This window comes from Taudactylus pleione, unplaced genomic scaffold (genome assembly GCF_031769625.1).
Source record: "Taudactylus pleione unplaced genomic scaffold, aTauple2 ptg000473l, whole genome shotgun sequence".
In the NCBI taxonomy this organism is placed as follows: domain Eukaryota; kingdom Metazoa; phylum Chordata; class Amphibia; order Anura; family Myobatrachidae; genus Taudactylus; species Taudactylus pleione.
The window spans coordinates 7,700,699-7,989,056 of record NW_028284875.1 but is presented as its reverse complement, the minus strand read 5'-3'; the positions used below and the strand labels follow the sequence as shown (position 1 = coordinate 7,989,056).

General features: G+C 43.4%; 1 protein-coding gene across 3 annotated transcripts; it reads left to right on the top strand.

Moving 5' to 3' along the window:
• The first annotated feature begins 106,613 nt into the window (after positions 1-106,613).
• TIAM2 (TIAM Rac1 associated GEF 2) lies at positions 106,614-282,755 on the top strand. 3 transcript variants are annotated; one of them, XM_088448965.1, is made up of 26 exons: positions 106,614-106,685; positions 108,343-109,526; positions 109,958-110,393; positions 123,247-123,419; positions 124,190-124,414; positions 145,052-145,237; positions 149,710-149,856; positions 150,440-150,511; positions 166,104-166,268; positions 172,642-172,746; positions 173,781-173,859; positions 177,677-177,769; positions 181,054-181,314; positions 197,911-198,017; positions 232,854-233,033; positions 240,285-240,353; positions 242,348-242,473; positions 243,845-243,953; positions 244,048-244,227; positions 247,873-247,991; positions 248,092-248,200; positions 263,476-263,534; positions 268,284-268,389; positions 271,718-271,805; positions 273,044-273,198; positions 281,345-282,755. In XM_088448965.1, the coding sequence occupies exons 2-26, from the start codon at positions 108,345-108,347 to the stop codon at positions 282,004-282,006; spliced, it is 5,193 nt and encodes a 1,730-aa protein (XP_088305091.1). In that variant the 5' UTR covers positions 106,614-106,685; positions 108,343-108,344; the 3' UTR covers positions 282,007-282,755. The 3 variants fall into 3 exon arrangements, with proteins under 3 accessions (XP_088305091.1, XP_088305093.1, XP_088305092.1); XM_088448967.1 differs by lacking the exons at positions 106,614-106,685; positions 108,343-109,526; positions 109,958-110,393; ... (8 more) ...; positions 177,677-177,769; positions 181,054-181,314 and adding an exon at positions 194,974-195,039; XM_088448966.1 differs by lacking the exons at positions 106,614-106,685; positions 108,343-109,526; positions 109,958-110,393; ... (9 more) ...; positions 181,054-181,314; positions 197,911-198,017 and adding an exon at positions 208,702-208,761.
• The last annotated feature ends 5,603 nt before the right edge of the window (positions 282,756-288,358 follow it).

The following is a 288,358-nucleotide window of genomic DNA, read 5'->3' as shown; positions in this document are numbered from 1 at the left end:
ACATATATACCTCCTTTTGCAAGTTGATTAAACTAGGGAAAAATTCACATTTTAGTGTGACGTTATGATGTACATTGACTGTGTTAGTAATCTGTGTGATATCCCTCTGCCTGTTGCATGGAGATGTCCTCAGCCCTTACAGGACTGGTGAACTCGTCTTACAGACCTGGTTTTCTGACCCTGCCAAAATCGCTACTTCCGGTGTTACCAGGCAACCATTGCTAATGGTCTGCTCATAGTTCCTACTGCGTCGCCAAAGCAAGTAACCCGCAAGACATCTTTTAAAGACATATTTAAATAACAGAATACCTTCAACGAGAAAAAAAAAATCATTGTTAATCACCACAATTCCAGCCACGTTGAATACACACAAACCCGTAACTTCCTCAGATATTCTCAAGAATCTGTTATCTATAAGTTATGCCTTTTACCATTGTAACTAGACAGAGAGTCCCAGTTGTTACACATGATGATTCCCAACCAGAAATCCGTAGGTGCGACCCACGCGACTCCACCCTTTGACCGAGCCTTTTACCCAGATATCACACACCTGTGATATACAGTCAGGTGCATAAATATTGGGACATTGACAGAATTTTCATATTTTGCCCTCTATTCACCACCACAATGGCTTTGAAATTAAACAAACAAGATGTGCCTTAACTGCAGACTTTCAGATTTAATTTGAGGGTAATTACATCCAAATCAGGTGAACGGTGTAGGAAAAACTAAATGTAACTTTCACTTTTAATACTTTGTTGCAAATCCTTTTCAGGCAATTACAGCCTGAAGTCTGGAACGCTTAGACATCACCAGACGCTGGGTTTCATCCATGGTGATGCTCTGCCAGGCCTCTACTACAAATGTCTTCAGTTCCTGCTTGTTCTTGGGGCGTTTTCCCTTCAGTTTTGTCTTCATCAAGTGAAATGCATGCTCAATCGGATTCAGGTCAAGGGATTGACTTGGCCATTGCATAGCATTCCACTTTTTAGCCTTAAAAAACTCTTTGGTTGCTTTTGCAGTATGCTTCGGGTCATTGTCCATCTGCACTGTGAAGCCCCGTCCAATGAGTTCTGAAGCATTTGACTGAATATGAGCATATAATATTGCCCGAAACACTTCCGAATTCATTCTGCTGCTTTTGTCAGCAGTCACATCATCAATAAATACAAGGGAACCAGTTCCATTGGCAGCCATACATGTTAACACCATGACACTACCACCACCATGCTTCACTGATGAGGTGGTATGTTTTGGATCATGAGCAGTTCCTTTCCTTCTCCATACTCTTCACTTCCCATCACTCTGGTACAAGTTGATCTTTGTCTTGTCCCATCTGTCCATAGGATGTTGTTCCAGAACTGTAATGGCTTTTTTAGATGTTGCTTGGCAAACTCTAATCTGGTCTTCCTGTTTTTGAGGCTCACCAATGGTTTACATCATGTGGTGAATCCTCTATATTCACTCTTGTGAAGTCTTCTCTTGATTGTTGACTTTGACACATATACACCTACCTCCTGAAGAGTGTTCTTGATTTGGCCAACTATTGTGAAGGGGTTTTTCTTCGCCAGGGAAATAATTCTTCTGTCATCCACCACAGTTGTTTTCCGTGGTCTTCCGGGTCTTTTGGTGTTGCTGAGCTCTCTGGTGCGTTCTTTCTTTTTAAGAATGTTCCAAACAGTTAATTTTGGCCACACCTAAAGTTTTTGCTATCTCTCTGATGGGTTTGTTTTGATTTTTCAGCCTAATGATGGCTTGCTTCACTGATGGTGACAGCTCTTTGGATCTCATATTGAGAGTCGACAGCAACTGATTCCAAATGCAAATGTCAACTCCAGACCTTTTACCTGCTTAATTGATAATGAAATAACGAGGGAATAGCCCACACCTGTCCATGAAATAGCTGTCCACATCTGTCCACACCAGTCAATGGGAATAGCCCACACCTGTCCACACCTGTCCATGAAATAGTTGATAGTCCCATTACTTTTGGCCCCTTCAAAAGTGGGAGGCACATATAGAAACCGTTGTAATTCCTACACCGTTCACCTGATTTGGATGTAATTACCCTCAAATTAAATCTGAAAGTCTGCAGTTAAAGCACATCTTGTTTGTTTCATTTCAAAGCCATTGTGGTGGTGAATAGAGGCCAAAATATGAAAATTCTGTCAATGTCCCAATATTTATGCACCTGACTGTATGTATGTGTGTGTGTATATGTATGTATATATATATATATACATACATATATATATATATACATGAAAATATTTTTATCATGTGATTGATGGTTCAGCTCCCTGGTTGGGGCTATGGAGGATGCTGCACTGACATCAGATCAACTTCTGACTGGACGTTGGAATATATTTGTTGAAAGAAAAACGTGTTGCGCATCATTTTTCTAATGTTATATATATATATAGTCAAATCCGGGGAGGAGGGGGAAGGGAGACGGTCAATGAGATTGCCCCCCCCCCCCGAACCCCTGTACAGGCAGTGGAGGCTGCTGCTCAGTGGTATCAACCTCCCTGACCCCACTGTAGTCCAGCACATAGCTGCTGCTGACAGGTGAGATGTGGCATCAGACACAGCCCTCTTCAACAAGCCCGTGCCCAGGTATTTAGTACCTGCCCCCCCCTTTCAGGGGCCCTGTCTGCCATAGACCACATATACAAACAAAAACCCAGACAACGCCAAGCAGATCTTTTAGTAAAAAATTTAAAATGTAAAGAGTCTGCAACAGGTTTTCCCAAACTCACCCTAACAGTCCAGGTTTTAAGGATATCCATGCTTATGCACAGATGGTATATTAAAACTGGCTGAAGTACTAATTAGTCACCTGGGCCTAAGCATTGATATCCTTAAAACCTGGACTGCCCTGAGGACCAAGTTTGGGAACCATTGGTCTATAATATTACTGCTTGGCCCTTGGACGTTTACCAAGATCAACTCAGGGACCTAGTATTGTTGTCATCTTAATTTACCAAACAATAGGGTTAAACTCCAGGAACATCATATGTTATTGTTTTTAACATTTTACTGCCAGTGTCTAACTTTGAGGCATTAATCAAAGCTGTATTTTGTTGCATTCCCTCCCTGGCTTCTGAAAAAAAACAGATTGTAACCTAAAACGGTCTGACTAGCTCCTAAATTCTATATAATTTTGTTCACCATGCCAGACAGCATCTGATTAACATGTTAAATGATCAGAATCTTGGCAGTGAACACAAATTTAAATGAGACGTTCAATAAATATTTTAGATGGAAATCATGACCACAACAAACTCACAGAGAGATTTACTAAATTGCTATGAAGCAAAAAAATTGTACTAAATTAGGATAAGTCTCATTTTTATCAAATTAAAAAAATACCATATAAACTAATAAGATTTTGTGCTTTGAATTTTGGGAAAAATTTGACTATTACCCTACAAAAAACCCACTGTTTGTAAACTATGGCATAATGAGGCATCTATACTTAGAACCTTTCTCCAGTTTTAATCACAGGATTTTTGAACAGTAGTTTCCTACTGTTTTGGCTAATATGAAACACACCAGTCAAGCAACAATGTTAAATATTGTAATAAATGAAACCATAATCTTAGATATACTTCTGTATTGAAACCTAAAGTGAGCTGCAGATAGTTTTTCATTTAACATGTACAGATGTGTCCTTACACCTAGCCTCGATACGCCATGTGCCACGGGATGCCTGGCACTAGTGAGCCTCACCGAGCAGTGTTGTGCAGCATTTTTGATAAAATTGGGTCCCTTAGTGCCTGTAGTGCATAAATACACGATATAGCGCTTATTTTGTGATCACTGCAGATGTACTAGTGTTGCATATCAAATTAATTAGTGCAGTCTCATTAAGCTGCTTTGTTGCTTCACATTGCGTCTAAGACACATTTTCAGGCAAATCAGACACTTGGCGCAAGCTGTGCACCACAGGACTTGGGTGCGCTGAGAAGGGCTGTTTAGCACAACTGCGCAAATAGTGTATCTTGAACTTATGATTTTACTGTGTTTCCTGTCTCTGCTGTAGTATTATTATTATTATTATTATTATTATTATTATTATTATCATCATCATCATCATCATCACTGAATTGCAAGCTTCAACAGAGCTCTGCTGCACCAGACTCTGGAGAAACACTGACATATAAGGTAGGTCAAATAAATGAGGACATGAAAACATAGGGTACTTAGGGCATGTTCATGAAAGCTTGTAACTGTAAGAGGGCACACCAGCAACAAGAGGAGCGAATTAAAGAGAGGATATTAGGACAGTTGTGAGGTGGCATTACTGTGCATAGCATAGACGGGTTTAGGGTAAGCTCTAATAATGAGATGGAATTTATACTTTGCTGTAGATCAGAGTTTATTGTCTTCCATCCTTTCAGAGTCACCACTTCCATTCATTTTGGTGAATAACACAAAGTTAGAAGTCCCCTGTCCTGGTTCCTAATGTAATAAGCTGGAAGCTCAGTAAGCAAGGTAGGCAGTAGTCAAAGAGTAGTCTGCAAACCGAGGTCCGATACACAAGTAGTGAAAGTTAGCCAAGGGAGTAGGCAGGAGATAAATCAAGAATAACCAGAGTTTAAACCAGGACACGGGCAAGGTACAAGACAGCCAGCAAAATGAAGAGTCAACATAAGCCGGGCCAAACACTATGTATCTAGCAGAGCTATATGCTGGAAACTAGGGGAATAAAGCAAATACTCTGGTAGGTACCTGTTCCCAGAGAGAGACTTCTATAAACAGGCTCATTAGTCTTTTTGATGTCACTGATCATATGATCATAAGGATAAATGACCAAGAGTGCAGTGTGCCTATCCCTATAGAGGAGGATAGGATGCAGACACAGGTATGGGGTATACATGGTCAGCCACTGTGCGGTGTGGAGGAACAGAATGCTGGGACCAAAAGGAAGGCAACAGCCTATGGCACTGCAAAACTCCGTGAGGGAACTGAGGAGGCATGAGCAACGTTCTTAGTTGTCCTACAGCGTGGAGACCAGCGACTCCAAAACTGATAACCACAGATCAGAATTCAACATTTTGTGAGTCTCCCACGCTTCTGCAGCCTCGGGGGTGCCTAACCCTAACTCCCCTTTCCCCTAGCCTAACCCTAAACTCCCGGAGAGGGGTGACTAAACCTAAGTCCTCCCCCGGGAACCCTAAACCTAACCCTTCCCCCCCGCGTGGCTGTCCGTGCCCGGCACCCGGCTTACCTTCGATCGGTAAGCCGGGTGTCGGGCTCCTGGCGTAGGTAAAATGACAGGCGTCGGTATTTCGACGCCTGTCACTTAACCCCTTGCCTGGATTAGACAGTCGGGAAGCCGACGGTCGGGATTCTGTCCGTCGTTTGTTTTCCGACTGCTTCCCACCTTTAATCAGGGCCTTTCTGAAGCTGTAGGTCTCAGGAGATCGGATCTTGTCTCTCAGTATACCTCTCCATGGAGCCAGGTTATACAGCACTCCAATCCTACTAACTAGTGTTGCCTCAGTAGTTGATTCAGTGCCCATTGCAAGTATAGTATATTTATATTTGTATTTATATGCATTGTATGTCACTTGTGCTAGCTCTGCTTCGGTGATATACTGCCTTTAACTTTCTGACTGTTGGTTATATCTATCCCTGCTGCTCTTTCTTAATCCATCACTACCAGTTGTGTAGGGGTTAATTTGTACTTCACATTTACTTGTATTTGTGAAGGGTGTCACATTGAATGCAATTAGCTATACACTTTATTGTGTGCTGCTTACTGGTATTACTATGTCTTCCAAGGGCAAGGGTAAACAGGTTTCGGCCCCTGTGCTGGTTACATGCACAACTGTTTTTAGCCCCCACGCTTCCTCCCACTGTTACAGCCTGCTATGTTGGTACCCCCCATACATCCTTCCTGGATGGATGCTTATGCCCACCCAGCTCAGGATATGGCTCATATGTCTGCCGCCTTTCAGCAAAATATGTTACAGGCGGACAGACCGTTAGCCACCAAAGCACATAGGCTGCCCAGCTTACAAATTCTGACACATCATATGAGGAGGCAGATGATGCAAAGGGTTCTCCTCCAGGGTCCCCCTCGGGTGAATTGGACCGTCATTTGAGGTGGATGTTCCTTCTCTAGTGACGGCGGTTAAATCAATCTTGAATATAGAGTATGAGCAACCCGCTCCTAATGGTGCATACACATGAAACGATCTGTACCACCAACTGCTTGAAAAATATCTTTCAAAGATATCTTTCCACCATCCTGCCACATCTCTGAACAGGCAAAGTTGACGATATCATCCAAGTTGGCCTGCATGTATGAAAGATATCTTTATCATCCATGCGGGAACGCGCATCGTTGGTCATTGCAGGTTAAGTACAAAAAAATGAACGATAACGATATGAACGATATTGTTGTCATTCAGTTTTATCGCTCCGTGTATACACACCTTATGCCTAAAGCCCTGGTGTTTAAAAGACAAAAGGTGGTTAAGGCTGAGATCCCTCAATCAGAACAGCTCACTGAGCTTATGGGGAAATATTCCTAACAAATGTTTCTAGATTCCCAAAAATACTGACATCTTTTTACCATCTCCCTCCTGGTGAGTTTACTAAATGGGAAGCCCCTACTATGCTGGATTCTCATGTGGCACGTTTAGTTATGAGCTCTCCATTGCCTATACCATCCGCATCCTCCCTTAAGTATGCTACAGATAGAAAACTAGAAACTTGTCTTAAGTCTGTTTACTCGCTTTATGGCACTATTACTAGGCCGGCTAGGGCCTCAGCCTGGGTAGCTAAGGCTATTGAAGGATGGAAGAATGCACTGAAAGACAGCATGTGATCAGACACTACCAGGCAGCAACTGGCCTACATCTCCCATATTTGGGAGGCGGCCTCTTATTTGGAAGAAGCTGCGTTGGATACTGGACTCCTTGCTTCTAAAACATCTGCGACCTCGGGTCTCATCAGCCTATTCTGAATCTCAGACCCCTCAACAGGTTTATTCGAGTGCCCAAGTTCCACATGGAAACTATTAGCTATTGTTCTAGCAATTTAGCCTGGGGACTTCATGGTTTCTCTAGACATTCAGGATGCATAGCTGCATGTACCTATTACGCCATCATACCATTGATTTTTACGGTTTGCTGTTCTACAGCGACATTACCAGTTTCAGGCACTGCTGTTTGGTCTGTCAACGGCCTCTTGGGTCTTTACAAAAATAATGGCAGTTATGATGGCCTACCTGAGGTGTCAGGGAGTCAGAATCCTGCCATACCTAGACAACCTCTTAATTTTGGCACAATCACAGGCTGTTTTACAACACTACCTCCAGCTGACTATTGCCTGCCTGCAAGCACACGGCTGGAAAAAGTCCTCCCTCTATCAACACAGGGGATGGTACATCTGGGTGCACTCCTGGATTCTCTGGTACAAAGGATCTTTCTGCCAGCAGACAAGATTTCGGTACTGCAATTGTGTGTGCGAAAATTGCTCTGCAATCGAAGAGTATCCATTCACTCAGTAATGCAGGTCCTGGGGTCCATGGTAACCACTTTCGATATGGTGGAATACGCCCAGTTCCTCTCCAGCCCTTTTCAACAATTGATTCTATCACAGTGGAACGGCCGGTATCATCTGATCTGGTCCCAGACGATCCTCCTCTCTCCGGAGGTGCGACTTTCCCTCTCCATGGTGGCTGCAGATGTCTCATCTGGACAGCGGTTGCCCCTTCTGGATTCCAGGTTGGGAACTTATCACGACAGATGCCAGCCTTCGCAGATGAGGTGCGGTGACAGGTCATTATACCTTTCAGGGAAGATGGACAACTTAGGAAAGTCACCTGCCTATAAACATCCTGGAGTTTCGAGCTGTGTGCAGAGTGCTCACTTCGGCGCAACACTTTCTCAAGGGCAGGCCGTTCCAAATCCAGCCCGACAAAGTGACCACAGCTGCCTACCTCAACCATCAGGGAAGAACGTGTCGTCGTGCAGTCATCCGGGAAGTAGCACACATCCTAATGTGGGCCGAACATCATCTCTGCAGTATTCATCCCCAGAGTCCTCAACTGGGAAGCGGACTTCCTAAGCCGTCAAGATGTACTTGCCAGAGAGTGGGCTCTCCATCCAGATGTCTTTCAACTACTGGTGGACAAATGGAGCCTACCAGATGTAGATGTCATGGCCTCCCGTCAAAACCTCAAGGTCCCCAAGTATGGGTCCAGGACCAGAGACCCCTCAGCAGCTTTTGTGGATGCTCTGGCAGTGTGATGGGACTTCAATCTAGCATACCTTTTTTTCCTCTGATCTCCCTCCTCCCAAGAGTTCTCCGGAAATTCAAGCAGGAAGGTGGCACAGTGATACTGATTGCTACAGCCTGGCCCAGGCGCCACTGGTTCACCAATCTATGGAGTCTCTCCATAGACACACCATTTCCACTTCCTCTATGGCAGAACCTGTTGATGCAGGGCCCCTGGCTGCACTGGAACCTACCTTGTCTGTCTTTTGACGGCATGGCTCTTGAGTTATCCCTCTTAAGAGCCAAAAGTTTCTCTAGCTCTGTGGTCAGGACGATGCTTGGGGCGAGGAAGCCTTCCTCAGCCCGCATCTGTCACTGAGCTTAGCACTCTTAATTTCAAGGGTGTTCACCCAGACGTAATGACCCTTACGGTTTTTGGGATTCTGGGTGCTTGCTTTTTATTTTTATTTTTTATCTAGGACAAAGCTGTACCCGGAAGGTTACCTTACATAAGTGGTATCCCAGGGTTTTCATTTTGATTAATGAGTGTGTGGTTCCGGTTTATCAGACCTTTATGTACGGTTTGCCGTGGCGCTTCTGCTAGACATTTGTACATGGTGGCCTCATGGGCTTCCGTCCACACCTTCCTTAGGTTCTATGCTTTTGAGACTGTTTGCCTCTCAGGATGCTTCCTTTGGGTGCAGGATTCTCCTTTCTGCTCAGGAGCATCCCCACCCTTAGGGTGAATCTGCTTTAGGACATCCCCGTGATAATCCCTGTGGACCCCCTATGGACCCTGAAGAAGAAATTAAGAATTATGGTAAGAATTTACCCTTGTTAAAGCTATTTCTTCAAAGTCCATAGAGTCCACAGGGCGCCCATCCTGATGCACCTGGCTTCATTGTGTATTTTTCTCTCGGTCACTGATTCCCTCACCTTTTGTGAGAGTGTTTCTTGTGTATTTTGTTCTTCCTTCTCCTCTCTCCTAATAGAGAGAGAGAGAGATCACCTGATCTTGTGGTATGCATATGCTCTACCTGAAATACTTACATTTCTCACTTATAAAGTGATGTCACCAGGACTTCTGCTAAATAACTGAAAAATGCAAATACAAACAGCAATGTATACAATGAGAATGCACTGAAACAAGATACCACATGGCCTTGCTTTCAGCAGCTTTCAACATTAGAGCAGCAGATGAAACATAAGGGACTAGGAGGAAGTGTATAAATATACTAGTTATGTAAGCATATATACATTTAATGGTTTGCATATGTGTGTGTGTACTCTGGGGAGATATAAAAATAAATGGTATGTTCTTGCTGCTGATTGAATCTATTTTTATAATAAAAGTGATGTCAGTCTACTAAATAAATATAGCACAATAGTCATTTAAATGTATATACCTAAACGTGTTGTGTATTTTTATGCATTCAGGATTTTCTAAATATTACAAGTCGTCATTGGCATAGGGTTAAGTGGCAAATCGAAAGACAGGGAAATTAATAATTTGACAAAATTTGCTTATAGATATTAATGGATGTACAGTGCCTTCTCGCTGTTTCTAGGACTGATCAGTTCCAAAGAAATACCCTTCTATAACTTTATGTATGACTGGCAGAGAGGGTTAATTTATTTTATTTTTAGTCCACAAGACTTTATGTATCGGCTGCTAAATGCAATTACAAATACATAAATATAGGATTTGTATTATTTACTTTTTAGTAGAGAATTAGAAACAGCAATGTTTCATAGGCCGCATTTAGAATTTTTCACCTTATATGGAAGGTTGCCTGTAACGTATCAAGCAGAAGTAGTATTTGCTGTTGCTGTCACATTCCTTGGAGCTGGAAGCGCTCAAATAGCGATGATCTCATGCTAAACATGGAGAAATTCCAGTATTCCTTTTCAGCACAGATCTATCCCACTCAGTATTGGAGTGAAAACCGATGTGAAGTTACAGTGTAGACTTGTCACACCGATTCTCCACTCCAGACATTGATTTCTTGCAGTTATGCTTTAAGTCTTTAGGGTTTGTAATGGCTCTATAGATCATATAAATACTTGTATAACATATCACAAAAATTCGTTTGTAGAAGGCAAAAGAGTCAAGAAAATTTACTACTAAAATATGAAATGGACCAGCAAGAACAAGTACAGGCTTAATTTTAAAACTGATATTCTTAATATATGCACTTACAGTTGTTACAGTATTGAAAACTTTATGAATCATCTACCTCTACCCACGGAACAATTGTTGTAACCTTTGTGCATCTTAGGAGACATTTTAGCTCAGGTTAACATGTCTGCTGTTTGGCACATGGCTGCATCCATCTGCTAATTGGCAGAATTGTCTCTGCTGTAGTCAGGCAACCTACAGACAATATCCAAAGTAGAATTCAGCAGGCAGCAGTCCAGAGAGTAGACTGAGACTAATGATGAGGTCAGGGCAAGCCACGATCCACAGTATTGTCTGACTACTCATTGAAGTAGCCTCTGCATATGGATTCTGAGTGCAAATGCTGAGATCATAACTGGAATCAGAATAAAACAAATTAATAACAGTTGTTCCACAAAAACAGTGTGACTGCGCCTTAATTGGCTTGGAGCTGCCTGCAGTTTAAGAGAACCAATCAGAGGGCACCTAAATGAGCCACGACCGCTGCATTTATTCACTACAGTGCATCACATGATCACACTGCCCTGCCTGCCCAGATGCGTGGAGGCATCCATGGGAATAAAAGTAAGGAGGAGGGTCAGTGGTATAACTATAGAGGGTGCAGGGGGTGCACTTGCTATTGGGCCCTATTTCAGGTGCACTATCTTATGTCCCTATTTAAAAAAATGGAGGGGGGGGTGCCAATGCTCTCTCTGGAATAGGGCACCAAAAAGTCTAGTTACGGCTCTGTACTCTGGCCCTAACTGTGCCGCTGCTGCATAGTGACTTAAGTGCTGCATGGCCAGACGTCCTATAGATGCCGCCCCATCAACGTCGGTCCAGACTCCGCGCCCAGAAGTAGCTAAGCCCATGCTCTGCTTTGTGAAGGCAGCCCAGCCAGGTGACTTATCCCGCTGAAGTGCTCAGTGAGTTGTCTGTGAGTCCTTAAGTGCTGTTTGCTGCTGATGGGGTGCCGTTTGTACTGCTGGCTTCACCCTGAGCACAAGTGCTATGTCAAAGGTGCTGCAAAAGCTGAAGTCACACACTGTATTTATTGTATTGTCATGGGACATAGATTTTCTCCACATCTGTAGTCAGGGAAATCGCAATGAACCTTCTTTATTGCCTCTCAAACTGATATATGAAGAAAGATACTGGCACAGCAGCTGAATGCCATATTATTTCATGGGTGAGTAGGTTACAATGGGATTTCTAGTGCCTTAATCCCCCCCCCATCTCATCTAACAAAGAAATATTGTATAAAAGTCAAGCAATTTCCATTTTCTTCCAAAGCCTTTTTATGCATGTGTCATTTGTGTACTTGTTTGAGACCGTACAATGGACCAGGTTTAGAGATGGATGCAATGCCGATGGTTGGTTGAGCAGTTATCGGTAATCTGCAAAGTTACTGACAGGGACTGTTTGGGTGGCGGTACAAATGCAGGCGTGTCGGCACCGTTTCCAGGGTGTTTCTTTTCTGTGTGATCCGATATGTCGTAACAATTTGCTCCGGCATCTCAGCCGTTCTGTACACACATAGGGTTACTCAGAAGGCTGCTTTATCCACTGATCCGCGTATTTGCACACAGTCACTTGGATTTGCGTTGGCGGGTGTCTCAATACAAATTCAGGGGGCTGCGACATGCATGTTTTCACACAGTGGCTGCGTACACATTCGCAGCTGTGGTGGAATTAGCGAGCGTACTTCTCTGAATCAGGCCCTATGTGTGTAATATGTCATAAAAGAAGGAATCCTGTCCTTGTAATTTGGTTTAGCCCCAGCTGTTGTTTCCATATAGTATATAAATAACAATAATATGTGGATACATTAATCAATCCAGAAAACCTGCACTCGTTCCTACTGTAGGTTCTCTCCAACACTGTCCAAATGCAGTAACACAATGTGAAATTAACAGTGTACAATAAATTGCACAACAGAAACCGCTATCGTGCTGATTCATTTACTGCCTTGACATAGATGTGTATATACACTCTGGCTGAGACCTGAGTTGGGGGGGGGGGGGCTTAAAAATGTTGCTATGGGGCCCACAAAGTGATAGTTACGCCCCTAAGGAGGGTTCTTATGGTGGAGCTTGTATGTGACCATTGATAATTACAAGTGTCGGCTCTTGGAAGCCGCACCTTTCCTATCATTTGTAACATGACAGCTTATGTCCACCTTGTCTGTCCTTCAACCCTTGTTTGTCACCACAATATACTCTGTAATGCTACGGAAATTCTGTGCCTATAAATGAGCAGTGATGATTACTCCAGCAGTCAATCCTAATCCAGTGACTTTCCAGAGAGTGTCCCACGTTTGGTTTTTCTGCAGCACTTTCCAGAGGTTTTTTTTTTTTCTTTAAATGCCATGGTGTTGGGTCCCCAATTCTCTGACCCTGCGTGTGCTGCACAAAATGTTTCATCCTTATTGCTTGCATCTCAGGATCTTTGTATACATAATATTTAAAAATACTCTCTATGCATTAATGACTATAATGTCATTTCCAGCACTATATTGGCCTGTGAATTGAATGTATATGGATGTAGAATGTGCTGATGGATGATACAGCAGTTTTTGTGTGATTCCGTGACACTATCCGGCCTGAGCTGAGATAGCGTTATGGTGAAATCTTGACCATCTTTTGATTGAGTACCAAGCACAGTGCCAAGATTTCCTGTGACGGGCTAATAGGGGAAATGACCCCAATAGTAAGCTACTCCAGTGTAGCCATGCATTTATTAATGATTCAGTAAATACTGCAAATACTCCCCAAGGACCTGAGTCAGAGTGGGACAGAGTTGAGATTTTCTTTTCTTTACTACTACGTGTGCGTGAAAATCCCTAATAACTAGTATGGCGCATGCGTTGCACTCTGTGTACTGACAAAGGTGTAGCTGTGATTGAGACGCCCGCTATCAGAAATGTTTTTGAAAGTGCTGGGCGGTGACTGGGAGGTGGTTAAACAGACGCATGGGGATGGTCCGTCTTATGGGCGTGTTATAGGAGTGTCAATGGTGTGTCAACAAAGTGTTTGCGTGCACAAACGCTTTATTGATCACATTGGAGACCGTAATCAGATGGAAAATCTGCACCTGCCATAGGGCTGGTGCAAGTTTGGATGGTGCGGCCAATGGTGGTTTCTCAGGATGCACCAGGCAGTATTACAGTGTCTACAGAAGCTCAAAGTGGGCGTCTCAGTCCTTGCATATTCATACACAAGGATGTACATCAGGGAAGGGATTTGTAGTAGCATTTGCTTATTGTCACAGACGGGCGACCGTGTCTTCGTCCACCTCTGAATCAAGCCCTAAGTGTACTCTGAGATTCAGAGCTGTAACCTGATGACAACCAGCTCCACACCTAAAAGTTAGTTGCTATGCTGGTGAAGGTGCCAGTAAAAAAAATGGCCCCCGGCGGTGGCGGGTCTGGTACAGCTGGCGTCGGGCTGTGCAGCATGACCTCACGTCACGGTGCATACTGTGCACAGTGCCAGCCAGGGCAAGGGGGAGAGAGGCAGCTCCGCTGGAGCTGCTCAGCGCTGCCAGGCATTTAAAAAAAGTCAATTATGGCCAATGTTGGAATCGGGGTTTGAGGCTTCCAATCCCGAGATTCAATACTGGCCATTTTTAGGCCGGGGATGTACTAAAAGAAAAATGCGGTTTTCGGTGTTTTTACCTCATTTCCATATGTACTAAGCCCCGGCAGCACTTTTATCGGTGCAGAGGGTAACGCCAGAAAAACCTGGCGTTACACTTTACAAGCCTATGGGCTTCTTACCGCACCCCGCACCCCGCTACTGACGCTTCGCCACCGCCCCGCCGTCTCCCAGCGCTGGCCCCCACTCACCTGCTCTCCATGGTTGCCGGCCCGCGCTCCTCCTGGGTCCTCCGCCTCCTCCTCCTTCTAATATTCTTCCGGGTGCAGTGAGGAGGAGGAAGAGCCTGGGGCTTCCTGCACAGGTGACCAGCAGGAAGCTCCCAGGGCTCGGAGGGGGCGGGGTTCCACGGAGACCCCGTCACCCGGTATCTGCTGCTTCGCAAAGGGCAGCTCTTCTCGCAAGAGCTGTCCTTTGCGATACTAATCGCATATGTTAGTACATATGCGATTATTGAAGGTTGCGGTGACTGGCAGGATGGTCATCGCAACCTTAGTACATCCCGGCCTTAGCATTTTGGCCTTCCTAGCGTATACTGCTACATCTGAGAGACATGTCATAAAATTGACATACATCCAAATGTAAATGAGCCCAAAAGCAGTTAGTAAGATCTATTTGTTGATGAAAACACACTGATACTTTTCAGAAAATGCATAAAACAGCTACATAATGGGGGAAAGGTGCAATCAGGGAGATTGCTGCTATTTCAGGGAGTCTCTCTGACAATGAGGGAGAGCTGGCAAATATGAATTAAATATCTGCTGAAAAAGTGTGTGTGTGCGCGCGCGCTGTGCCAGTAGTGAAAAATAAATCTGTATGGAAAGGTCTTGTTTCACTCCAATCTGTAGCAGAAAAAATCTTAGCACCTCGGAAACACTGATTTTTCTCTGTTATTAGTGACTCACAGACAGTAGCAACTATAATTGTGAGAGTTTGTGGGTGATTTGGTGTAAATAAAGCAAATAACAGAATTTTGATTGGAGTTCCCTTTTAATTTACCGGGACAGAAGATTATCTTTCATAGCTGATGACTGCATGAATGCATTTAATCTTCTCCAGGTCTCCCAGTGGCGCTGTTACTTGCTCTTTTCTGTTATACTCCCACCTCAGAATCAGGCCTATTAGGTCCATAATCCTAATGTATAAACATCTGTCTTAAGGAAGCTGGATTTATTGCACCTACTAATGATTTTAGTTCCGAAGAGGCGACTTCTGTAAAGTGCATACACACGGAACGATATATCGTTACGATATGAACGATAACAATATCGTTCAACAATATACTGTTCATATCCGTCATTTTTATTCAGTGAATGACCAACGATGCGCGTTCCCGCATGAACGATAACGATATCTATGATCATCCGTGCATGCAGGCCAATCTGGACGATATCATCAACTTTGCCTGTTCAGAGATACTTCACTGAAAGATATCTTTCATGTCGTTGGTGGTACAGACCGTACCGTGTGTATGCCGCTTGCCGACGAGTTGGAGGTGAAAATCTAAATCGGAAAGTCTTGCGTGCTTTACACTGATTGCCAGTGCAGTTTTACATTTTCACCTCTAACACGCAGGCAAGCAGCGGCTTACAGAAGCCGTCTCTTCGTAAATAAGCATGAGAATCTTTGGTTGTCTCCATACAAATTTCTATGGCATTAACACCTTTGCAAAATTGTCATCCTTGATCCACTGTTTGTGAAAGCTTATGAGATAAATATGTCCAGCTTTCCCTTTGCTTGTAATGTCAAGGTGTTCTAATGAATGATAAATAAAGATTGCAACGTGTATATCGTTGAATAAAAGGTTGCATGCTGTGTGCAGTGTTTATGGCACAGCAAAGTGGAAAATAGCTTTGTTGTTGGTGAAAAGAGAATAGGCAGAGCATATGAAATGCATTTGAAGGCTCACAGCTGCTGCTGAGAACAAGTACAGTTCTTTCCCTGAAATCTGTTATTCATTATTTTTTTCTTTTGTGTCTGGTAGCACATAAGTGTTCCTTGCTAGTGCTATTATTATCTAAACGTCTGAGGTGCATTTTGAAAAGCGAGTGATTAACCTTACGCCTTCACATTAAACGCGTACTGAGCAGAGAATGCAGAATTAATGTAATGATTAGAATCCATGCATCAAATGGGTGACCAAAAATTCAGTATATTTTAGTTTTCATAGGTTTAAAAATGACATTAATATGACCTGACCTTTTTCACACATAGAGGTCATATGGAAAGATATTTCTCTATTTCCCAATTAAGGGCCTGATTCAGCATGGATCACTATTGGGATCGCAGCTCCTTAATCACATGGAGGTCTGCTGCGAAAATATCCTAATGATTGCAATCACAAAGCCGTCACACTGCCAGCATAGAGATGCCCACTACCACTATCTCACATCTGTAATACCTCTCAGTCCTGCGTATAAACGCTCTATGGTCAGATCACTCGACACACTCATGCCACACCACTCGCATCCCATCTTATCTAAAATAACGAAGCAGAGACATAGCATTGGTTGAAACTTGGGTCAGCTTTTTATTAAACTTTCTGAAACTAAAAACCTATTTAGTGAGATCCGACCATGAAGCCCCTAACTAATTATCATGCATAATTCCTCACTAGATCTAGGGCAAAATGGTGTCGGGGGCTTGGATGGCCTAAACGACATAGCATATTATCACATAAAGCAAGAAAAATAACAAAACTGCGGGCCTGAACAGGCCAGCAGGAAAAAGGGGTGACTTCGGGACCAACTGCCCCTTGCAACTCGCATGGTGCGTAGGCCTGCTGCCCTACCATGTGGGAATTACAACATGTGAAGCGCCCGCGCATCCTAGGGGGACCGCAGCCACCTGGACCGGTGGTGCTGATTGCGCCCTCAAGTCCACCCCATCCGCACGGGCAACTCCACAGGAATCTTCGAAAGAGATCCACCCTGCTACACCAAATCACAAGGGCCATTCAAGACCTGCCAACAAGGACCAAGTCCACCGCCGCCACCATAACTCCAACCCAACATCCACTACCTTACTACATCCAGACTCCTGAGTGCATTAAACAAATTTCTGGAAAATATTTCCATGCCACCCCTGGATAAATGTACCCCATCGGGCCTGTAATTTTGCCTATCCACAACCGCAATGTTACCATGGCGCACCACTGCAGCGCCCTCACTCACCATGGCTCTACCCACCACCGAATTAATACGCCTTCTGGATAGTTCGATCGCTCCTGGGCGCTCCGCCCCCCTCCAGCATAACCTAGCCACAATCCCTGACCACACGACCCGGCAGAAAGGCCAATTCCGGACCAGCGCCAACAACTCCCTCCTCATAGACATGCGCAGATCTAGGCATGTCCTCTCTGTCAGGTCATTGTCCTCCAAGTGAATGACCAGGAAACGGGGGAACCCGAACCTGGCCACGGCATCTCGAAGGACTGCGTCTAACTGCGCCCAACGCATGCCACGGTGACCAATCCACCGGACATGCGCCAACTCCGGGATCTCTCTAGGTGACATGACTACCTCAGACCTAGAAAGCCAATATACGAATGAATGCCCCACTATCCATATGAAGGCATCATCTAGACGACATCCTGGTAAGGAAAAAATTATTTGAAAATAGATTAATATAATTTATAAACCGTAGTTTTTTGAAACCACAATTAAAATGTAGGGGATATGACATAATTGTTAGTTTATTTTATTAAATTTTGGTGTCTAATAGGGGACATGAATTATAGTAAAGCTAGGCCTATTTGCACCTATCTCTAACACCTGACCTGAGGGATGTTTTGGACAAGGGAAGATCCCAACTTGACTTGAGGCAAAAACACAAACAATCCACCAGCTGGCAGAAGCCAATGTTAAGACTAGTGGTTAAACAAAAATTCCTCAAGACCCCCACCTAGGGCGAGTAGCTAGTCCCAAAGTTGGGATAAGCAAAGGCCCGAAGCCGAGCGTCACCTAAGGTAACGACACCCGCCTCCGAACCCCTGCAGCGCCTGCTGTCGACCATGTCCCATTGTCAGAACACTGGTTTTTGCGAACCCATGCCTGACCAGGCGGGTCAACCGTAACAGACGACGACCCAGCAAGCAGGTGCAACCCCTCAACACCCCCCACCTAGGGCCAAAAAAGGGAATGCCAAGGACCACCTTTTGAGAGGTCGTCAAAACTTGCCCGCGACCTCCCTTGGGCAGAACCCAAGCAACCCTGGCCCAGGCGAATTTATGAGAAGAAAAGTGGGGGGGGGGCATTGCTGCATTGCACCTGCCCACAGCGTCCTAACGGGAAAAAAGGGGGGTGGGGCAAGGCGGGATGTGCCTGGCCTCCATTGGAAACCAGGCTCCCACTCTACCCTTCCCCTTATAACAAAACGACGCCAGCCAAGCCTAGCGGCCCTGGCCTTGGTCCCGAGTAAGAATCACAGTGATCTTACCTCTCGATCCTTCCCTGAGGAGGAATCCACTCTAGGGCTCCCACGACGCCAGATACACCCTGTAGGTCCCAGGGGCCAGGGACCGGTGAGCTAGCACCTCCGTGCTGGACGAACCATCTGCCACACATAATCGGGACACAAGTCACCGACCACATTCGCCCAGGGGGCAAGTCTGTGAAACCTTGCCCATTCGCCGCGCCAGAGCGCATCAGCAACCTCATTACTGGTACCTGGAACGTGCCTAGCGCTAAACTCAATATTATATTGCAAGCAGCGTGATATAATTTGCGCAATTATTCGAATGGCGTGCAACCCGGCTGCTTTCTGACGATTTAGCGCCTGCACTACCCCCAAATTGTCACACCAAAATATGATCGCTCTATCTTGCAACAAGCTCCCCCACAGCTCTAGCGCAACCATGATTGGGAAAAGTTCTAATAACAGCATGTTCCTGGTGAGACCCTCACTCCCCCAGCTGCGTGGCCAGGGGGCGGCACACCAAAGTGCTTCTAGCAAAGCGCCGAAACCTACTGATCCCGCCGCATCCGTAAAAAGCTGTAACATGATGTTCGATACCGGGTGCGCAGGCCAAATGCGAACCCCATTAAAATTAATTAAAAATGAGTTCCAAATACCTAGGTCCCGCCGGATCTCCCCCGAGAGTCGCAAAAAATGATTGGGTCTGTGTGCTTTAGCCGTCAATCTCTCTAACTTTCTGCAAAAAATTCTCCCGACGGGGATCACCCTACAGGCAAAATTGAACAAGCCCAGCAGTGACTGCGCCTGCTTTAACGTTAATTTACCTACGGAAAGGGCCAGCACAATTTCATCCTGCAGCCGCCGCACTTTGTCCTCTGGCAGGCGACACCACACCCCGACCGTGTCAATTTCTATGCCTAAAAACGAAAGTCTAGTGGTAGGGCCCTCCGTCTTTTCTTCCGCTATGGGAACCCCAAAGTTTGCAAAAAGCTCGCTAGCGAAATGCAACAAAGACTCGCACTTGGGTGAATTGCGTGGGCCAACTAACAAGAAGTCGTCGAGATAATGAGCTATCCCCGCCTCCTGGGATCCCCTGGCTAGACACCAATGTAAGAAGGAGCTAAACCGTTCAAAATATGCACACGAGATCGCGCAACCCATAGGCAAACATTTATCAAAGTAGAATTCGTCACCGATCCGAAACCCCATAAATTGGAAGAAACGAGGGTGGAGGGGAAGCAACCTAAAGGCTGATTCTATATCTACCTTGCAAATCATGGCCCCAAAACCGAATGAACGAATCAAGTCAAGTGCACTGTCAAAAGACTGATATAGCACTCGACATAACTCGTCTGGTATGGCATGGTTCACTGAGCGACCCTCCGGGTACGAAAGGTGCTGAATAAAACAAAATTTTCCTGGTACCTTTTTGGGAACCACCCCAACTGGTTAGAGCACCAGGCCTGGGATGGGTGGTTCAGCAAAGGGTCCCACAATTCGACCCAGCTCCACTTCGTTCGTAACCTTTGCTCTTAATACCGTCGGCATTTCTCTGGCCGAGCGAAGGTTCCGGCCCGAACCCCCCTGCACCACGCCGACTATGGGAATTGGAAAACCCGTTGCGAAACCTTCCTGCAAAAACCGTGCGATGCCCTGCAAGGGATACTCAGCCAACCATGAAGCCATGGCTTCCACCTTGATAGGAGTGGGGGCCCTATCCAGTATCTGAGTACTACTTGTGGGATGGATCCGTGGGACCACGGACCAGATTAACGCTTTTTCCCCCGTTTGCACCCCCTGCCCCCTTCGCTCAATCCTTGATGGGGTGTGGGCCACTGCAACGAATGCAGGTGTGTCGAAAACGACATCGCGTACCCAATGCACATTGGCCATTGTTAAATCGGGATCGAGGGAAGACTCACCATCAGACTGACTAGTCGCGCTAACGGCGACCTCAGCCTCGGCCCTCTCACTTCCTGCTTGGCGATGCATGTCCAACTCCGATAATCCTTCACCTGCTGGGACACAAACATTATTGTCTTGCACAGAATTAGACTGCCCATGTGCAGGAGCTTCTGCCGCGCCTGCACCTCTACGGTCGTGATGTGACTCCGGGTGCCCCTGGGGACCCATGGCACCGGAGATGCGGTCCGCAAGCGCTGCTATGTGACCGTCTGCCGCACCCAAGGCAGTGTGCCCAGTATTACCTGCCAACAAGGGTACTAGTGCAGAGAGCAATGAGGCACACAAAGAGGACACAGTCTCCGTGCCCATGCCCGCCCCCGCGTGAGACCCATCTACAGATGTCTGAGACACCTATGTCCCACGCACCACCTCCGCATAAGACCTGCGAGCATGAGCTGGTGGACTCCCCCCCCCCCCCCCCCCCCTGCCCCTGCGAAACCCCCCCGTCAGAAGCATCCCAATCTGATGCTGTGGAGCCACTGCTGTCGGAGGGGGACACTATGGTTTACCCATCTCGCGGATCGCGGCCATTAGTGTTTACACTACCCCTCCTGTCCACCTGACGCCCGCCGCTGCGCTGCTTTTCATGCTCCGCACGCTTACCACGAAGCAGAGAGGGGGCTGCTATCCCCCATGCCCCAAGGGGCCAAGCGTTCCTATGCTCCCTTGTCGTCGCTGAACGAGTGGATGCGCGCGCCCTTGGGGGAATAATAACCCCCTGGAGCGGCAGAGGGAAGTCGGGAACAACCCCCTCATGGCCGCGTATGACCGTCGATGGGGAAGCAGGCACCATGGCCTTTCCCCGCTGCGCAACGCTTCGCGTCTTGTACACGGTATGGGAGGCTAACCCTCCCCCCCTGCTGCGGGAGCTCGAGCCCCTGGGAGCGTACGGCCTTTGCGCACTTGGTCCGGGACCAGAATGAGGCCCTCGCGACGGAGTGTGCCGCGCCGGCATCACGACCGGGATTGGAGAGCTAGAAAGCCCTCTAATAGCCACCCGGCCGCGAGCCCCAGCGCAAAGTCTTGGCCCTCTCCCCGCACCGAGGCCTGCCGCATGGCGTCCAGCCGCTATGTTCCGAGCTGCTGACCTGCCGCGTAGCTGTCTCAGGGACCCTGCTCCCGCCGCCACAGCGTTAGCCAGGTAACGGGCGGGGATGCCGACAGAACGGCGGGGGCGATCCATGGGAAATGAGGTAAAGTAAGAATAAGCAATGTAATAGAAAGAGAAAGTGTGTAGGTTAGTTTAAAATAGAGAAAGGATAGTTAAGAAATAAGATTGGAAAGAGAAGTGTTTAGTTAAGATTGGGAAATCAATAGGTATATGGCTAACCAAGGATAGCTATATATATATATATATATATATATATATATATGATTACTCATACAATGCATACAAATAACAGTATTATAAGAAATTAGAAGCAATATTGAAAAACCAGTACTGCACCGTTAATCTCCAGAAGAAAGAGAGGGAACAAATATAATTTCCCACAATACCCCTTCAACAGGCTCCTCCCCAAACTCAACTGATATGTTACTGGCCTTCAGCACAGACCCAAGCCCCAGCCAAGGCCCACTGCTCGTCTTTCTGTGTAACATAGTGCATCACATGACTGACCAGAGGTGACCTCCATGCTCTTACATTTGTAACCTAGTGTAACATCGGCACCTCAGGCAGAATTACAGCAGGTCTGACCTGCCGCAGAAACTGCCAGTCTTGTTGCGCAGTGAGTACTCAAGCTGCGTATGCTGTCTCCGTTGCTAATTTATGCATGCCCAGGAAGCGGTGTTCAAACGGACAGACACACCTGTGTTTCTCGGACCACTCCGCAGTCACACCACCCCCCAAACGCTCACAGCCTGTCACTCTGCGATGGCTTTTATTCTGCTTGAGAAGCGATCACAATGCTAACTCGCACACTGCACTGCATACGAATGCGCAGTACACACCATCGATTGATCTGCGTACGTTGTTGCAGTTGCGATCAATGCTGAATCAGGCCCTAAGTCAATTTCCCATTGCGTTCCAATCCATTCTAACTTGACTTGATGATACCAGGGGCTGATGCAGAGTAAATTGGATGTATGTTCCTCCAAAGAAGCGTGAATGGAAAAAATGTTTATGATCCACCTATGGTTACACCTGGGTTGCTACTAGTCATCATTGTCAGGGCACATCTGCATTTACCCTATTCTTGAAGAAAAAGGTGTGCCTCAAAACAGACAGATGTTTGCATAGCTGTTACTGAACTTAGTCTATAAGGAGAGATTCATCAAATCTTTGAGAGAGTTAAGTTCCCCATAGCAACCAATATGCTTCTAGCTATCATTGATCTATCACAGTCTATGAAATTACAGAAAATGATTGGTTGCTATGGGTGACTCCCATTCTATTTCTCCTTAAGCTTTGGTACATCTCCCCCTATTTGAGAACGCACTAGTTAAAGCCAGATAATCTCAGTTATTTGATTGGCTTGTACGCCTATGGATGCATCAATGTTTTACCATGGTAGAGCTGTTTTTAGCTGGCCCATGACTAGCAGATAAATGACCTAACAATAAACCATTATATCAAGTATTATAATAACATTTACGGGGAGATGGATCAAATCTTCGAGAGAGATAAAGTGAGGACCTTGCCCATAGCAACCAGTCAGCTTATAGTTCTCTTTTATCTTGCCCAGTCAATAAATTGACAGAAGCTGATTGGGCAACTTATCAATTTTATCCCTCTCTGAGATTTCACACATCTCCACCTTAAAAGTCAATTGCATACCTTTAATCTTTTAATGTACATAACCTCCAGTCCTAGACGAACACCTGTTAAGAAGCATTATCTTTGTTCATTTACCATGACTGATACATAATGCATGATTTCAGATCAACAATAAATTTGTTTGGGGTTACTTCAGTCGCATTTTGCCTTTACGGTACCAGGGTCATGGTTGTCCACCCATATTCCGCGTCAACATGCATGCAGAGTCTGTAAGATGCCACAGAATCATATGGATTTATATGTATATTTGTTTGGTACCCATATGTGTATATTATGCAGGAGAATAGGTACACATCCACTCTACATGAACCCCTGAGTGTATTTCTCTCTTTATGAAGAACGAGGACAGAATCTAGCAACAACAAATGTGTTAACTGTTTTACAAAGAAACTCTATAGACAATGTCATATCTATTAATGGGCTGATAAACTGCTTTAAGCCTGTTTAAAATTAATACAAAGTTCAAATGCACAGTCGAGTCACAGTATTATGACCACCTCCTACATTTGACGTCTGCAGCACGTAGCCCATGAAGTACGTCACGTACCGTGCGCTGGCTTGGTGGGTATATAAAGTGCGATAGGCTGTCTGCACACACATGACTTGTTGCTGTCATGGGTTAAAGGGGCTGATTTATCCTAGTTGCAAAAGGGATGATTATTGACTTTCAGGCCAAGGGTAGCAGTATCCAAATACAACCACAGAAAAACTGGTGGAGCGCTTACGGGCAGTAATGGAGAAAAGCAGCTGTTAATAGAGGTTAGTCAAGCCTCAAAAATGGGTAAACATAAAACAACAAATACAGCGCTAGAACAACATTCTAATACCATAAAATTAATATTTAATATGTAATTGAAATTAAAAGACATGTGCAATGAATTCATTCATTAAAAACAACATCAAATCCACCCCAAAATCCTAATCCATATGTCCTGGGAGGCGTTTTTATCCAATATAGGTAGTGCTCAAATACTGTGTAATCCAAGCCAGATAATTACCAAGTCCAATGTCCAAATATTATGGGTAGCAGTATATCTGAAACAGCGCAGTTTGTGAACTGTTTGCCTGCTACTGTGGTAAAGGTGTATCATGACTGGACAAATGCCACCATTGCGAATAACTGACGTGGAAACTGCAGAGCACCACGTGCCATTGATGTGAGAGGTGAACGTCAGCTATGAAGGCCGACTTACATGCTACAGTGGGCAGCTCACCGTCAGAATGAACCTGGGGGCCACCAGACGTGTGTCTAAAATGACAGTTCAGCGAACCCTGCTGCGGATGGGGCGCCGATGCAAACAGATGGTCACTGCACCTATGCTAAAGAAGGTGCTTCGGCGGAAAAGGCTTCAATATTCAAGCCTATATCGGAATTGGACTTCCGCTGACTCATGTTTTCTGCTTCATCGAACGGATGGACGTTGGCGCGTCGGGCAAGAAACATCGGAGAACAAACATCCTGCAACCATTGCTGGAAGAACACAAGCTGGTGGTGGCAGTGTTATGGTTTGGGGAATGTTTTCATGGCATTCTCTGGGCCCACTCATCCATGTGGAAGACACTCTCAACCTATTTGGTTATAAATCTATCCTTGCAGAGCATGTACACCCATACATGCTGATTGTCTTCCCTGAGGCGGATGGGACCTTCCAGCAAGACAATGCGACATGTCACATGGCTAGAAATGCATGACAGCGGTTGGACAAGAACGACCAAGACAAGTAATTCCCTGGCCCCCTAATTCCCTGGACTTGAACCCAATTGAGCATTTGGGGGACCACCTTGATCGTTGTTTGCTCTATGGATACTCCACCATGCACCCTCCAGTGTTATGTTCTGGGTTGTTTGTGGACCCGGGGTGTTAGCAGGAGCGATCACAGAAGCAGATTTGAAAATAAAACTATGATTTTTAATAAGTGCTTGAGTAGACATATAATGTGGCAGTAAATAAAAGTCCAGGCATATATAAATGTGCACAAGAATTCTGTGGTGGGAGCAAAAGGGTTAATGTCCAAGTAGAAACAATTAGAGCTGTCCAGGTGTGCAGGTAGTGAAACTGAAAATAATCAAGCCAGGTTTGCAGGTAGGGAACTGAAAATAATCAAGCCAGGTTTGCAGGTAGTGAACGGCAGCGCAGGATGTCAGCAGGCTCAGGCACTCAGGTATGGACAAGGGTGATGGAGGAAGCGGGGTAGTCCAGCGGAAGCTAGGAGCTGACAGGCAGACTGGCAGACAGCGAATTCACAGGAACAGGAAAGCACAGAGAACTCCCTCTCCGCTAGGCTGAGATACACGTTGCACTGGCAAAGAAGGAAGGCACTAACCCTTCCTAAATACCCCAGGCCGTGCTGTTACTGGCCGGAGGGAACATGTGACTCACCAGGATTGGCCAGCCGCATCACATGGCCAGAAGGCAAGATGGCGGCGCCCGTGCCAAACGGAACGGAGATGCCGCCAGGCCTCACCAGCGCAGAGTGACAACAGGGCCGCACAGCAACGCGCGCAGCCAAAGCCCCCCGCCAGACACCAGCTCTGCCACCAGACAGCCCGCGCCACAACGACCTCACAGGTAACACCCGCCTAGCGCCATGCTGAAATACCCTGGCTGTGACATCCAGCAGCTGTGGGATGCACTGCAGTCAGCATGGTTCCAGATACCTGTGCCAACCTGCCACAGCACCTTATTGAGTCACTCCCTGCCCGTCTAGCTGCTGCACACGGCGGTTAGTCAGGCTATTAGCTTGTGGTCATAATAATCTGACTCGTCTATGTATATAGGGCTCATTTTACAATTTTTTTTTGTTCAACATTTTTAATTTTTTCTGGACTATATTATAAAGATTTAATCAAAACGCCATAATTGTAATCATAATTTTCTGTGGTTTATATGGGTTTTTAGCAGGACGTCTGTCTGATGAATTATTAATTTTTCTGGATACTGTGAAGTTTTGACCAGATGCTGAAATGATATTGGGAGTAATAATTTTCTAAACACTGTATCAACTATCGAATTATCAATTTGTGATTTTCTTAACCTTTTTAGTTTGATACAATGTTCTGACACCTTCTTGTTTTTCTTTCTTTCATCTTGGTATAAACAGCCCTTGAGATGGGCAATATAATTGAATTTACTAACCAGATATCATCTTTTACACTAATCATCTAGACCAGTGGTGGTTATTTTCATATAGTAAATCAGTTTATAGGTTTGACACTTTTTTCTCATAAACAAGCACCAGTCAATAATATAGGGGGTCATTCAGACCCGGTCGTTAGCGCCGATGCGCTCGGACCGGGTCGATGGCCCCCCACAGAGCATGCGCGCGCCGACGCCGTCGTGCGCATGCGTGAGACCCGATACGACCGACAGCGCTGGTCGTAGCGGGTCTCGATCCAAAGGGGGCGAGCTGTCGATGTTGATTGACAGCTCGCCCCGTTTGGAAGGCGGGCCGGGGGGGGTGGCAGCCCAAACGGAGGCGTTCCCATGGGAACGCCTACCATTTGGGGGAGGCCCCACTGACATCACTAGTGATGTCAGTGTAGAGCTTCCGGCTCTGACAGAGCCAGAAGCTCTCCGGGGCTTACGACAAGGGAGACCCTACCCCTAGGGTCTCGTCGTAAGCCCCGATGGTCGCGATGGTCTCTGACCATCACGACCATCACCGGAGCGGTCGTTAGAGCTGTGGGTGTTAACCCACAGCCTAACGACCGCAACAGAGGCGGGCGGTCAGGATGCAAGTAGCCGCCCAGTTTCTGAGCGACCGATTTCATCCTCCGACCGCCTCTGAATGAGGCCCATAGTCCCAACTGATAGACTATATATATTGGTGTATATCAGTGCAATATATATATTACTTGAGATTCGATCCATATTTTTAATTGTTGTTGATATAATATATTTTTTATTTAATTTTTAGAGTATTTTTTCTTTATATTGTCTCTTTCATAAATATTTATTAAATTTTTTTTATACTGACCAGTGCCTATATATTCTTTGTATGTTCTTTGATTTATGGGAATCCAGCAATTTTCCCATCTATATAAGGGCTGCTGTCAGCCATTTTGGATATCGAACATTATACATATATGATGATTTTTTGAGTCTCAATTACCATCTTTATAGGCTAGCGCCCATACATATTCGTTTTTTGCTCATTTTACAAGTGAATACAATTTTATTTTTAGCATAAATATTCAATGATGGCCATGAGCACTTTATTTTGTTTGTGTAAGTTAATGGATAGTGAATTGTTAAATAAGATCTTCCCATAGTGGAAATATGTCCTTATAATGATTGCGGCCAAATATTATCTTATCCTAGTATTTCATCTTTTTAAGCCCTGATATCCCTACCTGTGGTGAAAATTTATCTTTTCGAGAGTTTTTCGCTATTTATTAAAGGCAGTAGCCATTACCTTCCCTGTGCTTTGCATGAAAAAGATGGCTGTCGCCTATGTAAAAAGAAAGCATGAGTACCTCAGACTGGCGATAGCAGAGGACGGTAACTATGGCAATGTTTTATTAATAAAATAAAGCATTGTTTCCTTTGAAAAATACATTTAATTTTTTCTAGATTTTTTAACAAATATATTTGTTTATTTTAAATAATCTGGAGCTGGAAGCCCCTGCACCCATAGTATACTTGACTTGTGCTGGCAAGCGGGTCCCTCCCACTCCACAGTGCCATCTTCACAGTGACATAACGGGAAGCTGGCGCCACGCAGTGAAAGCAAAGACTCTGGCCAGAGCATTTTCTCTCTTGTGCACATGCATCATCTTCCCGAATATCACTGGCAAGATGGCGCCATGGAGGAGGAGGGACTGGCTTGCTGGCACATGGTAAGAAGCGGGTCTTGTGGCTGGACCCACTGCTCAGAGGAGTGGGTCCGCTGCACACGTTAATACGCCCCTGCAGCAAACAAATCCAATATTGTGATACTGTTTTTCAGAATCCATACAGATTCAAGTTTCCAGCACTTTCAAACAAAGTTTAATATAAATTTGATATCTTATTATGATAATGTAGATTTAATTTTGCACCTACAGTATAGAGGCACAGAACACATAACTCTAAAATAAATAATATTCCTAAAAATCCTAGAATATCAAAATCAGGCGCGAAAATGAAATAAAGAATATATATAAAACACAGGTGCTAATCGTTCCTATCCTACAGCTCCCAATTAGTCATCTGGAATAGGGAGCGCAATTAAATTTGTTATTCTCAATCTATACCACCTCTCTTGGCAAACGAATCCGCTCTTTTGGATTTCAGTACCATTATTATGCAGATGATATTCAAATCTACCTATCCTCCCCAGATTTATCACCATCTGTATTGGTCCGTGTCACTGAATGTCTTTCTGCCATTTCATCTTGGATGTCATCTCGCCACCTGAAACTTAATATTTCTAAAACAGAATTAATTATATTTCCACCGGCCAAGAACAGTTACCAACCTGATCTCTCGATCACGGTTGATAACTCGACAATCCATCCTGCTCCACAAGCTCGCTGCCTAGGTGTCACCCTTGACTCTGAACTATCTTTTCTTCCCCACATTCAATCTGTCTCAAAATCATGTTGCATACATCTAAAAAACATATCCAAAATTCGACCATATCTCACACAAGACACTGCAAAAACTCTGATCCATGCACTCATTATTTCCCGCATTGACTATTGCAATAGTCTTCTTACTGGTTTTCCCACAAACAGGCTATCGCCATTACAATCCATTATTAATGCAGATGCAAGGCTTATCTTCCTTGTCAAACGTTCATCGTGTGCTGCCCCGCTCTGTCAGTCCCTCCATTGGTTGCCGGTCTTCTACCATTTTCAATACAAAATACTTTTACTTACACATAAGGCCATTAACCAAACCACACCAACATACATCTCTTCACTCATCTCAAAATATCTCCCAACCCGACCTCTCCGCTCAGCACAAGATCTTCGTCTCTCATCCCCACGCATTACTTGCTCCCATTCATGGTTACAGGACTTTCTTCCGGCAGCACCCACTCTGTGGAATGCCTTACCACGCACAATAAGACTTACATCTAGTCTCCAATCCTTCAAACGTTCCCTTAAAACTCACCTCTTCAGGCAAGCTTATCAGATTCCAGAACCGCTCACATAACCTTCATAGCTTCCATGTCTAATTACATTCCCTTTCACAGACCACACATAACCTCACACACTGTCTTTCTTTCACATCCTCCTGACATTTGGCCGACATCCTGTGTGACTGGATCATGCAGCCCATCAAGAAACTCTGCAGTCTGGCTGGACCAAATTGTAATATATAGCACCTATCCTTGTGTATCAATGCCTATTTTCTTATAGATTGTAAGCTTGCGAGCAGGGCCTTCCTACCTATATATCTGTCTGTTATTACCCAGTTTTTTTCTATTAATGTTCCAATTGTAAAGCACAACGGAATATGCTGCGCTATATAAGAAACTGTTAATAAATAATAAAGATACATTATATCATCATTTTAATAAAAATACTTGTTTACAAACAAACAATAAAATATACATATATCAATAGTAAACCACCTGTTATGGCCAGTATAAAAAAATATCTATATTTTTTTGTTCTCAGGACTTTATATACATCAACTTTGAATTTAGATGCTCCAGTGTTATGTCTCTTTAATAGAGATCCACATTAATTTTAAAAGAGGACATATATTCCAATCGATTATTTGTATTTAAACAGCATTAAGACCTAGCAGCATGCGTTGTGCTCAACCTCCCCACCATATAGTCAGCTCACCACTTGTGCAGAGATCACCCGCAGCATGCAGTCCCAGTATGGCGATAGTGGGAGGAAGAATCCTAGGTAAGCTTATCACCAAACACAGAAATGACCCACTTGATGCAGACTTAGTGTCACGGCTGCCGACACTTGAGACTCCTGGGCACTATAAACTGAGGTGGTTTTAGGAATGACCTCTTCATGAAATCTCAGTAACACAGAATAAAAGTAAATAGAATTTATTCATAGAATTTATTCACAGGCAGAATATTATAGCAACGTTTCATATAAAGTCTCAACAACACAGAAGTTCAGATAGGCAGTAATCAATATAGGAGTAAACCCCTCTATGTAAATAAAGTCTCTGATACAAATGTGGTAGGGAACCCCAAGTCCAATATAAGGCAAGACCTTAGGATGGTATAATGGACCTTACTAGGGTTGAGCCCTGTAGCAAGATGAACATCCGGAACAGGGTTGAGCCCTGCAATGTAGTGAAGATCCGGAATAGGGTTGAGCCCTGAGACGTGGTGAAAATCCAGAATGGGGTTGAGCCCTGTGATGTACTAAAATTTGGAGGAGGGTTGAGTCCTGTGATGCAATGAAGATCTGTGACAGGTTTGAGCCCTGCAATGCAATGAAGATCCAGAACAGGGTTGAGCCCTGTGATGTAGTGAAGATCCGGAGCAGGGTTGAGCCCGGTGATGCAATGAAGATTCGGGACAGGGTTGAGCCCTGCTACGCAGTGAAATTCCGGAGCTGGTTTGAGCCCTGCAGCGTGACGAGGATCCGGAGCGGGGTTGAGCCCCGCGATGTACTGAGGATCCGGAGCAGGGTTGAGCCCCGCGATGCACTAAGGGTCCGGCGACGATAACTGTAGTAACGGTGAGTTCAATGTCCACGGAAGTAGAAGACAACAGGCGGAGTAAATAGTCCAGCAGGGGATGCAACCACAGCAATGGAGCAGAATAACAAAACTTAGGCAATGGCAATGTTGAGCTCTGTAGTGCGGCTGGTAACCAGTATCAGAAGTTTAACCGCAACACAGGCAGAGATATAGCAAAGTCCATAGCAAACCACATGCACAGCAGGGATCTGGCAGGAGTCCAAGAAAGACCTGAAAGTAACTTTGCACAGACACTGAGACACAGTAATGCTGGCCATACACGCTACAATTATCGGGGCGATCCGCCTGATATCGGCGGATCGCACCGATAATTGTAGCGTGTGTGCGGGCGACCGAGGGTTAAATATTGCTCGGTCGGTCATGCAGGATTGTCCAGCATGCTCGTCCGATGCGATATTTACCCGGTAACTGTCGGCAGCATCGGGCAGTGTATGCCCAGCGCGGCCGACAGACAGACATTTCCTGTGTTCCTTCCTATGGAAGGAACAGGGAAATGTCTCCTCCCCCGGGGCGGAGCGCGGATGTCGGGCTATACACTGTGAGATTTCTCTCACAGTGTATGCCGGCGACATCTGCGGCTGGCAACCGGCCAGATAAAATGTCTGTCGGTCTGACAGACATTTTATCTGGCTGTGTATGCCCAGCATTAGTAACAGGCTTTATACTAGAGGTCTGTGATCCATAGGAAGTTCAGAACATGTGAGCCAAATGGAGTCAGGTTTGAAATAATAAGCAATCAGAAATCCCACAACCTGACAGCACCTTTGAGACAGATGATCATTTTAACTCTCTATCTCCTGTATGTGGAGAACGCCAGCAACCAGAATAGCTCCTCCAACGACCACAATGGAACTTTGGCAAATGTAGTTTATCTTTATGTACTGAAATAGTCACAGTCCTGACACTTAGGCCCTGATTCAGACCCGCTTGGAGCCGCTGGCTGTGGGAGGTTTTTTTTTGTCTCCAGACAGCTCGCAAAGCTGTGGGTGACCACCCACAGCTTGTGCGAGCGGGCTGGAGACCGTCGCGATTATCGCGACCATCGGGCTTGCGATGAGACCTTGGGGCACGGTCTAGCAGCCGCAAGCCCGAGTGGACTTCCTCCTCTAATAGCTCCTCCCTCTATCGCCGTACTGGGACTATATCTCTACACAAGTGGTGAGCTCACTATATGGTGGGGAGGTTGAGTACAACGCATGCTGCTAGGTCTTAATGCTGTTTAAATACAATTAATTGATTGGAATATATGTCCTCTATTAAAATTAATGTGGACCGCTATTAAAGCGATACAACACCGGAGCTTCTAATTTCAAAGCGGATATATATATATATATATATATATATATATATAAAATATAATTTCTTTTTTTTGGGTTCTCAGGACTATATATATATATATATATATATATATATATATATATATATATATATATATATATATATATATACATACTTTTATACTGGCCATATTGTTTGTTTGTAATCAAGTATTTTTGGTAAAATGATGATATAATGTATCTTTAATTGCGCTCCCTATGTGCTTTACTTTTTTCCTAAAAATCCATTATCGGTTATTTACGACTGGGTGAAATAGCAGTAATTAAACTACCTCATTTTGTGAAGCTGCTCTTGGATATACGTGTATTTCTTGGCTACTCTTCATTAATAAACACGTGCTGATGGTTTTGAGCAACAAATGTGTATTGTCGTCTATGACTTCAGTGTGCAAAGGTGTAAAAAGAAAGTAAAATTGCAAACTGCCTTTAGACATAACCTTTTATGTGTCACTCAGTGTACTGCTTCTTCAACCCACATTAGAGCCTTAAATAACACATTCAAACTACTTCCAGATGATTGCTGTCAAGACCAACAATCAGCATTTAATGGAAGGGAAATGTAAAGCACCATCAAAGCTTTTTTCCTGATGGTACACAACATTTTTTTTTTTTGTATAATTCTTAATTCTTATCACTTATCAACGGGAAAAAGAAGTAATCTGTGAGGGTAATCTCAGAGAAACTAACCATTTGAAGACTTGTCCAGTCTGTGTAAACTAAATTGTGGCACCTAGTTTCTGAGTACTGACAGAAAAACCACTAATTATCATTATGGCCACATCACTGTTATTTTTAGTTGAAGTATTAGGTTCCAGTTATGATGTCGACATAATGTTGACATGTTCAGAATGTCAACAGATAACATGTTGACAGCCACAATATCAACATATGCAATTAGAGGGGTGCAGTATAAAAGATTGACAGTACAGAGGACGACAGTCAATTGGTTCACACCAGATGGTCGACATGGACAAAAGGTAGACAGGGTTAAAAGGTCGACAGGTTCAAATGGTCGATGCACAAAAATTGTGCAAAATTTTTTTTGCAATGTAACCCTATTCCTAACCCTCCCCTTTGTACCTAACCCTTCCCTAGTGCCTAACCCTAACCATACCCTCCAGCAGCCTAACCCTCCCCCACATGCCCAACCCTCACCATAACTCTTACCTATAACCCCCAACATTAACCTTAAAAATGTTGAAAAAAACATATTGAATATTTTTGTGCCCACCATTTGTTCGGGTTGACCTATTTATCCCTGTTGACTTTTTGCATTGACGAGTGTTTGTACCTGTCGACCATCTAGTGTCAATTAGAGTTTGGGTCAGGCTGCGATTTTGGTTTGGGTCAGTGGCGGAACTTGTGAGTGGTGGGCCCATGTGCAAAAATTAGCTTTGGGCCCCCCTCCTCTGCCCTACTCCAAGTTCAAAGTGCTGTGGGTGACAGGGAGAGGCAAGAGGTAGACAAAGAGAGGCAAGAAGGTGACAAGGAGAAGGAAGAGGCAGTGGGTGACAGGAAGTGTGTGATAGGGAGAGGTTGAGAGGTGATAGGGAGAAGCAGTGGGTGACAGGCAGTAGTGACAGGGAAAAGCAGTGGGTGAGAGGGAGAGGGTGACAGGGAGAGGGAGGGAGAGTGGGTGGCAGGGAGTATTGACAGGGAAAAGCAGTGAGGGGGTGACAGGAAGAGGGAGGCGCAGTGGGTGGCAGGGAGAGGGTGATAGGCAGTAGTGATAGGGAAAGCAGTGGGTGAGGGAGAGGGTGACAGAGAGAGGGAGGGGCAGTGGGTGATAAGAAGAGGTGACATGCAGTGGGTGACTGGCAGTGTGTGACAGGGAGAGTGGAGAGGCAGTGGGTGACAGGGAAAGGGTGATAGGAAGAGGTGACAGGGAGAAGCAGTGGGTGCCCGACACATTTTACCACACTGTCGTGCCCCCCACATTATGTCACATTGTAGTGCCCACACATTATGCCACACTGTAGTCCCCACACATTATGCCACCTGTAGTGCCCACACAGTGTACTCACCAGCAGCATCCTTAGGCAGCCAGCAGAGCAGCAGTCACAGCCTCACAATGAGTCACACCCATGAGGCTGCGCTGCTGCTACACTCCAGGTCAGAGGAGTATGTGATGGGCTCCTCCAATCAGAGCACAGCACATGCTCTTCTGACCCCACTGCAGAGACTACTGGGATTTAGTACCCAGTAGTGCTGAGCCTAACTGCACTGTGCTCTGGCCTGGTCATCTCTGCGTGTGGCTGCCGGCCGGGTCAGTCACAGGCTTGATAACTGTCCGTCAAGCAGCCACAATGCGGCCTTTCGTTTCGTTGCACTGCCGGTAGTTCCGCCCCTGGTTAGGGTTAGTTTTAGTTCAAAATATCAGGGTGGACATTTTGAAAATGTCAACAACATATAAGCATCGACATTGTGGATGTTGACTTGTTATCTGTTGAAATTCTAAAATGTCAACATCCTGAATGTTGACATTCAGCTTATGTCAATATTATGATGACAGTTATTGAAGTAGAACTGCCATGGAGATGTTATGTTCTCTATAGCTGTGTCATCAATTAACGCATAGCACCTTCTTATTAGGTCCGGTGTAATGCACTATGATAATGAAGTTGCTTTCACATCACTTTTGGCGTCACTGCCACTAAATTCAAATCAAGCACTGACTGTTTAAAGGCTGCTTTGTGTGTCACCCAGTACCAGAACACTAGTCCTCATTTATTTGCTAGTCACATTAGGGAGCAACCTGTGGGCTTCTGACAGCAAAATCCATATTTTGCAAAGACGGAACGTTAATTACACCCTGCATCTCATTATACTTACTAAAATAATTATTCTCGCCAGTGTGCCACATTACAAACTGCAACACATTACAATCTGCAACATATATGCAACAAGGGATGTAGTGAGTATGCCGGCGGACTGGATACCGGCCGTCGGAAGCCCGACCTGGGACTAAAGATAGACATCGAAATCCCGACCCCGGAATCTCGACAGCCGCCATCCCGATCGAAGGTACAACGGGGCTATTAGTCGCAGACTACAGCAGGGTTAAGGTGCCTATACATCTGACCAGTATTTCCGTGATCCTGCGACGCGATTGGAAATGCCGATCTGCCGGGTGGAAACGCCGGCCGTCGCAGGATCGCTGAAATATTGCATGTTAAATGTCCCCGATTTGACGATCGCGATCAATTTTTGATCGCGATCTTCAAATCGGGAAAATCCAACATGTTGGATTTCTGCGATCCTGCGAGGCCGGGTTGCAGCATCGCGATATCGCAGCAATCCACCGCTGATGGATGGGCCCCATTAGGGTTAGGATTTGGGGATGGGGAAATTAGGGTTAGGCACTAATGGGGAGGGAGGGTTAGGGTGTAAGAAGGGAGGGTTTAGGTGAGAATCGGGGAAGGTTAGTATACTTGCACGACCCCTGTTGGGATACCGAGCATGAGGATGCCGCTGTCGGCATTTTCACAGTAGGCATCATGAGTGTCGGTATTTCAAACCCAACCCATGCAACAATGCAGTGTTTAAGTATCTGAAAGGAGGGGGTATTCCGAGCTAGAAATATATGTTTATATTAAACAGACCAAGTCCTGTGAAGCCAGAACTAATACCGAGGTCTTTGGGGGAATGGGGAACCTGCTCCTGTCATTGCTGCAGGCCCTTCCCTCATATCAATTACAGACCCTCCAACATGACCCCTTCAAACATGTACAGAATGCTCTACTCCTGGACTTCTCACTTAATTTATGGTTGCAGTCACCTGTGTTGAACTGACTAATTGAAGAGAATAAATCATAAATGAAGTAGGAAATCCAGGAGCAGTTAACTTTGGGCCTGATTCAGAGCCGAACGCTCTGACCAGAGCGCTCGCTCTGAATCAGCGCCCTCCTCCATGAAAATGGAGCGGCCTCCTGGCCGCTCGCATAGCTGTGGGTGCCTCCTTCTGGCAGGCACTCCCACCAAAGGGGGCGTGCTGTCAATCAACATCGTCAATGTACTGAAACGTTGATAACCAAGACACAGTTGTCGTGTTTTATTTATTGAGAGTGCCGCACCTTCGCATGGTCATACATATATATATATATATATATATATATATGTTTTAAAAGCCATCAACATAACCCTTTTCCAAACCTTCAACCAGACCCAACGCTAGAAGTTAGGGGTTTATTTCAGTGTAACAGGGAGACCACATGTGTAGTGTCTGAGGCTACAAGCCCCCATGCTAAACAGCAGTATGGCTATTCTAATTCCTCATTTGCTGTAGGGGACATGGTAAGGAGTGGACCACAGGACTGTCAATGCTGTGGATAGCCATATATTTTTATTTATTACCAGTTATTTATTTAGTGCGTACATATTACGGAGAGCTTTACAGAGAATATTTTGCAATTCACATCAGTCCCTACCCCAGTGGAGCTTAAGCTGGCCATACACTAGACCAACATACATCCAACCATCCAACTAGTTGGTTGGAATGAAAATCTGGTAAGGTATGGGAGCAGATGACAATCAGCAATTTGCTCCCAGACAGACAAAAATGGTCATTCAGACAAGATGGTTAAATGTTTGATTTAAACATTTTGTTTAAACAACAGTTTTTGTCAGTTTTCTGAGGTTTGGGGGCAAATTGTTGATTGTATTTTGCTTCCATACCTTACCAGATTTTCATTCCAACCAACTAGTTGGATGGTTGGATGTAAGTTGGTCTAGTGCATGGCCAGCTTTACAGTTTATATTCCCTACCATATGTAATACACACTATTGTTAATTTTTGTTAGGAGCCAATAAACTAGAACAATATATTTTTTGTAGTGTAGGAGGAAACTTGTGCAAGCACAGGGAGAATATAAAACTTCCACACAGTAAGGGCCATGGTGGCAATTGAATCCAAGACCTCAGTTCTGTGAGGCATTACACTATTACCCCATCGGTGCCCTATATATCCCCCTGTGCATATTTTGCATTGTCCAGGAGCTGTAGTGTATGGGTAAACTCAAGTTTCCTAAAGTACCAACAGCCTTAGTGCAATGGTGGGCTATTGCTATCTACCAGGTGATTGCGGCTGACCAACCAACCTGACAGGCCGGGCATCTACAAGAATTGAATCTCCTCATAAAATCTAGGGTAGGGAAGGAACAGGTAAGGGCAATGTGAAGAAAACTATAGGATGTTATAAGTAGTAGGGTGATTCGTGGATTAGTTGGGCTGATTCATTGGTTGATTGAGTTGGTTTGGGAAGTTTAAAGGTCTCCCAGTTAAGGTAAACAATATATATTAGTCCACTGAATGTAATTTAGTATCATAGATAGCCATTCCAAGCCTTAGACAGTTATTTGAAAACAAAATTGATGCAGCCTTCCTTTATAATGATGTATTTTATATATTACTGTGTTGATTAGTGATTTATTATAGAACAAAAAGAATTGTGCTGTATCATACCTCCCAACATTTTTAAAAGCAAAAGAGGGACAAAATAAGGCGGGGTACACATCAGGCGATATATTGGATTATACGATATATATCCATCAGGGCTGCCATAAGAAATTATGAAGCCCGGGACTGCCAAAATAGGCAGCAAGCCTTCCCCCCCCCCCAAGCCACGGCCCCCAGGCACTTACCATAGTTTCGTCAGTCTTCTCCTGTTCTAGCTGCTCCTCTGTCCGCACACACTGAGGCTTTTTCATTCAGTGGCACGGCATGACGTTATGATGTCATGTTATGCCGGCTAACAAGGAAAACATCATTGTATGGGCGAAGCGGTATGGCGGCTGGGTTTGAAGTGACCCAGGAGTGACTTCTATTTTGCTGCAGCGAGGGGAAGTAGTGGGCGTCATGCAGGTAGGAGCGGCCGGCTGGCGGTACTAGGCGCAGGCAGGCCCCCCGAGTGTCTGGCAGCAGCTTTGTTAGGATGTGGAGTGGTAGGGTATCCCTGCGCTTGTACGGCGGCAGCAGCAGGGGTAGGAGCGGATGGGCCCCTAGAGTGTCCGGGCCCGGGACTCCAGTCCCAGCAATCCCCCCTGATAGCGGCCCTGTCGTCCATATCGCTCAGTGTGTACCCTCAATTGTTCATGTGCATCATCAGCAACGTCGTCCCATCTGATGTGCTGCATTGCAGATGGGCCAACGTCACTGAGCGACGCATGCAGGTGAATACAGGATGGAAGGGTATATCGCACGGTCGTACACTGGATCATGCAGTGTGTACGGTTGCCCTATATATACTTTCATCGGGAATCGGATTGGCTGGGATACACATCGTTCTGATGTGTACCTTACCTAAAGATGGCCATCCACTATACAATTTTCTGTCAGATATCTGTCCAATCTGGCTGGTTGGAATGAAAACCTGGTAATGTATGGGAGCATATGACAGTCGATCATATGGTTTTAAATACTGAAAGAAGGACAAAAAAAATTGTTCAAATTGGTTAAATTTGTGTATTTTTAACCAATTTGTCTGAACAACCATTTTTGGCTATTTTCCAGTGTTTGTGAGCAAATGGACGATTGTCATTTGATCCCATACATTACCAGGGTTTCATTCCAACCAGCCAGATAGGACAGACATCTGACAGATAATTGTATAGTGGATGCCCAGCTTAAGACTAACCTCCAATCTGCCCAAACACACCCACTTTCCACTCAGTAATGCCTAATTTATACAAAGTTCTATCCACTTCAGTGAAAGTTCCACCCGAATAAAGACTTTCTTGTCGAAATCAGTATATTTGGGACATATGCAATATAGTAATTGACGTGACATTTGTATTTAGATTTAGAGATGAAATAGAAAGACATATTATTATGTATAAGCCAGCAAAAATGTGTCATGTTGCTTCCTCATGTGAATTTCTCCTTTTAGAAAATAATGTAAACAGGTAACGTAACAAAGGGTAAGGAAACACTAAAATGTGCACTTAATTTGGGAATTCAATGCAATTCCCTTATTATGCCATTATAACTTTTTGTTCTGGTGATCCTGGTCAGTTTAAGTTAGAATAGTTTCATTATACCTGACTCTAACATAGGGCCAGTTTTCCTCAGCTTCCCCAGCAATATGTTATTGATATTTTATCGCAGCAATGGTAAAATATTAGCCTAATTGCAACAGATTAATAAATACGCTCTTCGGATATTAATTCAACAAACATGTAAATTTTTTTTCAAGTGTGACTGCAGAGGGGTAGTTCCGATATAGGGCCTGATTCAGAGCCGCTGATTCGCTCCGAGCGATGTTCGCACATCTGCGCATGCGTATTGGTCGTAATGCGCCAACCAGTCAGTGCGGTCGGAAATCGTGTGTTCGCAAAATAGCGAGTGCCTGCTAATTTGAGTGACAGGATGAGACGTTTGTGGGTTGTAACAGGGGAAGGTGCTTGAAAACGGGGAGTGGAGATCCGAATGCAGGCGTGCCAAACGGTCAAAACGGGCGTTTTAAGGGTGTGCATAATTAACAAAGCAGCGTCATCGGCCACGTCACTTGGTTGTCTCTTAGCCTGAACTGTTCACATGATTGCGGTAGGAAAATCCAACCACAAGCACTGCGAGCAGTTCAGTCGCCTTTCGAAGTACTCGATTCATCTAATAAATAGCGGAGATGACGTATGATGCGAATGGCCAGGGGGTGTCTTTACAAAATAGCGAGCGCATGTTTCGTTCGCTCGCTCGCTCAGACATAGAGGCGTCAACAGACCGCAAAGAGCGAGCGCTCAATTTAAATAGCCGGCCCCTTTTTCTGTACGACCTTTCGCAAATAGCGTCCGGCTCTGAATCAGGCCCATAGTTCAAACATTGTTTGATGTGTGTAGTTAAGTTTATTTAGACAAGGTTCCAATATAAAACAAAGAAGGATATTTGATCACTGTGAAAATAAATAAACTGTTATACATATGACTAATATAATTTACTCTTAGAATTTGGAAGCCTGGAGATGAAAGTGTTATTTTTGTCTTTCTTTCTTTGGCTCCACCAAATTCTGTGGTCCTGAAATTTGCCAGTTGAAGCTTGAAAACCCTGGAGACCCTTAGTGACCTCCTTAGAATTCCTGCATCTGCTACTAATGTGCTTCGTTTTGTCTGTGCTAAGAGAGGCATCTCCTTGTTTTCTAGGGATTGGATGGGAAGAGTTCTAGGAAAGTACACGTTTCAGTGCAGTACATTGCATCTTTCAGAAGAGAAAGCTACAACTTAGTCCTGTTCTATTGTAAGTATATATAATCCTACATATGTTACGTCTGAGACACATAGCTGTGTGCAGTTTAGCAGTCATGAAATGACATTTATAATCTTGTTGTTAGTCATATGATCTTTGTAGTTTCAGAATATAGGCATAATTCAGAGGTTTTCTGGGCTTGCCGAAGCCTGTGGCTGTGTCCTTGGATGCAACTTCACCGATCCTAGCAGTGTGATTTTGCCTGACATCCTGAGTAACTCAGATGTCCGACGTTCATATGGTCGATCCGATGCTGCATCTTCGGACACAGCAGCAGATCAGAGAAGCCAGCAGTGGGTGCCACTTGCTGCTTTTGCATATTGCGGCTGTGAATAAGACCCTATGTACGCAAAGATTTTGCTTCTTATGTTTCATGACTGTTTAATAGTTTTGTGATTGTATTACATTTTAAAGTAGGTGATGTGTGTTTTAGCAGTACACATATATACAAAGTCATAAGACTTTGATTTTACTTTAGTACTTTGATTAGATCCATTTTTTATTGGGATGATTAACAAATGATATCAGGGACGTATTTATGCTTTTTGTCTTGGTAAGTTTATATATATATATATATATATATATATATATATATGCCTATGTGTTTTTTAACGTTTTTTAATGGTTTTTTAATGGTTTGTCACTTTATGGTTTTTGCCAGGCTCTCCTCGGTCGCTGTCCTGGCAGGGTGACATCATTTCCGGTGGACAGAGCTCCCGAAACCGGAAGTGGGTTCCCTGGACTCCGGGCTGCGATGCAGAGTGAGCAGGGCATCTGAAAGGGTGAGTGTTATTATTTATACACTGTATTTGCACTGTTTTGTTATGTTGTGTATCCTGAAGAAGGGATTTTAAAGTCCCGAAACGTAGATTAAAAGCACAAAGTTTTGCACTATTTCTACAAAAGTCTCCTGAGTGCCGCCAGTTCTTTATTTATATATATATATATATATATATATATATATGCTAATGGTTCATCCTGACAACCTATAATAGACAGGGGCTGGCTGGCAACTTTCAGCCTGGGGGGCAAACACAAGCAAGTGGCCCCGGTTTTTCTACTAGTACATTGTGAAACACTCCCGAGCTTGGCCCCGTTAGGTTAACACCATGTCCAGATGGCATTACCCTATAGAAGCCTATGGGCTACAATTAGCAAATTCTTCTGGAGAGGGGTGCTCCGGATCCCTCTCCGTTGGCCCCTGGTGATATATGCACAGACCAAACCAGAAAGCTTCCAGCTTTTCACCCTGGCAGGCTCTTATCAGAGCTTGTCTCCAGACAAGAGGATTTTAGTAAGTTTGAATGAAAATATTAATTTACACATTGAGCCTTTGGTGTAAAATATTTATCGCATCCGCATTAAAAATGCGTATTGTGATAAATATGCCCCGTAGTAACAGAAATTTGTGCTTACCTGCCATCCTTAGGTTCAATTTTGTGTTGTTGAATGTGAACCGTCCATCCATGCCAGATATGATCGCAGCCATGCGGTAAGGGGGCAGATGCAATCATGCTGGTAGGGAGCATAGGCACAAATGAGGAGGGGGCACAGGTACAGATGAGAAAACGGGGACAGTGGGAGAGACTGCAGGGGTTAAGGGGCCAGTGGGAGAGAATGCAGGGGAGAAAGGGACAATGGAAGAGAGTGCACGGGAGAAGGGGGAGAGGCTGCAGGGGTTAAGGGACCAGTGGGAGAGAATACAGGGGAGAAGGGGGTACCTGTCAGAATAACAATGGAAGGGTTCCTGCCACTAGCTGCACCAAAGGGGGATATAGAGGCTGGTGTATGTACAGTACACAGTATACACATCTCGCTCTAGTCCACATCTTAAAAAAAAAAAAGTCACCCAGCCAACAGCAGCTCCCAGGGAACTTCCCGGTGATGCCTACGGCCAGTCTGCCACTTGCAGCATGCCATCGAGGGGTGTGTTGTGCTATGGGGCATGTCTACCATCACTCAGGGTAATTAACATTGAACTTGAATATATTGGATAATCCCAGTATTTATTTACAATTGGTATGACGAAGCTTTACAAAAATATACTGAGCATTGTACAGTATACACAGCACAGGGCAATATTATGCTGCACACATTACACACAAAATTGAGCAATACTGCACTACACATCACTGTGCATTATGCTATACACATACATAGCACCCTACAATATACAGGGCTCACATATACTAAGCACTGCAAAATATATATATATATACACACACACAATCGCAAAAAGAAGACAACACTCAGAGACTATAAAAAAATCCAATGTATTAAGGTCAAAGTGAGGCGACGGTTCGGGGTGCAACCCCCTTGCTCAAACCAATACATATCTGTGGTGTTTACTTGAGAGATGGGGTTGCACCCCGAAATGTCGCCTCACTTATATATATATACACACACGTACACACACACATACGTGTGTGTATATATATATACACACACGTACACACACACACTGAGACAGAGTGACATGGCCTCCCTGTGTGTTTGAGAGTCTAAAGCCCTGCATGCCACCGTGGGGCTGACAGGTAAGCAGCAGGTCTCAGCACAGTACTTCACCGGGCTGGCACTTATATGCAGTGATTATCCTGATGGCAGGCTTATCCTGATGGCAGTGCCTGAATAAAGAGGCACTGAAATGCTTCTACATTATGCCGCTGTTGTCATTCATTCAAATGAGTGCGAGTGCTGCACCAATACGGGAGTTTGTGAGTACACTGTGCTGCCACCTGCTATATTGTTCACTACCTGGGAGAGCCAGACCCTACAATTTGTTTTATTTATTAATATATATACAAAGGACTATGAATCACAATTGAGTGGAGGATCAGAGATCAGAAGAAGGGAGGGTTCCGGGTAACCTGGTGCTGCCTCCTGTCTGTCTACAGTCGCAGAGTGACTTGAGGGAGGGTGGGCAGCAGAGGCCTAAGTCTGATGTGTAACTGGGTGCAGGGGGAAGGTGGGCCCCCTAGCAATTGCACTCCCTGCACCCACAGTAGCTACGATCTTGTTCGGATCCCTTTGCGTTTGCATCAGTAATCTTCAGGTTACTCAGGATGGACGTGTTTTAACATAGCTGAAGCCAGTAGAGCTGCGTACAAGTACGCTCAGAAAACAGGGCTCACACTCCCCCTTTTTCTGGGATGCTGCCTGATGCCATCCCTGCTTCACGTTCAAACGGGCGCAGCCTGTCAATCAAGTGGGGCGTCCGGGTACTGTGAGCTCGCAGAAGTAGATCTGCATTTGTGCCATACAGATCCTGCAAATGTGCAGATCTTCAGTCATAGGAGTTGTACGCAAACCATCAGTTTGCGTACAACTCTGAATAAGGTTTATTGTTACATAGAAACAGGAACCAGTCGGGAAGCCGATGGACGGAATCACGACCGTCTGCTTCCCAACTGTCTAATCCCGGCAAGGGTTAAATGACAGGCGTCGAAATCCCGAAGCCTGTCATTTTCCCTACGCTGGGAGCCCGACACCTGGCTTACCGATCATAAGTAAGCCGGGCGCGGACAGCCGCAGGGGGGGGAGGGTTAGGTTTAGGGTTCCCGGGGGGGGACTTAGGGTTAGGCACCCTCCCGGGAGGTTAGGTTTAGGCTAGGGGAAGGGAGGGTTATGGTTAGGCACCCCCGGGGGGGAGGTTAGGGTTAGGCACCCCCCCTAGGGACTTGGGTTTAGGCGGTGGGGAAGGGAGGGTTAGGTTTAGGCACTTAGAGGGGGGATTAAGGTTAGGCACTTGGGAGGGAGGTCAGGCACCCCTAAGGGAGGGTTAGGGTTAGGGGGTAGAATAGGTATGTCAATACTTACCTTTCGACGATCGGGATTTTCACTGCTGCCGGGATGCCGCTGTCGGGATTTGAACCGCCGGCCATACTGAATCCCATAGAAACATAGAATTTGACTGCAGATAAGAACCACTTAGCCCATCTAGTATGCCCCTTTTAATAACCCTAACCCCCCTTCCCCTAGCCTATCCCTAACCCTTCCAGGAAGGGGACCTAGCCCTAAGTCCCACACGGGAGCTACTAACCTAACCCCCCCCACCCGGCTTACCTTCTTTGATTATGCCGGGCATCGAGCTCCCGGCGTATGGATAATGATAGGCGTTGGGATTTTGAAGCCTATCATTTGTCCCCTGTCGGGAGTGCACGGGAAGCCGGGGGTCGGCGTTTCGACCATCGGCTTCCTGACTGCATACCGTGTTCTAGATCAGGGCGTACCAAAGACCTATACAATGGCATTATCACTTCTTCCTTCCTGCTACTGATTCCTCTCCCTATGCAACCAAGCATCTGACTTGCCTTCCTCATTGCTTTGGTGCATTGCTTGCCTGCCTTCAAGTCATCTGAAATGATGACTCCTAAATCCCTTTCCTCCTCTGTATTTTCCATTATAGTGTCCTTGATACTATATTTAGCCTTTAGGTTTTTGGGACCCAAGTGCATGATTTTACTTTTTTTTTACATTAAACTGTAGTTGCATTGTTCTTGCCCATTCCTCTAGTCTACCCAGATCCTCAGTCATTTCTTTTACCGTGTCAGAAGCCTAACTAAAGTCTGGATAAGCTACATCTACTAACACCTTTAAGCCGCATCTCTACACTATAGTTGTGCATAAGTATAGGCATTTGCAATAATGACATAGATATACTGTTATGTTTTCAGATGGATGTTTGTGTATATATGTAAGACTGGAATTTTGCAGCTGACTTTTTATGCATACGATTGTGTTACAAAAATGTACCAACCTGAATAATGCCTATAGTACTTGTCTTGATAGTATGACCATCAATCATAGAAAGCTGTGGGCGAGATGTACTAATGCTTCTAAAGCATGGGCAAGTAGATAAGTTGCCCATAGCAGCCAATCAGCTATTACCTAGCATTTACCAAGTACATTCTATACAATATGTAGAAGCTGATTGGTTGCTATGGATAATTTCTCCACTTATACACTCCTTAGGCTGTGAACTAGAATACAGCTTGTCCTTCACTATTAACACATGACACTTTGCCAAACACAGCACAGATAACAGAACTGTATGATCTCTCACTGCAAAACAAATATTGTGCACTAAAATTAGCTGGCCAGCTCCCCGGCACTCGCTGCTTACTCCAGATGGGTTGAATGTGTTTTTAACATTAGCTGGACTGTTCTTTGAAATTCTGAGTTATCAATGGCATTACCAGCAGAGGAGCTGCTGAGTGATAGAATGTATTTCCATCAGGAATTATACGGTCAGTTCTCCAGCGGAGAGCAGTGTTTTGCAGGATGTTTAAATGTAGCCAATTTCTGTCTGCAGCCTGTATTTCCATTAGTGTTAATATTTAGCCATAGAGCTGGCCACCTTATTACATTCCTGGACCAGAAAAGATACACCAAATATATACTGTTGAATTTTAGAAAATTTTAGAAGACCACTTTTGTTCCCCTCTAATATAATGGTTGATTTGAAAAATTCAATGATTATTACCCATTAAACCCTAGTTGCAATAACTTGTGCTGAATTAAATCTTTGATATGGCAGTTGTACATATTTACATATTACTTAATTCAGCCAAGGATTTTGCAATTGGAAATTAAGTGGAGACAAAAAGGCCACAGTCTCCCTGTATACTGGCTCATTGCAAAACAGAGAGGTAGTTGACATGGTGCCCTCCTTGGCTGCATTCTTAATGTTAATAAGAGTGTTCATATTAACTAATTGATTATTTCAACATGAATTTATTCTTAATTATACTACTGCTCTTCATAAGCACGCTTCCTCAAGTGTCCGAATGGATCATACTTTGCATATGGGCTTAGAACTGTAGTTGAAGCACAATCCTGACTTTCTCAGTAGGTGCTACTGCTGGGTGACATTGGGTGGATTGCATGTTAGTCGTTGCTACTGCCTTGCTGTACTTGTTGATATTACCAGCCTATGCAATGCTATCAGCACTTCTTCCATTGCACATCAGAAGGAGCATTTTGCTACTATCAATATGAAGGATCTACCAGTTCTGCCATTGGTGCACTGCAAGTATGTATTAGGAGAGCAGGGAATTTGCCTAGATATTCAGATGAAATGAGCATACCCCAGCGTTACATGGCCACCCCTCTAACTTGATGTGTCCATGCCCACTGTAACTATTCCCTGCCTTAAATGTTATGGAGGTAAGACTCAGGTAAAAGTTACCTAGAATTTAAATAACTATATTAATGGGTTTATTATTTATCCATCAGGGACGTGCATTCAGGGTAGGCAGGCCCTCCCCTGTCATACTCCTGAGAATTGCTATAAAAACGAATAGAATAATGCAAAGAAGATATTTATAACTTCTAAACATCTTCTTTGTTTATTGTAATCCTTTTTATCGTTAACACTCACCATCTTTGTGGAGCTACCTGGGACTGCAGGGAGACGAGAGATGAGGCAACAACAGCTCAACTTCGCTTCTGTATAGTCAGACATTGCTTGCAGAGTTGGAGGCGGGGCCACACCACAGGCAGTAAGCTGCACAGAAATAGAGCTAAAAGAGTCATGCCTCTGAGTGTAGGGTGTGTGCCTTGAGCACTGATGGGCACCTTGGATTTGTCATGTGACCAGGAATTGCCCTGCAGTGTTTAGAGATTGGAGCTGTCAACAGCAGCAAGAGAAGACACAGTGATGCAGGTAGGAGAATCAATGGACACTGAAGCTTAGTGTAGTGAGGGGAGAGTTGCAGTGAGTAGGGGGTGAGGCAGGCTCCCATTACTCAGACCCATGTCCATGTGTGCCTTCCCAGCCATTGACCTCACCACACGTCACTGTTCTACATCACCCAGGGCAGCTAACTTGTGTAAATATTTTTTATAAACTTTTCAAATGTTGATCGATGACCTATGCCTACACAGAGTGCGGGCTGTGCTGCAATTGTGCTCCTTGTCATGGGTGTCAAGGCACCTTTTCCCAGCACTCTGTCAAAGTATGGGCCAACCGTTTGGGGTGAAGCTAGGCTTTCAATATGTGACCTCACTATACAGGCAATGCCTCATGCCACACAATGAAGGAATAATCCTTCTTGTTTTAGGTAACAGAATGAATGCAAGTCACAAGTGCGGTCTCTGGAATTCTTTTGCTCCGAGTCATAGCACTTTATTGGGGGAGTGCTTTTATTGTTTCATTAAAGAAATGTTTATAGTTGCTTCCTTTAAATCACATTGTATGAAAAGGAAAAAAAATTTGTGACTCTGACTATGTGGCTCTTGCATCCCTTAATGCCACAAAGGCAGCGAGACAGAGGGTTTTTACTGCTGATGTTATGTTCGTTTAACTTTCCTTTCAATGACCCAATAACGTGCTTATTTTTGTATTATAGCATCCACTTGGTGTATGAACATATGATGACTTGTATCTATAATCTCTTTTACTGTCACATTTACACACTGAATTTTGCCTGACCAGCTGTGTTACAAGCTTCCTCTTTAACCCCAGTGAATTTTTAGTTGATTAATTAAGCCATTATAACACAAATGTAACAGCATATGGAAGACGCCACAAATACCCTTTTTTCTTTGCTTGATATTTTTCTTATTATATAAAGTGACTCTTGTTGTTTAAAATAATCTTAATTTATTTTGCATTTGAACCTTTCTGCCATGGTAACAGCTGTATTTGTTAGCTCTTTCAATAAGCCACCTGATTGCAATCAAGTAAATGTCACTTTGCAGTAAATTATAACAATAATGTGATCGTATGCTCAGAGTGACAGTGTATGTTACTGATTACTTGATTTGTTAAGTGTTCAAGTAAAATTATGTCATGTCATTCTTTTCAGTATCTTGTGATATTTGTGGCTTGTACATCTGGACAGACACATCAGGTCACATGCTGTCTCTGTGAATACAGGATTTATATTGTTAAGCGCAAAAAAAAAAAGAAAGCGAATGGATAATTGTGTAGAATTGCCAGCATCGTACTTTATTCCACTATCCTTGACAAGTGAAATTCACTTTGGCAGAGTTCTATAGTGACAGCAATTGTGCCATTGAGTGTGTTGCTAGGCATTCTGTTTAGTCGTTGAACATTGTGGGTTTCATTACACTTCATTTAACGAATAAGATGCGTCACACAGCAGGACATTTGTTCCTAAAGAAAATGTTGTGGCTGACTCTTAACATTTCTATATTTCAATTGGAGTAATTTAAAAAGATGTATGATTGTTCATCCTGTGCATTGTTTTACCTGGTCATGTGTACCTTTTATTTACTTATGTGTGCATGTATATACAGTATGTAACATATATATATATATATATATATATATATATATATAAAATCTATGTATATTTTTCAGAAAAAAATAGGTTCAGGAACTGGGGGTGGAGCTATAGAAAAACAATGTTACATATATGTTATACATATATGTTATAAATACATGTATATTATATAGGCACTCAAATATAGATATATAGTGTTGTATACATGTATTTATTGAGTTGTATATATGTTAAATATTCATCTTTTTGTTTAAAGCCGGCCATACACGGTGCGATTCCTAACGCTAAGATGTGTTGTACGATTTCCCTTGATATTCTCTATATGATTTGGTCAAATGGTGTACACGATTGTACATACGATCATACGATACTGATGCGTCATTTCTCACAAAATGGAGGGGGGGAGTGGCCAGGGATTTTGCAAGACCTCGTACATCGTATTGTACATCAAGCAAAACAGCATATGATGTGTGTCACATCATACACAATAGGTCGAAATCTTACCGTTTTTCCATAAGATCTACAATGCAGATTTACGACGGCGGGAACACTAATCGTACAAATACCGTACACGATTGGTCGTTATGATTGATCTAAATTGGCCATATCGTGCAAAAATCTCACCGTGTATGGGCTGCTTGACACTATGATAACAAGGTTTAAACAATCAACAGACATATATTTATAAGCATATATACAGTATCTTCTAGATTAGAGTTGTGCAATCTGAGGGGTGAAGATCCTAAGTGGTGTCACAGAATATGCTTTTAGGGTCCCCTAATTATTAGACATGCAAAACATTCAGCTGCAAATTGCCTTTTTTAGGGTCAAATAATATTGGCACAGTGACACATGGGATCCCAGCACAATGGCACACTGGCATTAGGGTATCCAAACATTGGTACAATGACAACTTGGATACCAAAACAATGTCAAATGTAATTGTGCAGTATGCTATCTCAGAATAATGTCAAAATTACACTGTGACTATCGGGTAGTTTGGATCCGGGATCAATGGCTCATGTGGACTCAGAACAGGTGGGGTCCCAGAGCAATGGTTTCTGACAGCTAGTGTCTTAGATAGTTTAGATCCTCAAATAATAGCACAGTGACAACTGGGGTACCAGAACCAGGGGCGCCGAGAGAAGGGGGAGCTGGGACTATTTACTGGGGCCCGGGCTTCCTGAGGGGCCCGGCGCCGCCCCCCCCCCCTCCCTCACAGCAACCCAGCACAAAGCATGTGCTGAGCTGCAGCCACAGCAGTCTCCTATGCCTGTGGGGGGAGCGACCACACTGATTGTGCCCCCCCTGGCTTTGCGCCGGGCTGTGGGGCTCACAGCACCCCCCTCCCCAGCGCTTCGCGGCGCTGAAAATGTTTTTTTTTGTGCTCGAGGGGGCATGTTCATGCCTCCTGCGATTAGGCCATGCCCCCATCTTTACCTGGGCCCGGCAGGGCTCTCTACGCCCCTGACCAGAACAATGGCACACCAACACTTAAGCTGGGTACGCACTATACAATGTGTGACCCAGCCAACTGTGCGATGTAACGATAAATCGCGTGCTCTATATACACTGCACGATAAGATTTACAATGGCGTGATGTGTTGTTACATGCTGCATGTAGCAGCGGGATGTAGTTATGAGACCAGCGGCCGCAACTCAATACCGACAGGGTAATCCCGACAAGTGACTTAAGATAGGCGTCAAAATACCGACACCTATCTTAATCCCGATACCGGAACGCGGAAGGACCCCATGCCAAACGAGGTAAGTCCTGGGCACCCTTAGCGGGGCGGGGGAGGGTTAGGTTTAGGGTGCGTAGCGGGGTTAGGGTTAGGTTTTTTGGAGGGGGTTAGGGTTAGGCACCCCTAGGGGGAGGGTTAGGGTTAGGCACCACTGGGGGGTGGGGGGGGAGTTAGGTTTAGGCACTAACAGGGAGGGTTGAGGTACGGGGTGGGGAGGGTTAGGGTTAAGCTACAAAAAGGGAGGGCTGGGGGGAAGAGGGGAGGGTAAGTATAATTATCCAACCCCTGTCGGAATGCCAACCATCGGGATGCCGCTGTAAGTATTTTAACAGGAGACATTCTGACAGCCAGCATTACATACCGATTCCTGTAGCAGCACCACATTGTCACATCTGCTGTGCAGCTCCGTAGATGGGATGAATGGCAGTTGCGCATGGGCGTACACATCGCACGATCTGTACAATATTGTTCCGATCCGCGTCAGAACGATATATCGTGTGATATATTGTATAGTGTGTACCCAGCTTTAGGCCCTATAATTACACCCTAGCTAAGAACATGAGCTGATCAAATAACTCTCACATCTAATCTTAGGATAACCTCTTCATCTAGGTACTTTCCAATGCTGTCCATGTCAGAGCTGTCATGGATAAGCATGCTCTTCTTTGATGGTGGGGGGTGGCAGTAGCAATACACGGTGTCTGCTATGTAAATGGGCGGTGCTGAATATGAGCATAATAGATAGTCCCGCCATAACAGGTCTGCATGGAGTGCCAACATGCAAATGAGGTCTCTGACGGGCAGTGTCTATGAAGAGAAGGTGAGCTGGAAATCCCGACGCTAGAATCTCGACAGCCGCCATCCCGATCGTAGGTACACCATGGCGTCTCAGGCACCAAGGGGGGAGAGTTAGGTTTAGGCACTAGCAGGGAGGGTTAGGGTGCAAGAAGGGGAAGGTTTGGGTTAGGGGGAGAAGCGGGGAGGGTTAGTATACTTCCCGAGCCTCGGGATGCCGCTGTTGGCATTTTGACAGTAGGCATCCCGACTGCCGGTATTTCATTCCCAGCCCAGAATTTATAACTAATTAAAACAAATATAAAAATGTTAAGTGTGCAATGTGCTAATTGTAAAATCAAACTGCATTTTACTTATATTGCAGCATATTCAGTTGTGCTTTACAATTGAACATGACTACAAGGTAAAGACAGCTTAAATTACAGCTGAATCAAATTTTGTGCATTTTTTTGTTGTATTTTTTGTCATTCCTTTTAACAATAATGCACAGTTGGATTATTTTTTGGTCATATTTATAAATATAACATTAGAAGCACTAGAACATGCTGTTTTGGCTTTTATACTTCAACTATTCTTAAGATCAGACGGCCACTGAGAACTCGATACTGTACAGAAATGAGATGAAACAGTATTGATTAGGTTGGGTTGCTGTTATGGATAAAATGTCTGACCTTTGCCCTAGACTGTCCCATAGTCCTGCACTGCTGAGATTCCAGGGCAATTCCTGTGCTGTAGACAAGATGCAGATTAGACATGAGTCCTGAATATACAATCTTATTTATCCGATGTACAGAGCCAGAAAGTATTCACAGCACTTCATTTTTTCCACATTTTGTTATGTTACAGCTTTATTCTAAAATAAAGTTAATTCATTTTTGTCCTCAAAATTCTACACACAATACCCCATAATGACAACGTGTAAAAAGTTTTTGTTTTTAGATTTTTGCAAATGTAATAAAAAAAAACAACAACTAAGAAATCACATGTACATAAGTATTCACAGCCTTTGCTCAATACTTTGTTGATGCACCTTTGGCAGCAATTACAGCCTCAAGTCTTTTTGAATATGATGCCACAAGCTTGGCACACCAACGTTTGGGCAGTTTCGCCCATTCCTCTTTGCAGCACCTCTCAAGCTCCATCAGGTTGGATGGGAAGTGTCGGTGCACAGCCATTTTCAGATCTCTCCAGAGATGTTCAGTCGGATTCAAGTCTGGGCTCTGGCTGGGCCACTCAAGGACTTTCACAGAGTTGTCCTGAAGCTACTCTTTTGATATCTTGGCTGTGTGCTTAGGGTCGTTGTCCTGCTGAAAGATGAACCGTCGCCCCAGTCTGAGGTCAATAGCACTCTGGAGCAGGTTTTCATCCAGGATGACTGTACATTGCTGCATTTATCTTACCCTCTATCCTGACTAGTCTCCCAGTTCCTGCCGCTGAAAAACATCCCCACAGCATGATGTTGCCACCACCATGCTTCACTGTAGGGATGGTATTGGCCTGGTGATGAGCGGTGCCTGGTTTCCTCCAATTATAACACCTGGCATTGACACCAGAGAGTTCAATCTTTCTCTCATCAGACCAGACAATTTTGTTTCTCATGGTCTGAGAGTCCTTCAGGTGCATCTTGGCAAACTCCAGGCGGGCTGCCATGTGCTTTTTACTATGGAGTGGCTTCCGTCTGGCCACTCTACCATACAGACCTGATTGGTGGATTGCTCCAGAGATGGTTGTCCTTCTGTAAGGTTCTTCTCTCTCCACAGAGGAATTCTGTAGCTCTGACAGAGTGACCATCAGGTTCTTGGTCACCTCCCTGACTAGGGCCCTTCTCCCCCGATCGCTCAGTTTAGACGGCCGGCCAACTCTAGGAAGAATCCTGGTGGTTCCGACCTTCTTCCATTTACGGATGATGGAGGCCACTTGCTCATTGGGACCTTCAAAGCAGCAGATATTTTTCTGCACCCTTCCCCAGTTTTGTTCCTCGAGACAATCCTGTCTCGGAGGTCTACAGACAATTCCTTGGACTTCATGCTTGGTTTGTGCTCTGACATGCGACTGACGACCAAGCAGGAACACGCATGGCCCAACATAGGACCTATTCAATTAGCGGCGATAATATTGGCCAATTTCACTGATTTTTGTGCGATATTATTGCCGATTCCGGCATGCGCCACCTGTTTTTCGCCAAGAAACAGGCAAAAATTGGTAGGTGCGATAATTTATCCTCTGAAAACAGGCGAAAATGTCAGGACATCTAGGAAAAGACGTCTGTAGCGCCAAAAAAGGCTAACGTCCATAGGAAATTTATTTAGAAGTGTATTTTTGGTCATAATAAAATAATTTCGGGTACTTAAATTGCATTGGTTAGCTGTAATTTGCGTATATGAAAAAATGTTGAAAAATTATAGAAAGCAATTTTTTTCCAGGAGATTACTGCTGCACCTAAATTGGAGGCACGTAAAACACGCCTGCTGCAGCCATGTGCAATATGTAAAACAGCTCTCACAATCATACAGCCTCAATACGTTAAATCCATTTAAAAAAAAATTATTTCATCCAAAACTTGACAGGTCATTTTTGGCCAAATTGTGCAAATTACAAACAACTTTTGGGGTATTTTATTGGAATCGGTATGAAATACCATCGGCCGCATGGCAAATGAGAACTGTCTTTGTATATTTCTTGCTGCCTATAGCAATATTTCATGTAATGTATTTCCAGTGACATTGATTAACTCATGTGAATGTGGTTTGACATGTAGTGGCTAACAGGCTCCAAAGAAGGAAGAGAGTGTGTGTGTGTGTGTGTGTCTGTGTGTGTGTGTCTGTGTGTATCCGGTCTGTGTGTGTGATATAGGGCTGAAGTTTCTTCGGTGCGTCCGTAGACCCACTATGACAGATTTGCACCGCTGCATGTGAGCTTCTCCGAATCAGGCCCATAATGTGATCCTTTCTCAAACTATACATGTTGATATATAACTTAATCTTTCTAAACTAGATCCACTAGAATACACTATATCCGAAATGTCACTTCTGCAACTAATTAAACTAATATGTTTATTGCAATCTCCTGGAGCGCCGTCTATTCCTAGGATATTTTTACCCTTTTAATCTACCACCTGGAGTTGTTGTGGGTGCCCTTGTTTACATTCTCTCGCTTTCTCTCTAGGGCCCCATTGTTAAATACAGAAAGGATGACATGCTTTGTTTTTAAAACTGCGGTAATCTAAGATTACCGCTGTTTGTCACAGCATCGTTCTTGACATCGGTAGATGAAGAGAGCGATGTGCTCCCCATGCGCTCCTCATTGATGGGAATGGGGACCCAACGCTGCTTTTCCAGGCACTGCCGGATCCCCGTGTCATGCACATGCGCAGACGGACCATCGAGCGGAGGACCTCGGCGACGAGGAGGACCGCCGAAGGGGTAAGTATTGATAAATACCAGTGGCATTTTCGTTTGTATCACACTGATACTAAACGAAAAATGCCGCTTGTATTTACATTTGTTTATAAATGGGGCCTTTACACTCTCCCCCTCTCCCTCTCTCTCTCTCTCTCTCCCTCTCTCTATAAATTAGACTCCAAATAACTTATAAAATGTGAGTGAGGTTTTATAATGAGGGAGAAGTAAGCCATTTGTGTTGAGTGAAACTCCTGTTTACCTTACCTACAAATGCAGTTGTCATGAAGTGGACAGAATGGATATATGCTCTGTTGTGATGAGAAATACAGATGTGTCCTAAGTTGTTTTGTAAAAACTTAGCGTTTTAGCACAGTATAGTGTGATACACTTGGCACGGGTAGAGTAGCATAAAGGAAAACCTACATTTCTAAATGTTGTGTTATTTGCACTATAGCTGCCTACAAAGTAGATCACAGTGTGGCAGGCATACTAGATTAGTACTTTTGTTGCAAAGGAATTGGTATAAAGTTGCAGGTTAAGCAACACAATAAATGGTGCTTTCTCTCTCTTTTTTTTTTTTTTCAAGATTAACGATTTAGGGCCTGATTCAGAGATGGATGCAAATCCAGTTGCAACTGCGATTCCGTACGCAGCGGACTTGCAAAAATCTGCTAATGACTTAGCTGATGTCTAGCTGAGACGGCCCTCTCCAGCATCTCCCACCTGCCGCTTATGTACAATGAGGAAGTATAGGTTGCCCATCGATCTTCTGAGTAAGCCATGTCTGTCTCAGCCGAGGATCTCTCCTAAGACGTGGGGCCTCTCTAGCTGCAGTGGCTCACTAGAGCACGCCCAGAAAGCGGTCCCAACACGCCTGTGTTTTTAACCATGCCCCATTACATCCCCTAAAAACTGACAGCCTGTCACTCACTTTGCAAATAAATCCTCTCAGCAACCGCCGTCACTAAACCATAGCTGTGCGTGCGCTGTGCGGCTTTGGCACATGTGCAGTCACAAAAAAATCACCTCACTGAGCCCAACATCAACATTGCGTCCATCTCTGAGTCCGGCCCTTAGTCACAAACAAGTACTTTACATGCCAGCGCAATTGGTCTTTTGTCACATTATCATAGAGTATATGGGGTACATTTAATAAAGTGAGAGTTTTTAGAAGTGGAGATGTTGCCCATCAGATTCTAGCTACTATCTTCTATATCCCTATGATAGAGAAAATGTGAAGTTTACCTGGTACCCCCTCTTATTACAGACTGGCAGATTAATGCACACTACTCATGTACCAGGTTTCTCTTGTCTTGATCACAGTTAAGGTCCCCATACACGGTGTGATATGCACCTCGGGACGCGACGGCTGATCCGATGGCTGACATATCGGTCTGTTCCCACACACGGAGCGATACGCTGCCTGACCACCCGATATGCCGGCACCCCCCTCCCCCACCCGCATAGAGCTGCATGGATCGTATACATCGCATCCCCAGGTCAAGTGAACATGCAGCAAGATCTGGAGGAGTGATGTACGATCCCACAGGAGCGCGCACTGGCCGATATCATGCCCACACACGGTACGCTATAGCAGCGATATCGTACCAATCTGACGGATCTGCTGGTATATCGCACTGTGAATGGGCAGCATAACAGCTGCTGCACGGGTAGGGGGGGCTTATTGCCCACCCCTATGCTACATCATTGTGCAATCACTGTTAGGCCTCATGATATTTCGGTGGCATGTATCACCCCTATATCTATTTCTGAAATAGCTGAGTATACATTTCAATTTACATGTCTGTATGTGAGAGGTATTGATATGTTTTGCTCTTGTGTGTGTACAAATAAAACATATCTGCTTCTCCATTATAACATACCTAACAAAGAAACACAAATCATTTAGAAAGTATGTAATTAAATCTTGTAAGTTGGATAATCAAAGGCATCAATCAATGATTTTTGTTCTGAATTTATCAATGGCTATTAGTAATTTGTGACCGTAACTCTGCTGGATTTACATTCAAATATTTTTCAGTTTTCAAGACCTCATTTAATGTAAACTATATAAAGTAAACACAGTTCCTTTCACCTCTTTATGTGTAATCAGTAAATGAGCAGGCAGCTTACTGTGTTTTGGGGTATGAAGTAAAGCTACAGATCCTAGGAAGGAGGTGGCTAAGGAAACTGACTAATGGGTGTAGGCAGCAAGTAGTGGAAAGAAAATCTATAGAAAGAACTAACTTCACCTTCTACAATTCTTTGCTTCTAGTGATTGTTGAGCCAAGTAATCCAGACTCCCACACCCAGTGCAGGAGAGCGCTGAGAGCACTATACACACAAGCAATGCCTTCCTTTACCAGTTGATTTATAGCCAGACTTCCATCACTGGGTTTTCTTTTTCTGCCGTCTGTGGTGCATAGAAGTCACTGAAACAGACCCTGTTTTTGTTTAAAACGGATCACTTTCCAGCACGTGTTAAATGTAAGTAAATTGATACTGTATATTATAAACTATCTGTTTAAATATACTTAAGTTCTTAAAGATCTTTTTAGTGCTGCCACAGTTTAGATTATTATAGTTAGATTTGAAAAATTATTTAGTAAAGAATTGCAAGTTCTAAGGAATTTAGACTCGACTATTATATCGCTTGATGCTAAATATTTTGTATATGTGTATAGTGTATGTTTAGATTTATCTTCTTTTTACTAAAATAAGGGTTTGTTTGTTTTGGCTAAGATGCTTTATACAAAGTATTGCTAGGGGATATTGCTAAGAGATATTTGGTCATGGTTATGCCTCTATCAGATGTCTATTAAGGCTAATGACACCTGGGTGCTTAAGGCACCTGTGTGTTGCAGGCACAGGGAAGATGCCGCTAGATGCTATATTTGCCTGCAGGCATTTGAAGCGCAAAGTACATACAGTATAACAATCAATGCTGGTGTCCCTTCTGAGGCACCTGCAGAGTGTAACATTGCCCATGTGACAGCAACATAAACTACCTATGTTCAGGATGATAAAATGTGACTTTGGGGGAAGAAATATATGTATGTTTAAAGAGCCATTATGCTCCTAGCTGTTAAAAGCAGTTCTACCCAAAACATAACATTTAAAATTGGGTTAAATTAACCAAAGATAAAATAAAAATATCTACTCACTTTTGGGGGAGCTTTATCAAACCTTTCACAGAGAGAAACTGGAGAAATTATCCAGAGCAACCAATCAGCTTCTGTGATTTATCAAGCACAGTGTAAAAAGTGTCATTTAGAAGCTGATTGGTTGCTATGTGTAACTTTTCCACTTTTTCTCTCTGGAAGGTTTGATACATCTCCCCGAAGTAGGATGTTCCCCTGGCACAATGGCCGGGGAATAGATTTGGCATAAATGTATTGGCCTAAAAAAGAGCTTATACTTATAGTGCTATATATTGAAATGATGAAGGGAAATTGCTTTCTTTATCAAAGTATGGCTTCATTTCAGTTTGTGTCCATATAGCGAGGAGAGAAAGAGGGCGAAATCTTTAGAATTAGTATTCATGGTTGACTTTAAATGTGAGGTGACCTTTATGTTCTAATAAATTAAGAGAATCATATTTAAAAACACTAATATGTACTTTTGCACAGTTTTATTGTGAGGATCATTGATATTCTGAAGGAAATGGTAACTGAAATGTACCAAACATACTAAACTAATGTACATGTAGAAATCCTACACCATGGTTGCTCTTCCCTAAAGATATAGCTAGCAAACTTTAAAGTCACATTTAACGAATGACAACATTTCCGTTAATGGCTTATGATTCATTAACTGCCACTGTAAAGTTTGCTACATCTGTTCACAGTTCACCCCTAAAAACATATAATATATTAATGTTACACTAATTAACCATAAGGAATAGGTAATTAATGTGACATGAAGTTAGTTTATAATAAGAGTGCACTTACCACCACTATCATCGTGCATTCTACATTGAGAGCAGTCTTACATCAGTAGAGGTAGCTGATGGATGTACCTACTCATTCATCTGCTCTCTTCACTTCTCCTGCCCATATCCTGTACTCCTGGCCTCACTTGCACTGTCACACAAGATCACTACACTAAACTATTCAAGTGTTCTGTGCTGATTAGAACATTGCAGTTATCAAATTGACAATAGGTTGTTCTTTTTCTACCAACTCCAAGGCCCAAATGTAATAGCCTATGAGTTGCGCGCAGCGGCCAGATTTAGCATGGTTTTGCCTTTTTTAAAACATTTTTTTTACCACTTTAAACATCAAGCCTATATTGCCAAAATCTGGAGGCTGCATGCAACTTGCAGGCTATTACTTCTGGGTCCAAGACTGTGGCTTCATGAAGAGCTGTGATCCTCAACAGATTCATCTTAAAAATGAATGAGTGGTGTCAGAGGATACTAGGATGGAAACCACGGCTCTCATAACAACATTGCTGCATGTCTAAAGTTTTCCAGAGACATGGTGATCCTGAAGACTGGAATAAATGAGACAGTTGGAAAATGAACAACTGAATTCCATCAAGGAACCTTACTGATTCACTGCTGTGCAGTTTCAATTCCCAAACTGTTTTAAACCAGTAAGGGTACAATACATTTTTGATGTTGTTAGACATGCAAATTCTGTATTCATCTATTAATTTACTAAAAAATTTAAGATCATTTCAGAAAAAGTTATTGATACTCAAAAGGAAAGTGTTAAAAACTATTGCTTCCTCTTTATTAATTTTATTAATTGTATTTAGTAAAACTGAGATAAATGCCCCGAAAACTAACATGTCTAATCACGACTATATGGAGTGTACTTCTGCCAGGAGCTGCTCTGAAAAATCTAAGAAGCTATGCTTTTGCTGCTAATGGCAGTGACAAAAGCTTACATAGTCGAGTTCTATCCCATCACTGTTACTGCATTGACCCTATGATAAATAAGTAGAAAAAAATAGTTTCTGTATGATTATTGTGTCAGTAGACTTCGTATAATAGGTTCCTATAGCTTGCATCAGTAGATACATACATTTAACATACAACACTAATGTACAACATGTTTACTTAACTACTCTCCCAGAAGGTTCGGGAGATTCCCGAGTGTTTGGGTAGTCCCCCAGATCCCCGGAAGAGTGGGTGGACCTCCCACATTCTGCCCACTTCCTAGTGAAGTGGGCAGGATGAGGAGTTACCAAGAATCGTGGCTCTGTTGGTAGGGGGCAGGGCAAATATGACATGATTCACATCATTTTAGCCCCGCCCCATCCCCACAATTCACAATATTTTACTGCAACAAGGTTGGGGCCCAGTGACGTGAAGGGCCCGGCCCCCTGGAGTGGTCCTCTGCATCTCCTTTTCGGGCTTGTCCCGTAGGGTGATATAAAAAAGTCGGCAGGTATGATGTATTGACACGTATAGGGATATGTATCAAGCCTTGGAGAATGATAAAATGGAGAAGTTGCCAAAAGCAACCAATCAGCTTCTAACTGTCATTTATCTAGCACAGTCTTTGAAATGACAGTTAGAAGCTGATTGGTTGCTTTGGGCAACTTCTCCATTTTATCATTCTCCAAGGCTTGATACTTAATGATCAGAATCTGGGCCATATATAGTTAAAGAATTCACAAATATAAGCAAACATTTCTGGAGCTTAGCAGAAACTGAGTATGTGCAAGATGTGCAGGGACTCCCAGATCACCTGTGGATGTAATGGATCTTCAATTTTGTGTGAAAATATTTTTAGAGAAATGTTACATACAGCTGTCTCCAGGGTTGGAGACATTTCTTATGGCCTCACTAGAATTGCTACAGTATCTCGTCATTTATTGAAACACAGTGACAAATAACTGATAACAGAACAATAGCTTCAGCTGCAAAGCTGTGCAACACAAATGTTATGTTCTGTTTTATGTTATGCCTCTTCATATTTAGTCTATTTGTGTTTTAGGGTCAGGGTAAGACAGCACTCCAACATCTCAGATCCCATATGTCATAGATTTCATTTAAAATTGCTGCATTTAAAAAAAATAACATGTTTCTGGTTCCTTGGAGCACTCATCAGCAAATTGTTGCTTCATGTTGTTCCTTATGAGTGGAAAACCTCCCTGCAGAATTGATGCATAATGCAAAGCACTGGGGACTTGACAGCTTAAACAATGCTACATCAATCCAGAGAATGCGTTGGGGCACAGAGACACACTGGCAGATGGTAACGTCTCTCTTGTTCATTATGCTGCAGGCAAATCACCTTTTTACCAGCTGAAGTTCCAGAGCATAATTCACTATTAGAATTTAAACAAAAAGCTTCCAAACCGGTTTGATCAGTAGCCTATCATATTTCAGCAACACACTTATTAGGTATACCAATAGATCACATTTGTGGGAAACATAGTTTAGGCCCCTTACACTATTATATCTCCTGTAATAATCACCAAAGCTGTTTTTAATACTATTATGCCTTTTCCTTTGATTTTAGAGCGTGAAATAGGATCTGTGGTTTTCATCACTTTTTCTATTTGAGTGTCTAATAATATCTACAACCATTTATCTTCTGTCATTTTAAATATCCAGATAGGGGCACTAAAATGTAACAACCACTCCCAAGTGTTACAATAGCACCTGGTAATGTATTCTTGAAAACTAGTGGGCGTCACTTTCAATGCAAAATAGAATGCCAAGTGTCTGCACAGAACATGTCTTCCTAGTGCCTGTGCACTTTTCAATGGGTAGCTTTGTCAGTGACGAGATTCGGTTCTGTCGTCAGGTGCTTTTTTTTCAGCATGATTTTTGACTGCAAGCTAAATAGCTTAGAAAATTGTATGAATATATAACTCTTTCTGTAGATTAATCAATGAGCAGATCTGGTTGGTTCATGTACATTATTCATAAACCCTGCCTGCTGAGATCAAGGCTTAGTGTCGTGCCACTCTTGTCTGCGAAAACACATGCAATATATATATATATATATATATATATATATATTTCCTCTTACAGGGAAGGAGAGCTGCCTGCTTTGGGGACATTTATTAAAGGGTGACAGTTTTTAGAAAGGTGTAATTTTTTCTCTAGCACCATTATGGGCAACAGGCGGTTCTCTGACCCTTCACTTGTGACCTTCAGCTCCTTCCTTGTCATATTTCTTCGAACTTGTAACGCTTCTCCAAGATGCCTGATGATGTTATTACAGATGTGTCTTTTTGATTAAACATACAGATGTGTCCACATACATCTTACTTCCTTGCGTGTTAAGCAGCCCTTCTAGACGCCCAATGGACACATCGGTATTGGGGTCTATTCACTAAGCCTTGGAGAGAGAGATAGTGGAGAGATATAAAGTACCAACCAATCAGCTCCTAAATATCACTTTACAGGCTGTGTGTAAAAAATGATAGGGGCTGATTGTTCGTTACTTTATCTCTCTCCACTTTATCTCTCTCCAAGGCATAGTGATTAGAACCCACTGATTTAACGAATGACGTTAAGTTTAACATGCAGCACCTTTGAAGGTTATAGAGCTGCCCAATGTGTCCCCTGAGGTGTTTCTGGTTGTCCAATACTGCTCTAGCACCTTCTTTTCACATTTATAAGTGCACCAGATTTTTATAATGTCCAGTAATATACTGTATATCTGTTCTTGCTGATGACTTCTGTTTTCACAAACTTTAAAAATGCCAACCTTAAATGTTTTTGCCTGTGAGCTTACAATCTCCTTCATTTGTTGACACTCACTGACTCTGTTCTATTGGTCTATTGAAAACCATCCCATTCCATCTATCCCCTTTGTGGCAGAGATACTTTTGTGATTCACTTTTGGACTTATTGGAGCTAACCATTGCTGGGCAGACCAGTAGTTAGGGTTAGGCACCACCCCGGGAGGGTTAAGTTTAGGGCGTGGGGAGGGGGGAGGTTAGGGTTAGGCACCATCGGGGAAGGTTAGGGTTAGGCACCACTAAGGGAGGGTTAGGGGGGGAGAGTGGAGGGTTTGAGTACTTACCAGCCCCAGGCGGGATCTTCAGCGTGTCGGGATTTAGTCAGATGGCTTCCCGGCCATCGGCATTTCATACCCAACCTGTAACACTGACATAGAAGAGGTATAAAAGGACTTTTCTATTTCCTGCTGTTATTTTGTATGACATATGACTTAATGATGCAACATACTTGCAGCCCAGATGTGACACCATCTATCCTAATCAATATTTTATACAGTTATCATAAATATTTTAACAGTATAGTAACATACTGATATATTCAGATCAATTATTTATTTATTTTTTTGGAGATTGTGGGGGGAGGGGGCTTGGGCGATATGCCCTGCACTTGAAAAATATGTATTTTTTTTTATGTGTGCTTTTGTTATGTTTACTCAATAGTACCAACCCCAAATATAACAGTTAACAACCCTACAAGGACATGTCACACTTTATTAGACAGAATGATATATATTTTAGCACCTCTATTGTCACACAGTTTTCTCCTGCACCACATCTTCGTAATTAGTGTTAAAATGAAACCACTATTTTCACATATTTCTTTCACCTCATTTCCCACATAAAAACCAGATGGAAAATCTAATCATTATGCTTCAATGTTGGTGCAGCTTCATTTTACAAGTTTTGCACTAAAATTCTTTGGCTCTGTAAAAAGAGCTGGTGTGGCATCTACACACTGCACATAAGCCACTGACTCGAAAGGTCGGCAGTTTCTTACAATGTTGGTAATGGGCTAAGTCCACGTTGGGCTATATTGCCCAGCTCCTCATTTCCAAAAAGAGAAGATGACAGCCTGGCCACTACTTAATACTGTCCAATATTGGTTCTTCTACAGGATGCCTACAACCTACGACTCTATGCCACTGGAACTACTGGAGGCACCAGATGAGTGAAAGTATCACATAATATTCAAGTGTTTCCTATTGTACAGTGTTCTCTTAAAATGGCACCTATTAATATAGTCACGCATGTGTTACTTTTAATGCACTCTCCCCACTGATAACTTTTTCTTCCAGTATATCTGCCACTCCATCCCATGAGGCTACATTTGTGGTGGTTTCAACAACAGTACTGAGGGTTCCAAGGGGGAAACCTCTCTGAAATGTTTCCAGGTCAGTTGCTTCCTTAAATGAAACTCCTATTCCTGTGGAATTATTTAACTACTTTCTCTAACACTTATTAAAATAGGCCCCTCCCACACCTATTTCAGAGACACATGTATGCCAAATTTAAGAACTTAATGGGCCCTCATTCATTCCCTTTACAAAACATGAAGGGAGACATGCATTTTTCCCTCACAATGCACATATTTTGACAATAAAACAAAGCATATAATTTTTTTTATAACTTATTACAATAGTATGATATTATTTTCCATCCCATCACTCAAATTTCTGCCTTCTATACTTAACAAAAAGAGTGTTCTCCTTTGTCATTGAGTTTAAATACAATATTTACTTCCATGATACTAATCATGTAGTATGTACACTGTAATAAGTTTGAAACTCTTGACAAATGGATGACATGTGACACTGACATCACCACATGCACTTACTTTTAGTAACTCTAGGAAACTCTGCACCCATAGCAATCTTTTGCTAAGTCCTTACTTACATTGCTGTTCTAGCCTCCCTGCTTCCCTGCTATGCTCTGTAAAGGGTAGGCATTGGGCCTGGGGGTCTCATAGGTTGGATGCAACCCCCTCACCTTCAGGTGAGAAGCGGCTGTAGTACTTCAAATGTCTTATGCTCATTGCTCAGTCAATAATAAAAGTGTTTGTCTAAAGGTCTGTGTTGCAATAGCATAAATACAAATTTTATGCATCAAACTGGATGATAAAAGACCCAGATAAACGTACCAAGTATTAAAGCTTCATTACCACCTAGTAATATGTGGTCGTGTAGCGACTGACAATGGACAGCTAAGTAAAGTCCTTGTACCGTGCCTGTAAATTAGGGGTTGTTGGTAATTTTTTACAAAATTATAGATTTTAAAGGTATGTTGTCTGGTAAATACATTTTTACTGCACTTGTAAGAAATAAAGGTTACATGCAACACTTCAAAATTTCCACAAACTGTTATTGCTGGGTACACATCAGAGGGATGGATCGGCTGTGCATATTCTTTTACCAATCCACCACCTGACATGCCTGGCTACAGGAAACAGAAGTTACGTCATTTTTGGCGGTTCCTGTGGCCAGCATATATGTTGGTCGGCGGGTCGCCCATACATACATACAGATGCACCTGTATATCTGCAATATATATTGACATCGGCTGTGCTGCAGGGCCAACCGGATATATCTGTAAATGATGTTGTTCACAAACATTTCGAACGTACATCCCTGACGATGTACTACCGAGTGTGTACCCAGCTTTTGATTTAAATTGTTCTTTTATTGAACACATTACCCAGAAAGAATGATTTAACAATGATGTTTTTGAGATTTTTTAAATATGCAAAAATGTTTAAACTTCATCTGCCAACACACAATACTGAGCAACCCAAGCTTGGACTTATTCTGATGGATCTTTTGGGGTTGATCCTGTAGGTTTGACTTGTTTGTCTGTCTGTCTGTTGTGCAACAACTGGATTAGATAATGACTTTGAATATGATCAGGATGGATGAAAATATCTCTGCATGTATATTCTCTACATTTAGATAGTATTATATCAAAGGACCCATCTGATGTGTTCATGTAACCTAGCACCTTGCAGCACGTTTCTCTACAATAGGGTGGCAACGCTTGTCTCTGAATGTGAAGCAACGGGTTCTTGCGAGATAGGTAACCCATCAGCAGTTTTCAACAACTCCCAAAAGACAATTCAAAGTAAGATTTTAGCAGTAATTATTTCTAAAGAGTCCCAGCACAATTGGTATGAGAAATTCACCACTGCTGAGAAGACCCAATTATGGCACTCTGAGAATACACCATGCTGAGGCTTTAATGTCTGTAACAGCAGCTCCTACTGATTTGTAATCAGTGAATATTACTCATTATGAACTTTAAATTGTGCGAAATTAATTTCACTGACAGCAGGTTATAAGTTTATTGTTTATTTCCCCTTTAAATGAATTTTATAGATCATTTATTCCACTAAAAACAGTTTCATTTTCAAAAGTTTCATATCTGATATTATTGCTGAAACACTAAACTGTATCCTATTTCATTGGTTAATATAGCTTTCGCCCCTTACATTGCTTTTAGAGGATGTGTCTAAAAGACTGTCCTGTTCCTATACCAGTACAGAAAGCATTTTTTTTTGGTGCCAAATATCCCCTGGATTTATAGGACACAGTAGTGTTTGTCTTCAGTGCTTTTAAATAGATCTGGGAGCTAACTGGAAGCAAGCAAACTTTCATTCAGTAGATCCAGTACAGTAGTAGCTTTCCTCTAGCAGCCTCATGGTAATTTTGGAATGCAGGGTCAGACAACCAGCTCAGTCATTGGGATATTCCCTGGTGACTCCCGATTGTGTGCCAGGCCATGTAAGCTAATCACTACAAGTGGGGTTTTTTTGTGGAACTTTTCGTTAAAACTGCATTATACTGTTCCGCCAGTGGAAAAATATGAGTACGATGAGGGGTGTAGTTTACAGACAAAAATACATCAGCACAACCGAAGTTCTGTTTTTAGCTTTTAACGGCTGCACTGTGTTACAGTGTTTTTTGGGGGTTTATTTTCTTTTTCTTTTAACTTTACATCAAAACAACGAAAAGGCACAGAATCTTAAGAGAACTGTATTCACTTCAAGAGCTGCTCTTGTTATTCTTGTGATCCAGACAATTGTAGCGTAAAAGGTAAGTTTACACAGGTAGGGTTTGAAGATACACTTGCTTTTAACTTTTCTATGCATGGGTGCTTATTTTGTGTAAATGTGGGATGAAAGAGATTGTGAAAAGTTTAGTGCCTCTTAGCTTTGTATTGGTTCCTGTCACTTTAAACTTGTAGTTAGTTAGCATATTTTTGTTTAATAGACCATTTTAGCAATTGAACCTTTGCTTCGACATGTTAAAATAAGGCTGATTGCAGCAAGTCCTCAGTCTTTTCCTTGACTACTATAGACGAGACCCTGATCTTTTTTGTTGCTGAGGGTCTGCTGTATGCAAACAGATGTGCCAAATGCTCAGCTCCTTAAAGACTTGTTACAGGGTGTAGAATAGTTTTATCCCTTCCTCCCCTTTCGTGAGAACCACGTGTATTGTTCATGGTGGCTGCACCTGCTGGAAAATGAAATAATAGCGATAACTTGATAGCAATAGATTAAATCTATGTACACTACACACTTTTCTGTAGGCATAGTGTTTAATGCTTATTTTCCTTAAGTTGATTACAATACAGGTGTGTATTATATTAAATACAATTTAATTGAGTCTTTGACAAGTGAAAGATGACATTATTTTTAAATAAAAAATATACAAAATCAAAACCACTTTTATTTGCTTTGTGGGCTAGTGAAAGTTAGGTCATACATGGCCTATCATCTGATGAACTACATGTCTTTTAGTACCAAACAGCAGTATGGACACAGTTTCCCCTAGTCTGGCTCAGACAAAACATAAAAAAAATCATGTGCAGATTATCGTAAATCAGTCTGGGTTTGTATTAGTTCTTGGTTTGCTATAAAAGAGTTAATGGTTAATCTGTATGTAACATAGCCTTGCTGGGGTACAGACTTTCATCGGGAAACACCAGTGTTTTTGGTATTTATACTTTATTTTTATATAGATATGCTAATTTCAGTGGTTGGAAACCAAACAGAATGTTCCCGTTTTAGTTCCTAGCTGTAAAATTGCATGTTACAGTATATTTCCCTTAACTACTTGGTGATGTGCTTAAAACACTGACTGGTGAATGTTGTTGCTAGGTCAGGCCAAAAGAAAGCGGTTACTAATGTGCTCCTGACTGGCTACCACATGTATAAACATCCGGAAGTGGAGCGCATGTTTTCCTTTAGATGTTGGAAATTTGCTCCTGGTCAGAATAGATCACATTCTCAGAGTACTTCCTGCACTGATTGATTCATACATCAATTTGAACTTAAGTGGCAAGTCTGTGGCATTAGTAATGCTACAAGCCAAAGGAAATAAATCTGTCATTCTCTCTCCAGTAGACGATGGGTCAGTCCTTGCTGTACAACTCCAGTAATGAAAATGAAATAGGGAACATTTTTATGAAACTCTCATTTCCCCAGATTTGAAGTTGTCTGCTGCTGATATTAAATGTAAGTATACTGTGTCATAGCTCTCCTGAAACACAATACACAGTGACACAAAAAACAGTCAGATATTTTATTATAATGCAGGGTATAGGATGTGACATTCTACACTATACATAATTTATTATGCTATTCATTCATCACTTCAACAATACATTTCCAACGAAGATCAATGGGTGTGATGGGGGTTAAGGAGAGAGGATAGGGGAGGTGGATTCACAGACCCAAAGCTACAGGGAAAGATGCATATATGGGAACAGTACCAATAGTCTGGGGGGCCACAACTATATTTACGGTGGTCTAAAATGTGACTGTAGATTAGAGCAAGACTTTTACGGTATATATAAATATATATGGAGTTTGTTGTCCTAGGATACGACACATTTGTTTCGTCCAAATCAGAGAGAACAGGAGATCAGTGTGTTATCCCTGTGTAATAGCAACTAATAATTCTGCCTAATTATGTAAATACCTTAGAGTGTAAAGCCCTCCCACCTTTTGTTTCATCCCTCCCCTATAGCTCACTTAACTATACCATTAAGCATATGCATGTAACTATGTATAGGTATGCTGGTTAACCTGTCATTTTGTTACTATGTCTAAAGTGTTTGTATCTCTGCTCTGTAACGTGTGCCTTGTGTTGCCCTATAAATAGATGATGATGATGATGATAACTGATTAAAAAGCACACATGGATGACAGAAACAAAGAGAAATATATATTGTAGAAGTTGAAGGTGGAAGGTCCCATTAAGCACATTCAAACACTTTAAGATACTTTTTTTTAATATATAACATTGCTTACTATAAAACATCACATAGGCTGCACCACAAGTGGTGAAACTTCACAGTAATGCCTAAACAGTAGAGAAGATATACCCAAGCTAGTAACTAAGATGTATTGCTGGGATACTGTATGTGCATTGTGTTGTGTGTTCCAAGTTCAGCATCCAATGGCAAAAATGGGATTTGCAAGGTGTGTGTGTGTTTGTGTGTTTTCCTGGTTGAAAAGTAATCCATTTAATCAATCAAGCATAAACATCCATAAGCCAATGTTTAGTAACGGTCCTTTTTAGGGACCTTATTCATGGCAAGAAAACATTCCAAATAAGCAGCATTTATTAGTGATGTTTTCTTGCCATGAATAAGGTCCCTACAAGGACTGAAACGTTGGCTTACATATGGATCTCTATGCTTCATTAAATGGCATACTTTGAAACTGTGAAACACCCCCTTGCAAACTCTGCTGCATAATGCCGCGATTTGCCAAAATGACACCCACAAGTCACGGCATTAAGCCATGAGGGGGCAGGACGCCGATTGTGGTCCAAAGGGAGGCTGTGCTGCGCTGTCTGCCTGAGAAGCACTGTGATGTAGGGAAATAAAAAAAAAGGAGGCATGTGCACAAGCTGCAGCACCAGTGAAATGTAGGGGAAGGAATAGAAAGAAACCCTGGGAGTCGCGCATCCGCAGGGGAACTTGCGGATGCGCAACCCCACACCCATCTCCCAGCGCATCTTTTACTGCAGCCCTAGAAGCATTAGAGCTGGAAGAAAGATGGGAGTGGCTTCCCATTGGAAGCACTATCTGCCAATTGCAGTGTGGCCTTCCCGTCTAGCATGTGAATAGCAGATAGTGCTTCCAATAGGGAAGCCACTGCAATCACTTGTGTAAAATCCGCCACTGGTCAGGGGGGATTTCTAGGTACACAGAAGCCCCTCTGTGTGCGCCACTGACATCTGATCTCTAATGAATGTATGTTAAAATATAAGTTGATTTGATGAAACGTCTACTGGAAAAAATGTGGTTACAACTAAATGGATAGAAATGCTTGAAATACTCCCACTGGGCTGATGCAGGATTGGACAGAAATCAGCCTTGTGTCAACGGTACTGCTGGCTATTTGCTCCTTTTCTGCTACTCGTAACCATCAACATTACACACTTGCCCAAACCCTATATTAGGTGCAAAAGATTCTGTCCACATGCCCGAGTGAGTTGGCAACTTTGAATTATGCCTCTTCATTTGTAAATGTAAATGCATTCGAAATGTGTACGACTACATCACCTGCATTTGCAGTTTTCAGAGCATGCATAGTTCAAAAACACGCAATATACTCTCCGCTGAGAGGCATACATTCAAATCTGCATATGTCCCATTGTGATTAATAGCACAGACATGTTGTGTATCTGAATGAATTGTGCATCACTCTTTATTGACATATTGGGGCAGAGCCGGATTTTGACCTCATGGGGCCCTAAGCAAGATATCAGTTTGGGGCCCCACTCCCTCAACTGAATGCCATTTTAGACACACACACATGGCCCGCACAGTCTCACATACACAATGCCCTCATTTCACGCACACACTGCCCCCATAGACGCACACACACACACACAGCCCCATAGCCTCACACACACACACTGCCCCCATAGCCTCACACACACACACACTGCCCCCATAGCCTCACACACACACACACACTGCCCCCATAGCCTCACACACACACTGCCCCCATAGCCTCACACACACACTGCCCCCATAGCCTCACACACACACTGCCCCCATAGCCTCACACACACACTGCCCCCATAGCCTCACACACACACTGCCCCCATAGACGCACACACACACAGCCCCATAGTCTCACACACACATACTGCCCCCATAGCCTCACACACACACACTGCCCCCATAGCCTCACACATACACTGCCCCCATAGCCTCACACACATACTGCCCCCATAGCCTCACACACACACTGCCCCCATAGCCACACACACACACTGCCCCCATAGCTGCACACACACACACTGCCCCCATAGCCTCACACACACACACTGCCCCCATAGTCTCACACACACACCGCCCCCATAGTCTCACACACACACTGCCCCCATAGCCACACACACACTGCCCCCATAGTCACGCACACACACGCTGCCCCCATAGCCTCACACACACACACTGCCCCCATAGCCTCACACAAGCGCTGCCCCTATAGCCACACACACACACACACTGCCCCCATTGCCACACACTGCCCCCATAGCCATGCACACACACGCTGCCCCCATAGCCTCACACACACACGCTGCCCCTATAGCCGCACACACACACACACACACGGCCCCCATAGCCTCACACAAACGCTGACCCTATAGCCACACATACACACTAACCCCAGAGCCGCACACACACACGCTGCCCCCATAGCCTCACACACACGCTGCCCCCATAGCCACACACACACACTGCCCCCATAGCCACACACACACTACCCCCGTAGCCACACACACATGCTGCCCCATAGCCTCACACACACGCTGCCACTATAGCCGCACACACACACGCTGCCCCCATAGCCTCACACACATGCTGCCCCCATAGCCGCACACACACACACTGCCCCCATAGCCTCACACACACGCTGCCCCTATAGCCGCACACACACACACTGCCCCCATAGCCTCACACACACGCTGCCCCTATAGCCAGACACACACACTGCCCCCATAGCCTCACACACACACTGCCCCATAGCCTCACACACACACGGCCCCCATAGCCGCACACACACACGGCCCCCATAGCCGCACACACACGGCCCCCATAGCCGCACACACACACGCTGCCCCCATAGCCTCATAAACACACTGCCCCCATAGTAGCCTCACACACACATTACCCCCATAGCCGCACACACACACTCTGTCCCCATAGCCTAACATACACGCTGCCCCTATAGCCACACACACACACTGCCCCCATAGCCTCACACACACACTGCCCCATAGCCTCACACACACACGGCCCCCATAGCCGCACACACACACGCTGCCCCCATAGCCGCACAAACACACTGCCCCCATAGCCTCACACACACATTACCCCCATAGCCGCACACACACACTCTGCCCCCATAGCCTCACACACACGCTGCCCCTATAGCCGCACACACACATTGCCCCCATAGCCACACACACACACACACACACTGTCCCCATAGCCTCATACACTGCCCCTATAACCACACATACACACACACACACTGAACCCTTAGCCAAACACACACATTGCCCCCGTAGCCTCACACACATGCTGCCCCTGTAGGCGCACACACACACTGCCACCATAGCCTCACACACACACTGCCCCCATAGCCTCACACACACACACACACACTGCCCCCATAGCCTCACACACACACTGCCCCCATAGCCTCACACACACACTGCCCCCATAGACGCACACACACAGCCCCATAGCCTCACACACACATACTGCCCCATAGCCTCATACACACACACTGCCCCCATAGCCTCACACACACTGCCCCCATAGCCTCACACACACACTGCCCCCATAGCCACACACACACACTGCCCCCATAGCCGCACACACACACTGCCCCCATAGCCACACACACACTGCCCCCATAGCCACACACACACACTGCCCCCATAGCCATGCACACACATGCTGCCCCCATAGCCTCACACACACACTGCCCCTATAGCCTCACACACACACTGCCCCCATAGCCACACACAAACGCTGCCCCTATAGCCACACACACACACTACCCCCATAGCCGCACACACACACACGCTGCCCCCATAGCCTCACACACACGTTGCCCCTATAGCCGCACACACACGCTGCCCCCATAGCCGCACACACACACACACTGCCCTCATAGCCACACACACACTACCCCCATAGCCGCACACACACATGCTGCCCCATAGCCTCACACACACGCTGCCACTATAGCCGCAGACACACACGCTGTCCCCTATAGCCGCGCACACACACACACACACACACACACTACCCCCATAGCCGCACACACATGCTGCCCCCATAGCCTCACACACACGCTGCCCCCATAGCCGCACACACACACACTGCCCCCATAGCCTCACACACACGCTGCCCCCATAGCCGCACACACACACACTGCCCCCATAGCCTCACACACATGCTGCCCCTATAGCCACACACACACACTGCCCCCATAGCCTCACACACACACACTGCCCCATAGCCTCACACACACATGGCCCCCATAGCCGCACACACACACGCTGCCCCCATAGCCTCACAAACACACTGCCCCCATAGCCTCACACACACATTACCCCCATAGCCGCACACACACACGCTGCCCCCATAGCCTCACACACGCTGCCCCTATAGCCGCACACACACACACATTGCCCCCATAGCCACACACACACACTGTCCCCATAGCCTCATACACTGCCCCTATAACCACACATACACACACACACTGAACCCTTAGCCAAACACACACACTGCCCCCATAGCCTCACACACACGCTGCCCCCATAGCCGCACACACACATTGCCCCCATAGCCACACACACACACACACACTGTCCCCATAGCCTCATACACTGCCCCTATAACCACACATACACACACACACACTGAACCCTTAGCCAAACACACACATTGCCCCCGTAGCCTCACACACATGCTGCCCCTGTAGGCGCACACACACACTGCCACCATAGCCTCACACACACACTGCCCCCATAGCCTCACACACACACACACACACACTGCCACCATAGCCTCACACACAGTGCCCTCATAGCCTGACACACATGCTGCCCCTATAGCCGCACACACACACATTACCCCATAGCCACACATACACATGCTGCCCCATAGCCTCACACACACGCTGCCCCTATAGCCGCACACACACACACTGCCCCCATAGCCGCACACATACGCTGCCCCTATAGCCGCACACACACACACTGCCCCCATAGCCGCACACATACGCTGCCCCCATAGCCGCACACATACGCTGCCCTCATAGCCTTACACACACGCTGCCCCTATAGCCGCACACACACACACTGCCCCCATAGCCTCACACACACGCTGCCCCTATAGCCGCACACACACACACTGCCCCCATAGCCGCACACTTACGCTGCCCCTATAGCCGCACACACACACACACACTGCCCCCATAGCCGCACACATACGCTGCCCCCATAGCCGCACACATATGCTGCCCTCATAGCCTTACACACACGCTGCCCCTATAGCCGCACACACACACACACACACTACCCCCATAGCCGCACACACATGCTGCCCCATAGCCTCACACACACACTGCCCTTATAGCTGCACACATACACACTGCCCCCATAGCCACACACACACACACAGGCCCCATAGCCTCACATACACTGCCCATATAACCACACACATACACTGCCCTGAAAGCCTCACATACTGCCACTATAAGCACTTACACACACTGCACCCTTAGACACACACACAATGCCTCATAGCCGGCACACAAACACTACCGCCATACAGTAGCTGCGCGCACACACTGCCTTATTGACACAGACACTCTTACTGACAGGGACACCCCTTATTGACAGATGCCACTTTCTGACACAGACCCCTTACTGACACTGATACAGACACACTTACTGGCAGATAGTTACTGACACACCTTACTGACACAAACACTTACTGACACGACACAGACACCACTTACTAACAGACACGCTTACCTACACAGACATCTCTAACTGACACAAACACACTTACTGACACAGCAGCACTTACCTACACAAACACCTCTTACTGACACAAACACACTTACTGATATACATTGCTTACTGACACAAACACCACCTAGTGACAAAGGCACACTTGCCTACACAGACACTCTTACTGACAGGGATACCCCTTATTGACAGATACCACTTTCTGACACAGACCCCTTACTGACACTGATACAGACACACCTTACTGACACAAACACTTACTGACACGACACAGACACAATTTACTAACAGACACGCTTACCTACACAGATACCTCTAACGGACACAAACACTTACTGACACAGCAACACTTACCTACACAAACACCTCTTGCTGACACAAACACACTTACTGACAGACATCGCTTACTGACACAGATACCGCTTACTGGCACAAACACCACCTAGTGACACAGGCACACTTACTGACAGGGACACCCCTTATTGACAGATACCACTTTCTGACACAGACCCCTTACTGACACTGATACAGACACACTTACTGACAGACACAGTTACTGACACACCTTACGGACACAAACACTTACTGACACGACACAAACACCACTTACTAACAGACACGTTTACCTACAGACACCTCTAATTGACACAAACACACTTACTGACACAGCAACACTTACCTACACAAACACCTCTTACTGACACAAAACACTTACTGATAGACATTGCTTACTGACACATATACCACTTACTGACACAAACACCACCTAGTGACACAGGCACACTTACCTACACAGACACTCTTACTGACAGGGTCAACCCTTATTGACAGATACCACTTTCTGACACAGACCCCTTACTGACACTGATACAGACACACTTACTGACAGACACAGTTACTGACACACCTTACTGACACAAACACTTAGTGACACGACACAGACACCACTTATTAACAGACATGCTAACCTACACATACACCTATTACTGACACAGATACCCCTTACTGACACAAACACTTACTGACACACACACTTACTGACACAGATAACACATACTGAAAGATTACTTACTGACACTACACTAATTAGCACATTATTATACAGTACATGCATACTGACAGACACCCCTTACTGACACAGACCTTACAGACACACACACGACTTACTGACACACACACTCACACAGACACCATTTACTTACTAACACCACTTACTGACACAGACATTAATTTATTATGCATTCACACAGCACAAGACACACAAACCCCTCAACCTTCCCGCCCCTCCCAGACTATAGCAGGTGGGTGCTGAAGCATCAACCCCTCCCCCTTGCAGCTCCCCCTCTCCTGGACTACAACAGGTGGATTCTGTAACATCAACCAGCCCCTCTCTCCCCGCAGCCGTCCCTCCCCCCAGGACTATAGCAGGTTGATGGTGAACTGCAGCATAACCACGGACCCAGCACAGCTCACCTTTCCGTGTACAGAGCAGGCTCCTGGACTGGGTCCCCGCACATAGCAAAATTATTCCAGCGTCTGATAGGTGCAGGGCCCCCTAGTGGGCCGCATGGAGCTGGCTGGAGCCAGGAAGCCACACCCTCCATTCAATCATTGCACTGCAGAGACTACTACAGTGCAGACTAGTGCAGACACTGTAGAAGTGCAGGGCGGGTCCTCGTGACGTCATGATGTCATGTGGTGCACGCTGTGCTCCTCTGGGAACAGTTTACACTGGGCACAGGACAGGAACAGTGATTCTAGTGTCTGTCTAGATGTCTAGTTTTGTGTGGCCAGCCCACGGGCCCCTTAGGACCCGCCGGGCCCTAGGCGGCCGCTTATGTTGCCTTGTGGCAAATCCGCCCCTGTATTGGGGTCTATTCATCATCATTTAATTTCTACAAAAGTGGATGAAAATTAAAATTTTCCCCTACTTTTGTTGAAATTAAGGATCAGGGCTATTCATTATGCATGTAACACAGGAGATATCACAGATATCTCCTGGTTCCAATTCTTCTCCCGATAATTTCCACAGTCCCCATTCTTTAGTCTGGGGATGTATATGATGTATATATGTATATATACTTTAGTATGGGTATGTATATATACTTTAGTATGGGGATGTGGAAATTGTGTAATTCATCAAGTTCCTAAAAAAACAATTTTTGATACCATGCAGAAGCTTCCATTTACACGGCAGCTTGTGCAGCAGAGGGATCTCAGGTGTCTCTAGCTGTCACTGGCTCCCTCTTGTGCTCTTCTTTTACACAGGTGCTGGCGGGAGATTGTGCTGCAGGGGCGGGGAGGTTAGAAGCAGTGGGGAAAGAGGTCGGGGGGTCAGACTCCGGTGGCAGGTTACTGGGGGAGGGAGGTCAGCTACAGACACCGGCGGCCGCGAGGGGTGGGGGCCGGCACTGACACTGGTGGCCGCATCGGAAGGGCGATCCGACAATGACACTGGCGGCCTCAGGGGAGAGGATTAATAACAGTGATGAGGAGAGCAGGGGCACAATACAGAGGAGTCGGCAGAGGGGGTAGGGGGACACCGTAGAAAGGAGCGAGGGGGAGTGGGGCACTGTGTGTGGAGAGGATGCCAGCAGAGAGGGGACACTGACAGGCGAAAAGTATCACATTTCCGAAGAGGTGTCTTTGCAGAAATAGCATCTTTTTCGGAAGTGATACTTTTTGTAATAAGAGTTATGGATAGGATTACATTTAACAATGAACTCGTGACGAGTTTAAAACTAAAATATCAGTCATGATTTTTTTATCATGATGAATAGACCACATTGTGTGATGTAATACAAGAATACGCTTTTTTTGCGTCAATTAACATCAGATCTGTGTGACATTTCAACACCCAGAGTCGTCCTCGTGCTCATGAGCTATCGTTTGTTTGATGGGATAATATGTATTGTGCCTTGTTTCTCTTGACAAGATGAATTCCTTAGATCAGGGTTTGCAAGACACAAAGACATGTTTTTTTTTGTGTGTTTGGCTTCAGTCAGCCACAAAACACATTAGGAATGTCAGCTTGCCTCACTTGGTTATGCATGTGCATAGGCAATTCAGGAAATTTTGAGGAACGCAAATAGGAAATGGCTGTAGGTCTGGGACATTATTAACGTTAAAAAATCCTAATAGACTAACAGAAATTATTGGGACAGGCTAGGCTTCAGTGTACCCAGCTGAAATGTTGCTGTAGTTTCATTGTTTTGTTACTTGATATGTAGATGTTGTCATTGAACCAAGATTATTTATGAAACTTACATTACTTTCTCAACAAAACAATATTGTATGAAACTGATGCAGTAAACATGTGCAGTAAGCCACAATCCATACCTACAATTCTACATATATAAAGGCTCGGAACCCCCCCCCCCCCTGCTTTCAGTCTCTGTTGCAGTGGTGCTTCTGATTCAATACCAGGGGTTTTATACTGTAAATAAACCAGTCTGCATATGAAATATGTGTTAATTCACTCAACTGTGTAATATAGGATAAAGCGGATGTGCAGGAAATGTCCTTTTCTTTTTAGAAAATAGTATTATCAGAAGAGTAGCGGGCCTGCCCTTATCCCGCCTTCATCCTATTGGAATGAGCAGAACAGAGAGTGTAATGCCGCAATTCATTTTGGCCCCGCCTCCTTGCTGCATAATGCCCCAAATAGGCCTAATGATGTGAAGTCAACTCATCGTAGCACTTTGCATACATATTGAGACTCAGACACACACGGATATACAAGTGTTTAATTAATCAGTGCAGTTTCCTGGTGGATCGCATTACGTACTAGACACATTTTTGGGTGAAAAAGACACAAAAAAAGACACTTGGTGCAAGCATAGTTGTACGGGACCTGGCACTCCGTGAGGGGCTGTTTGGTGAGATTGTAGCAACAATGGACATACCTGTATATTGTTTCCTGATTTCAACATTTTGATGTCAATGCTCTATATAATTGTAACAAGGCACAATGTGCTAGTGACACATAGACCCCTTAAGCAGCTGCCATCCATTCAAATTGTTGGTTTCTTCAACCTTATAAAATGCTGGAATTCACTTGTGGTTAGCAGACATGTGATAGCACCAGTGTCATATTCACCATAGCCTCTGCCTAATATGCAAATAAAATGTATTCTGTTATATGATATAGTTTGTTTCTTTTTGAATATGTAGGAGGAAGTATAATATTACAGGTAAGCCTGCTGAAGATCTACATAATGTGTTTCTTTTGTGAATAGAAGGCCTGATTCAGAGATGTACCCTAATGCAATCGCAGCTGCATTCTCTCACGGATCGCAGTTGCTAAGATTTGTTAAAGCCTTTTTGGAGAAAAAAAAGACCGCAAGAGACCGCTGATTGGCCAACGTCCATCTTGCAGGAAGCTGTACGTAGGAGCTGGGCTGAGCAGGGACTGTGGGCAGAGCAATGGCTGCTGCGGCTGCATTACATGATGCTCCTGCTCGATGCTGCTCCTGGTGCCTGGAATGGAAGCGAGGAGGTGGAGTGCGTGATGTACTGAAGCTGCTGAACACACGTCCGGCTGCACTTACACAATTTGAAGTACGGGTCAGGTACAGGGGCTTGGCCGCTGCAAAATTATAATTTTTTCAATAAGGGGGCGTGGCCACGTCACCACGTTTAGGTCACGCCCCCTCTTTCCCCGGGCCCCGCGCGGCTGTTGGCGGCGGCGCCCCTGCAAGTAGGCAGCAGCTACAGCCTGCAGTATATCCATCAGTGCTGACAGATCGTAGCTCCCAGGACTTCCCTACACTGATGAGGTACCATTTTGATAATTGTGATGCACAGAGATAGAATGACCATGAACTGCAAGTAGCAGGTCCTAGCCAGTTTACTGGAAGCTCTGGCTGCCGTTGTCATTGACACCAGGCTTTGAGGCTGCATGCTCACTGCACCTCAGCACAAAGCAGATCTGCAACTGTATGAAAAAAAGGTAAAACTACAGTAATCCATTTTGGGAGATTATGCACTGGCTGTTGGCACGTACAGTAGTTATGTATGGACACTAGTGCCATACTCATGTATTGGTACTGGCAACAAGCATAAAGGGAGTGCTGCTATAGTCATGTATGGGCATTGGTTGGTTACAGGCTGAATCTAGCCACAGAGATAGGTAGGTAGGTACATAGATACTGGAGGAGGGAAGGAGGTTGTAGCATCCGCCTGTTCCAGGTACCATGGCTTCACGCTACTCCTCTGACTACAGGGACATGATGCGCCTCCCTGACCCGGCGTGAAGATGGCCCTTGCACCCAGCATACTGCGGAGTGCAGGAGGCTTCTAATGACTTTGTTCTCAGGCATGTCTGCACTTTCAGGGGGATTCCAGTAAATCACAGTGGGAAGCGGGTCAGGGTTTAGTGCTGTGGGATTAGCAGGTGGCTGTCTGGTGTTGTGGCAAATGGGGGGGCTAAGAGTAACTTCCTGTGGCTGCTGCTAACAGTGGAGAGTTGCGTGTGGGCGGGCAGCCAGAAGGGGATACTATAGTTCGGCAAACAGTAGTGGTGGGCTGGGATGGGCTGGCTGCTACTAACACTTTAAGTTGCTGTCTACCTTTACCCCCTCCCTACCCCCAGAACTGCCTAACCCTAACCTCCTCGTCCCCACTACTGCCCCAGCTATCTACCCTTGACCCGGCCCTAACCCCCTCCTTGCCCTTCAGTAATGCCCCAGCTGCTATCTACCCTTGCTCTCTCCCTACCCCCAGAACTGCCTGCCCCTAGCCCTCCAGCACTGTTGCAACTGCTGTCTGCACTTGCCCCCTCCCTAACCCCAGCACTGCCTATCCCAACCTTCTCCTTGCCCCCAGTACTGCCCCAGCTGCTATCTACCCTTGCCCCCTGTCTACCCCCAGCACTGCCTTCCCTTACTCCCCTCTTCCCATAGCTCTACCCCTAGCTCTAGCCCAACTTCAACTTGCTCTTAACTCCCTCTACCCTAACTGCTACCTGCCCCCAACACTGTCCCACCTGCTGCCTGCCTTCACCCCCCATAATATGTGATGGGACCCAAAAACAGTGGAGTAGGACCCCATATTTATAAAGTGAGGGGTCCCTGGGACCCACAATTTTTTGTGCACAGAGCGATAACTACACCTTACGTGGTTGCTGGTTTGTAGCACCTCACCACTGCCAGCTTCCAAGAACCGCAGCCTGCCACCCAAACCAAAACACTAAACCGAATCCAAAAAAGAAACCACCTCACCCAAAAACACACCTAGCCCTAACTCTGACAAATGCACCCATCAAGGCAAAATTTTTTAGCATTTTCCAAGTGTAAATGGGGGTGATGCACCACTAAACCACCAGACCCGGAAACAAAAAGTGAAACAGCCTTATTGATCTTCCTGCCAGCTTTATCCAAGGCAAAAAGCTCCACACGTGTCGAGTGCCAATTTCCGACCACACTAAGGCCCTGATTTAGAGCCGGACGCTCTGACAGATCACTCTCTCTGAATCAGGGTCGGTCCTCTTTTTTTTTTTTTTTCTTTTTGAACGGCCTCCTTGCCGCTCGCATAGCTGTTGATGACCACCCACAGCTATAGCGAGCGGCCAGGAAGATGATCGCGATGGTCAAGACCATCGGGCTTGCAGCGAGTCCCTTGTGGTAGGGTCTCGTTGCCGCAAGCCCCAGAGAAATTTCGGCTCTAACAGAGCCGAAATCTCTCCCACTGACATCACTCGATGATGACAAGACAAGGACAATGGGCAATCTCCATGTTAGAATGAGGTTTGATGGTCACCCAACGCCCTAGCCCTAACTGGTCCATCTTAGAACGGGGGGATTTTACAAAAGACAGCCTCGGCCTGAAACACCACATTCTTATGCAACAAACTGGAGTCAGCAGAACTCTTACTGGACACTACAAATTCGCTAACCCCGAACGTGCCAAAGAAAGCTAACACAAACGCTAGTTGGAGCAAAACAGTCGGAAGAAAGCAATTAACAAAACCACCATGACTAAATGCAGCAGCAGCGCAACATCAGTCAGACGGCGAGAATCCCCACCAGGAGGCCTTCTTTAGCCCAACCCTTAATCACCTTAGACAGCACAAAAGACTTAGTGGGGTCATGATCACCATGAACGCAGGAGAAAAAACAATCCCCGCTAGGGCAGAAGACATGGCCGCCTTAGACTGACCTCTCTGATAATGGCCCCACACAAACTCAACCAAGTACTGATCTAAAGACTTACCCACAGAATTATACCTAACCTGATAAGCCTCCCAGTGTGCTACGCAGCCTCATAAACCTGCAAAGTAGATGGAGCCAAGGACCTCTGTGCCAGACCCACTATTCCAGCTCGACAATCTGCCAGACAGAAGACGAATAAGTCGCCCTAATCGGATTAGCCTCAGGAGTAAAATGCCGAAATCTATCAAATTGAAAATGGGTCAGAGCATCTGCTAACCCATTCTCAATCCCCGAAAAACAATATTGGCTCCCAAACACTTCAAAACCAGAAACCTCAACAGCCGTAGAGCTGGAGGGGAAGAGGAATGCTGATTATTAATTGCGTGCACCACTCCCAGATTGTCGCATCAAAAAATGTAATTCTGATTAGACAACCTATCAGCCCACAATTCCACTGCCACTATTATCGGAAAGAGTTCCAATAACAGCAGGTTGGATTGAAAACCATGTGACAACCATGACGCAGGCCATGGAGCACCACACCATTTTCCTTTTGAAAGAACGCCCCAAAGGCAGTCGAGCCAACAGCATCGGTAAACAACTTAACTCAGCATTGTCAGCTGGCTGCAAGGGCCAAAGCAACTCCAAATTAAAATCAACCAAAAACAAAGCCCACACCCGCAGGTCATCCCTGATTTTGCGCATAAGCCAGACATTGAAGTGCGGGTTGGAGATCCCTGCAATGGCAAGCTCAAGCTTACAGCAAAACACCAGCCACATGGGTATGATCCGACATACAAAATGAAAAGAGTCAAGGACCGACTGTCCCTGCCGCAATCTGATCTTCCGGGAATCCAAGACTGAAAACTGAATCTGCCCCAGCAACCACTGCACATTGTCCACTGTCAACCGGTAGCACCCAGCAACCGTATGAACCTCAATGCCAAGGTAAGACGAGCAGGAAATTGGACCTTCCATCTTGTCCCGAGCAACCGGCATGACAAGCACCCAAAACAGAGCTTGTGCAGAAAACAAAATGTCCCCGCAAAATCTGATGGGCAGATGAACAATAAGTCTAAATAATGCACAATTCCCACATGGCCCATACCAGCCTTGATACACCAATGCAGGAAAGTGCTAATCTTCTCAATATAGGCACATGAGATAGCGCAGCCCATGGTAAAGCATATAACAGCAAAAAATTGGCTATCCAATTTAAAGCCCATGAAACGCAGGGACTCCGAATGCAACAGTAGCAGACGAAAGTGGATTCAACATCCAACTTCGCCATCAATTCCCCAGATCCAAAACCCTTAATCATTGCAAGCGCCTCATTGAATAACTGATCCTAGGTGAGGGTGGGAGGGATTGTATCATTCACAGAGCCCCCATGAGGGTATGACTGGTGTTGAATTAAACAATATTTACCCAGGACCTTCTAAGGCACAACGCCCAGATAAAAATGCACAAGTCCATCAATGGGGGGCATGAAAAGACCTAGACATATGGCCTAAAGTCACTTCAGCAAACACCTGCTGCACCACATGGGGAAGCTCTCTGGCCGAATGCAATTTCCACAGCTAAACTACATGCAATGCGCCAGCAACAGGCAACCGAAAACCTGATTAAAAACCATTTAGTAAAACAGGGCATCATCCCGCAAAGGATACCAGGCCAATCACTTAGCCAACTCATCCAATGCCACCGGAGAAAAAGCTTGTCCGCTCCAGAGATATCACCCCTGCCCTCTGAACCTGACTTACATTCTTTGGCTGGGTGACTGCCATTACAGATGCGACAAAAGTGACGAAATCCACACCCAGCTCCCCTCGAACATAGAGAATCGTTATAGGCAGAACACTTCCCCTTGGCGAGCACAGCCACACCTGCACGAGAAGGTGGGTTACCTTTCCTACCCTGTGACCCATCCGTAGGCACCTTAGCATCCTGGGTGACTGCCAACCATACCTCGACATCTTTACAACCTAGCAGCATGACCAGTTGACCGTCCTGTTTCCTACGAAGCTGTTCTTCATAATCCCTCCATACAAAGCCCTTGGAATTAACAAACATATCATGCACCAAATGAAAATATTTAATTACATTTCGGTGCTCCATAGAGTGAGTTCCGAAGGCAGCAGGCCGAAAAGAACAATATGCTACTAAGCCAGTGAAAGCTACAGCAAGAATGCTCCCTGGCTTTTTGGCCTTATCTAAGGATTTTTTTCATGTTATCCGTTAGCGACAAAACATCCACAAACTTACCCCTGCAAATCTTGACTCTAACTCACTTTCACAACTCCCTGTCAACTGCTGTATTAGCGCAGTGAACGATACCAGAATCCACCTGCACCGCCAAAGCAACAGGAGCTGAACCGCCCTGACGTTTAGCCACCATCTTAACTAAACGCCGCGCGACTAGCTTAACTAATTTATGTGGGCACCCAGACGATGAGCTACTATTGCTAGATCCTGAAGAATCAGTATCAAATAACAAAAGAGGGATAGCAGACTCACCACCAGCCAACCCCAGAATCACATCACCACCAGCTTCAGGCACGGAAGCAGCAGAAACAACGACGACCTCAGCCGTGGCAGGACCCGCCACTGCACCTCCAATTAAGACCCCATCACCGCCTGACTGCACCGTGAGAACGCTAGGTGAAACACTATGGTGAGACACCGACAATATTAAATCACTGGACACCACAGCCGAGACACCTGGAACCGGAGTCAGGGGCAGGGCGAGAACAGTCAAAGAAGGCACAAAAGGGGTAGGGCAAAGGGGGAGGGGCATACAAAACTATCATTTGAGGAGGGCAATGGTGGGGGCGGTACTGTTGTAAAGCATATTCCATGACAGGGCAGGAGGTAAAAAAACTGGAAAAAGGCGCAAGCTAGTGAGAAAAAGGGTAAGGGTGGGGAAAAGATGCTTGCCAATAAGGGAAATGGGAACGGGGTAAGGAGGAGAAAGGGGAGGAAGATACTTGGACAGAAAAAGAGGGGAAAGCTGCAGGGTGGGAATCAGGAGGAAAAACGGGGTGACCAGTTCAGAAGGGTATCGGAAGAGGAGGACAAGACAGGGAGAGATGGGGGCACAGAAGGTGAAGATAAAGGCGGAGCCGGGAGAACATGCTGAGTGTGAAAAATGGCTTTTATTGAAGGGGCATGAGAAGTGGAGCGACAAAATCCCCCACCAGGAGCATAAGCAGGGGTGGAATTAAATAATCCCCTAGCTGCAGTAGCCTGCTGCACAGCAGGTAAAGGAGGTGAATCTGCAGTGAGAGGGGCGGGCCAGTAGACAAAATGGCCATCGTGGGGGGAGAGGGTTAGCCGTGGTAGCAGTGTAGGATGCGGCTGGATACAGCACGGCGGGGGTGCGCAGGGGAGAGGGACATAGGCCACTCTGAAGCCCAGGCATCGCCGGTGGAGCTCCATGAGCGGCACCAGCGGCCAACTGCAGTGGAAGCTACATAACGGGAGACCGCCGGGCATTATGCCAGGACGAGCGGTCACCCCAGTGGAGACAGGGACCACTCGCCTGGCGATTAAGTACCCATGGCTGGAGGCGTCACTGAGTTCCAGGCCGGGGAAGAATCCACAGACAGGCTAGTCAAAGCAGAAAGGCTGTGGTGGCGGTGCCAGCCAGCAGCCTGTGGGTGAGAGGGGGGGAGGGAGCAGAACGCTTAGGGCAGGGCATGAAAAGAGAAAAGGAAAAGAGAAGGAGATGGTAGAACGAAAGGGAGGGGTGAAAAAGAGAAAAGAAAACACTGAGCAAAAAGGGGATGAAAAGGAATTGAACAAGCAAAAAAAAACAGACAAGGAAAAGGAATAGCAAACGAAATGTCACCAGTTACTGTCCAGAAGGGCACAAAGAGACAAACACCATCCAGAAAGATGGCTGCCAGGCATACCTCAGCCTTATATGCACCCCTAGAGCTACTCCCTAGAGCTCTCAAAAACCAACCAACCAGAACAAAAAATCTAATCTACTCTATCTAGCAACAGTTGACAAAATTCCAACCAATTACAAAAAGGACTCTTATATAGCCTTAAGCTTATGCTCGTCTCATCATAATATCACTGGTAACAAATGTGTTCACTATGCTGTTTCCCTACCGGTAAATACTTGCCGTATGCTTCCTTTGAAGACTGGTATTCAGAGTATGAAAATGGTTGTTTGTACCAAAATAAACCCATATCTTACTATTAAACATCAACAAAATAAATACACTTAAAACTATATGATAAATAGGGCACCCTTCAGTGACAATTATAGATTTAACCTGTGCCATCTGATAATATGGCTATAGCCTAATATAGGTTTTGTTTGAGGCCTGGTCAGGGTGTTTTCCAGAGACAGTAGTGTCTAACGGAGCAGCAAACTTCTGCTAAATATATGTTGAAGTGTTATTTCCTTGCCTATTACTTTTGCATTCACCCGTACCAACTTCCTGCCTTTTCCCATCTGGTTTCTACCCACCCAGATTTTAATAACAACCAGAAGGCAAATGTTAAGCACATTTTTTAAACTGATGGCTTCGGCTACGTCACTGAGCATTTATTATTATTAGTATTATTATTACTGCATTTACAGACATTTAAAATGTAAGGTGTAAAAATAGTTTGTTTGCATATTTTCATTATACCTCTATATAAAATATGTGTTACAGTAGTACTGCATAATTGAAGCACTAAATCCACTCTAGAGCCTTATATCTGGGTTAACAGCAGTCCTAAGATGTAGTTGTAACTTGTAACATTTTGGCACTGGCATCATGATCTTTGTGCAGCTGTTTAAAAGCCACCTTGTGCAACAAATGAAGCTCATGTGCTGGAATGTACATTGTATACAAACAAAACCCATTCATTTACACGTTTATTACATTTGGCAATTCAGTGTTGATGGGAAGCACCTTTTTAATTAGCTAAGGGCCTGATTCAGCAAGGATAACAGTTGCGATTACGCAGGCAATCAGCCGGTTGTTAAGTTTTGCGTATGCATCGTAGTGCGTGTGCGGGAACATTCCACTGCGATCAGACGCAGAGTGATTGACAGGAAGTACTGTTTGGGGGAGGTGACTGGGGGGGTCGGCGAAACGCAGGCGTGCCACTGCGTTTCAAACCATTACAGGGGCGTGCATATATTAGTCACTGCGCAGCCATACGCAGCCTGTGTACTCACTGCATGCAACAGGGTTAGCAATTCCTGAGTACGATCAGAGCTAGTGCAAGTGTGCGTGAGCCTGCGATTGTACTCGATGTTACCGATGGTGTCGCAGTCTTGCTAAGTATTACGGAAGTGTGTAAGGTAAGGTGGGCGTCCTTATGTTGTGCTGCAACGGCATAGCGATCGCAGACGATTAGCATATCTTGGTAGTGGGACTGTGTGCGTAATCGCTGTTGCGATCCGTACTGAATCAGGCCCTCAGTCTAAGGTGAGACACTCCAACAATCCACCAGTGGCTGCTACCAGAGTGATGATTTCGGTTTTCTTAAACCATGTGCAAAATATGCAGATGTTGTTCATTATATAATAAATATAACGTGCTGATATTCACTTATTTTCTTTAAATGTATAGAATGCCTGACAATGAGTAAAATGAAGGCATAATCTATCTAGAGTTAGAAAGTAGTATATACAGATCACATTTTGACTAAATTGCTTTTTTCCGAGTTTATGCCTCAACTAATAAGTATTTAATAGATAACAGGAAATTAAAGTAATATACATATGTTCTTTATTGTCAGATAGAGTTCTGTGTGTACCTATTTTATTCAACTTGCATAGCTGGATATTTAAATTACATTCCATGCAGGGAGAGGATTAAAACAACATGCAGAAATAAGAAACTTCTTGTCGTTGCTTGTAGTCAACAAAGAAAGATTGTAATGATAAAATGTGACTTGTCATTTTGCTGGTTAATATAGAAACGATGAGTATGCTGGATAGCACTTTGTGCTCACATGCTATTATATGGTTACTATTGGGTGAATGTAGGATCTGCTTTGCGGATGTATCTTGCTTGCTTTCGCACTGCGAATGGTCCAGAGTTAAGTGTATGCAACTTATTTGCTTCTTTAATTGGACTGAATGGATGTAACTGGGTGGTAATGGGGCACTCTCACATAGGCAGATCTCAGATAGGGGCGTGGCAATGGCATTGCAAGTGTTGCAGAGTTTATGGCGATGACAGGTATCAAAACGCACGGATGGGGGCACTCCAACCACAGATATGCATACAATTGTACATCCGGGTGATTATATGCAGTTTTTTCTGTGCACGCAGTGCAATCTGCATCACCTCTGTGCGTCTGGATATACCTTACTTCTCCCATGAAAATAGCAAATGATAAGTTCCCTGCTGTTGTGAGGTGCATATGCGATGAAGGAAAGCCTGCTTCTGACAGATCTTTTGCACCCAGCATGGGGCAGGGGCAAGTGTCTATATTAATGATGATAGTTTCGGTTATGGCTGAAAAAACTCGCATTAGCATAAGGAAATAATAGTGGCTTACTACATATGATGTGCTGCCCAAACTGGGCAAGTACCCTTTATTTACTGGATTGTACCACCCAATATCATTACTTAATACCAACATGAAAAATCTTGCCAAGCGTTTTGCAATTATACTAAGTTCTGTCATTGCTCCAACTGTTCATCCAGATTAGATAGTTGATTTGCCTGTCATATATTCTATCTATAACCTCCAACACCTTTTTCCCCATCTTCAGATGTCCCGGGAAGCTGGGGAGGGGGCTTTAGTGGTGGTGGTCTTGGATGCACCCATCAGTATCACAAATTAAAAAAAAATGTACTTCATCACATATAAAACCTATTACAATTACATCACAAAAACTCAATAAAAATATATCACACAATGGGCCAGATGTGCTAAGCTCTGAAAAGTGATAAACTGGAGAGTGATAAACCACCAGCCAATCAGCTCCCACCTGTCATTTTTCAAATACAGCCTGTAACATGACAGTTGGGAGCTGAGTGGCTGGTCATTTATCACTCTCCAGTTTATCACTTTTCAGAGCTTAGTAATGTTAAATATATATTTATAAGAATATAAAAATATTTTTTTCTAAGAATAAAAAATGATGGTGGTATCTATGGTGGTGCTTCATCATTTTGGTGTTGGCATTGGTTTTCTCCATTGAATACAATTGCTGTATTAGGCTGTGACAAGGAGAGTTTGTGTTAATGGTTAGACATTGGTCTTGGTTGGTCGGGTGCCAATTGTCACCCACGTTATTTACACTTTTTATGGAACCCTTGGCGTGTGTAACTTGCATACTTTGGTTATTACTTGACCGTCACAGCTCCCTACAGCAGTTTTTATACACTATACACACCTTTCTGTGGTTTTCTGGCCTCAACATCAAATGGATTATTTCCAGCATATTCCCACTGAGTGGTCCCAATCCAGAGAATGCATCTTATCAGCATCTGTTGCAGTAGATCTTGTGGTTAAGTACTTGTAGCTTTGACCCATGACCCCATGGACTGGTTTAATATTGACACTGTTAAACTAAATTTGCATAAGTGGAGAAAACTCAAACATACAGTACCTCGTAGTACTAACCTATTTAAAATGATTATTTCTCCTTTATATCTCTCTCTTTTTTGCAGCACTCCCCTCTCTGTATTCTCATTACTTTCTTTAATAGTCTACTGTAATCTTTTGTTTAAGTTGATAAAAAGGCCAAAGTTAGACTGGGTACACTATATAGATCAAAGGGTTTGGGAGCTTTGGCCCTTCCTAACCATAAAATGTACTATATTGAATATTTATCCAATGCGTCACAAATACATATGTGAATATGCAATAAAGAAATGCACATTAATTAAATATAAGCAACAGTACGATATATTGTACAATATATCGTATGTGTGTAACCAGCTTATTTGTCCTAAAAGTGGAGCAGTGGATTGCACTTATTATAGGAATGTACTGAAGTTTTTGGGTTGTAGGTACAAGTATAGAACTGTGGGCCTGATTCAGACCCGCTTGCAAACGTTATGCGCTCACGAGCGGGTCGATGTTTGGCCACTGCGCATGTGCACGCCAGAGCTGGCTCTGACGTGCGCATGCGCGACACCCGGCTAGCGACGGGTGCTCCGTCGCTCCGGGTCTCGCACCAAAAGGGGGCGGCTGTCTATTTGATCGACAGCTCGCACCACTTTGGAGGCGGGCAGGGGGGGTGGCTGGCCAAACGGAGGTGTTCCCGACGTTTGGGGGCGGCCCCACTGACATCACGAGTCAGTGGTGAGCTTCCGGCTCTTTTAAGAGCCAGAAGCTCACTGGGGCTTGCGGAAACGAGACCCTACCGCAAGGGTCTCGTCGCAAGGCCCGATGGTCGCGATGGTCACCCACAGCTATGTGAGCAGCCCGGAGGCCGCACCAAAAAAAAAAACCGCCCTGATTCAGAGCGAGTGCTCTTTCAAAGCGTCTGGCTCTGAATCAGGCCCTGTGTTCGCAACACTTTGCCAATACTCCCCCTTATTGGTCCTAAGTTCTGTTTATTATGTTTTTTTTCTTGAACAATTTTCAAATAAAAATTTTATCATTATATATTTAATTTGGTGATGTCAGCCAAGGTAATAATATCCAAGACATGGCTGGCGGGGGAGCTCCTTTATTTATTACATTGGAAACTTCTTGTGAATGACACTAGGGGGTATATTTACTTAAGTGAGAGTTTTTTGAAGTGGGAATGTTGCCCATAGCAACCAATCAGATTCTAGCTATTATCTTCTAGAAGGTGCTAGTTAAATGTTAAGTAGAATTTGATTGGTTGCTATGGGCAACATCTCCACTTCTAAAAACTCACTTTAGTAAATATACCCCTAGGAACCATGAACAAAATATTTATACCAGCAGTAAGGCAAACAAAATCTATTCCTTTTTGGTACACCCTGAGATGTGTCTGGACACTGGGTGTAACTGAACTCAAGGGATGTGCAGGGAAGGAATATTTAATAAAGTGTCTTTCAATTATCATGAATGGCAATAGGTTTTAACATATTGTATCCAATAGTAACAATTCTTTCAGGTTAAAATCTAGATTTATGTAAAATTTGCACAAGTCTTAAGAGCTTAAATATATATACAGCTAATATCCTGCCCTGGTGCCCTCCTAATGTTTGCTAACATTCACACAAAAGTGAGGAAAAGGCAGCACTCACTGGTACATTATACTCACCTCGTCTTCACACACACACACACACACATACTCATGGCACATCAAGTAGAAGATATTACACAAACACAAAGGGCCAAATGTAATAGGTAGTCAGTTTTAGTAACAGTACAAACTCGCACTTTCTCGCACTTTCTCGCACTTTTAAAAAGTGCGAGTTTGTACTGAAACTCGCAAATTCAATAGCCTGCGAACTTTTCAGCTCGAGGCTACTGCATTTGCGAGTGCAGGCGAGTTTAGGACTATGTAAACTGACACCTTTTAATGCGAGTAGCATTAAAAGGTGCGAGTGTTAGAGAAGCCTTCACAGATCAGTGAGATCCGTGATGGTTTCTGTGTGTGTTAAAAAAAAAAAACGTGCACCCCCTCCCCAAAAGCATAACCAGCCCCGGGCTTTATAAAGCCTGTTCTGGTTCTAAAAATACAGGGGCCAAAATGCTTAGGGGGCCCCTGTATATTAAGAACCAGCACAGGGCTTTGTTGAGCTGGTCCTGGTTCTGGAAAATCAGGGGACAAAACGAGTAGGGGTCCCCTGAAAATTCCAGAACCAGCACCGAACTCTGTCTAGCGGGGGGATAATGCCACAGCCAGGGAAAACCTTTCAGCGGTTTCCCCGGCCAAAGCATTACCCCTGACCGCTAGTCAGTCCAGGCCGGGGATCCCTGGGGAGTTGGGTACCCCCCCAATAAAGGGGTACCCCTCTCCAGGGCACCCCAGGCCTAGACTGATGGGGCTATCCCCGGCACCCTAGGGCGGTGGGTGCCGGGTTGATAGTGTTAGTGTAAAGTGTAAAATTAAATTTTCCATATTGTCTTTATTTGTAGAACCACACCTACCAGCAAGCCTCCCCTGCATGCTGGTATTTGGAGAACCACAAATACCAGCAAGCGGGGCATTACGGGCCCGCTGGCACTTGTAGTTCCACAACTAAAGAAATACGTAAATAAACAAACTGACACCGTGAAAGTATAATTTTAATAAAACATACATTCACACTCACACATACTACTTGCAGAAGAGGACGTGATCGACGCATAGGAGAGGTGAGTATGGATTTTTTTTTCAGGTACATCCCTATGGATTACTTCGGATACTAGGTGAGTGAGTGTGAGTGTGAATGTATGTTTTATTAAAATTATACTTTCACGGTGTCAGTTTGTTTATTTACGTATTTCTTTAGTTGTGGAACTACAAGTGCCAGCGGGCCCGTAATGCCCCGCATGCTGGTATTTGTGGTTCTCCAAATACCAGCATGCAGGGGAGGCTTGCTGGTACTTGTGGTTCTACAAATAAAGACAATATGGAAAATTTAATTTTACACTTTACACTATCAACCCGGCACCCACCGCCCTAGGGTGCCGGGGATAGCCCTGGGCTATCAGTCTAGGCCTGGGGTGCCCTGGAGAGGGGTACCCCTTTATTGTGGGGGTACCCAACTCCCCAGGGATCCCCGGCCTGGACTGACTAGCGGTCAGGGGTAATGCTTTGGCCGGGGAAACCGCTGAAAGGTTTTCCCTGGCTGTGGCATTATCCCCCCCGCTAGACAGAGTTCGGTGCTGGTTCTGGAATTTTCAGGGGACCCCTACTCGTTTTGTCCCCTGATTTTCCAGAACCAGGACCAGCTCAACAAAGCCCTGTGCTGGTTCTTAATATACAGGGGCCCCCTAAGCATTTTGGCCCCTGTATTTTTAGAACCAGAACAGGCTTTATAAAGCCCGGGGCTGGTTATGCTTTTGGGGAGGGGGTGCACGTCATTTTTTTAAAATTAAAAACATTTAACATAAGTACACACAGAAACATGTACATATCTCATGGATATGTGCATGTTTCTGTGTTAATCTGACCTGCTCAGGATGTACTCGCTAGCCTGAAGCAGGTCTATTATTTGGGGACTTTTGGTAATCTTTTTTTTGCGAGTCTGAAACAGACACTCTATTACATCGGGCGAGTTGATTGTTTTCAATGTGAAAACATCTGGATGCGAGTTTGAGAATGGAGAGTTTTAGTAACTCTGAAAAATGCGAGTTTAGTGACCAGACACCCTATAACATTGGAGAGTTGTGAAAAATTGCGTGTTTAGCACCAAACTCGCAATTTACCAAAACAGACTACCTATTACATTTGGCCCTTAGTGTGTGTCCATTTCTTCTACCTGATGTGCCGTGAGTGCCACTCTCCTGCCGATATCTTTGTGCGTGACCGCATTGTGGAGGCACTCAGCTGCCATTACATTCTGTGTGGGAGTGCCGGATCGTTTGACTATATATATATATATATATATATATATATATAAACATTAGAAAAATTATGCGCAACACATGCTTTTCTTTCAACAAATAAATTCCAATGTCCAGTCAGAAGTTGATCTGATGTCAGTGCAGCCTCCTCCATAGCCCCGACCAGAGAGCCGAACCATCAATCACATGATAAAAATATTTTCTACTTCAGGGTCCATAGGGTATCCACAGGATACCTTGGGGTATAGGTGTGACGTCAGTCGCAGGGCACCAAAGAGTTAAGCTTTCAGCCTCCCAGGATGCACTAGGTCCCCCTCCTATACCCCGCCCCCGGGCCAAGGCACCTCAGTTTAGTTTGGTGCCCGGCCGGAGTCGGGTGCACCTGTTGGAGTGGGAGCTAGAAGAGCCCCTGAAGCTTTTTCTTCATGCAGCTGTGGCTGCACATCTGGATGAACAGCATGGACAGTCAGTCCTGACGTCCATGCTGTCTTCCCTACACCCCGCCGGTACCAGAACGCCGGTACTGATCCGGGGATGCTGGTGGGCGTCCGGGGTCACAGCTAGCGGTGACCCCAGATGTTCCGGACCATGGCCGGATTCAAGGGGGACAGAGGTAAGCAGCGGGGTCCCGCGGTGGGTCCCCGCTGATCACATGGTCCTAAGTCCCCAGGCAGGGGGCTCCCTGGGGACTGGCTGCAGCGTGGAGCCAGGCGACCAACCTGCGCTTCCACTACCCCCTGGGACAGCGGACCGCAGCAGAGCGGTAGTGCTGCGGCGTCCCAGGGGTTAAATGCATGCCAGGGGAGCGCGCCTTCCCTGTCTCACAGCCGGCGCCTCCCCCGCTGCACACAGCCCTCTCTGCACTGTGCTGACTGGTCCTGTGTCAGCGCTCCTCCCCCAGGCCAGCTTCTCTCTGCTCCTCGGCGGCCATCTTCTCTGCAACGTATGGTGAACGCTGCTGGAAGTCTGGAAGGAAGCATCGTGGTCTGGGTCCCCCCGCATACCTCTCCTCCGCTGTGGCTCAGGTCTGTGTATGCAGCGCTGTGTCCTACCAGGCCCTGTGTCTGTGTAGTTGAGTGATCAGCGCTGTTAGTGCAGGAATTGTTATTTCTCTGCATTGTATGTGACTGTGCTAGCGCTGCCTGTAACTTTTCTTCTCTAAACTGTCAGCTTTATTACTGTCCCTGTTCTTTCTGCTAAAGCCCTTGCGGTGCGGTGCTGCAGGGTGGTCTCTCGCCTATTTAATACTTATTTGGTGAGAGAGGTCACATACGTGGTGCCATCATGTCTGAAAGTGATTTTCCCCTCCGGCTACAGTGTACCACGTGCAAAGTACCGTTAGCGGAGGGGGAGGGTAGCGCGGAGGGCCTTTGCCGGCAGTGTTTGTCCATGGCGCGGCCTATTACGGTTACAGCACCGGTACAGGAGCCGCCCTGGGCTTGTTTCACTCAGGCGTTAACAGCTTTAGTGGGCCAGTTAGCTCCGCAGCCCGCGTTTACTCCGATGGGTTTGTCCCAGCAGTCTGTGGTGTCGTCACCCATGCAGGGGTTCCCACGACAATTGGTGGTACCCCACAGTCTCCCTATTTCCCCGCTCCCGGGTTCTCAGGAGCCAGCGTGGGTTAACTCCCTGACGAGTTCTGTACAGCACTTGTCGGATGTGTTGCAAGGGGAGTCTGTGATGCGGCCTCATAAAAGGCCGGTGGCGTCTCTGTCCGCTCCTTAGGAGGATGACGAAGGGACGTCTGATGATGGGGAGATTCTGGATCCTTACGATCAGGAACCTTTCCATACTAAGGACGCTGATGCTAAGTCCAAAGTATATATTCCTGGACTTATTCGGGCGGTCCGCACAGCCTTGGTGATTGAGGACGAAGTTCCCCCAGCGGCTAAATCTAAGTATGCCTTTTTCAAAGATGTGAAGGGCGATGCCACAGTCTTTCCTCTTTCGGGTCAGTTGGTGGACCATTTAGAGGAGGCGTGGAAACAACCTGGCAAAAGATACCAGCCGCAGAGACGCCTGGCGGTGGCTTATCCGTTCGCGGATAATTATTTTGCTAAGTGTGAATCCCCTCCACAGGTGGATTCTCACGTGACCCGTCTTGTCCGTAGTGCCACATTGCCGATGCCATCCATGTCCTCCCTTAAGGATGCTACGGACCGCAAGGTAGAAATCTGCCTGAAGTCCGCTTATTCCCTTGCAGGGGGGGCAGCACGGCCGGCTATGGCCATTTGCTGGGTTGCCAGAGCGATGGAGCGCTGGGCGGATTCATTAGAGGCTTCTTTTGAATCCGACTGTCCGGCCGAACAGGCGGAGTTGATTGGCAATCTCCGTGATTCGGCCACCTACATCAACGAGGCGGCTCTAGACATTAGTACTCTGGTGTCTAGAATTTCTTCAGCAGCGGTAGCTGCTCGTCGCACCTTGTGGCTGCGATCCTGGAAGGCGGACGCAGATCCAAGAAAGGTCTGGAAGCGTTGCCGTTTACCGGAGAAGTTCTCTTCGGTCCGGATCTGGATAAGATTGTGGCCACGCTGGCGGCAGCCAAATCTGCTTGTCTCCCGTTGGCCGCTGCTCCTTCTGGTTCTGGACCATCGTCCTTTCGGTCATCTAGGGCCCAGGGCAGGGCCAAACCACAGTCGTTTCCTCGACAGGCTGGCCCTAAGAAATCGGTCAAGCCCCGGAAACAGGCATGGAGTACCAGACGTCCGGCCCCCAAGCCAGATGACAAGCCTGCGGCCTGACGGTCCGGGTCTCCCCTTGGGGGATCCCAGGGTGGGAGGCCGCCTGCTGCAGTTCTCCCGGTGTTGGTCGTTCACTACGACAGACACTTGGGTTCTGGAGGTGGTCTCTCACGGGTACGCCCTCTCCTTCCGGCACAGACCCCCGGCTCGATTCTTCACCACGGGTCTACCATCAGACCGGAACAAGGCTACGGAGCTGCGGAAGGTATTGCACACTATGCTCCAGGCTGGAGTTATAGTGCCTGTTCCATTCTCCCAGAGGGGCCAGGGTTTCTATTCAAATCTATTTTTGGTACAGAACCCCAATGGGTCATATCGTCCGATTCTCAACCTCAAAGCACTCAACAAGTCTTTGCGGGTCCCGAAGTTTCGGATGGAGACCCTACGGTCCATCATTCTGGCGCTGGAACCTGGGGACTACATGGTGTCATTGAACTTACAGGACGCTATGGCGGTCATGGCGGCTTCTCTGCGGCTGCAAGGAGTCCGCATGTTGCCGTACTTGGACGACCTGTTATTGGTGGCAGGATCTCCAGAGCTCCTGTTACACCACTTGGACCTGACCATTGCACTGCTGCAATGGCACGGCTGGCTAATCAACTGGCAGAAGTCCACTCTAATCCCGTCTCGGAGGATTCTGCATCTTGGAGCCTTATTGGACTCGGGACAGCAAAGGATCTTCGTGACGGAGGACAAGATCTCTGCTTTACAGTCAAGGGTGCGCAGTTGTCTGCACAGCCGCCGGGTGTCCTTACACTCGGCGATGAGGTTACTGGGCTCCATGGTGTCGGTGTTCGACATGGTGGAATACGCCCAGTTTCACTCCAGACCTCTGCAGCACCTGATCCTGTCCAAGTGGAACGGGCTGCCTCAGTCTCTGAAGTTCCAGACGATTGTGCTCACCCCGGAGGTTCGCCTGTCCCTTGCGTGGTGGTTAAAGACGACCCACCTCAACAAGGGACGTCCGTTCTGGGTTCCAAATTGGGTCCTGTTGACAACGGACGCCAGTCTTCGGGGCTGGGGAGCAGTTTCGGGTCCACACTTGTTCCAGGGCAGGTGGACACCGACAGAAGCGGAGCTTCCAATAAATATCTTGGAACTCCGTGCGGTCTTCAATGCTCTCCTGCAGGCACAGCGGTTTCTCCAGGGTCACCCGGTGCAGGTCCAGTCGGACAATGCTACCACCGTGGCCTACATAAACAGGCAAGGAGGAACTCGCAGTCGGGCGGCTCTCGTAGAGGTCTCTCGGATCCTGGTTTGGGCGGAGCGCAATCTTCCGGCCATATCAGCGGTCTTCATCCCGGGAGTGCTAAATTGGGAGGCGGACTTTCTAAGTCGCCAGGACGTTCATCCAGGGGAATGGTCCCTGCACCCGGACGTTTTTCAACTACTGGTGGACAGGTGGGGTCTTCCAGAAATCGACCTCATGGCGTCCCGGCACAACAACAAGTTGCCGGTGTACGGGTCTCGCACAAGAGACGAAGGGGCGTCTCTGGTGGATGCTCTGTCCGTCCGGTGGACGTTCAGGTTCGCATACCTGTTCCCTCCGGTCTCCCTTCTTCCACGGGTAATCCGGAAATTCAAACAGGAAGGAGGGACGCTCCTGTTGATAGCTCCCGCGTGGCCCAGACGGCACTGGTTCTCAGACCTTCAGGGTCTGTCCGTGGACAGTCCTCTGCGGTTGCCGCTACGACCGGACCTTCTGTCTCAGGGTCCTTGTCTTCACCCGGACCTGACTCGGCTGTCTTTGGCGGCGTGGCTGTTGAGACGGCCATGCTGAGGTCCTGGGGGTTTTCCAGCTCTGTGGTGCGTACCATGTTACGAGCTCGGAAACCGTCTTCCGCGAGGATATACCATCGCGTGTGGCATACGTTCTTCCAGTGGTGTCGACCGAGAGGTTATGCACCGCGGGAGTTTCGTCTGTCTCGGATTCTCGCCTTCCTGCAAGCGGGACTAGATCATGGGCTTCGCCTTGCTTCTTTGAAGGTACAGGTTTCGGCCCTATCTGTCTGGTTTCACCGTAGGATTGCTACAATCCCGGATGTGCGCACCTTTATGCAAGGTGTTCTCCGTATTCAGCCGCCCTTTGTTCCACCTGTGGCGCCTTGGGATTTGGCTGTGGTCCTGAGGGCTCTCCAAGGACCGCCGTTTGAACCACTGGGCTCAGTGGATATTAAATGGCTAACAGCTAAGACTGTTTTCCTTCTGGCCGTTGCTTCAGCCAGACGTGTTTCTGAGTTAGGGGCTCTTTCTTGTAGACCCCCTTTCTTGGTTTTTCATGGGAACAGGGCAGTGCTCCGCACTCGGCCCCAGTTTCTTCCCAAAGTTGTTTCCCAGTTTCATGTTAACGAGGAAATAGTTGTTCCGGCCTTTAACTCACCGGGTCTTTCCGTGGGTGAGGCCTCTTTGGATGTTGTGCGGGCCTTAAGGACTTATGTTGACCGCACTTCTTTGTTTAGGAAGTCGGACGCTTTGTTGTCCTCTATGGCTTCTGTAAAAAGGGTTGGCCTGCTTCAAAGCAAACTTTGGCAGCCTGGATCCGTATGGCTATTTCTGAAGCTTATCTTCATGAAGGCCTACCGGTCCCTCCTTCTCTGAAGGCTCATTCCACTAGGTCTGTGGGTCCTTCGTGGGCAGCTCGACGTGGTGCCTCGGCAGTTCAGATCTGCAAGGCTGCTACGTGGTCTTCTGTCCATACCTTCGTGAGGTATTACAGGTTTGACACCTTCGCCTCTCAGGATGCTTCCTTCGGGCGGCGGATTCTCCTTTCTGCACAGGAGCGTCCCCACCCTTAAAGGATACTGCTTTGGGACATCCCCAAGGTATCCTGTGGATACCCTATGGACCCTGAAGTAGAAAATATGAGATATGGTAAGAACTTACCCTTGTTATCTCTATTTCTACAAAGTCCATAGGGTTCCACAGGACTCCCGCCCTGTCGCACCTGTGCTGCAGATGGGCTTTGCTCTGGTCACCGGTTTTCCGTCTCCCTCTGGTGAGAATGTGATTCTTGTATGTGTCCAGATCTTTGTTCTCTCTCTTCCTTCTCCTCCTCCGGCCTATGGCTTGGTAACTAACTGAGGTGCCTTGGCCCGGGGGCGGGGTATAGGAGGGGGACCTAGTGCATCCTGGGAGGCTGAAAGCTTAATTCTTTGGTGCCCTGCGACTGACGTCACACCTATACCCCAAGGTATCCTGTGGAACCCTATGGACTTTGTAGAAATAGAGATAACAAGGGTAAGTTCTTACCATATCTCATATTTTCATGTGTGTATATATAGACATCACCAGATGCTGGATTTCATCCCTGGTGATGCTCTGCCAGGCCTCTACTGCAAATGTCTTCAGTTCTGGCTTGTTCTTGGGGCATTTTCCCTTCAGTTTTGTCTTCATCAAGTGAAATGCAAGCTCAATCGGATTCAGGTCAGGGGATTGACTTGGCCATTGCATAACATTCCACTTTTTAGCCTTAAAAAACTCTTTGGTTGCTTTTGCAGTATGCTTTGGGTCATTGTCCATCTGCACTGTGAAGCGCCGTCCAATGAGTTCTGAAGCATTTGACTGAATATGAGCATATAATATTGCCCGAAACACTTCAGAATTCATTCTGCTGCTTTTGTCAGCAGTCACATCATCAATAAATACAAGGGAACCAGTTCCATTGGCAGACATACATGCCCATGCCATGACACTACCACCACCATGCTTGACTGATGAGGTGGTATGTTTTGGATCATGAGCAGTTCCATTCCTTCTCTTCTCTTCCCCTCTCTCTGGTACAAGTTGATCTTTGTCTCTTCTGTCAATAGGATGTTGTTCCAGAACTGTAATGGCTTTTTTAGATGTTGTTTGGCAAACCCTAATCTGGTCTTCCTGTTTTTGTGGCTCACCAATGGTTTGCATCTTGTGGTGAACCCTCTAATTTCACTCTTGTGAAGTCTTCTTTTGATTGTTGACTTTGACACATATACACCTACCTCCTGAAGAGTGTTCTTGATTTGGCCAACTGTTGTGAAGGGGTTTTTCTTCACCAGGGAAATAATTCTTCTGTCATCCACCACAGTTGTTTTCTGTGGTCTTCCGGGTCTTTTGGTGTTGCTGAGCTCTCCGGTGCGTTCTTTCTTTTTAAGAATGTTCCAAACAGTTGATTTGGCCACACCTAATGTTTTTACTACCTCTCTGATGGGTTTGTTTTGATTTTTCAGCCTAATGATGGCTTGATTCACTAATAGTGACAGCTCTTTGGATCTCGTATTGAGAGTCGACAGCAACTGATTCCAAATGCAAATGTCACACCTAGAATCAACTCCAGACCTTTTACCGTTAAAGCACATCTTGTTTGTTTCATTTCAAAGCCATTGTGGTGGTGAATAGAGGCCAAAATATGAAAATTCTGTCAATGTCCCAATATTTATGATGTGCTTTAACTGCAGACTTTCAGATTTAATTTGAGGGTAATTACATCCAAATCAGGTGAACGGTGTAGGAATTACAACGGTTTCTATATGTGCCTCCCACTTTTTAAGGGGCCAAAAGTAATGGGACTATCAACTCAAAAGCTATTTCATGGACAGGTGTGGGCCATTCCCTCGTTATTTCATTATCAATTAAGCAGATAAAAGGTCTGGAGTTGATTCTAGGTGTGACATTTACATTTGGAATCAGTTGCTGTCGACTCTCAATATGAGATCCAAAGAGCTGTCACTATTAGTGAATCAAGCCATCATTAGGCTGAAAAATCAAAACAAACCCATCAGAGAGGTAGTAAAAACATTAGGTGTGGCCAAATCAACTGTTTGGAACATTCTTAAAAAGAAAGAACGCACCGGAGAGCTCAGCAACACCAAAAGACCCGGAAGACCACGTAAAACAACTGTGGTGGATGACAGAAGAATTATTTCCCTGGTGAAGAAAAACCCTTTCACAACAGTTGGCCAAATCAAGAACACTCTCCAGGAGGTAGGTGTATATGTGTCAAAGTCAACAATCAAGAGAAGACTTCACAAGAGTGAATATAGAGGGTTCACCACAAGATGCAAACCATTGGTGAGCCACAAAAACAGGAAGATCAGATTAGAGCTTGCCAAACAACATCTAAAAAAGCCATTACAGTTCTGGAACAACATCCTATGGACAGATGAGACAAAGATCAACTTGTACCAGAGTGATGGGAAGAGAAGAGTATGGAGAAGGAAAGGAACTGCTCATGATCCAAAACATACCACCTCATCAGTGAAGCATGGTGGTGGTAGTGTCATGGCGTGGGCATGTATGGCTGCCAATGGAACTGGTTCCCTTGTATTTATTAATGATGTGACTGCTGACAAAAGCAGCAGAATGAATTCTGAAGTGTTTCGGGCAATATTATATGCTCATATTCAGTCAAATGCTTCAGAACTCATTGGACGGCGCTTCACAGTGCAGATGGACAATGACCCGAAGCATACTGCAAAAGCAACCAAAGAGTTTTTTAAGGCTAAAAAGTGGAATATTATGCAATGGCCAAGTCAATCCCCTGACCTGAATCCGATTGAGCATGCATTTCACTTGATGAAGACAAAACTGAATGGAAAATGCCCCAAGAACAAGCCGGAACTGAAGACATTTGCAGTAGAGGCCTGGCAGAGCATCACCAGGGATGAAACCCAGCGTCTGGTGATGTCTATGCGTTCCAGACTTCAGGCTGTAATTGCCTGCAAAGGATTTGCAACAAAGTATTAAAAAGTGAAAGTTAGATTTAGGATTGTTTAGTTTGTCCCATTACTTTTGGCCCCTTTAAAAAGTGGGAGGCACATATAGAAACCGTTGTAATTCCTACACCGTTCACCTGATTTGGATTTAATTACCCTCAAATTAAATCTGAATGTCTGCAGTTAAAGCACATCTTGTTTGTTTCATTTCAAAGCCATTGTGTTGGTGAATAGAGGCCAAAATATGAAAATTCTGTCAATGTCCCAATATTTATGCACCTGACTGTAGATTTATATATGCTCACACACATACATTGCAGGGAAACACATATATACAGACAGGATCGTGCATACATACATACATACAGGCAGGGTCACACATACATACATACATACATTCAAACATACATAAATACACACACACATACACATACAGGACGGATCATACACACACATACATACACATACAGGCAGGATCACACATACATACACATACAGGCAGGGTCACACATACATACATACATACATACATACATACAGTGGCGTATCTTTAATGGGTGCAGGGTGTGCGGGGCACTGGCCCTTGGGTTCAGGGGGGGGCCGCGCCGCACACCCTGCACATATAATATACTTACCTCTCCGGAGTCCCACATCGGCGCAGTGGTCCGGCGCTGTAAAAACGTCCGTAGTGCCCATTTTCCCGTCGTTTGCGCATGCGCAGTACATTGAAAATGCCCGCCACGCCCATTTTCCTGGTGACCTGTGTATGGTTTTAGACTCTGGGCACACTCCAGTGCCCATCGGCTATAACTCCAGCGCTGGCCGTGCACAGCTCAGAGCGCTGCCGGCTAAGTAAAGGCACTGTGGTCTGTGCTCATGCTAATATATATGATAAGCCATGCCACCTTTTCCCCATTGCCAGTCAATTAGGAAGGTATAAGGTCTTATATTACATCCTAACACTAAGTGCTGGGCAGCCGAGAAAAAGAAAAACACATTGAGTGATATGATGTCATTTTATTCATCGTCTGGGCGACGCTCAGGGCGATCTCCTAAGTGCACCTAATAGTGGCGCCGATACGGATTTTTAAATGTGTTTATATTTCTGCTGTTTAATATTGCTGAAATTTGTTTAGTAAGGGAAACGTAGAATATTGTGGTATCAACATTCCCACTGGCTTCCTTGCTTTATAATAAACAGGATATGCACTTCCTTTATGACTAGGCTACACTGAAAGTTTTGTAGATTACTGATTACTTGTCCTTCCTATAATTCTCAGTTCTAGGATTCAAGATAAGAACTCTATTAATCAAATGAAAGTTTACATGCTGGATCACTTAATATATTTCTCTGAATCCTATGAGTCAGAAAGAGTTATGAATGGAAATACAAACAATTACCTTATGCCCAGTATTCTGTCTGCATTGCCACAAAGCCAGGGGTACACTGCAAACAAATGCTAAATACTCCACTTTCAAGTGGAAAATTCAGTGAATTAAATAGAAAACAGTAACATTTACTCAAATGGTGCAAATCTTGTAGTACAGTGGTTCCCAAACTTTCTTGGAATCCCGGCGTCCTTGAGTATGAGCATTTTTTTCACGGCATCCTTAGGCCCAAAGTTTCTAATTAAGACATTCTGCAAAAATTAATAAAATTAAGTAAATTGTGTTATATGCAATCCTTAGGTTCAGTTATGTGGTGGTGGACAGGGTTGCAATTCTGTTTGTGCACATATTTTGTGATTAGCAGCCACCAGCTTTGGTTTTCCCTGTCTCATGGACCATAAATAATTTGATCAGGTCCTGGACCCCCAACTCGTGGCACCCCTGCATGTGCCCCAAGGCGCACAGTTTGGAAACCACTGTTATAGTATATTATATACGTCGTACATATCTAGTATTTTATTGTTCTATGCAGGTCTGTGGAGTCGGAGATGAAGGTCTGGTGTACTGACTCCACAGTGTGATTACACCTTGATAAAAAGGCCGTTGAGGCCTTGAAACGTCGGTTTATGTTGGATTAAAACCACTTACTTGTTTTACCAAGCCCGGAGGAGTGCCGCCTACCTTTGTTCTATGGAGCAAGAGACATGTTATATACAACCTTCAGGCAGGCACCCCGGCAGTTTACCTACACATATTGAGTGCCCGCCTGCATGCTAATATATATATATATAGTACTGATGTGATAAAGCAGCGGCGGGCGTCTCTGTGCTGGCTGATCTGTGGCAGGCATTAGCATATTTTCGCAGCTGCGTTGCATCCGAATTCACTTTTGTCATCGCAGTTACGATCCGTACTGAATGAGGTCCTAAGACTAAACTAAATTTAAAATCTTTGTCAAAACGATGACTGGTTACTACATACTACTACTATCGAATTAGGGTTATTTTACATTTTGAAAGAACTGGTATGTGTTCTAGTTATTTGCAGAAAATAAATATGACCTGTGTGAAGGAAATATGATTGTATTTTGCTCTTGTTCTAACAAACTTAAGGCATTCATTTGAATATGATATATAGGAGGAGTACTACATTAAGTCAGTGTGTAACACATTCTCACTCAGCCTACTGAGCCTAGATTACTAAATACATAGTTAAGGTTGAATTTTAGAGAAAAGTTCTTCAGTATAATTCATTACAGTATCATTATACTATTTGCAAAAATTATGATTAAAACATTGACTAAAATTAGACTAAAATGAAACCGGAGGTCCACTGACTAAATCTTGACTAAAACAAAACAACAAAAAGATACTAAAATGTGACTTTAACCACTTGTCTGGCATGGACATAATTTTCTGTCCACACCAGGCAGTTCTTTATCTGTACTGGACGTAAAATTTCGTCCAGACAGATAAACATGAGGGCGGCTGCAGGAAGAGAATCTTCCCGCAGCTGCTGCTCTTAGAGGTCCCTCTGCTTGTCAGCACCCTCTCCCCCTCTGTCTGCTGTGCTGCCGATCACTGCTGGACCCCCTACCCAGCGCCTGCAGAACTGAGCAGACGCTGGGGAAAAATAAGTTTAACCTACCCCTAACGCCCCTGACATACCTGGTTCCTGTATATGGTCTCAAATTGAACGTCGCAATGTTCCGATGGTGGTTCCGATGTTCAGTTATTTTAAAAGTAGATTATTTTTTTTAACAAATCTTAAAAAAAAAAAAAAAAATATTATTTTTTTTTTAATGAAACCATTTTGGATTAGTTAAAATGGATGTTCCTCACCTAATTCACTCATCAAAAAACAACAACAATTTTGGAGCGGTTTTTAGAAAAAAAAAATCGTCAGTTAAGTGGTTAAACCTTTAAAATTAGCGACTAAAACTAAGGAGTAAATTTACTAAGAATCATGTCCTACCCATGTCTGTCTGTTTTTAAACACAGTTAGGAACGATCAGAATTGGGAGGTTTTTATTTAAATAAATTTGGAATTTACAAAACTACTGTGTTTGTGAGGATCGTGTTTCCTGATGGTGATCATTCCTACCCGTATTTAATCCCCATGTTTCCTGCCCGTGTTTCCCTCTCGAACAAGCAGCCTGCACATATCAGTGAGATATGTGCAGGTTGTTTGTGTGTGTGTGTGTGTAAGTAACTAAATGGTTAAATTGAAAAAAAATTACGTGCCCCCTCCACCCAAAAGCATAACCAGTCTCGGGCTCCTGACCCAGACCTGGTTCTAAAAATAGGGGAAAAAATGTGTAGGGTTCCCTCGTATTTTAGGAACCAGCATTGGGCTCCCAGAGCCAGTCCTAGTTTTAAAAGTAGGTGGATAAAATTGCCGGGTTTATCACATTTTTAAAACCAGCACCGGACTTGAATCTAGCTGGGGTGTAATGCTACAGGCAGGGAACCATTTCACCAGGTCTCTCCGGCCAAAGCATTAACACCCCAAGCTAGTCAGCACAAGCCTGGGATCTCAGACGAGGTGGGGACTCCCCCAATAAAGCGGTCCCCCTTCTCCTGTCTGACCAGCCGCAACCACTGCAGCTCTCCTGACACGCACAGTGCTCTCTTGCTGCACAGGGGATTGCAATAACTAATTAATGCATGCCCATGTAACAGCATTCAAATGGTCATACATGCCTGCTCTTCTAACCACCCTCCGTTACCACCCCTAAACGCTGACTACCTGTCACTCGCTTTGCGAATGGTTCCTCTAAATAAACATTGCAAAACAATCATTGCGCATGTGCAGTGTGATGTTCGCAGATGTGCAATAGCAAACAGTCGCTTGTACTGCAAAAATATTGGCATTATGTTTTTCTCTGAATCAGGCCCTTTATATGTTCTCCACACATTTCTGTGGGTTTCCTCCAAGTGGTTTGGTGTCCTCCCAAAAACATAGTGATAGGTTAATTGGCTGCTTGCTAGCAAACATAGACTATAGTGCAGTGGATCCCAAATGCAGCCTTCAAGGCATTCTAACAGTCCAGGTTTGAAGGTTATTCATGCTTGAGCACAGATGGTTAAATCAAATTGACCGAGTTACTAATTAAGCCACCTGTGTTCAAGCATGGATAGCCTCAAAACCTGGACTGTTATGGTGCCTTGAGAATGGAGTTTGGGAACCACTGCCCTAGTGTATGGTAGATATTTAGACTGTAAGACATACTGGCCAACTTTGCAGCCGGGTTGGCACAGAGGGGACGTGGCGGATGCAAAGGTGGGCTGTGCAGGGGGCGTAGTGGCACGGTCGTGTCATCATGGCCCTGCCTACGCCGTTTTACAAGAATTCAGCACAAACCGCGTCATCGGCCTCCTGGACCACCCACTTGTGCTCTCACTGCTCTGTAAGTGGGTGGCCACGGGGGAACGGCTGGAGGGGGGTGTGGGAGATTTGCCCACTTTTCTGGGTGGCTGGGAGTGCCACCCGGTAAGCAGGAGTCTCCAAGAAAGGTGTAAGTTAAGATATCCAACAAAGAAAAATATATTCTTTCAAATGGTTTGTTTGCATTCTAGTAAAGCTTACAATTTAGTCTCCATAGAACATATGAACAAGGACAGTTAGAAAGTTTATCAAAGTGTATATTTATGCATCATATGATTTAAAAATAAATGATTTTGTCTGTAACACCTACAGTATGTGGAGCTGACAAAGGTCTATGTCTTCTGCTCATTTGAAATCTTCTTTTTATCCATAGGATATTTCACACCATAATTTGTGAAAACGACAATGGAGCCCTTACCAACTGTGATTTGTGCCCAGTTCTAGCATCAGTTACGCAGGTAAAGCAAAACAAACCTGGTGAAAGTCTATTATTGCCATGTACTTTGATCTGATATGCTTATCTCCACTGTGATTTTGAAAGTAGAATAGAGCTACAGTAGTTAGTGTCTAGACTTGAGCCTGTCAGAGTAATGTATAACCAATACTCCAACAGTCTGTACTGCATGACAACGGGCACAAATACTTTTGTACTGGTAACCTCACATTAGTGGTGCAAGTTAAACTTTAACTTAAAAGAATTATCTGCTGTAGGCCCTTACAGTTATCATATAAAAAGCTTGAAGTTGTTAGCTATTTTGTTGAATACTCTAGGTTTAATAGAAGTATACATTTTAGGTAGTGCTACATATAGGAAGTAAATTACGTCACAGACACCTCTGTTTTATTGTGGGTGCTTTTTTAGCCTTTCAACGGAATAAGATTAACTGTGTTGTGGTGAATGTGTGTATTGATAGAGAGACAGCTAATTTTTAAAAAGTTTGTGTAATTAAAAACATCTGCTGACAGCATTTGCAAATGGAGACCTGCTAATCTGTACCAGGGAATTATTTCCACGATAGGTTAACCGGAGACTAAGGGGTAAATTTACTAAGCTGAGAGTTTGGGAGAGTTTGCAAACTCTGGAGAGTTTGGGCATTTTTTCCCACTCTCAAATTTACTAATGTCAAACTCTGGAGAGAGATCTCCTTTGCTACGGGAAAATACTGGAGAATTAGCAAACTCTCTTCAATTCACCATCAACAAAACTCGAGAACCTTTTTACTGGTGAAGATAGGATTCTGGAATTTACCAAGCAGAGAGTTTCTAAACTCTCATGAGATGGGAAAACTCTCCTGTAAAAACTCGTGAAAAAAATACACCTGCCTGTGATCTGAGAGTTTGGCAGAAACATACACAGATCGCTGTGATCCATGTATGTTTCTGCTTGTAAATATATAAAGAAAATGCTCTCTCCCATGAGCTTATACAAGCTCCCCCTAAGGTGATCAAGTTGATGACATCCCATCTAAACTTATCCAGTGTGGACTACTCATCCCTGAAACACGGATAAGCTTAAAAGTGTTTATTTTTGGTACGCACACTTATTCTTACGAGCACTCGGTACTATTCTTTTAAATACTACACTATCAGGCGCATGTCTTCTTAAACCTCTTTTCTATATATGTATATTCAGAAATAAATTACCACCCACAGTTTTTTTTATATGACCGCTCTAGACCACTAGTTTCTTCAAATGTAATGGCCTCTACACGCTACACGATATCTTAAATTATTTGGCCGATTCCGACACATCGGAACAACAAATTGTTAAAAATGTGTAGTGTATATACACTACATTGTGTAGTGCGCTCTCTTGTGGGGTCGCCAGCCTCATTGCCTGATCTTATGTACTGCATGTTAGATCAGGCAATGCTGCTGATGATCCCATGCAGCGTTATGCAGGGGGCTGGCATATCGGGCGGTACAAGGCACAAGATCGCCCAGTGTGTACGGACCACCCTATATGTCATCCCGTAGGCTACTTCGCTGGGTACACACATCTTTAGTGTGTACCCAGCTTAAGTTATTTGTCACGATAGCTGTTTTTTGTTTCATCACCCTTACTATTATCAGTGCTGTAACAGAGACAATGCAACTGTTTTTCGTTTTTTGCAGATATGGGGAACTCAGAAAGTCAATACAGTCTTCAAGGGTCCCGAAGTCCAGGTGGTAGCTCTTTATCAGATGCTAAGCAAAAGAGCTGCTCTTTAAAAATACATAGTGTTCATGGAAAAGAGGAGAATGCCTGGACTTCTCCTGGGTGGGGTCGAACCAACAGCAGTGCTACCTACAAATCGCGCTCATTAACAAGAACCTGTCTCTCTCAGTGCAAGAGCAATCCACCATATTCATCAAGACATGGGGATATTGTGCTAAAGGGCTCTAAAACTTGCACTCATCCTAAGCACAGATCTAACCTGGCTGGAGAGTGCTGCCAGGCAAATAACAACACGTATTTACCGGACAATGGGTATCATTATGTTGGATATGAGACTTCAGGAGATCACAGGGGATGCAACGGGCACATATTAAGCTGTTATGACATTCATGACAGTATGTCTGCGGCACTGCAAGCTGAAGAAAGAAAAAGTCCAAAAGTATTGATTAAAACACTTGGAAAGCTGGATGGTTGTCTAAGAGTTGAATTCCATAACAGTGGAAATGATGTGCCATCTGAAGAATCTGATGGACCAGTTCAATTACTCAGGTACTCTCCTGCAATGGAAACAAAGGAAATCACCCAGCATGATCCCCGAAGAAACTCTGGTATGGATTATACTACAAACCATGGTCTGTCAGCAAGCGATTCTGGACTTAGATCAAGCAAAGGAAGTTCACTAAGTTCCGATTCTTCATGGTATGATTGCCCCTGGGGAAACGCTAGGGACATCAATGACCTAGATGGATCTTACCTTACGAGGAGTTCCTTAGACACAAGTGTACATGGAGGACTTATTGGTAATGATAGTAGTGCACTCTTCAACCAGAGATCTTCTCTTTCTTCACTTCGCGAGTTATACAATACTGATTTAGAAGGTGGTTTAGCCTCAAGTCGATTGTCAGATGAATACATAACTGCCCATCATACCCTAAATAATAGAGTTTCCTTCGCCTCAGATATTGATGTTCCCTCTAGAGCACAGCATAGAGGACCTACTCAGTACTCCTCATACACCCTTCCTTGCAGGAAATCAAGGCCCTTAACTGAAGACACATCTAAAAAAGACACACTGAAAAGCCGAATGAGACGCATTGGTGACTGGACAGGCAGTCTTTCAAGGAAGAAGAGAAAGCTGCAGGTAGGTCTCAAGTTTAAATGTGCAATCAGGATTAGATGTAGCTGTAAACAAATGAGCAAGGACAAATTTGTTGATTTTTATATTGATAGTTTGACATTTTGTTTTGTACAAACCCACCAGTTTCTATTAGTAAGTTTTACATATTACATATATGGTATGATACACTGTAATCTCTATACATCAGTATGTATAGTGAGACTTGGGCTTTAAATACAGTTATGGAAAAGCTATGTCTGAAAGGCCAGTTTGTTTTTATCACTGTTATCTTCAGTATTTTATTTTTTTTAATTGGCCATATGAGATCATCAAAATCACGTATGAGTCATCTACTTGTATTTTTGTAATCTAGAATGTGGCAGGCTTATATTAGTATTTTTCTACAGTGACTTGTACAATTGGCCTTAATATGTAGTTCTCCATTTGCTCACCAGGAACCAAAATGTAAGGATGCAAGTGAATGTTTTGACAGTGGAATTAATGGCTTTACGGCAGAGACAAGCTCCCCCCCACATCTCTCCAGTGTGATGTGGGCTGGAGGGTCTGGACCACTATTGCCACCAAGGAATGAGTATACAAGTGCAACAGGCAGTGATGCTGTGAGACAGAATATCTATGAAAATTTCATGAGGGAGCTGGAATTGGAAAGAACCAATGTTGAGGAAGCTCCTACATCGACAGGAACAGAAGACTCAAGCAATGACTCCCTCAGTTCATTGGAACAACTTGATTTGCTGTTTGAGAAAGAACAAGGAGTTGTTCGTAAAGCTGGGTGGCTTTTCTTTAAACCCCTAATCACCCTTCAGAAGGAAAAAAAACTGGAGCTTGTTAACCGCAGGAAATGGAAACAATACTGGGTAACACTCAAAGGTACATTACCCCATGCAAGCAGTAGTATCAAATATTAAAAAGTTAAATAAAAAAAAGTAGAAAGTAGCGATACCCTCTCCAAAAGTATTATATAACTGTAGCAATATAATATAGAAGAGAGTTTACTGTATTGCAGTGGTTCCCAAACGTGGTGCTGTGGCGTGGTGATACTCTAGGGTACTGTGAGTCAAGAAATTTTGGGAACCACTGCTGTATGGAGATTGCAAGGGTATTTAAACATGGAGTTGTACAGAGCTTTACACATGTGAATGAGTTCCAAAATATGACTTGCTAATATATAGGAATAGTTGTGCATTTAATGGTTTTTGACAGTTTGGAATTTTGACTAAAGGGTGTTTCTCCTTTGTAGGGTATTTTATACTTTTGCATGTAGCATAAAATCCATGGCAATGGGATTTAAATGTTGTGCCAAAATAATTCAAATATTTTTAATGCCATGTAATTACACTATTAGATATGTAATGACTGGAGGGTGTGGTGGTCAGATATCAGTGTCACTAAAGATTTATTTGGCAGAACAGAGAGTATCTACATAGCATTCTAGCCTGAAGCCTCCAGCAAGCTTTGTCATGCTTTCAGATATTCAATATGCTTTAGGGAATATTAGATGTTAGGCTAAAATACCTTTAGTATCATTTTCTATTAGACAGCATTTCAGCAGGGATTATGGGACTTGTGTTTGGTTTTTAAGATTCATTAAAAATATGTTCAGTAATTGATAGAATTTACAGTACCAAAGTGTAAATTTGTTTTGACTGAAGAAAATCAATCAACTATAAGATCATTGTGAATGTGCCTCAAAAATTTGTTTTCTAAGATATATTTCCTAGGTTTGCAAGTATAACAAGTAAAGGAAGGTTTTTTTCTCAAATGATTTCAGTTAAAAAAATATTTTGTTTCCCCCAAATCTGTTTTAGTTTAAAGATTTAGCACATGACAAATACAACATTTTTAAATCTAGTAAAGACTAGACAAGTATTACAGTGGCAGAAAAAAGATCACATCAAATACTTAAGACCATAAGACCAATATAGACACGGGAATCGTCATATCATTAGAATGCGGTTAAAGTACTGATCATCTCACATGTGAATTAAGTTTAAAGAACAAAATAGTCTGGTTTCAAATAATTTTCAATAAGAATTTCAGCCAAGGAGTATGAAAAACAGAAGAATTGTGAATTCAATTCACAAATAAATAGAATTTTTCACAAAAGTAGAACAGAGAACAGACGAAAACATCAACAAACGAGGAGGGGGGATAAAACACGAGGTATATTGGGAGTAAGGGGTATATGTACTACGTTTTAGAAAGAAACAAAGTGGATGGAGATAAAGTACCAACCAATCAGCTCCTAACTGTCACTTTACAGGCTGTGTTTGAAAAATGACAGGAGCTGATTGGTTGGTACAGACCCCTAAATGACTTAACATTTCCACTCTGTGTTGCAAAATACATGTATAAAAATTTTTTATTTTACATAAACATAGGCAAACTGGTCGTATCAACAGGCTTAATGCTGCGATAATACGAAAGACATGACCAGAAAGGCTGTTAAAGTTGTCGCAATAAAAACCAATTAGTGGATTCAAAAAGACGGAGTATTATCCCTTTTTCTACATCTGGATGTATTGCCTGTCTCTCAATATATAACAATTTAAGGTGTTTGCAAAATGACAGGAGCTGATTGGTTGGCATTTCATCTCCATCCCCTTTTTCTCTCTCCCAAGACTTAGTACATAGACCCCTATATGTTTTACTGTTGGTAAGGAATGGGGGAGAGCTACTAGTCCACTAAAGTAGGATAGCTTTTTTTGCAGCTGTGACTATTATTGTAAAAAGGGGTAGAATGTATTTATTTTTGAGGACCTAGGTCCCATTAGAAACACACACAATACTGCTAAGGGGTCAGGTCTGAGATGCAATGAAAAGATGTCAGTAAGAAAACCAGTTAGTGCTCCAAATTTGTCAATTTTGGAATAAACTATCAGAAGTTATGAAAAAAAGAAGCCACACGACATTTAGGATATTGGGGCTTATTCAGCACAGGTTGGAATAGCAAAGCTGTGCGCAAGCAGCTTTGCAATTCTGTCCTTGCAAATATGCAAATGCAGCAGGAGGTGTTTGACACCCCTGCTGCATTTGCAATCCCAGCACTGCGATTGAGGTCGCAGGCTGGGATAACCATCGTGACCATCAGTCGTGATGGTGGACGGTGCCCGCCAGCTGAGTAAGCCTCAGTTACGCAGGCTGGCCAGCTTGCAAGGCCAGGAACCTGCACCATGGATGCAGCCCCTGGCCTTTCCACTCCCGACATGCCCCCTTTTCTTGGAACGCCGGCCATCTCCGCCCCGCCCCAGAGGCTGCATGCGATCACGCTGGACCCTGTCTGCGCACACGCATATTACCGATAATCGGGAATCTGTGTTCAGCATTGTACTACTATGCAATGCTGAATTAGCCCCATTGTCGCAACTCGTCACTGACCACATGTTTTCGCTGGTACTGCAATATATAAGCCCTATTTAAAACTGTGAAGGTGATCTTCTTGAAGCATAGCAATACATAAATATCTCATTGTAGAGTCACAATGCATTACAAGCTCATCAGGGGGAGGAAATGATGATATATCTTTAGAAAAATATATATTTTTAATTGATAATTAAGCACAATGCCATAGTAAAAAAATAAAACCTTGCTTCTATAAAAAAGGAAAACTTGTAATTTGGTTATATATAGTGATGTGCGCTGGACCATTTTTGCTGGTTTTGGTTCTAAATCGTCGACTGTTTTTTTTTTTATTTTTACAAAAAAGCTAAAATCACATAATTTGAGCCTTTTTTTTTGTTCCTAGACTATATATATGCACATGAACAAAACAAAGCACACCAAACAGTACAAACCGTACAATTATTTAATTTTATTTTTGATGTCGCAGACGCAGCTCTATTCAAACAGCGTGGAGTGGAGTCACAGGGCTTATATATGCATGTGAATATCTTACTGATGGACACAGCACAGCCAATACAGCAGAGTACAGCAGCGTGCACCCCCTTTACACATTGACTAAGTAGCACAGCCACTTGTGAGTCTGGACACAGCCTAAACAGCAGAGTACAGCACAGCATACAGCAGCGTGCACCCCCTATACACACTGACTAAGTAGCACAGCCACTTGTGACTTGTGAGTCTGGACACATCCTATAGAGCAGAGTACAGCACAGCATACAGAAGTGTGCACCCCCCTATACACATTCACTAAGCAGCACAACCACTTGTGAGTCTGCACACAGTACAGCCTATACAGCAGAGTTAAGCGCAGCATACATCAGCGTGCCTGACATGGAAACGGCTCCAAATGCTGTCCGCAGTGCCTTATATAGCATCCAAAACCCGCAAGAATCCGTCGCTGTGAGGATGACATTTTACCTTGAAGTAGAATCGGAGTCGTCACTCAGATTGACTCGGATTCCCACTGTTCGGGTGGGTTTGGAATCCAAGGAATCCGAACCGCTCATCTCTAGTTATATATAACTATTTAGTATTCTCGCTGACACACAAAATGAGTGTACAATGAGTGGAGATTAGCTGAGATGCATACATTTAATATGACTTTTGGTATTGAGCCTATTAGTAATTATCTAATTTCCTCAAATAGCAGTGAGAAATTTGTGGGAAGTTATTTAGCATAAAGAAAAAATGTAGACAAATCAGACTGAGCCAGACTCCCCAACCTTGTTAGGGCCATGTCGCAATGGGCTGATATAACTTTGGTGGCTCATTATAATTCAGAATTCAACCCAATGACATTTGGGGGAATCTAATATAGTGCAGGTTTAGCTGTGAACTTAAACCATTGCAAACCGCATTTTTTCTTTTGGTTTGTAGGGTTAAAAGATGAATGGAAGGTGATATGCATCAGGTTTTAAATCCCTAAATCATCATTGATTTAGTTAAAAATGCTGAAAAACTTCTCCATTCTAGGTGGGGTCTGCACACCTAGGCACACCTAGGGATGTCCTACTTCTTTCATGTGAATATGGTCTTTCATGCGAATAATGAAAGACCACTCATGATTGACTCACTCATATCCTCTATAGAGCATATGGACTGTTATTATTTATCACACAAAACTCTATCATTAATTATAGTGGCAAATATATTAATTTTATTAATGTATCAAAATAAAGGTGCAATTACGTAAATATATATAGAGGACGCAATTACCATTTAAATATATAAAGAGGCACATTTATTATTTTACTAGTTGTTGCCCACAGCTTTGCCCATGATGAAATCGCTTCTGACAACATATTTTTTATTAGAGGTGTTCTGGTTGTATTGCTTTGCATAGGGGCCCTGTCACAGGAGTGGCCTATGTGACCAGCAGCGCTACACAGACTGGTGGCAACAGTACCTTCACTCACCACTCACACCAATGTAACTGTGCCCTGTGCACAGACTGCTATGTGCCCATCCTATTCACCCACCACTCACACCAATGTCATTGTGTGCCCTGTGCACAGACTGCTATGTGCCCATCCTATTCACCCACCACTCACACCAATGTCATTGTGTGCCCTGTGCACAGACTGCTATGTGCCCATCCTATTCAAGGGAATGCTGGCTCAAAGCATCTCTCCTCCACCCCTTACCTGCCGTGTGCATGGTGCCACACTTATCTCTTGCATTGATGAGGTCAATACATTTTGTTTTTGTTATTGCTCAGCTTTAACTTCACAAATCGAGATGAAATAAAGTGCAGGTTATTCCCATGAAAATTGGTTCAGTAGTTTTTGCGCCAACTTGGAGCAAACGTTCTTTTTTATATTAGTATAGATTATATAATGAGGGCACAGTTATAATAATAAGTTTTAATATAAAAGGGACAAAATTAAAATTTTATTTAATAAAAGGGGCACAATGTAATTATTTATTTATTTATTACATTTAAATAAGATGGCTCAGATAACACTTTTATTTCGGAAGATGGACAATTTTTCTTTTTCTACTTCAGGGTCCATAGGGTATCCACAGGATACCTTGGGGTATAGGTGTGACGTCAGTCGCAGGGCACCAAAGAGTTAAGCTTTCAGCCTCCCAGGATGCACTAGGTCCCCCTCCTATACCCCGCCCCCGGGCCAAGGCACCTCAGTTTAGTTTGGTGCCCGGCCGGAGTCGGGTGCACCTGTTGGAGTGGGGGCTAGAAGAGCCCCTGAAGCTTTTTCTTCATGCAGCTGTGGCTGCACATCTGGACGAACAGCATGGACAGTCAGTCCTGACGTCCATGCTGTCTTCCCTACACCCCGCCGGTACCAGAACGCCGGTACTGATCCGGGGATGCTGGTGGGCGTCTGGGGTCACAGCTAGCGGTGACCCCAGATGCTCCGGACCATGGCCGGATTCAAGGGGGACAGAGGTAAGCAGCGGGGTCCCGCGGTGGGTCCCCGCTGATCACATGGTCCTAAGTCCCCAGGCAGGGGGCTCCCTGGGGACTGGCTGCAGCGTGGAGCCAGGCGACCAACCTGCGCTTCCACTACCCCCTGGGACAGCGGACCGCAGCAGAGCGGTAGCGCTGCGGCGTCCCAGGGGTTAAATGCATGCCAGGGGAGCGCGCCTTCCCTGTCTCACAGCCGGCGCCTCCCCCGCTGCACACAGCCCTCTCTGCACTGTGCTGACTGGTCCTGTGTCAGCGCTCCTCCCCCAGGCCAGCTTCTCTCTGCTCCTCGGCGGCCATCTTCTCTGCAACGCATGGTGAACGCTGCTGGAAGTCTGGAAGGAAGCATCGTGGTCTGGGTCCCCCCGCATACCTCTCCTCCGCTGTGGCTCAGGTCTGTGTATGCAGCGCTGTGTCCTACCAGGCCCTGTGTCTGTGTAGTTGAGTGATCAGCGCTGTTAGTGCAGGAATTGTTATTTCTCTGCATTGTATGTGACTGTGCTAGCGCTGCCTGTAACTTTTCTTCTCTAAACTGTCAGCTTTATTACTGTCCCTGTTCTTTCTGCTAAAGCCCTTGCGGTGCGGTACTGCAGGGTGGTCTCTCGCCTATTTAATACTTAATTGGTGGGAGAGGTCACATACGTGGTGCCATCATGTCTGAAAGTGATTTTCCCCTCCGGCTACAGTGTACCACGTGCAAAGTACCGTTAGCGGAGGGGGAGGGTAGCGCGGAGGGCCTTTGCCGGCAGTGTTTGTCCATGGCGCGGCCTATTACGGTTACAGCACCGGTACAGGAGCCGCCCTGGGCTTGTTTCGCTCAGGCGTTAACAGCTTTAGTGGGCCAGTTAGCTCCGCAGCCCGCGTTTACTCCGATGGGTTTGCCCCAGCAGTCTGTGGTGTCGTCACCCATGCAGGGGTTCCCACGACAATTGGTGGTACCCCACAGTCTCCCTATTTCCCCGCTCCCGGGTTCTCAGGAGCCAGCGTGGGTTAACTCCCTGACGAGTTCTGTACAGCACTTGTCGGATGTGTTGCAAGGGGAGTCTGTGATGCGGCCTCATAAAAGGCCGGTGGCGTCTCTGTCCGCTCCTTATGAGGATGACGAAGGGACGTCTGATGATGGGGAGATTCTGGATCCTTACGATCAGGAACCTTTCCATACTAAGGACGCTGATGCTAAGTCCAAAGTATATATTCCTGGACTTATTCGGGCGGTCCGCACAGCCTTGGTGATTGAGGACGAAGTTCCCCCAGCGGCTAAATCTAAGTATGCCTTTTTCAAAGATGTGAAGGGCGATGCCACAGTCTTTCCTCTTTCGGGTCAGTTGGTGGACCATTTAGAGGAGGCGTGGAAACAACCTGGCAAAAGATACCAGCCGCAGAGACGCCTGGCGGTGGCTTATCCGTTCGCGGATAATTATTTTGCTAAGTGTGAATCCCCTCCACAGGTGGATTCTCACGTGACCCGTCTTGTCCGTAGTGCCACATTGCCGATGCCATCCATGTCCTCCCTTAAGGATGCTACGGACCGCAAGGTAGAAATCTGCCTGAAGTCCGCTTATTCCCTTGCAGGGGGGGCAGCACGGCCGGCTATGGCCATTTGCTGGGTTGCCAGAGCGATGGAGCGCTGGGCGGATTCATTAGAGGCTTCTTTTGAATCCGACTGTCCGGCCGAACAGGCGGAGTTGATTGGCAATCTCCGTGATTCGGCCACCTACATCAACGAGGCGGCTCTAGACATTAGTACTCTGGTGTCTAGAATTTCTTCAGCAGCGGTAGCTGCTCGTCGCACCTTGTGGCTGCGATCCTGGAAGGCGGACGCAGATCCAAGAAAGGTCTGGAAGCGTTGCCGTTTACCGGAGAAGTTCTCTTCGGTCCGGATCTGGATAAGATTGTGGCCACGCTGGCGGCAGCCAAATCTGCTTGTCTCCCGTTGGCCGCTGCTCCTTCTGGTTCTGGACCATCGTCCTTTCGGTCATCTAGGGCCCAGGGCAGGGCCAAACCACAGTCGTTTCCTCGACAGGCTGGCCCTAAGAAATCGGTCAAGCCCCGGAAACAGGCATGGAGTACCAGACGTCCGGCCCCCAAGCCAGATGACAAGCCTGCGGCCTGACGGTCCGGGTCTCCCCTTGGGGGATCCCAGGGTGGGAGGCCGCCTGCTGCAGTTCTCCCGGTGTTGGTCGTTCACTACGACAGACACTTGGGTTCTGGAGGTGGTCTCTCACGGGTACGCCCTCTCCTTCCGGCACAGACCCCCGGCTCGATTCTTCACCACGGGTCTACCATCAGACCGGAACAAGGCTACGGAGCTGCGGAAGGTATTGCACACTATGCTCCAGGCTGGAGTTATAGTGCCTGTTCCATTCTCCCAGAGGGGCCAGGGTTTCTATTAAAATCTATTTTTGGTACAGAAACCCAATGGGTCATATCGTCCGATTCTCGACCTCAAAGCACTCAACAAGTCTTTGCGGGTCCCGAAGTTTCGGATGGAGACCCTACGGTCCATCATTCTGGCGCTGGAACCTGGGGACTACATGGTGTCATTGGACATACAGGACGCTATGGCGGTCATGGCGGCTTCTCTGCGGCTGCAAGGAGTCCGCATGTTGCCGTACTTGGACGACCTGTTATTGGTGGCAGGATCTCCAGAGCTCCTGTTACACCACTTGGACCTGACCATTGCACTGCTGCAACGGCACGGCTGGCTAATCAACTGGCAGAAGTCCACTCTAATCCCGTCTCGGAGGATTCTGCATCTTGGAGCCTTATTGGACTCGGGACAGCAAAGGATCTTCGTGACGGAGGACAAGATCTCTGCTTTACAGTCAAGGGTGCGCAGTTGTCTGCACAGCCGCCGGGTGTCCTTACACTCGGCGATGAGGTTACTGGGCTCCATGGTGTCGGTGTTCGACTTGGTGGAATACGCCCAGTTTCACTCCAGACCTCTGCAGCACCTGATCCTGTCCAAGTGGAACGGGCTGCCTCAGTCTCTGAAGTTCCAGACGATTGTGCTCACCCCGGAGGTTCGCCTGTCCCTTGCGTGGTGGTTAAAGACGACCCACCTCAACAAGGGACGTCCGTTCTGGGTTCCAAATTGGGTCCTGTTGACAACGGACGCCAGTCTTCGGGGCTGGGGAGCAGTTTCGGGTCCACACTTGTTCCAGGGCAGGTGGACACCGACAGAAGCGGAGCTTCCAATAAATATCTTGGAACTCTGTGCGGTCTTCAATGCTCTCCTGCAGGCACAGCGGTTTCTCCAGGGTCACCCGGTGCAGGTCCAGTCGGACAATGCTACCACCGTGGCCTACATAAACAGGCAAGGAGGAACTCGCAGTCGGGCGGCTCTCGTAGAGGTCTCTCGGATCCTGGTTTGGGCGGAGCGCAATCTTCCGGCCATATCAGCGGTCTTCATCCCGGGAGTGCTAAATTGGGAGGCGGACTTTCTAAGTCGCCAGGACGTTCATCCAGGGGAATGGTCCCTGCACCCGGACGTTTTTCAACTACTGGTGGACAGGTGGGGTCTTCCAGAAATCGACCTCATGGCGTCCCGGCACAACAACAAGTTGCCGGTGTACGGGTCTCGCACAAGAGACGAAGGGGCGTCTCTGGTGGATGCTCTGTCCGTCCGGTGGACGTTCAGGTTCGCATACCTGTTCCCTCCGGTCTCCCTTCTTCCACGGGTAATCCGGAAATCCAAACAGGAAGGAGGGACGCTCCTGTTGATAGCTCCCGCGTGGCCCAGACGGCACTGGTTCTCAGACCTTCAGGGTCTGTCCGTGGACAGTCCTCTGCGGTTGCCGCTACGACCGGACCTTCTGTCTCAGGGTCCTTGTCTTCACCCGGACCTGACTCGGCTGTCTTTGGCGGCGTGGCTGTTGAGACGGCCATGCTGAGGTCCTGGGGGTTTTCCAGCTCTGTGGTGCGTACCATGTTACGAGCTCGGAAACCGTCTTCCGCGAGGATATACCATCGCGTGTGGCATACGTTCTTCCAGTGGTGTCGACCGAGAGGTTATGCACCGCGGGAGTTTCGTCTGTCTCGGATTCTCGCCTTCCTGCAAGCGGGACTAGATCATGGGCTTCGCCTTGCTTCTTTGAAGGTACAGGTTTCGGCCCTATCTGTCTGGTTTCACCGTAGGATTGCTACAATCCCGGATGTGCGCACCTTTATGCAAGGTGTTCTCCGTATTCAGCCGCCCTTTGTTCCACCTGTGGCGCCTTGGGATTTGGCTGTGGTCCTGAGGGCTCTCCAAGGACCGCCGTTTGAACCACTGGGCTCAGTGGATATTAAATGGCTAACAGCTAAGACTGTTTTCCTTCTGGCCGTTGCTTCAGCCAGACGTGTTTCTGAGTTAGGGGCTCTTTCTTGTAGACCCCCTTTCTTGGTTTTTCATGGGAACAGGGCAGTGCTCCGCACTCGGCCCGAGTTTCTTCCCAAAGTTGTTTCCCAGTTTCATGTTAACGAGGAAATAGTTGTTCCGGCCTTTAACTCACCGGGTCTTTCCGTGGGTGAGGCCTCTTTGGATGTTGTGCGGGCCTTAAGGACTTATGTTGACCGCACTTCTTTGTTTAGGAAGTCGGACGCTTTGTTGTCCTCTATGGCTTCTGTAAAAAGGGTTGGCCTGCTTCAAAGCAAACTTTGGCAGCCTGGATCCGTATGGCTATTTCTGAAGCTTATCTTCATGAAGGCCTACCGGTCCCTCCTTCTCTGAAGGCTCATTCCACTAGGTCTGTGGGTCCTTCGTGGGCAGCTCGACGTGGTGCCTCGGCAGTTCAGATCTGCAAGGCTGCTACGTGGTCTTCTGTCCATACCTTCGTGAGGTATTACAGGTTTGACACCTTCGCCTCTCAGGATGCTTCCTTCGGGCAGCGGATTCTCCTTTCTGCACAGGAGCGTCCCCACCCTTAAAGGATACTGCTTTGGGACATCCCCAAGGTATCCTGTGGATACCCTATGGACCCTGAAGTAGAAAATATGAGATATGGTAAGAACTTACCCTTGTTATCTCTATTTCTACGAAGTCCATAGGGTTCCACAGGACTCCCGCCCTGTCGCACCTGTGCTGCAGATGGGCTTTGCTCTGGTCACCGGTTTTCCGTCTCCCTCTGGTGAGAATGTGATTCTTGTATGTGTCCAGATCTTTGTTCTCTCTCTTCCTTCTCCTCCTCCGGCCTATGGCTTGGTAACTAACTGAGGTGCCTTGGCCCGGAGGCGGGGTATAGGAGGGGGACCTAGTGCATCCTGGGAGGCTGAAAGCTTAACTCTTTGGTGCCCTGCGACTGACGTCACACCTATACCCCAAGGTATCCTGTGGAACCCTATGGACTTCGTAGAAATAGAGATAACAAGGGTAAGTTCTTACCATATCTCATATTTTTTTTTTTTTTTTTTTTACCCTGTTACCAAGATGGTATTCCAGTAATTTATTGTGGCTGGTGACAGTTTTTTTTCCTTTATGTTTATGTAAAGACAGGCAGAATAGTTTCGATTTCAGCATCTTCCTATCACAACCAGCTCTTTCTTTCTTTTATTTTTCCTTTCCATTTTTTTGTCTGGCTAAACTGCGGTTTGTGTAACTTTAGGTTACTGTATTACGCGATTTTAATTTTTTATTTAGAAAAAATCTGGATGGAAGTTTCATGTGATTTGCATTTGTAAATGGTGAATTTGCAATTTAAATAAAAATTAAATATTTAGGTTCCATCCATGTTTGCTGTTTCTTTGTAAATGTGCACATCAGACTAACTGTCCATTTCTCACTACAGTTTTCATTATTAGTAGGTTTTTACATGAATGTCCTCCTTATATCTGTGTAGCATATACTCGTACTTATGTACGTTCTTCAAAGATAGGTAGATCTTATTGGGAATCTGTACATAAATTCAGTGTCCTAGGGCGGCATATACTTAAGTGAAAAATGCAGTAAAACCCCCGAAATGCAGTTTTTGTGGGTTTTATTGCATTTTCCATATGTACTAAGCGCTTCATCCCGGTGAATAACGCTATCTTCAGGTGGCTTTACCCAATAGAAGCCTATGGGCTTCTTATCGCGACGCCCCCCCTAAATGGGATCCAGTCGGATCCCTCCCACCTCCCACCGCAGTGCGAGCATGCACAGAAGGACGCCAGAGGGACTCTGGGTGTTAATCCCGGAAGTTCCTTCATCCGGTGGCATTGCAAAGGACAGCTCTTTTCAGGAGAGCTATCCTTTGCGATTTTCATCGCATTTCTAAGTACAAACCACGAAAATCAAATGTGGTATGTACCCAATGAGAGGCGGGATGTACCGCATCCCAGATGCAATGCTTAGTACATTCCGTCCCAAGTTTGAGCTTATACCTCCAGGTACAAGCTGCAGTGCTGACACTGTTTCCAGGATCACAGCTAGTAGTAGAGTAAAATGAGGCTATTGAATCGTTGTCAATGGAGCTGCTTGAGCAGATGCTGAAGCTTATTCAGGAAGCTGCATCTTGTGCCGGCTTTAGGGCCATATGGGTCTGGGTCTGAAAATGATCAAGGGCCTGCTGTGAGAAGAGACCACTGCTGTGTGGGTGTGGCCAGTACCATGTGGGTGTTTACACTCCCTACACTATTGGCCCCAATGTCTCCCTAAGCAGGCAAATGTATAAAAACTGCAACATTTTGTGAGTAAAATATAAATATAATTTTAGTACTTATGATTTATGGCCGACCATGTGGCCAGCAGATGGCCTGTCATTATCAAGCCTTCATCACGATGGGCTTATTTTTATGTGGAGGCCTGGAGCTGTAGCTCCAACTGCCCCATTGTTAATCTGGCCTTGCTTCATCAACAACCTTTCAGTGGGGGCGATTCAATTCAACGTGAATTGAATAGTGTCGGGAGCTCCCAGAGCTATTCAATTCAGTGCACTGTGTTGTCGGAAAATGCCGGTCATCGCCCCTTAACAAGGGTGTTAAGGCGAGGTAATCAGCATTCTCTGACCAAAGTGCTGGGCACGCGTCTGTTAGCGCCGCACTATGCAGAAAAACAGCTGCACACCCGGCACTTTGGTCGGATTTCTCTTCGCATCCCCGGGGGGGGGGGGGGGGGGGGTGCGAGAAGAAATCCTTAGCGCGCCCAAACAGCGCGGTGTATTGAATAGCTTCGGGAGTTCCTCCCGTCACTATTCACTAGCTCATTGAATTTAATTCCCCCTATTGACCACTCTTTACTATTAAAGTCAGATGTAGTAGGTGCAGTTCACATTTAATATTTAAATAAAAGAATGTCACCAAAGTTTGTAAATTAACTTCTTTAAAATGGTTTTGCATTATCTCAGCACTGATTGGTTGCAAGATACCTGCAGATTAATGTGAAGGATGATGTGTTTCAAACTTTTTGATGTTAACTTTCACTCCCTTGTTTCTGCAAAGGTTGCACCCTGATGTTTTATGAAACGTATGAGGGAAATTCCATGGATCAGAATACTTCACCTAGATATGCCCTGTTTGCAGAAGAAGGCATTGTACAGTCAGTTCCTGAGCACCCCAAGAAGGAAAATGTATTTTGTCTCAGCAATTCCTTTGGAGATGTTTACCTATTTCAGGTTGGTCAAGTCCTAGTTTCATCTGACCTTTTGCACAGTGTTTGTTACCTACTATCTTCTTAATTAGTGGTGGGCAACAGTTGTCCTTGGGGCCTCTTGCTGGCTGCTATGAACTTCAGATGTGACCCTTCAGACCAATAGTAACTTCTCTTTTAGCCTCTTTTTCATCATAAAAGCATCAGAGTACATACACACAGTCAATACAGCAGGGTAATCCATATGAATGGAGAGGTTGTAGCATTGTAAGTGACCAGCATAAAGCCAATCAACTATGCCCCTTACCTTGTCCCACGCTGCCCCCCCATATTCCACTGTGTCCCTTGCAATATGCCACACAGTGTCCCTTAATACAGTGAATATAATAACAGTAATAATAAGATGATTTAACATGTCAATTTATTTTTAAGAAGCACACCAATAACTGTTAAATTAACTGTAAGTAAGTGATACCTAAAAAAAATGATTGAAGAGAAAGACCATGTAGAGGTGATCATTTATCCCAGAAAACTGTGAAATATGTACAACCACCAGATCTGCCATAGTATGACTTAGAGGGTATTAATTGGATAGGTGGAATGACCAAAATAAGGCATTGGATGTAATTTCATATGATCTAATTGTGAATGTATATGATAGGCTAGAAAAGATTGTAAACCGGTGATTCATAACTGTCTTGCATGTCACACTTCGGCCATGATAAACATTTACACTATATATGTATAAAAGAAAAGTGTTTACATGACTTGAGCATTTATATCTTTATCTTCTAGGCCACCAGTCAAACTGATCTAGAAAACTGGATTACTGCCATTCATTCTGCTTGCGCCTCACTCTTTGCCAAGAAGCATGGGAAGGAAGACACCATCAGACTGCTGAAAAGTCAAACCAGAAACCTTATGCAAAAGGTTGACATGGACAGCAAGATGAAAAAGATGGCAGAGCTGCAACTCTCCATTGTTAGTGACCCAAAGAATAGAAAAGCCATAGAAAACCAGGTACTTGGTTCATTTGTAGCTAGCAGTGACTACTGTACTGTATGGATTCCTTCAAAACCACCAAGCCTAATATGTAAGCTTCTTCTTGTTGGTCTGCAGGTAATGTCTAAAATACATGACTTTGGCCCGTATTCAATTTGATTCACACCCGCGATACTTTTTCACCTCCCAGCCTTTTCGCCTACATCGCGTGTTTTGCAGGCGGAAAAGTATCGCGCGCGTGCCCGCGTATCTCCGTATTCAATTTGAAAGTATGCGAAAACGGGACCCGGCGAATCTGAAACAAGCAGAAAGTCCTGTCGGATTTGGGGAAATCAGCCTGACACCCCCAAAAGATGCTCTGACATGGGGGTTCCCTATGATACCCCCAATTTGGCTTGCTGAAGGTATTTGGTGTTTTTAAACGGGCTCAATAGCTGCTAAATAGCGTTTTTGTATAAGTGGTGAAGAATAGTATTCAGGAGGTTTTTTTGCAGAAAATAACTTATCCCAGCAAATTTGGGGTACTTGAAAATGGGTGCCAGCACATTTTCCAGTTGCTAAAATTAAGTTTAAAAAATCGTGAAAAAATCCACCTTCCACAAGCACCTGCAATGAAAAAAACACCTGGGGCATACTTGGGGACCCCCCTGGAGTCTAGTTCGCTAGTTTTTAACTTTGTCCCCCAACATTTTTTTGCCCCCAAAATGAAAGTGATTTTTTGGGTTGTTCTTAAGTGTTTTTTTTGTTTTTGACGCAGTTTACCTTTGGGGGACTGTCTGAAGGCTGCACGGGGGTTCCCGCAACGTTGCACCCCAAAACCCCAATTCTGCACTTTTTTCTGCCTGCTATTCATAGGCGAAACTTTTTCACCTTTACATTGCATTTACTTTCCGCCTAGGCGGAAAGTCTTTCAAATTGAATACGGCGACACTTATGCGCCTGGCAAAATGATGTCATCGGCGAAACTTTTTCGCCAATTGCAGCTTTTCGCTCCAAATTGAATATGGGCCTTTGTCTTATAGAACACCATATAGGGCTCAGTCGTATTAGGTGTGAGTTGGGTCCTGTGAGCTGTTCTCACGGCAAACTCACACTGCGTATACCATTTGCAATCCAACTCCAAACTCGCATTGATTTTCTCAGAGGAAATTTGTGGGTTTTTTGTTCGCAGCCCCCTGAGCAGATTAAAATGTAGGAAAAGTACACAGTGCAGAACCTCTGGTACACCCCTCCTAATGAATAATCATGCATTTGGAGTGGTTTAAATAGCATAATTTGGGCAAGAAACACATGTCTGTTTTTAGGTGAACCTCTCTATAAAAGCTCAATAATGGGTTACATTATTGGGGACAGGTGTGTGAGGGTGTAAATGATGCGGGACAGGTATGTGGAGGTGTAAATTATGTGAGACAGGTATGTGGAGGTGTAGTATTGATGTGGGACAGGTATATGAAGGTGTAAATGATGTGGGACAGGTATGTGGAGGTGTAAATGATGTGGAACTGGTATGTTGAGGTGCAAATGATGTGGGACAGGTATGTGGAGGTGTAGTATTGATGTGGGACAGGTATGTGGAGGTGTAGTATTGATGTGGGGCATGTATGTGGAGGTGTAAATGATGTGGGACAGGTATGTGGAGGTGTAAATGAAGTGGGACAGGTATGTGGAGGTGTAAATGAAGTGGGACAGGTATGTGGAGGTGTAAATGATGTGTGACAGGTATGTGGAGGTGTAAATGATATGTGACAGGTATGTGGAGGTGTAAATGATGTGTGACAGGTATGTGGAGGTGTAGTATTGATGTGGGACAGGTATGTGAAGGTGTAAATAATGCGGGAATGGTATGTGGAGGTGTAAATGATGTGGGACAGGTATGTGTAGAGGTGTAAATGGTGTGGGACAGGTATGTGGAGGTGTAGTATTGATGTGGGGCATGTATGTGGAGGTGTAAATGATGTGGGACAGGTATGTGGAGGTGTAAATGAAGTGGGACAGGTATGTGGAGGTGTAAATGATGCGTGACAGGTATGTGGAGGTGTAAATGATGCGTGACAGGTATGTGGAGGTGTAAATGATGCGTGACAGGTATGTGGAGGTGTAAATGAAGTGGGACAGGTATGTGGAGGTGTAAATGGTGTGTGACCGGTATGTGGAGGTGTAAATGATGTGTGACAGGTATATGGAGGTTTAAATGATGTGGGACAGGTATGTGGAGGTGTAGTATTGATGTGGGACAGGTATGTGAAGATGTAAATAATGCGGGAATGGTATGTGGAGGTGTAAATTATGTGGGACAGGTATGTGTAGAGGTGTAAATGATGTGGGACAGGTATGTGGAGGTGTAGTATTGATGTGGGGCATGTATGTGGAGGTGTAAATGATGTGGGACAGGTATGTGGAGGTGTAAATGAAGTGGGACAGGTATGTGGAGGTGTAAATGATGCGTGACAGGTATGTGGAGGTGTAAATGATTCGTGACAGGTATGTGGAGGTGTAAATGAAGTGGGACAGGTATGTGGAGGTGTAAATGATGTGTGACAGGTATGTGGAGGTGTATTGATGTGGGACAGGTATGTGGAGGTGTAGTATTGATGGGAGAGGGGTTGTTCAACTTGCAGGTGAGAGGTACAGAGTGTTTATGCCAACATTTTACAAACTTGCATAAAAACACTGAAAAATTACTATACCCCAAACTGCTGGAAAGACTTTAATTTGATGAAAAACACCTGCTTGCTATTACTTTTCCACCATTAATAAAAAGTGCAAAACTCAGCATGAAAGCATGAGCACTACTGTTCCCAGCAAGCTCTAGAAGTCCGGAGTATGCCGCACTTCTCTAGTGCAAAATGAATGGATACCATTCAAAAATACTTTATTAAAAAAAATTCCCATGCCTGCTGTAAGAGATATGTAGGATTTCATGGAAGAAACGGGTGGTGGGCCTTTCTACTTTCAAATCTTGGCAATTAAACATCAAGTAGCCGCCAGTATGCGGGAGACCACTTTTGCAAACGGTGTTTCTGGGAGGCAGATGTATGAAGCTCTGGGAAGTCATAAAGTGGATAGTGATAAACGACCAGCCAATCAGCTCCCAACTGTCATTTTTCAAACACAGCCTGTAACATGACAGTTGGGAGATGAGTGGCTGGTTGTTTATCACTCTGCACTTTATCACTTCTTAAATCTTCATATATCCGCCCCTGTATCTTGTAAAGAGTAGCATATGGAGGAGGACCATGGGGCTTTACGAACAGAACATGGATGTTGCTTTGTTTTTTTTAAATGTATATTTTTTGTAAAACTGCAAGGTCTATCTAGATTATCATGATAGAGTAACGATGTCAACATGCTTTTACTGTACATGGTCTACATTAAAGCGTCACCTCCTTTCCCTGTACCGTCTCTTCAAATTCAAAATGTGCAACAAAGAGATACATAGATAGTGTCATTTGTATGTAGGGATGTGCATTTTTCGTGTGCATGTGCAAAATATGTTTATTTATGTTTTAAAGGAGAACTAATGCACTATACAAAATTAAAACAAAAAAATGTGTTACTTAAACTTTGCAACATAAAAAAACAGTTACCAAACATTAAAAAAAATAGCCTTGAAGGATGACTTCACTTAAAATTAAAATAAAAAAACAAGTTTTTATTTTTATGAGTTTTTAAAGATAAAATAAATAACCTCCACCACGCGTTCTCCTCTTCTGTTCCGCTTGCTTAAATTAAGCACAGCGGTTGTTCATTACTTGCCTTATTCATGAATGCCGTGTTATGAGGTAAGGGACATTTGCACCTGTCTGTGTTAATATCTACTAATACTTTGTATCCCATAGTTGGTAAAGCATTTTATATTCAGTGCTGCAATATGCCCATAAACTGTGTACCATGTTCCATACATGTCTCCTTTAGCATTGATGCATATCTCATATGCTTAATGTCTGTCATTAGTATTCACATTACACGTGATCTTAAATTGTGTCTTAATGTGTTCTGTATGTATCCATCTCTGTATAGTAAATAAAGCAGGTAAAATACAGCAGACTATAATAAATGTTGATATTGCCTTGCCTGCTATATTGTATTTTATTACTATTTTTTATATGTATAGTGCCACACTATTATATAGCGCTTTCCAGAGAATACTGTATCGTTCATATGAACCTGCCCCATTGCTACTTACAATACACATAATATAGTCTAATTTATCAGATGGCAATTAATCTTCCAGTATGTTGCGTGGACTGTGGGTGGATAACAGAACTTATAAACTCCACACAGATATTGCCAGGCCTCACAACTGTGAGGCAGCAATGCAAACCACTGTGCTCTTCTTTTATTTTGTTTATATCTGTTTGTTTCTGCTACATTTACAGGGTAAAAAGATGAAAATTTTTAGACTATAGTTGAATATAAACTTGATATATTTCATCTGCCTTGCACATGCTGTATTTCTTGCAGGTGTTCCTAGAAAGTATTGGCACTGTGCCAGCAGGCATTGGCCTGCTTATAGGTCACCCATGTAGGTTTGAGCAGGTGTGTCCAGGTCCCAGATTGGAGGAAGGACATGACTTGATAAGTAGGGCTCCATTGACTATACAAGTGTGCCCAATACAGGGGTGTAGTAGGTATTACTGCCGGACGCATGGCCAGCAGTTCAAAGCCCGACAGCAGCAGCCCGGCAATGGTGAAAATCCTGATCGTCCCTAAGGTAAGTATCGCTAACCTAATTCTACCCCCTAACCCTCCTTTAGGGGTGCCTAACCCTAACCTCTCCCCAAAGTGCCTAACCTTAATCCCCCCTCTAAGTGCCTAAACCCAACACCCCTTCCCCACAGGGGGGGTTAAGTCCCCAGGGGGGGTGCTTAACCCTAACCTCCCCCCATGGGTGCCTAACCCTAACGCCCCTTCCCCTAGCCTAAACCTAACCCTCCCGGGGAGGGGGGGTGCCTAACCCTAAGTCCCCCCGGGAGCCCTAAACCTAACCCTCCCACCCGCGGCTGCTGACGCCCGGCTTACCTTCGTTCGGTATGCCGGGCCACGGTCTTCCAGTGTCTGGTTAATGACAGGCGCCTGTCATTAGTACCACGCCGGGATTAGAAAGTCTGGAAGCTGGGGGTCGGCATTTAGACCGTCAGCTTCCAAACTACATCCCCAATACAGACAAAATGTCAAACCTCAGATGTTAAAAAATAAGTTATTTTTTTGCGGCAAATTTAGTAGCAAAACCATTCATTCCTGTCCAAGCCTGCAAAAAGTGAGATGCTGACAGGTTCAACTTTCCAGCCTATAAAGACCTCAGTCGCTGAGAGTCCCCATGTAGTCAGGTAGTCACATGACTGTTAGGGATAATGCCCACGTGACGCTATTTGCTTTCTCTTCAAATAACATTTGACATTCTTCTGAGCCTGATCCTCCCATCACACCTTAACACAACAAGCAAACAGAATGATGTGCATGGTGATACAGAATCAGGACCACTGCTCCACTTCTCCCACATCTCTTTTGTGTTATTACTATTTTTTATTTGTCGTTATAACAATGTTGTTATTTTATTTATTTTTTACAAATTCTTAAGTATTGTGCAAATATGTACAAAAATATTCGTGCACTAACCTCATCTTATATGCCTGAACCAGACTCTCTTAGAGCTGCGCAGGGATCAGCATGAATGCAGGGTGAGATAATAAACTTTAGAAATTGATCCATTTCCTTTTCTTTCTACCAGGAAACTAATTTTTTTCTGTGTTCCCTGAAAAACGATAGTAGATAAAAAGTAGAAAATACGGATCTTACCCTTCATTAAAGAGGCTGTGGGCATGTAAATTATTGTCCGTTAAACTCAAACAGCAGCTGCAGTAAAGGTGACTTAGCATCTCTCTGTCCCCTCCAGTCTTCCTGTAATGATTATTAGGGCCTGGTGCGGAGTAAAACTCAACTTTGCTGTTGATGCCCATGTTAAAAAAAAAATCCCCTACGTGTAGTGTTGAATGCATATTTGCGAGCAGATAACTCCTATCCGTTTGCTTTGTTTGATGCACCTCATAATTATTAGTGAGGGCTTGCAACATCCTTTTCTTGGTGCGAAAGCGAAGTCTGTAAGCATGCATACTGTATACTGTATATGCTTCCATGCAACTTTATTGCATTGTTACAATCTCACTTACCTTTTGTCTGTGGGGGAGATGTATCAAGCCGTGGAGAAGTTGCTCAATGCAACCAATCAGCTTCTAACGGTCATTTATTTGAAGTGACAGGAGCTGATTGGTTGCTTTTGGGCAAGTTCTCCACTTTATTTCTCCAAGGTTTGATATATCTCCCCCTTTGTGAGAATGCCCCGTTAGGTTGTTACTTTTCAGTTATGCTTACTCAATTGCAGATGTGACTAACTGCATATGACTCTGCATGGTTCGTACTTGCGTAGGCTTGGTTCTTGAGTAAGCACAATGTGAAAACAAACAAGATACACCGCACAAACTGGCATATGTTTCGGACCCTTAATTACTAATTGCTCCTTGCATGTTTTGTGGGTCTGAACTTTATTGATAAGATTGGCAGGTGTTGCGCTGCTCCTTACTCCATCTGAAAAACAACAACCGTATAGACATATGGACGGTACCATGTCCATTAAATTTCTGTTATATCCATTTAAGCATTTAGTTTGTGTATTGTATAAAGAGAACACATGAGATGGTTGTTGGTTTTAGCAAACTCAGATCTACCACGGGTACTGTTATTCCTTCTAATTAAACGGCTAAACGATTTGGCTTAATTAGAGCGAGAAGCTGAAAACTGTAAGTACATAATAAATTAATAACAAATTAGTTGTTATGGTCATGTCAAGTTCTGTTCATTTGGAGTGATTCCTACTTGTCAAACTTACAACCTTAGTATTTTTGGCGGAGATACAGCTTTAGAAGTAGAAGCGATCTGACTAATGACTAAGGCCCTCATTCAGAGCCGTACGCTCTGAGCAGAGCGCACGCTCTGAATGAGGGCCGCCCTCCATGAAAATGGAGCGTTCTCCTGGACGCTCGTATAGCTGTGGGTCACCACCCACAGCCTATACGAGCGTGCATTTTGATGGCCGCAATGGTCGTGACCATCGCGACCATCGAAACTGCGAGCCGGAGCCTGCGCTTGAGGTTTTCAACCGCAAGCTCTGGAGTGATTTTGGCTCTATCAGAGCCAAAATCACTCCCACTGACATCACTAGTGATGTCAGTGGGCCGGCTTCTGACGGGAGGCGTTCCCGTGGGAACGCCCCCGTCAGGGAGGCACGCCCCCGGCACGCCCACCAAAGGGGGCGTGCTGTCAATCAACATCGACAGCACGCCCCCTTTGATCAGACACAATGAGCGAAGGACTTTCCTTCGCTCGTCGCGTCTGGCGCATGCGCACGACGGAGCTCCCTCCGTCGTGCGCATGCTCAGTGCATAACATCGACCCACTTGCGAGCGGACAGCCGCTCGCGAGTGGGTCTGAATCAGGCCTTAAGTAACTTGGATAGTGAAAGAAAAACATTGTGATGAGCTGCTCTTACTTTATAGCATTGTATCTGTCATTTATATCATAGGTAGGACTTCTATAATAATAAAAATAAAGTTTTATATGTGCTGATAGCCGCATATTTGGGAACAGTTTCAATACCTTTAATCAGTATAAAAATGGTCACATATACAGATGTGTCCTTCCTTGCTCATCTAGTCTCAATACGCCACGCAGCGTGATATGTCTGGCGTGAGTGAGCCACCAGGCCGTGCAACTCTGCTAGTGTTTTCTGCCGAAAATGCGGCTGAGTCATAATGCGATGCGACTAGGATGCACCAAAAGACGGTGCTGATTAATTTGATACGTGACACTTATGTATATTTGTATACAACACTTTTACTATGTTCAAAAAGTTAATCAGTGACTCATCAGAGTCTTATATTCTATAAAAAAAGAGGATGTATAACAATACTCTTTATCCAAGTCTTTAATACTATTAATTCTTTTGGACTTTCAACAAAGACTTTTAGAAGAGTATTGTTATACATGCTCTTTTTATAGAATATAGGACTCTGATTGTCACGGATGTTTTTTTTTGTGAATTCGGACTAAGGCCTGGATGTGACCGGGACTCTGTGGATTCTGTAATAAAGGTTGCTGGGCGGATGTAACTCCTGCTCATGTGTGGGACTGGGTATTGAAAGTAGTACTAAGTATTGGCAGAGACCCAGACCAGAGGTGCGGAGTCTAACCCTTCTGCGTTGTTCACCAGGGACCCCTGCAAGGAGATATGGACTGTGCGGTGTCCGACTGGCAGGTTACGAGCCCCCTGACTGGGTCACTCAGTACTAGCACTGGAACTAGGGAAATGGACAGGAGCTGTGGATCTGTGGTTATCGGTAGGAACCAATGGTCTGTGGTTATCGGTAGGAACCGATGGTTTTTGGTTATCGATAGGAACCGATGGTCTATGGTTATCGGCAGGGACCGATGATATGTGGTTATCAGTGAGAACCGATGAGTTGTAGTTATCAGAAAGAACCAATGGGCGGTATTCAATTGTTTACGCGGTCCGGATCTCCTGTCTAAAGTGACAGGAGATCGCGGGCCGCTATTCAATTGTTGCCATTTTTCATGCTGAACGCGCCCAAAGTGGTCGGGGTTAGCAGCGTAAAGCAGCTACCCCCAACCAAAGTGCTGGGCGCGACTGCGAAAAGTTATGTTTGGGCGCCCAAACAGGTAACTTTTCGCACATTTCAGCTCGCACCCCGCAGGGGCCGCAAGCTGAAATGGAGCGCTGGCAGCTGATCGCGCCCGACAGGAGCAACAATTGAATAGCTCCGTCGGGCGCGAAGGGGGGTAGAAACAATTGAATACCGCCCAATGAGTTATGATTTACGAAAAGGACCGATGAGTTATAGTTATTGGTGAGAACCGGTGTGTGGTGACTATCGGTAGGGACCGATAAGCAATGGTTATTGACAAGGACTGACGAGCTGTGGTTATTTGATAAGAACCGATGTGCTGCGGTTATTGGTAATAATCGATGAGCTGTGGTTACTGGTAAGAACCGAGGCAGTATCGGCTGGGACCGATGGACTGTGGGCATCAGCTGGAACTGATACACTGTGGGTATCGGCAGCACAGATGGAGCCAGAGGTGCTAGGTGAAGATAGCACAGGAATCACTCTGAGGCATATACACAGGAGCACTCTCTCCTCACACAGCAAGGGCTGTGAATACAGTCGGACTGGCTTGAGACTTCCTCGGCTGTTCCTTTTATCCCCCCTGACCAGCAGGGATTGGATGCAGCAGTCAGCTGACACAGTGTCAGCTCTGGATTGGCAGTGTTCCTATCAGCTGATCCTGTCTCTTTTACACATGGAGAACGCTGGCCACTGGCATTCCAGAGAAGGTCCTGCTTCCTGCTGCAACGCTGCACACTGGAACCCAAGACTGAGCCGCCGACCTGCAGGAAGTCGCAGGCCTGTGAAAGAGACAGAGGTGAAGTGGGCGGTGTGGTGAGTAGCGGAGGCCCCACTTGATCTGACCGCGGTTTGTGAAACTGAGGAGTCACTGATTAATTTTTATACCTAATAAAAGTGTTGTATTAGTCCATAGTTTTCATTACTTAATAACAATAGCACCACTTACCTGCACATTAAATTATCCACCACTACCACCTCTACAAGCATTGGCACTAGCAGAACCAGTAGGAAGCGAACTGCAGCATTTTGGTGAGTACACACTTTCTTACCTATCCTGCATAATAGTATCTGCCAAGTTCCTGATACTGTGCAATGTAGAAAGTGAAGAGGGTAATTGTACTATCATCACTGCTATAAGTATACCCATCCTCATACTTATAAATGCTCCTCCCCGGGAGAAGCAGGTGGGCAGAGTTGGGGGCGGGGCTGGCTGGGTCGCGTCATTAAGCCCCACCCCCTCACGGCAATTCACCGCAAACGCTGAATATTTAAAATAGGGGGTGGGGTTAAATGATGCAATTCTCATAGAATTGCGTCGTTAGGCCCTGTCCCCGACGCACGCACCCGCCGATCCTGGGTAATATTCTCCCCATTCTGCCCATTGCACTAGGAAGTGGGCAGAATGCGAGAGAAGTGCCTACCCTTCCGGGTGTGCAAGGGGTTACCCTGAAAAATTGGTAGCCTCCTGCGACTTCCAGGAGGGTAGGCATGTATGCCCATCCTACTGCTATACTTTGGTTAGTATTCCGGGATTATCCATGAACACCCTCCCTACAGGAATTTGTGGACATAACTAGAGACATCCTTATTATACAGTGCACTGGGATTCTATATGGACTTCTTGGAGTACATTAAGAACACCCTTTCTACAGATTGAAAGTCGGGAGAATCCCACAGATGTAATTTGATCACTATAATGGTGCATACACACGGTCAGATTTTTCTTCAGATCTGAACGATAACGATTTTAAAAATCGTTCAATCGTTCATATCTGAAGGAAAATCTGACATATCTGACATGCCTGAACGATGAACGATGCGCGTTCCCGATGGTCAGATAACGATATCTGACATCTGATGTGTTTGCAGTCAGACTTGGACGATTCCATTCATTTTATTGCAGTCAAAAATCGTTCAATCGTTCAAATCTTTGGTAAAATCGTTCAATCGTTATTCTGACAGATCTGACAAATCTGACCGTGTGTATAATCCATAAGATTTAAATTAATATAATATACACTTGAAAATTTAAGAGAGTTTTTAGCAGGACCACACTTAGAGTAGATACAGGAGTGTCCCAGATCGCACCATATAGATAGATACAAACAAATATACGCTTTTTATTCTTTTTGCGCATTCAATGAATGACCACATTTGCCTGATTTCCATCTAGCACAGCAACAGAGCCAATATATTTATATATGGGTTTCTTACACAGTGGAATAATTATTATAATAATATGTACATTTTCCCATGAGGACTACAAAAGGACCAACAACATTTCTTCCCCAACACACCCTCCACAATAGATACTGTTGGCTCAATGTTCTCTGATCTATTACTTTTGAAGTCAAAATACTAACCATGTTCTCAGCAGCTATTATCCAGCATAATCTGCTGCGTTAGGGTTTTTTTGTGCTCGGTCATAAGACTAAGGCGTCATATTTTACCATTCTCAAGGAACAGCAGATCAGTGTCTCAGTACAATTACTGTATTATTGCCCTATTATGTTTTGCTCACTCCTTTGATCTGTACATAGATTTTCATCTATTACTTAAGGCTTTGGTAGCAGTGACTTAAGAGAAAAAGTCATACGACTTTGTTACTGTTAATAGTGATAAGCTGTGTATTAATACTTGTCAAATCCTTTCACTCTATTGTATTGCATACTCAATCTCCAGTGAAGAAAACATTTTAAAGGGAAACTGCACATTTGTTATACGTTGCACCTCATACTTATAATGTGATTTCTGGGTTGTGAGTCCAGCTTTTGAGGCTGCTGTGGGAGACAAGCTTTGAGACTGCTGTATGAGACAAGCTTTGAGACTGCTGTATGAGACAAGCTTTGAGACTGCTGTATGAGACAAGCTTTGAGACTGCTGTATGAGACAAGCTTTGAGACTGCTGTATGAGACAAGCTTTGAGACTGCTGTATGAGACAAGCTTTGAGACTGCTGTATGAGACAAGCTTTGAGACTGCTGTATGAGACAAGCTTTGAGAACCCTGTGCGAGACAAGCTTTGAGACTGCTGTGCGAGACAAGCTTTGAGGCTGCTGTGCGAGACAAGCTTTGAGGCTGCTGTGCGAGACAAGCTTTGAGGCTGCTGTGCGAGACAAGCTTTGAGACTGCTGTGCGAGACAAGCTTTGAGGCTGCTGTGCGAGACAAGCTTTGAGACTGCTGTGCGAGACAAGCTTTGAGACTGCTGTGCGAGACAAGCTTTGAGGCTGCTGTGCGAGACAAGCTTTGAGACTGCTGTGCGAGACAAGCTTTGAGACTGCTGTATGAGACAAGCTTTGAGACTGCTGTATGAGACAAGCTTTGAGACTGCTGTATGAGACAAGCTTTGAGACTGCTGTATGAGACAAGCTTTGAGACTGCTGTATGAGACAAGCTTTGAGACTGCTGTATGAGACAAGCTTTGAGACTGCTGTATGAGACAAGCTTTGAGACTGCTGTATGAGACAAGCTTTGAGAACCCTGTGCGAGACAAGCTTTGAGACTGCTGTGCGAGACAAGCTTTGAGGCTGCTGTGCGAGACAAGCTTTGAGGCTGCTGTGCGAGACAAGCTTTGAGGCTGCTGTGCGAGACAAGCTTTGAGACTGCTGTGCGAGACAAGCTTTGAGGCTGCTGTGCGAGACAAGCTTTGAGACTGCTGTGCGAGACAAGCTTTGAGACTGCTGTGCGAGACAAGCTTTGAGGCTGCTGTGCGAGACAAGCTTTGAGACTGCTGTGCGAGACAAGCTTTGAGACTGCTGTGCGAGACAAGCTTTGAGACTGCTGTGCGAGACAAGCTTTGAGACTGCTGTGCGAGACAAGCTGTGAGACTGCTGTGTGAGACAAGCTTGAGACTGCTGTCTGAGATAAGATTGAGACTGCTGTTTGAGACCAGCTTGGTCCATACTTGCCAACTCTCCCTGATTGTCAGGGAAACTCCCTGAAATAGTAGCAATGTCCCTGACTCCCTGAAGAGTCTAGTAATCTCCCTGATTGCACCTTACCCCCATTATGTAAAAGCGCAGCCATCGTTACATGACAGACATCACGGATCCCATTGTGTGGTAGTTCAGGAGAGGCCTCTCCCAACTCAGTGCTGTGTTAGTACGACCACTGGCCGACAATATATTCCACCACAAGAGGGTATCCAGCCATGGACATACTTTGGGAACACAGGTACATATCCACAGATGTGGATTGTACACCTAGATACCATTTACCATCATTTTATTGTTCTCATATTGCAGGATAATCAATATACGCATTGAATGCATTTATCCATCATTTTATGTATGAATTTCAACTAAGATACATTCATACAATATTTTGCTATTATTTTTTTTGTTGCTTTATTTTTTTGATCAGAACACATTGATATTCCACATAGTTTTCATTTTAAGTGACATTATTTGCTGTTGCTATGGAGTAATACTTTGAACCAACTACCGGATTTAACTGGTTATTTTTTTACTCAGTGTGGCCACATTGTTTTTATTTTATTTTTTGGGATTCTGGCGCTGGCTTTCTGAGTTTGGCGCTGGCTTTCTGAGAGCCGAAGTCTCTGCGATCGGGATTATGACCGTATTCCTACCAGACCACTTCAGTTTCTGATGTATCGGTTAATTACACAATGAGGTTTACGCAATGCCGATATTTACTCAGATCGAGCGATTGTTAGCCATTGCACACACGCAGCGATTCTATTGAGATCAAGTTCCCACAGAGGATTCACTCGCTAAGTGAGTGACAGGTAGTCCGCGTTTGAGGAAAGTAATTGGGGTGCTTAGGCAAACGCAGGAGTGTTGGGACTGTTTAAACTCTGTTTCATGGGAGTGCTTAAATTAGCCATTGCGATCTCCATTGCAGCATGAGAACTCTCTACGTGTCAGGAGAGCCGCAATGTATGAGGGAGGTAAGACTTGACTTACAAGCTACGTGGCTGTTTGATTTCAAATGCATTAGCATAGTTAGCAACTGCGATCCGTAAGAGATTGCAGTTGCGATTGCATTAGCGTAAATTTTGGAATCAGGCCCTGAATTAACATTTGTTTAATTTCACTGATTATAATACATAACTTATCTAGGTATTACCCTTTAACCCTGGTAACTCCCACCATGAAGTGTAGAAGACCACCATGAACCTATACCTTAATCACAGAATGGCATAATTCTACAAACAGTTATTTACCAGTTAGTGTTTCCATTACCCACAATTCACAAGGTTATGGTAGCACTCTTACTTTTCTAAGCCAGAATGATCACCATACAAGATGTCAATAAGTAGCCTTGTCTGCGCCTGGCATTTTTGGTACAGACTACCCCAGTGTGACTGGACTGCTCAAAATTAACAATTCTGGAAACATTTCAACTTTTTTAAAACTTTCCTTAATTCCCCTTTACGTGAGACCTTCCAGCAAGGGAGTGGCTTCCATATAAGCACATCCTTTCCTCACTGGCTGCCCCCATTGAGTAGGCTGTCTGGTAACATCTCTTTCTTTTTACAGGACAACTTAAAAGTACATAACTAGCACAGATTTATGAGGGGAGGGGGCAAAGGTTTAGTAAATGAGACCCCAGAGACTGGAGTCTCTGTGTCATACAGATGTTAAACAGCGGTCCTGGGGTAATTCGTTCCTGTTGATGTATAATTAACCTAGTTTCCTCTTCTAAAGCATGTTACATGGGAGACAAATTCAGACATTCTTGCCTTACGGATAACATTTTTTTAATGTAAATGATACAGATGTTGTCTATTAAATTGAGACACCAACCTGTGACTTCACAGATCCATTGCATAGCATAGGATCACTATCGAGAACATTGGTGGACAATCGGACAGGTGAGTACTAAGGTTACTCAGAATGTCCACTGCAAGTAAGCTGCCAAGGCTAGTGAATCTGCGTCCTAAGACGCAGTTGTGGGCATTAGCACTCCTCTAAAATGCTGTATTTTAGATGCTCTTCCCCATCGCCACCCCCAAATGGCTGCAGCCTGTCAATCAGACTGCTGCTTCCCCCACACTGCGAGCAGAGCTGCAGCAGCATTGTGGCACATGTTTGTTAGGCCTACTCTGCACTTATGGTTGTTCTCTCTCCACCCTAATTCTCCCTTTGACTGGTGCAAACAAACTGTTTGGCAGTAATCTAGCGCACCAGTGCACAAAAGCATTTGGCAGGAAGCCTCAGCAATTAGCTTGTCAAAAATGAGCTAATATACAAATATATATTAATGTAATGATATTGCAGAAAGCAAGATGTCATGACACCACATCTTATATATTAGTAATAAATATATGCCTATAGTTTTAGACAACAGTACTCTTTGATAAAGCCTCTTAGAGGCAAAGGGCAAAATGTACAAAGCGGCGGGTTCTAAACCCAGGAGGTTTGGTGGAGGTTTCGCAACGGTTTTGCGATTTACAGACTTACTAAGGTCAAAACCGCCGTAAAAACATATTTTAGAATAGAATAGAACAGGCCTAGGGCTACAATTACTAGTCATCAGTTTTGATGTCGTTTAGAACCCGCCGCTTAGTAAATTTTGCCCAAAATGCGTTAGAGATTGTCTGCCTGTGATTCGTATTCATATTTCCCGGCCGCATTGTTCCTCATTTTATTTAAATTATTTGCATTCAGTTTATGGCGTACCACTATTCAGCTGCCTACTACTGCCCTATTGAGACAGTTTTTATTTGCCAACGGCTATTTTATTAAGGTGGCCACATGTTAGCCAGACTTTCACCATACTAGAGCGTTGTTGGACAATCTGCCTGGCAATTAGGATCTCTTTTCACAAGTCCAGGACTACACCGTATGTATTATTGGGACTTGTTGTCCACAGACTGGATGCCAATATATTTATATATACTACTAATAATTATGAATCCGGCGCCAGAACCTAAACCAATGAATAAACTACTGGTGCTTTAAACAAATGCAAGTACAACCCAAGGCGTAAACCTAGGGCGTCTGCTCCTTAGTCAATAGTTTGTAGTGCTGGTGAATACACTACCTAGTAAATCGAGAAGGGAGTTATTGACTGGGGGCGACCAACCTGCTAATGATAAATATTCACACAAATATATAAATATAAATAAAGTGCTGAGTGCTAACATGCTTGAATCAGCCTGAGCAAGTATACATAAATCATAAAGTGCTTGTTGCCAAATAGTCCTAGCAGCATAGACCAATGAAGTGCTTAGTGCAATATAAATACTTTTAGCAGCATACAAAAATAAAGTGATAAAAGAAAGCTAGTACCATAAAAAATATTTAATAGAGTTTGACAAAAACAAGATAAATACGATAAAACACTGTGGTTCCTAATCAGGAGTAACCACCAGAGAGCAATAAATAACCGATAAAAATAAGATCAATTTAGGAGGTAAAAGAAGAGTTTTAGCTTATCTGAAAATCATTACTTGCCCTTGGGATTTACACCCAGACCCTCTCAAATTGATTTTCAGATAAGCTAAATGTATACTTGCTCAGGCTGATTCAAGCACGTTAGCACTCAGCACTTTATTTATATTTATATATTTGTGTGAATATTTATCATTAGCAGGTTGGTCGCCCCCAGTCAATAACTCCCTTCTATATTTATATATACATCTACCACAATTGATTGATGGAGCCTTAATGTTGGAGTAAAAACTATATATATGCCTATTAGAGCATCAGTCTTATTGATCCATTTAAATTTTTATATATATATGACTTCTTGGGGGGAATTCTATGGTTTTCGCCGGCGGCTCTGACTAATGGGTGCTCGACGGAGCAACTTAATTGTTGCTTTGTCTGTGCGTGAGAGCCTCCTGAGGTGGCGAGCAGGAATGTGCGAAAAGTCCTGGTTTTGGGCACGTTAACCATGACTTTAGACGGGTTTAGCAGTTTTACGCGGCTAAACCCAGTTTAATGGAGCGCAACATGCATGAAATTGAATGGGTGCCCAAAAACAATTGAATATTGCCCTCTCCCCCCTTTCCCGATCTCCCATCACTTTAGTGGGGAGATAGGGCGCGATAAAACTATTTAATCGACCCCATGGTATTAATTGTTTGTGTTTTAAATGTGACATCTAGATTCAGTTTATGTTAAATGTATTATTAATTTATAAGAAAATGTGTTGCTTTATGCAATATCATTACAATCATTTATGTTTGTATATTAGTACAATTCCACTGGAGAGGAGTTATAGCTTTGCTACTTATTGGTTTGGTGAATGCACACCATTCACATTTGCAATGTGCAGCTGTATATATCATGAGTTATTATAATAATTAGTGCCTGTGTATTGACAATGATGAGGCCTGCTAGTCCCTTTTGTATGGGTATCACTCCCAACTTTTGGTTTCCCCAAATTGAGCCAGCGAGCAGATACAACAGTGTTCATATGAGTTTAATCACCCTGACACATAACAGTGCCTCATCTTGGACAGGGCTACACCAGGCTGCCTCATTTTGACAATACGTTTCTTTCAATCCATATCTGTCGACCCTGACAGATGTCATTGAAGTTGAATATAAACTTTGTAAATAAAACAACTCTCTCATCTTAACACAAGCTACTGTTATCATTGTTCTCAGGGATACCATCTGTTGTTACATTTATGGCATAAATACCCATTTCTTGCTAAAAAAAAAACAAAAAACACCAAAAATGTTTAAAAGTGCAAACTCCTAACATGACCGCATAGCTTGATTTCTGAAAATCAGGTGAAAGCTCAGGGGTAATATATATATAATGGGTAACCTACATTATTTGACACTTTTGATTTAAATTGTAATTTACTTATTACCAGCTGTCCAGTGGGAAGTGTAATAATGAAATGAAAATCAAATTGTAGATAAGAAATTCTCATTTGAAACTAAGTTAATTGCCCCAAAGCAATGTTTGATCTTCAAATAAATTAAATGTAAAGTTTCTGTCTAATTTCATAACACTGTATACTGATACCTCTTGACATACAGACATTAAATATGCAAAGATGACATAAGGGCTTTAGCTACTAAGCTTGCTGAATGTCTGCTGTCATTAATCTGCCTTTGTCTCAGTAACTTTGCAGTTTGTGTCTGGGTGCAGTATACTTAGGTAAGGTTATCTAAGGCTGGTTACATTGTTTGGGCTGTTGATAGTTTATATTTGGCTTGCATGTGGCTTTTTAATTTTATAATGACCCCCTAGTGCCATTAACCGTTATTTAGCAGTGATTAGACACAAATGCTAGAATTATAGGGATAGCTTTAAAGTTAAAATAAGGTGAAACACATGCTACAATTTATTGTAGATTAAAGGATTCGGGGACTGATCAGGAAACTCTTCAAAAGAACATCTGGCATAGATTTAGAAGTATTGATTGGTTCCAGACCATTCCAGGAAGCATTTTCTGATACCCCGCATTAATGGCATAGCGCAACTGGCCATCTTTCAACTGCTTATCTGTGTTTCAGAGTTAATAAACTTGTACATTTCTGGATGGTTTTAAACCTTGAAATGTGAGGTATGTCAACTTATTTTACATGGCATCTCCTAGTTTGTCACCTTGCATAGAAAATGCCAGAGACAGCTGCAGGCTTTTCCGACAGCAGTGGACTTGCTCTATTCTTCTCTATATATTATGACTTGTTGGTTTCTATTACTTTATTACTGTTAAGTATATGCATACTTACCACTCAGCATTTGCAAAGTACTTGCATAAAGTACCTAACAGGAAGTAAATTAGTCATGCATATGTAACGATACAGGTCAGGGGCAGGATGCATCAAGGCTTAGCATTGCATTTAGCATGTGATGCATCCCGCTATTCATCACATACATGCCTACATTAATAACGCTGGTGTGCATGAAGAAAATAACAAAGCACAGCTCTCTCAGTAAGAGCTATCCTTTGCAATAGAGGGACTTCTGAGTTTATGACCTAGAAGTCCTTCTGCGCATGCGTCTGAGTGACGCACATACAGTGGGGGGTGATGGGAGGGAGACGATTAGATCTCTCTCAGGGAGAATTGCGAATAGTAGCCCGTAGGCCATAGCATTCTGAAGCTTGGTGCATATGCGGTAAGTGGCCAAACCTCAGAAAATGTATTTTTCTGAGGTTTCACCTCAAAATCTGCAATGATGCATCTCGCCCTATATGACATAAAGGAATGTAGTTATGAGACCGGCATCAGTGATGCAGCTGGTCCAAACCCAACGGGGAAACCCGACAAAGGCGGCAAAATAATGACGTCTATCTTAATCCCGATGTCGTAATGAAGGAGGATGACAGCCCGAACAAAGGTAAGCCGGGGTGCCCTTAGTGTTAGCCGCAGGGGGGGAGGGTCAGGTTTAGGTAGCATAGCAGGGTTAGCGTTAGTTTTTTTTGTGGGGAGGTTAGATCTAGGGGGATGGTTAGGGTTTGGCACTAAGGGGGGAAGGTTAGGTTTAGGCATGAAGGGGGTAAATTTAGGGTTAGGGTGCGGGTTCCGGTGGGTTATGGTTAGGCTACAAAAAGGAAGGGTTAGGGTGAGGGGGAGAAGGGGTTGGGTAAGTATACTTACCTGACCCCTGTTGGGATACCAACCATCGGGATGCTGCTGTCGGTATGTTGACAGGAGGCACCCCAACAGCCGGCATTACATACCGATTCCGGTAAAGGCTTGAATGTAATAGCCTGTGAGTTACAGGCGTGATTCTAGCAATATGGCAGCTAGATTTAATGCAGCAAAAATTTTCCAAAGTAAAACCAACCTGGTTTTGCCTTTTCAGTTATTGGGCTCTAAATCTAGCTGCTGGATCGAGAAATCGCCTGAGAGCCTGCAACTCGCAGGCTATTACATTAAGGCCACAGTAGTTATGGTGGGTGGTAAAGACCCTATACAGGGTTAGGAAAACATATGTTGCAGTTCCTCAGCAAATTTAGGAGATGTGTGCTTGGGATGATCCAGTGGGAGGTTTCTTATATGTTCTTATAGGTTTTCGTATTATTATTTTGCTTTTTATTGTTTGGAGCAATTTGTAATTACTTCCATCAGTTAATATGTACTCGGCTACGCACATCAACGTATATCACCGTAGCCAAACATCACTAATTTTCTTGTGCACCTTTATGGGATGTGTTGGAAAATAACTGATGTTACTGGTCGCAAAGAACCTTTACCTGATCGTTGCAGGAGGCACTCCACAGTCATTGCCAATAATTAAATATCTCCCTAAGACTATTGTGGAAGGAATGGAAGCTGTGTTGCTTTTATCATTGTGGCTAGATGGGTGCTTTCTTATAGAATAGGCAATAAATCAACACTAGATCAATCAACATAGTTTCAGAATTAAGCTTTATAAGCAAAACACAATGTATGTATCACTTTTTTGATAATTTGGCACAACTACACGGCCAAGTAATGATAGCATGACTTGGGCACTCCTGGTACTGTTTTTACTATTAGATCCACCAGTTTGACACTGAAAGCTACATATTTAGTCAGTCATCAATAGAAGAGTGGTTGTGTGTTTTTAACATACCCAATATTATATGAACCGTAGATCATGTCTGAAAAATGACAAGTGTGAAGAGTTTGATCTATTTAATAGGGATGCACTTAATTCAGGATTAGTTCTAGATTTGTCTGAGAACAGTTTTAGCATTATTCAACTTCAGATAAATCCTTAGGGTTTAGCCAAATGATTCTCAATCCGATTCTACCTGAAATCTTAGATGTAGGACACTTTTGGGAGTTAATGTTACGATCAGATCACTTAATGCTGCTTAATATAAATTTGTTATAACATTTGGCTATTTTGTATAAGGATTTGAATTAGCATTTGCATAACCACTATTTAGTTACACTTGGACTCATTCTTTATACTCATGCAAATTTACATTGGTTTGTAGAAATACATGAAAACCTTATTGCTGACTTCTATGTAATAGTTAAATTAATGTTGTTGAACTTTCTAATGGCTGTGTTCCCTTTTTCAGATTCAACAGTGGGAACACAACTTGGAAAAGTTTAACATGGACCTCTTCCGTATGCGCTGCTATTTGTCCAGCCTGCAGGGGGGAGAGTTGCCAAACCCAAAGAGCTTACTCGCAGCAGCTGGACGGCCATCCAAACTAGCACTGGGAAGACTTGGCATATTTTCTGTCTCTTCATTCCATGCATTGGTAGGTTGTTGTTGTGTTTGCCTAATTGGGGTTTGTATTATATAAATAAGGAATACAACTTGGTGCTTTGTTTTTCTTACTATTTAAATAAGTTATTAACTCCCATATAACCAAAATAATATATAAATCTTATTTAAACTAGATTTATTTTTGTAACATTGCAACCTTTCTACCATTTTTTCTCTTGGCCCAGATAGGTTTTAACCTAAAGCAACAGTCACAGCAAACCATCACACAATGGTTTTGCTTAGTTTATGTTTATTTAAATTAACATGTAATTTATATTTTTAAATGGTAATCCATTAATCAAACGTGCAGAGCTTTGCATTATCACCTTGGTTCGGAGCTAGAGTTGAAGCAATTGTACATATACATTTTATTTCTATGGTGTCTCTTCATGATGTTAATTATAATTAACATTCTAATTCGATGCGAGCGCCGGAGCAATTCATCATTGCTCCGTCGCGGAGACAGCTGATCCGAAAATCAGATGTCTCCCCGAAGTGTTTCACTGCTCCTTTTGGAGCAGTGAATCTTTTCACTGCCCCTTTCGGAGCAGTCACACTATTGCGCATGCGTGCAAGAGCCATGACGTCCAGCGGAGGGATCCGAAAGATGGCGAATGCTCCCACAATTAAGCCCTGAAAATATTCTATTTTCGGAGCTTGATGAGTTCTGTCCCCATACTAGTGGACAGCGGGCCATTCCGACAAAGGAAGGTGAGCAGGAGATATCTGTGATATCTCCTGCTTTACCATCTTGATGAATGGCCCGAAATCTTAATTTCTACAATTGCAGGTGAAAATGTTAATTTTCACCTGGTTTTGTAGAAATTAAGTGATGATGAATAGGCCCCTAAGTGTCTTGGTTGATTAACAGTGTTTCTAAACACATAACTTAAAAATACAGTACACTGATGGATTTGCTGACTTGTACTTGAATATCAGGACAGCCCTGATCTATATAGTAATGAACAGTTGTAGTAAATGGTTTACTCATGAATAAAGTTTAACTGCTGACTCTAGTATAGTACATTGGGCCCGATTCATAGATGGACACAATGTTGATGTGAGATGCTGTGGAATGATTATTTGCTGTTGCGCATGCGCAGTGATTGGTTAGCGATGGTGGTCGCGGAGAAGATTTATTTCCAAAGTGACTGACTGGTAGTCAGCGTTTGGGGGTGGTTACGGGGGATGGCTAAAAAAACACAGGCATATCGGGACCATTTTTCTGGCCGTGCCCTAGTGAGCCTCTGCAAATTCATACATAGCTGGAGAAGCCCTGGTGTCTTAGTTGAGACGGACATTCTGAGACAGCATAGGCTTGCTCAAAGGTTCCAGGTGCGACCGATGCTCCTGATGTCTTTGCTTTTGTACGTAAGCGGCAGGTGTGAGACGCCAGAGATGGGCGTCTGTGTGCACGAAATGGTGGCTGAGCCATTACCATATTTTGAAGTCCACTGCGTACAATCTCACAGCATTGCGTTTATCTCTGAATCAGTCCCATTATCCCAATATAATCTGAGAATAACAATATTAAACAAGGTCTGTCTACTGCTGTGTTGGAGACGTTGGGAACCCAATATAGAAACACTGCCAAGGCTATTTAAATAGTGAAAAGTAAATTTAAGTTTTGCTGTTCCTGACATTACATTCAGAACTGTGAGTGCAATCTGACTGGGTTTTGCTGCTGCTGCCTATGATGATGTAATGTAATTCTGACTTCTGATGAGCTAAGCAATATGAATTATATTAAACCAAATATGACATTTAGTGGATCACTTACATATACACAGTGGGCTCAGTAATATTCATTAGGACAAGTAACTCTTGAATAATCATTCTTCATGAGTACTAGACAGGCATTGTCTCACTTATGTACTTATGTCATTGGTTCCTTATAGTCAATATGTCAGCTTCTTCTGTGTGTAGGTGACCTGATCTCTTCAAGAGATGCCCAAATGATTTGCTATTTATAGAAATTAGAATAAACTAAAATAAATGGCACCTTACATTGTATGTATTATATTATAATAAGAGGCACAGTGTTAGATTTGACACTGTAGGCATACTATTAGATTTGATATGGTATGGGGATAAGGATACTTAAATCCTCCTAAGATCAATAGAGGTAAGGATTCCAGTAATGAGAGGTGGTGCTGAGATTAGTGAGCAGGATTACAATAATGTTCTTGATAATAAAGTCCGAAGGATTTGAAGTAGGTGCTGGCGCAAGAGAATCAGAAGTGTCCATAGCCAGAGCCAGAGCCAGAGACCAGGATGATCATTATGGATAGCCAAGGCCATACCAGAGAATCCAAGTTTATGTAACTGACTTGCTAGACTTATAAACCTCCAGGACATAAGGGATTGGTGAGGGTAGGAATTCTCTTAAGTTAGGAGCTGAAACAACAGCTGCCTCTATAGTTCCCCAGAAAGCATCACCCTCTGACAAGTTCACAAGACCAGAGAAGATGTCCTAAGGAATCCATCTGCATTTTCCTTTCACCCAGATCCTAAAAGATATTTTCAATTCATCCTGTCAAACAAGTGACTGCATCCTACAGTAAAGCTATAATCACGTGTACTAAAATAAATAATAAATATTCAAACCTTAAAATAAAGGATCCTCTATTACAACATAATTGCAGATGTGAGTAAAGTTGTGGTGAAATGTCACGCAATCATATTCAATGAGAAGTCAGGTGAAACAATCTTTGAGTTCTGCTTTTTCTGCACCATTTAGTGAAATGGGTTTTCTATACTGAGATCCTGATTCATTACAGATCGCAACTGCGAATGCAATAGCGATTATGCACTCAACTGCGATAGTAATCTAATTCATTGCGATCTCTATGCTGCCACAGCACAACATAAGGACGCCCACTTTACCTTACACACATCCGTAATGTTTAGCAAGGAAACATCGGTACCGTCGCAGCCTTACGCACTCTTGCACAAGCTCTGACCTTACTCAGAAATTGCTAACTTCATTGCACGCTATCAGGCCTCAGGCTGTGTAGGGCACCGCAGTGGATAATTTATGCACGCCCCTGAATAGGCATTCAAACGCACTGGCATGCCTGCGTTTCCCCAACCACCACCCACAAACGACACTTCTTGTCAATCACTCTGCCATGGGTCTGCGTAGTCACTGCGATTGCAATCCTGATCGCAGTGGCTAGTTCGCGCACGCACACTGCGATGCATACGCAGTACGCCACAATCGGCCGATTGCGTGCATTTTAGCAACTGCGTTCCTTGCTGAATCAGGTTCTGAATCTGTAAATTCCACAATCTGTATTTGATTTATAAATAGGTCTTAGATGACAACAGTATAAAGTAATTGTATTTTGTGATTTGGATAAAATGAGGGAGAAGTACAGAACCAACTTAATGATTGTGGAATGCTAACTTAAGATTAAATTCCATCAGTAAAATATACAAAATGTCACAGTAAAATGTGGAATGAGGTGAAAATCCATGCAGTAAATGTTGCTAATATCTACTTGTTAGTTTGGAGAGTCTGCTACTTTGTTGTGTTACGTCCAGTAGGATTGTGAACAATATTTTGTAATTGATCTCTGGAGTATCTTCTGCATAAAAAAGAAGGAATACAGACAGTAGGCTTGTATTGTGTGCAATATTACCTATGCAGATGTGTACACATACATTTTACCTCCGTTCGCTACAAGTCGCGTTAAACATAACGCATGAGCGCCGTGCAACTCGGTAGCGCCAAGCATCTTTTCATTTGACTTTTTACCTTCAAATTAGGGATGTGCAGGCTCGGATAGGTTCGAGTTTGCACGTGGAGTTCGGATTTTTCCCTCCAAAAAAACGGAACTCAGAACGAGGCAAAACGTCATCTTACATGGACGAACATCATCATTCCTGGTCTTTTGTCCAGGAATGATGATGTTCGTCCATGTAAGATGACGTTTTGCCTCGTTCTGAGTTCCGTTTTTTTGGAGGGAAAAATCCGAACTCCACGTGCAAACTCGAACCTATCCGAGCCTGCACATCCCTACTTCAAATGCATCTTAATCGCACAGTGATTTATATTGTAAGCACAAGCAGCTTCTGCTGATTAAAATGATATGTGGCATGCCTATCTATGTGCGACTGCGGTTATATTTACATGCAGCGCTGGCACTGTACCGTAGCATTCTGCACGCAGATACATCTGCAGTTGCACATAGGCTATAGGGATGCCGCATATAATTTTAATCAGCAGAAGCTGCCTTTGCGTTCTATTCACATCGCATTTGAAGGTAAAAAGTCGCATGAAAAGAGGCTTGGCGCTACAGAGTCATACCACGGCATGACACGACTAGAAGGGCTGTTTAACGCACAAGGAAGTAAGCTGTATGTGGACACATCTCTACATCCCAAAAGAAAATCTGTGGTTTGATGAGAATATTGCCTGCTTCTGGTGTGAGAATTTGTTTTGCTCTCCACTTTATACAGATCTGCTCCCGGGACGAGTCTGCTTTGCGGAAACGGACATTTTCTCTCACACAAAAATTGCAGATTAAGAAGAGTTTATTTTCTTCCCTTAAAGGACTGGATACCCTGGCAAGAAGGGGCAAAGAAAAGAGACCTTCAATAACTCAGGTACAATAAACTAGTGAGCAAAATGCAGATTTTTTTTTTAATTATTTTACAGTATACGTATTGCACTATGTTATGGTTTACAACTTCATATGTGCACAGAAATGCTGCTAGCAGGATCCAGACGGATATAATGGTGTTGTTCCCTTTTAGACAAGCTCAAATCTTCATGTACTGTCCCCACATAGGAAAATGGAAAGTTCTGTCATCCCAGTCATCTCAAAAAGGGACAGCAGCTCATAGCGCTGGTGGTCTCAATATGTCCAGTGCTATTTAACAAAACTGAATGGAACCTTATTATAATGGACAGGTTGAGTCCTCTCATGCTGAGGGCAGTAGTATATGACTTTATATACACAGTGTTTTTGTAACCTAGCTGCAGCTAATGTTAGGAATCTCTAGGATGACCCTCAAGCACGATTTCCTACATGGGGTGTAGCATATAAATAAGGTGGTTGTACAAATGTTGTAGCATATACTGTGTACATGTCTGTAATTAAAGCTGAGCCTATTGACAGTGATTATGACATTGCACTAAACAATGTACCCTAATTATTTTTATGTTTTAAACCATTCTTCTATCTAGATTTTTGATAACAATGGAAGCCAAGCAGGCGCTGGGACACAGGTTCCACCCAATTTGAGCAACTCCAATGAGGTAAGCCTATATACTGTAAATCAGTATATTATATGAAATTGCTCACTAGCATTATTTACACTACTAAAATAGCCTCAGTCGTAATATAACAGATCGTTCCTGAAATCTTACCGACAACAAGACATCCTGTACTGTCCCGAGTTACTAAAGATTGACTACAATGTGCAAACTCTGTATCTGATGTGTCTGCTGGTAACAGTTCCACAAGTACCATGGATATGAAGCTGGGGATCTGGGGACCTCTTTGTTGTGTGGGACAGGAGCAAATATAAACTTGAGAATAGAAGGAAGGGGACATATGGATCATGTGGCAGAGATTTGTTTATGGGGTTTTCATTAACCCCTTCGCTGCTGAATGTTTTCTCATTCTGGTTTCGATGTTAGCTCTCGTCACACTCCAACATCAATATCACTGTTTTTTATTTTTTAGGCGGTACCAAAACATTAATACCATTAATCATTTTTCTCATTCTAACACATCCATAAAAATGTAACCCAATGGACAAAAAAAAGCAAACATTATTATTTTTTGTTTGTTTGTTTTAGAAGCAACACAGAGAAATATTTCGTGGTTCTTGTTTCGCCAATAATCCATCTTTCCAAAATAGTAAAAATAGGATTCTATGGGGTAAATTTACTAAGGTGAGAGTTTTTAGAAGTGGAGATGTTGTCCATGTTTTTAATAGAAAGAATAATTAAGTTCATTATTCTTCATTTAAACACAATGGGCCTGATACCATGTCAAATTGCAGAAAAAAATAGATTTGCGTCTTCCCCTAAAGTGTCTGCAGATTTGCATGATTCTACTACTTCAGCCTGCATTTGCTTTGGGAGGTGAGTCGAGGCGTTATAATGTAGAGAAAGCCATATAGGCATTATAGGTAATCATGGGCAGATGCAAATAGTGGGTGAGGATGATGAGTTGAATATACGCCTGTGTGCGGAGCATACATTGGTTGTGTTTGTACTACACATGCTATGGGACTAAACACACGTAATGCAGACTTGTATGTATTTTGAATGCATGCAAACTTATGACCAAATAGGCATAAATGGGTTCTAATGGAGCATTCTTACATAGGGGAGGTTCAGTCAATGCAACTGCAGGCTGTAGAGTTGCACGTAAGTGTAAATACGTCAGGCATATATTTTGCATCTAGTGGAGAGTAGAGGCAAGTGTGCACTGAAGATGACTAAGAGCAAACCAGGTATATACATAGAGGCGATTGAATCACAAGATGCACAACTACGGATGAATATACACATTTTTTTCCGTGCACATTTCTTTGGAGCAAAATGCACTCAATTTACTTCCAATTCTTTATTAGACCCAGGATATTTGCACCAAGGCTTTGGGAAAAACAACAGATATACAGGTTACAGGATGCCCAGGGGCTTATTAAGAGAGGAGAGGGCCCCTCTCTTTATATCCTTTATAGCTAGTGTGTACTTCTGCATGTGCAGGACTTCTGGAAAAATGGTGTGGCAGTCACTTTCCCAGCAAATTGTGCATGTGCAGGAGAAAAATGGCTGGGGAAATGGCTAAATGGCCACTATGCCATTATCCCAGTGATTTGTGCAGCTGCCGACGCAGACCTCCAGACAGGTAAGTATTAGTGAACATGGTTACCCAATTATAGATACACCACTGGGGATGTGGTCATTTCCGGCAGGAGAATAAGCTTAAGTCTAAGAAGGCACAGAGTAGTTCTCATAGCAAGAGAAAGAAAAAAAATAATACAGCTACAAGATAAAATTAAACTAATTTCAATGTATCCCTAGTTTAAAAAATACTTCATGAAGAATGGATACATTAGCCACAGTATTACGATAGTAGTATTGCCTTGTACAATATGTACAAATCTTCCTTAATTTACTACATGCCAAATTGCCTTGTTGTAATGTGATGTTCTTATGTTCAGATCTGTGAGAAATGTTCTTCCAGGAAATCTGTTGAATAAATACTGAGATGGAATTAATGATAGTGTACATGGTGTTCAGAACAACAGTAGGGTTCAGATTCTGAGCACTGGCAATATATGGAATAAAATGAGTCAAAGTCTTCTCATATACAGATTCATATTCATAATTGTTTGGTGCAATTGTATTCATTGCTATTTTAACCATGCTAATTATCATCATCATCATCAGTTATTTATATGCCACCAGCATACTCCATTGATCTTTACAATTGGCTAATGCTGTTTTGGTTATTATTTTATGTTTGGAATTGCCAGTGAAGGCATTATCCAACATTAAAAAGGTAACACCTTTCAAAGGTGATGCAATAAAAGGATTTTGCCTAAATAAAATCATTATGATCGATTACTGCAAAATTACCTGATACTTAAAAATAGAATCTCTACCAGATATCAGATATGGAAAGACTCAGACATGGCTGACATTGTTGGAGCATCATATTTAGGGGCATATTCAATTCCAAGCGAAAAGTCCCGTACTTTTCGCATGCAGGACTTTTCGCCGACATTGCTGGTTTTCAATACGGAAAAGTATCGCGCTCATGCCCGCGTTTCCCCGTATTCAATTAGAAATTGGCGAAAACGGGAGCTGGCGAAACTGTAACATGCATAAAGTGCTGTCAGATTTGGGGAAATCAGCCTGACTCCCCCCAAAAGATGCACTGACATTGGGGTTCACTCTAGTTACCCCCGAATAGTCCTTCTGAAGGTATTTGGGGTACTTAAATGCTCTCAGTAGCTGCTATTTCACGTCTTTGCATAAGTGGTGAAGAATAGCATTAAGCTGTTTTTTGGTCACAAATAAGCAGTCCCAGCAAATTTGGGGTATATGAAAATGGGTGTTAGCATATTTTTAATTTGCTAAAGTGTAGTTTTAAAAATCCACCTGCCGCCAGTACCTGCAAACCTTAAAACACCTGGGGCATACTTGGGGACCCCCCTGGAGTCGATTTTGCTAGTTTTTAAGTTTGTCCCCCAACTTTGGACTTTTTCGCCCCTAAATAAAAGTACTATTTTGGGGTGATCTAAAAACTTCTTTAAACTTTTTTTTAATGCAGTTTACCTTTGGAGGACTGTTGCAAGAGTGCAGGGGGGTTCCCACAGATCTGAACCCCAAAACCCCAATTCTGCACTTCTTTTCGAGACCAATTCATAGGCGAAATTTTTTCACAGGTCCAATTGCATTGAGTTTCCGCATCGGCGAAAACTCTTCAGAATTGAATACGGAGGAAACTTTTCGCGTTGGCGAAATGATGTCACTCGCGATACTTTTCCGCAGAAACTGACTTATCGCGGCTAAATGTATACGGCCTTAATCATGAAACAAACTGTTCTCAGCAGTGACTGTTCTAAATGTTGCTAAGGGGTTTCAGTTATTCACAACATGTCGGCCAAATAGTAACAGTAGCCATGTCTGAAGGCCCCCATACATCAGAGATTGATTGCACCAATCGTGCAATTTGCAATCGATTGTGTATAAAAATCTTTCCCTTTTTCAATCGATGGTGGCAATTCTGCAATCTGCAATCGATTGAAAAAGGTTAAGATTTTATACACAATCGATTGCAAATTGCACGATTGTGCAATCAATCTCTGATGTATGGGGGCCTTGAGTCTTTTCCTAATTGCAGATTTTGTTTCACCTTCATAGCTCATTTCTCATTTAAGTTTTAGTTATGCTTTAAGAGTTACTTCTTAATATATCAATGATCAGCCAGTAAATGATATGTTAAGTATTTGAAGAACAAAAAGAAAAGATAGGATTTTGCCAGTGCACTGATAGGGTCTGAATATCACAATATCCAAATATTTCTCTGAATTCGTATATTAAAACATAACTTTTATTTAGCACTTCTTAAAATAATAGCTAAGTCCAAAATACAAGGCGAAGTATGATTAAAATAGAAAGATATAAGTAAAGTGTGTACATATGTAGAAAATAATATCAGGGTGAATTTAAAATGTCACCTGGTGCCGGTCGCCGTGGTTGCCGACGCACGTTTATCGAGGCACTGCCTTGATAAAGCAGCCATCGGCGAAATGCGCGTCGGCAACCACGCTGCCGCCGGACTGTAGCACAATTGTATGCTACATACGTTATTAATAATATAAAAAATGTATATGTAACACCAGGCTTATGAGGGACGCTCCGTGTCGGGAGGACTATATGATGCTGCTAGCAGCTTAAACAGACAATCCGGGACAGTGTAATACACCACCGCATGTATTAGGGAAACAGGTGGATTATAAAACACGAGTCTGTTAAGCTAGCATAGACTGTATATGTTTTACAATCAACATTGCAGCACCATAGGATAAGATACTTAAACTACATGAAGGCTGCTATATAATTTTGAGATTAGCAGCTAAGCATATCATATATGATCTGTGGAGGGATTTGTGATTGCAACATACCTGCAAGTGTATCACTACGTAAATGTGTTGCAGTTTTGTTGCTAATATTAAAAGCAACAAACACCAGCAGTCTTTAAACATTTATATACAGGAAAGCTATTGTATTTAGCAGCAGAACATAGTGTGATTGCTGGACTTAAATAGCAACATTTGGAAAGTGCCTATCACATTATATTATATTGCAGGAGTGGGAAAGATACCTATATAAAGTACATTGAAAACATCAATAAAATACAAACCAAACTTCCCCTTCCTCCCTCCCCCTCTATATTATTACTCTTCAGGTGTAGTGATATTAACACAATGCAACAATACCGACTTTGTGAATGAATATTTCTAACAAGCTACATTGTTTAAGCATCGGGTACTATATCTAATACGTGTAACTGACCGGCGCCAGGTGGCATTTTAAATTCACCCTGATATTATTTTCTACATATGTACACACACTTTACTTATATCTTTCTATTTTAATCATACTTCGCCTTGTATTTTGGACTTAGCTATTATTTTAAGAAATGCTAAATAAAAGTTATGTTTTAATACGAATTCAGAGAAATATTTGGATATTGTGATATTCAGACCTTATCAGTGCACTGGCAAAATCCTATCTTTTCTTTTTGTTCTTCAAATAATCTGTGATATTTATAGGATGTTTAGGTAGCACCTTCACATATACTATTACAATAATATAGATGAAGATTATGGGTGTTAGATAATAAATAAGATATAATTTCTCTGGAATAAAATAATATATGTTTACATATTTATTGGTGCAAGATCATACCTTTTGTTAGTTTCTATGGATATGTTAAGTATGTTACTGATCAGTTTCTCAGTTTACATGGTATAAAAAGAAAAAAAAACAACAACAAAAAATGTTTACATATTTGTCATCAATGTGCTCCCAATGGAGGGTGCCATCTTGAAAGCATTTGTATAATACAGTTAATTATTATTAGTATTGAAAACAGAGATAGCCAAACCTCATATGCTGTCTGCTTCTTTCAAAACAGCAAGAGGAAGCTGGTTAGGATGCATTTTTGTATGAAGGTACACATACAAGTATATCTCTTAAAGACACCACTGTTTTAAAATGTAATTCTTCTTTGTGTGCCCTTGTTTGGGTACTATGTAGGTTTGTCCACTTGTGCCCACTTATATCAACCAAAACTGTCCTTCCTAAAGTGTTCACTGACCTACTCCAAATGACCACCTTCCTGCATACTCTTTTACAACTTCTTCACTTTTAATAATGTGAATAACTCTCTTCTCTTTGATAACCTGCCCTCTCCTGGTTTGCCTCCTACCTCTCAGGTCAATTCTTCAGTATCTCTACTTCTGATTCTGATTACCTTCCTCTCTTTTGGTGTTTCTCAAGTCTCTATACTTGGCCCTCTAATCTTTCCTATTGAAACCTCCTCTCTCTGCTGATTTATAAGTTCCGTGAGCTCCACTACGATCTCTGTGCAGAAGACACCCAAATCTACCTTTCCTCTGTGACATTCCATCCTCATCCTATATCCCATATTTCCAACTTCCACTCCACCATCTCCACATGTATGTCCCAATTCTTCCTCAAATTTAACATGTCCAAATCTGAGCTTTTTATCTTTCCACCTGCAAATGTCACCACTCTTCTACCACATCTCACTTACAGTTGATAGCACCACTCTCTCCTGTATAGTCCACTCATGCTGCCTTGGCGTAATCTTTGACATTTCCGTTTACCCATCACATCCAGACCCTCTGGCAGTTTTGTGACATCCTCTACAACATTGCCAACATATGCCTATTCCTCATACAGAAAGTAAATAAATCCCTTTCTCCTCTACAGTTCATCCTGAATGTTGCAGCTAGACCATTCTACCTCTTCCGCACCTACTGTCCTACTCTTTACATTCCTTCACTGCCTCCTTATTGCTTGCATACTAAAGTTTATGCAGCTCATCTATTAGGCCCTAGTCAATGCCCCCCCCCCAAATATTTTATACCCCATCATGAGAAATAGCTTATAACATTCACTCCACAATGCCTCAGACTATCAACTCTCTTCCGTCTCAACCTCTCATCTTTAATACTTTTTTCCCACACTGTTCCCTACCAATGGAACTTTTCGCCTCATCCTACCAGAATCTGCCGCAATTTTCAGTCCTTGGAACAATCCCTCATAACTCCCCTTTCTTTGCTAGCCTACAGTATTAATTCTAGACTCTCATATCTATTCCTACTTTCTCCGCAGGTCTCTCTACACCCTATGAAGCAGATTTATTTTGCACAAAGCAACCAATCAGATTCTGTCTATCATTGTCTAGGATGCAATACAGAATTTGATTAGTTGCTTTGGGCAACAGCATCACTTTTCATTTTCAGAAGCTTTAGTAAATCTACCCTATGTCTCATATCTGTCTCCCTCAGATGACCATGTTGTTATGTATACAGTTACACTGTGCAATCTGCTCACTCATATGCATGAATATGTGCAATTGTTGTCACGTATCTGATATTCCTATTATTTATATGTCATATTTACCCCTTCTACACCAACCCTCGCCCACTCTGCTGGCAATATCTCACTCTCCTCCTTTCCCTAAGACCGATGTCTAGGTGTCACTCATGAGTTTCCTTCTCACGACACACATACAGTCCCATCCACATTCCTGTTATTTCCACCACAAACAGTACAGTATCTCCAGAATCAGGGCATTCCTCAATTTGGAAGCTGATAAAACTGTTATTCGTACCCTAATCATTTCCTGCCTCAATCACTGTAATGGGCTCCTTTATGGCCTACCTTGCCCTTTTTCTTATCCTCAGCTCTACTGTCTCTTCCTCCCTTGCTCAATCTCTGCTATCCCGCTCTACCAGTCGCTCCCTATACTAATTAATCAAACTTCTCTGACTCGCCTACAAAGCTCTCAACCTCACTGTTCCTCCTGTTATCTCCAGTCTGATTTTCTCTCATACTCTTTCCCACTCTACTAATACTTACTGCCTCACATCTTCCCTGATCACCACTTACCACTCTCACATTAAGGATTTCTCCTGGGCTTCACCATTCCTCTGGAATTCCACCCTTGGCTCCACTAGACTTTCAACCAGGCTTCAAGCATGCCCTTTATAGTTCATCTTTCCATTCTGTTGTACCACCCGTCTCTGCCCTCCTCTTCTCATCCATCCATATCCCCTATAAATTGTTACCTCAAATGAGCAGAGCCCTATCCCCTTTGTCTCCGCTACATAGTCATGCTAACTGCATACTTTAAATAAATGTGTATTGATTTAGTATGTACTTATGTATTTTGGGCCTGATTCACTACGGTTCGCAATTCTGCTTATACGCACACACCGCAGTTGCTAATATCAGCTGAGCCATTTAAATATTTGCATTCACATTGCAAATGCAGCCAGACATAAGGACGCCCAATTCCCCTTACATATGTATAATAGGGGAACATAGCGAAACAATCGGTAACATCGGACCCATATGCACACTTGCACAAGCCCTGACCTTACTCAGAAATTGAAAACATCCACATACGCTATCAGTGCTATGGCTGCTTTAGGCCACACAGAGGATAATTTATGCACGCCCCTGCAACACACACCCTGGCACGCCTGCGTTCTCTCGACCCCCCCGTCATCACCACTCACAAATGGCACTTCCTTTCAATCACTCTGCTCTGGGTCTGCATAATCGCTGCAATCACATTTCTGTCTGCAATTTCTAGTTCAACAACTGCGATGCATATACAGAGCACAACAATCGTCTTTGCAACTGCGATCTGTGATGAATCAGGCCCCTTGTCATTTATGTGCCCTTTAATGACGAGATTTAACATTGTAGTGCCTTATGAATTAGATACTGTAGCTACAGTCAGGTGCTTAAATATTGGGACATTGACAGAAATTTCATATTTTGGCCTCTATTCACCAGCACAATGGCTTTGAAATGAAACAAACAAGATGTGCTTTAACTTCAGACTTTCAGATTTAATTTGAGGGTAATTACATCCAAATCAGGTGAACGGTGTAGGAATTACAACGGTTTCTATATGTGCCTCCCACTTTTTAAGTGGCAGGTGGATTTTTCAAGTTTTTTAAAACTTCACTTTAGCAACTTTAAAATATGCTTGCATCCATTTTCGTGTACCCCAAATTTGCTGGAACTACTTATTTTCTGCCAAAATGAAATGCTATTCTTCACCACTTCTGCAAAGACGCTAATGAGCAGCTATTGAGATCATTTAAGTACCCCAAATACCTTCAGCAGGGCTGTTTGGGGATATCTATAGTGATCCCCAATGTCAGTGCATCTTTTGGGGGGTGTCAGGCTGATTTCCCCAAATCTGACAGGACTTTTCGCCAGGTCCGAATTCGCTGTGTCCCATTTTCGCCGATTTCTTATTGAATACAGGGATAAGCGGGGAGGAGAGCAATACTTTTCCGCATGGCAAACCAGTGATGTTGTCGAAAAGTCCGACATGTGAAAAGTACGGAACTTTTCGCACCTAATTGAATATGAACCTAAGTATAGGAAGCACAATTTGTCAAATCTAAAGTCCCCCATACATCAGAAATCAAGTGGGACATTTCTGCATTTCATTAATTGCAGATTCCGATCAAAAAGTGATTAGAATTGGTGAATCTGGTTTTCCAACATGTTGGATTTCACAGACCAATTGGGACTGTAGTTTGCTAGTGTATGGTAACAATCAGCCAATTTGTAGACCAATACTAGTAAAATGATGAGCCTTTTACAATTGGCAGATATGACTTTCCTGAAAATCATCTGCAAATCACTGAAAAAAATCTGTAATATATGGGCGCAGATAGGCGGATTGGGGAAAAAAAATCCCAGAATCTGTGAATCGGTTTTGCTAATGTATGGGCCCCATTATTCAGTATAAATGAATACTTGAGAAAGCTGTAGATGGTAATGGCTGGGGGCAATTAATACCAGTCATTTTTATAGCACCATCTTAATACACAGGGCTATACAGTACTTTTAGTTAATCGGAGTGTACAGTCCACATTCTCTGTTATAAATACATACTAAGGTTCAGCTTCCCATTATTTGTTTTTGGACTGGGGGTGGAAACGTAAGTATCCACACATAGATGGGGACAAAATGCAAACTCCACTTAGATAGGGACCTGGTTGCAATTGAACACATTGCCCCAGTGCTGTGAGGCAGCAATGCTAACCATTGTGCCATGTGCTGTCCATATTATGTGTTTCTGCTTTGCAAAATAAGTTTACCATTCATCTCTGCCTGGCCAATTTGTAACCAAAATGTAATTAAGTTTTTGATATTTCATGTCATAATGACCAGTTACAAAAGAAAATTGGACTAGTTTCAAATGTCAGTAGAATGATTCAGAATCTTCTATGTACAATATATGTTTAGTTCATCCATGTCTAGAGTCGCTTCTTAAGACTGTAGACTATGTTACTATTAATTCTGGATCAGGGACCAGTAAACTAAATGAAATTAAGATCAGCAGCCAGTCTGATAGTGGTCATTAGCCTGTGAACTAATGCTATTATAAAGGATATTCCTTTTCAAAATTCCTTGGAAGCAAGTTGTTAAACCAGGCCAGCATATTTTAGCAGATTGGGTTTGGCTTGACACTGTGAGTTAAAGTAAGCCACCCTGATTACCAGGGGCAGACAGCGAGATCCCCCTAGACTAAAAAGGTGGCTTTGTACTTAAATCAGCCAGGAATAACCAGCATACCACATTTGTTCTGGATTGCTAGTCTGCAATAGAAAACTTTTTGTGCAAGCTTGTGTTTGCGAGAGGGGGATTAGTACTAAAACAGCTGTCATAACTGTGCTGAGCTTGTTGACGGAGCAGTGTAATAGGCTCGTAAGCCACGTCTGTCGCAGCGCAGTGATTGGTTTGTGTGTCTCGTGCTTGTTCAGAAGGCATAAATTGTGTGTGGTGATTCTGTTTACCTTGCAGCAACTGGAAAGATGTAGCAATCATCAAACGTGCTATTCTGCTGCCATCCCATAGACCATGTTGAAAGATTTTGCAAAGCCAATGTTAACATTATACACCAAAACATTAAGTTATAATTGCAATACCATGGCTAACCACATGGATTGCTGTTAATTAATTATAAATACATCAGGCCATGGTGAGAACTTCATCTTACACTGAATGACAGATGCTAGTAAGCATAAATAATTAAAACATATATGTTAATCTTAAATGAATAAAACAGCAGCTTCTGTGCTCTGAGCATTGGTAAATACCAGTCACCTGAAGAAAAACCTATGCAGCTGAACAGAAGGAAACTGCAAGTGATTGGCTGTTACTTTCACTCAGACTACAGGTCCTGTTGGTACTACAAAAATTAAAAAGTAGGCAGTGTGCTCCCTTACCCCTATCCTCATACATGGGGCTGTACTGCGATACATCTAAAATGGGCACTGGCTCAATCCACTTATGGCCCGATTCTCTGACTTTATGCTAATACTTGTATAATCGCTTCCCTGAAGTAAAGCCGTGTGTCTGAATGTGCAAGGCTCACTTTGTGCATCTGTAGTCACAACCATCAGACGCGCCATAACAAATTGCACCAGCCCCATGCTAGGTGCAGAATCTCTGTCAGAGTATGGCCTCTAATATAAACATTAATTAAGTGTCTAAGTTTGCAATCACTCCAGTGACACGCCCGCTACACACCCATAAGACGGAACCTCTCCATGCGTCTGAATAGCCACCTCCCAGTCCCCGCCCAGGAACGCTTTGCGTATTTCTGAGTCCATGCGTCTCAATCGGTACTGTGACTCTGTAATCACATACAGGGATGCATGCGCTGTGCGACATTTTAGGGATTAAGATGAACGCAAGGTCGAAAAACATTGATGATTTACATGAACATCGCCATTGAGACCAACTCATAAAGATGCACTTAGAAGCTAAGGGCCTGATTCTAACTGGTATTCTTATTATAGTAATCCGGATACCGGACACCATGTAAAAACTGTATTGCATAACACCTCAAACTCCCCTCCATGCCCTACTTTCCAGATTCAGAGATGTATGCTGTACACACAGCAGTTGCATCAGGTTACGCAGGATGGTCGGTGTTTTCACTCTGCCGGGGCCAGGAAATCTGCTTCATTAGACTCAGACCCTGAAAACTGGGCCAACACCACCTTTTTCAAGAGTGCTGGCAATTACCGCCCCTTTCTTGCCCCCAAACGGCCACAGCATGCCAATCAAGCTGCAGTTTAGTGGGGACTGCGACCACCATCACAGTCTATGATTGGCACATGCACAGTACAGATCCTGCACATGCTCCGATAATTAAGCAAGCACCTTCCCGTGTTACCACCCACAAACGACGCTGTCACTCAAATTAGCGTCCAGTCTGTGTACTACGAGCACACAATTCCTGAGCACAGTGAGTGGCTCACCCATGTGCATAATGATGCATACGCAAACATGCGATTATCGGCCAAGCGTGTGTTCGCAGCTTAGCGTCCAGGTCTGAATCAGGCCCTATGTCCATAATAGTACTCCAATTTCCCTTGCCCCCAATTTACCCCATCCACTAACTACTAACTCAATATGACACAGTATACCCCACCAACCTGCCCCTATTGCATGATAACCATGAAACACCACACATACAGCTTTATTATTGTTACAAACCTGGATACCCCACGTGTGTTACAACCATCAAGCAAAAAATTACTACTAAACTGTTGTATCACTGCTCTTTGTAACCGCATAACTTGTAACCAGTGCCTGTGTTCCGTACACAAATAGCATTGCTTGGGTGTAAAGTTGGGATGGCCATCGAGCATTGATGGTTAATAATGACTGTTACAAGCAAAAGGTGCAGCACAAGAGACATTGTGAGTGGTTGGGAGTGATCCGAGAGGAAAGGAGAAGTCATTTATACGTAGGAGGTCATGGCTGCGTCTTAGAGATAACTTTTTGATGTAAATAGCAGTGGTATTGTAAAAAGCTTTGTAAGTTAAGGCTAAGATTGGGAGCTTAATATAAAATGGGTGGAAAAGGGTTTGTGATATTAGTCATAGTGGCTATGCTATAAATACTTAGCCTCACGTGGTTTGGTTTATACAGAAGGAAAGATTGCATAAAATTATGGGCTTTCTAACCACAGTTTCAAAATAATTTCAGGAACAGTGTAATAATATGTTTCCATTGCAACTGTATGAATAAAAGTGCTCATTGTAAAGTAGTAAGACCAATGTCAGGGGTGTGTTGTACAGAATGACTTATATTGTTACTTTGCCTTTTTACACAACACAAAGTGATAAACAGATTCACAAACAAAAGATTTAGTATACAGTTCTCTACTTGGTTTAGATTCTCTCCTTGGTCTCTCAATGGGAATATGTTGAATTTATTGGGCCAAAATCACAAAATCTGTGGGCTAAAATATAGATAGTTAAAACTTCAACTTAATTAAGTCATGAGACTAAGGGGACAACGGGTCTGTCATTATTTTATGTGTCACATTTACACATATTAATGTTTCGATTACATTAGTAGTTTAGCAATTGAACCTGGTTGCTGCAAAATACATCCCATATAAAGATATCAGTGAGGAGTGTGCATTTTATAGTGTTAGTCAGATGAGTGATTGTAAAATAGAGAACACATTGAGATTCAGGAACAGTAGAAGTAAAAGTAAAGCAACTCAGCTGCTTGTAGAGGCCTTAGAGTGACCACCAGTTGTTCCAACTGGAAGAGTGTAGCAGGATGGTCCACACACACATGATCTGTCATGTACAAGACTGAGTAAGGTCATTTCAGATCCTGCCCACCCTTGGACAAAACTCTGCACAGATATAACAAACCATGAGTACAAGGTATTGTGCAATGGTCCATCCACGGCAGGTGAAACAGACTCTCTCTGACTCCTAGTATCAGTTATCAATATCTGGCCCTGTGTTCTCCGTGTTGGTGGTGTTAGCAACAGCGATGGGGGAACAGTGGTATCTAGGCAAAGGGCAATGTTAACCACATGGAGATTATTGACTACAACTAGTGTAACAATCTGCAAGAAAGGAGCTCACTCTCCACTGAGGTGCAGCTGGGGAGGTGCTAACTATGTAACAAAGCAGGGGTGTCAGGGACAGGCTATACTATCCAGACTATCCAGGCACATTTTACCAGTTCTGGGAAAATGTGCCAGGAGTACACTAGTCCTAGGTACACACTAGACGACTTGCAAACGATGTGATGGTCTTTTTTCTCTTGATTTCTCTTGAATTCCCAGACAAACAATCTAGTGCATACACACTGTACAAACGATATATATCTTGCATCGTTTACTGGTTAGATCGTTAACTATATAATGTTAACATATCGCCTGGTCATCCATTATGAGTATTTACTGCGTGCGACGAGACGTGCAATTTATGTGACTGGTCAGACATGCTGTAATTATGATTGATGGGCCGATGTTACCGATTTATACGCAGGACTTCTAGGTATTACGGATGTGAGAAAGCAGCAGTGAGCGTCTCTGAGCTCTGGCAGGTATTAGCATATTTTCGCAGCTTCATTGTGTACGATTATGCAGCTTCGAACACAATTGCGATCCATACTGAATCAGGCCCGGAGACAACAAGAAAGTCTGAATAGAAGACAGAAGTAGTTGGAATTTCTTGAAAAAAGACCCCAAAGAATAGTTACCTCCAAAATTCTCGCCAAGGCCTTTAAAAACCTCCAAATTTGGAGAAACCCCTCCAACTGGCAACACTGTACTGAGCGCCGCTGCGTTCACTCTCTGTTGCCGAATGAACGGAACAGCCGACATGACCAAGACAAGAGCGATCATGTCAAACTCGGTGGCCTGTGTGACGGTTTAATAGTTACCAGATTCTAATTTTGTTGTATTCCCAAGATGAATGTATCCTCTATTATTGCGAATGTATTATTATTTTTACTATTGTATATAGCCTCTTGTTGTGGAACCTGGTTCAGCTGCATCATTTTCAGTTTTGCACCATATGGTCAATGGTAAATCCGATTATGGAAAATTTCTGTTTACTTGATGCCCTAAGCATGTGCATATTTTGCTTAATGGTTAATCCAGTCATTACATTAAATAATGTTCCCATTTAGCTAATATATTGAAATTGCATTACTACCATCTAAGAATTTATGTTCAGTTAACAGATGATACAGCCTTGTTACTTTCTCTTGTGGCAAAATTATGTTCGTCATTGGCAGTTTTTGCTGTTGACTTCCTCTTGTTTTCCGCCCCCAATATGAGCAATGTTATTAAGTAACTCTGTTGTGTGGGTAGGCTTGGAAAAAAAACAACATAGTTCTTGTAAAAAAAAAGAAAAATTAGAGTTACAGATTCCAATCCATGCAAAAATGTTATCAATGCCTTGTCAAGTTATTGGGTTTAAGGCAGATCGGATGGTTCAAGGTAAATGGCAATGCATTCAGTACATCACGTTTGAAACAGCTGAGACTTCTTTTGTAATTTGCATTGTCTGATAAGGGCTGGAACAAATGTATGCTGATAAATTTCTGATTTTCAACTATGATAAATATTTATTTAGGAGCATTTTAATTTGATTGCAGCACCATGTTTCCAAGTGGTGATGAATTATGATTTAAAACCCGAAAATATCCATGCATTCATTTAGTAGGCTTTCACTGTGTGTTACAATAATACATTGTGTTCCTATATTTGTAAAAACAACAACAGCTCACAGTTCTTTTTGGCATGCATATACATATTATTTGTTAGACCTTATGTTTTCTGCTGTTGCACAAAAAAACAGTTTTTATGAGTTGATGCACAGTGACATCTACTGGAAAAGAAAATAACTACATGGTTGTAGTCCGTGTAATATCCAAACACAATAATAATTAATTTCATATTAAATACATATTTAGAAGCATACATGCCTACTGTATATACCTTTCATAGATCATAAAACTAAATTTCTATAGAAAAAAATTGACTAATGTAGTTCACAGGGTCATAATTCTATATAGCTCTTCTGTAGCCTGAGCTACAAAGTCATGCTTTCTTAGGTTAAGGTGAAGATACAGGTAGGTAAGTAAGATAATAAGTCATTTGTTTTATGGCTAAATAAGATTTCTGCATGAGATGATCTGCAAGACATTTCAATATACAGAAAATGATATTTTACGTGACTCAATCTCTTGTTTCTGACAGCATGTCGATGAATTGGTGAATATCTATAGCTCGGTTCCAGAAGTGACACAGAAAGAAAACTCTTGGGAAATCCCCATATTTGTCCATTTTTATGATGGCCATGGTGTTACCATCACTCTCAGGCAAGAACACAGAGTGGAAGATGTCTTGAATTTGGCATGTAAAGTAAGTTTTCCCAGATAGAAAGTTTGTTTACCATTCACATAGAAAACCCAAAAAGCCTATGAAAATGTCATTTTATCAGATATATGATAAATAGCTTCACATGATTATGCTATTCTGCAAATATGACAAGATTATGACTTTAGTGAATTATACGTGTTTATGGGTCTGACTCAGAGATGCACGCAAAGCGGCCGCTCAGCGCATGCCTCTGTGGCCGTCTGAGTATACAGTATAGCATGGAAGTTAGCCCGACCTCCACGTGCGGCTAAATGCTGGCAATAGAGCCTTCGCAATTTGGGTAAATATTCAGCGGACTTGTAGACAAAATTACGAGCTATTCAGAGGTACGCATACACAAGCATCCAACAATTTCAGGCACCAAGAATAGGGCTGTATGCTGATAAGTGTCTCTATAATGGAGATGCAGCCACGTAGAGGCCACCAATATACATGAGACTCTGAATCAGACCCAGTGTGTTATTATACTCTGCTAACATGCATGACAATGTTCAACATTAAATACAATTTTCTATTTTATTCACTTCTCTCTACATGTAATCGTAGTTTCATAAACCAAAGTCGGCTTATCTGGTAGAAAACTAGAATAGCACATTTGTTCCAGATGCACTGAAATGTTTCAAACTCACACTCATTTATACCTGTTCCATAGCCGTGCGGCCCTGCATTTGACTAGTGGGTGTGTGCACTAAAAGCCTTCATACATCTGCTATGGATTGGGGCAATTCCCTGTTTTGCAGAAGATTGGGGGGGGGGAATAAATAAATCTGCAATGTATCACAGATTCCGACCAAAAAGTGATCGGAAACAATAAATCAGTTTGGATTTCACAGACCAATCAGGTCTGTAGACTGCTAGTGCATGGTAACAGGTCAGCTAATTTGTCAATTGTTAAGATATATCTGCAGATGATGGTCGTTCATACACACTGATCGGCCATCATCTGCTTCTGGCCACGGGTCCCGCACCCCTCACCATGGCCTCTGCTGCATGTGTACGGGTGGTCTGTAGACCGCTATACACACTGCCCGATGGACAGTTATATCTGCCATCGGCTGTGCAGCAGAGCAGACGCGATATGTCTGTACGACGTTGTTCACAGACATATCGCTGGTACACATTGGCCGACGGGCAACAGATATTGGTTGATCAATTGATTGTCCAATATATCTGTCAGTGTGTACCCAGCTTTACCAGTAAAATGATAAGCCTTCCAAGATTGGCAGATCTGTCTTCTTGAAAATAATATGCAGATCACTGAAAAATATCTGTAATGTATGGGCGCAGTTTGGAGGATTGGGGGGGAAATCACAGAATCTGTGAATCATTCTTTTGCGATTGCTGATGTATGTTTTATTGGACTTATTGTACTTAATTAGTGCCTGGTACTTTAATTTATTGCTGTTTCTGTGTTTGTACATTTGGTAAGATCTTCTTAAGCTCTGTTATGGAACTGCATTCTTGCTGTGTGTGACATCTTGATAATGGTTACCCCAAATTTAAGAATCAAGTGCCATGGAACAGGTGATGATTAAAAAGTCACACCTTACATGGATTTTAATATGCTTAAGATGTAAACATATATGCTATTGAAGTGATTATTAAATAATTAAGTCAAACACAGTTGCTCCCACATTGCGTACAAGGACATATTTGCCAGTATACATAATTGTACGCACCTTTGTGAACTATCTCTATATAATGTTGGTTTGATACCCATTACCATCATCAGTGCACAATTGCATCAACCCTGTCCTTGGTGCAGAAGATATGTGTGGAAACAGGTGTATTTCATCTAGGCAACAGCCCATATATGTACCTACAGATGTGTTCTCTTGCACTATTGCCGCAGTTGTGCCAAACAGCGCTTTTCAGCGCCCATATCCCATGCAACTCTGCTTGCAATCGCATGCACCAAAAATGTTTAATGAGACTGCACTGATTATTTTGATGTGCAACTGTTGTACATCTGTGTAGGAATAAGTCTGTATACAGAGTACTGCGATGCACTGGCTGCGGCTTTGTTCACGCAACTTTTTAAAATCTATTTCTTGTGTGGTTGAAGTCACAGCCTGGCATCTCTGGTACAGATTGAGCGATGTTTTGCTGCATCTGTGGTGTGAATAAGGGGCAAATTTAATTCCACTGCGTTACACCGCTTGGTACTGCTCATTGTGTTGGGCGTCTTGCGCCGCATGGCGTATTGAGGCATGGTGTGTGAGGATACATCTGTACTAGGAGTTATAAAATTACCTTACAAAAGTTGTATAGATGAATGGTACCACATATATATAACCTGGGCTGGGTGATTTTAGTGTCTATGGGCCTGATTCAGCAAGGAACTCAACTGCTAATACGCACAAAAACGGCTGATTGTTGTGTACTGCGCATGCGCGAACTGGCCATTAAGAACGGGACTGCGATTGCAGTTGCTACGCAGACCCATCGCAGAGTGATTGACAGGAAGTGCCATTTGTGGGTGGTGACGGAGGGGTGGTTGGGGAAATGCAGGCTTGCCACGGGCATGTATAAATTAGCCACTGCGATGCCATGTGCAGCCTGGGCACTCACAGCGTGCAATGAGGTTAGCAATTTCTGAGTAAGGTCAGAGCTTGTGCAAGTGTGCGCGAGGCTGCGATGGTACTCGATTGTACCACCGATGGTTTTGCAGTCTTGCTAGACGTTACGGATGTGTGTTAGATAAAGTGGGCATCCTTATGTTATGCTGCTTGGGCATTGCGATCGCAATGAATTAGCATACGTTCGCAGTTGAACTGCGCGCATAATCGCTATTACATTTGCAATTGCGATCCGTAATGAATCAGGCCCTATGTGCTAAGCCTCGGAGAGAGATAAAGTACCAACCAATCAGCTCCTGTCATTTTTTAAACCTAGTCTGTTCAGTGATAGTTAGGTGGAGATTGGTTGGTACTTTATCTCCAACCACTTATCCTCACTCCAAAATGGGGTCTATGGGGTCTATTCAGAGATGGACGCTAATGCAATTGCAGCTGCTTTTTCGTACCCAACACAGCTGCTAAAATATGCTAATGTTTGCAAAGATCACCTGAGCATAAAGATGACCACTGCTGCCTTCTTACCTGTGTGCGACGATGCATATCTGCGTAAATACCGGTACCATCGACGCATATCGGTGGCCATCTTGACTTTGCGGCAGGTCTGACTAGCTGCAGACTCGGAAGCTCTCCTTTCACGCAGAGGGCTCTCATGCTGCATATGCTCTCACAGTGGCTAATATATGCACTCCCATGTAATGGCGTTCAAACGGAGAGACACGCCTGTTTTTTTCTTGCCACACCCCCATCACTACCCTCAAACGCTATATGTCAATCACTGTTCGATGTATTCCAATGTGCATCCCTAATCGCAGTGCGATCACTTCTGCACGCGCAGTGCGGCTTATATGCATGCGCAATTTCAAACAATCACTCGATCTGCATACACAATTGCCATTGCATACATCTCTGAATCAGGCTATACGTACTAAGCCTTGGAGAGAGATAAAGTGGACGGCTCCTAACTGTCAGTTTACAGGCTGTGTTTGAAAGTTAAGAGCTGATTGGTTGGTACTTTATTTCTGTCCACTTTATGCACACAAGCAGCTTTGCAATTCCGTCCTTGCAATTATGTTAATGAAGCAGGAGGTGTCATACCTTCTGCATGCATTACTTATCCGAGCCACCACAGATACAACAAAGATGCCAGGAAATCTCCATCATCCAAAGAAGATTCTGGCCTCTTTCCTCCCCCCCAACGGTGGCGACATGCATCACAGCCCCCTCACACCCACAAATGGCAGCACACTGTCAATCAAATGACGTGTACAATGACGCTTCCATACTAATTATGCACACCCATAAAACTCAGTTTTAAAGCCAGACACGCCTGCGTTCGCAGCACCACTCCCCCATTCACAAGCACCTTCCCCTGTTACCACCCACAAATGGCACTATCTGTCACTCAAAGTAGCGCTCAGTCTTTGTGTTAAGAGCGCGTGATTCACGATCACAATGACTGGTTCGCGCACTGCGATGCATGTGCAGACGGGCGACAATTGCCCATAGCGTGCGTCCATGACTTAGTGTCCGGGTCTGAATCAGGCCCACAGCCTTCTGTATCATCAGTCCAGACTCCTGTCTTTACAGCCTCCTTCCCCCTGGCCCGTCACTGCAGACTCCTGTCTTTACAGCCTCCTTCCCCCTGGCCCGTCACTCCAGACTCCTGTCTTTACAGCCTCCTTCCCCCTGGCCCGTCACTCCAGACTCCTGTCTTTACAGCCTCCTTCCCCCTGGCCCGTCACTCCAGACTCCTGTCTTTACAGCCTCCTTCCCCCTGGCCCGTCACTCCAGACTCCTGTCTTTACAGCCTCCTTCCCCCTGGCCCGTCACTCCAGACTCCTGTCTTTACAGCCTCCTTCCCCCTGGCCCGTCACTGCAGACTCCTGTCTTTACAGCCTCCTTCCCCCTGGCCCATCACTCCAGACTCCTGTCTTTACAGCCTCCTTCCCCCTGGCCCGTCACTCCAGACTCCTGTCTTTACAGCCTCCTTCCCCCTGGCCCGTCACTCCAGACTCCTGTCTTTACAGCCTCCTTCCCCCTGGCCCGTCACTCCAGACTCCTGTCTTTACAGCCTCCTTCCCCCTGGCCCGTCACTGCAGACTCCTGTCTTTACAGCCTCCTGCCCTCTGTCTTTCCAGTTTTCCAGCTTTCTGTAGGGCACAGCCTCCTGCACTATATACAGGTCAAATAATGTGGATGTTGTGGTTGGAATGGGTATGTAATGCCGGCTATCGGAATGCCTCCTGTCACAATACCAACAGCTGCATCCCGGTGGTTGATATCCCGATAGGGGTACTTATCCTCCTCCCCCTAACCCTCCCATCTTGTAGCCTAACACTAACCCTCCCCCTTCATGCTTAAACCTAACCCCCCCCCCCAGTGGTGCCTGACCTAACCTCCCCCCCAAAAACCTAACCACCCCCCATCCCCCCCCCCACCTGCAACTAACACTAAGGACGCCTCGCCTTACCTTCATTCAGGCACGTGTCCTCCTGGATTCCGGAGTCGGGATTAAGATAGGGTTCGGTATTTCGACGCCTATCTTAACTCCCTTGCCGGGATTCCAGCGCCGGCATTGAGACCAGCAGCCTTGACTGTACTAGTCTTGACTGACGAAGGTTCTGAAGTGAAACAAAACATCGGCATGTTAGACTTGAAATAAACTTGGTAATTAATGTGTGTGCACATAGTATATACACACACATACATACTGTCCGTATACACAGACACACATGCATTAGCTCTCTGTGTACTGATTGTTTTTCACTTAACTGCTTGACTGCATCATCATGTTCAGCAAGTCTGTGGAGTGACTTATTGTGTCTATGTGTAGATAATTCCTAGATTTATATAGGCTTACACAGAACAGAAATAGTACTATAGTTATGGATAAGAAGAGAGGTATTCTGTAACCAAGCAATGAAATGTTAGTGTTATCAGTCCCTGACTGTGTCTGTGTTACATATGTGCAGCAATGTAGCAGTAACTGTTTGATTTAAACATTTTTTTTTTCTCTGTCTTTTGTTTCTGTGCTTGAAAGTTTATCATAAGCGGTGTGTAATGCTGACTCCTTTCTTCTACACCTTTCCTGGTTCTTTTTCCTCCTTACATTTTCTTACTGCTCTGGTGAGTGCAAGGAATCTTAGTTCTTTTTGCACACTTACAGTAGTTCTCTGCAAGTTTAAACCACTTTTTAGCTTTGATGTGGAACAGTCTATTATGTTGTCTGTAGCAACTGATGCATAAAGCCAAGTCTCCGTATTTACTATTAGCTGACCCTTTAATTGTACTTCATTTTAATTATAAGTTATTTTCTTTTAATTTAATGTTGGTTCAACTTACACTATATCTAATAAGTCTGTAAAATACATACATCCCACACCTGTCACCTTGTAACAGTTTCCAATGATCAGATCTGTTGTAGAAAATATGGTCCTCTATCTTTCTATAAGCTTCTTTTTTTTTGTTTCACTACTCACTTATATACAGTTATACATTTGCAGTCTGAATACTATTTTAAGACCTGTATTTGGTCATAGGTGCTAAATGAATTGTCACCTAAGTGTTTATATGTTTGTTGTGTATTATTTGTGTGTTTATGTGCTTGGTACATCTTTGCTGTGCTATTTTATGTGTACAAATATGAATTCTTCATTTGAGAAAACAATGGAATGCATGCTCTCTGTGAACATGCAGGTCGCAATAAGTTTATGTGGACTGGAAATAAGTCTTAAGCCAATTGTGGCAGCTTTTATTGATTTATGTTTTCACTTTAGGTTCGACAGTTAGACCCTAGCTTTTTTGGATTGCATCTACGAAGACACGGGGATGAAAATGTTGAATATTATATTCCTTCCCCAGTGGAATACTTACAAGATCAGGTATGTTTTTAATAGAATACTAGAATCTAGATTTTCAGTGATGCTCTTTTTTTTTTGTCCTTTGGAATATTTCACTATTTTCAAAGTTCTGCCCAGCATACACTCCTAGTATGTCTTCTATGATCCAATGTTACCACTCTGAAGTTTTCGTCCTAATCCATCCAGTGGAAGGCTCAGAACAGCCTCTCTGGGTCAAAGTGCTGCCAAGCATACAACCAACGGGAGGTCCGACTGGGACCCTAAAACCTGGCCAGGATCCAACTGAACCACCTTGCATTGGTTTCATCCCAATCAGTGCAGGGGTGTCCGAATGCATAACCAGACCGACTATCAAACAGACAGGGCCGTAGCTAGGGAAGTGCGGCCGGTGCCATCGCACAGGGCACCACAGGTCAGGGGGCGCTGTTTGGGCCTGTCAAATTTCTGTTTATTATCATTCTTGTTTGTAGCTTCCTCTTATTTCATCCCCAGTTTCTTCTGGCATCTCCCCTCTCTTCCCTGGCCCTTCCCCATGGAGCCATGGCCCTTTTTTGGGTGCATTATGTTCTTTTGAAAAACGATGGGGGCGTCAATGCTTTTTCTGGCACAGGGCACCAAAAAGTCTAGTTACGGCACTGCAAACAGACCAATGTATTATATATATAAGGGTACTACCACTGGATGGATTTGGATGAAAACTCCACAGAGTGGTAACATTGGTTCCCAGAAGACATACTAGGGGGTTGAGGTCTCGGTCGGAAAATGGTAGATTTGAATACTATAGTGATAAATTCTCATCTGTCTATAAAATACATCTTTTGTGCAGAAGGTTTTAATTCTTTAAATTTAAAATTGCCAATTTTACAAGACAAAATGATCCCAGTGTGTAAGTGTTGACCTAGTTTAAAATTCCATTAAAACATTCTGCTGTTAAGGTTAAATAAGTTCAGGCATTGTAGCATGTATTTTATTAAGTTATATAAAACTGTAGCATATGTTTTAGTATATTATTTATGTTTTATCTATTAGGTTGATTAAAACAGCTTTATTTTCAGGTGTATGATGAATTGGAAATCTTTCCGCTGGGTATTTACAATGTGCATCTTGTTAAGTCTGGAGGTGTAACTGATTTTGGTAAGTCCAGCCAAGAGTTTACTTGGATGCAGAGAATGGGATGCCATAAACAACACTAAACCTGGGGTAAATAACGTTTAAATTTAAATGAAAATAAAACAGGTAAACCAAAAAAAATAAAACAGTCCTTAAATATTTAGGATAAGCAGGAAAATTAGAATTTAAAGAGGACCTTTCATTTTTCAGAAAAGACTTGTGCACTATGGGCCTGATCTGCAGCGCCATTCTTAGCAATGGCCCTGCTGATCGTGCCACGCATATAGCGAGACCCGTGCCTCTGAGCAGATACGCGCACTGTGTTTGTCTTCCGCCACCATAGGAATGCATGGTGCGATCGCAGTGCGCACCATAGTGTATGCAGGCACAGGGAATTGCATGGCGCAATGTGTGCGCATGATTGTGGCGCGACAAGCCACAATGTAACTGGGCGCATCTGTATGTCGCAGTGCTGGGATCGCAGCTAGGGGTGTCATACACCTGCTGCATTTGCATATTAGCAAGGACGGAATTGCATTGCTGCCTGCGTGCAGCTTTGCAATTCCGTCCGAAGCTGAATCACCCCCATATGTATGGGAATAAGAACGAAGTCTCCCTGTGCTCTGTGTCTAGAAAAGACTATAACATATGTCCAAGTACTGTAAGCAAATGTTGAATAATAAAGATTCATCCTAGAGCTCCTCTGTGCTCTTAGGCAGAGGAAACATTATGCATTTGTTCAATTTAGGAAAGGTACTATGTAAAACAAACTACAGTTATATTTTAAGTGTAAAACATCATGAATTAGCAGATTATACAGGTAGATGGGAAAAACTAATTGACCAAAACAATTTCACATATACAATCTACACTAACGTTTTCAAAAAGAAAAGGATAATATAAATATTCTTTACCCTGTGAAAATGTATGATGGGTGGGTGAGGGGTTACGACATGGGGAGGGAGCTGCAGATGCTGACAGGAGGGAACAGTCCTGTCCTAACTGCATGACCCCCCACACTGGGGGGGGGGGGGATTAGGGACAGAGATGACAGAGACTGACATTAGGGACAGAGGGCCTGATTCAGACCCACTCGCGAGCGGCTGCCCGCTCGCAAGTGGGTCGATGGTCTGCACTGAGCATGCGCACGACGGAGGGAGCTCCGTCGTGCGCATGCGCCAGACGCGACGAGCGAAGGACTTTCCTTCGCTCGTTGTGTCTGATCAAAGGGGGTGTGCTGTCGATGTTGATTGACAGCACGCCCCCTTTGGTGGGCGTGCCTCCCTGACGGGGGCGTTCCCAAGGGAACGCCTCCCGTCAGAAGCCGGCCCACTGACATCACTAGTGATGTCAGTGGGAGTGATTTTGGCTCTGATAGAGCCAAAATCACTCCGGGCCTTGCGGTTGAAAACCTCAACCGCAGGCTCCGGCTCGCAGTTTCGATGGTCGCGATGGTCATGACCATCGCGGCCATCAAACTGCACGCTCGTATAGTCCAGGAGGACGCTCCATAATTATGGAGGGCGGTCCTCATTCAGAGCGTGCGCTCTGCTCAGAGCGTACGGCTCTGAATGAGGGCCAGAGTTAGGAGAGGGAGTTAGTGGGGGTGAGGGGACATAGATAAGGGAGAGGGGAGGAGAGGGGGACAAGGAGACAAAGGCTGAGAGTGACCGCCCTGGGTGACACCATCTGAGAGGGTGACACCAAATTGATGTAAGTCGGAGCCGGTGCTGCACGATAATGTCACAGTGCAGTTTCCAGCTCCCGGACACTGGGTGATGGAAATGGGGGAGTCAGTGGCGTAACTAGGATATTTGGAGCCCAGGGCAAATTTGAAAAGGGAGCCCCCCCCCATGTGCTCGCGTCGAAGGCGCGCGTGGCAAAAAATGGGCGTGGTCACTTAAAATGGGGCGTGTCAACATGACACACCCCTTTACTTTCAAACTGAACATTCCTATCCATATGTACCTTAACCCCAGTAGTACCCCCTATACAGTACCCCCAGTATGCAGTTGTGGTCCCTCTCATGCAGGCCCATAGTAGTGCCCCTTATACAGTATCCCCAGTAGTGGTCCCTCTTATACAGCCCCCAATTAGTTCCCCTTACTCAGTACCCCCAGTAGTGGCCCCCCCCAAATGCAGTGCCCCACGTAGTGTTCCCCCTTATGCAGTGCCCCCAGTAGCAGTCCCCACAATGCAGTGCGCCCAGTAGCGGTATCCCCTTATGCAGTGCCCTTTTATATAGTGCCCCCAGCAGTAGTCCCCCCCATGCAGTTTTCCCAGTAGTGGTCCCCTTATGCAGGCACCCTGTAGTGATCCCCCCTATCTAGTGCCCCCTGTAGTGGTCCCCGCAGTGCCCCTAGCAGTAAGCACCTTATATAGTGCCCCCAGCAGTAGTGTCCCCCCCTCCCATGCAGTGCCCCCAGTAGTGGTCCCCCTGATGCAGGCTCCCAGTAGTGACCCCCCCTATCCAGTGGTCCCTGTAGTGGCCCTTCCTATTATTGCCCCCAGTAGTGGTCCCCCGAGTGCAGTGCCTCTAGTAATACTAGGCCCCTTTTAGAATGCCCCCAGTGGTAGTCCCCCCCCCCAAGTAGTAGTCCCCAGTAGAGTAGTCCCCCCCCCAGTATAGGTCCTCCCAATGGTACCCCCAGTAGAGGTCCCCCCCAGTAGTAGCCAACCCCTCCCCCGTTGAGCAGATAGGTTTAAAAATAAATAAATGTATATAAAAATATACTTACCTGATTCCACGCTGCTCCTGTCCGCGACGCCGCTCCCGACCACCAGTCCGCCCGGGCTGGCGCGCTCAGCATTATGGGACTGACGTCATGACGTCAGTCCCATTACCCACTGCAGGAGCCGGACGGAAGTCCGGCTCTTGCAGTGGGTGCTGCAGCAGTCAATGAGAGTCTATCTGACTCTCATTGGCTGCTGTTTAACACACGCATCGCCGCCAGCGCTGGCGGCGATGCGTGTATTATGCACAGCCTGAGCCCGCCTCCTGGCGCTATTGGGCAAGCGCTCAGGGGGAGGGAACGGGCTCAGGCGTGCAGCACAGGACCGGCGCTGGAAGTGTAGCGCCGGTCCTGTGCAAATGTGTAGCGCTGACCGCACTCATTGCGGTCGGCGCACCGTGGCCGGCGGCGCCCCTCCGCGCTGCCGGTCCAACAGCGCCAGGGCACGAACCCCGCTCGCCCTGCCCTAATTACGCCACTGGGGGGAGTGACCCCCTGCCCACAAGGTCATGCCCCCCACTGTTTGTGGGCCCATTTACTGCACTGGGTGACACCAACCCTAGTGACACCACTGTCTAGATATAAGAAAAAGGGGGACAGAGATAAAATACAGGGAGATTGGGGGTTGGGTTAGAGATACAGAAATGAGAGACAGGGAGATAGGAGGGTGAGGTGAACAGAGATGAGAGACGGGGAGACGGGAATGAGGGGGACAGAGATGAAAGATGGGGAAAAGGGGATGTAGGGGTATAGACATTAGAGACAAGAGTGGGATGAGATACAGGGAGGCCGGTGCAGAGATGAGAGATGGGGAAAAGGGGATGTAGGGGTATAGAGATTAGAGACAGAGTGGGATGAGATACAGGGAGACGGGTGCAGAGATGAGAGATGGGGAGACTGGGCATGACAGAGATGAGAGACAGACAGGGGAGGAGATGAGGGTGACAGAGATAAGAGAGAGGAATACTCCTGGTAACACCAGGCACGATAATAAAGCAACCCAGCATATGATACTAGTACATTAATAATGACTTGATGCAGTATTGTCTTTTAAATGTGTTAAACAGTGTATTATTGTTTCTATATAATAATCCCCTTTTTCATTTTAGGTTTTGCTGTTGCAGCTCAGGTTGATGAGCATAGCAGTCTTACTCACATATATGTAAGTTTTGTTCATCCTGATGGACTGGCCTACAGGGAAGGTTGGTATATTTGTGTGCATTATGTTATTATATTAATAAGAGTTTATAATTTTAAACATTAGAGTGAAATACTTGTAAGCCTTAAGGCCCCCATGCATCTACGATTCATTGGGGCAATTCTCCGATCCCCAGACATCCGGGCTGGCGCAACATGTTTAATCACTTGGATTTGCCGATTACGGTCAAAATATGATGGTGATGATTAGCAAATCTGGGCTTTTTTTTATGTAGAATTTCACAGATTTCCTTATGGGCCGGCATCCATTGATGGCCACTGGTCAGCATTTCCGATTGGCGGATTAGTGGTTCTGGTCTGATCGAGGGATTGCCCTGCAGATGTATGGGTCTCTTTAGTCATGCAGGATTGTTACTCCTGCATGTTCACTATATAAAGTGTACATCGGGCATACATGTGTGTATACTTACCAAAACAATAGCATAGAGATGTGACTTGCCAGTGTTAATAGTAAATGCTAAAGTCACATTACCCTATTTGCACACAATATAACAATGTAATGAAAGGTCATGTAAATACAAGAGAATTGATCATTATTAATAAGTAATAAATGTAAGAGTCGCATTTTAAAAAAAAATACTAATACAAAGTAAATTAAATAAAATTAGGTTGTTTTTCCCCCCAAAAAACTAAATCTCTCCTGCAGCAGTCATAATAGGAATGTCAATCAATGCCTACAGACGACCGTGACTTCATATAACATAGTTGTTATTACTATAATGATTTAAGAACTATCAATTGGACGGGTCAATAAGCAATCAGCAGTGCCTAGATAGGTTTGCGAATAGTCACAATCATTGAGTATTGTTGCCTCAAGACTACATCACCTACAAGAGATAAACCACTTAAAAGACGTGTCTGTGGATTCATCTATGTCACGTTGTGTCACAGTTACGTGAACACAACCTTTCTGTGCTTGGCTTGCACTTGGCTGTCCCTGTTTTGCCTCTGCAGGCGTAGGGAGATGCAAGTCAAAGCTAAGACAAAAAGTGCTGACACATGTACAGTATGGAAATGCTTATCTGTAACAATAAGAAAGATGTACTGGACGGGATGTATGACACATTGTGTTTTTCATGCAATGCATCCCACCACTCATCGCTGGTTGGTGAAGTAGAGGTGCATGTACAAAGTGAAATTGATTTCAGGCTATGTTGTGCTGTTAGTGTGAAACACATGGAGAGGTTAGAAGGGGTACAGTATAGAAACCAGTAGGACTTTCTACTTTGAAAAAACTTGACAAGAGTTTTACAGCTAAACATGTAAACATTCTGCAAATATCAGAGCATAATTACTGACTCTTTGTAGTATATACAGTATATATTAGTAAATAGAGAAAAGTGACTTTGAGGAGAAAACGAATTTGAGGTCACAGTAGGGAAGAAAGTGAGAGAGAAAAATTACATTTAAAAGGAAGAGGGTGAGAAGGAATGTGTGAGAGAAATAACACTATAAAGATAAGAGAAATGGACAGGGAAAAAGAGAGAACTGTAAACAGTTTAACTTAAACAGCAGAGGGAGAGTGGAAACGCAAGAGAATTATTATAATATTTATATCAAACTTGTCTACTCTCTGTGATTTTCAGGGAGAATTGACTAGCCCCTAGATCCTGCCTACTTTACCAGTAAAGTTGACAGGTCGGGGCTTGATGATGCAATTCGTAGTGATTTGCGCTGTTGTGGACTGCCCCCCCATTGTTCAGAAAGTGTTATTGAACAGTGGGGGCGGTACCGCAATTATGGGATTTGTAGTGCCATGCTCTGTGCACCTCTGCCCAGGGGCGGAACTACCGACTGTGCAGCTAGTGCACTGCACCGAGGCCCGCCGCAATATAGGGGTCCACACTGTCTGTATAGCAGGTGCAGTGCAGTTGCTTGCCAGGCAGTCATCAAGGCTGTGACTGACCCAGCCAGCAGCTAGACGCAGGGAACTGGAGCACAGTGCACTCAGGCTCAGCACTGCAGTGCACAAGTGGGTAATAAGCCCCAGTAGTCTCTGCAGTGGGGTCAGAGGAGCATGTGCTGAGCTCTGATTGGAGGAGCCCATTACATGCTCCTCTGACCCATCAGAAGCGCAGCCTCATGGGTGTGACTCATTGTGAGGCTGTGACTGCTGCTCTGCCAGCTGCCTGTGGATGCTGCTGGTGAGTACACTGTGTGGGCACTATAGGTGGCATAATGTGTGGGGACTACAGTGTAGCATAATGTGTGGGCACTATAGGTGGCATAATGTGTGGGCGCTAAAGGTGGCATAATGTGTGGGGACTACAGTGTAGCATAATGTGTGGGCACTACAGGTGGCATAATGTGTGGGCACTATAGGTGGCATAATGTGTGGGCACTAGAGGTGGCATAATGTGTGGGGACTACAGTGTAGCATAATGTGTGGGCACTACAGGTGGCATAATGTGTGGGGGTACTACAGTGTGACATAATGTGGGGAGTACTACAGTGTGGTATAATGTGTCGGGCTCTCACTGCATCTCCCTGTCACCCACTGCCTCTCCCTGTCACACCTCCCTATAACCCTCTCCCTGTCAGCCATTGCCTGTCACCCTCTCACCCACTGCTTTTCCCTATCACTACTACCTGTCACCTACTGCCTATCTCCTCTCCCTTTCACCCATTGCCTGTCAACTACCCCTGTCACCCACTGCTTCTCCCTGTCACCTCTCACCCTCTCCCCTGTCATCCACTGCTTCTCCCTGTAACCCCCGGCCTGTCACCTCTCCATATCATCATCTCCCTGTCACCCACTGCCCCTTCCGTCTCCCTGTCACCCACTGCCTGTTATCTCTCCCTGTCACCCACTGCTCCTCCTTGTCACCTTCTTGCCTCTCTTTGTCTACCTCTTGCCTCTCCCTGTCACCCTCTACCTCTTTCTGTCACCCACTGAACTTTGAACGTGGAGGAGGGGGCCCAAAAGCAAATTTTTGCACCTTGGACCACCACCACTCACAAGTTCCACCACCACCTCCCATCTGAGTAATCTTGGGTGGATATATATATATATATATATATATATTTTTTTTTTTATAAAGTAATCATCTGTTTGCAGCTTTTGCTGCAGTAAAAGGTTTCACAGTGAAAGAGAGCAATACCGAAGTATTATTTTCATAGTTTCAACACAATGGTTTCATATGGTTACTTATTTGTTTTTGTACTTTGTTGGCGCTGCGGAACACTTGTGGTGCCATATAAATAAATGCTAATAATAATATGAATACTCCCGGATTACACTTTTTTCATTCACTCCTTTGTTTATCAGGGTTGCGGACTAAAAATGAAATCCTCCTTATTAATGGGGAAGCAGTTACAGATCTGAACCTGAGGAAAATGGAGTATTTATTCTCAGAGAGGAGTGTTTTGCTGTCATTAAGGACTTGTCACGTTGGTGTGAAACCTTCGCTAAGCTCGTCATGGTCAGACAATTACATTTTTAAAGATCAGATGAGACCTCTACCACCACTGAACCAGTCTCAGCTCTTGGAAGAGTTCCTGGATAATTTCCAAAGGAATTCCATGAAAGGTAATAATACCGTTATAACTACATGTATCACAAGTCAGAATACAGTATTCAGTCAAAAAGCAAATTAATTGAGCACAATCTGTGTGAGCCATAACATTTTCAGTTATTCAACTTATTGTTTTAAGGGTACTAAACTTTCCATTTTCAGAACCAAACGTTAGCAAAATATTTCTCAAATGATCAATACAGAATGGCTATTGAAAGGTTTCACATTATTTGTCAAGCATCTTAGAATCCCTTTTATTATTACAAGGCTCCTATCTGTGACCTGTGATATTAGTTTCTTGACTAACATGATAAACATGGAAAATCAATACTTTCATAAATGACTCAGAATTAAGCATGCTGAAACATGGTCTGTGCTACATCACAGTGTTAGTAATATGGATAAGTTTATATCTACAATGACATTATTTTACAATTGTAATAACAGTGTATATGAGCAGGGCCAGCCCGAGCCTATTTTCTTTGGTAAGCAAATAAAGACTTTGCCGCCCCTCTTAGATGGAGAGGGATTTTACGACCCCTCTTCGTCTGCTCCAGAAGCTGACACTGTGCACATGTGTAGTGTCAGATTCCCCAGAAGAGTATTTCACAAATGTGACTCCTCCAATATGCCGGAGACTGTTAGTAAGTGCTGCAATTATTAATACGGGATACATTCAATATCCCGATGCAGGGGATGCCGTCACTTAGAATACTGGCACCGGCATCCCAAAGTTAAGTAGCAGGGTTTGGGGGGGTGGTTAGGGACTAGGGGAAGGGTCAGACACTAGGGGGGTTAGGGCTAGGTGTTATTCACTAGGGGGAGAGTTAGATTTAGGGGGAGGGGGAGGTTAGGTTTAGGCACTAGGAGGGATGGTTAGGTACAGGGTGCGGGGAGGAGGAGGTTATGCACTAGTGAGGGAGGTTAGGATAGGGAAAGTGTCAGTATTCTAACCCTGTCGAGATTCTGACAGCCGGGATCCCAAACATCGGCATCCTGTACCATATCACAAACACACACACATGTACATACTTATGGGAGAGACACACACACATTAAGAGTGGAGTAATTGCCCACAGTAATCAACCAATCAGCTTCCTGAGATCCGGGGATCAGTGAAATCCAACATGTTGGATTTCCCTGATTTGCTGATCCAGACTAAAATATGATCATAATCATCAAATTGGGAATTTTTAACATGAAGAATTTCACTGTTTCTTGACGGATTGTTGATCATCGATGGCCGCCAGTTGGCGTTTTTAACTAGCGGATCAGGTGTATCGGACGCATCTGGGAAATGGCAGGAAGATGTATGGGGCCTTTTAGTCAGACAGTTAGCTTTCTAATCGGGCTGATTACCATATGAATCAGCCCAGCTAGTATACTAAACCTCACATCTTACCCTATTGTCACCCTGTCCTTCTTTCATGCCTTAGACCAATGAAAAGTGGCTGACAAGTGAAAGATCACTGTCCAGTAAGTAATTAGAATACTGAAATGTGTCTCCTGTGCACAGGAGTGTAATTATGAAGTCAGCTATCTGTGTCTGCCATTGTCGCACACAAAGCAGCTGCATTGCAGGCTTACAAATAGCTACAGAATTCTGCCTGTATGCACTGGCAGCTAGATCTATATGGCTGCACCACCTCTACAAATCAGATTGTGTCACCACTATTAGCTTGTATTTGAAACAGCCCTATCCTGGGTGCAAGACCTCTGGGCTTGATTCAGACCCGGTAGCAAGCGATGAGCGCTCGCAACCGGGTAGATGGTGGCCCACAGCGCATGCGCACGACAGAGCCGGCTCCGTCATGCGCGAGATCCGGCTAGCGACGGGCACTCCGTCGCTCAGGGTCTCGCACCAAAGGGGGCGAGCTGTCGATGTTGATTGACAGCTCGCCCCATTGGTGGGCGGGCCGGGGTGGTGGCTGCCCAACCGGAGGCGTTCCCATGAGAACGCCTACCGTTTGGGGACGGCCCCACTGACATCACAACATCTGTTAGAGCCGAAAGCTCTCTGTTGCTTGCGGCCACTAGACCCTACCACAAGGTTCTCGTCGCAAGCCCGATGGTCGCAGTGGTCTTGACCATCGCGACCATCATCCTGGCTTCTCGCAATAGCTGTGGGTGACACAGCGAGCGGCTCTGAATCAGGCCCTCTGTCTGCAATCATCTATACCGCTGAATAAGGTGCAGTTACGTAAGCGCACTCACGCAACATTTCCACAGAAAATTATACTACGGGCGAACATTTCCACCCACCTCCACTCTTTTAGCCAGCAAGTAGAGATAAGCCCCACAGATTTGCAGAGATGAGTAAGTATGCCTCGTTCAGCCTTGTGAGCATGCTCAATGCGATGCAGCCACTTTCCGTGTGACACTGAATTAGGCCCTCCGTCTGCTCTAGTAATTTTTTTAAAAAACATTTTCCCACTGCGGGTGCAGCTAGTAAGGTTAATGATTTCAGTACATTGAGCTTAGAAACAACTGTAATTGTAAAAAAAAGGAGAACTGATAATAAGTGTAAGAACTCATCCATTTCTTTAGTTATTTTCTTGTTGATTTAAAAACAGTCCTATTCCTGATGAGAAGTCTGGCAATGCTGGCATATTGTGCACGACTCCTCTCCCATTGTGCATTGTGTCTTACTTTGACTACTCTAAATTACCATGTCAAGATGCCAAGCTCTAATGCCTTGGGTTTTCAAAGTAGGCACAGTGGGCGTTCTTAGTAGGCACAGTGATTGACGGAGGAGCTTAGTAAGTGTGCTTTGCCTGTGCCGAAGTATTATCCAAATGTTCCTCCTAAGTAATAATAATGTTTTTTTTATGTTACGGGACAGCACCAAGTGAAACTTTGTGTACAGTAGAGTATCAGTTGCTTCACCTAAACATTAATGTGACATTACTATTTTGCTTTGTTCCAGGCATCTCCCAATGTCTCAGTAAAACAATATTTTGTAACATATCGGAGCAATTCATCCACAGTATGAGACATTAGTGCTCTTTTACTAACAGCTTTTAAGAACAAAAATCACACCACTCAATCTCTTTTTTTTTTTGAGATGTGGTCAGAATCATGATCACTGGGATTCCGTTGGTCAGAATGCAGACGCCGGAATCCCGACACTTATTAGAATCCCGCCAGCGGTGGCAACCCGACCGGTGACCTGGCGATGGTGTGATGCAACGATACATCGCGCATGCCGAACAAACTGCATGATCCTGTGTACGATGGTGCGATGTGTCGTACATGCTGCATTTAAGTGGATGGGACGATGCGATGAATAATAGTCGTGAACAACAGACTGTACATACACATTATATGATGTGTTCAATAGATCGTTCTGATACATGTCGGAATGATACACCTTACGATGTATATCGTATAGTGTGTAGCTAGCTTAAAAAATTTACCTGCATGGAAATTACTGGGGATCGATGGAGGCCGCCATTTTGGGACACAGCCTGTTCTTCACAGTGTGCCTGGGTGCTTTTTACTGAGCCTCTACTGCAAGTTGCTATATGGCTCTTCGATCCCCTATTTACTCCTGTGCTCAGGTTGGTGACTGATTGTGTACTCCCCATCTACACCCTCCTGTAAGGCTGTAACTCCTTACTTTTCCAGTGATACTTCTCTACCCTCACACGAGACCTCTGCAGCTCATACCTATCTGATGTGATCTATAATAGTTCCTGCCTATCTGCTGAGACCTCTACAGTTCATACCTATATGATGTGATCTATAAGAATTTGTGCCTACCTGCTGAGACCTCTGCAGTTCATACCTATGTGATATACGAATACAGCACCTTTAAAGCCATCTGGTTTTATTTGCTATAGCTTGTGCCTCCGACCTCTGAGGACTATCATGCAGTCAGACGGGGCAAACTTTCTACCCTTGCACCTCCTATTAAATTTATTTCACAAAAAAAACCTGACCCAGTGTCTGCCGGAAAGCTCTTGGAGGCGTCCACCTCCATGACTACCTCTTCACCTGGTCTTGCGACTAGTCCGGACCCTCCTACTGATGCTCCACTCACAGTCCGTATGCTACGTCAGATGCTTCAGGCGTTGCGGACGGATCTCACCTCCGATTTTCAGGCCTCCTTTAAACAACTCTCCGCTGAGGTAACAAATGTGGGTGACCGCACTAACCATTTGGAAATTGAAATGCAAGAACTTGTGTCTTCCTACAATGATCTCCTCACCTCCCATAACTCGGTTCTGACGGAGTTAACAGCTGTTAAGGACAAACTCGCTGATTTGGAGGATAGATCCAGGAGAAATAATGTCAAGATAAGAGGCGTTCTGGAATCCGTGTCTAATGACGGTCTCCAGGACTTTGCTCTGACCCTTTTCAAAAAATTATTGCCTTCTGCGGAGGTCCAAGACCTATTGATCAATCGCATTCATCGCCTTCCTAGGTCCCGCTCAGTCCCTGGATGTTCCCCCCAAGACGTCCTACTACGCCTCCATTTCTTTCATATTAAGGAGGATATCCTTAGAGCTGCACGACTGGCGGAGGTTTTCGGAGGTTCTAGACAGTCTCCAGATGTTCCCGTACCTCTCAATCCACAAACGCAGAACTTTCCAACCCATCACTAAAGCTCTCCACGATAATGATATTCAATACCTCTGGGGCTTCTCTGTGAAGCTCTGGTTGCGGTAGGATGGTTCTACATTTGTCATATTGTCCTTAAAAGCAGGTGCCAAGTTACTATCAAAGTGGAATATTCCTGTATCTATTGCCTCATCCTCTTGGGGGATACAGAGGGAGGCGATCGCCTTCCCACAATAGGAGAGGGCTTACTGCCATCACATCCTACACATACCTGGCAGGGCGAGAGGCAGTCACAAGCATTGCAAGATCTTGCTTGCAGCCCGGAGCTGGCAGCCGCCACAGCAGAGACAGTCCTGTCTCTGCTGTGGTGATAGGGGAATGACAGTTGCAGCTGTCAAAACATTTAGTGTCATGCCATCTTGTAGATAGCAGCACAGACATTGATAGGGGAGCAATAGCGCCCCTGTAATTTACCACCCAACCCCACTTTAATACACGAAGGAGAAGCGGTATCAGCGCACCTAATGTGTGTTGATAGATACCACTAATCCCCCTAACACCAGATAATACATCTCCCCCTTTATCTCGCTCTAAGGCTTAGGACAACTACCCCTGTATCTGCACTGTGAAATGATTGAAGTTTCCATTGTGCTTTTTTTCTGAAGTAAGTTGCAATGTTAAGGGGTGGTTCTTCGATAACAGGGCAGACAAAGGATGACTGATAGTTCGATAAAGTTGCTTTACAGAAATGTCCGGCAGATTAGTTGATTCATATATATGGAAAAGGACAGTGATGTCACATATACTCACAAGTGTAGTCTCATTTTTTTTTACCTGTATCAGATCCAATTGGACAAATATTTAATCCTTAATGTGTAAGACATTAGCTGCAGTGCCAGATTAAGGTCCATATGGGCCATTTATAAAGGGCCTACAGTGTGCTGCCGCAGAGGGTGTGACCAATGCCACGGGGGTGTTACTAGCGATGTTGAGGGCGTATATACGAGTATTATATATAGATAAATACTTGGTTATTGAACCCGGGATACGCCAAACCCAAAACTCTGACTTATTGGCACTGCAAGTCTCTCCACACTTCCATTCCTGATTCACTGACACTACCAGGGAGAAAAGGATTGTAATCAGAGACAAAGATTTGAAGTGCTAGTGAGTTTGTGATTGTTGTTCCTAGAGTCTGGCAGAGCCAGGGAGCTCGAGATTTTTATTAGGTAGAAGGGGCATTGACTGGGACACTGGTCATTATGTATGATGTGTCAGAGGGATAGGTATTGGTAGGTGACTAGCTCAGAGGATCTATAGGAGCTGGAGTTTATGACATAGTGTGACAGGCAGTGCCCAGAAGCTAGGGATTATTGTGCAGAGAGAATGTGCCAGGAAGCCATGATAAAAGTTTACTTAGTGGCTGGAAATGCCATGGAAATATATGGTTAGGATTTAATATAGAACCAGGTGAGTAAAGGAAATCTATATAAATTCAACATCCATTCAATGTACTCCCAGAGGCCTAAAGTGTAGGTATTGTCCTCTTCACCCATCAAGGTTTTGTATTGTCCTCTCCCTCCCTATGTTTTGTGTATTGTCCTCTGCCCCCCTATAATTTGTAAGGTCCGACAGCGGCATCCCGATAGTCAGAATCCTGACACTACAAGGTAAGGTCCCTAACGCTAACCCTTACCCCTAACCCTCCCTCTTTGGTGTCTAAACCTAACCTCCCCCTCCCTGCACCCTAACCCTCCCCCTAGTGCCTAACCCTAAACCTAACCCCCGATACTTACCTTCGGGATGTTGGCAGTTGGGATACTGGAGCCCGGATCCTGATGCTGACTACATCCCGTGAAAACTTACTTTTGCATACGTCACTCAGTGCTCCTCTGTCACTGCAGAGTCTGTCCTGTCGGCAACATCATCAAATGACGTACACGCCGCTACATGTGATCCGGGTACCGGCTGTCATTCAGTGCTACTTGAGGCACGGACTGTAGGAGGGGAAGGAGCAGATCACCCCAATAGCCAGCGTTACCTGCCAGCTACAGTGTCACAATCGCCCGGAAGGGCCAGTAGGTAAGGTGGAACGGCGTACTGGCCCATACCACCTTACTCACGATATCCTCTGGGCCTATTTTCAATAGATGGCCTGGAGCTGCAGCTCTACCTGCTTCATTGTTAATCTGGCCCCGATTAGCTGTCCATAACACAGTGGAGGCAATATTGCACTATATAGCAAGGCTGGAGGTGGAACTATCATTGAACAATGTATTTTATAATCAAGATTCAATCTGAACATACTTTTAGGCTACACTAATATTTGACATACTGTTACTGAAGAACATACACCATTATCCTAATATTCTTTTAAATGTGCAGTCTTAAAAAAAAAAAAAAAACATAGTTCTCCAACAAACTGCTGTAGTAAAATCATAATGGAGGCAGAAAAAATTTAATTTGTCATGTGGAGGTAGATCAGAGTTAAGGGGCCTATCCATTAGGCGACCTGAAAGACTGAACGTCTAGCGTCAGACCTTCAGGTCGCAGGGTGCGTTGCCCGCACTGATCGGCTTTCAGTGCAGGATCCCGACCTCCTATCCCGGAACATGGGGATGAGCATAGTCAGGTTGACCAGTATGTTCCGTAGACAGTCGGGGTCGGCAAGGACCCAGCGTGCACACGCATCGCTGGTTCTTGCTGGCTATCCATTACACGACTTAGTGAACAATCCGACCAAAATTAGGAGGTTTTGGTCGCATTGTTCACAAAGTCGTGTAATGGATATTCCCCTTTAAAGGAGGCAGACGATTTTTAGGCAACAGACCTTTTGCAGCAGTTCGTCCAATCAGGAGCAGCATAATGTCTGTCCACTGTCAGAGTTATGCAGACACTGTTCCTGTTAGACAAAGTGTGAGTAAAGCTAGGTACACACTAGACGACTTGTAAATGATACAATAACTAAAACAGAGAATGGGTCTCTTTCTGGTGCGCAAACCCCTGCTGCCTACTTACAGTTCTAACAATAGAGTGTCACCACACTCCAACATACATACAATAACAAAATAAATTTGGTAGAACATAAGATGGCGCTGGGTTGCCAAAAAAATACTTAGACTGATATTAATGTCCAGATTTTGATGTCTTTGATGACGTGACGTTTACGTTGATCCCAGCTCATGTACGCACCCAAGTTATTACTTGTGAAAATTGGAAAAGAAACCTTTGTGTTTTCACACCACCTGCTATACAGTGAGTGGGGTACGCTACAATTCCAAAGCCATTATTAGACCTATGTTTATGGATTTTACTGTTCAAATGATAATCAATATCTGGAAAAGAACTTGAATAGTGTTTTATTGTGTTTATTCCACATGTTATGAGTATTTTTTTTGCCAACCCAGCGCCATCTTATGTTCTACCAAATTTTTGTTGTTATTGCAAATGACGATGTAGTCAACAATCTCCCTTAACTCCTGGGCAAAACGATCTAGTGCATATACACTGTGCAATCTAACAAACAACCAAACGATATATCTTGCATCATATGGTGGTTAGATCATTAACTATATAATGTAACCATATTGCCTGGTCATTCGTTAGTGTGTACACAGTGCACGATCTGCGGGGAATCGTTAACGAGATTGACAGATCTTCCTGCATGTACAAAAGATCTGAAGATGTGACGAACGACGCTGCAGGACCGTGCATAGTGCGTACACACTGGGCGATTTGACCGATTTGTCGTTCCTATGCGTCGGAATCGGCCAAATCGTTCAAGATCTCGTCTAGTGTGTAGGTGCCGTAACTGTGGTGGGTGGACGGAGTAGTCCTCTGGAATAGAAATGTTCTCTTGCAAGGTAAGAAAATGAAGCTAATTTCTGCAGCAGAACCCTTTGAAAAACTTCGTAAACAGCTATATATTGGATTAAATGAATTATTGCTTGTAATTAGTTTTCCTGGAAGGAATAATAAAAGCACAACATCCACTTAAAGTGTAATTTCGGTAGACTAAGGAATGCCATTAGAAATATAGATGCAATTCACATCACCCATCATAAAAATAAACTTTTCTAATATGCTTAAAGAACATTTTGTTGTATTTATGTTTTTATATAACTAATTAGGATTTTTGTTATATTTTGAGCGATACATTTAGGATGAATTTCTGTCATAGGACATTGTAATGTGTGAATAAGAGGATATCTGGAACATGTTAGTGTTAAATGACTAGTTAGTGGGCGGTGTGGGATGGATGATGTCAGACAGAACAAAACAAGCCCTGCTGTCTTAGAAAAACATTTGTTTTTGCTAAGCCTATAGTTATAATTATGTCGGCTCTTGATCAGAGAAATAAGTGTTCCAGATGAGGAAACTATTAGCCTCCTCCAATAGAAGTAGATTATTTTTCTTTTTTATTAAACTTTAATGGATTTTGAGAATATATCAAGGAGGGGAGAGGGGTACATAGAACAGAATGAAGGGGGAGGATACATCGTAGAATAGTGGTACAACTGTAAAGACATCTCACATTTGTTGCCACAGATGAACATACATTCAAATATTCATTATAGTAAATTTTATCATTATCAGGTACTTTCAACTAACTCTAAAATCGGATGTCGACATTCACAATGTTGACTTTATGTCAATGTCGACATTCTGTCAACATGCTGAAGATATACCTTTAGAATAAACACGCTGACCACTTGGAAATGTATGGAACAGCACCAGCTGATTTTTTTTTTTTTTTACTTCAGAGCACATACTGTAAATACAAAAATGACAGTTGGACACATGACACATAAACAACACTTTCATTAGGGATGGAGCCACAGTCTAGCGCTGCTGCTCTGAGTAGCAGAATTGAACAGACAGCAGGATCAGTAATACCTGAGGCCTGTGTCATATTAAAAGCAGTTTGATCTTGTGTACAGTGGTAGGCAACATGTGGCACTCCACATCCCAGCATGCCCTTGTCACAGGTTTTCTGTTAGGGCTCTAGAACTGTGGCAAGCATGCTGGGATGTGTAGTTCCACCACAGCTGGAGTGCCAAAGGTTGCCTATCCCTGGTTTAGAATACTGTGGGGGAGATTTAAAACCTTCTAAAGAGGACAAGTGGCAGTGTTGCCTATAGCAGCTAATCAGATACTAGCTGTCATTTATATTGTACATTCTATAAAATGATAGCTAGAATCTCATTGGTTGCACTGTTGGAAATTTTGCGAATTACAAAGAGTTTCTAGTTCTATATAATTTACTTTAGAGACTTCTCACTACTTTGGACAGCACACTCATGAAATATGGTTATGCAGCAATGTTATTCTCTAATAAAGAAAAAAAAGTAATTTGTATATCAAACAGCTCATTTCACATTAAAATGCTTTCCTCTAGCTTCCTACTTCCTTCCTTCCTACTTGTTTTCCTGTTGCAGTGATCTAGACTTCATTTTTTTATTTTAGTGGATTTTTTTCCCATCAGTAAAGGATTTGTAATCACTATATATTCTTTTGCTGTTGCAAGATGCAATGGTGAAAGAAGCCTGACAGGTTTTCTGATAAACATCATTCATCTCTATGGACACTGGCAATACACAATGACAGCTTTTCAAATGTTAAATTGCCACAATCTGCGTTCAAGGTCGTTCCTGCTATTAAAAAGCAAGTTTATATCGTAAACTGAGAGTATGTTCTCCATAGAGATAATGATAAGGAACAGAGTGTTTTGTAACAGTTGGAGAAAAAAAATATTATTAGAAGGTCATTTGCTGTGGTTTGTTAAATGAAATTATTTGGTCCTTAAAACAAATTAGAGCTCCTCTGACTAGTTTTGCAAGGTCATCAGTTAAAACCAGACAGACACACAAGAAACAATCACAATAGTTGGCATACAACAAGCAGTTAAAATATTTTGAAAATATTTATCTGTATTGCAAAAATTTTTGTTGTTTAATTAAAAAATTTTAAATATTTCTGAAGTTGCTCTATGCACACTGCCTTATTTACAGTATAAATCTGTTCAATTTTACAAAACTGATTTTGTATAGTTGTCCACTGTTCCCAAATATTTGTCCTGAAAATGTTGCTATTTAACAATATTTACAAAATACTCTGCATTTTCTCTTATGTATATTGAAGTCATTTCTTATATGATTTTTCTAAGTTAATATTTAAAAGAGTATTAGAAATACAGGAACATAACATTCTAATCGTGTATTTGTGTATTTAACATGCTGCGACAATTGGATTATTATCAATAATAGTCTGCCTAGACTGTGCTACATGATGTGACATACTTATCTCATAGTTGCCTTCGTTCTTGTAATGTCCAGGAAGCTCCTTAATTTCGGAGCTTTCAGTTTTCTTGCATTTATTCATTTTGGTTCCTTCCACTTAAAAATACAATATATTATGGCTTCAGTCAGAAAAGTTGTGATTGTAGAATTGATGCACAAGAATGTATGAAAAGATGCTCATACCCTCCCCAGTTTCCTTCTGCAAGCAGGAGAAAGTGTCAGTGGGGACCTTCATGATATGTTTGCTTAAGGGGGGTATTCACTAAACGATAAAGTTGAACGATAACGATAAAATCGTTCGATAATCGTTTGAAAATGTGGTCTTTTAGACATCTATCATCGTTCAAACATGCTGGTCAACCTGACAATATCGTCAGGTTAGGCATGTTTGCAGATGATTGATTGTGCCTGCACTGAACGACATATTGTTCAGCGTGGGCACCCTGCAGTGTAGTGAACGATATCGTTATCGTTCAGTCTTTTCACTGTCGGGTAGTGGATACCGCCCTTACTCTCTTCCACCACCATGTACATTTCTATGTGTACATTTATTTGTGAAAGGCAAGGCTGGACATGGACTAAAAAATAGGCCCTGGCATTTAAATCACACAGGCCCACCTCACGTCAGCATTTGGCTCCTGGCATAAACTCCTCCCACTCCTTAGTCTATGCTCTTACAAATATAATTAATATTAGAACATCATACAAGTAAACATTATTCTCTGTATTAAAATACACACAACACAGCACATCCTGCAGGGAATTCAAACATGTGCCATAGTCAGACATTTGGTTGGTTCTGTTAGGTAAAGATGGCATTTCAATGGTGTAGGTCACACACAAAGAAAGGGGAAGGCATTTTCCCAATTGACCAAGCCCTAGCTTAGCAGTTGTAGGGGATTAGACAGTGTTCACTGTAGGATTTCTAAAGGGCAGAGGTGCTAAATACAGAGGACAACACATCTGTGCACACCAAAGCAGAGCAGTAACTACACATTTTGGTACCTTGTGTACATAAAGAACATTGGTGCCCCCATCCATAATTGAAGCAGGGTGAACCAAAGCGTGCCAGAAAAAACAGGTGTTATCTCAATGGGAAGGGTCATGACCACACAATATTACCCCCAATTCAAATTATGCCACTCAGTACTGCTACTTAGTCCCATTATACAGCACAGTAGTGCCCCTTCATCACTTTACATTGCACAGTAGTGTCCCTTAGTCACATTACACCGCACAGAAGTGTCCCTTATTCACGTTACACAGTAGTGTTCTTTATTCACGTTACACCACACAGAGCCCATTCACATTATGCCACACTGTAGTAGTGCCCCTTAGACATTATGCCACAAACAGTAATGCCCCTTATAATATTATGACACACACAGTACTGCTCCTTACACATTATGCCACACACAGTAATTACCCTTATAACATTATGCCACACAGTAATGCCCCCTACACATTATGCCTCCCCAGCAACTCACCTCACCCTGTGTTCCTCCAGCAGCCCTTCATCTCCCCTTGTGTCCACCAGCAGCCCCTCACCTGAGTGTGCCATCAGCAGGTGTGGATTTGGTGCTGGGATGCCAGTGCACAAAGTACTGTGGCTGCCTGCTGGTGCACCAGCTGTAATCAGCCCCCCGGGCTAGGTGGCACTGGCCAGAACGGCCCATCTGGCCATATGCCCTTCTACCTTTGCCAGAACTGTGAGATAGCCAGTCCGGCCCTGGCGAATGGTGTGTTCTATTATTTACTTAAAAATGAAAAATAAACACTGTTGTCTGTAAGCAATTGGAAACATACATAATAGATTATCATGCAGGAGGAAACATTAGGAGAATGGTTTGGAAACTCCAGCAATTAATATAATGAAGTTAAGGGTTTAATAATATCGCTGCATACACACACAACGATTTTGTTTCCAACGATTTTCTGTCAGATTTTTTAAAGTGTAATGAACGATTTTTTGGAACTACAAACGATTTTTGCATATTCCCTTAATGAAAATCGTTGAGTTGGACAGTCTGACTGAACTACAAATGTGAACGCGCATGAACGATAGTCGTTCATAGTTTTAACGTAGCAAGTGAACGATTTTTTGAACGATGAAAGATATCGTTAACGATAATCATTCAAAACATTGTGTGTTTGCACCTTATTAGTTAACTAATTAAACTTGATTGCAGTGGGAAAATAGGTAGTGAATGCAGAAACACATTATTATCCCAAAAATCTCCCATTATATGAAGTATTGCCAAATACTGAGTCTCTTTATATTGAAATTATTTGTAAATTTAAAACAATAAATGAGGTGTTAAAAGGTGCCCATACACCTGCACGATTTCGGGTCGATTGTACGATTTTCGATGAGTCATATGATGGATCTTGTGAAAATCGTGTATTATTTTAGTAAGATCAGATCCGATGTGCGCTCCCGCGGCTCCTATAATCGGATCTTCTGATCAGATGTGCAGCATATCTTGTCCGTTGTATCGTGTGCAGATCGTGACGTTTATTTTGTTCATGCGATCCATCGTGTGTAAATTCAAGTCATTTCTATGACTGTTTCCTTTATGAACCAGTGAGACACAGGATCGATCTTACGACAGATCGTGTGCTAAGAAAAACAACAAACATGCTGCCGGGACTGCCAGGGAGTTCCGGGGAATCGCATGATGAATCTGATCTTATGCTGGTCGTGTAGGTGTATGGCCAGCAAAAGCAATATGCGTGAGTGCGATATATAAAAGTTATTTGATTAAACTCGGGTGTGGCTGGTAACAGGACAAGGTGGAGTTTGGAAAATTGGTTCATTTTGAGTCTTTAAGCCAGAGTGTCAAGGGGAAAACACAGGCATAACTATATATTTACAGGGTAAGGAGAAAAGAAAGTTTTTCTGCATGTTTGGTTGTTTGCATAAAATATATTTTTTGTTATAAAGAAATAATATACCTTATATTCTGCACAAACCTATGCGATTTTGCTTTCTGTTTTTCTTTCTGCAATGTAAAAGCATGAAAACTTCTAAAAGAAAATGAGTTCCAGTGATAATGGATCAGTGCGGTAACTAGTTTACTAATAGAAAGCCTATTTATACATAAAATTATAAGGATTTAAAAAAAATAAAAACTTTTTTTCTAGATTTTTTTCCTTTATGCAGCATATCAATCACAGTAGTAAAGTCTCCTAGAAAACACGGTACTGAAATGTGTTTTCCAGCCCAAAATGGTTCTCATGGGACTTCAGTGGTCTTTGTTCCTGATATACTGAATTGGCATGAGCAGGGCTTACTGCTTTGTAATTATAGGTTTGTGATGTGTTAAATGACCGAACAATAACACGTGGGTTTTGCGTTTTCCTAGTCTTGTGGATGAATGCCTTTCCTGGTGGGTGATAGTGACATATTCGTACACATTCCACTTATTGTTGCCTCTCTATGACTCAGTTTCTGCATTGTATCTAATGCTCATAATATACAAAATGCTTTCAGAGTGATTGGAACATTGGGGGGAGTATAGACTGTAAATGTGCACATGCTATGAGCTACCTGAGTGGTTATGAGTTTCATCAGGTAGAACACAAAAATAATTGCATTCCTACAAAGTTTACGGGATCTGCTTAGTCCAGTGATTCTCAAGTCACACTACAGTCCTGTTTTTAGTGATATCCATGCTTGAGCACAGGTGATTAAATCAAAATAATTGAGGTACTAATTAAGTTACCTGTGCTCAAATATGGTTATCCTTTAAAACATTGACTGTTCGTGTGCCTTGAGGACCACGGTTAGTCACATTGTAGGTTAGAGTGTGTCCTAGTGCAGAGGTTCCCAAACGTGGTCCTCATGGCTCCCCAGCAGTGCAGGTTCTAGAGATATCCATGGTTGAGCACAGATGACTTAATTAGTATCTCAGTCAATTTGATTTAAACACATGTGCTCAACCATGGATATCTCTAAAACCTGCACTGTTGGGGAGCCTTGAGGACTGCGTTTGGGAACTTCTGTCCTAGTGGTTATGGTGAATTAAAGTACCCATAACAGTATATAAGCATGTTCAAAGGTGAGAAAGCAATACTGTAATTATTATTAGTCACAATGTACTCCAGTTTGACTTCCAATAGCTTTTATTTACCTACAGTAGTATTTTCATAACTACTACTAATAAAATATACTGAGCACAATTTATAGGTTTATAGTTTACATAAACAATGTCATTGCCTGCACATTGTGTTAGCAGTTCTGTCTCACAGTTCTGGGGCCAAGGGTTCAGCTCCAACCAGGGTTCTCTCTGTTTGGAGTTTGTATGTTCTCCATGTGTTTATGTGGGATTCCTTCCACAGTCCAAAAAACATACTTGTTAATTGCCTGCTATGGTAAAACATTGATAATCCTTTCATATCTGAATAGTGAGTTGTACCCAGGGTTTTGTTCACAGGTCAGTGCCAATAATCAGTCAGCCCATGGCCTTACATATTCCATACTGTCAATATAGTAGGAACAGAAATAAATAAATCATAATAAAAAAAATTATATATATATATATATATATATATATATAATCCAGCATCTACCATCTTTGCATGTGAACAATAGTGATTAGTCCTTTTTTCAGTGACTTGTCATGGAAGGAAAAATAGGTACATTCATAGGGGGAGATGTATCATGTCTTCTAAACAGAGAAGTGGTGAAGTTACCCTTAGCAACCAATTGGCTTCTAGCTAGCATTTCTATAAAAATGAGTTGCTATTGGCAGCTTCGCAACTTGTACACTTCTCTACTTTTTAAAAGGCTTGATACATCTCCCCCATAGTGTAGTACGGGGATAGGAAACTCTGTGGCACTCCAGCTGCTGTGGAACTACACTTCCCAGTATGATTTGCCACAATTTTAGCATGCTTGAACAGCAAACCTATGGCAGAGCATGCTGGGATATGTTGTTCAGCCCGGCAGCTGGAATGCCACAGGTTGCCTACCCATGCTGTAGTAAGCAATTTGATCTCTTTTGAATGCGTAGCTTTGGCTTGCAAAAATTAACTTTCAAAAAATCTGTGCTGAAATTGGCTATGCTGTTTTCCCAGGAGTGTATAGGATCTCTCTCAGTTCTATTGTAGAATAGAATAGAAAAAGTACATGAGTTGAATGCAAGTCGGTCTGCGAGGCATATTTTTTGTTAGTACGCAGAGTTGTGCACACCTTTACTAGTGCACAACCCCTATTGGTACACTGCCATCATCACCACGATGCACTGGCACCAGTCTGTACTTGGTACAAAAGATATGTCTGAAAACATGCATGTTCATGCCTTCAGCCAACTGTGCATAGACTGCGATCTGCCACCCTACCCTCCACGGACATTGTCTACGTGAGAACATCCCATTGCAACCCAGTTCCGCCTGTTTAGCAGCAAGTGATGCAAATGATCTGCATCGCCTGCACATGTGTACGCTTGGTTTTACAGAATGCATACTGGAAAGACCCTTAAGATATGCTTCATAAATGGACATACTTTCAACTCTGCAAGATCATTCAAGCATTACACTTTTTTTCCAATACAATTATGTTTTTATTCTACAAAGAAAATATAAAATAGTGCATTACGTACAGTAACATTTTACAGTCACATGCTGGTGGGATATAAACTGTGCAGTGCTCTATCACAATTCGCAGATCCAGTGTTTTGTGCTTTATAAGCCCAAGGTATGTTTATATTTTCCCCAATACCTCATTTGTTTGCTTTGACATTTTAGATTTACGTAATGTACCAGATGTTACCATTGGTAGTCTGAAAAGGAGCAACACAGATGATGCTTTGGATCAGGTGCAGTGCAGGCCAAGACCCGATCAAACGTACAAGGTAAGGAAATGGAAGCAAATGTTACTAAGTTGGCCTCTTTGGGGTGACAGTATGTATTTCATGAGAAAAATTCTTGAGTCTAATTTATGATATTCAAAATACACAGGTATTCTACTGTAGATACTGTATGTGTGTGTGTGTATGTATATATATATATATATATATATTTTTTTTTTTTTTCTTTTCTAATCTTTTTCCATTGGAAATAAAGTGTGAAATTGATCATCCGAGACTCCTGTGTTTCAGTATCCAGAATTTCAGTTATACACATTTTTATTTTCTTTACAAAAAACTTTACCTGGCTGCTAAACTTGTAATACAGGTCCTATAGCTACAAGCATTCTGTATGATAGAGGAGACAACGTTCTTCTATGGAACTGCTGACACGATTGCAGTCTATTGGGAGTTCTGCATAGATTACGCCAGTTGCTGAAGAGTGTGATCAGTTCCACAGCAAGTGAGCTATCCCATTTTTATAGCCTTTTGCAAAACCCTTTAGCCATTAATCATATTCCCTCATATATTACGTCTTCAGCATACTAAGTCAGTTTCTGAGCTAAATTTTCCTGAATATTTTCCAGGGTGGGACAATCCATGTCAATTAAGAACAATTTGCTAGGAAAGTATAATGTATAAGATAAGAAGGCTAATAAAGGCAACCATGGAATTGAGGCATGAGGTATTTAGTCATGAACCGAGGTGGCTCCTACCTTTCCCTGCCAGGGGGGCTGCAGATACAGCAGTTTGGTCAGCAGCCCGCCCGTCTCTTTTCCTCTTTGATGCCTTCCATGTGCATTGCGCATGCGCAGAAGCTTCGGCTTCCTGGGACTACATCAGCTGTAGCCCCTAGAAGCCAGGTAGGGCTGACGACAAGGCAGTTGAGTGACTTCCCTTTGGAAGCGCCCTCTCTGTTCATCGCCCGGCCTGGCATTCCCAGAGGGAGAAAACACCTTCCTGGGACTGCCTGATTGTGCTTCTAATGGGAAGCCACTAGCAGTGCCAATGAACACTTACTGATTTTACTGGGGTGGCTGCTCACTGAGGGGTCTATTCATGTAGCAGTGAAAAGCCCCTTAATCAGTGATAAAAGGGCTTTTCACAGTTTTCTCCCATTCTTAAAAGGGGTTACCATGGAGAAATCTGAGATTTCTCCAGCGGTAGCCCCTGCTTAGTATACACATCGCTTCCCCATACACTAGTATGGGGAGAGCAATTCATAGAAGCCTGTAAAACTCCGCTTTCCGTTTCGCTTCTAAACATTTTTTTTCTCCATCTCAGGATGTGGTAATGTGCCTCCTGAGGGAAGAAGAGCAGTCTCCCTGTCTTCTCCCTACCCCCTTCTCTAGTGGAGGAGCGTCGGGCAAGGAGTGGCAGACAAAATAAACTGCTTGCTCTCTGTAAGATTGGGAGTCGTGATCTCACCTCCACTGCTGTCGCACACCCCCTCCTTCTACCCCCCCCCAGCCACCACTGCTCTGCCTCTCATCCCCGATGCTGTCACCCCTCTGCAACTCTGCAACTGCAGCTCTGCCTAATGATGTTATTGAAGTTTAGCTCCTGGAGGGCACCATGATCCTCAGTCAGCAGCGGGCACTCCAGGCATGGGAAGAAGAGCTGCAGCTAAGACTCCGTTGCCGGTGATGTGCTCCCTGGGACTTGCCGCGCTGCTCGGGCAGGGAGGAGGGCGCGGTACACTGCAGGAGGGGATGGTTGATGCCCGGATCTCAGTCCGGTGCGGCTGTGTTCAACCCCCTCCAAGGGCTCTGCCTGTTAGAAGTACTGATGTAATGCTGGGATTTCCACAGGGCAGGGAGGATGCGGCCCCTCACTGCAGGAGAGAAGGGTCCGGTGTGGCTGTGTCCCAGCGCATCCAAAGCACTGGAAGTACCGCACTTCTTCACAGGATCATGGAGGGGCCCGCATTTTGGATTGCTTCATTGGAAAGGTAAGTATTTTTCTCCTTCATCCACTATGGGACACTGGAGGCTTCATGACAGTGGGGTATAGACGTGTGCTAAGTGGGAGCTGGCACTTTAAAATTTAGAAGTGTGACTAGCTCCTTCCCTTCTATACACCCTACAAGCCCAGTCTTAGATTGTGCCTGAGGGAGCTAGTCATGTTTTTACAGACTTCTCCTTATGGCATGTTAAAAGTTTTATCAAAGATTGAAGAAAGAATATGCTTTTGAGGAGATGACAGAAAGCGGCTGCTCCTGCCTGTCTGCACCGTTGGAGCTGCCGGGGGGACCCGATCGCAACTGCTTGAAGTTCGCGCATGGGTCTCCTGCTATGAAGACCACTGTCTCTGGCTACACATGCCGCTACGTGCAGTGCGCATCGTGATTCCCCGCTAGCCTGACCGCCACTGGCAGCCATGGCAGCTTGTAAGTTATGTTTTTTGGCTCCCCGACTAGTGGGGTAGCCAGGAAATATAACAGAGCAGTCTTTACCAGCAGCAGCACCACAGAGTTTAAAACGAGCGCCATAAGAGACGGAGCTTAGCTTAGGAGTCTGCTCCTTCCTCTCAGCTGCCCCAGTGCTTCACTGAATGCATGCTGGCGGCCATCACGCGTATCCACTGCTACGGAGATCCATCTAACAAAGCTGCTGATATATGCGTTGTAGCGCTGAGACTGAGAGCCTAACCTGACACTGTGAGTGATCAGTGGGGTTTAGGCTTGGTAGGAGAGCATTTAGAGCACGCAGTAACTACTGTCTGTTTCAGATTAGTTACTTGTTTGTCTGTGCCTAGCGCTTTTAACACTGCTAGGAGTGCTGATAGGGCAAGTGTGACTCTTCTTATCTGCTCTTCTCTCCTGCCTCTCTATATATCTTTATCTTCCCTCTAACACTGTTCACAACGCTATTGTGTTGTGTGTGTGTGTGTGTGTGCGCAGTGTTGTGTGTACCATGGCTGGAAGGGCTCCAAGGCTGCTCAGAAGTCAACGACTTGCAGTAAATGTGCAGAGAAGTTTACACATGGGCAGTCGTCTAACTCCCTCTTGTGTGACATATGTGATCCAGAGCAACAGGCTCAAGAATCACCATGGATGCCAGAACCGCCATCTTGGGCAGCGCAATTGACATCTGTTATTTCGCATCTGTCTACCGTGCTGGAGGCTTCTCGTATGGACAGAGAGGTTTCCAGGTCAGCTTCTCTAGAGGAACCGGCATGGGCGTGGTTCTTAGCTAAATCAATGGAGGGGATCACAAAAGCCATGGCACCGTCCTGAACCACATCGCGGAACTCTCGCCACAGGTCTCCAAAAAGAGACTGTTGGATATACCAGCTCTAGAAGAGGGCGAATATACTCAGGATTCGGCAGAGGAACAGCTGCAGGAGGAGCCTGATCCTGTGTCCCAGGATATAGAGGCTTTAATTGCTGTAATACGCCAGGTATTAAAAATAGAAGAGAAGGATAGAGGTCCTGCTTGGCTTTCTTTTTTCTTAAAGAAACATAGACACCTCTTTTCCAGTTTTCAGAAGAACTGGATTCTCTTTTGGCTATGGCTTGAGAACACCCAGATAAAAAATTCCAGGTGTCCCGTCGGCTTTTATCCACCTACCCTTTTCCTGCAGATAGCAGAAAATCATGTGAGACTCCTCCCATGGTAGATCTTTCAGTCGCTTGTCTGTCTAAGTCAGGGATGGGGAACCTCAGGCCTGGGGCCATAAAAGGCCCCCGGAATCATTTGGTCTGGCCCTATGAGCTTTGTTTTCTCCTAGCCTCCTCTGGCTAGCAGGGTGCCAGACAGAATATATGCAGCAATGCCGCCTGGAGAGTCCTTAGGATGCTTCAGACAGTCACGCTGCTGCTCTTACAGCTCCCCCAGAGCATTTTGAGGATGCTCCGGGCACTGCTGTAATCACCGGCGACCATCATGTGTGACATCACACGGAGGGGCGTGGCCTGCACCAGGCCCACGAATAATGTTATATATATCAAAATGGCCCTCGGCAGAAAAAAGGTTTCCCACCCTTGGTCTAAGTAGACTATTCTACAGGTTCACGGGACCACATCATTAAGAGACATCAGACAGGAGGTTGGAGAACACCCAAAAGTCTTATATACTGCAGCAGGTGTGACTCTTCATCCTGCAATAGTAAGCTGCTGGACCAACAAGGCGATTGAAGTTTGGGCCAAACGGTTACAGTAACTGATGGGATGTGAGAACAGCTTCCTGTAGAGGACCTTATTCCTCTAGTAGAATATATAGGGGAAGCTGCAGCATACCTTGGTGAGGCATCCAAGGATGTTTGTAATCTCTCTTCTAGAACTTCAGCCCTGGTGGTATCAGCACGCAGAGCGCTTTGGCTGCGACAGTGGCAGACTGATGTAAAATCAAAGAAAGCCATGGAAGCTACCTTTCACAGGAAGTGTCCTATTCGGGCCAGAACTGGATAAGTGGATTTCCCAGGGTATTGGGGGTAAATCTACTTCTATCCGCCGCCCTATACTGGACCTTTGTTTCGATCCTTTCGTACCACGGGACAATTCAGGGGTCGCTCCAGAGGAGGACCTACAATTTCTTGTGGTTCCAAAGGTCATGGCAGAACCGCAGCACCCCCTGCTCAACAGGACATTAAGTCCACCACCAAACCCAGTGCATGACAGGTTTCCCTCTCACCTGGGGGACCCCAGGGTGGGAGCTTGCCTTCGGGACTTCAAGAAAATATGGGTAGACTCTTGTCCTGATGCCTGGGTGCGGGATCTGATCACCCAGGGATACAAGCTAAATTTTCAGTGCCAACCTCCCCCTCAGTTTTTCACCACAGGTGCCAGTTTCCAATGACAGGAGTGTCGTTTTACAGGGAGCAATCAACAAGCTTCTGACTGCTCGAGTGTTGGTCCAAGTTCCCAGGCATCAGATTAAACAGGGATTCTACTCCAGTTTGTTTGTAGTTCCGAAGCCAGACGGCTCGGTCAGACCTATTCTGAACATGAAGGATCTCAATTCCTACCTGAAAGTTTTCAAGTTCAAAATGGAGTCCCTTCAATCTGTTATTGCGAGTCTAGAGGAAGGCGAATTCATGGTCTCTCTAGGCATCAAGGACGCTTACCTACACATACCTATCTGGCCGCCTTACAAGGCGTTTCTACAATTCGCCATTTGGAACTCACATTTCCAGTTCCAGGCGTTGCCCTTCGGCTTGTCATCAGCCCCGAGGGTATTCACAAAGGTCATGGTATTAATGATGGGTCTCCTTTGAACTCAATGGATCACAATTGTTCATTACCTGGACGATCTGCTCATGAAGGCTCATTCCAGAGAACAGTTACTAAAAAAACATTGTAGTGACTCATGGACTTCTCATATGACACGGGTGGATTCTGAACTTTCCCAAGTCGCATTTGCATCCAACGCAGAGACTCCAGTTTCTGGGAATGATCTTGGGCATGGTATGTCAGTGGGTTTTCCTTCCTCAGGAAAAAGCATCCTCTATTCAGGAGATGGTGTGAGGCTGGTACTTCAACATCGACAAGTATCCATGCATTTCTGCATTCGACTCCTTGGGAAGATGGTAGCGGCCTTCAAGGCCATTCCTTGCGGGTGTTTCCACTCCAGAACTTATCAGCTGGATCTCCTGTCCCAATGGTCAGGATCCCATATTTTCCTTCACCAGCCTGTGAAGTTAAGTCCCAGAACTCGGATAGCTCTTCTCTGGTGGCTGAGTTCATCTCACCTGCTGGAGTGCAAGAGGTTCGGAGTGTGGAATTGGACTCTCCTCCCCAAAGACGTGAGGATGGGAGGCAGTGACTCTGGAAAACCACTTCCAGGGCCGGTGGTCCCCACAGGAAGCGATACTACCGATAAACATTTTAGAATTATGGGCAGTTTTCTACGCTCTTCAGCTAGCACATCACGTTGCGGGGTCGAGCTGCCTGAGTCCAGTCGGACAACTCCACAGCAGTGGCATACATAAACCGACAAGGCGGCACCCGGAGTCGGGCGCCAATGAAGGAAGTTGGCTGCATCCTGCTCTGGGTAGAAAACTACGCGGTGGCGATATCAGCAATTTTCATTCCAGGCGTAGACATTTGGGAGGAAGACTACCTCAGCTGGCAGGACGTGCACCCAGGGGAGTGGGCTCTCCATCCCCAGGTTTTTCAACAACTTGTCCAAAAGTGGGGCCTTCCGCAAGGCAACCTTATGTTGTCCAGAGAAAAATCATCAACTGCCTCTGTACTGCTCTTGGACAAGAGATCTGGAGGCTATGACAGTGGACGCTCTTTCTACTCCTTGGAGGTTCCAATTTGTCTCTGTTCCCGCCATTTCCTCTTCTCCCTCGGATTCTACAACGCATCACAAAGGAGAGATCCAAGGTTCCATTAGTGGCTCCGGATTGGCCTCGCAGAGCTTGGTATTCCAACCTGGCATTCTGCTAATAGACGATCTGTGGTCCTTACCTCTGCGATGGGATCTCTTGCAGCAAGGTCCTTTTAATCTATCCAGACTTAAGGCGGCTATGTTTGAAAAGGCAATACTATACTATGTTGAAAGGGCAATACTAAGATGGTAGGGGATTCCATCAATGGTAATCCCTGCTATACTCCGAGCCCGTAAATAAGTTACTTCAAAACACTACCACCGCATTTGGAAGGCTTATGTAACATGATGTGAATGGTGAGGGTCGCCTCCTATAGATTTCAAAATAACCAGACTCCTGCTTTTTCTGCAGGCAGGTTTCTCAGCCGGATTACGTCTGGGTTCCCTGAAGGTTCAGGTTTCATCACTGTCTGTCTTCTTCCAGAAGAAACTGGCCTTACCGTCGGACTTTTTTTTTTTTAAAGGGGGTTATCCATTTACAACCACCCTTAGTACCTCCTACGGCTCCATGGGATCTAGATCTAGTCCTTTCCTTCTTGCAGTCTTCTCTGTTTGAACCACTAGAGACTGTGGAGTTAAAGTACCTCTCATGGAAGATGATACTTCTCCTCGCTCTGGCCTCAGCCAGAAGGGTGCCTGAGCTTGGGGCTCTAGCCTGTCCCCTCCATACTTTCATGTGGATAGGGCGGAACTCCATATCAGGATGGAATTCCTTCCCAAGGTGGTTTCTGCATTCCACATAAACCAACCTATTGTGGTCCCAGTTAAGCCACAGGATTCACCAACCTCAAGATCCTTGGATGTCGTTAGCTCTGTATCTACGTGGATAAGACCGCACCTCTATGAAAAACCGACTCTCTGTTTGTATTGAATGATGCTGCTTGTCGTGGTTGGCCAGCTTCCAGGTTGCGCGCTGGATCCGTCTGACCATCAGACAGGCCTATGTAGCCTCCAAGGAGCCTCCATTTTCCATTACAGCGCATTCCACTCGCCGAGTGGGTTCCTCTTGGGTGGCTGCTCGCGGGGTTTCCATGGAGTTGCTTTGTTGGGCGGCCACTTGGTCTGGCTGGCATACCTTTGTCCGATTTTACCGTTTTGACATGTTTGCGGCCTCTGCAGTGCAGTATGGCCGTGCTGTTTTGCAGGGTTCTCAGCACTCTCCCGCCCATGTTGGGAGCTCTACAATTTCCATTCTGGTTCTTGTGCAAAATAGAACAGTGCATTCTTAGGGTTATATTTACTAAAGTACGGGGTTTTAGAAGTGGAGTTGTTGCCCGTAGCAACCAACCAGATTCTAGCTATTCTCTTCTAGAAGGTGCTAGCAGCTAGATAAATAAGTAGAATCTGATTGGTTGCTATTGGCAACAACTCCACATCTATAAACCCACATTTTATTAAATATACCCCTAATAGTCTGTGTAGCCAGTTAACCTGCAAATGGGTATGTCTTCTTACTAAGGGGATCATTCAGACCCACTCGCAAGCGGCAGTATGCTCGCAAGTGGGTCGATGTTCCCCACTGCGCATGCGCACAACAGAGGGAGCTCCGTCGTGCGCATGCGCGAGACCCAGACTGCGACAGCCAAGCTGTCGCTCCGGGTCTCGCACCAAAGGGGGCGTGCTGTCGATGGTGACTGACAGCACACCCCCTTTGGTGGGCGTGCCTGCCAGACGGAGGCGTTCCAATGGGAACGCCCACCGTCTGAAGCCGGCCCCACTGACATCACTAGTGATGTCAGTGGGAGTGATTTTGGCTCTGATAGAGCCAAAATCACTCCAGGGCTTGTGGCTGGGAGACCCTACCGCAGGGTCTCCGTCGCAAGTCCGATGGTCGTAATGGTCAAGACCATCGCGACCATCTTTTTGGACGCTCGTATATGCTGTGGGTGGTGACCCACAGCTATACGAGCATCCAGGAGGGCCCTGATTAAGAGCGAGCGCTCTGGTCAGAGAGTCCGGCTCTGAATCAGGCCCTAGGTTCACTAGCCAGCCACCTAGTACCTGCTGCTTGAACTGTGAAAACTCTTCACTCTATAATGTGATCTTTTGCTTCACTGCAAAGGCAAAGTCTTCCACCCCCCTCTCCAATGGGCCAGAATATTATTATAGTGCCCGCTTCTGGTGTAGCAGGAAAGTATTAAGGAGATGTATTGAGAAAGATAAAGTGGAGAAGTTGCCATAGCAACCAATCAGTGTTTAACTGTTATTTTATAGACTGTGCTAAATAAATGATGGCTATATGCTGACTGGTTGCTATGGGTAACTTCTCCAATTTATCTCTCAAAGATTTCGTACATCTCCCTCAATATTTAATGGTGCCTCATTAGCATAAAAAAGAAAACATTAGATAGTACACACACAAACCTACTAATGTGGTCTGACTAGTACATAATATGGATAACACATCCCAATTAGAAAAAAGACCAGCAAAACTAAATATAGCGCCACATGCAATTTGTAGAAATGACTCACAACTTCTGTCAGCTCCTTTTGTCTCAGTGTAAATGGAAAGGTGCACTAGCCTAGCTCTAATTTCTATACAGCAGTTCTTCCTGATTTTAAAATCAAGAACCCTTTTTTTTTATTTTTTATAAGAATTATAGCTTCATAAAAGCATACAGATGATATTCTATATTCTATGATTTTATAACTGATTTCATCCATCATTACTCTTCCATTTGAGTACGCAAAGTATACCCCTTTTACACCGACCTAAAAATCCTGGGTTGATGCTCAACCCAGGATTTTTGTCTGTGTAAAGAGGCATACACCCGAGACATCTTTGAACGATATGAATGCTATATCGTTCAGTGTGTATGCAGTGAACGAGCAACGATGCGCACTCCCGCTGGACGATAACGATATCTTTGGTCGTCCATACATGCAGGCCAACTTGGAAGATATCATCAAGAATTGTCTGTTCAGAGATGTGGCAGGATGACTTCACTGAAAGATATCTTTGTGTACACACCCTATATCATTTGTCCTGCACTACAGAAAGTTCAAGGGAAATCTTTCACCAATATCGTTCAAACAGCACATCGTCCCATGTGTATGCGGCTTAAATGGATCCACCTGGGACCTGGGGATTCCACTCTGGTACTTTGCAGGGCTGGCCACGGGTCGTTCCTGTGGCACCCTGCAGTGTAAACCACATGATCCTGGTCACGATGACCTGGATCGTGCCTCCAGATTGGCCGGCTTCAGTGGCGCTTGGAGATGACATCATGATGGGTCACTGCAGACCTGGCTCCGTTGTGAACGGCGCCAACTCGGGAAAATCCTGGATCGGCGCCACAGTATGAAAGGGGTAAGCTCCCGGGTCTGATCTGGATTGGAACCCTGTTCCAACCCCCGGGTCAGACACGGAACTTTGGTATAAAATTGGTATAAGTTACCCTAGAACATTGGCCAAGCAATCAGTTTGACTGCTCCCACTCTTCTCATTGAAAGCAGATGTGATTGACTCTCATTGGAAATGCCCATATATTTTAGTGTATTGAGTGCAAGTGCTGTATTCGTAGATGTGAAAATTGGGGCAAGAAAATTGGTAGATGTCTCTGCTCTGTATTTTGCCTTTTTATTTGTAATAAAGATCAAAAGATGTATAGTTCAAACTCTGATGTTTTCTAGGTTAAATAATATATAACTCTGATGCAGAGGAATGCTGGGTTTGTGGCATTAGTGAATCAGCCCTGAAATGTTAATACAAACATAATATATATATATTATCACTTGAGTGCTATATTTTTTTAAGCATTCTTATCACTTTTTCGTATATTGCTGATACGTTTTGCAGTAACTTAAAGAGTGTGCTAATTGACACGTCTTACATGTGGCATGGTAAATTTCTGTTGACAGCTCTGCTCATTATTTCCTCTTTTCTTTATTGTATTTATTGTGAGTGTGTTACTAGTAGGGTTGGAATTTTGTAACAGCAGTGACATTACTACCTATAGTGAGAGCTTTTTAGTTTTATTAACTATCCAATACTAGGTATAGTATATCTCTGCCTATTTCCCGGCAAGTAAAAAAGAACCTTTAGATGCCTGCTGTTCTGCAGCTGAACACAAGATATTGCTAATCAAAAGCTCTCAATGTTACCTCCCGTTGGATTATGCCTTGCAATTACACAATGTACTTCTTTCCAGCAAGCATTAGCGGTCAGGCAGTTCGTATTGTAGCACTAGAGTTTCGCTGAGGAAAAGCTAAGGAGACAAGGGGGGTGAGGATCCCAAGTGTCTGTCAGGAGTCCTTTCATGAACAAGAGGTTGGTGGCGCTAGGCGAAGCTGTCTGATTGGGGTGATTTCACAGCCCTGCATGAGCATTGCACATTTCCCCACAGTCAGCAGCTGTATACCTGCTCACTTATTCCGTGTGTATGGAAACAGATTTGATTTGCCTCATAGAACAAGTAAGTGGAATAAATGAAATTGTTCTGGTGTATGGAATCTAATGCTTACAGTATATACTATTTTAACTGTTTAAGGCTAAATACATATACTCCCATTGTGAGTGTTTTTATTATTTATTTTTCCGTACAGCATCTAGTTTTCATGTATAGCTATTTTAAAAGTGTGCATGACAATCTTTAAAATAGCCATTATTTCATGGTTTCTCATTCCTTAATGTTTTATGTATTAATACTAATTAAATTGGCGGCAAGAGGCAATTAATCACCCAGTATGTAAAGTATTCCTGTATATGATAAAATTATTAATGTGTTGGGTTTACCGTGTATATTTTTGCCTTTGGAATCCGTGATTATTAAACCTAAACTTTACGCATGCTAATACTTGCTGCTGTTTTGAATATGCATAATCTAATCTGTTTCTTACTTTGTTTAATAAGATGTTTGTTTTAGTACATTTAATTGCATTTATCGGTTGGCCAGTTTTTTTAAAATGTGTATATTATTTGAAAATTCCAATGAGTTGCAAAGATGCAATGACAAGCAGGCACATGTATCATGTTCTCAGATGTAGTGTCAGTTCAGTGGTATATACTGAATATTTGGAAAAACATTATAGATGTTCAGTGTTGCAAGCTGACTGTGATTATAATCGAGTATTTGATGTCCGCACTTTAAATGCCGAAACAGAAGATTTACTTTGAAACTGTTCATATTCTGAGTTGCTAGGGGCAACAGGTACTCCAAGATGAAAGTGGTGGGGGTTACTGTAGCTAGAAGTTTGTCTGTGCTTCAACAATGAGACCTACACTGCATACATTTAATGCACCTTTTAATATGAGAAAAAGGTTAAGTAGGCCATTTGACCCACATTGTGTGGACATTATAGCGTTCATATAAAGATATACTGCTTAGTTGGTTGGAACAGCTTGATTCTGATTTGGACTTTTTTCTTCTCTTTAGTGGTTCCACTGTTTGGCCAATAACTGTGTGTGAGATATTACAGAAAACACTAAAAATCCACAGGTGTTAATGATAAAAAGAGCATCAAAACATTTGTTTCAATTGTACAGTATTGATCAAAGGACCTTTTAAACATAAAATAATAGAAAGAAAATGTGGTTTGCCTAAAAGCGAAATGTAAGTGTCATATGAGGGAAAGTGATCATGAAGGTAGACCTTTATGTCAGTGATCCTGGTATATGATACTGGACTTGGCCTACTCGGCTTGAAGTGCCTGATAACAGAGAGACAGTAGCTTATACTTGGTTGCATAAGAAATGTGTGTACAGTGTAAAATAACTCCACTGCTTACTGTAGGTATGGGAAATATTATACATGTATCTGTGGATGTTACTAGTTTCCTCTCTATGTTAAGACAGCATGTGCTTTAAAATTGGTGGCCCTGTATGATGGACCACCATAAATATAGACATTAATAGAAATGAGCTGCTCAGCTTACATTAGTTAACGCTATAACATCACATTTAGTCTAATCTTGTGTGCACACACTCTCAATTACAGCAGCAATGTCAGCGATCTAGCCTAAACACATATGTGGATAGAAGCAATTCAATGTACTTTACATAAGGCACCATGAGGGTTAAAATGTTTTTCCTTTTGTGCTGTGCGTGTACAATTCTTCTTTTTTCCTAGTGAAGTCCTTCCAAATTGTATGAAAATCAGTTTTTCATTGTTATGGTGACATTGATTTGTACCTTGCATAACAATGATTACATGTGGATCAGTCTAGAAACGCATTATAAAAATTCTGTCATGCTCTCAGCAGTAAGTGCGGCAAATGATTGTATGACACAGATATGGATATAAGCAGAATTTTGCCTCATTTCACAATTGGCTGTAAAATGTAGACATTTATTTAGCGGAATTTGGCCTTTAGTTTACCCAGTACACAGCAGAACACACGGACTGTTGCTATGTCATCTTATTCGTAATTCTATGATATACAAATTGCTTTTATGCCATTGCACAGAATGGGGGGAAAAAAACTTAAATCACAAATACGTTCTTTTTCTAAACTGAGGTGTTTGTGCCTGGTCTCCTGGCATGTCTGGGTGACTCCCATTTGCTGCAAATCATGTTATCAAGGCCCAGCTCTCCATTGCACGATGACATGATTTTGGCATTTTGCAGCAGGGGTGCGCCACGGTGACGCAGATTATTACCACACCACTGGCAATTACTCCTTGGGTCTCCCTTCCTGGATCTCCAAATGGGGAGGAATAAAGAGTAGCTAAGAATGCTTCTGGCAATGCAAACGTCAATTAAAAATTATGTAATAAGTTTGATGCTGTTGTCTGACCAAACGCCACCTAACTGATTGTTCTGCATTTTCATACTTTGTTTTTATGCATCATTAAAACCTTAGTTAAAAAAAGAAAAAAAAATATATAAATAAATAATATATTTATATATATATAGCCTTGCAAAACTATTCACCCCCCTTGGCTTTTTACCTTTTTTGTTACATTGCAACCTGTAATTTTTTTTTTTTTTATCTGAATTTTATGTGATGGATCTGCACAAAATAGTCTAATTTGGTGAAGTGAAATGAGAAAAATATATATAAAAAGAATCTTTATAAATAAAATTCTGAAAATTGGCATGTGCATATGTAATCACCCCCTTTGCTATGAAGCCCCTCAAAAGTTCTGGTGTGCAACCAATTACCTTCAGAAGTCACATAATTAGTGAAATGAAGTCCACCTGTGTGAAATCTAAGTGTCACATGATCTGTCAGTATAAACACACCTTTTCTGAAATGCCCCAGAGGCTGCAACACCACTAAGCAAGAGGCATCACACCATGAAGACCAATGAGCTCTCCAAACAAGTCAGGGACAAAGTTGTTGAGAAGTATAATTCTGGGTTGGGTTATAAAAAAATATCCAAATCTTTGATGATCCCTCAGAGCATCATCAAATCCATCATCATCATCATCAAATGGAAAGAACATTTACCACAACAAACCTGCCAAGAGAGGACCGCCCACCAAAACTCAGACCGGATGAGGAGGGTATTAATTAGAGAGGCAGCACAGAGACCAAAGGTAACCCTGATGGAGTGAATTCCACAGCAGAGACTGGTGTATCTGTGCATGTGACCACAATAAGCCGTACACTCCAAAGAGCTGGGCTTTATGGTAGAGTGGCCAGAAAAAAAGCCATTACTTAGTGATAAAAATAAGACACGATTTCATTTTGCCAAAAGGCATGTGGACGACTCCCCAAATGTACGGAGGAAGATGCTCTTGTCAGATGAGACTAAAATGTAACTTTTCGTCCACCAAGGAAAACGCTATGTCTGGCGCAAACCCAACACATCCCATCACCCCAAGAACACCATCCCCACAGTGAAACATGGTGCTGGCAGCATCATGCTCTGGGGATGTTTTTCAGCAACAAGGACTGGGGAACTGATTCGAGTCGTGGGAAAGATGGATGGTGCTAAATACAGGGATATTCTTGAGCAAAACCTGTTTCAGTCTGCCTGTGATTTGAGACTGGGACGGAGATTCACCTTCCAGCAGGACAATGACACGAAGCATACTGCTAAAGCAACACTCGAGTGGTTTAAGGGGAAACATTTAAATGTGTTGGAATGGCCTAGTTAAAGCCCAGATCTCAATCCAATTGAGAATCTGTGATCAGACTTGAAGATTGCTGTTCACAAGCGGTAACCATCCAACATGAAGGAGCTGGAGCAGTTTTGCCTTGAAGAATGGGCAAAAATCCCAGGGGTAAGATGTGGCAAGCTCATAGAGACTTATCCAAAGCGACATGCAGCTGTATTTGCCGCAAAAGGTGGCTCGACAAAGTACTGACTTTAGGGGGTGAATAGTTATGCACGCTGAAGTTTTCTGTTATGTTGTCCTAAATGATGTTTGATTCACAATCTAAAAAAAAACACTTACCTACGGGTTTCGGGATTCTGAATGGATGCTGCTGTCAGTATTCTGACCGGTGGCATCCCGACTATATATAATTTGACTTTCATAGTGATCTGTTTGATACTGCTCACAACTTCAAACTTCTCCCCGCTAATGAACACATTATTATTATAACCAAGTATATATATAGCGCATACCGGTACATATTCTGCAGCGTTTTACAGAGAATATTTGGCCATTCATATCAGTCCCTGAGGGAGATGTACTAAGCCTTGGAGAGCGAGAGAAAGTACCAGCCAATCAACTTTACAAACACAGCCTGTAACATAACAAGTACTGATTGGTTGGTACTTTATCTCTATCCACTTTATAAGACCGTTGGGAGATGTCGCCAGATTACTCCAGACTACATGCATACAAGTCATCCTCTTTGGCCCACAACAAGCCAATAATAGGCAAAGTGAATTGGATCATTGGTATATTTGCCCATTACACTTGTTTTAGAAACCGATATGGTGTATTATTGGGACATTTGGCTGATTATGCCGATGATATTACAGTATGATGCCAGAAAGAACGCAAAAAAACTCCCCTGCTCCTGCGAACATGTTATCACTTGTCTTTGGTAATAAGCAGACCTTTAGGAACACCGCTGGAAAAAAATGTTATGTATGTGATGCAGATTTCTCTGTTATTATTTTTTCAGTTATCTAAACCTGTATAACGGAAAAAAAAACCCTAAGCAGACTTAGGACCTGATTCATTACCAAACGCAACTGCGAATACGCATGCAGTCGGACGATTGTTGCGTTCTGCGTATGCATCGCAGTGCGCGACGGTCTCACTGTGATTGGACTGCGATCGCAGTGACTATGCAGACCCATCTCAGAGTGATTGACATAAAGTGACTGTTTTGGATGTAGCGATGGGGGGGTGGTCAAAGAAATGCAGGTGTGTCAGTGCGTTTGAACACCATTGTATGGGCGTGCATAAATTAGCCATTGCGATGGCATACGCAGATTGAGCTCCCACTGCGTGCAGTGAAGTTAGCAATTTCTAAGTTAGGTCAGGACTGCTGTAATTATGCTTGAGGGACCGATGGTACCCGATGTTACCGATAGTTTAGCTATTTTGCCAAGTATTACGGATGTAAGGGGATGTGGGCTTCCTTATATTAGGCTGCAGTGGCATTGCGATTGCAATCATTAGCATATTTTCACAGTGGACCTGCGTGCGATTATGGAGCTGCAAACGCAATAGCAATCCTTACTTAATCAGGCCCTTAAAGTAAACATTTGATTTATTTACAGGCAAAATGAAAAGACAACCATATCCTGTATTTTATTTTTGTAGGAGTGGAACAAAGCAATTACCCAAGCCTGTTTAGTTATTCATATATTTGGAGACCTGATCAGTTAATATACTTGTCATTAAGCCTGCCACTTTCAATTTAACAGGCTATCAAAGATGTAGCTATTCCAATTATAGTTCTTATTGTGAGATGGTCAAAGTTGTCCCCTGAAATTATCAAAAATAATGTTTGAAAGGCATCGCTAACCTGCTTCTTCTAATTTTGTGACCGAGTAAAATAATGTATGAAAGAGCCTTACAGTTTGTCTGTAGCTGTTACTATTATTAACTTACTAATTATTTAAAAATTGAGAGGCCTTATAAATAGTATTTCCCCTGTATTTTGGGAAATGTTATATAGTTAGGCTTACAATATCATCCCTTTAATGCGGGACACATGAAATACACAGGTTCTGTGGCTGATTAAAACCAGGTGAAATGGAGACTAGGGGGTAAATTTACTAAAGGTCGATTTGGCATTTTGAGTGATTTGAGGTGCAATTTTCATTCGATTTGGATTCGATTTTGCATTTGGGTATTTACTAAAGGCCAAATCGAATGTAAAATCGAAATTTGATTAAAATCGGCCTCAAATCGACCATCGGAAAAACATTGGTACTTTTACATAGCCCAACACACAACCCTTATTTACTATCATTTTATTTGAAATCGACCTCAAAATCAGACTTCAAATCCCCAATACAATAGACCTGCTTCATGCTTTCGATTTGAGCATGAACAGGTCGGATTGACACCGATACATGCAGACATCAGTGAGATGCCTGCATGTATCTGGCTGGAAAAAGAAATTAAACAGTTAAAGTTAGAAAAAAAATTACATGAGGTCACCCCCCAAATTAGAACCAGCCCCGGAATGCTGAAAACCAGTTCTGGTTGACTAAGTACAGGGAAAAAATTACGTAGGGTCTCCCTGTACTCAGAACAACCAGCACTGGGCTATGGGAAGCAGGGCTGGTTCTAGATTTACAGGGAAAAATTTGCGTAGGGACTCACTGTAAATCACAGACCCAGTCCTGGACCCTTTCACTGGGCCCCCCAGCCGCAGCATCAGCCCTGACCGTTAGTCGGCCCAGGCCAGGGATCCTGGGGAGTTGGAGACCCCTTCAAAAAAGGGGTCTCCCTCTCCAGGGCACCCCTAGCCTAGGCTGATCGCCTGGGGCTATCCCTGCCACCCCTGGGCAGTGGGGGGTGGGTTGACTGTGTGGGTGTTGTGTAAAAATAGAAGTGATAAAACATTGTCTTTCCTGTAGAACTGCAGGTCCCAGCAAGCCTCCTCCGCATGCTGGTACTTGGAGAACCACAAGTACCAGCCTTCGGGGCATTATGGGCCCACCTGTAAAGAAATGTTGAAAGAAACACACACACACACACACACACACACACCTTACACAGTATAAGTTTAATACATACACACATACACACTCACACATACTCACCTATATTACCTCCAGTGGTCCCCTTTTCCAGAATGAAGCGCATAGACGCGGCTTCCTCCTTTGAAGCTCCGTGTCTGTGCGTTCATAGGCTAAGAGAGGTCAGGCCCCGCCTCTCAGCCGAATGAAGCGCACAGGCTTCCATGAATGGCTCCTCCATTATACTCAATGGTGGGAGCCGCAGGATAAACTTTAGTTACCCTGAGGCTCCCACCATTGAGTACGATGGAGGAGCCGTTCATGGAAGCCTGTGTGCTTCATTCGGGATGGTTAGAATGATTGATTATTCCTTAATGCGATGGTCGGGTTTTTCGTTTTCTTATTTTAACCCATGGATGCCTACTGGACAAGGGGACCACTGGAGGTAATATAGGTGAGTGTATGTATGTATGTATGTATGTATGTATTAAACTTATACTGTGTAAGGTGTGTGTGTGTGTGTGTTTCAACATTTCTTTACAGGTGAACTACAGGTCCCAGTGGGCCCTTAATGCCCCGCATGTTGGTACTTGTGGTTCTCCAAGTACCAGCATGCAGGGGAGGCTTGCTGGGACCTGCAGTTCTAATGGAAAGACAATGTTTTATCACCTCTATTTTTACATAACACTTACACAATCAAAGCTCCGGGCTATCAGCCTAGGCTAGGGGTGCCCTGGAGAGGGAGACCCCTTTTTTTTTTTTTGAAGGGGTCTCCAACTCACCAGGGATCCCTGGCCTGGGCTGATAAACAGTCAGGGCTGATGCTGGGGGGGCCCGGTGATAAGGCTCCCCTGGCTGTGGCATCAGTCCCCCGTTAGAAAAGGTCCAGGGCTGGTTCTGTGATTTACAGGGAGACCCTACGCAATTTTTTCCCTGTAAATCCAGAACCAGCCCTGCTTCCCATAGCCCAGTGCTGGTTGTACTCAGTACAGGGAAGACCCTACTTCATTTTTTCCCTGTACTTAGTCAACCAGACCTGGGTTTCAGTAGTCCGGGGCTGGTTCTGTTTTGGGGGGTGACCTCACGTTTTTTTTGTTTTAATTTTAACTCTTTACAACACTCTTTCAAGGCAGATACATGCAGGCATCTCACTGATGTCTGCATGTATCTGTGTCAGAATGAACTACTCATGCTCAAAGTGAAAGCATGAAGCAGTTCTAACATGTCGGGGATTTGCAGTTAGTTTTGAAGGATGATTTGCCGTTCGATTTGGACATGAACATGCCAAATCGAACAGCAAATCACTGTTCAAAACCGACTCAAATCGAATTTGTTTTGCCAATCGCAAAACAAATAGTAAATGCAGTGAAAAAAACGGTTTTCACTGCATTCGATTTGAGAAGAGGTAAATCAATGCAAATCGACCTTTAGTAAATTTACCCCTAGAAGTAACCGAATCGGTGTAATTCATATGTGTACCGTATTAAAGGGATTATATGGCAAAAAGGAAAAATCTGCGCTGATGTGAATAATTACTTACATGGCCCAATAGATTATAATAATAATGTTTATTAAACCTGTGACAAAAATAGCAATAATCACTACAATATCATCATTTCATATGCCCTTTTTGACATGCACATGTAGCAATGAGCACAATATTTAAAACCTATAATCAAAGCAAACAGCTGTCCATCTCAATAATTGGAAAGTAGCAGTTGAATTATACTGTTGCCAATCTACTTAGAAACACTGTTTCTGTAGCTGGTGAAAAATAGCATATAAAATCATAGGCTTTTTTAGAATATATAAAACAGAGATCATTATTTTTTTATTTTTTTAAACATATCAGTAATCTGTTAAAATCTCAAAGCCGTGAATATATATTTTGTGTGTGCTGCCAGAAATGAAAGGGTGTATTGCCATATAGCCTTGGTTGCTGCAGCATTCATCAGCAATAACATCCAGCAGAAACATCATGGCTTGCACTACATTATTATTTTGCCCGGAGTGACAAGCTACAGTACAATAGAAACCGTACATATGCTGAGTAGCGGAGCCCGCACTTAATAATATCCAGTAAATAGGAACGCTCCCCAAGAAACCTTTTTCTGCTCACAAATCGGTGTGTGGAGATCCAGTTTGTCTCTCAAATGCCTTTTTTGTCTGGGTGCAGCGGGACCCCAAGTGCCAGTAAAGTGATCAACAATTAGCAGCTGTTCCCTGTTCGCTTACTCCAGATAGGTGTTTGGGCAATATCGGGAGACTAGGAAGGCTGATGTATAAATAGCAACTTGGTATCTTTGTCTCTCAGCCAGTGTGGAATAGGTGGATCCGGCATGGGAAGCAATATCGGTTCACGAATAGACAGTGCGAATATCAGAATATGTATAAGAAACAGCGATGGATTATATGGCAAGCCTATATAGCAGGGGTGGGGAACCTTTTTTCTGCCGAGGGCCGTTTTAATGTATTTAACATTATTCGCAGGCCACTCCCCCTACGTGTGATGTCACACGGGGGCGGTGTCACAATCGCCAGTGATTACAGCAATGCCTGGAGCATCCTGAGGATGCTCCGGGGAGCTGTTAGGGCAGCGGTGTGACCGTCTGAAGCATCCTAAGGACGCTCCAGGTGGCACTCCTGCATAGATTCTGGCAGCAGGGTGCCATTATAGGCACCCTGCTATTCAGATGAGGCTAGCAGGAAAAAGCTCAGAGGGCCAGACCAAATGATTCTGCGGGACTTTATACGGCCCCTGGGCCTGAGGTTCCCCATCCCTGCTATATAGGATAGCTGTACACTGTATATTGAAGATATTGATGACGACCAACTGGGGATTAACTAGTATTCAAAACCTTCTAGTCCAGTGGTTCCCAAACTTTTTTGAATTGTGATACCCTGGTGCATCAGATTTGTTTTCATGGCAACCCTAAGCTAAAAGTTTGTAATTGAGAAATGTAAAAAAAAAATGTAGTGCTGTAGTAAAGTGAAGTAAATTGTGCTTACCTGTCATCCTTAGGTTCATTTATGTAGTGGGTGACAGGTTTGTGCTTCTGTTTGTCCACATATTTATATTATATAGGCCATAAATAATTTGATTTTTTGCTGGACCACCAACCTGAGGCACCCCAGGGTGCCGCGGCGCTCAGTTTGGGAACCACTTTTCTAGTCTAATGCCCACATACACATTCATAGAGCTCTGGGCCACTTATGCAATTTTCATTTAACAGACTATCAAAGATGTAGCTATTCATTGTAGTACATATAAAAATATTTCACCCCTTAACTTGCATAAATAACCTTGAAACATAAAGTGTAGAGTAAATGAATATTAAAATAGATGTGGTGAAGTAGCAATAAGCAATCAGTGATAGTCCAAAATAAATTAAAGCGGCATCACCTTAGTCACTTAAAAATAAACTTAATATACTTACCTTTCTACTTTTGTTTGTACATTGCCTTCTCTGTGTATTTAATTCAAACACTGAGTAATATCCACCTTAAAAGTCAAGGAGCCTGTGTCTGTATAGCAGATTGACCATTTCTGGCGGCCATACTTGTGCCCTCTCCAGGGCAGACTGCAGTGAGGAAAAGGGGAGGGGGACAGGAACAATCTCTGTAGGGGCCAGGACAAACATACTTATTGCAGGAGACTCACAATTTTTTGGGTAGTCCCCTGCACTCCTGGATCAGTAGGTGGAAATCCTACCCACTTCCTAGAGGATAGGATGGGAAGATAATACCGGGAATCGCCGGTGGGGGTAAGTCTAAAATAAGATAAATTGGGTCTAATGATGTAAAGAGCCTGGCCCCGGGTAAGTATGTAGGCAAGCATGGACCAGGAGAGCAGTGACAGTATAACCAACTTGCAATGCTTCAACCACACTCCTATTGTGCACACTGCCGGTGGCCATGCAAATTCTTTAATACCGTGACCTGCCCCAATTCTGTGCCCCTGCTCCAGAGAGATTTTGAAAAGGAGGTGATCTGTAAGAGAATAGCTAAGGAAAATGACTGAGATGCATGCTTAAAAGGTATTTAAATAATACCAATAGTCAGAAACTTCTATGTGGGATTGCTGCTTTAAGAACAAAACAATGGTACACTCGCAGCAGACTTACCAACCAAAGTCTTGTATTTTACCCCTGAATGCCTACAGTTGAAGTGAGTGTTCTGGAATTTAAAATCCTCATGAAATATGAACTGGAATAGTAGTGTAATGCTAGTGTAACACAAAAGGAAGCTAGTGGTGGATTTTCTATTATGTTCAAACTTTCTCTTGTTTTCAGTTTCCAAAATTTAAGAGCCCTACGTACACCATTCTTTGAATTTGTTTTGTTGCCTATGCAGCTGCAATTAAAATAAACACTGTGCTGTGAGTATATTTGCAACTGGTAAACGGTGATCTATAGTTTTATGGATTTGGAAAGTGGTTCTTAATGAAGCTTAATGTAAACCACAATGAAAAATAAATGCATTAATATTTTGTAGGAGTGTACTGTACCTTTTTATAATATCTTATATTTCATTAGAATGGCCACATACTGGAGCTGGAGCGAACAGTGATCATCTGCCACACAGATTGTCAGACATACTCAATGTACGGATTTATTTTGATTGGATTTTTCTCTTAGCATGCCAATTATTTCTGGGGAACATATATACTTACCAATATAGGGTCCAACATTTAGGGGTGTTTGTGGCTGACATTAGATTTTGGATAAAATGTATATATTAAGTCAGGGGTCTTCAACCTTGGCCCTCCAGCTGCAGTGGAACTATACATCCCAGCATGCACTGCCACCTTTTTGATATAACAGCATGCTAAAACTATGGCAGTGCATGCTGGCATGTGTAGTTCCACAGCAGCTGGAGGGCCAAGGTTGAAGACCCCTTTATTAATTGTTCTTTTCAAAATAATATATATATTTCTTCTTCCTCCATAGGGGGGGACAGGATTTACGCTGGGTATAGGTTGCAGTCTGGGCACCACACAGTTAAACTTGTTGAGCACAGCACATACTCCGCCCCCAGCCACAGGCACCTCAGTTTAGTGTTGATGCCTGAAGCCGTAAGGCACAATGTGGAAGCTGTACTAAGGTTTCACTTTTTTTTTTCCCATGGTGCTTGCGAATTGGTGTCTTTGGCCTCTGCTCCGCACATAGCAGGGAGCAGCAGCTACAGATGGGACAAAGGTAAGGCGGCTCCCGGCTTTACACCGCCGGTATGGGAGACAATGGCAGTGCTGACAGGGGGCACCAGGTCTTCTTCACATCCCCACTAGGCCACCAGGGCAATTTTATTCAGCAGGTCGCAGCGGTAATTGGCGCCCATTGCCCTGGGGGTTCATGTCAGAAGGGGGAGGTTGCTCTTCCCGTTGGCTCCTCCTCCACCCCTGGACGCTTTCCTTCATTTGAGGCACTCCGTCCCAGGGTCACTCCTCTTCCTCTCTCCCCTCCTCACAGATGTTGGGCAGCCATTTCTGAGTGCCTGCTGGTGCAGCTCGTCTGTGGTGAGTGCAGGCTCCTGTCTCCCCGTGTTCCTCGCCCCTGTGGTCAGGTTATACATTTAGCTCCTTTCCCCCCTCATGGGGTGGTTTGTTGAGCATTTATTGCCTTAAATTTTGCCTTTATTATTGCATTGAATGTGTCTGTGTGTGTGTGACTATTTATTGTACTTTGCTAAGTCTCAGTCTCTGCATAGCCCCACTTACATTTCTGTTTGTAGTGCATTTACATTAATTGCTCTATCCTGTGTCGCACATAATGGTCTCTTGTTCTGGTGTGTGGGGTTCTCCTGGATTGCTGTACTATATCTTCCAGGGGCAACGTTCCCAAGGAGGCGGGTTCTTCGGTACTGGGTAATTGCAGGGCTTGTGCTGCTGTGTTCTCTTCACAGGTTCCGGACCACGATGGTCTTTGTACTCGCTGTTTTACAACCTCATAGCAGGCGGGTCCTTCGGCTTCACCCGCTACCCAAGAACCTTTCTAGGATTGCCTCGCTATCCCAGGTAATGTTAAAGGTAGTGGATAGGCTTTCAGCTCCCTCGGCCGCTGTCCCTTCAAGTGTGGCCACCATGTGCTGCCGTCCCCTTTGCTGTCTTCTGCCATAGAGCCTCCTTGGATGTAGTCTTTTGCACAGTCTGTTCAGGGTTTAGCGCAAGTGTCAGAACCTTTCAAACAGATGCTGGACAGAGAACATCCTTCTAAGCGTAGACCCTCTAAAAGGGACTTCTGTACACTTGTCAGACTCTGAAGTTTCTTCAGATCATGAAGAACATGTATCTGTAGCTTCCGATGTGGAATCATCCTCCTATTCCGGAAGATTCCCAGCCTCAAGTAGACACAGTTTCCTTGATAAGACAGTTTTCCTTATCAAGGATGTGGATCCATCTCCTATATGTCCAATTCTTCAGTATTCAAATGTCAATAGAAGGCATTTGTGGAACTTCTTTCTTCTGCACAGCTTGAGGACCTTTTGGCTGAGGCCTGGTCCCACCCTAATAGGCATTCCTTGTTCTAAGCGTATAACTTCTTTTTATCCATTGACTGTCTTCCTCCTTGCCATAGCCTCTGCCCGATGGGTGTCGGACTTGAGCGCATTGTATTGTCGGTCTCCGTTTCTAATGTTTCACCAGGACAGAGCTGTTCTTTCAACACAACTAGGCTACCTTCATAAGGTGGTTTCTAGGTTCCACATCAATTAACAGATTGTGGGTCCTTCTTTCTAGATTCCTCCCCGGAGGAGGCCTCTTTGGATGTCGTGCGAGCTCTCCGGATTTGGGTGGTCAGGACAGAGGACTTGCGTAGGACAGATTCTCTCTTTGTCCTGTATGATTTTCGCAAACGGGGCTGGCGGATATTCCAGCACTGGACTCATTCAACCCGGTCGGTGGGAACTTCATGGGCAATACGACGTGGCGCTTCTGCGGAGCAGCTGTGTAAAGCGACCACGTGGTCCTCTGCCGATACGTTTCTAAAGTTGTATTCTTTTGACACCTTCGCCTCCCCTGATGTGGCTTTTGGGCGAAGACTTTTTGGCGCAGCCCAGGAGCGTCCCCTCCCTTAGGGGAATAGCTTTGGGACGAAAGCCTGTGTCCCCTATAGAGGAAGTAGAAAATGAGATTTATGTGCTTACCTGTTAAATCCTTTTCTGCGATTCCATAGGGGACACAGGACGCCCACCCTGACGCACCTGACCTGCCGGGCCTTTGCTCTGCTTCCGGTTCTCCGATTCACATTTCTTGTGTGTGTATGGACCTCAGTGCGTGCCGATCTTCCTTCTACTCCTTCTCTCCCCTGCCTTTAGGCGTGTTAACTAAACTGAGGTGCCTGTGGCTGGAGTATAGGGGGAGGGGGGAGTGGGGAGTATGTGCTGTGCTCAACAAGTGCCCAGACTCCAACCCCCCAACCTATACCCAGCATAAAACCTGTGTCCCCTATGGAATCGAAGAAAAGGATTTAACAGGTAAGCACATAAATCTCCTTTTTTTTCCCATATATTAAACTATTTTCCCCCGAATACATTCTGTAGTTTATTTCTAATTAGGTCACTCACCATACATTATATATGTAATCATTCTGTTTATTGAGCTGTCCAGTTTTTGACAGCAGAAGCTAAACAAATGTCTCCACTTTGCTAAATATTTCAGCAGACATTCGTCAAAATGTAAGTGGGAAAGGCATGGATGAGCACATATTACACTATTTCTGGAGCATGTTAACAATGATGACAAGGAGGATGTCCACAAAACAACTTCAAGTTGACATATGGGCGACGTCAAGCAAATAATCCTAGCTTAATTAGTAAACGCAACCGTACGATTCAGGAGGGGTCCTTGTACACTCTCCTGTCTAATCTGGATTAAGTGTACTGTAGAGTATAGAGCAGATATTTTCTATTTTCTATGGCTGAGCAAGGGGACCTCAAAAGCAAGTCATATTGTGGATATATTTTCTTTTGATGAAATGGAGGAAAAAATTCTCCCTTTACAATTAGCTATTCTAGCAATGAAGACAGCCTTGAAGTCCACTCTCAAGGATATTTCCTCTTGCTTTAGCTGTACAGATGATCCAGCATTCTGTTTTCTGGTAAGGGCTGTTATGCATGTTGCTGAATATCAATATTTGACATTTCTAGATTTATGAAAATATTGAATTTAAGAGACCTCCCATAGCAACACGAAGGCAATCATATATATTGTAATTCCAAACTAGCATTGACACAATTGAGGGTGCTTAATTACTAATCTACATCTTTTCTAAGAAAGGTTGGTGCCAGCATTATTCTCTATATCAGATTGTTCAAAATATAAGTGTCTTTAGTACAATTATCCATTGGATCAAGGAATACTAATATTGTTTTTGTAGTATAGTTTCCAGTTCTATCTTTACTACGCCATCAAAGAATTAACCATTATAGAGCACTGTATGACCAAGGATATCAGTTATATAAAGATTTCCTATTTGTTACATATTTTGTTTCTATACTTCTTATTAAGAACTGGAGATGTGTAGAAAATGAGAGGAGTATGAAGCACCGTTGAAGGAATACTTTGTAATTGGCAGGTACAAAATAAGCTTTCACAGAGAAAACACAGTGTGTTATAAATACTTTACCTAATCGGGAAATAATAGATCCTTTTTATAAAGAGCTTATGTATTACTGCTAACTTCTAGCAGTGGGTATATTTAAGTAGATAATCACATTAATGTTTTGTTATTGTTACTACAATGCACAATTGCATTAAATTAATTTATGATAAAAGTTAATAAGAGGTTTCCCTTCTCTAATCCCAATTAAATAGCTTTAAAACCAATCTCTTGTCATTTTGATTTTTGAGTTTAGGTCAATTTGCTATTGTATAAACAGTATTTTCTACTATAACAAATTGTCATTTACATTGGCCTTAAATGTGAAATATTGGGCATATTGAGATAATGTTGTTTGGGCTATTTGCTATGTGACCAAATAAGTAACGTCTGGTAATTCACTCAATCTCTGAACCACTGTTCATCTTGGGCCTCATTCAGCATGGATCACAAGTGTGATTACGCACGCAGACGGCCGACTGTTGTGTTCTGTGCATGCATATGAATTGCAGTGCGCGAAGACTCCACTGCGATCGGGATGACTATCGCAGTGACTATGCAGACCCATCGCAGAGTGATTGATGGGAAGTACCGTTTGGGGGTGGTGATGGGGGGGATGGTTGGTGAAATGCAGACATGCCAGTGCGTTTGAACGCCGCTACAGGGGCGTACATAAATTAGCTACTGCGATGCCCTACGTATCCTCAGGTTAGCAAGTTCTGAGACCATTCATGTGTGGGGTTGCGTCTCAACCAAGGGAGTGGGCGCACTCACAATTTTGCCTAAGAACACAGCCATGAATAAAGAATGGTACCAAAACATCCTCCAAGAGCAACTTCTCCCAACCATCCAAGAACAGTTTGGTGATGAACAATGCCTTTTCCAGCATAAGACAAAAGTGATAACTAAGAGGCTCGGGGAACAAAACATCACAATTTTGGGTCCATGGCCAGGAAACTCCCCAGACCTTAATCCCATTGAGAACTTGTGGTCAATCCTCAAGAGGCAGGTGGACGAACAAAAACCCACAAATTCTGACAAACTCCAAGCATATATTAGGCAAGAATGGGCGGCCATCAGTCAGTATGTGGCCCAGAATTTGTTTGACAGCATGCCAGGGCGAAATGTAGAGGTCTTGAAAAAGAAGGGTCAACAAATATTGACTCTTTGCATAAACTTAATGTAATTGTCAATAAAAGCCTTTTCAAATGCTTGTAATTTTACTTCAGTATACCCTAGTAACATCTGACAAAAAGGTCTAAAAACACTGAAGCACAAAGTTTGTGAAAACCAATACTTGTGTCATTCTCAAAACTTTTGGCCATGGCAAAACATATACAGTCACACACATACACTTACATAGTCACAACTATACACAACACAATACAGCTACACTTAATCCCACACATTCATACATGCATACATAGTCACACATTTATACACATACATAGTCCCATGCATACATACTTATAGTGCCCCCTCCCTGAGTCAAGCTTACCATATAAGTTGGCTGCTAGATAGTCAGGTCTCCTCCCCTCCTCTCTCCCATGCTGCAGGCACTGAATGTACAGTACCGTGTAGCCTTGCCCCCAGCTCGGACTCCACCTCCCTCCTGCTGTTTAAAGTATTGGAGGGGGCCCCGGGGTAACTTGCCCCATCCGCGTGATCCAGTTTTGTATGTTTGATCAGTGTTACGTTGGAGACAGGATCATGGTTGCAGACAGACAAACTTTCTTGGTATGTGAAAAGTGTAGCCAGAGAGAGGGAACACCTCAGATGTATAAGGTGAAGGTGGTTTTACCTATGAAGAAAGGAGAGATGGGATTTAAACTCCAGTTATAACACTCTATCCTTGGAAAGACATCCTTAGAATGCCCTGCTCTCATTGCAAGTAGTCTATCTTACCATTATAGTTGTATCAGAAACTTTCTGTAAGGGCCTTGAGTATAGGGCACAGGGGAGATGGAGCTACTCAGATTGGGTGTAATGGTAGCAGAAAATGAGTGCCGATCTTAGATCCAATCAGTAGTGTGAAAAGAAAGGAAGGAAACGGCAAAATAGAGAACAGGGATAGAGAAAACAATGGGGAGAAACGAAATAGGCGAGAACAAGAGGGGCGCGGGTAGAAGACACTTGGGGGAGAGTGATTGGAGAAAGGTGTCAAAGTATAAAATCTCAACTCCAATCACGGTGACTAATTGTTTGCGTAGGCAATGTGACAAAATTGACACTCTTATTGTGGGTCCAAAGGACTTTGGTTTAATTACTACCCTATGGAAACAAAAGTGATTGGACACTGACAGCAAGTAGGTCAACAAGATTTTATTTATGTCAGTACTTTGTAGGTCTACCACGAGTAGTGATTACTGCAGACTCCCTTCTTGGCAAACTGTTCACAAGTTCCTGGACAACAGCAGGCAGTATGATTTGCCATTCCACCTTAAGTACAGTGACCAGCTGCGACACTGAAGAAGGTTGAGTTGGCCTGGAACACACCCGTTGCTCCAATTCGTCCCAGAGGTTCTCATTGGGGTTAAGATCTGGACTCTGAGCTGGCCAGTCGATCTGGGTTACTGGATTTTCTGTATACCAGTCCAGCGTCGCCCTGGAAACATTACAGGTGACATTGTCCTCCTGATAAAAACATTTGTTGTTTCCATAGAACTGCAAGTGCATGGGCCTCCCTACAAAGTGTCCTTGTCGAAACTGCCACATTAGTGGCCATTTGGAACTTATGTGCAATGGTATGCATTTCGCTTGAGCTGTGTTGTCCAATCACTTTTGTCTACATAGTGTACATTCGGTGCTAACAATGTGCATGAAGTTTGGTTTCCAAACCAGCCGTCCACTATATCTCATAGACTGATGCAAATTTACACATAATGTAGATTGATAAATAATGTGGTTTGTGTTTTAAAATTGCATCCAATGAAGACTGCCTGGAAACGTTATACAAGACTGCACTATGATATTTTACAGCTATAGTTGCCAGCACTGTCAAAATAATGAAATCCTAGTATTTTATTTTTCTACTTCTGCTAGTACTTTGTTCTAATTCTTTGTTCCAGCCTAGTAAAGTTTTATCAATAACTATTACAATATTATATTCCTCTGTTAATAGTACAAGGTTTAGGAAAATGCCTGCTAACCTACACGTGTGCTTTCTAATCTTATACTATAGCTAAATGAAATATGTTTTGTCCTTTGAAAAGTCTGTGCCAGTCTGCTTGCCTGAAGAATTTAGCCGAAAAGAACATGGATAATTACTCTGTATTCTTTTGTAAGGTCAAGCAGATAAGTGGTCAAATGTAGTATTATATTTGAATTGAACAAGTCTTTGCAATGTGTGAGATTTTTCTTTTCTGCCTTTCGAGAGCTCATTAAATCTTCAGAAAGTGGATTAAAATGTACGGTGAGTGCACTGCACTTTAGCACTGTGCATTCCAGCTGTGTTGTCATTGTGCATCTTCACCTACAGTGATTTTTCTACTTGAAATCTATTAATTACGCTTTAGATGTGCTCAAACTTTCTGTGAATATAAACCAAAGTTGTAAATGAAAGAGAGACTAGATCAGGCCCGGCCAATCTGTGGCTCTCCAGCTGTTGTGAAACTACAAGTCCCAGCATGCATTGCCACAGTTTTGCTATTAGGGAATGCTAAAACTCTGGCAAGGCATGTTAGGACTTGTAGTTTCACAACAGCTGGAGAGCCACAGGTTGGCCAGGCCTGGACTAGATTAATGGAGCAGATAACTGGTTCTTTTTAATTTATTGTTGCAGAAAATGGATAACGGGCAATAATTCCATTACATTTATGCTCTTTGCAAGTTGTACAATTAATTCACTATTTTTTTTTCTATTCTCATCCCCAATATCCGTTATCTAAGCCAAAGGTTGATCTACAACAGTTTGTCTAGATGGAGTGATTATACAGTTCGGGGGGCATTGGATAACAATTATAAGGGGGAGCACAATGATAGGGGGGCACAGGAGCAATTGCAAATTTTTGTTAATTCCTACATTAGGTTTTATTTTTATGGCTTTTATTTTCAGTGCTATATTCCACTTTGCATTTTAGAGTCAATCTTGGTTTGTTAATTTTGAAATTCATAGTGCATTAAAGTTTTTAAAGCTTGCTAGAGAGACCTACATACGATTTTATGGTAAATCTATTACAGGTTCATCTTTTAGGGTAAAAGGCACATAATCTGGCAGCATTGACATATCTCCTAACTGTAACATCATCCTGCAGTCAGCACTTTCATCCTGATTTGTGATTCCATTGACGCTTACCATGGAGGCAGGTGCCTCTTCCATTGACGCTTACCATGGAGGCAGGTGCCTCTTCCATTGACGCTTACCATGGAGGCAGGTGCCTCTTCCATTGACGCTTACCATGGAGGCAGGTGCCTCTTCCATTGACGCTTATCATGGAGGCAGGTGCCTCTTCCATTGACTCTTACCATGGAGGCAGGTGCCTCTTCCATTGACGCTTACCATGGAGGCAGGTGCCTCTTCCATTGACTTACCATGGAGGCAGGTGCCTCTTCCATTGACGCTTACCATGGAGGCAGGTGCCTCTTCCATTGACTCTTACCATGGAGGCAGGTGCCTCTTCCATTGACGCTTACCATGGAGGCAGGTGCCTCTTCCATTGACTCTTACCATGGAGGCAGGTGCCTCTTCCATTGACGCTTACCATGGAGGCAGGTGCCTCTTCCATTGACGCTTACCATGGAGGCAGGTGCCTCTTCCATTGACGCTTTCCATGGAGGCAGGTGCCTCTATGATGTGTGGCATAAAACATTGGATTTATCTGGAAATGTGTGTTGTTTCTTTGGAGACCTCTGTTGGGAGGTATGATAACATGACCATTAAAATCAGAGCAACAGACAGTGGCCATATTTGCATCAGTACAGGCATGTATTAATCAGACTTGTGCAATTTCTTTACACAGTGTATCTGTATGCAGTATTTAGTTAAATTGTGTCCTTGTGGACAATTTTATGAATAAACTGTGTTCTCCATCTCCTGTGTGAGAGATATAATGGAGAACAGATAAAAAATTTAATAACCTTGACATTAGTGGATCGGTGTATATATTTGATCGTTGGTGAAAGCTTTTAATCCATTTGTTTAGTCACAAGCTATGTCCTAGAGTGTGCCTAACCAATCGGCTGATTAGTGTAAAGTAGAAGCTGTGACGTGTTCTTTCATTCGTATACTGTGTCCCAACAGGATAAAAATGACAAATGTAGACGAACACTTGAATATAAAACCACCTGCCTGTTTACCTCATGATAACTGTTATACTATTCTGTGTATCTTTTATAATGCACATATTTTATTTTTTGTTTAGACAGGGATTGTGAATACGTAATGTAAGACCTTTTGCAATTTTAATTAAGTAATCATCAGCATATTTTAGGAATAAATGGCTTGCATTACAAAATGGCTGTCCACATAGTACCTAGTGGGTTAGAGCATATGTGTATACTAACATTTTCTTTATAAGCCTGTTGCTGTGATTATTAAAGATAAGCTACACCAGTGATTTTCTAGATGCAACAAATTATTACTAACAAGTTAAATCTCATGTAGTCCTATGGAGCTAGCTACACTAGTAATTGTTGCTTTATTATATGGCAGTTCAAATGAGTCCGAGCTTGATGCATCTTTGTCAAATTGCACTTAATGAGTGCAATGTTTTTTCCAAAATTTAAGTTTAATGATGGATACATATTGTTTCCAAATTGCATGCCACACAGATACAAAAAGGCCCAAAAAAGTGACAAATCAGACTTGCAATCAATACACAAATGTAGTTTGTTGCATCAGATACAAATTGCAAATATAGTAAAGACATTATTGCAGAACATCTCTGCAACAAGGTTTGTGCTAATCGTACCGTATTTTATTGGGTAAACTGACCAGTAAAAAGTTGCCCTTATGCAGCATTTACACTGGGTGCGGCATTTATGCTGGTTATTGGGACGAACAAATGGGCATAGACATGATTTATCAATGATATCAACAAACGGCTGAGTAATGCTGGGTTTAAACTGACAAATATATATCGCCCATTCCATCGAACGGGTGATATATCTGTAGTGCATCGGCGGGGGTGTACATATGTCTGAGTGATGTCTGAACGACATCACACAGACATATCACATCTGCTGTGCAGCACGGCCGATGCCGATATATCTTGCAGATATATTGGCACATCTTTCAATATAAATATGAAGGAGGGTTTTTTTACCGGGCACAAACTTTGGTTGTCACTTTGAAATTAATTATCTGGGGGGGGGGGGGGCGCAACAAAGTTCTAGAGAGAGAATCCCCTTTTTTTCTCTAATTAATCTATGGTAAGTGGTTGTATGCCTGTATGTGCTTATGGTTATATGAGGAAAAAAATAAAAAAATAATTTAGTTATTTGTATATACTGAGTTCTCTTTATAAACTATATTCACAAACCTAGTATATCCTTATTTACTACTCTTTTTTTACGGATTATTTCATATACCCATAAGCACATACAGGCGCAATTCTACGGTGTATGCTTATACATACAACCACTTACCATACTGGCACATCTGGCTGTGTATATGGCAGACACACCTGACACCTGTACACTTGCTGCAGGAACCACTAGTGACTGACATCTCAACTGGGTGGGCAAATTTCTACTGTATATACACCATAAACTGACAATGCACGTCCTATTGATGATCTAGGACTAAATGCACCATAACATGGAGTATCACAATTTTATTAATGACCATATCAATGTACAAATAAATGGTATAAAATGTATTCTAAAATATTAAATGTGTGTTCTTAATACCAGTATACAAATTGACAATCTACCGTGACAAACCAACATATAGAAAACATAAAAAAAGATAGGTGGTACTCCGATGTAATTAAAATGTCCAGAAAGAGTAACACCAGTATTTGCTTGCCGTACCATATGTTATGGGGTTAATGGTTGGGAAAGAAGTGATACACAAGCAGTGTTTTAGTCACTTATAGGGATACGCTCAATATCCCGGCAGATGGGATTCTGGCGTTCAGAATGCCGGTATCCCGACACCTGTCAGAATCCTGGTGCCGGAATCCCGAAGATAAGTAACGGGGTTAGGAACTAGGAGGAGGGTTATGTTTAGGGTGCGGGAAGGGGGAGGTTAGCAGTAGGTACTAAGGGGGAGGATAGGTTTAGGCACAGCGAAGGGAGGGTTATGCTAAGGGGGGGGTTAGAATACCAACTGACAGCTGTTGGTATCCTAACCCTGTTGGGATGCCGGCGTCATGATCCCGAACGCCGGCATCTCGTACCCATCCTTTCTATAGAGGTATTTTGTGTGGTATATTATCCTGTGCAAGTGGGCCAATATTGGTAATGGACTTGGGGTTGAGTCCCAATCCTTGTGGTTAGAGTTAAAAATCTCTAATGATTGAAGATTATAGAGCTGCCTTGTATGCTGTCTTTGAGTGCACCCTTACATGGGTGGTAGGTCCGCATTGTGGGCTGTTCCTTTTATGGTTGCTCCGGTCTCGTGTGTCCTCCTACCGGAATGTAAGTGGTGTGCTGAAGGTCTGCTGGCAGACACTGCCCATGTGCCATCTATCCTTGACAGTGAACGGATCTTCTGAGCTTGATTCACTCCGTAATCAATGCGTTTCACCTGATTAGCCCCTCTACATCAACCAACCCCCCCAGGCTTTTCTTCTCATGTGGCCATGCATCTTCACTAGTCTTTCTGCCTATTCCAGTCAACAATGATGGGCAATCTGTTGGCATCTTTTCTTGCAGGACTGTGAAGTCCTGCCAGAAGTGCAACTACAGAGTGCTTTTTTAAGTTTCTGGTTTTATACAGTATAAAAAAAAAATACTACTCAACATTTTTATCTATCTAATCTGCCTATTTGTTAAACAAATATATTGAATATGTTTAAAATAATTATTATAACATAACTATTTAAAAAATTTTAGTTTAAAAAAAAATATATATATATATTAGCCAGTTATATTACTTTTCCACGTGCTTTTTATAGTCACATGTATGCTCAAAATGCGCTTTTTAGGTTTTATAAATAGAAAATTTTATAATTTGGAAGGAAAACTAAGTTGGACCAAAGGTTGCTTTTTACTATAACTATTATTTTTATTATTATTATTGGTTTCTTATATAGCACAGCATATTCAGTTGCACTTTACAATTGGAAACAACATTAATAAAACAAAACTGGGTAATAACAGACAGACATAGAGGTAAGAGGGCCCTGCTCACAAGCGTACAATCTATAGGGAAATAGGCATTGATACACAAGGATAGGTGCTACATATTGCATATTGGTGCAGCCAGATTGCAGATGTAAGTATGTGAGTTTTCAGGGACTGCTTGAAAATTTGGAGACTAGTGGAAAATATTATTGTGTGTGAGAGGGCATTCCACAGAGTGGGTGCAACCTGAAAAAAAAGGACCTGTAACCATGCAGGGGAGCAAGTAATGCATCTGGATGAGAGAAGTGTATGTGTGTGTGTATATATATATATATATATATATATATATATATATATATATATATTTGTTTTTATTATAGCCACATCACCTGGTAATCTTTAAGCATGGACCATACCATAAAATATAAGTTGGGCTCATTAATTTTTTTTATTTGGCCGTTTTTTTTAATATTTAGAAGCTGTATGATTTTTTTTTTTTTTTTTAATCCCAAAAATATATAAAGGACATATTTATGTCACTCATCTGTTTTCACTAATTTAGCAGTCTCTTATTGACTTACTGATGTTTTTTTATTTATTGGAACTTGATAAATCTTACTACTCTTGTTTAAATTTTCAGAGTGCTGACCAGATCACTGCATTGTGTCGAAGTATGCAGGAAGTAAATCAAGAGATGATGGATGGGCAAAGTGAAAGCTCAGACCCACCACGGAGACCACTGGCTCGACATTTGTCAGATGCAGATAGGCTCCGGAAAGTTATTCAAGAACTCGTTGACACTGAAAAATCCTATGTTAAGGTGAAATAATCTTTGGGTATATGTTGATCAGTAAATACATACATTATACTTTGTATCTGATCTCAAGCACATTCTCTGTACTACACCAATAGTTCAATAGCCAGAAGTAATCTATTTAATCTGAGCTATGGCCATAACGAAGAGCTATTGTTTATTATTATTATTTGGATCGCAGTTACTTGGCTGCACGTTAGCTTTGTACTCTATATGTCACACGATCATATTCTCACCAATATAAAACATTTAAATAATTCTGAAGACAAAGGAAAATTACAAGTGTTATCTATCATAATTTATTTATATAGCGCACACATATTCCACAGCGCACACATATTCCACAGCACCATTCACATCAGTCCCTGCCCTAATGGAGCTTATAATCTGTGTTTCCTACCACATGTACACACATACGCACTAGGGTTAATTTTTGATTGGAGCTACTTAACCTACCAGTATATTTTTGGAGTGTGGTAGGAAACCGAAGCACCCAAAGGAAACCCTTTCAGCACAGGTAGAATATACAAACTCCACACAGGTAGTACGTATTCATTTTTTTTTTTTTTTTAATCACATCATTTTATTGGGAGATCAATAACAAATACACAGAAAAAAAAAACAGAAAATCAATCCCAGAAAATTTTTAAGGGATAAAGTAAACAAATAATCTACATACATGGATAGACATCCAAATCACAAGAAAAAAAAGAGTTAACAGGCATTAAAATTTATTGTCATAATAGAAAATAAAAATAAGAAAAAGCCACTAAATAGAAATAGTCTGGAGTAACGAAAAGAAAAAAAAAAGTATATATATTTGATTAAATAAAAAAATGACATATATTAGGGAGTGGGGGGAGGGGGAGGAGCGAGCTGGAGGAAAAATAAGAAAAAATAAGGGAAGACGGCTGAGGAGCTAAGGGAGGAGAAAAAATAAATAAATAAATAGAAAAAAAAGCATGGAATTAGGAAAGGCCAGGAGGGGACACACACCTTGGGTGCTGTACCAAGGAGTCCAGATTGCATTAAACTTGTCTACCGTGTTGTTTTGGAGGCTCGTTATATATTCCATTTTGGCCACATACCAGATGCGATTGAGAAACTGTTGACGAGTTGGGGGGTGTGGCTGCTTCCAAGAACCAGCAAACTGGTACTTGGCAGCACAGGAGATATGTAGGACCAATTTATTCTCATGTTTAGATAGTTGACCGACTGGGGCACACAGAAAAAGCGAGGCAGTGGTCAGAGGGTTAGCAAGGGGGACCATAGATAAGGTAGAAAATAGACCATGGACTGGAAAGGGACAATATGTGGACAGGACCTCCAGATATGAAAAAAGGAACCGAATTTGTCCACATTGTCTCCAGCAGAGGTTCGAGGAGTGGGGATATATTTGGTGGAGATGTTCTGGAACAAGGTACCACTGAGTGCAGACCTTACAAGAATTTTCCTTAATAGATACGCTGATCGAACTTTTCGATATATTAAGGCGAATTTCCTCCCATGTGTCTTCCCCTAGAGAGATACCTAGATCCATTTCCCAACACTGCTCATGTGTCTCTAGGAAAGGCGAGTCCTGGACTAAGATAGTGATAAATTTGAGAAATTATACCTTTATCCATGGGCCTGTAGATACAAAGACGTTCCATAGCGGTGGGGTTTTGTAATGAAACTGGAGAAGAAAGGGACAAAGAAATAGTGACGGATTTGAAGATACTGATAAAAACAAGACTGTGGAAGAGAGTGTTTCTCCCTTAATTCCGTAAAAGATTGTGGGGCATAGCCTCCTAGGATATGATAAAAGCGGGTGATGCCTGCTGCTGACCATATAGAAGCCATATGGGGTGAGTGACCTGGGGGAAAGGGAGGGTGAGACCAGAGGGGTGTCAGAAGCGATGGGTGAGTAGGCAAAGTGAACTTGGCGTCAAGTGAGTCCCAAACAGAGAGAGAGAGAGACTGAGAAGACATATGAGATAGATAGAGGCCTGATTTTCCTGGGAAGCCACGGTAAGTTAGAGACCGAGGGGACTTTAGTAAGTGCTGATTCAAGATTAACCCATCATTTGAATCCCTTAGGGGAGTGCCAGGCAACTAATTGGCTGAGTCTAGAGGCTTGGTAGTATTTGAATAATGAGGGGAGACCTAGACCACACGCTGAAGCACTCTTAAAGAGGAAAACTCGACGTATATGAGGTCTCTTGTGGTTCCAAATAAATTTACCGTAAAGCGCCTGTAAAGAAGAAAAAACACAGGAAGGGACTGCTATAGGGAGAGTCTGAAAGAGATAGAGGTAGTACGTATTATATCTATCTATTCATCCTGCCTCATAGTTACCAGCTTCTCCACCAAGAGCTACAATTGTTATTCATCTTCCTTGTGCATCTAGTAATATGGACTAGTCATTTCGCTTCTCTCTCTCCCCCACTCTCTCTTTCCCCCTCCTTTCTCTTCTATCACTCATCAGGGGCGGTCGTCCCAGGGCCCACACACAGGGTCGATGTGACCCTGCCGAAAACAGGTGCTAGCAGCACCTGTTTTCGGGTGGAGGCTCTGCAGTCACGGCTGTTCTACTGCATGCAGCAGCATACACTTTCTAACAGGAGAGGGGCCGGATTCACACTAGCGCATGACCCCCTGACACCCTCTACACTGGCTGCATTGGGGGCGGAGTCAATACGGCAAGCAATGCCCCCATATCCCCGCGAACTGCTGCATTACATCACAGGGGTGGGTCCTAATGAATCGAGGAGGTGCCCTGTCCTTTTGCAACTTGTACCAGCAGCAACTTTTGCATAAAGTGTAAGTATGTACACTACCGTTCAAAAGTTTGGGGTCACCCAGACAATTTCGTTTTTTACAATGAAACTGACTTTTATTTATCAAATGAGTTGCAAAATGAATAGAACGTATAGTCAAGACATTGGCAAGGTTATAAATAATGATTTTTATTTGAAATAATAATTTTGTCCTTCAAACTTTGCTTTCGTCAAAGAATGCTCCTTTTGCAGCAATTACAGCATTGCAGACCTTTGGCATTCTAGCTGTTAATTTGTTGAGGTAATCTGAAAAAATGTCATCCCATGCTTCCTGAAGCACCTTCCACAAGTTGGATTGGCTTGATGGGCACTTCTTGTGTACCATACGGTGAAGCTGCTCCCACAACAGCTCAATGGGATTGAGATCTGGTGACTGTGCTGGCCATTCCATTGCAGACAGAATACCAGCTGCCTGCTTCTTCCCTAAAGAGTTCTTGCATAATTTGGAGGTGTGCTTTGGGTCGTTGTCCTGTTGTAGGAGGAAATTGGCTCCAATCAAGCACTGTCCACAGGGTATGGCATGGCGTTGCAAAATGGAGTGATAGCCTTCCTTATTCAAAATCCCTTTTACCTTGTACAAATCTCCCACTTTACCAGCACCAAAGCAGCCCCAGACCATCATATTACCTCTACCATGCTTGACAGATGGCGTCAGGCACTCTTACACCATCTTTTCACTTGTTCTGCGTCTTACAAATGTTCTTCTGTGTGATTGAAACACCTCAAATTTCGATTTGTCTGTCCATAACACTTTTTTTCCAATCTTCCTCTGTGCAATGTCTGTGTTCTTTTGCCCATATTAATCTTTTCCTTTTATTGGCCAGTCTCAGATATGGCTTTTTCTTTGCCACTCTGCCTAGAAGGCCAGCATCCCAGAGTCGCCTCTTCACTGTAGATGTTGCGGGTACCATTTAATGAAGCTGCCAGTTGAGGACTTGTGAGGCGTCTATTTCTCAAACTATAGACTCTAATGTACTAGTCTTCTTGCACAGTTGTGCACCGGTGCCTTCCACTTCTCTTTCTACTCTGGTTAGAGCCTGTTTGTGCTGTTCTCTGAAGGGATTAGTACACACCGTTGTAGGAAATGTTCAGTTTGTTGGCAATTTCTCACATGGAATAGCTTTCATTTCTAAGAACAAGAATAGACTGTTGAGTTTCACATGAAAGTTCTCTTTTTCTGGCCATTTGGAGAGTATAATCAAACCCACAAATGTGATCCTCCAGATACTCAACTAGCTCAAAGAAAGGCCAGTTTTATAGCTTCTCTAATGAGCAAACCCGTTTTCAGCTGTGCTAACATAATTGCACAAGGGTTTTCAAGAGTTTTCTAATCATCCATTAGTCTTTTAACGCGCTTAGCAAACACAATGTACCATTAGAACTGGTGTGATGGTTGCTGGAAATGGGCCTCTATACACCTATTTAGATATTCCTTTAAAAATCAGACGTTTGCAGCTAGTATAGTCATTTACCACATTAACAATGTATAGAGTGTATTTCTGATTAATTTAATGTTATCTTCATTAAAAATAACAGTGCTTTTCTTCCAGAAAAAAAGGAAATTTCTAAGTGACCTCAAACTTTTGAACGGTAGTGTATGTGTACTGTTTTAGTGAGTGTGTGTGTTATTTTGTATTTGTGTTAGTGTGTATACTGTGTATGTATGTGTTAATGTGTGTTTATGTATGTATGTATGTGTATGTATGTATGTATATATATATATAATGTGTGGGTATTCTGTTTGTGTGTCAGTGTTTGTTCCTATCTTCATGTGGCCTGTGGGGGGCCCTCCATGTGGGGATTTTGGGGGGTAAGCTCGGCTGTGTGGCTTGAAGGGGGCCCCAACAATTTAGTTGGCCTGGGGCACCCACAAGCCTTAATCCGGCCTTTGTCACTCATGATCTGTATTATTCTCCCTCTTTTCTCTCTTCCTCTATTTTCTTGCTCACACCCTTTCTGAATCCATCCAATTAAACTGCAGGGATAACGTTAGCTTGGTATACTGTTACTGGGTATAACCACAAACCACGGGTGGCGCATGCTACACGTTTGGAAAACATGCTGGATACGCCCAGCAAAGATTTCCGTGGCTATTTTTTGTACAAGTAAAAAATGTATATGCATAGGAAGGTGACCGGGAGATGTTAATACCTGGCAGCATTATGTCCCTGCTTGCTGTCATTGGATGCCAGGAGCAGGGGGCACGTGCACGCTCTCACATGCGCATGTCACACAGACAACATTCAGAATTATATAGTAGATTATTCCCAACACATGTCAGATTGTAATCTTATTTGGGCAGTGTTGCATATTTATTTCTGTCAAGAGTCCCGCAATGTTAGTGTTGTGAATTATGTTGGTGCTTTATAAATAAAGAATAAGCATTTATGTTAATACTACACAGATACATACACATCTATTCCGTAGTGGTTTAATCTTAGTTAAAAGAACATTCTAAACTTGCATCCAATGCATATATTCTGAACACCATGCAGTCCAGGGTATTAAAAGTAGTCAAAATATAAAACACAAATATTGTCAGGAAATGAAGTGTGAATCTTTTATCAGGTTTAAAAGACCGATCTGATTAGCAAGTTACATTTTCTCTCACCGTCACAGGGATACACATGCTCAGGGTGGATTGGTTTTTGGTAGAGGTTGAAATAAGATCTTGATATATATCTTTAATCTTTACATTGTTCAAATATAATTTTTTCTAGTTTAGTCTGTTTTGTTAACATACAGAAATAAACGCTCATCAGCCATAATATTAAAACCTCTGACAGGTGAAGTGAATAACATTGATTATCTCATTAAAATAGCACCTGTTAATGGGTGGGATGTATTAGGCAGCAAGTGAACAGTCAGTTCTTATGGTGCATACACACGGTCAGATTTTTCTTCAGATCTGAACAATAACAATTTAAAAAATCGTTCAAATCTGACATATCTGACATGTTTGAACGTTGCTCGTTCCCGATGGTTAGATAACGATATCTGACATCTGATGTGTTTGCAGTCAGTTTTGGACGATTTCAGTCATTTTAATGCAGTCAAAATTCGTTCGTAGTTCAAATCGTTTGCAAACTCGTTCAAATCGTTGGTCAAATCGTTCAATCGTTCATCTGACCGTGTGTATGCTCCATTAAAGTCAATGTGTTGGAAGCAGCTAAAATGGGCAAGCATAAGGATCTGAGTGACATTGAGAAGGCCAAATTGTGATGGCTAGATGACTAGGTCAGAGCATCTCCAAAATGGCACATCTTGTGGGGTGTTCCCAGTATGCAGTGATTAGTACCTACCAAAAGTGGTCCTAGGAAAAACAACTGGTAAAACTGCTACAGGGTCAAGGGCACCCAAGTTTTATTTATACACGTGGGGAGCAAAGGCTGGCCTGTCTGGCCAATCCCACAGAGGAACTACTGTAGCACAAATGACTGAAAAGCTAGTACTGGCTATAATAGAAAGGGGTCAGAACACACAGTGAATCGCAGCGTGCTACATATGGAGCTGCGTAGCCATAGACCAGTCACAGTGACCATGTTGGCCCCTGTCCACCGCCGAAGTCACCTACAATGAGCACATGAGCATCAGAACTGGACCATGGAGAAATGGAAGAAGGTGGCCTGCTCTGATGAATCACTTTTTTTTTTTTTTTACATCATGTGGACGGCCATGTGCGCATGCATGGTTACCAATGGAAAAGATGGGACCAGGATGCAGGTAAGCTGGCAGGGGCACTGTGATGCTCTGGGCAATGTTCTGCTGGGAAACCTTGGTATGTGTCAAAGAAAAATCCACATGAATGCCAAGAACCACCTACCTAAATATTGTTGCAGACCAAGTACACCCCTTCATGGTAACAGTATTCCCTAATCGCAGTGGCCTCTTTGAGCAGGATAAAGCGCCCTGCCGCACTGCAAAAAGGAACATAAAGCGTTCAAGGTGTAGACTTGGCCTCCAAATTCTCCAGATCTCAATACGATCAAGCATATGTGGGTTATGCTGGAAAAAGTCAGAGCCATGAATACGCCACCTGTCAACTTACAGGACTTAAAGGATCTACTGCTAAGGACACCTTCAGTGGTCTTGTGGAGTCCATGCCTCAACGGCTCAGATCTGTTTTGGTAGCACAAGTGGGACCTACACAATATTAGGAAGGTGGTTTGAATGTTAATGGTTGATGGGTGTATACTTATCATACTGTAGAATAAACATTTATGTTGATGAAACATTTGGAATGTTGCAAGCATCAGTGTTCTGTGTACTTAACTGATAATATTTATAGTTATTGTAATTACTGAATTAAATAGATGCAAATTATATGTATTGGATGAAGGTTACAGTAGCTAAGTTGCTCATTATATGTTTTGATCTTTGTTTTCATATTTTTTTTTTAGAATAATTATGTGAAATTATTATTTTTCTTTTCTTGCAGGATTTAAGTTGCCTTTTTGAATTATACTTGGAACCTTTGCAAAATGAAATATTCCTTTCTCAAGATGAGGTAATTAATCATCATCTTAGTGGACATTGTATAGTCCAGATGTTCCCAAACTCAGGACCTCATTCAGAGGCGGTCGGAGGATGCAAGCTGTCGCTCAGAAACTGGGTGGCCACTTGAATCCTGACCGCCCGCCTCTGTTGCGGTCGTTAGGCTGTGGGTTTACACCCACAGCTCTAACGACTGCTAGGGTGATGGTCGCGATGGTCAGAGACCATCGCGGCTTACGACGAGACCCTTGGGTAGGGTCTCACTTGTCATAAGCCCCGGAGAGCTTCTGGCTCTGTCAGAGCCGGAAGCTCTCCACTGACATCACTAGTGTCAGTGGGGCCTCCCCCAAACGGTAGGCGTTCCCATGGGAACGCCTCCGTTTGGGCTGCCACCCCCCCGGCCCGCCTTCCAAACGGGGCGAGCTGTCAATCAACATCGACAGCTCGCCCCCTTTGGAAAGAGACCCGCTACGACCAGCGCTGTCGGTCGTAGCGGGTCTCACGCATGCGCACGAGGGACTTAAAATGGGCATCAAAATACCGACACCTATCTTAATCCCGACGCAGGAACACAGAAGAATGCCAGCTCGAACGAGGTAAGTCCGGGGCACCCTTAGTTCTTGCCGCAGGGGGGGGGGGGGGGGAGGTGTAGGTAGCATAGCGGCTTTAGCGTTAGCTTTTGGGGGGGGAGGGTTAGGGTTAGGCACCAACAGGGAGTGTTAGGCTACAAGAAGGGAGGGTTAGAGGGAGAAGGGGTGAGGGTAAGTATACTTACCCGATCCCTGTTGTGATACCAACCATCGGGATGCTGTTGTCTGTATTTTGACAGGAGGCATCCCAACAGCCAGCTTTTTATACCGATTCCGAACTATATATATCTGCTGGGCTCTTTTTACATCCCCATATACCAATACCACATACCAATATAAGCCTGGCACTTCAAAATAGGCAAACAGGTTCCTTGCTGCGGTGCCCTCCTAGGGTATATGCATCCCAATTAGGGACGTGCAGGCTCAGATAGGTTCGAGTTTGCACATTGAGTTCGGATTTTTCCCTCCAAAAAAACGGAACTCAGAAAGAGGCAAAACGTCATCTTGCATGGACGAACATCATCATTCCTGGACAAAAGTCCAGGAATGATGATGTTCGTCCATGCAAGATGATGATTTGCCTCTTTCTGAGTTCCGTTTTTTTGGAGGGAAAAATCCGAACTCAATGTGCAAACTCGAACCTATCTGAGCCTGCACGTCCCTAATCCCAATATATGGAAACTGGAACCAGGCAGCACTCGGCAGACTTGTCAATAGTATAAATAAATGTCCTTTATTACTGGTCCCAGCGCAAGGTCCGGGGCGTCTGATGGCGGTGTTATTTGTACTGCTGAGTGCCGCCTGGTCACAGTTTGAGTATATTGAAGTGCATGTACCCTAGGAGGGCACCACATCAAGGAACCTGTTTATCTATTTTGGAGTGATGGGCTTATATTGGTGTGTGTATATATAATCTATCTATCTCTACTGTGTCATATATAATCTCTCATAGAATAGTAATTAAAATGTAATCTGTAGTGACTGGTATTTGTGAAGCAGAAGAACAGCTGGAAAGCCATACCAAATACAAATAGCTGGAGATTATATATGGCAAATAGAAATAACAATATACAGCATGCACAAAACATATATAAACAAGCTAGAATATAGAAAGAATCTAATAAAATGAAAGCCTAATATGTGTTTCTTAGAATTACTAGTTGCAACTTGCAACCATTTAGGGAGGGGGGCGATGTGAGGTTGACCATGCTTGGTTTTTGTTTCTCACTTCCACCAAATATGTTATATTAAAGCCTGCAGTTACTATAATCAGTTGCATACTGAAGGTTCATTACATGTTTAAAGATAAGCAGCATAATTGACAGTGAACATAAGATTCAGCAGCTAACAAAGAGGCTGCATATTTTGGCTTTTCATTTGTTAAACTTCGAAACCTAAATGTTATATTGTATTTTAGATGGATTCTCTGTTTGGCAGTCTGCCTGAAATGCTTGATTTCCAGAAGGTATTCCTACAAACTCTGGAAGATGGCATTTCAAGTTCTGCTGACTTTAACATACTTGAAACGCCTTCGCAATTTCGGGTAAGTTTTCTACTGACTGTCATTATGCAGAGCTGCAGAATAATGTAGATGACACATCCTGTCACTGCTAATGTACATGTTATGCAAGCCCTAGCTACTGTATACCGGAAAATTAATAAACAACATAAAGTAGACTGAATTTTTACTCCCATAGCCGGCACAACCACACTGTCGTACTTTCTGAAAATACACAGATGCTTTTTGATTATTGCCACATCCATAGGCAAACTGCATTAGAGTAACATAATGCAAATTGAAAGCACTTTGGCCACCAAATATCCCTACTCTTAGGGTATATTTACTAGAGTATATTTACTAAAGTGCAGGTTTTTAGAAGTGGAGATGTTGCCCATAGCAAACAGATTCTAGCTATTATCTTCTAGAACAGTGATTTTTTTTCAACCTTTTACCAACTCTAGGCACACTACACAAGATTTAAAAATTGCCAAGGCACACCATCCGGCGATGTGACGTGCACGACCCATGAAAAAACAATACTTTGGCCCCCACAGGAACAAAACACACTACATTGGCAACCACAGGAACAAAACAATCACATTTGCTGGCCCCAACAGAAAAAAAAAAAACCCACATTGCTCCCCACAAAAAAAAAAAAATTACATTGGCCCCCCACAGAGAAAACAAAAACACATTGCTCTGCAGAGAAAAAAAAGCAGATTGGTTCACCCCACAGGAATAAAAAAATAAATAAAGTATATAATATATAGCTCCCCACATAATAACAGGAGTTGGCTGGCTTACACAGAAAAACAAAAGAAGACACATTAAAATTACACTCAGAGTGAAGACCCTGTCCTGTCCCTCCAGCTGGTGTTGCTCTTGCCCAGTCACAGCACTAAGTGCAGAGCTGTGAGCGGGAGGGAAGGGCTGGCTGGCCTGTCGGGAAGGACTGGGTGACTGGCGGGGTCGGCAGGCAGGCAAATGCGCTGTGCGTGACCTGTGATGTCACGCCGTTGCGTCTAGGCAGGGCATGGTCCGGGCGCGTCTGAGCCTTCCAGAGGAGCTCAGTGGAAGTGCTACCCAGTCCGTGGCTGCGGCACACTTCACAACCTGCCGCGGCACACCAGTTGAAAACCGCTGTTCTAGAAAATGCTAGATAAATGTTAAGTAGAGTATGATTGGTTGCTATGGGCAGCATCTCCACTTCTAAAAACCTTCACTGTAGTAAATATACCCTCTAGGTGTATGAGGACACATCTGTAGATGCTACACTGTGATTGCTCGGCAAGTACAAACTAGGCTGCCAATAGTTGGTCACAAGTAAGCTTGAATACAATTGAGGATCATCATATTAGCATTGACACATTTAATGAGAATGAAAGTATATTTATATATTCTTTTTCTTTCCAGAAACTGCTTTTCTCTCTTGGTGGTTCATTTCTTTACTATGCCGATCACTTCAAACTATATAGTGGATTCTGTGCAAACCATATAAAAGTGCAAAAAGTACTAGAGAGAGGTAATTTATTGTATCATTTGTCTGCATGCACTAGTTATCCACCTGGTAGATACGTATAAGGTGGTATATCATGGTACATTTGTTTTCTCTACAGCTAGAACAGACCAAGCTTTTAAAGAATTTTTGGATGCCAGAAACCCAACAAAGCAGCATTCTTCTACATTGGAGTCCTACCTTATCAAACCAGTGCAGAGAGTGCTGAAATACCCCCTCCTATTAAGAGAGCTGGTATCTTTAACGGACAATGAAAGTGAAGAGCACTACCACCTGACAGGTACTTTTACTTATATCTATGGCACAGGTTCTCAAACTCGGTCTTCAGGACCCCAAACAGTGCATGTTTTCCAGATATTCTCACAGAATCACAAGTGAAATAATTAGCACCATGGATCTTTTAAAATGTGTCAGTCAGTATTGACTAGACCTGTGCACCTGCTGGGTGACCTGTGAAACGTGAAATGTGTGGGGTCCTGTGGACCGAGTTTGAGAACTACTGGTCTATGGTAAATAGCGGTCACAAGAAAGTTGTATGTACAGTGCTACATTTAACAAGATGATAATGGAGAACAAACTGGATCAAACTTCAAGTCAATGTAAATGTACTGTCATTCAAAGTGTTCTTTGTTAGCAACATTACAATTCAAAATGCCACAATAAGTAAATTCCACCAACGAACGAAGACAAAAAGTATACCCGATTTTAAATAAGATTCAGTCCTACACAATTCCCCATTGTTAGATTATATACTGATGAATAGCTACTGGGTACTTTCAGCAGTAATTAAAAGTACATTATCAATTAAACTTTAAGATTAAACAAACCCCATATAAATGTTCACACTAAATAGACTGTAATCGGACAGTGTATAATATGTATTTTTGAACTATATTGTAAAAGTGCAATTCTTAATTCCTATGCAATCAATATTTGCCAGTTCACTACCTACCTTTTAATAGTATGTGCATTAGTTTACTCCCTACTAATAACACATTATTGTAATAAAAACTCATTGACCATCTCTGATTTACAACAATTAACACACAAATGAATTGGGGTGTGCCAAGTGACATATTTTCAATTCTGACTCATGAGTGGTGCTTACTTATACCCATTTACCACCAAACACCCAGGTCTGACCTGCGCTCTTGGACATAGTTCCAACCCAGGTCAGACCCCGTTTACAAAGCACCTTCGATCCGGGTTATTCCTGGGTCAGCCCCATTCACACTAATCCTGGGAGGTGACTGCTCCACTGCCACCAATCAGTTCATTTTAGACATGAACCAGGTCGGATAACCCGGATCATGTCATTTACACTGCACCATTACCCGGGTCCAACCCTGGTTAGATTCCCAGGTCACTTGACCAGAGTTATTATCAGGGACCCTTTTCCACTAAGCCGCTACCTGGGAAAACCCAGAAATAACAGTGCAACAGTTGCAGCAGTGGAAAAGGGGCATTAGACTTGTATATGACACCTACAGTCACAGACCTAACACATCTTTAAACTGACACATCATGACATAGCTATGCTAATAGATGTCTTCATATTGGGGGTATATAAATAATAGCATTAAATATGTATTACAAATTATTATTTTAAATCTCTTCCTTGCAGAAGAAAATTAAGTTGCTATGAATGTATTTTGAAATCTGCCTAACCAGAATCACTTGGAATGATGCATTGAATTTTATTTTGAAGCAAAGTTGAAATTGGAAGAGGATGCATTAATTTGGCTCTTTCTATTGAGAGAGCCTTCCACAGATATGGCAACATGACCCTTTTATTCAGGGACACATTAATTGTTTCTTTCTATTTCCATTTGTTGTCTTGTTTGGATAATAAAGGTTTAATTGTTGCAGACAGCTTGTTTTAGAAGAGTTAACTGAAACAAAAGGACAATGTGTCCTGAAGAAGAAATAACATGTTAGCATGTCCCATGCCATAACAATACAAGGGAGAAACAAAAATATTAAGAGTAAAGTAACAATCTACAGTGATGAAATTGTGGAGGAATGCAGTTATTGTGCTCAGATTACATCATTGCAAACGGATCTCATTGTGTCATTTGCACACAATGATGGTAATTACATGACAATGGTATAAGACTGTGCTTAGAATAATACCCAGGTGTTCTAAAGAAATGAAATAAGTAACAGTGTTAAATAAGGTGGAATAAAAGAGCCTATTTTAGTTCCTGTTCTAGTTGTGTCACCTTAGACAGATTCACATTTCCAGAAATCTGGACGACCTACATTTTGCATTCAGTTTTCAACTATGGAAAATGTCAGTGGATCACATAGCTATGCCTGATTGGATGATTCTGGCTAGACATAGGTTACATTGTACATTTTCTTTAGCTTCTTTTTCACACAGCAGATGCAGCGAAAAACCAAACAGTCTGCACCAGAAACGCTGGGTTACTAATTTAACCACGCAGGAATTAGCTTTAAATATGTACAAAGTCACAGGTGAAGTACAAATATACCTGATGTGAAAAAGAGCCACGGTGGCAGCATCATGGCTCTTTGTATAGATTCAAACTTTTTCGCCCACAGATGTAACAGTGTCGCATATAAAATTAATCAGTGCAGCCTTGTTAAACGGTTTTGTCCCACTGCAGTGCGACTAAGACGCATATTGCATGGGACATGGAGCGCCGCGAAGGGCTGTTTGGTGCAACTGCAGCAACGGTGTATGAGGACACATCTGTAGTTTGCAAATGTGGAGAATTATTATGTTCGATATCCTGATCTTGGTTGCAAAAGCTGTTTTTCTTTCATTTGTTCATGCTCTAAACATTTTCAGCTAGTTGTTTTGCTCGCTTCTAATTATGCTAAATGTGTTCCATGGTTCAAATGTTTCTGCTCACATTTAGCCCTTATAATTGGTCTGTAACCATTAAAACTGTCTACAACAGAGTGTAGGGGTATACTACTAAAGGTCGATTATAATCGTTTTAAAATCGATCTAAATCAATGTGTTTCTAGGGCTAAATCACACATTTACTAACAGACAAATTTTTTATTCGCTTTTTTAAGTGTTAATACAGATGTGTACACATCTATGCTCCGTACTCTACAAGTCGTGTAGCACATAGCACATGAGCGCCGTGTGACTCTGTAGTGCCGAGCGTCTTTTCCTTTAACTTTTTCCCCTCAAATGCGTGTTATTTGCACAGAGATGTGACTAGGACGCACAAGCTTCTGCTGATTAAAAGAATATGCGGCATGTCTATAGTTTGTGTGCGACTTGCGTTTTATATCTGCATGCATACTACGTTAGTGTGAGCGGCTGTGACACTGTAATGTAGCATTTCGCATGCAGATACACCTGCAGTTGCACACAGAACATAGGCATGCTGCATATAATTTTAATCCGCAGAAGTTGCATGTGCAACCTATTTGCATCACTTTGCGAATAAGATGTAGTTTAAGAGTAAAAGTCGCATGAAAAAAAAGCTCAGCGCTACCGAGTCATGGCATGGCGCGACTAGAAGGGCTGTTTAAGGCGCAAGGAGGCTAGATGTACGAGGACACATTTGTAAATGTATCATATAGAATATCGCTTGTTGGTAAATGAGGCCCTGTATTTCCTATATGTGTGGAATATATATATTTTTATTTAAGTTTAATGTATTAGCTTTCTTCACTATCTCCTGTGTATGGAATCCGAGCGGCCAATAGTGTGGTGGTTTTAAAAAAACACATGAAAATTGTCACTTATACAGGGAATATTTGGTATGCTGTATCTGTACTTGCTGTATATTTAAATACAAATATCTATTTTGTTAGAATCTACTTGACCTATGTTTAGAGTCTGCAGAGTTTCATAAGCATGTTTGATCCAGCAGAATGTTGAATTAATGAATAATATAATACAGAACAAAATACAAATGTATGATTTCTAACTTTGCAGAAGCATTAAAGGCTATGGAAAAAGTAGCCAGTCATATAAATGAAATGCAGAAAATCTATGAAGACTATGGAACAGTGTTTGATCAGCTAGTGGCAGAGCAGAGTGGAACGGAGAAAGAGGTAAGATGAGGCAAATAAGTTTTATATTGTTTTTTTTTTTTTTTTTTTACTGGGAATGCATCATAAGAGTGTTAATAAAAAATGTCTTACATAATTTCAGGTCACAGAGCTTTCCATGGGAGAACTTTTAGTGTATTCTACAGTCACCTGGTTAAATATCTTCCCTTCTCTTGGCAAAACAAGAAGGGAGCTAGAGCTAACGGTGTTTGGTAAGTGTTGTAACATATCATTAGGCGGACAAGCTCTCTTAAGCAGTGTTGGGTGAGAGATTTGGTATGGGGAAGAAGGAAGGAGGGGGTTTTTGAGGAAAGGGGCAGCCTGATGGCGTGAGTGGTCCCAAACTCACGTAGTACTTCTGTAGATAATATACAGTGCCTTGCAAAAGTATTCACCCCCCTTGACTTTTTACCTTTTTTGTTACATTACAACCTGTAATTTTATTTATTTTTTTAATCGTTATTTTGTGCAGATCCATCACATTAAATTGTCTAATTTGGTGAAGTGAAATGAGAAAAATATATATAAAAAAAGAATCTTTATAAATAAAATTCTGAAAATTGGCATGTGCATATGTAAATACCCGCTTTGCTATGAAGCCCCTCCAATGTTCTGGTGCAACCAATTACCTTCAGAAGTCACATAATTAGTGAAATGAAGTCCACCTGTGTGAAATCTATGTCTCACATGATCTGTCAGTATAAACACACCTTTTCTGAAAGGCCCCAGAGGCTGCAACAGCACTAAGCAAGAGGCATCACACCATGAAGACCAAGGAGCTCTTCAAACAAGTCAGGGACAAAGTTGTTGAGAAGTACAATTCTGGGTTGGGTTATAAAAAAAATATCCAAATCTTTGATGATCCCCCGGAGCACCATCAAATCCATCATCATCAAATGGAAAGACCATGGTACCACAACAAACCTGAAAAGAGAGGACCGCCCACCAAAACTCGCAGACCGGGCAAGGAGGGTATTAATTAGAGAGGCAGCACAGAGACCAAAGGTAACCCTGAAGGAACTGCAGAGTTCCACAGCAGAGATTAGTGTATACGTGCATGTGACCACAATAAGCCGTACACTCTATAGATGTGGGCTTTATGGAAGAGTGGCCAGAAAAAAGCCATTACTTAGTGATAAAAATACGAAGACACGATTTGAGTTTGCCAGAAGGCATGTGGGCGACTCCCCAAATGTATGGAGGAAGGTGCTCTGGTCAGATGAGACTAAAATTTAACTTTTCGGCCACCAAGGAAAACGCTATGTCTGGCGCAAACCCAACACATCCCATCACCCCAAGAACACCATCCCCACAGTGAAACATGGTGGTGGCAGCATCATGCTGTGGGGATGTTTTTCAGCCGCAGGGACTGGGAAACTGATTAGAGTTGAGGGAAAGATGGATGGTGCTAAATACAGGGATATTCTTGAGCAAAACCTGTTTCAGTCTGCCTGTGATTTGAGACTGGGACGGAGGTTCACCTTCCAGCAGGACAATGACCCGAAGCATACTGCTAAAGCAACACTCCAGTGGTTTAAGGGGAAACATTTAAATGTGTTGGAATGACCTAGTCAAAGCCCAGATCTCAATCCAATTGAGAATCTGTGGTCAGACTTGAAGATTGCTGTTCACAAGCGGAAACCATCCAACATGAAGGAGCTGGAGCAGTTTTGCCTTGAGGAATGGGCATAAATCCCAAAGTCTGTTAATTTAGGGATTTAGTCTGAGAGTTATACCACCACTTCACTAATAGGATATCAGGTGAAGCATCGCACATATATCCTTTTTACTTTACCTGCATATTCACTACAAGAATGCTACTTAGTAGAATAAGACCTCCAGAGTTTGACCAATCAAAATCCAATAGGGGACACACCCATCCCTCCTGATTGGCTTTTTTCCACACAAAACACTGGAACCTACAGTACCATTGTATCCTTGACAAAGGCCTCTGAGAAGGCTGAAATGCGTTGGACATCCTGGACATACCTATTCTATCATCTCCCACCACCACATAACATCCAATCCCATCAGTCTCCTTGGTAACCCGACAGAGTGGAGCGCTGCTGAGTACGCTGAGCCTGGAGCCCGCAACATCACTGGACCCGGAAGTCTCGCGGCCAAGCAGCGTGGAGTGAGCTTCCCAGCAGCGCATGGACGGTGCGTTCCAACACACAGGGACACAGGACATCGGGATTAAATACATCGATCCAGCATCCAGAGTCCACTAGGAGGTGGATGAAAAGGAAGCTGAGGGTGAGTCTAATGCACCTGGGGGATACGGGACGCCGCCCCACCAGACATGACCCACACACCTTGCGTATCATTATATAGTATTGACTGAGCTACATAAACTATAATAACTTTGTTTCATTCTCCATTCATTAATTTATCCCATGCACATACAGAACTATCTGTTCACCTTAAGTATATACCATATATATTAATTATAATGTGTGTCAGTGCACATCAGATTGAAGCACTGTGACTCCATTCTGTAATGCATAATAAAGTGCACATTATGTTTCATAACACCCATCTACGTCCATTATTGCAATTATAAGCTTATCCACATCAGCATTATAACCAATGACTGTATAACAGCACACTCAGCAAGAGTGTACTCGTGTACTCACTCATTCACACCCATATGAGGGTGGGTGCATTGGTGGCCTTGCACATATATATTCACGTACGTGTTTATATGTGTACACAGGTGTTGTAACATACTTGTCTAACTCGCCATAGTGTATCTATATCCTGCTGCTAACCAATTGGTAAATGCTGTGTGTTGACTGGTAGTTATCCCCTGATAACGGCACAGTTAACAGGGATTTCTTTTAGGGTATCAGGAGACCTGAAACTGAAATCCCTAATAATCGGGGCTAATTGAATCCGGGTCGATGATCAATTGGCACCCGTCAGTTAAGATTCAGAATTTAATCCCGTCCATATTTGCAAATGTTTGAAAATATTCATTGTAGAGTTTGGTAGACCATAGCTATCATCACAACATTATTTATCTATCTTTTTTTCATTATAAATGCTAACTTTTAATATTCATCAATATGGCATAGCCTTTACACTTACGCTTTCCATACGTTGTTGTGGCCAACACGCATGTGGTGGGCAAGCCTTATACCACCATCAAATGCTTATATTCAGCCATAGTACATACTTCACCTATAGAGACCTTCAAATATACACACTCTGACCCATGCTAGTCTGTGCAGTGCTTTCAGCTCTCCCACAAAGGCTGAGTTTTCAGGGAGGAGTAGATTATACACGGCTGTGTGAGAATCTTTTACCGTTGTTACTTGTTCCCCTAGGGATTGTAATTTCTAGTATCCCCTAGCATGATTATTTACTTCACACTTTGCACTAAACTATGTACCTCTCAATACTAATTCTGACCCTAACATTTTAATATATACCTCAGAAAAGTAAATTTTTGTTTTGTTGAAATATCGCCTAAATGTCCCCAATAAAATAGTACTTTTTCTTCTCCTTTTAGCTTACATATAATATTTTACGCTGCGGGAGCACCGCCACTTTTTTATTCTTTTGTACCAAGATCTTTTCCTTTTGGCTGCAATTATACCCAACAATGTGGTTAATTGACAACCATTTGTTAAACCCTTTCTAGTGCAGAAATCGATCCCCCTTGTTCTTGTATATAGTAACCTATCCCTATCAAGCTCTAAACATTGAGCGGACTATGAGCTTCTCATATTGTAATTAATTATTCAATGATTTAAAATAAAAATTGACAAATTTTACCTAATGTCTGTTACTAGTCCACATGCTAACCATAAATCAGAACTTTAGCCAAAGATCTTATCAAACCTTGGCCGTACCCCTAAGGCAGTGTAATTTCTTCTTCGGGTTCCATATGGTCCACAGGATCTACCTTTTTTGTATGTAGTTGGATCACATCCAATGCACAAAACAGCAAAGCTTAGGAGCTCCCAGCATGCACTGGTCCTCCTCCCTATATATCCCGCCAACAGACATGTTTGGTGCACGGCAAGCCAGTTGCAGCAGGACTGCCTATGCAGTCCTAAGCATTTTTCTTTTATGATTGACCTGATTTTTCAAAACTATAGCGGTACCAACTACCGGTAATGACGCTGTACTGCGACTGTCTACCGACACCGAAACACCAGCACCGCTATATGCCCTGAGGTTCTCAGCAGGCTTCAGCGGCTTAACACTGAGGTCCGGGACTGCAGTCTGGTCACTGAGATGTCAGGTAAGCAGTTCCTCTCGAGGAATCATGCATGAAGCAGTCCCTTGCCTCCGGTGTTGAGACGCGTCGGAGGCAGCTGCAGGTGGAGGTCTCGTCTAACGTGTCCTCACTAAGACGGCCGGGGACGGGTAGTAAGACGCACTAGTCAACGTCTTGCTACTGTGAGGTCAGCGTACACGGCCGTCAAAATCGCAGCCATGGGGAGATGGGCGCTCCTCCCCTCCAGACGTGAACTTCCGGGTATGGATTCCTGCATCTGGTTTGCTATAATTGACCACCTCGCCTGTGTGAGACGTGCGCAGTTTAGCATTGGTTCCGTGCACTGCGGTAGCGGTTGGTCTCAGAGGTTTGGTCTGACTCTCTACCTACATCTCCCTTGAGTTTGGCACATAGCGCACTCTATATCCTACCATATCCTACCATCACCCCGCCAGGGCTGGTCAGTTGATTCAGAGTCCATATTGCTTTAGCAAATGTGAGTATTCATGCATTGCATGTGACTATAAATGCTAGCTGCTGTGTTTATTCTGCCTGTTTTCTCAAAACGGTCAGTTATATCTATCACTGTTTCTCCTCATCCCTCTGAAAGGTGTGTGGGCTGTTTTCAATGATAAAAGTCACATTGCATTTATACTGTATACCTTATACCATTTATAAATTGTTTCATGTCTAAAGGTAAGGGTGAGAAGGATGAACTGCCAGTGCTAAGATCATGTAAGTCCTGTGCTGCAGGCTTGTCTAAGCAGGTTGTTAACTAGGATAGATTGTGTGGTACTGTTGTAACAGCTACCTTGGATCTCCGGTACACCTGCACCGGCAATAGAGCCACCTCACTGGCCGCTGGGTCTCAGATTTTGTCGCACTTAGTGGACAAAGCTGCAGAAGCACAGGCTCCGGCTGCAGTGCCTCATGCTATGGGGTGTTCACAGCATTTGTGTCCTATGTCCCCCATGAATTCTGTTGGGTTTATTCTACTGCTCACTCTAGCAGAGTAGTGAAACAGGGGCATAGGAGTGCTGCACGCCAACCCATGGCCTTTTTAGAGTCTGATTCAGCCTCCTCATCAGACTCCGATCTCAGAGTTCTGGGTCTGTCTCAGTGAAAGAAGACCATCAGTCTCTTGTAGGGATGTCCCTCTCTGCTAAGAGTGGTTAGATCTGTCCTCAGTAGAGGAAAGAGGAGGTTTTACTGACATCTAGGGATCCAGTCTTTAGACATCAGAAGGTGACTAAGGATTATTTTCCTCAGTCTGGACAACTGACAAATTTTATGTCTGAAGCATGAGTACTCCTGGTAAGCATTTCCATTCTACAAGGAATATAACCTCTCGGTACTAATTTGCACCAGGAGGGTGTAACAAGTGGGAGTTCCCCCGACGATAGAGGCTCATATGACAAGATGATCAGAAGCACTACGTTACCCAGTCCTGCAGCATCCTCTTTAAAAGAGGTTACAGATAGAAAAATTGACAATTATTTGAAATCAATGTTTTCATTATTTCGAGCTATTACCAGACCAGCTACAGCTGTAGCCTGGGTGGCCAAGGCTATGGAGGATTGGACAAAGTCTCTGGAGGATACTATATCTATGCAAACAGAGAGCAGCAGTCTCTACTCAGCCAGATGCAAGAAACAGCTGTGTATACGGGGGGAGCTGTTATTGACGCAGGTATTCTGGCTTCTAGGGTCTCGGCAAGCCCAAAGATCCCTCTCGCTAAAGACCTGGAAGGCAGATGCAGGGTCCAGAAAGGCTCTAGAATCTTTGCCTTTTGTGGGAAGATGACATGACTTCTTTGGCAATACAGAGGTCTATGTCTACCTCGTCATCTTGATCCTTTCGTCCTTATGGTAGGACAAGGAAACAAGGCTTCTTGCGGCCAGTCGCAAGATGGTGTCGCTGCGATTCAATTTTAAACTGATCTTGTCTCGGCCAATAATCTAGTTTCGACAGTCCACCCTTTGATAGCGAACATGCTATCACAATCTGAACTTAATTTAATTTAGGCTTACATTTATATATTATTTAGTGTTATTATGGGATGGCACAAGGTGGTTCTTAATCCATCAATAATGTGTCTCTGGTTGGGGACATAAAACTACTATTATACGCACACCGCGGATCTTGGAAGATCATGTGAAAGGTGTGGGGATGCACCAGTCTTATAAAAGCAGTCTTGAAGGGGAATTGAGACTTTACATTATCTGAGGTGTTTTAAAAATAACATTTCAATAATAAATTTTTATGCATGGTTAAATATAATACATTAAATGATGGTATTTCCTAGCTCAGGGTTGTAATGCAGTTCTGTATTTACCTCGGTATTCATACTGGCCACTATCATAATTTAATTCTTTCGTTTTACTCTATTTTTACATTTTCCACACTTCAACACAATAGGAACACACCGGACGCATATGCCAATTTTTATGATGACAATCAGTATAAGGACTAAGAATTTGCCTATGCTGGCGATCACTTCCTGGACCCATTCCCCTAGACCTGGGAACCATTTCACTGGGTTCAGCCATGAAACCCATCCTTCTATCTTCTCCCCTACTTCAGCCACTGAAGCGTTATGGTTCTTGCGAAATTCCCACTTTAGCTGCAGAATTTCATCCATCTTCCGGTCTATCACCTCCTTAGGGTCGCTGGTATCATTGGTGACATAGGTGCAACATTTTACTCCAAATTGGGTGGCTAACATTATGCAATACCCTCCAGTAACAGCAGTTAAATAATTCAACACTAGCCTGTGTTGCACCAGTTGTTTCTTGTATGCTTGCAATTCTCTCCCTGTATACCTGAATGTGTCATCATACATCTCGGTGATATTATCTATCAATTTAGCAAGTTCCTGAATATATCTAAAATTTAATGTACCCCAAGTAATTCTGGTGGGATCCAGTGCGACTAAAACTTGAAAGCCAGTTGTCTCACTAATTAACTGAGCGGCTTTATGCACATCACCAGGTATCATTTCTCTTGCCTCTGTGTTCATATTGCGTGTGAAGATATGGTGATGGTGTGTTTTTATGTATACCAAGCATTTCAACATGTGTGAGGGTCATAACTTCTAGAAGTATTCTTCCCAAATAACATAACAATTACAATACTAAAATTGGTCAGACACTCCCCTGATTGGCATTGCACTCCTCCTGACTCCACTCCATCAGCACTGCCATCAGCTCCCATTTCCTCAATCGGTTCTCCATCACAGACACTGAGTATCCCCAAACAAATCATCACGACAAAAACTCTGGAAAAAAGAACTAGGATGACCACAGCTGACCACTCCATTGCTGGAAGCACTGATCTACACATTTCTTTAGCTCAGATATCTCACCGTCACCTTTTTAATCCTTCCGGCACAATCTCGCAATCGACAGGTCCACGTTATTGGTCTTGTCTCCGCCTTGTTTCTCCACCGGTTGGTTAACCTCCCTATAGTGAGTGGAATGGACCCACGTATCTTCCTCTGCCACCCTTTGAGGATGTTGTATCGTCAGATACAGACCTTTCCACCGATCAGTCAAACAATCTGAGCTAAAAAAAAAATTTGGATCATAACAAATTCTCCAGGTTTGACATCATGACAGCTTGCATTAAATATGTTGGTTAATAACACTTTAAATTTCTGTTATTTGCATTCATCTTCGTGAGACCCTGTACAGTAACCTCATTATCATGGTTTCACATGAGGCTACCTGTTTGAACAGTATCTCAAAGGGGGGCAAAAGAAAAAGACAGTCTGGGATAATCTTCTAAAGAAAAAGACAGTCTGGGATAATCTTAGTGTTGTTACCCATCACCTTACACATGTTCTTGGAAACGTCACCTGTAAAATAAGTCTCCCTATCATTTTTAATAATTCTAGGGATATAGTATCTGCATACAAGTTCCTGCAATTAAATCTTGTTATTAATAGCTACTGCTCTAAATAATGTCTGGGCCACTGGGTTGGATAGTATTCCGAGTAGTCGACCTCAGCTTGGCATGGCTGCCGTTTATCCTTAGCAATCTTGTGTCCTATGAGTGGGAGATAAAGCACAACAGTTTAATATCATTTAAACATGACCTAAAATACAACAATAAATCGTCCACTTTTTACATTAGAACAGATACATTGGCAGGTTGAAAAGATTGTAAACAGTCATATAAGACCTGGGAGAAGATATACTGGGGTTACCTATGAACCCGTGGGAAACTCGTGTTCCTGTGTGGTGTTCTTTACTTTGCAGTACTTACGTGTCCCACTTGGTGACAGTTAAAACATAATTTTGAACGGGGTGGATGAAAAGATTGTTGTGGGATTTGAGCAAGAGGGAAAGGTGGTGGGTATGGGTAAGGATAGGGAGGGTAAGGATATTGTGGGGGATATGAGTATGGGACCTGTGGTTGTGTATGATATGTGGGGTAAGGATGTGTTTGCTGTGGTGTGGGATTGGTGAGGACGTGTAATTGTTCAGGTGCAGGTGTGTCGGTTGGCTGTGATGTTATTGTCATTCCTTCCAGAGCTTGGATACTGACAGCCATTAGTTTTTCACTCTGGGTCTCTCTCTTCTTTGTGATATTTTTTATCATGTTCTATGGTAGACTCTATGAGGTTATCTATTGTAAGTCCTCTCCAGCCAGGCTGTGAGGTCTGAGCCCGAGTCTTTAAGTAGCCTCTCAGACCGTCCATGAGTACCGTGACTATCATTCCCTTGTGGTGAGTGCTATCTTTAATATCTTCTATCCCAGTGTACTGGGTGATAGCCTGCAGAGCCCGATCGCAATAATCCTCTGCAGATTAACTCTCCTTTTGCTTAATTGTGAAAATTTTGTTCCAGTTAACTACTACTGGAAAATATATACCCAATTGAGTTACAATGCGGGAAGCTTGGTTTACTTGGTCTCTTAAGGGAACGTCACCATCCAATACACAATAAATTTTGTCACGTCGGTATTGCGTGGCAGACAGGCCCTTAACACCACACGCCAATCTTTATTAGTTGGCTCATGAGAACTACCCAAATTTCTCAAAAATCTTTGACATTTGGCTAGTTCCTTTTTGGGATTGGGGAAATAATTTATGATGGAATTTAGTTCTGCTCTTGTCCAGGGACAATGCATTACTACTTCCCTCGTGGGCACTACACCGTTCGCATCTGCATTTCCATTCGGAACAGTTATCGTCCGAATGGGATGCAGACCGGTAGCGTTGCTACCTCTGACCTGGTTACCTAGCTGGGGGTTTAATCTGCTGCTGCTACGTATGGTATTAACAACTTCCTCTATGGGTGCAGAGTGTGTTAACACTTCCCTTGCTGTTACCGATGGAGATGGCGGCACCACCCGTGAGTGTGGTGATGCAGCATCTATCATTTGCACAGCATGGGAAATGGCAGACATTACAATAGGTTCATCATCCACATCATAAACATTTTCTTTATGGTTGTTTAAGAGAGGGTACAAATTGCTTGTTACATTTTTATGGGTATTTTTGGTAACTGTACTTGCACCTCCATCCACATAAGGTGGGGGAGGTGAGCGTGAACTGCTGGCAATACTCTCCACAACGCTACCTTGCCGCACGTGCATGCCATTTTGCGGCTCGCCCGTATTGCAATTTAGCGTCGCGGATGTATTTTCTGGTAATGCGCTCGCGACGCTGGTTTGCGTCGCTTGCACATTTTTAAGCCACGCATCCCCTTCATGCTGCCACAATTTTAAACATTCACAATATTAAACCTTTTTCTCTCGGGAGCGCATCAGACTGATGTGATCCCAGACATTATTTATTTAATACATCCTTATCAAAACTACCAATTCTGGGAAATGGTCTAACACTCTTCCTCGTCATATTAAACCATAAATCACAATACCTTATTGCATAAGTACCGTACTTAGTATGCATAATACAATGGGCCGATCCGATCGGCGCCTCCATTAGCAGCACATCATTGTCTAACATCTCTACTGTTTGCATGGCTCCCATTCTGGGACAAAATCCTACGCTTTTCAATAAAGATTTAAACTGGTGAAAGACAATCAAGATACTTTCACTTACCTGTGGATGATTTAAGTCGGCGGCACCCACACACCTGGATAAGATTTGAAAAAGGCAACTTCCACACCCGGATAAGTTTTAGTAAGGCAACTTCCACACCTATGAGAGTTTATATGTCGGCTACTCCCACGCACCTCTCTACAACAAAGACAACATGTACACCTGCTATTGTGTATAAAATGATAAAGCTACTTACTGAGCGGCTAGACTAACCCTTCACCTAGCCCTTAAGGATCATACGATACCCTTAACTTTGTTCTACAAATATTCACTGTTACACACTTTTTTCCTGCGCAGAAAAATACACGTTAACCCAGATATTGGTAATAATTAAAAAAATGTAAACCTCAATGGCTTTGTTCAAACACGTGGCAACACAACCGGAAGTACGTATACACTATTGTGCGACCAGTCGCATACACAATAATGCGATGACCACACAACCGTATGACAACTTTTTAGCTGCGTACGCAAAAGTGCGTCTTTACTGTGCGCAAAACTGCGACTCAGCCGCGTATTCAATACTGCGGCACCCCTTTTAAACGTTAGGTTCTATCAACAAAGGAAAACAAACTTTTTCCTTTCTTGTCCCTGGATTCTAGTCCGCTTCCTTTGCTCACACGAAAACGGATAGCGATTTTTCAGCACAAAGTGGTTGCAGGAAAACCCTGCATGTGGCCACTCCACCCTTTGCTGAGATATCGATAGCCGTATGTGCCGTGTGAGTAGGTAAGTGACTTCACTCGACGAGCCCCCATCTGACGATATTAAAATGAACCTCTATATACCCCTGCCTGAACCTTCTAAAATCCTTCCTATAAACCTCTAAGGATGACGCTAATTTGCGTACGCAGTCATACAATAAATAGAGACTCCAGACTCAGAACATGTGGTTCCGAAGCACAAAGTATTATTCAAGTAAAAGTGCAGTCAGTTACACGCTATGATCTGTGTACAATTTAGCGCAAAGGAATTATACAGACCCAATACATTATACATACGCAGCGCCTCTGGACCAGATCCCGGCCTTCAGAAAGAAAACCTCCGTCAATCAGCATTCAGCAAGAAGACTAAAGACCCAGTGTTTGAGCACACATGTTTATACCCCCCCAGAATAGACATGACAATAGAGAAGTTTCTTGCTTATGCCATTGGTTCCCATGGGAGAAGCATATGTTACAGTGCATTTAACAGGCTGGTTCAAATAGACTCGCCCAGCCTCTAACAACTGAGGGTCTTTTCCCTCCCGCCTGCCCATGCTGCATCCTAACAGTTGTTACTAAAATATACATTTTGTTGCTTGTAGTCTCTGCGGTCCAAAAGTTGGGAATGCATGATGCGATCTCCACACCGATAGTACCGGAATTCTGTTGAAAGAGTACGCATCAGTTCGAAACCAAACACGGCTGTCTTAACATGTATAGAACCTTAGTTATCAAATATCTTTATTTCTCAGCATTTAAACTAACTGAACCAACTTAACTCATATACTTTACATATTCACACATAAGGTTTAATAAGCTTTAATGTGTGAGTATTCGGGGTTTGATATAAAGACGTATTAATGTGTGTATGAGGAAGGGTGCACTTAACTCTCACTAAGTGAACATCTTAGCAGTGTGACATGCTGAGCCAGATAGTTCCACATGCCCACTCTGTCAGCAGTCCCCCCCACCTGTCCCAGGCTTCAAAAGAAAAACTCTTTATTCTCCCAGTCTCTTGTGTGAAATGCAAATAGCCCAGCTACGAGACAGACCTAAGATGACACTCTTGTCTTTGAAATCATGTCATTGCAGGAAGCCTGCTAATGTAAGGTGTGTATTCTAGCCGGATCACCTGTAGTGAGAGCAGACACTGTCCAGGGAGCTTACCTACACAAGCTAGTTGTCACTTGGCCACTTGCTCTATTCAGCTAATGCAATTTTGGCATACTGTAAAGCCATTTCTGAAATATATATCCTTTATAATACGTAAAGTAATGAAATGGGCTTTTGGTGAATCGCCGTAACCTATGGCGATGGGCACAGATGCATTCACATGATGCTAATAGTATTATCGCCACATGTACTAGTTGAGTTTATCTAAAATGGCGCTTAGGCGGCCATTTCGCAAAATGGCGTCTTGCAGCCAGTCGCAAGATGGTGTTGCTGCAATTCAATTTTAAACTGATCTTGTCTCAGCCAATAATCTAGTTTCGACAATATATAAATATATATATATATATATATATATATATATATAATATTATAGAGCACATGGAACGCCCGGCATATATATTGAAGCTTTGAGTAGTGCACAAAGCACTGATACAGGCGCAGGCCTGTCCAGGTTCAGTCAGACAGCAGTGGCCTACATCAATCATCAATGGGGGCACACGAAGTCCAGCGGCCATGAAGGAAGTGGCAACGATTCTGCTGTGGGCAGAAGGCCATCTTCCAGCAATCTTGGCAATATTCATCCCTGGAGTTCGCAACTGGGAAGTGGACTTCTTAAGTCACCAGGACATGCACGCCAGAGAATGGGTTCTTCATCCGGATGTGTTCCAACCTCTTGTGAGATTACCACAACATCCCCAGTTACGGGTCCAGAACAAGGGTCCCCTCAGACGCCTTCGTGAATGCTCTAGCGGTGAGATGGAACTTCAGGTGGCCATACCTGTTTCCTCCAATCTCCCTCCTCTCAAGAGTCATCAGAAAGTTCAAGCAGGAGGGTGGCAGGATGATACTAATAGCCCCTGTCTGGCCAGGAGGCATTGGTTCACCGATCTGGTGTGTCTATCCATAGACAGTCCACTTCCACCATCTCTAAGACAGGATCTGCTAATGCAGGGTCCTGGTCTTTACCAGGATTTACCTCGGCTGGCTTTGACAGCATGGCTCTTGAGGCTTCCATCTTAAAAGCCAGGGGTTTTTCCTCTTATGTGATTCAGACTATGCTGAGAGCAAAGGAAGCCTGCTTCTGCTCGCATCTATCACAGAATTTGGCATTCATTCTTTCTTTGGTATTCCCATAGAAAATATGACCCTAAGATTTTCAAGGTATCAAAAGTACTTGGGTTTCTGCAGACTGGATTAGACTTCGTCTGGCTACCTTGAGAGTCCAAGTTTCTGCTTTGACAGTTTGGTTCCAGTGCAAGATTGCCCCTCTGCCGGATGTTACATTCTTTCAGGGGGTTCTTCGGCTGCAACCTCCATTTCTCCCACCGGTGGCACCGTGGGATTTGTCGTTGGTTCTCAGGGCATTGCAATATCCTCCCTTTGAACCCTTGGGTAAGGTGGACTTGAGATGGTGGACTGCGAAGACACTTTCTTCTCGCCATCTCTTTTTTGACTGTTGTCCATATTTGATCTTTCATCAAAATAGAACTGTCCTCCTTACCAAGGCGGGCTACCTCCCAAAGGTTGTTCCCGCCCGACCTTTAAGGCTTCAGACCTGTCTACAGGCGAAGCTTCCTTGGATGTGGTTAGAGTACTTCGTATTTACATACGACTAGTTCCATCAGGAAATCAGATTCTCTCTTTGTGTTATATGGATTTCACAAACTAGGTTGGCCAACAAACAGGCTCGCTGGCTTTGTATGACTAATTCTCTAGTCTATACACAGGCTCTTCTCCCTGTTCCTAACAAGGTGAAAGCACATTCCACTCGGTCTGTTGGACCATCGTGGGTGGTAAGACGTGGCACCTCGGCTGAACAGCTTTGCAAGGCAGTCGCTTGATCTTCCATTAATAAGTTATCAAGCTTTATGCTTTTGATACGTTTGCCTCCAGGATGTTTCCTTGGGTCGGCGGATTCTCCTGTCTGCGCAGGAGCGTCCCCACCCTTAAGGGAACTGCTCTAGGACGTCCCCAAGGTAGATCCTGTGGACCCTCTGGAAGCCGAAGAAGAATTACAGAATTATGGTACAACATACTTTGATAATTCCATAGGGTCCACAGGGTACCCACGCTGATGCACCTGGCCTCAGTTGGGATCTGTTCTTTAGCCTTTTTTTTCCAGAGATTCCATCTTCATATGTAGTGTTTCTTGTGGAAATTGTACTTCCTTCTCCGCTCTGTCTCTTGCCGTTAGGCTTGGTTACAAACTGAATGCCTGTGGCTGGGGGCGGAGTATTTAGGGAGGAGGACCAGTGCGTGCTGGGAGCTCCAAAGCTTTGCTGTTTGGTGCATTGGATGTGATCCAAGTACATACCCCAAGGTAGATCCTGTGGACCCTATGGACCTCGAAGAAAAGGAATTATAGTATGTTATACCATAATTCTGTATTTTTCAATTTACCCACTAACCCATAACTCCACATGCCTTGGTTCATCATGTGTTATCTGCCAAACTTATTCAAACACTACACTATGAGCACTCTGCATGCATAAGCCCTAAAAGTAAATTAACTAAGATTTGGTGAATAATTAGGTTTAGAAAAGTAGTAGATGAACAAATCTCTCTCAAGGGTTTTAAGAAATAAAACTTGCCAACATAACTCAAAAGTTAGATATTCTTGATTTGTTGCTCTATTCTAAGTATTTGTAATAATGATTCGCTTATGGTGTTGACCGTTTAAAAATGTGCAATAATGTAGATTAGCTCATACCTTTCAAGATTGAAGTGCTATCTTAACTATTTTATTGTGCTTTTTATTGTAACTGCAAAATAGATTGTATCACAATCCCAAAAAAAAAAATATATATATATATATATATATATATATATATAATGTATTTTTTTATTTTATTTCAAAATTGATGTTGTGACTCAACTGATCTATTAAGTTGCAAGACAATTTGCACTTATGAAAGTCATTTAGTGCTATAACAAATGTTAAATTAATGTTTGTGCATCAAAACTGGTATTGTTTCAAGTACACAAGTATTATGAAAAGCATTTTGTTTGAGAGAAACTCTTTAAATTTCTTTGTTGTACAATATTTATTTTGCACAACAAAATCTAAGATGTAAATTTCTTAATCCATTTAGAAGAGAACAAAACTATTAGCAAATGACATCGCAGAACGATAATAAAATGTGAAATATAGACTTCCAACAGAAGGCCTAGTATAAATGTCTCCTAATAAAATAGTGATCCTAAGAATGAAGGGAGCATCACAATTACATTGATTATGATATATGTTCTAATGAAGATTTTTGTTAATGTATACCTAAATATGACCCTTTTGTGCCTGATTTTGTTTTGTAGTGTTTAGAAGGGCAATCATCTTGGTGCACAAAGAAAACTTCAAGCTAAAAAAGAAAACTGTAAGTACTAACTTGAAAAGCTCTGTTACATACACATAGCAAGTACTACATATTTAATATAATTTCTAAGATGTCTAAAGCCAATTTATTATCTTTTCAGTATATGAAACATATTTTGTACATTGTAAATAAATACTCTGTGCAGCGTAATCAAATATAAATGTATATACAAAGCACATGTGCCCAATGCATGTTACTACCAATATACAGATGTGTCCTTATACAGCTAGCCTCAATATGCCATACTGCCAAGACGCTCCGAGAAATGTAGCGTAACTTTAAATTTTGTGTCTTACACGATTTGCAGATGCAGCATAACACCACTCAAAGTTTACATGGACGCCAGGCTGCGACTTTAACCACACACAAATTAGTTTTAAAAGTTACAAAGTCTCAGATGATACACATGTGAGAAAAATACAGGTACAGGTTCAGACTCGGTCGCACACAGATATACAAATGTTGAACATGAAATTGATCAGTGCAGGCTAGCAAAGTCTCCAGTTGTTTAATTTATGCAAATAAGATGCACATTTTGAGCAAAAAAAGCCTGCCGGTGTGGCTGAGTCACGACTGAAGCCAGTGTATGAGGACACATCTGTAAGGTGCATAAGTTATAAGGGAGGGTATAATTGTCTTTTAACAGCACTGGCAGCATACAGTACATGTCATTTCTTAAAACACAGTTTGGAAATGATGGTGACGGGAGGGGGATTAGCAAAACGCCCTTGGTGGGTGAAGAAAGCGTGGAATGAAAACAGGCAGTACGGTGTGTAGGCGGTGCGAACAAATGTATCAGTTGGTATTAGATCTGCAGGAAAAATAGGCTGCAGATTAAGATGACAGCATTTTACAGACACTAGTTTTACATTCAATCAATTTTATCTTTTTTATGTTAAGTTCCTGGAAGTGAAGTTGAGCTTGCTGTATATTTTACAAAACTAACTTAATGTTCCATAATCAAAACGCAAATGTAGTTATGGATAAAATCTTGCAGAAGTCCCATTGTCACCTTCATTAATCTACAGTAACAAACAAAATGTACAAAACTTTTTTTTTTTTTAAATGTTATATATATATATATATATATATATATATATATATATATAACAAATCTAGCTCAGACAGCTGAAGCAAATCAAACCACATAAGACAAGAGAGTAAGAAGGAAACCCACAGTGCTACGACACTGTAGGTTGTCTTCAAATTAACAAATTTATTTGTATGTGCTATTTCCAGTGTGTGCAGCCATATTGATTATGCAGTATGCACCCTGTACTCATGTCATCCGACCCATGAATATGCTGTTATGTAACACTGAGCAGTGCAAAGCTACATTTTGTTCTGGGACAATGAGAAGTCAGAGCAGTACAGAAGAGAAGACTTCCCCCAAACCAACACTTCTACAGAGAGCTTGCCTTATTACAGGCACACCAAGGGCCTGATTCAGACCCGCTGACACGAGCGGGTCGATGGTGGGGCACTGCACACGTGCGAGCCCGGAGCAAGTGAGAAATTCACTCGCTCTGGGGCTTGCTACAAACGGGGCGGCTGTCGAAGTTGATCGACAGCTCGCTCCGTTTTTGTAGGCAGGGAGGGGGGGTGGCTGGTCAAACGGAGGCGTTCCTGAAGGGACGCCTGCCGTTTGAGGGCGGCCCTACTGACATCACGAGTCATGTCAGTAGGGCCGCCCACAAATGGCAGGCGTTCCTTCTATTAGAGCAGGAATCTCACTGGGGCTTGCGGGAACGAGACCCTACCACAAGGGACTCGTCGCAAGCCCGATGGTTGCAACCATCGCAACCATCACTTGGCTACTCTCAAAAGCTGTGGGTGGTCACCCACAGCTTAGCGAGTGGCCAGGAGGCCCTGATTCAGAGCGTCGCGCTCGCTTTTTGCAAGCGCCTCTGAATCAGGCCCCAAGTCTGCAACTCTGAAACTAAATCTGGCTACACCTTTCATTAAAAACAACCAACAGAAATCATCCAGTACAAATACTGTGCACAGTATATCATTTACTTATTACAGTATATAATTTGTTATTTTTTAATAAACTCTCTAACTTTTTTTTTCACATCGAAATCATCACATTTTCTCTGGATTATTTCAGCAAAACTACCACCTGCTTTCAAGCAGTATATAACTGCGCAGTGGGTTGTGTTTTGCCTATATTTTTGTTTTTGCAAACCATATTTTGCAGCAAACATTAAAGGGGCCTACACACGGTACAATTTGCAAACTATCCAATCTCGTTTGCGATCTCCCTTGAACTCTCCCCGGCAGCTCCAGTGAACGATGTGCAGCAAAAGCTGCACGATGTACACCAGATCTATTGTGCACGATGTAATGATTTGCATATATATATATATATTAGATCGCGTGCGATAGCAAAGAGAAGTTTGCACAGATCAGGGAGATCTGTGATATATGCATCTTTTAAAAAAAATTAAATAATCACAGATGGACGGGGTTAGTGAGATCAGTCTATGCTTGTTTTTATAAAAAATGAAAACCTGTGTTAAAAAAATAAAATAAACTGCGTGCGTTAGGCACCCCCTAGGAGGGTTAGGATTAGGCTAGGGGAAGGGGGGGTTGGGGGGAAGAATTAATAAATCGGGATCTTCACCCTTGCCGGGCTGCCGGTGGTAGTACCCACTACACACACAGTTCTGGTTGTACTAAATACAGGGGACAAATGACGTAGGGGCCCCCTGTATCAAGCACAACCAGCACAGGGCTAATCAAAGCCAGTCCTGGTTGCCAAAATAAAGAGGACAACGTAGGGGTCCCCTGTATTTAGAGCAACCAGCACTGGGCTCTGATCCGGTCCTGGAAATGCAGGGGGAAAAAAATGTATAGGATTCCCCTGTAAATTCAACAACCAGCACCAAAACTTTTTCTAGCGGGGGTGGAGGGGGGCGGTAGTATGCCACAGCCAAGGGAACTCTTTCCCCAGCAAAAGCATTACAACTGACCATTGAAGTCAATGGCGGGAACCGCTCATTGGCTAAGAGGCGGAAGGCTTGCTTCTCTCAGCCAATGAGCGCTCAGCATCAGGATTTCTATAGTGAAATCTCACGTCGGAGCAGTCGTTTGGGAAGTACTGTCCTAATGCTCCACATGCTGGTACTTGTGGTTCTCCAAGTACTAGAATGCGGGGAGGCTTGCTGGGACCTGTAGTTCCACAGCAAAAGAGAATATTTTAATCTCTTTACTTGCACCACACTATACACTATCAACCCGGCACCCACCGCTCCAGGGCTGCCGGGGATAGCCCGGGCTATCAGCCTAGGCCTGGGGGATTCCTTTTTTTTGGGGAAGGGGGGGGGGGAGGGACCCGGTGAAAGGGCTCCCCCGACCTGTAGTTTATGATATGCCACTCATCGTTTCGTGTGTATGCAAACTGAACGATGTGATGGCAGACACAAAAACATGTAGCACGGATCAGGGATATCCGTTATATATATATATATATATATTTCAGAATAATACAAAGAAAATATTTATAAGTTGTAAATATCTTTTGTAGTATTCTAATTATTTTTATATTCAAAACTCTGCATTACGACAGGGGAGGCTCTGCCTAGCCCGACCCCACAATCTCTAAGGCAGCGGTTACCAAACTTTCTCAGTTCGAGGCACCCTTAGGGACTCCATAATTGTTTTTCAAGGCCCCTAATCCAAAATAATAAGTATTTATAACCCTAAACCTTTGCCTCCCCCCCCCCCCCCTTAAGCTGGGCATCCACTATACAATTTTCTGTCAGATATCTGTCCAATCTGGCTGGTTGGAATAAAAACCTGGTAATGTATGGGAGCAAATGACAATCATCCATTTGCTCACAAACACTGGTTGTTCAGACGAATTGGGTAAAACACACAAATTTAACCAAATTTAACAATTTTGTTGTCCTTTTTTCAGTGTTTAAAACCATATTATCGACTGTCATTTGCTCCCATACATTACCAGGTTTTCATTCCAACCAGCCAGATTGGAGAGATATTTGACAGAAAATTGTATAGTGGATGCCCAGCTTTACTTACCTTTAGTTATGATTGCTAGCACCGTTCTGCAGCATCATATCTCAGATCAGACACTTCCTGTCTGATCTCCCATGATGCATTGCGTTGCAGGACCCCATTCAGCAAGATGCAGTCCCTGGATTCACTGCCTGTTGGTTTCCTCGGACAGGACAGCTCCTGCACACAAAAAAAATTATTTTTAAAAATTCGCTGGGCAGTCTCGTTAGGCCGCCGTGACACCTCAGGGAACCATGGCTTCTAGTTTGGGAGCCTCTACTCGAAGGAAATGTAAATATTGGGCTGTTTTTTCATGTGTAGAGCTGCTCCTCAGCCACCAGCTACAGCAGGAATAAGTTAGTGAAATTTCCCCCTTCCTTGAAGCTTTTAGAAATACATCATCCTGTCAAATGAAATCTACTTGTGCCTGTATGTGAGGGATTTGTAGAGTCCAGCCTGAATTTATCAAGACCTGGCTTGCTTCCCATCCTTCCACTCTTTTGTATTCTGGCTGTTGCCTTCAACTTCACGTACAAAGCTTTTACTTAGCTGTACATGCAGCAAAATAGGCTCCACATCCCAAATATCTGCTGCAGGGCCAAAGTTTTTCAATTATTATTTGTTTATTACCATTTTTTTACTTCACTTGATTCCAGTATGATTTCTTTTTGTACATTTTATATCAACCATTATTTGATTAAGATGCATGTCCTCATAATTATTTCACAGAATCAAAACCTGCGTGCTTCTCAAACCTATGGCGATATTGATCAATTTAAATTCCGCTGGCTGATTCCTTTGTCTGCTCTGCAGGTCAGGATGGGCAATGCTGCAGGTAATAATAGAATATTAGTGTGTATTACAAATTATAATATTGTAGAAAGTAGGAAAGTTCTGGATTTTTTTTTTCACTGAACATATTGACCATTCTTTCATATCCCCATGTTTAAAAACTATTTGAATTCCTCCCCCATAGGGTTATTCCATGTTAAATGGACCAGGGGTACCCACCGATCATCTCCAATATTGATAAAATTGTACATGAAGGTTGGTATATATGTCAGACTAACTTAAGGTGGGTACACACCTCACCGATATATATCTGCAGTCTGTGCAGAATATATGTTCTGCATACAGACCGCCTGATCTGTCGTGACTGACATCACAACTGGGCGGGCATTTAGATGCGCCTGCCCATTTGAACTGTCAATCACGGCTGCCCGTGCAGCAAGTGTATGGGCGGTTGTCTGACTGCCCGTACACACAGCACGATGCCCCAATATATCTGCAGATATACAGCCGTTGTGATATGTCTGTGAACGATGTCGTTCAGACATATCGCTGGTACACACTGGCCAATGCACACACAATGTATCAGACATTCAATTGAATATATCGCCCAGTGTGTACCAAGAATTAGTTATTAACTTAATATTGTCAAGTAAATTTTTCCCAAAGACATATGTGCCAACTTGCATGTACAAAATGATTACCTAGGATGAACCATCTGTGTTTTGCGCTGTTGGCACGTCTGTTTTTATATAAAATAACAAGCATTTGCCCCTATTTTATGTTTGTACGCCCTTAGGGATTACTACTGTTTTGGCTAAGAGCGTCCTATTTTCACATTGTATGGGCAAAAAACATTAAATGTGTAATATTCGCGTATTAACGATGAATGTGTTGGTATATTGTGTATGTGTTTATTATGTATGCATATATTTAAACAACAGCATGTAAAGTTTCATGGGCTAGACAAGGGTCTTTAAATAAAGCAAAACATTGTAGGTTGAATCACTAAAGTGGCAGCTATATATACAGTGCCTAGCAAAAGTATTCCCCCCCCCCCCCTTGCATTTTTCATGCTTTGTTGCCCCACATTCTGGAAATAAAATGGATTGTTTGAATGTGTGCTTCATTTCATTCACAGAACATGCCTACAACTGTGAAGTTGTGTTTTTTTTTTTTTTGTTAATCAAACATTTAAGACAACATAACAAAACTTCAGCGTGCATAACTATTCACCCCCATAAAGTTAGTACTTTGTCGAGCCACCTTTCGCGGCAATTACTTTGGATAAGTGGCCATTCCAACACATTTAAATGTTTCCCCTTAAACCACTGGAGTGTTGCTTTAGCAGTATACTTCGGGTCATTGTCCTGCTGGAAGGTGAACCTCCGTCCCAATCTCAAATCACAGGCAGACTGAAACAGGTTTTGTGCAAGAATATCCCTGTATTTAGCACCATCCATCTTTCTCTTGAATCAAATCAGTTTCCCAGTCCCTGCTGCTGAAAAACATCCCCACAGTGAAACATGGTGGTGGCAGCATCATGCTGTGGGGATGTTTTCCAGGTGTTCTTGGGGTGATGGGATGTGTTGGGTTTGCGCCAGACATAGCGTTTTCCTTGGTGGCCGAAAAGTTAAATTTTAGTCTCATCTGACCAGAGCACCTTCCTCCATACATTTGGGGAGTCACCAACATGCCTTTTGGCAAACTCAAATCGTGTCTTATTTTTATCACTAAGTAATGGTTTTTTTCTGGCCACTCTTCCATAAAGCCCAGCTCTATGGAGTGTATGGCTTATTGTGGTCACATGCACAGATACACCAGTCTCTGCTGTGGAACTCTGCAGCTCCTTCAGGGTTACCTTTGGTCTCTGTGCTGCCTCTCTGATTAATGCCCTCCTTGCCCGGTCTATGAGTTTTGGTGGGCGGCCCTCTCTTGGCAGGTTTGTTGTGGTACCATGTTCTTTCCATTTGATGATGATGGATTTGATGGTGCTCCGGGGGATCATCAAAGATTTTTTTATTTTTTTATAACCCAACCCAGAATTGTACTTCTCAACAACTTTGTCCCTGACTTGTTTGGAGAGCTCCTTGGTCTTCGTGGTGTTGCAGCCTCTGGGGCCTTTCAGAAAAGGTGTGTTTATAATGACAGATCATGTGAGACATAGATTTCACACAGGTGACTTCATTTCACTAATTATGTGACTTCTGAAGGTAATTGGTTGCACCAGAACTTTTGAGGGGCTTCATAGCAAAGTGGCTGATTACATATGCACATGCCAATTTTCTGAATTTTATTTATATTATTTTATTACCAGTTATTTATATAGCGCACACACATTCCACAGCGCTGTACAGAGAGAATTTGTCCATTCACAGCCGTCCCTGCCCCAGTGGAGCTTACACTGTATATTCCCTACCACATGCACACGGTAATTTTGTTAGGAGTCAATTAACCTACCAGTATATTTTTGGAGTGTGGGAGGAAACCCACGCAAGCACAGGTAGAATATACAAACTCCACACAGTTAGGGTCGTAGTGGGTATCGAACCAACGACCTCAGTGCTGTGAGGCAGTAATGCTAATCATTACACCGTCTGTGCAATATAAAGATTATTTTTTTATATATATATCTTTCTCATTTCACTTCACCAAATTAGACTATTTTGTGCAGATTTATCACCTAAAATTCAGATTTAAAAAAAAAAAATTACAGGTTGTAATGTAACAAAAAAGGTAAAAAGCCAAGGGGGTGAATACTTTTGCAAGGCACAGTAAGGGCATTGTCTATCTGCGCCAAACTATTCTTTTGTACAGTACACCTCATCCTGCAACTTTTACTGAACACCATTTTTTAAGCTAGATATTGTTTTTAACTATGTATTCATATGAACAGGCATTGCTGTTTTGGTATAAGACTGGCACAGCTGGTCTCTGTATACATGGCAATGATTCTCCTTTATTGGCTGAACAATAAAAAGTAATATATGAAGTAAAAGATGCAGATAGCATGTGTAAACTAATAAATAGTCATCTGGGGAGGTAGTAAATTTTCCGACATTTACAATGACCTCGACGGCAGAGTATGTGGACACAGTACTAATGTTACTAAAAGCATTGTAACCGTGTCAGCGTTATAACTTTAATCATGCTGCTTTACCATCATGTTTAAAGTTTCCCGACCTTAGATTGGTATGATTTCCCAACATTCACAGTCATCGGATGGTGGACAACTCACTTAGATACTATAGCTGTGATTAAATTGTTGTTTCACCTGCAAATAAGTATTTTTATCTGAAACTTCCCATACAGAAGCCTCAATGTGCTCATTGTGAGGGCTGTAATTGGTGTATTTATCTTGTCACATTACTCAGGAACAGAAAATAACTGCTTGTGGGAACTTATTCATACAAAATCTGAACTTCAAGGAAGACCAGAAACCATATTTCAGCTCTGTAGCAGGTATGTGTTTATCTGCACTATGGGAAAAAATGTATATGTATAATCTAATATTTACAATGGGTGAATCCGACTTGGGCTGTGCTGATTACTTTGATATGCAACACTTGTATATCTGTGTGTGACTGAGTCTCTGAATCTGCATACAAAGTGCAATGATGCAACGGCCGCAGCTTTTTTCCACGCCATGTTCTGTATACAGACTCAGGCGCACACAGATATACAAGTGTTGCATATCAATTAATCAGCAGTGTCTGCTGGTGTGTCCTAGTTGTATCACATTGCGATGCATTTTCGGCAAATAAAAAGGCCATACGCTGACATAGATGCACAGGACTTGGTGTTTCACTTGTGCAAGGTATGTCTCTCTGCATGGCGTATTGAGGCTAGGTGAGCAAGGACACATCTGTAATATATGTAATATTACATATATATATATATATATATATAATGTATTTATCTTCACACAAACACACACGTGCAAAGACACCAGTTGAATGTATCATGCTTTCTTAGAAGTACAGATATGTCTCCTTGTCTACCCTCCATGCATTACGAGTCGCATTACACAGGGCGCATGAGAGCCATCAGCTCTTGTGCGACTCGGCCCGGCAATGGGAGTCTGTAAAATCATCACAGTAGAACAGTGGTTCTCAAACTCTGTCCTCAGGACCCCACACAGGTCATATTTTCCAGGTCCCCCAGCAGGTGCACAGGTGTATTCATTACTCACTGACACAGTTTAAAAGATCCACAGGTGGGGATAATTATTTAAATTTTGATTCTGGGAGGAGACCTGGAAAACATGCACTGTTTGGGGTCCTGAGGACCGAGTTTGAGAACCTGTGCAATAGAACATGGTGTAGAACACAGCTGCTGACACTGTAACGTAGCATTTCGTATACAGCTGCAATTGCACACAGAACATCCACATGCCGCATATCATTTAAATCAGTAAAGTCTGCTTGTGCGTCTTATTCGCATCACATTGCAAATAAGCTACATTTGCGTCGAAAGATGTTTGTCATGAGTAAACTCGCATGGGACTAGGCGTGACTGGAAGGGCTGTTTAAATGCAACTGCAGCAACAATGACAGAGGACACATCTGTAACAGTGATAGACCGCACAGGAAAAGAAATCTCTTATCACTAGTCCTTCTCAGGCAGTTGCACTAAAACAGGAGCACCGTGTGTGTGGATGCAATTTAAACCAGGACTGACTAAGTATTTTATTATTTCAGTGATTGTGAAAGCAAAAGCAGCACAATTAAAGTAATTCGTTCGATTCTGAGAGAGAACTTCAGGCGAAACATTAAATGTGACTTACCTTTGGAGAAGACCTACAAAGATCGATTGGTACCATTAAGAAACAGAATTCCAATGTCTGCAAAATTAGGTGCGTAGATTTTTTCTAATTAAGAAAAATTATTTTGGAGTCAACTTTATAAAAAATGGAGTAAGGCTAAAATGCTATTCATTGAACAAAAAATAAATAAATATATACCCTTACAATATTACTACAGTGCCTTGCAAAAGTATTCAGACCTAATGGCATTTTCACGTTATTGCTGTAGACTCTCTCACTTTGCCTTTGATCCAAATTAAAATAAATATATCAAAACTGTTCCAGAAAATAACGCATAAAAATCTATTTATGTTTTAAATATTGTAATCAAAAGTCCATATTTGCATAAGTACAAGGCATTACATTATATTATTGGTACAGTTATTTCTTCCATTAATATAAAAACTCCTCTCACCAAGATTCTTTTTATAGATTGTCCATCCAACCTCTGATTGCTTTGTAAACTTAGGCCAAAGCACTTATTGTCTGACACATGGAAACTTACAATATTTAAGTTTCTACATTTTGTTTTGTGCATGGGACCTCCTATCCTCTAATGGTATCTCAGCTTTTACTAATAGACAAGCTATTGCCAAATCCATTTTGAGTACAAAATCCCAGTTAGTGGTCTCAGGGCCTGATTCAGCATGGTTCGCAAGGCTTCCTTCGCAGTCACCCGGCTGCTGCAAAATTATGAAAATGAATCGCAATACTATACAAAGACACCCGCCACTTTATCAAGCCACCCTCTTCCCTTTACTTACACCCGCAGTACTATTGCAAGTGTGCAAAAACATCGGTGACATCGAGAACCATCGGACCCATACGCACAGTTGTTGTTGAACTCACTCACAAACTGCTAATCTTCCTGTCGGTATCTAGAGCTCAGGCTGCGTATGCCATTGCAGGGGGTTAATTATGTACGCCCTTGTAACGGCGTCCAAATGCACAGGCACGCTTGCATTGCACTGACCACCCCCCTTCCACACCCCCAGTCACTTCCTGTCAATCACTTAGCACTTGTACTGTGTGCTCACTGTGATCGCTTCTCTATCGCAGTGACCGGTATGCACACTGCGATGCATACGCAGAACACACACATCGGCAGTTGTGATCCGTGCTGAATCAGGCCCTTAGTCCTTGAATAGGAAACCTAGGAGCATATTCAATTGTAAACACAATTTTCTCACAGCCGCAAGGTTTTGCCTATTTAACTGCTGGGGAGAAATTCAGCCGATTTTTATTTATTTCTTTTTTTCACAGCCCAGAGCAGGTGCAAAGTGAATGAAAATCCCCACCACCACCCAATGACTAAGTAGGCAATTGAATGTTTCCAGTTAGCTTAATTAGTCCAATAATTACATGTCATTGGTGTGAAAAAAGGCCTCTAAATACCACAAAATAAACTTTGTTAGTTTATGCACCCCCAAATTTAATGACAGTATGTATTTTATGAAAAATTTATTTTTTACATTTGTTTTAATTAAGTGACCTCAAAGTTACCCCACAATCTTTTTTTTTTTTTTTTTATTACTTAAACTTTATTTTGTTTGTAATTAGACAGTGGTTTTTTTTTTTTCTCTTTTCTTTCAAAGGCGCAAAGCCATTTAATGCATTTATATAAATCAAAAATCAGTAACACAGATACCCACAGTAATGAAAACAAATTATCTCAACATCCAGTTAATTAAGTCTTTATATTGTTATGGGGGATGTATTTGGCTTACCTCAGGCATAAAATCCATACATAATGCTTCCTTATGATCTTTAAGTAAATTCTTATTATAAACAAAGAAATGTGTCTACAAGTAAAAGTGCTTGAATAAATAAAAGGAAAAAAAATAACCCAACTCATATACAGTATAAAGAACACAATAAATAGCCCTTGCTTAAGGGGCTTACCTAGATCAGGTATCCTTTAGTGTCTCTGCACTCCGCAATGGAGCAAATCCTTACTCATGTAAGGTTGTTCCTCTTTGACTGCTGACTTTTCCAATTATGTAATTGTGTGGGACAAGCTCTGAACTGCAACACAAGCTTTTTCAAATTAAAAAATGCCATCTTTCTTGTTCTAGTACCTCTGGAAGTACAGAATGGCCCCTAAAAGCCACCATTTGTACCAGTAGATAATCAGAATGGAAGGGACTCTGGGACCTTCTGTATCCTTTCCATGAATGGAATAGGTGGCCATACACTCTAAAATTATCATCCTGATCAGACTATTATTTGCTAATTGGGCTGAGTTTTACATTTTGTTTTCCAGAGGTCAAGGTTGATATTTTATATTTAGTGAATGGTGAATTAAAAAATTTAGATAAATCAGGTCATGTTTTTTTTTCTGCTTTCTCAAGTTTAAAAAAGTTCATATTTCATAAATAAATTATATAATACTTAAATTTGCATCAAATGTACAGTGTGTGTGTGTGTGTATGTGTGTGTATATATATATATATATATATATATAAATATTTTTTTTTATGTGAAATGGTACACAAATAGTTATACTTTTGTGTGTGTTTTGCACCTGGAACATAGCTCGAGGCACCAGCAATAGTCTGCAAGCATATTCACATCCCAGAGGCCCTGGTACCTCTCTTCCATCACTCAAATGTCTTGATGAAAGGGCTCTCATGGCTCCTCGCTGAGATCACCATAGTTTTCAGGAAAGTACTCTAAATATGAGCTGAGGAAATGCATGTTTATGGACTTACATTACCAATTTTAGATCCTAAAAAGGCATGATACATTTTCCTCACAAAAGGAGTGAAGACTGCCGCTCTGACATGGTGACTAGACCACAGACCTGTTTGGGTGATTCTTGCACTATTTTATAAAACAATTTACTCAGAGACCTCAAGCCATGCTACCTGGAACAGAGAGCAGCAATATATCAGCACACCTTAAACCCCCTCCCCCCCAGCTTGCGGACTATTGCTGGTGCCTCAACAGAGATGTTCCAGATGCAGAACACACTCGAAAGTCTTTGAAAATGTCCTTTATTCCAGAACAACTGTATATGTGTAGCAAAATAAATATATATATATATATATATATATATACATACATACATACATACACACACACTATATATTTGATGCGAATGTAAGTCTGCTTTGTAACAAACATTATAATTTGAAAAGAATATATAATTTTTTAACGAAAAATTTACTTATTAAACTTGAGAGAGCAAACCTGACCTGATTGAGCAAAACAAGTTCTATTTTTGAATTCACCATGCACTAATTATAAAAGTTCACCTAACAAAACCTCAATCTCAAAAATGATGCAGACCAGTGTAAAGTGACAGCGTATTGCTGCGACCAAGCACCAATTATCACTTTTTCAGGCATGAGAAATCTTTCAGCATGCCTGAAAGATCTGATAGTGGATAATAGTCAACATCAGACTGACAAATTATCTAATAGTGTATGGAAATGTCAGATAATTGGTCAGTCTGTATTATGGCAAATTTTCTCACCATGCATAGCCAGCATTAGTCTTTCTACTTCAGGGTCCATAGAAGGTCCACAGGAAACCTTGAGGGGCGGCCCTACTGACATCACTCGTGATGTCAGTAGTGGACTTCCGGCTCTATTAGAGCTGGAAGTCCACTTGGCATTGCGAATGCTGAGACCCTACCCCAAGGGTCTCCTCGCAATGCCGATGGTCGCGACCATCGCCAGGCCGCTTGCACAAGCTGTGGATGGTCAGTCAGCTGTGCGAGCGGCCTGTAGACTGGAACTAAAAATAGGGACTTCCTGATTCAGAGCGAGCGCATGCACGCAAATAGCGTGCGCCTCTGAATCAGGCCCTCAGTCCTTTCCCAGCCATCCACCATCAAGAAATCTGCCAGGCCGAAGAAGCAGCCCTGCAGTACCACACTTCCAGCTGCCAAGCCTGATGACAATTCCTCCACTTGTCGGGATGGGCCTCCTCCTGGGGGACCCAAGGGTGGGAGGCAGACTTCTTCAGTTCACCCAGTACTGGTGTCAAACTACCACAGATTCCTGGGTGAAGGAAGTTGTCTCCCTGGTGTATGCCCTCTCCTTCCACAGAAGGCCTCCCCATTAATTTCTTTTGCACAGGACTTCCGAAAAACTTGGACAAGGCTGTGGCGATTCAAGAGATGGTACAATCCATGCTGCAGGCAGGGGTCATTGTACCGGTCCCATCGTCACAAAGAGGAACATGGTATTATTCCAGCCTTTTTCTAGTCCAGAAGCCAAACTGTTCTTACCGTCCTAATCTCAGGTCCCTGAACAAATTCCTCAGGGTACCCAGGTTCAGAATGGAGACCCTACGCTCAGTTATACTGGCTATGGTACCTGGAGATTTTGATTTCACAATCGCCGAGTGTCAGTCCGCTCAGCAATGCAGTTACTGAGATCCATGGTGTCGACATTAGACATGGTGGAGTATGCCCGGTTTCATTCCAGCCTCTGCAGCTATTGATCCTCTCCAAGTGGGACTGATTTCCCCATCATATACGGACTCAAATGATGGTGCTCTCTCCGGAAGTACACCTGTTGCTAACCTGGTGGCTACATACGGCTCACCTCACCAAGGGGATTCCCTTTTGGATCTCGGACTGGGCCCTTCTGACGACGGATGCCAGTCTTCGGGACTGGGGTGCAGTGACTGGTCCACACTCATTTCAGGGAAGGTGGACCACAGGGGAATCTGCGCTTTCAATCAATATATTGGAACTGCGGGCAGGCTTCAGGGCTCTGCAGCAAGCCAGGCTGTTGCTTCCCGGAAACCCCGTGCAAGTACAGTCAGACAATGCCACGACAGTGGCTTATCTAAACCGTCAAGGAGGAACTCTAAGTCAGGCGGCAATGACAGGTGTCACGTATTCTGACATGGGTGGAAGGCCATCTACCAGCCATAATCGGCGGTGTTCATTCCAGGAGTGCAGAATTGGATAGCTGACTTCCTCAGCCATCACGACGTGCATCCAGGGGAATGGTCTCTTCACCAAGAAGTGTTTTAACTCCTAGTGGACAGGTGAGGCCTTCCAGACATGGACCTCATGGCCTCTCGACTAAATCACAAGCTGCTTCAGTACGGGTCCAGGACAAGAGACACCAGTGCTCTCTTGTGGATGCTCTGTCAATCAAGTGGACTTTCCAGTTTGTGTACCTGTTTCCTCCAATCTCCCTCCTTCCTCGAGTAATTCAGAAGTTCAAACAAGAGGGAGGCATGGTCCTGCTGGCTGCTCCAGCGTGGCCCCGACATCCATGGTACTCAGGAGGTCATTCAGACCCGTTCTCAAGCAGGTCGATGTTCCCCCACTGCGCATGCGCACGACGGAGGGAGCTCCGTCGTGCGTATGCGCGAGACCCGGCGAGCGACGGGCTCTCCATCGCTCCGGGTCTCGCACCAAAGGGGGCGTGCTGTCGATGTTGATTGACAGCACGCCCCCTTTGGTGGGCGTGCCTGCCAGATGGAGGCGTTCCCATAGTGATGTCAGTGGGAGTGATTTTGGCTCTGATAGAGCCAAAATCACTCTAGGGCTTGCAGCGAGACCCTACCGCAGGGTCTCCGTCGCAAGCCCAATGGTCGCGATGATCATCATGGACGCTCGCATATGCTGTGGGTGGTGACCCACAGCTATGCGAGCGGCCAGGAGGCCGCTCCATTTTCATGGAGGAGGGCACTGATTCAGAGCGAGCGCTCTGGTCAGAGCATTCGGCTCTGAATCGGGCCCTCAGATCTTCGGAGTCTCTCCTTGAATGGTGTTGTCCAAAAAGTTATGACCCCCAGATGTTTAGGATACTCAGAGTGTTGGCTTTTCTGCAAGCGGGTTTAGACCTTGGTCTCCGCCTTGCTACACTGATGGTCCATATCTCTGTTCTTTTCAGTGTGGTTCCAGCGAAAGATTGCTCCTCTTCCTGACATCCGCACTTTTCTGCAGTGGGTCCTTCATATCCAGCTTCCGTTTGTCCCTCCTGTAGCACCTTGGGATTTGGCTGTTGTCCTTAAGGCTCTCCAGAGCCCTCCATTTCAAGCACTGGGTTCAGTGGATCTCAAATGGCTTACTGCCAAGACTGTTTTTCTTCTGCCCATTGCTTCCACCAGAAGAGTTTCTGATTTAGGGGCTCTCTCACCATTCCCCATTTCTTGTTTTTCATAGGGACAGGGCAGTGCTTCGAACTCGCCCTGGGTTCCTTCCTAAGGTGGTCTCTAGTTTCCACATTAATGAAGAAATTATTGTGCCGGCCTTTAATTCCTGAGACCTCTCGGCAGGGGAGGCCTCATTAGAGGTGGTACGTGCCCTCAGGATTTATGTGGATCGTACAAGTTCTCTTCAGAAATCGGACTCCTTGTTTGTACCTTTTGGTTTCTACAAGAGAGGATGGCCAGCCAATAAACAAACTTTGGCTAGATGGCTTCGCATGACTGTCTCTGAGGCTTACATTCATGAGTGCCTTACAGTCCTGCCCTCTATTACTGCTCATTCTACTCTGTCTATAGGCCCTTCGTGGGTAGCTAGTCATGGTGCCTCGGCTGTACATATTTGTAAGGCGGCCATGTGGTCTTCTATCCAGACTTTTTTGAGATATGGCTTTGATACCTTTGTCACTCAGGATGCTTCCTTCAGGCGGCAGATTCTCCTTTCTGCACAGGAGCATCCCCGCCCTTGAGGGTACTGCTTTGGGAATCCCCAAGGTTTCCTGTGGACCTTCTATGGACCCTGAAGTAGAGATATGGTAAGAACTTACCTTTTGTTATCTTTTTCTACGAGGTCTATGTGTGAGAATGTGATACTAGTGTGTTCCAGACTTTCTTCTCTTTTATCCTCCTCCGGCTTTTGGCTTGCTACGTAACTGAGGAGCCTCCGGCCCGGGGGCGGGGTATAGAGGGAGGCCCCGTTGCATCCTGGGAGAAAAAAAATGTAACTGCATGGTGCCCAAATGTCTTCGTCATCACCTATACCCCCCCAAGGTTTCCTGTGGACCCTATGGACCTTGTCGAAAAATATATAAAAGGTAAGTTCTTACCATATCTCTACAATAAAATAAAAAATCTCCAGACAAATAAGAAAAAGGAATGGTCACACTTCTATATACCTTAGAGGGGGAGACCATTGTTTCCTCTGCCTACTCAGGTGTATAATAACCCATACTTAAGTGCTGCCATGAAGTCTGAAAAGGAAATCATTGTTCCATATGTATGGAGTATATTCCTTCCCTGATGTAGGTACCCACTATGAAGTGATTTTTTGACTGCACAGGGGCAGGAAACATTTTAGCCCTATTCACCCCCTTAGGAATGTCCTGACTGTCTCATTGTGGCTGTAGCACATTTCAATATTCAAACACCAACTGTCATCCCAAGTGCTGCTAATCATCATAAGCAGTTGGTGTGGTTCTCATATTTCACAGGTTTTCAAACTCTGTCCTCAGGACCCCAACAGAGCATATTTTCCAGGTCTTTTCACAGAATCACTAATTATATAATTATCTCCACCTGTGGATCTTTTAAAACATGTCGGTGACTGATGAACACACCTGTGCATCTAGGTGATCTGGAAAACGTGACCTGTGTGGGGTCCTAAACACTGTTTGAGAACCACTGCCCTATTTAAATAGTGTGGGAAGTAAGAGGGAAATATATTGCTACAGAAGTGAGGGAGGGGAATGTCAAATGTTTTACAACACAGGCGAGGGAGGGAAATGTGTTAGCAGTTGCGGCTTAAGGCATGGGCTAGCAGGTCCGTCGCCCGTAACGCCATTACCTAAAGGGCGCAGCCCTGTCTGAACTCACCATTGCCTGGCTTTGTGAAATCCCGCCTCCTGCTAGTGTTATTGAGTTATACGATTAGGGGGAGGGTGCGGCAATGCAGCACAGGACGTCGCTGGGCGCAGAGAAGCCTAACTCCGGCCCTGCCTGTTAGTACACAGGTGAGGTAGGGTAATGTCTTACTATAGAGATGAAGGATTATTGTGTTATTTGAGTGGTGAGATAAAAATGGAAAAAGTAAATATCTAAGGTCTACCCATGTGAAACCAGGTGCATCAGCTAGTAGAATATATATTAAACTTGTTTGTACTAGACACACATGTTTATACAATAGTTGCACTAACACTTTATGGAATTTGTGTTCTTAAATTAAATTACGTTACTGATTTTTACCTGTCATGAGCAGTAATTTTTGAAAAATGTTCACTCATACTATACAATTTATTAACAGCATCGACAAGATCATTAAGAGTGCTAAAACACAGCCCTAGCACCGACTGGAACAGTGGCACAAGTAAGGGCAATGGACTAGATTCAGATGACTGCAGCCTAAGCAGCAGCACGCACAGTAGTGGTTGTCAAACAACTGATAACGTGCGGGAGTCCAAAAATGGCTCTCCAGTCAAGCATCTGAAACAGAGCGTCTCAGACCTACCACACACAACAATGAAAGAATCGGACATTCTCACCGATGATGAAGATAATTACAGGGTACCAATTAGGACACCCTGTATGACCAGCACCAAGAACAGCCCAACACAAGACATTGAAGTACACTTCCAGAATCTAAACATCGCGGAACATTCCAACATTGAATCAAAATATGCTGAACCCACTACAACTGATGTGGAAGGTAACTTCCAAGTAAAGGAACACCCAAAACTTGTACGGGGCCATTTCTGTCCAATTAAACGTAGAGTTACTGGCACAAAGAGAGAACAGGGGATTATACAAGCAATGAAAGACCACCATGAATCTCTTGACAGCCAGTCAGATAGTGGAAATATTGATCTAAATGCTATCTTGGAGAGGGAATTTAGCATTCAGAGTTTAACGTCAGTAGTAAATGAAGACTGTTTTTATGAAACAGTTGGGAACTATGACAAATCTTAGCTCGTTTAGTTAGTGGGGAAATCCCAGCTTGCATAATTTTGTTTTGCAACATTAATGACATCAGAAATATGTATTAAAGTCTCAAAATTATGGGAACATTGAGGTGATAAAAACCTGGTATTGCTTTAGTTGGGATTTCCTTTTTGTTTCATTACTATCTATACGTGGACTAGAAATTGCTGAAAAACTACTTACTGTATCTGTTAGTTTGTGCACTACTACATTTCGCCACACATTAAGTTATTTTTTTTATTTATTGTGTATTGGAAAAAAAATAAAAGCTGACAATTCAAAATCTTTTGAACAGGTATCAAAATGTTGTCATTCAGTTTGAGAAGTGTAAAATAAGGTATGATACTACATAATGCATGAAGTCAATGAGATTTTAATTATTTTTGTGATATTAAAGAAGTCATGGGTAAAAACCTGAACCACGTCATGTTTTATGATCAGGAAAAATATAGAGTACAGTGAGGATGTTCTCTATAAAAGCCATGTAATTCATTAAATCTCACACTTTACTTAATTATGGCTCTTGATGACTGAAGGCTAAGGGCATTTTTTTTTTATAAAATGTTTAACTTATTTTTGTGTTTTGTGCACCGGAGTGCAGACATTTCATTTTGTACACACAAACTGTTTATACTAAAACTTTATACATGTGTATAAAAAAAAAAAGTGTACTGTAATATTTTGTTGGCTGTTTTATTTTCTCTATCTTGTACAGTAAAATGATTTGTTGCCCTCAATTTGTGGAACTACTTAATCTAACTGAAATGTCTTGTATAATTAAGGTTTGTCCTTACACTTTTATACAATATGCACATCACTCTTTCCAATTTCTTCCAAATACGAGTTGCACCATAGGATGAAAAGAAATAAACATACACATATGGCAAACAAATTCTTAGCACAGTAGACTCCACTGTCCAGTATATAATAGACCCCATGTACACAATATACAGAATACAATCCAATGACCAAAAGGACATCCTGCTCCATCACTACATAACAGCCCCAAAGAGTAAAGAGATTTATCAAAGGAGTAAAGTGGAGATAAGTATATGTGGAAACAACTGAAAGGTAGAGGGTCCTGACTGGCGGAAACCATGGAAAAGCTGCCTTAGGACAGAAAACCTTTGTCCTCCCCCAAAAAGAACTGAAACAAATAATAGATCAAATGTCAGAGGTACTTAAGAACAGAGAGATAAAAACTTCCCTTAGGTAATGATGCTGTTATCTGGATCTCATAGTGAACTTTGGCCATCACAAGGCACACTTTAAGGAGGAAACACTCAGTGTAAAAACTTACAGTAAATACAAATCTATTAAAATAAAATCCTACAGATATTTCAGGTCAGTCAACCCTTTTAGTATTATCTTTACTCCCAATAAGAAATAAGTAGGTGAGTCAGAAGTAATAGTGTACTACATCAGACATCAGCAGAGGTTCCCAAACTCTGTCCTCAAGGCACCCTAACAGTCCAGGTTATAAGGATATCCATGCTTGACCACAGGTGGCTTAATTAGTACCTCAGTCAATTTGTTTTAAACACCTGTGTTCAACCATGGATCTCTGTAAAACCTGAACTGTTGGGAAGCCTTGAGGACCATGTTTGGGAACCTCTGCATCAGGGATATAGTGGGAATATTCTTATCCATAAGAAATTCCTCCTTAGGAGTTCAGAAAATAGAATATATATTGACCATATTACATTAAACTTAATCCATAAATGTATTCCATAAACATGTAAACAGATCATACAAAATATGACAAGATACTGTATATGGGTGGGTTTGTACTGGAAAGCAGATCTGCTTTGTTGCTGTTGTACACCATAACTTCTGACACACCATACTAAAGGGGTTGACACACCACAAAATGTGGTATTTTAATATATTTGTATTTATGTACTGCGCTATGTAAGGTTTTACATAATTGAGTTTTCTATTACGTATGCCTTGTGTTTCCTGAAGTCTACTACACGATCCAGATCACAACATCATTACCTGAGGGATCATTACCTGTATTCAGGGATGGAATTAAGTTGGCCATTATGTATTAATTTCACTGTTCTCTAAAATGTTCCTTAAGTGTCTCAAAGATGGGACACAGCTCCTACAATCTGGTAGTCTTCTCTAAACCTGCAGGAATATACAGAATTAATACTACCTGTTAGTGTTAAGGTTCACAATCCTCTATCCAGAAAGACTTTATAAGGCACCATAGTTTGGTTAGAAGGCTTTAAATAGTGACATGACCACTATATCTACAGTTACTGAACACTACTCTTGACACCAGCATCCCTTAATTGTATTGCATTTGCAAAAAATACCATAATTCTGTATAACATACCTTTTGATAATTATTTTTCTTCGAGGTCCATAGTGTCCACAGGAATTACCTTGGGATATATAGTTGGATAGCATCCAATGCACCAAAAACAGCAAAGCTTTAGAACTCCCAGCATGCACTGGTCCTCCTCCCTATATACACAGGCATTCACTTGTGACCAAGCCTCGCGGAAAGAGAGTTGAGAAGAAAAACATTTCACAAGAAAATACTCAAGTGAAGAGGGAATCTGTGATATAAAGTTTAAGAACAAGTCCATCTGAGGCAAGGTGCATCAGGGTGGATGCCCTGTGGACCCCGAAGAAAAATTATCAAACGGTATGTTAGACCATAATTCTGTATTTCTTCTTCAGGTTCCATAGGGTCTACAGGAATTACCTTGTGACATCCTAAAGCAGTTCCCTTAAGGGTGGGGACACTCCTGAGCAGATAGGAGAATCCGCCGCCCATAGGAAGCATCCTGGGAGGCATACGTATCAAAAGCATAGAACTTTATAAACGTACTCATGGAAGACCAAGTGGCTGCGTGGCAGAGCTGTACAACAGAGGCACCCTTGTCTTACCGCCCACGTCACCTTGTTAGGAACAGGGAGATCAGCCTGAGAGTAGACCTGAGAAATGGTCATACGAAGCCAGCGAGACTAGGTCGGTTTGTTCGCTTGCTGGCCAACCTCTTGTGAAAACCATAACAAAAAGAGTGAATCCGACTTCCTGATGGACTTTGTCCGATCCACGTAGATCTGGATGGCTTGAACCACATCAAGTGAAGCTTAACCTGTAGACAGGTCTGAGATTTTAAAGGCCGGGACTACAATTTCCTCATTAATGTGAAAACAAGAAACAACCTTTGGAATGTACGGAGGACCGCTTTATTTTGATGGAACACCAAATATGGAGAGCGTCATTACAAAGCTGCCAAAACAGACACTCTTCGAGCGATAGCTAGGAGAAAAAGCGTCTTCACAGTCAGCCATCTCAAATCCACCTTATCAAAGGGTTCAAAGGGATTCATCTGCAGTGCCTTGAGAACCAAAGACAAATCCCATGGTGCCACCGGTGGGAGGAATGGAGGTTGCAGACACAGTACCCCCTGCATGAATGTTCTAACAGCCAGCAGAGGAGCAAACAGTCAAAGCCGAAACTTGGACTCTCTCAAGGTAGCCAAGCGACCAAAGTCTAATCCAGCCTGGAGAAAACCAAGTACCCTGGATACCTTGAATATCTTAGGGCAGAGGTTCCCAAAGTCTGCTATTACAGTCCACGTTTTAGGGATATCCATGCTTCAGCACAGGTGACTTAATTAGTACCTCAATCAATTTGATTTAACCATCTAGACTCAAGCTTGGATATCCCTAAAACGTGGACTGTAATGGCGGACTTCATATCTCTTGTTGGAACACCACAGAAAAAATTACTGCCAAATCCTGTGATAGATGCGAGCAGAAGCAGGCTTCCTTGCTCTAAGCATCGTCTGTATCACTGAAGGAGAAAACCCCTTGGCCTTTAAGACGGAAGACTCAAGAGCCAAGCTGTCAAAGCCAGCCGATATAAATCCTGGTATAGGCAGGGACACTGCATTAACAGGTCCTGCCGCAGGCGCAGTGGAAATGGACTGTATTGATAGATGTATCAGATCCGCAAACCAATGCCTCCTGGGCCAGGCAGGAGATATCGGTATCATCCTGCCTCCTTCTGGTTTGACTTTTCTGACGACCCTTGAGGAAGGGAGGATGGAGGAAATTAGCAGTGAGATGGAAGTTCAGGTTGGCATGCCTGAGTGTCCACGAAGGCTGAGAGGTCCCTTGTTCTGGACCCGTAACTGGGGACCTTGTGGTTGTGACGTGATGCCATAAGGTCTACGTCTGGTATCCCCCACCTATCCACCAGGACTTGAAATACCTCCGGATGAAGGGCCCATTCTCTGGCGTCTATGTCCTGGCGACTTAGGAAGTCCGCTTCCCAGTTGAGAACACCTGGGATGAATATTGCCGATATTACATTAAGATGGCATTCTGCCCATAGCAGAATCCTCACCACTTCTTCTGGCTGCTGGACTTCGAGTGCCTCCTTGATGATTTATGCAGGCCACTGTTGCATTGTCAGACTGAACCTGAACCGCCCTGCCTTGTAGAAGGTTCTGTGCCAACATAAGTGCTTTGTGTACTGGCCGAAGCTCCAATATGTTTATTGGTAGATGACTTTCTTGGTCTGCAAACAAAAAATAGGGTAGTTGCTTATATCAGCTTAATGACATAGCACAGAAAAAAGGGATTTGCCCTCCAGCACACTGTAGCAAAATCAACAAAAAATACTTAAATCCTACATAATAGAGTTTGAGGCATTCGTTACATACATTTGCAAATATATGAATAAGCGCCAGGCCAATCGTCAAGGCTCCTCTATACTGGCGTCCCTAACAATTTTTGTTGATTTTGCTACAGTGTGCTGGAGGGACAAATCCCTTTTTTTCTGTGTTCAGTGTAAACCCCGCCCTTTACAAGCACCTGTGCTATGTCTTTAAGCTGATATGAGCAACCACCATATTTTTTGTTTGTTTGAGGCATGAAGGGAGCCAGCATTAGGAGGAGGTGCTGGTCCATATATTGCCATGTGGAGTTTTCTGGGGCACCTCCAAGGTGAGTTAGCTCTCAGCTTGTATATGTGCTGTTATCATGCAGTACACCAATTTGTAATTATATGACCCAGAGTGGGTGCTACCATTATGTAGCAATAATTATTTTGGGGTGAGCGTTTGGGAGTGGGGCCCCCGGAGTTGTTCTGGCTGGACCTTTTTCAGGGCATCACCACTTAATTCACATAGAAAAGTGATAAAAATATTCTAATTGTTTATTATTTATGTTGTTTAAATTCTTTCACATTTCATTAACACATTGATTTATCCTTACACATCACTATCACCTTTTTTCCCCTTTTCGTGTGATGCCCTGGGGATGGTCCTTGGCTGTAATTTTTTTGGGGTACCTTGCTTCTCGGACATAAACCCCTTAATGTTAGGGACGCCAGTATAGAGGAGCCTTGATGATTGGCCTGGCGCTTATTCATATATTTGCAAATGTATGTAACAAATCCCACATGATAATAGAGATTCAGAGGTATTAAAGTATTTTTTGTTGATTTTGCTAGAGTGTGCTGGAGGGCAAATCCTTTTTTTCTGGACTTTCTTGGTCTGTCCACTTTCCCTGTAAAGTGTGATGACCAGTCACTGCTTCCCATCCTCGCAGACTTGCATCCGTGGTGAGAATTCCAGGATCCATAACTGATGCCCCTTGTTTAAATGAGTCATCTCCAGCCACCAGGCTAGGGAGAAGTGGACCTCCGGTGAGATGTGTACCATCTGGGTTTTTATCCGGTGTTACTGACCATCCCACTGGGCCAGGATCCACAGCTGTAGGGACCTAGAGTGGAACTGGGCATAAGCCACCATGTCGAATGTGGCTCCCATGGAGCCCAGCACTTGCATCGCCGAGTGAACTGACACCGTTTGCTTGCAAAGCAGTTTGTGCACACAAACTGCTTTGATTCTTCCAGAGGACAATCTTGTCCTCTGGAAGAAGAATCCTCTGTCCCAGAGAGTCCAGCCATGCCCCCAAGTGCACCATCTGCTGAGTTGGAGAAAGTGACGACTTCTTCCAATTGATTACGCAGCCGTGCTCTTGTTAGCAGACAATGGTCACTAGAACACCTGATTCCAGGAGGGCCCCAATAGACTCCCGGTAGGCCGCAGCCCTGTAGGAGGGGTTGTGCTCGCATACCTTTAAGGGGGATGCCTGTGGAACGTGATGGCATAACTTAGAGACTAGCTCTCGTACCCAGGCATCTGTAGTGATCTGATGCCAGGCCTGAGTAAACTGCAACAGTCGGTCTCCAACCATGACATCCTCCAGGGGGAGGCCCATCCCATCAGACAGTAGGCTTACTGTCTGGCTTGGAAGCAGGGCGTTTGCCCAGCCAATACCCTTTGGGCTGTGCCCTCTTGCC

Excerpts from the sequence above, each read along its gene's own strand:
- TIAM2 (XM_088448965.1), top strand. The coding sequence starts at position 108,345 with ATGGGGAACTCAGAAAGTCAATACAGTCTTCAAGGGTCCCGAAGTCCA. Across the intron at positions 145,238-149,709 it reads TCTCTTCATTCCATGCATTG|ATCTGCTCCCGGGACGAGTC; the intron begins GTAGGTTGTTGT and ends CACTTTATACAG. Across the intron at positions 244,228-247,872 it reads AGAGCACTACCACCTGACAG|AAGCATTAAAGGCTATGGAA; the intron begins GTACTTTTACTT and ends CTAACTTTGCAG.